Genomic DNA, 249,468 nt, shown 5'->3' with positions numbered 1-249,468 from the left:
TGTGAAATAAAATAGTACAATTATGATAATGTGAGGGGGGAAAAATGGGACTGTAGGAGGAATCTTGCCGTGTTCTCCTTGGCATTTGTGAATGATTATAATTCCTGTTTGCTCGTTTATACATTTACGTAACTGGTTCTCATTTATGTAACTTATTTATGTAAGAGGTTGTACTGCCTCTGTGGCCTTTGTGTGCAGCACAATTTCCCTCTGAATCAGGAAGTCTGGGGCAAAACGATCACTGGCTCTAAGACCGGTCGCTTGTCTGTCATGCTATGCCACCAAAAGAGGATATGTATTTTGATGCGACTGCTTTTTAAATTCAGAGGAGAGAAAAATTAGTATCTTTCTTCATTCATTTTCTAAAATTTGGACTTTGGTCTCTGACTCACCCAGCAGGCTGCCATGGAGGAGAGGGAATCCTGTGGAAAAAAAAAAACCAAAAAAGTCCTCTGGGCCAAGAGGAATAGGATGGGGTGAAACTCTCCTCTCTTTCCCTTCCAGCGTTACTTGTGTCTTTGCTAACAAAGTAGTAAAATCATGAGATTTGTATTTCATTTCAGTTTTTTTGTGTTGTCTTCTAAAATAGATCAGTTATGTAAGAGAGTAAGAAGAAAAGCATATCTATTTCCTAATTTGGAAAATGCTTATCACCATCATTCCCTGCGTATCCCTGCCCTCCCCCGCCCCACTGCAACAGAAGGAGACTTTTCCTGATATAGTTAGATAAACTATTTAAGAATCACGTAACATAGTGCTTTTCCTGTGCACAAGTCAGCTGAAGATGTGTATTTGAACCCCTTTTTCTTTCTTTTTTTTTTTTTTTTTTTTACTGTGGGTGAATTTACCATTTGTTTCCTCACATTCTTACCATTAAAAAAACAGAAACTGAATTTAAGCTTTAAAGAGCCAAGCAAAATTATGTCCTCTTCCTGATTCATTTCAGTTGGTAACATTCTAGTCAATGCACTGAGAACAGTGAATTCTAAAATGAAACAATCAGTACACACCCAATAGCATATCAGTACGTAACGCACAGATGGAAGGGACTTTAGAGCCACCTTGCATACCCCTCGTTTTACATACACGGGGACTCTTAGACCTGAGAAGCTGCTGCTTTAATAGAAGTCATACTAGAAAGGGAATCCAGAGACCTGGTCTTGACCGCATCTATGCCTCTATATCCGGGAGGAAATCCCCTGGCCTTGCTGAGCCTCGTTTGCCATGTGAAAAATGCTAGAACTGGAACTCTCTTTCAGGTGCCTTCTGCCTCTGGAGCTGAGTCCTAGGGGTTGGTTTGAACACAGTGAGAGGAGGCAGAGAGCCTCCCAGACACAGGAGCACAGCAATGTGACACCTGATGAAAATATAACAGCAGAAGGTGAAGGCTGAGAAGAGGGATGAGAAGCACACTTGTTTGGTGCACGCCCAGCCCTGTCCGGAGGAGGGAGAACCATCTCTGGGACATGAACATCTACAGTCACTGGACAGGGATCCCCCCATACACCCCTCCTCGCCCCTTATATAAATCTGTGAGAGGCTGGAGGAAAGCCTGGGGAGGGGGAGGGGAGCTGGTTATATAACGGGCATTTGTGGGGAAATTTATATAAGATGCTAAAAATACAGTATATGATTGCTATAATGGTGTTCTAAGTGAAGAGCCCTAATGAGGACAAACTGAGTAGGTTAAATAGAGGTGACGGTAAGTAGATGTCTAAACCCAGTTGCCTGCAATGACTACTGTCTGACCAAGTATACTACCCAGTATTAAAGTATTCTGTTATCCCCTTGGGGAACACTGTCGAAGTGCTCAAGGGCACCATTCTTAATTCTTTTCTAATACTCTGAAGAACCTAGAAATACTATGTAACCCATATTCTATTTTATTGGTACTCAAATTGATAAAATGAATGCAGTTCCCAGTATCAAGCTGTTAAATAGAAACAGACATAGGAAAAAAATCCCATACATTATTTAACAAGTTCTAAGAATTAACTACATATAAACTCTCCTGGATTGTCTATCCTCCTTTCTTGTCCCCCGACCCCTCACCTTAGCACTTACTGTCACCTGACATCATATATATATATATATATATATATATATATATATATATATATATATGTGTCTCTGTCCTCTAAAATGTAAGCTCCTTGAGAACTGGGATTTCTGCCCATCTTGTTCACTGAGGTGTCTCTAGCACTGAGGGCACTAGATAATCGTTGTTGAATGAGTCACACACAAAGTAATGATATCACCTAATATTCTTCATTCTCTTCGGGGATAAAAAGACATTTACCATTAACACACTAGGACAATTTATATTCTTCATTTCTCCTTTCTCTCATATGTCCCATCGGGCCTGCCAGAGAATCCTTTTAGTTCTGCTTTCAGAATATATACAGACTCTGACCCCTTCTCACTGTTTCCTCTGCTCCCAAACCCCTGCCAGCCCCACCATCACCCTGGCTCAAGCTATCAGCATCTCTCCTAAAATAACACAATGCGTCTTGGTATTCTTTAGGTAAGAGAAAAAATTTTGCAAGTGGAAACAGATATAGAGAAAAATTATAAGCAGCAAATATATATATATGTGCACATGTATAAATAAATCAAGAAAACAAAGAAATAAACAGCCTAACAGCAAATAAAGCTTTAATAATTTGAAAATTCTAAAGCACTATTCGTTTGGATAAGATCTAGCATTATTATTACTATTATTATTTAGAAATGCTTACTAAACTCCTGGGAAAATCAGGAAGTCTTGGAACATCTGAGAAGACCCGGTAGGATGCCTACATGGGTCAAAAAAATCTTGGAGTCATCCTCAACTCCTCTCTTTCTCTCACACTTTACATATGGTGGGCCAGAAAATCCTTTTGGTTCTACCTTCAGAGTGTATCCAGACTCTGACTCCAACTCACTCCTCTCCTGCCACCACCCTGGTCCCAGCCACTAGCAGCATCTCTCACCTAGATTGCTGCCACTGGCCTCTGCTTTTGTCATGACGCCCTTTCATTCTGTTATCAGCACAGCAGCCAGAGTAATCTCCTTAAAACATAAACACTATGCTCCTCGAAACACAGCATCTATTTCTCATTTTAACTCAGAAGAAAATCCAGAGTCCCAACCATGGCCCGGAAGTCAGTACTTGGTCTATCCTACCCTCCAGCTCTTTTGCTCTCTCTTTTCTCACACTTGTCTCGACACAACGGCCTCGCAGGACCTTGGTCCTTTCTGTTCTCCTGGCCAGGGATGCTCTTCTGCTTGAGATCCTCCAGGCTGCCTTTCTCGCTTCCTTTAGACTTAGAGCAAATGGCACCTGTGATGTCTTGCCTGATCTCCCTATCTCTTTTTCCTGTTTTTTACCTTTAGCATTTATCCCTAATATACTGCATGTTTTCTTTTTCTTATTTATTGTCTCCCCCCAAAATACAAATTGTACAGGGAAAACTTTATATAATAAACTGCTTTATTCTCTGTTGGATTTTCAGTGTCTAGAACACGTAATAGGTCCTCAATAAAAAAAACTATTGAATGAAAGAATAAGGAAGGGACTCTGGTGCTCCATACAGACGGTACACAGAGCTTACACACATGTGTGCTTTGATGCTCAGCTTCTGCTTGTGATGGCTTTGGCCATTTGTGCCACAGCTACAGGGGAGAGTGAAGTCTATGGATTTAATGATGCGGAATGGACCTATAACATGATTTCCTAGGAAAGGACTGGACAAAATAATAATTAAATTTGAGAAAGAGAAGTTGTAATATCACCTTAATTGAAAAGGAACAACACCAAGTGAATTTACTCCTTGAAAGTTCATGTATGTGCTGGGAATCTGGTAAACTGGTAAATCCCCAGTCAACGCCCCACACCCATCGAATACAGAGGAGCCCCTGCTCCTATCCCCCACCCACGTGGTTTTGTTTCATTTGTACATTCCCAGGATTGTACAGCTTGACTGGGCTGTCACCTGGTTTAGAGGATAAAGGCATGCAGTGTACCTTTGCTTGGCTCATTTTCAGCTCCTTTGTGACATTTTTAGAATCTGAGTTATTAGATAAATCATAAGGATTCAAGTATGCAATTCATAAAATAATGAGTGACTTGGACAAAGTGAATATTTGTAGAATTTCATCTGAAAGACTGAAGTATGTTGATTGTATGGGGAGGGCGTTAGAACTGGTGGAGGAAATCATGCATGTTAGGTAGGAAAACACCAGTGACTAGGTTAGGTCAGATGATCTGTGTCCCAAGACAGTCTACAAGGTCAGTGTCAAAAAAAAGGAGAGATGATGGAAGAGTTCATAACCAGGAGGTGAACATGTATAGATCAGAGAGTCAAAATAAGGACATAATGGTAGAATAAGCAACCAGGTTAGTCGTTGAGAAAGTTAAGAGAAAGAAGCGGAGGAGGAAGATATGGAACACAGACTGATATGCATTATAGGTCATCTTTATTCAGCGTCCAGTGCATGCTGTAGGCCAGGCTGGTTTAGGGCCTTGCTCCAGAGAGAAGGATCTCTTTTCCATTTCTTTTCCAGCTGTGACATAGCTAGATGAAGCGACAGTCTTTCAAACTTAAGTAAGAACGGACACTCTTTCAAACTTAAGTGAAATAAATAAACAACACGAAGAACTCTTTCATCCAGCATGGAATACTAGTTATCACAAAAATAAACAAAATGCATTATTAAAGGGTTTTGAACAAGTTTAAGAATTGGTACATTAAAATACTACTAAAGGAAGTCAGACTCTACCGAAATTTAATTTAGTCAGGGAAGACAATGCTTTCCTATGATCCATCCTTTGGTATTTCTGTCGATAAGAGAATACTGGGCTGAATGGTCCAGGGATCTAACCCAGTAGGATAGATCTCATATTCTTATGTCTCTACTTAGTTAATCACATCAACTCCCTTAGGAAACCAAATCAAAAACACGTGATAAATTTGAATAAAATGCCTTGTAATCAGAAATGCCTTGACCAGAGCTCTAAGTAAAATGTGAAGTATAGGAACATGTTTCAGTATACAAGTGTCAGTTTTGATGACCCTTCCCACTGCTAGCTGATTAACTCATATGAACCCCCAGAATTCTGGCCACTAATTTAACCTGATCCTGACTCTGGTTTTGTCTGTGAAAATTCAGGACCTGAAATCTCTGACTCATGTCTAAGGTGACAATACTTCTCATCCAGCGTGGAGGGAACCAAAGCTTCCCACATGCACATTTATTACCAGGGTAATTTTTCTACAAGTGCCTTTGGCCTTAGAAGATTTATTAATCCAGTTATCAAGATATCATTGTCCCCTATTACATCAACTCTGGTCTAAAAAAATTAAGGCCTGTCCCATAGGCAGGCTTCTCTAGATTTGGATCAAATCTTTCTGACCAGAAGGGGTACTTTGAGTAACAAAACAGCTCATTTTTGTTTCCCTTAAATTTGATGTGGCCAAGTTATCTGGCTCCAAATATAACTAAATAACTCAAATGCAGCCAGCAAGAGCTGAGTTTATGAAGCTTTCATCTATATCTGTTTACATAAACAACTTGCTTCAAGAATGTCTTGGAATTGTTTATATGATAAATCAAAGTTGTTTTGTGTTTATCTGGGGAAAAAAAAATAGAGCCACTTCAACACATAAGAAAAGTTTGCAACGGCCGAGACGGTGTGAGTTAAAAGACACTGTTGTGTGCTGTAAGGCCAAAACCCCTTTTACCCAGAGAGTAAACCACCTGGATTCTGTACACCCATGGTCAAAGTTTCTCCAATTCTGTGTACGATGAGGGGGTTGTGACACATAATTTCTGAAGTCCCTTCCAGCTCAGAGAGGCTGTCATTTCTGAACAAACAGACCCCTGCCTTTTCATACTTTTCCAGTGTAAAACCAAGCAGTTTGGGCCCACATGTGAAATTTTTCATTCTGTAATTAAGAAACCCCCCTTGGGTCTGCCCCCAGAGGGGTGGGCCGTTCCCTATGGAGGCGGAGTCGACACAAGCGCACCGCGCTTCCACCCAGGGTGTCAGCGCAGTGGCGGGGTTTGGGGGCGGAGGGCTGTGTCCCTCCCCGGAGGGGTGGGGACAAAAGGTAAAGGGCGGTGTGGCGGCTCCAGGTGACAACGGCAGCAGAGGCTTAAAGGTGGTTCAGGCGGAGGCTCAGAAGAAGGCGAGAAGCTGAGCATCTCGGCTCAGGTCAAGGTATGCGAAGGTGACCGGGCCTGTCCGCGAGGCCCCTCCCGAGTGCGCCACCACATCTGGCTCGGTGCCCTCGGATGGGCGCAGTCTGGATCCAGACCCCGGGCTCGTCCCCAGCTGGCTGCAAAGGGCCGAAGGGAGGGTAATCTGCGCCCCCTTCCCTTCTGAGCGCCCCCTACCCGGGGGTCTGGAGCAGAAGTGGGGCCTGCGCAGACTGCGGCTCAGCCCCCTGCCGGCCAGGCCGGCGGAACACAGGAGGCCCGCGAGATGCGGAGCCACGCAGAGCTGTCTTGATAAATGATGGCCGTGGGCTGCGCATCCGCGCGCCTGCGTTACCTTCTTACCCAGGGGAAAGCAGCGTGCAGTGAGCGTGCTTACTACCTGCACAAGGGAGCGTGTGGTAACTCAAGTTCGCAGCGATCTTTCAGAGCGACTTTAACCAGACCAGCAAAGAGAAGTGATCCACGGACACGCCAAGTGCAAATGGCGACGGGGATCCACCGGCCCCAGCCTCTCATCACCTGATGCTATGCTCCTGGCCCAACCAGCTGTAAGCGGCGCGCCAGGTGTGGCGAGACACCAGGGAAAGAGGCCGGGGCCTACAAAGACCTTGGAGCTAACCAGGCAGCTTCCCTTGAAGTTTGTAAAGATAGCCATCCACAGTCAAGACACACAACAGCGCCACCGGAAACTAGACACTGTCCACTCTTTTCACCTTCAGCTGTGTCCCCTTCAGTTGCAAGAGATGTCTCTGCTCACTGGAAAAACCTTCTTTAGCCCCCAAGACCATCAATGGAGGCTTACAGTTGAACCCAGGCCAACCCAGCTGAGGAACATAAGGGACTTACCTGTGTTTGAGGCCAAGCCCAGAGGCCACGGAGCTCCAGGGAGAAGGGGATCGCCCCCAGGTCAGCATCAGGAGCCTTCCCATGGTGTTTGGGGCTACCTCCTCTGTTATGCTGAAGGCAAAGGAATCCAATATGCCTCCTGCACGTCCTGTGTTCATGGAAGCACACTCTCTCTCCCAATCACAACACCCGCAGTGCCTGACAAAGGGGCAGCGGTGTTAATGACGTCAAATCCAAGGTGGCAGAGGCGAGCAGGTGGAGGCCACTCCTTTATTCTTATCCTTCTGATAATTACCTTTGCAAAGTACAGAGCATGCACTGACTTTCCAAGGCTTTATAATGTTGTCCAAAATATAGATATTAATAATATAAACATAAATTAGTGTGCCATGAAATATGTAAGAAAAGAAAATCGTTTTCCAACAATGGGTGGGAGAGAGGTTGTGAAGCAGTGGCTACAGAGTACATAAGAAAATTACGAATCATTCTGTTGTTTTGAGAGGGGATCTAAATTGGGAAACAGATAAACTTATCTCCCTCCCCTCTTAATCAATGACTGGAAACTAGGTGGTAGGAGTAGAACGGTATACATATTTCAGGAAAGGAAATAAAATGTCTTATTGCCTGAAGATACCATATAATTGCTTCTTTCTCACAGTATTGCCTTGTCCTAGCCTTGGGTAGTTTGTAGGGGAAAAAGTCTTTTCACCTGCTCTGGTTTTATACACCAAGAGAATGAGAGGTTCACGAGGTTCACGTCTGGTGTCAGATCTAAAATTAAGGCCCGATATTCTCTGTTGCCTTGATATGTGGTGAGATTGGGAGGGCCCTGAATATCCTAATAGGAAGTTCCCCTCCCCACTCTGCTCCCATGGATGAAGTCCCAGCCAAATAAGCCTCCAAATCAAGGAAACCAAAGGCAGATCCTACTTAACCTGCAGTAGTGAGTTTCAGTTCCCTGCCAGCTAGTAGAATTATTCAAACAAGCCAATCACATCCTCCAAAGGAACCAGATGTCACCTCACTCTCTTAATACTACAGGTTCACTTTGTTCCTGGGTGGCCCTGCATGGCATGCAGTGTCCTCTCCTGGGCTGTGATGCACTGCTGTGGATCTCACCTGTCCAGTGTTGGTGTCATGTTTGGCTATCCCAATAACCCTTGGGCAGGAATCCCTCCCTCTCCAATGGGATGAACAGGAGTCGATTAAACTATGTTTTATCCCCTGAAATAGAATCTTTGTTAAAATAAAAATCTGTATGTTTAAATAAAATAAGGCTGTGTGTGATTTTAGAAAGCACAGACAGCAAGTATTTTTCACCAATAACTGGACAGCTAGAAAAAGTGATCTCCCTGGATATTTTCTTTTTATCATAGCCTGTCCTTGTGAGAGACTGGCAGTAAAAGTATAAGTGGTTGGCCAGCCATACAGTGTCGTGCACAGCACAGATTATCATGACAGCAGTGACTCCGGAAATTAGTTTGTGCTGGATAAAGGAGAGAGCCATTGTTTCCCAGGAAGCAAACTAGACAAATACAAGAAACAAGGCCTCCCACCAATTTATTTATGTGTGGGTTAGGAGTGTGATTAACACCCATTGTTTACCTGATCAAATATAAGAGCTAAGCTCCCAGGGATCGTGCAGGACAGCAGACATGAGGGCTCTAGGAGAAAGGTATGAGTGAGAAAGAAGGGGAAAGAGGGGAGGTATTATCATCAAGTTAGTTCTGACCCATTGCACATGCCAATCAGGGGCACAGGGACCCTCCATGCTTTCTACCCAGGGATGATTTCCTCCCCTAGTGTCAGGGGCCAAGGCAGTGAAGGCCAGTGCAGGCTGCATAAAGAAAAATAAAAAGATTAAAAATAGAACTACTATATGATCCAGCAATTCCATTTCTGGGTATTTATCTGAAGAAAATGAAAACACTAATTTCGAAAAGACACATGCATCCCAATGTTCATAGCAGCATTATTTACGATAGCCAAGATATGGAAGCAACCTAAGTGTCCGTCCACAGATGAATGGATGAAGAAGATGTGGTATGTGTATACAATGGCCTATTACTCAGCCACAAAAAAGAGTGAAATTTTGCCATTTGCAACCACATGGATGGACCTGGACCTCAGCAAAATAAGTTAGACAGAGAAAGACACTTATATGTGGAATCTAAAAAATAAAACAAATGAATGAATATAACAAAACAGAAACAGACTCACAGATACAGAGAACAAATCAGTGGTTTGAGAGGGGAGAGGGATGGGGGAGGGGCAAGAGGTACAAACTATTAGGTATAAAAGAAGTAAGATACAAGGATGTAATGTACAGCACAGGGAATATAGCCAATATTTTATAATAACTTTAAACAGAGTATAATCTATAAAAATACCAAATCACTAAGTTGTATACCTGAAACTAATATAATATTATAAATCAATATACCTCAATAAATAAAAAAGATGATGTTACACACTAATGTAATCCTGGCAAGTAGCAGAGAGGTGTGGTGTGCTCCAAGGACAAGGAACAGGTGAACTCAAAGGGCCAATATTGCCAGAACAAAGAGTTACAGGACTCCTATCACTCTGTCACAGTGTGACCACTGCAGTGTCCCAGAGCCCCTCCCAAGCAGCATGCCCTGTCCCTTTCCCATCCCATATAAGGAAAGACATTTGCCCTGTTTTTCTCCCGCTCAGCACGCTGAAAGTATACATACTCTGCCCAGTCAGCAGATGACTTACAGGTTCCCTGGCTATAAAAACAGGCAAGCAACCCATGCTCACTGTCGACTTTCCCTGGCTACCAGGAAGTTGGCCCGCTGTTCTTGCAGTGACCCTTCTCTTTAATAAACTCTATCTTCCTTACATTCTGCCTTGTGTCTGGAAATTCTTTTCCAACCCGCACTCGGACCACGACATTTTGGTGGCCCATACAGGGATAGCTCCTGGGGGGATCTCCTCCCCCGACCTCCTCTCCTCATTCTGTGGGACCCTCTGTGAACAGGCAAGCTGCCGGGGAAGCAACAGAGGACTCTGGCCAGGGCCACACCCTGGTGTGTTCCGAAGGCTCCACAGCTCACTTCGCCCCAGTAACTGCCGCCCAGAACGGGTGAGGGTCCCTCTGCCTTCCTCCTGACTGAGGAATAGGCCGATTGGTATCGTGCGGGCACAGGTCAGGCATTTAAAAGCCATTAGGGCGCCTGCCGCTTGAAGACGCCCGTGAAAGGATAAGGGGGTCACGGAACGGACCAGGCTGTTAGAACATCTGCCCCCAGCAAGGCAACTTCCGTGCACCGTGAGGCACACACTGGTTCAAGCAGAACACTGAGCCCCCTCCCCTTGGCCGCCGCCTTCCCGGCAGGACTACGAGGCTGATTCCTCAGCCTGTCTTCTCTGTTACTTTCACCTTTTTCTCGGTCCGGATTGACTTACAGGAGCCTAGGCGTTGCCTCTGAGCCATCCCAGGAGTGCCTTTCACGTTTCAGGGAATCGCCAAATGGTGAGTCACCCGGTGGGTCCCGGGAATCTCTCTCTCTTTTCTATCTTTCCCTGCCCGAGTCGCATGGTACCTCAGTCGTACAGTTGGTGCCTCAGTCGCACGCTCAGGGGTCACCTCTCACGGTCAGATGCGATTGTTGGGACAGTCGGCCCATTTTGTGCCTTAGTCGCACGGAGAAGTCACCGGGACAAAGGGGACACCTTTCTGTCAGCCGGTGACTCTCAGTACGCCCATTCTACGGCATACAGGCTAAGAATGGGTTCTGGTATGTCTTGGGAGCCTCCCTCAGACTCACCCCTCCGCTGTATCCTCAGGAAGTGGAAAAAATTTGACCCTGAAAATCTCAAAAAGAAGAGGCTCATTTTCTTTTGTAACACGGCTTGGCCCCAGTATAAACTGGGGGACCAAGAACAATGGCCTCTTAATGGCACACTAAATTATAACACGATCTTCCAACTTGATCTCTTTTGCCGGAAACAAGGAAAGGACTCAGAGGTTCCTTATGTCCAGACCTTTATGGCCCTTAGTCAGGATCCGGATCTGAGGGACTCATGCCGCCTGTATCTTTCTGTTGCCGCCTTATCCCCCTGACCCCCTCTGTCTCCCTCTCCATCAGATCTCCTAGACGACCCTCTACTCGACCTTCCCTGTCCCCCACCACATCAACCGCCTTTGCTTCAGCCCCATCTCCACCTCAACCCACAGCTCCCCATCAGCCACCCCCTTATCAGGGCGAAAGCCCCCTCTCCCCTCCCCACACAAGATCGAGGACTGCCCAACGCCAGGAAACAGATTCTAATATGCTTCCCTTAAGGGAAGTAGCAAATGGAGACATGGGCACTATTACAGTCCATGTTCCCTTTCCCGTGTCTGACATTTCCCAAATTCAAAACAAGTTAGGTTCCTTCAGTCCGGATCCCACGACTTTTATTAGGGAATTTCAGGCCCTCACTATAGCCTTTGACCTGACCTGGCGAGACATTCATGTAGTCCTGACCACTTGTACTCATGAAGAGAAAAACAGGGCTTCCCTGGTGGTGCAGTGGTTGAGAGTCTGCCTGCTAATGCAGGGGACACGGGTTCGAGCCCTGGTCTGGGAGGATCCCACATGCCGCGGAGCAGCTAGGCCCGTGAGCCACAACTACTGAGCCTGCGCGTCTGGAGCCTGTGCTCCGCAACAAGAGAGGCCGCGACAGTGAGAGGCCCGTGCACCGCGATGAAGAGTGGCCCCCGCTTGCCGCAACTGGAGAAAGCCCTAGCACAGAAACAAAGACCCAACATAGCAATCAATCAATCAATCAATTAAAAAAAAAAAAGAGAGAAAAACAGGATATGGGCATTAGCCCAAGCTTGGGCAAGACGAGGCACAGCTCTGTCTCCAAAACCCGGATGGTTGGGGACCCATTTGGGGCTGGCTTAATGACTCTCTTTGTAACTACACCCTCAATTCTAATCAGACTAGCCTGGAGCGGAATCCCGGTCAGAGGAAAATAAATATGATGTACATGAAGGTAATTTCACTTTGTGCTGGGGAAATTCAAGGAAAGATGCGACTAAGAAATACATTAACGAAGACCATATCCCCATAAACAGCTCGGCCCCGGGAACTAAATACATGGGCGTCGGTGTGAGCACGGGACACTTACTTAGTTTAACCTCCCGGCAAGATTCTCCTCCAGAATATAACATAATTCAGCTATATTCAGAAACTTGTTAGGCCAATCCCCCCATCACACTCATAATCAGTCAGAGCCTGGATTCTCCCCTTTATGTATAGATGATTACTTCCTCAGAGTTCGGCCTTCCCAGTATAATCCTAGGCCACGGGACCCCAGTCTATTTCCAGAGGAAAACTCCCAAAAGGTCAGGGCTTGGCTCTGGGGACCCACAGCAGGGGTATCCTTGAGGGGCACTGGATTTTCATCTCTATGTGGTAACGGGGTCTATCTGGATCTTCCCACACTTTGGAGGGGCTCCTGCACAATTATTGCTGCAGTCCCAGAGGCGACCATTATGACTACAAAGGATTTAGCTTCCTCAGGAGGCATTCCCAACCTTGCGTCCTTCCTCGAGGAGGCCTTAAGACCTGTCTGGGAGAGACAAAAACAAACCACTGATTAAGGGGGACATGCTTATGATAACCCAATTCTTGATCGCCCCAAAATAATACATAGCATCTTTAGAGGGCTCTTCTGGTTTGCAGGCGTACCTCTTGGAGAGGAGCGTTCTCCACCTCACCATCGTGGTCCAGGAACCTTGGAAGGCTGCGGTAGCAACCACCGAGGAACAGCAGTCAGCCCTAGGCTCTCTGGCCGAGGTGGTTTTACAAAATAGGAGGGCCCTTAGTGTTATAACAGCTGAAGCGGGCGGTGTCTGTGCCCTACTAAATGAGACAGGCTGCTTCTATATTAATACCTCCAGCCACATTGAAGAAGACCTTGTGTAAGACCAATGTGTAAAGAAAAACATCAAATTAATAGAAGATTTAAAAGAGAGAGCAGGACAGGGCCCCAGCTGGCTTTCCAGCCTCGTCTCCTCTATGGGGATCCAGATATGGACATGGCTATTGCCCTTGTTGGGACCATTAATCCTGATAGCCTTTGTTTTGTTGTTTGACCCCTGCATTATTAACACATTATCTAAGTTCATCTCCCGACAGGTTCAAAAGATTTAATTCCAGATGGTGCTACAACAAGGGTACCAGCCAGTTGGCACATGGACTACACTGGAACAAGCCGCCTTATCATTCTGTGGGCTCTCATCCCCTCCGTAAATATACCCTGACAGAGAGCGGGCATTGGGACCCAGGGCCCCACGACACCCCTGCCCAGCAGGAAGCAGCCAGAGAGACTGTCGCCCCTTCTCCTTACAAAAGGGGTTCCTGACGCCTGAGAACGAGCTAGGCAGGTAGGTAGACGTGAGCAGCGTATGCAATAGGGCCAAAGAATTGGCCCTGTAAATAGAGGGGGGAATGGGGTGTGCTCCAAGGACAAAGAACAAGATAAACTCAAAGGGCCAATACTGCCAGAACAAAGAGTTACAGGACTCCTATCACTCTGTCACAGTGTGACCACTGCAATGTCCCAGAGCCCTCCCAAGCAGCATGCCCTGTCCCTTTCCCATCCCATATAAGGAAAGACATTTGCCCTGTTTTTCTCCCGCTCAGCACACTGAAAGTATACATACTCTGCCCAGTCAGCAGATGACTTACAGGTTCCCTGGCTATAAAAACAGGCAAGCAACCCATGCTCACTGTCGACTTTCCCTGGCTACCAGGAAGTTGGCCCGCTGTTCTTGCAGTGACCCTTCTCTTTTTTTTAAATTATTTTATTTTATTTTATTTATTTATGTCTGTGTTGGGTCTTCGTTTCTGTGCGAGGGCTTTCTCTAGTTGTGGCAAGCGGGGACCACTCTTCATAGCGGTGCGCGGGCCTCTCACTACCGCGGCCTCTCTTGTTGCGGAGCACAGGCTCCAGACGCGCAGGCTCAGCAGTTGTGGCTCACGGGCCCAGTTGCTCCGCGGCATGTGGGATCTTCCCAGACCAGGGCTCGAACCCGTGTCCCCTGCATTGGCAGGCAGATTCTCAACCACTGCGCCACCAGGGAAGCCCCGACCCTTCTCTTTAATAAACTCTATCTTCCTTACTTTGTGCCTCGTGTGGGGAAATTCTTTTCCAACCCGCGCTCGGACCACGACAGGAGGCCTTTGACCTCCTGAAGGCAGCACTGTGGTTGGGTGGCTGCCGCTGCTCGTGCTTGTGGCCGGCGCCTGCAGAGTGCTCCCCTAAGTGGACCACACAGCCTTGCTTGCGCATCATCAACTGCAATTGGGCGGTCCATTGTCATAGTAGCTGCCATTTATGAGCTACTATGTGCCACACACTTGTGCATTATCTCCTTTCATTTGCTTAACAGTTTTTTTGAGATAGGCACTATTATCCACATTTTACCAATGAGAAAACTGCATTAAGTAACTTATTCAAAGTTGCACAGCTAACAAGAGGTACAGCCTAGATTCAAACCCGGAGCCAAGGTTCGTGTTAGCAACCAGGATGTGTCTGGACATTTCTGGGGAGAAGAGACTAGAGAAGGGGGCTACTTAGGACAATCGACTCCAACTGTGATGCTAATAAAGAGAAGTCACGGCTTTCATACAAACACAGATAATTTTGTTTTAGAGGAAAAAAAAAAAATCAACCAGGTGTCCCATTAGCATACACCATTAGCGTCTAGTTGGAACACAGATGGATCCCTGTAATAGGAAGTGACGATCCAGTTAAAGAAGATGAAATAAATGCATATCCATATTGTGTATTTTGATGCTGCTCTCCAAAGAGCTTGCAACTTATTGCACAAATTTATTGAAGTAGGATTTTGTGTTGTATATAAAGCACAATCCAAAACATGCATACTCTGAAGGGCACTAATAGCCAGAGCTGCATCGGTTGTGTGTTTATTTCTCCTTTCCTTACATAAGCGTGTTTACACAACATCAATACGCAGAGCAGCAGCCAAATGATGCTGTGCTGATGGGAACAGACAAGTTCTGCCGAGCTCAGCACTTCAGGACAGCGCTGCCTTCTGAAGGTACCTTGTCATGAGAAATGCTCACCTTGAGAACACACCTCCTAGAGATGTATAGTCGGTTCATTTACTTTTAGTGCTTCTTTTGGGTTGAGAGTAGCTTGTCTTTAATTTCCATTTATGGTTAGGTTTTGATTTAAGGAATTGTAAATCCTTCAAAGGCTAAAAAACTGACCTGGCTGAATACCTGGTCACCTTCCTAAAGGTCTCTTGTAAGAATTCTTTGTTAGGAAGTATTTCAGATATAATGACTTATAATGGCATTTACAGAGCTTAATGTTAGTTCTGAAGGATTCACTTGTAACTTATGTAGATTTGAGTTACATTCATGCTAATTGTCTTAGTTCAGAAAAGTGTTTATATAGACATTAAATCACTGTGTTTTGGGAGACAATGTCTTCCATTAGACCTGCCTGTGGTTACACAACATTACTTCAGTCTCCCTCAGCTCTTATTTTAATTAGTGATTATGTACACCCCATAAGTATATAATTATCTGTACATATCTGCTCTACAGCCTCTAATTTGCTTTGACTCTTTTTTTTTTATTACATTGAAAATCTTCTTTTTAGGATAGATATATGTCTTCCTCCTCCATAAGCCCCAAAACTCCTAGCAGAATACTCTGAACACACACACGCACACACACACACACACACACACACACCCCAGGATTTTGTCTGACAACAAGAGTTCCAAGTCAATTAGTGAGTTTTAAGTCGCATAGCTTTGGAAGTACCTCATAGGAATCAAACCTAAATGATTCCTCCCAGATACAAGCCATCTCTTGGGTGGTTTCTTGTCTTCCAATTACTTTTTTATGTAATCAAATGGCCACACACTCCTCTGAGAGCCCACGTTAGAAGGAAATTCACCATCTACACGAGCATTCATCTGTAAAAGATCTTACTGTATCCAGAGGCTAAAGATAGTTTAAATGTACATCCTATTTCTGTGTTATTTACCTCCTTTCTTATTCACTTTTTTTCAGCCTTTGCACTTAGATCTATCGGTAATATTCAATACTTCATTTTCCCAAGCCCATGTCTTCAAGTATTTCTAGAGCTCTTTTGTGTCCATCACTTACCTTATTTATAAAAATCAAATATTTTAAAGTCTGAACTTCTCTAATGGTTAAATTGGGAGACAGATTATTTTCCATGGCAAAGGATTCTTCACTTTACAAACGGGACCAAGGACCTCTAATCTCTTCTTTGTATAAACATTATTGAGCACATCTGCAAGATGAAAAGAGTTCTGTGGATGGACGGTGGTGATGATAATATAATAATGTGAATGTACTTAATGCCACTCGACTGTACACTGAAAAGTGGTGAAGGTGGTAAGGGTTACGTTAGGTGTATTTTGCCACAACTGAAAAACGTATATTATTGAGCATCTACTGTGGGCCTGCACTGTGCTCGATGCTGTGGCCATGGCACTGAGCGAGACAGATACTGTCACTGCCCACACATCCTGGTCTAGTGGGACAGTATAGTCTACTGACCAGGTAATGCTTCTCATGTGGCACGGTGCTGTGTAAGATGTGTAAGATATGTCACTGTAACTGAAAATCTGGCAGTGGGCACCTAATTTACCTACAGGAGCTCACAGAAAGCCTAACATCGAGAGGTGATGTTAACATGAGACGGGTTTGGTCATTTCAAGTCGGCAGAGAAGGGCTTCAGTGTTGAGGGATCAGCCTGGGCAAAGGGTTATGAGGTCAGAAATAATTCAGTGTGTTTGAGCAACTGAAGGAAGGCCTGGTGTGGCTGAAAAAACTTCTTGGGAGCAGAGGAAAGTGTGGAATGACAAGAAGTTGGAGAGGAGCCAGCATCCTGATCATTCAGATAAAAAAGATTTGGATTTTACTTCAGGTCAAAGGAAAGCCACTGAGAGGTTTTAAGCAGGGGATTGACTTGGTCTTACCTGATTGACCTTGAAGGGGAAGGAGTAGAAGCGGAGAGAATACATAAGAAACTCTTTGAGCACTTCCCACTACTGCATCTAAAAATGTAATTAAACCTAAAAATACAACAGAAATTATATTTTTTCAGGGGTAACTTTTAGGTGGACTAAATACAAAATACATCTATTAGTACTGGTTTCTTTTGTTATAGGAATCTAAATTTTTTCTTTGACTTTTTTCTAGGCCAGTACACTTTAATTTGCTTTTCCTTGTATTTTTGCTGAATATACAGTGAATGACTTTTGACCAAGGAGATAATTTACAATAAAGCTATTTGTAATCTGTCCAACATTACTCATAAGTAATGTATTACTATTGCTGTTATTTAAATATCAGATGATAAAGATAATCTAAACAACATTTCACTTGCTGAAAAGATATTCCTAAATTATTGATTGTTGTCTTACCCTCAGAGGTTGATATTGTCGTTTGATATTTGATCCATCTTATTTGAACCATCCAGTTCTTCCCCGGCTGATGGACCCTGGAGTCCAAAGAGGAGGGTCCTGGGGAAGGAGCACATCTCTGGAGTGGGCCACATACTTCAAGAGATGTCTTGTTTCAACACTAAAAAATTAAAACTCTTGAATCACTAAAAACCAAGGATTGGCAGAAAACACACACGGAATGAGGGAAGAGTTCCCATTACCAACAGTGAAGATAAAGTCACACTGATAAAATGTACCAAGGCATTCCTGGCCACATTGCATCCTCAGTATTCACTTCATGAAGCAGAAGCCCTCTAAAGTACCTGGCACATAGTAAGTGCTCAGTAAATGGAGGCCATTATTTTCTTATTACTCCAAGAGTTTTATATATGTGTGTGTGTGTATATATTTATGTATTTTTTGATACTTAAAGAAGATACATCACAACTGTGCCTACTGCATTGCTCAAAACCTTCACGGGCTGTTCAAACTAGAAAACAGGACTTTGTGTCCCTACCCTAGGGGTGGTGATTTGAGAGGTCGTCTAAGCACCATCATCCTACCTGCAGAATTCCCACACACTTTTCCATGGCTCGCCGTCCTCATCCTCTGCTCTGTGTCACTCTATGTCTATCCAGATCCAGCAACTATATCCAGATATCTAGAAATAATTGAGAAGCAAGGGTGTAGAAGGAGGAAAGTGTATATTGGTTCAAGGATATTAACTGCTGAAGCAAATAAACCCTAACATTTCAGTTAACGTAATGGAAGTTTTTTCTTTCCTCACACAATAGTCTAAATTGAGTCGGAAGATAGTGATGAGGAGGTGGGGCCGGGTCTGCTCCACACAGTCATTCGGGGATCCAACTTCCTAGAGGCCCTGCCCTCTTACACATGTGGCTTCTTCGGGAGGGAGGTAGGGGGAAATGGTGAGTTGTTGTTCAACAGGTAAGAAGTTAGTCATACAAGAGGAATGAGTTCTAGAGATCTGTGGTGTAACATAGTGCCCCTTGTTAACAATATGCTATTGTGCACTTTGAAATATATTAAGGAGGTAGAACTCATGTTAAGTGTTCTTATGACAGTTTCTAATCCCAAACAATAGAAATAGAAATTAGAAAGAAAAGACTATATATATATATATATATATATATATATATATACATACATATATGATGTTTGTGTATGCAAGTACATATGTAATTTTTAATTGCCCTGAAAAACTCTTAGGTAAAAAGTTTAAAATTTCAGTTACGTTTTTATATTAAAATAGTGACAATGCAGATACTCTTTATCAAATGTTATGTTGTTCATATGGTGAACTGAACTTAGAGAACTCTAACTTCTTATACTCAAATACATTCATTATTAAACAATAAATGAAAACAGATGAAGAAAATACTCAAAGGAATTTAAAAGAGGTGATGCAGAATAAAACTGAGGAGCACCAAAGTATGGAATTCATAAAGATAAAAGCAGAAGTTAATTAATCAGATAACAGAAATACATCACATCTTAAACATCTTTCATAAACCTTGTAAGTGGTAACACAAGAAGTCTTTAGATACAAGGTCTCGGGAACTCAACTCTGCTCGCTGATGAACAGAGAAGATTCTTGTGATTTGGTGGTTTCCAAGAGAAATCCCAGCAAAGTGTGGATGGAGGTGGGGGCAGAGAGAATTGCTTTAGTCCCTCAAAGAGACTGTTTATAACAGTAGAACACAGTGAGAGCAACTAGGACAGCTTCTTCAAGAAGCACATCTTCTTTCTTCCCTTGTAAGATGCACTTACTCTCCAAAGAAATCTTTTTTTTTTCCTTACTGGAAATATTTCACTGCTTTGATTTTATTTTTTAATTCATTGTCTTCAAAGTTTGCTCTTTCAGAATTCATTTGCTTACCATATAATCTATGACTATTTCAGAAGATTGAAATTAGGTTTGTTTTGTGGCTTCTACTTTTAAACCAAGAAGTGGGTTCAGAATTGGTGATGGAAGAGAACTTGAAATAGGATAGCTTATTGGGAACATTGATTTGGGCCCTTTTCTTCTATTGTTACTTTATAGCTTATCTCTTTCAGAATATGCCTGATTTCCTTCTCGTGAGATACCACATATCTAAGGATCCAGTTGTTACTTAATTTTTCTTTGTTTACTGATAAATATGCTGTATGCTTTTGTTCTTTTAAAAAGCAATTTTATTGAGGTATAAAACACTCACAATAAAATACATCCAATTTAAAAAAAAAAAAAAAAAGATCTCGGGAACTAAGAAATATGTATATGGGACTTCCCTGGTGGCACACTGGTTAAGACTCTGCCTGCCAATGCAGGGGACACGGGTTCTATTCCTGGTCCAGGAAGATCCCACATGCCGCGGAGCAACTAAGCCCGTGCGCCACAATTACTAAGCCTGCGCTCTAGAGCCCGTTGGCCACAACTACTGAGCCCATGTGCCACAGCTACTGAAGCCCGCATGCCTAGAGCCCATGATCCGCAACAAGAGAAGCCACCGCAATGAGAAGCCCGCACACCGCAACAAATAGTAGCCCCCGCTCGCCACAACTACAGAAAGCCCGCACACAGCAACAAAGACCCAATGCAGCCAAAAATCAAAAAATAATTTAAAAAAAGAAATACGTATCTAAATCCATATCAACCAATGTTAACTTCACTTGCAAGGTGTGAAGATTTGCTAACAATAATGCATTATAGCTTCCATTTCTTGTTGAAATGGCTTACCATCACCTCCTATGCAAGCCCAGACTGATGCTTAAGATTCAGAAATGCACTATTGTAGATACATCAAAAGATCTTCCTATGATGACATTGTTTTCTGTTATGAAAATTTGGAAACAACCTAAATGTACAAAAAAGAGTCATAGTTTAATAAATTATTCCATTCTTATAATGTAATACTATGCAATCAATAAACTAGTACCATAGAATAATATCAAATAACTTGGGGAAGTGTTCTCAATATATTCAGATTCCAAAAAAGCAACTCAGAAATTGGACTATAATCTCATTTATTTAAATACAGAAAGAGAAGGGGGGGCGAGGAAGGGAAACACCAGAAATTGTAGATGAAAATGTATAGTGGGGTTACTAGTGATCTTCTTTCTTTGTGCTTCCCTGAATTTTTTCAGTTCTAACATGAACTTATTATTTTTATATTCATGAAAATAAACCATAAATATTACATTTTAAAAAATGCCTTCACCAATATTTCATAGGACAAAGAAGCCAGGTATAGCAATGTCACAATTAATCATTCAGGTATTTAAGAAATATTTATAAGGTGTGTCCTACGTGCCAGGCAAGTATTTAAGAAATATTTATAAGGTGTGTGCTACATGCCAGACACTGGAGATACAGCAGTTATCAAAGCAACATAAAATCCCTGCCCTTTTGGAGTTTGCACTTTAGAGAAAGGGAGAGAGAGATAATATGCCAGTATAAGTATATATGATATCTTCTGGTAATAGTGTCATAAAGAAAACATAGCAGCATAAGGATAAGGAGTGATAGAGAAGTGCTGTTTATAGGATGGTGGTGTTTTGCTTTTTTTAAATAGAAATATAGTTGATTTACAATATTGTGTTAGTTTCATGTATACAGCAAAGTGATTCAGTTTTATATATATATTCTTTTTTCAGATACAGCAAAGTGGTTCAGTTTTATATATACATATATTTTTTTCAGATTGTTTTCCATTATAGGTTATTACAAGATAGTGAATGTAGTTCCCTGTGCTATACAGTAAATCCTTGTTGCTTATCTATTTCATGTATAGTAGTGTGTATCTGTTAATCCCATACTCCTAATTTATTCCTCCCCCCTCCCTTTCCCCTTTGGTAACCATAAGTTTGTTTTCTATGTCTGTGAGTCTGTTTCTGTTTTGTATATAGATTCATTTATATTATTTTTATTTTTATTTTTTCATTTATATTATTTTTAGATTGCACATCTAAGTGATATAACATTTGTCTTTCTCTGTCTGACTTGTTTTCCTTTTGCTTTTCTTTCAGAGAAGAGTGTCTGAAACAGAACATTTGCAACTCTATTATTCTTAATGTCTTTTGTCTCCCAACAGGAACTGGCGATAATCTAAGATCAACAAACTCAAAACAGACTTTTAGTTACTGAAGCTTATTAGACACCTGTATTTTAATTTTAATACCATGACTAAAATGAGGGAAAGCAAGGGGAATCCACAGGTGGAGCAGATGAAACTCGAGTGCTTAAAAAAAACAAACAAAAAAAAACCCACCTCTGATTCTTTTGGCTTTTTTTTTTTTTTTAATGATTTTAAACCACTTTTATTTATGCTGCTTTCAAGTTCCCCTGCCTAGAGCAGGAAGCTCCACCCAGACCTACTGAAGCAGAATTCTTGTTTCAACAAGCCCTCCAGGTGATTCTGATGGAAGCTAATGTCAGAGAACCACTGCGTTAGACAGGCTGAGTGCAGATCCTTGGAACGCTGGTATTCCACTTTTGATTGTCACAACAGTGGCTGATTTTGACTATTAAGTATCTTCTGATTGAATGGGTTTATATTAACTGTGCCAATACTAAAAATCATGCCTTTGGAAACTATTCTTCCAAATTCAATCAGTTCAAATGTCAAAAGAGCTTCACAGAACAGATTAAATCATTACATTCTTCTTTAAACAAAGCACAGCAAAATGCCAACATAAGAAATGTACAAAAGTTGTAACTGAACTATACTCCAATATAAAATAAAAATTAAAAAAAAAATTAAGAATGAAAAAAAGAGAAATGTACAAAAGTGAGATTAAAGGGTGATAGTGGTGGACCTTGAACCTTACTTGTTGACCTTCCCAAGCCCTAAATCCTGCCCCTTCTCCATCCCTACAGCAGCCCCTGAGGCACCTCTCTGGAGTTTCTGCAGGATACACTTTGAAAATCATTTGCTCTTAGACTAGTCATCTGGCCCTTTATTACATATTGCTTTGGCCTTGTATCAACTTCTCAGGTTCGATAATTTCCTAGAACCGTTCTGGCAGAACTCAGGGAAACACTTTATTACATTTATCAGTTTATTTCAAAGGCTACAACTCAGGAACAGCCAGATGGAAGAGGTTCAAAGGGCAAAGTATGAGGGGTGTGGGGGAGGTACATGGGGCCCTCATGCCCTCTCTGAGGTGCCCCCCTCGCTGAACCAAGAGGCATCACCCCCGGGGAAGTTCTCTGAACCCTGTGATTTAGGGGTTTTTATGGAGGTTCCATTCTGTAGGATTAGATCGATGAACTCAATCTCTGAATGTCCAGAACCTCTTTCCTCTCTGGGGCTCAGAGTTCCAACACTCTAATCACATAGCTGGTTCCTCTAGCAACCAGCCCCCATCCTGAAGCTACCTAGAGATCCACCAAGCGTCACCGTAGTAGCATAAACTCAAGTATGGTTGAAAGGGGTTTGTAATGAATAACAGAAGACACGCATCATCTCTATCACTCAGGAAATTCCAAGGGTTTTAGAAGATCTGCGTCAGGAACCATTGACAAAGACCAAATATATAGTTCTTACTGTAACACACTTCTTATACTTTCATTTTGTTATTTTATCATCGCTTTTTGTTTGTTTAAGTTTTGAGCAGTCTGAGTCCTTTCAAGAATGAGGCAGGAAAAAATATCATGAAGCACAAAATAACATAAAGAGGGCATATAGAGCAGACATATAATCAAAAACAATATAGCCAGCAAGACTATAGCCAGGAAACTAAAGGCATGGGTTCTCTGTGCAGCGTATTTCTTGTATTTTTCATAGTTCTTGTATTCTTCTCTGTCAACTAAATGGAAGAAGGAATACAACTGGCACATAGAAGACATAGCCCAGCAAGGTGGCAATGAGAGTTAGCAGCTATTCACGTGGTTTTCAATTTTTTTTTAATCAAATAGGACCATTATTTTTCTCCAATGGACCTCATGTTTAGGAAGATTTTATCCACTAGACTAACTTACTAAGTAATAAATTATTTCTCCAAATTTTTGTCAATGTAGATATAGATCATGCATTCTCAATGAGAGCAGAAATTGGTTTTTATGGAGTGGCTGAAAATATCGTACTCTTTTTATATATAAAGCACAGATATATAGATACATAGAGAGATATACACAGTACATAAAAACATACGTAATATATCTATGGTATTAAAATGTCATAGGAGGGTGGTTAGGAACAAAAATATGTCTAAAAAAATTTCTTGGGGGATAAAGAAAAAAAAAGGTAATGATGCACTCATATAAATGACTTCCAAACAGAAGATTTGATCTGTGAGAGCTTACGAGTATTATCACACTCAGCTGGAATTTCAGTCAAAAGTAAATAAATGTCATATCTCAGCTTGTGGGTAAATGTCATTGTTCATTCAATAGTGAGCACTTGGCCAGGCAGTGTTCTAGATGCTAGGAATACAAAAGGATAAAAGAGCCCTGTCTTCATGGAGCTTACGTTCTGGTCAGGAGAGACAGTACACAAACGGATAAAAATATGTATAATATATCAAACAATGATAAGGTATTACATGAAAAATAGAGCTTGACAGAGAGAAAGGGTGTGCGATTTCATATAAGGTGAACGGTTAAAGAAGTTTCTCTTTGGTACAATGACATTTGAGTTGAGTCCTGAAGGCTCCGAGGCAGAAACTGTTGGGGTAACAGGGGGAAGAATGTTCCAGGTAGGAAGAACAGAGGTTCGTTCAAAGGACCTGAGGTAGGAGTGGGCTTCCCCTTGGAAGTATAATAAAGAGGCTAAAGGAGTAGGAATAGAACGAACAAAGGGAAGGAGTGGGAGATGGGACCAGACTAGCAGGTAAGAGGGGAGGTGGGGTAACAAAATCCTATCACTGAGTAAAATAGGAAGCCTGTGAAGGGTGTGAAGAGAGGAGCTCATGATATGATTTCCATCTTCAGAGGTTGGCTACCTTGTAGAGAACAGACCTTAGTTTGGTGAGCATGAAAGAGAGGAAATCAATTGGAAGGCTACTGCAGTAGTCCAAGCAAGAAACGGTGGAGACTAGCCTAGGATATTCAGATTTGGGATATATTTTTACAATATGCTCTTTTGAAAAATCCAAAACGGCTCAATCCCCATAATAAGTTTCCAAATTGGGAACTACAGGATTATCCCAAAGTCCTAGGTCTTATTTGGGGGGAATCTTTGGTAATTCTTCAGGTTGGCAAAAAAATAAATCAGCAAATCTCACATTTTCTTTCATAGGAAAATTTTGTTTGTAGCTGGATCAAATTACTATTTGGACAAAAAGTGGCTCCTGTTAAAAGACAAGCTTTGTATATTTTGTTACACGGATGTGTTTTATTTTGGAAGCTGTCAATATCTCCTTAATTGCAAGTGGTTTAAGTTGGTGTAACTTGCTATATCATGTAGCTTTTTAAGTGCATTTGTATTTCCAGAGCTCAGAAAGTACATAATGAGCATTAATGAGTCTTCCTAGGCAATTTTTAAAGTTACTTCTGGCATTGATCAACTGTTATGCTTATTGTGGTGAAACTTTCTTCCAGATAAAACCCTCGTTTGGCTCTGAAGTCTGTTTTCCAATAGCTATTAATCAATTTTGCAAGCTGCCTCAAATTCTTTTTGGTGAAAGGCTGTCATAAATAAGTAAAAATAATCATTGGTTAGTCCGGAGGTGGGGAAGTACAAGCTAGTGTACGTGCAAGGCAGCAGGGCTGGGACATAGTCTACATATAGGAAGGAGTGATTCTTCCCTGTGGTTATGTGGGTCATGCCGCTTGTATTATCACCCTCTGCTCAGGTGAATACAAAGGGCTGTAAGGAGCATATAATCCAAGGGTCTACTATCAAAACAAGTCCATTTCATGAGATGTGAGCTGTCACTTCAAGCAATGACTTGAGATCTTTGGTGAGGGGTTACAAAGCATGTTTTCAGAATGGGCCTGTTATCTCTTACAAAGAATAGGATTTACAGGAAAAAAAAAATGAACAAGACTTTTAAAATAGAGACGTAAACTGGTTTCTTCATTCCTGGAGTGCAAGTAAATTATATTGCTAAGTCATATGTATATAAACATATGTTGAGAAAATATAATATTTGTTCTCTGTATTACAGGTTTTGTTTGCTCTGTGTCTGTTCCATTCAAAGTATGTTTTTAAGTATTAGTAAAAGGAACAGTAATTTGGCTTATCTTACACCTTATATAAAGAGAAAAAAGAGCTGGCAGACCTAAGATTGAGAACGGTCATAAAATACTTAATGACCTGTGGACCAGAAGATCAACATTGGGCTAAGATCAAACTCACGTTAAAAGTGGTGCAGCCAGCAAGCCCCCAAAAGAGAGTGGGGTCTCTCCCGTCCTGATCGCCAGTGGAAGGTTTAACTCACTTGTATGCATACTGCTGAAGAGACAAGCCCACGAAACGAAGCCGGCAAAGCAGTTGCCCCTTGCATGTCAAGCACTGAGGGGGGTGTCATTACGTTTATGACCTTTGTTTATGACCTTTGGGGAAGCACAGGAAGAAAAGGAAGGTCTGAAGGATGAGGGGGGTGGTTCAAGGTTCTGGTATAATCCTGCTATGGCCACAAAACCCACAAATCCCTAAACCCCAAGTGCTGTGTGAGTGTCTATCCCACACCAACTATGCAAATTACAAATTTTTAAGAATAGCCTTAGAATCTATGGCATGTATCCATATTATCCATGCATAAAGTGTTTTAATTTGAAAACAATCACTATAATATTTCCCATACAGTATAAATATATAACTGATATACATATATATATGTATATATATGTATATCAGTTATAATTTAAGATTTTCACAAGAATATGTTAACGAGCAATTAAACCACCTCATAGTTCGAACTGGTTCTCATCTTTAAAAAAATATTAATTTCAAAAAAGAAAAAAGAAAAAAAATATTACTTTCAAAAACTAAATAGAAAATAAATCTTTTTTAAAACAGCATGTGGGAAGTAGAAAATAAAATAATAAAAATGCCATTAACGTGAAGGGGGGAAAAAGCAAGCCCTAATATTCCTATTTTTAGAGACCCCTGCAAGTGCAAGAGTTTTTTGAAGATCTCTAATGCCCACACTTCTGGTGCTTTAGGAAGTCAGTTCTGCTCTGCACAGGCCAAGACTGGGAGCCCATTTACAATATTTGAAAACTTTAACGGAAATTCTAACTAAGTTTGCAGCTCTAGAGATGAACAAGTACAGGAAAAGCAGTTTGAAAGTCAGCAAGGGCCTACAAATTCGTAGGGGTCTTCTCTCTAACTCTTGCTCTTAAGAGTAACTCTTTGTAGTTGTTTAGGTCCTTACATGGAAAAAGAATGTATTTTGCCAGAGAAAAACAAAAATAATGAACTGGATTTACGGCTAATTCCTCTCAACTGTCTTCTTCCACAAGACCTTACTCCAAGGATATTCAGAGAAATAATGTTCCAGGTCTAGAGACAGTTACCAGAATTGCACACGCTACACAGCAAACATTTCATTCTTAGGTTGCATGTTTTAGCATTCTAAACTGCCTTCTTTCTACCGAGAGCTGGGCACTAAATTTCTTTCTGAGTGAGAAGGTGACGGAAGTTTGGGGATCATGGTAATATTGTCTCCGTTATTTCCAGATTTGGTGGCTGTCATTTGGTTACATAAGAGAGTGCTTCGTTTTGAGGAAATGCACATTCGAATGGTTATAGTTAATGGGGTATCACGACTAGGACTTAATCAAATGGCTCCGGGAAAAAAACAGCTGAGAGAGAGAGAGGGGTGCGGGGGGTGGGGAATGATAAATCAAACGTTGCATAATGTTAATGACTGGGTGAGGAAATGCCAAGGTTTTTTGTATTATTCTTGCAACTTTTCTGTAAGTTTGAAATTATTTCAAAATAAAAAGTCAGACAAATTTTTAAAGGGCACAGTTTGAAGAGCCTCCAACTGGCCACCTTCTGTACTGCCTGAAGCTCAAAGAAATGACTGTAGTTTTAACCCAGTGAATGAATAAATAAGAATTTATGAGTCCACAATGATACTTAACAAAGGATGAAAGAAAACAAGAAAGAGGAAGGAAGGAAGGAAGGAAGCAAGGAAGGGAGAAAAGGAAGGAGAAAAAGAAGTACCACGATTGGAGGCTACTACCATGCCAAGAGCTCAATCTGAATTTTTTGTAGAGAAAAAAATAAGCATTTACTCTGCCTTCAGCACAAATAATCAATAAACAATGTATAATAAGAAATAGAAGAGAATTTTATTTGAGCCAAGCTGAGGACTATAGCCTGGGAGACACAGATTCAAGAAGCACTTGAATTGTGTTCTGCCAGACTACAAAACGGGGGAGGCTCATATAGGCAAAACCCACCAAGTTACATAAATTGTTTGTCAAGAATTACGATTGGAGCTGGCAAGAAGTAAGGGTGCTTGTTAAGCAAGGATTGCTGGGGTCCAAAATGGTTGCACACTTATAAGGGGAGACCTTGAGACCATAATGTTGTAGCTGGCAGCTGCTAGCAGATATTATTTTGAAAATGGCTGGTGGTGGTGTTCTTGAGTTTGATACAGTTCACAAAATTCAAGTTCTCAGTGATGCAGTAACATGTTTGAAACTATACCCACAATGGCCATCTGACTCCATTTTGGATGCCTGAACCACAGTTACTCCATTTTGATTTTTAAATGATCTTAAATAGGTCATCATGGTCTTTTTGAGAAGAATTATCAACATCACCAGTTGCTGAGTGAATGGAAGATTTTCTTTTCAGAAGAATGTCCATTCATACATGTGGAAGAAATGATAGACTAAAAAATCACCATTTAACAACCACCAAAGAAATAATTAGTTATGCAAGGATCATCAATGCATGCTGGGAAAAAAAAGTGTGTGTGTGTGTGTGTGTGTGTGTGTGTGTGTGTGTGTGTGAATACATAGGTAGAAAGACAAAGACAGTAAAATAATGACATTGTTATTGAATCTATGGCATGGGTGTACAGACATTCTCTGTATTATTCCTTCACCTTCTTTGAATGTTTGAAAAGGTGCAAACATACAAAAGCTTCTCCAATATCAGTGCCACTCCGTGTTTGACTAGAGTACAGAAATCACGAGATAATCCATCCTATCAGTTGTTGAAAGACTGTGGAATATTTATTGCTTTGCCTACCCCCCAACCACAAAATATACGTAACGGAGGGGATTTTCTGCTGGCTGCTGAATATAACCAAAGAGCTTAACTCCTGAGAGCTGCAAGATGATTTGTTTGGCAGGTAGGCAGAAGTGTTCATGAAATAAGAAAAACTGGCATAGGAAGATCTGTTCTCGAGCCCGCAGGTGATGGGTACTCCTTGGCACAAAGCAGAGAATCAGGCTGATTGATATTCTGAAACCAGAAATTAAACATCCAGCTGCACTTAGGACTTACCGTCTGAGAGTTGCTATTATTCACATACTAGGGTAATTGAATTCCTCCTTATTCTCTATTCTTATTAATACACACCTATCTCAAGAAAAGTCGGAGGAAATAGTTAACATTAGGTTGTGCCTTGTATTCATGGACAATCGTTCTGGTATTTTCTTCACCTAAAAACTATCTCCATGGTGGTACAGGGCAGAGGAAGCGCATCAATTCTCGCAAAACTTTAGTGTCGTCCTCAAATCAACAAACCCACTCACAGGTCATCTCCAAAGAAAATGTCCACTGTTTCTAAAGCCATTCAATAAAAAGCTCTTACAGTAAATAAAATTGTTTTTGCATAGGGCTTCCCTGGTGGCACAGTGGTTGAGAATCTGCCTGCCAATGCAGGGGACACGGGTTCGAGCCCTGGTCTGGGAAGATCCCACATGCCACGGAGCAACTGGGCCCGTGAGCCACAGCTGCTGAGCCTGCGCGTCTGGAGCCTGTGCTCCAGCAACAAGAGAGGCCACGATAGTGAGAGGCCCGCGCACCGCGATGAAGAGTGGCTCCTGCTTGCCGCAACTGGAGAAAGCCCTCGCACAGAAACGAAGACCCAACACAGCCAAAAATAAAATAAATAAATAAATAAATTTATTTAAAAAAAAAATTGTTTTTGCATGAACATAACAGTGTGATTTTTAATGTTTCTATTCTTGCTGCAAAATATATTTAAAATTATTTTAATCGTATATAAATCTCTGAATCATACCACATCTAAATATGATATTGATGACCATCTTTGAACATAAAAACAGATCTGATCTACAACTGCACGGCTTATGTTGCCACATCCCACTGCTCCCTGGGGACCAGAGGTCCACTTCAGTGATAGTATTTAGCAAACTGAAATGTATTGCTATTATATGCTAGAATTGGGCCATCCATCATGGACCTGCTACAAACTCTCAGATGGAATAAGCCAGCTCTGCAATTGTGTGCAGCAAAACTCCCAAATGGTGTAGGAGGAGAACACAGCGGAAAAACAGAATTGCATTGAATTGTAACTTTCAGGGAAAGTTTGCTGGGGAGGCAGCAACTGTGAAAAACTTTCAAGGACCCTGGCTTTATACACACCAATCCTTAAAATAATGGGTTTGGACGAGCTCTCATTTTAGCATTTAGTAACTCTATAATTATGCCTCAAGGGAGTGGTGGTGTTCCAAGTGGGATGTACACTCCTCTGGGTGTGCACGAGAAGATTCACTGGAGAACTTCTATTTCTGTTTATTTTTCATCTAAACACAAGATGGGAAGTAAGCTTTATTAATATTTAATATACAGGTTGACACTGGAGGCGTCCCTACGTGTAAGCTGCTGTTGTCTTGTGACCTACGGCACACCAAGAACCCAAGGGGAGAGCGGGGGCTCCACCACCCACGTGCTGACATGTGCCTTCAGTGTTCAGTGTATTTGGATGGAATGCTTCACATGACCCAGTGAAGTTGGGTCATGTATTACCAATGGATGGGTTTGGGCACTTTGAAAAAGAGTTAATACTAAAACAAATGTAAATAGCAAGGTCCTACTGTGTAGCACAGGGAACTACATTCAACAGGCTGTGATAGACCATAATGGAAAATAACATGAAAAAGAATATATATATGTATAACTGAGTCACTTTGCTGTACAGCAGAAATTAACATAACATTGTAAATCAACTATGCTTCAATAAAATTAAAAAAAAATTAAAACAAATGTAAAAATACTTCATATACCCAGACCCAACTGAGCAGTGAACCCAAGATTAGATGTCACTTTCAAGCCATGCAGATCTAAAGAACCTAAACTTCTTTAGAAGTAGAACTACTTCTCAATGGGCTGAGTAACATTTACTATTTCACTAATCTGCAAACAGAGCTATAAAAGTTTTGGTTATAATAGGTTTTAATTGTACACAGTTCACAGTAATTGAGCAAATTTCCATACTGAAGTATACAGAGACACGATAACTAATTATAAGGACCAAGTGAGTCAGTTCCACCAAACTAACTGATTGGTGAAACAGGGGAGCCCTGAAATTGCGGTTCTCACCAGAAGAACAACACGAGGCTGGGCCAACTGCCTTGGTAACCCTCAATCACATTTCAGGTGCCCTGAGCAGCTATTCGTATTTGATTTTGCGTGAGACACTGAAATCAGTGCAGTTTACCTCAAACCATCCTCTCATCTAGGAATACTTGGGGAAAGAAACTTTTCTCATTCCAACCAGAGGTTCTCTAAAGTTTATATACTATAAGACAGAGTGTAATAGTAAGACGATGACAAATTACCTGATACTTGCTCTACGGCTGGCACTGTGGTTAGTTTACATGCATTATCTTCCTCATTACTCAATGTTTCTCAAGCAATTTTATGACTCTGACCACACCTCATCTTAAAACAACCATGACTTAATGTCTTAATTCACATAAGCCAAATACATGTGCAGACTGTCTTTTTCCTGATAACCATTATAAAGCACAAGTTTTCTTCATGCAGATACTGCAGGCTTGTTTTAATTATTCCCGCCTAATTATTCCAGTAGGTCACTATATCTGCTTTCAATTCCTTCTACATGAAGTTTTTCAAAATGCCGTGTATGAAAGGCCCACACCCTAGTACTTCTGTCCTTCTGGCTGAAGCCCAGCCCAGGGACTGTGTGAGGCCTGTAGTAACTCTCAGTGCCCCCTGGGCCCTGCTGGGATTGCTCAGAAATGCAGCTCAAAACAAGTGGTAAATGCCATCTAAGGCTACATCCTGGCTCAGGGGGCACGCTACAGACTGGTGGAACATATATTACCTCATTGCAAATTTTCTTCTCTGGAAAGAGGAGAGATAAGTGTAATGACCATTCAGGAGAACTTAATACGGGCCCTGTGGTTGGCTAAGTGCTAACATATTTGTTACTTCACACTGGCAGGTTCTAGAGTCACACAACCTCAGTTCAAACCCCATTACCCCATTACGAGCTGAGTTACTTGGGCCTTGGTTTCCTCATCAGGAAAGGAAGGATAATAATAATACCTACTTCGTAGGATTGCTGTGAGGATTAAATGAATGATTTTTTCTAGATAAAGTGCTGAGAACATGCCAGTTACATAGTAAGCTGTCTAGGAGAACTGCTCCTGTGTTGTCTACTACAACACACTCTACTTCTGTACTTCTTGTTGGAACGAATGATTCGGCTGAGAACCAACTTGTAGAAAGGTACACTTCGACTAAATTTGAACTTTATTCCTTTTACTTCCCCTCCGCCTGGAACAATAGTGTAATTAACCTATTACTGGTTTGAAATATATTATTTTTTATTAGCTTATTAAGAAATATTATCCTAAATGCTGTTGTCTTGTGAAATATTATTGTTATAAATTATAATTCCTGCAGTGAACCTGTGTTAAATAAATTATTGGCGAAGACAATCTCAGTCTCTGAGCATAATTTGCCCAAATAAAACATTGGTGCTTCTGACCAACCGTCCATAAATCAGAAGTTCCCATGACCCCTTCCTTGGGTTTGATTAATTTGCCAGAGTGGCTCACAGAACTCAGGGAAACAGTTTACTTACAAAATTTCTAGTGTATTATAAAAAGATATAACTCAGGAACAGCCAGATGGAAGAGCTGCACAGGGCCAGGTATGTGGGAAGGGGCTGGAGCTTCCATGCCCTCTCTGGGTGTGTCACCCTCCTAGCACCACTGCTTGTTCACCAGTCTGGAAGCTGTCTGAACCCTGTCCTTTTGGGGGTTCTTATGGAGGCTTCCTGAAGTAAGACGACCGATGAAATCTTTGCCCATCTGTGATGGATTCAACCCCCAGCACCTCTCCCTCCCTGGATGTCAGGGGGTGGGGCTAAAAGTTCCCACCTTTTCAGTACTTGGTTGGTTCCCCTGGTGACCAGCATCCATTCCTAGGGGCTTTCCAAAAGTCACTTCATTAACATAAACTCTGGGTGGTGAAAGGGGCTTGTTATGAATAACAAAAGATAACTTTATCACTCTTATCGCTTAGGAAATTCCAACAGTTTTAGGAACTGTGCCAAGGACAGAGTTGGAAGACCAAATATTTATTTCTTATTATTAATCACAGTGTCACATAAGCACTCAACACATGTTGGTTATTTAAATCCTCATAACAACCCTACGAGATAGATATTATTATTCTCCTTTAACAATTGAGAAAATAAGCTCAGAGTAACTAAGCAATTTTCTTGGGTCATGCAGCAAGTAAGTGATGATGCTTGTATTTGTACCTGAGCTAGTTGGCCTGACTCTACATTTTAAGCTTTTTTCTCTCTACCACACAGCTCCAAAGAGAAAAATATATATGTCAGAAATGAGAACCAAGGAGAACCTTATGAAACCGAGCATGGCCCTGTGGGGCCCTCCCAGGGAACAAAAGCCTTTCCGTGTCCCCCATTTCTGGTTTGTAGGAAAAGACTTTAGCCTTCTAAACTTTCCCTGAGTTCCAAAGGGCAGTTACTAATTAGGGAAGTGAGGGAATGTGGGAACAAAGGAAAAGCAGTCAGGAAACAATAGTGCAGCATTAAGACAGTCCTAGTTCCTCCTCAAGTGATATACACAACAATCCAAAGCATAAAAAAATATATTAAAAAAAAAATCCGATGCATAGCTTTGAGTTGTTCTACTGGAACTAAGGCCCACACCCAGGTGGAGGACGGTAACTTCAGGCTGAGCAGGAGAGTCCTGGAACACCACCCTGTTACCTCACCAGCAGAAGAAGGTCATAACCTCTGCAGCCCAAATGTTGCCTTTAAAAATGCTTCCCTGAAAATCATTAGGGAGTTCGTTTGGGTCTTTTGAGCACAAGCTGCCCATTCTCCCTGCTTGGCCTTGCGATAGACCTTTCTCTACTCCAAACTCCGATGTCTCTGTTCATTTGGCCTCCCTGTGCATCGGGCACATGGACTTGGATTCAAGTCATGTCCGTCCTTCATTTCTCTTTTGGTCAAAATATCTGGAAATCAGATTTTATCTAAATGCTTTCCAGAATATAATGATTATGGTAATAAACAGTGAGCTCTAAATTTTGAGGAGCTATTTTATGAGGTGTGGGAAAATCTAATTATTTCTTCAGTGATATGTAATAGCTATGTATGGAATGTGGCTTTGGAGTTTCAAGTTTAATTGTAAAACTGTTATTCTTGTTACTGTTTATAGATGAACTAATTTAAATATCTACCCAAGTTCTAAACTACTTATTGCCTGTACCATAGCTTTTCCCCCTCCTTTTTGGTTAACTTCTACATATGTTTGTGTGACAAAGACTAGAAAAACTAAGCTTTTTTTTTTTTTTAAGAATTGAGATGCTTTACTTCTATAAGCAAAGACTCCCTTGAAATTGAGAGAGCTAGCAAGTAACAACAATGTAGCATACTTTTCTTTTTTCCATGCTGTAGATAACTGGAATAGTTTAGGCACCACATCTAATCTCTTACATAAGTCTTATGCAAGAGATGTGAGCCAGTTTTCCCTGAAACAGTGCCAGAGCTAATTCAGATATTGAAGGGCCTTTGCTTCCTAATATTCCTGGTAAGCATGGCCTATACTTACTTTACTTAGTTCACTTAGGTTATTTATAAATCACATGGGTAAACACACACACACACACACACACACACATTTATAAACATCCTTGCCAACACAGTGAAAGCTCATATTGTATTTGTTCAAGTATGCTTAGCCTGGGCAGGGAAGGGGAAAGAGAGAAAGGCTTGGGATGATTAATGCTACTTCTTTAATCTTTCATAGAAACACATAGAATAACTGAAGACATTTTGGAAACAAACCACTAATACTCATCAGGCCTTTGGTAGGACATAACTCCAGCATGGAAGGCTAACAGCCCTGTTCAGTGGCTCAGGAATTTTAGTTTTCTTATTTTAAGAGTGGGGAGAGTTAGGCAGCTGAAAGTTGAGTATGCCAAAGACAAGGGGAGATCAGAAACAGAGATAGATTAAGGTCTCAGAGATCCTGCGGGTCGGCCAGAGCCTCTGGGGGTGCTGTGTCACAACCTTGTATTTCCTCTAACATGTGACTCGTTGTGTTAGCTGGCTAAGCAGCAACAAGTCCCGTTAAGATATGTTTGGGTGGGGCGCCCTTTTTCTCACATTGCAAGGTAGAGCACACAATCTCAAATCCAAGTATCAATTGAGAGTCCAGCCAATCAAAATATCTATTGTAAAAAATCAGTAAACAAAAACTTCAATTAAATAGAATCTGGAGACCAGAAGGGGGAGCTCTCATGCCCTGTGATGACAGCAGAGCCCCAACAGGAAGAGGAAAGACTCCTGTTCTTTCCAGGCAAGGACTCAGCCAATGAAGAGCCATGGACCCTTTGTTTACTGTAGCCCCCTAACTTCCTTTTCTCCTCTAAAAAAGCATTCTTTCCTTGCTGAGCAGGGACTTGCCCATGGCTCAACATGGTTGCAGACGTTGTAATTCTCTCCCAATCCCAAATAAACCCATCTTTGCTGGAGAAATATCTGGCAGTCTGCTTGTTCCAGGTCAATACTATCTATGAATAGAAATGGTGAATAAGAGATCTATTTATCTATTTATGAATAGGAAATGAATTTTAACGAAGATTTTAAAAAACCAAATAATTAATTGAAAAAGACTAATTTGCACTATACATCATGAACTATATACATTTAACTAGAGAGTTTAATTAATAATTTAATTGAGCAATTTTTAATATATGGTGAGAACACTCATACCACTTTATATCTATCCTTTCTTCCCAACAAGTGGTGACTTGTTGACTTCGTTCAATGTGGCTGGTAGAATTGTTTCTGTTCTAGTCTGGTCAGAATTCTCATCTTATATTGAGCCTCCAGGTTCTACTGATCTTTTTATATATCTTCTGTGTGATTCTAGACCCAGGGAGTCTTGTTCTGAGGTTGTCACTCTTACGTATTAAAGTCAGAAAATAGTCTCTTGTATTATAGATGTTCAAAGTGCTGGTTTTAGATACCGTCTCCACCACCTATATTTAAAGGGGCTGCATTTCTCCAAGGATCCCTGTTAAATGCCTGCCACATAATGGGAATGTCTCCCTCGCTTTATTATGTGACCTCGCATTTCTCCCTCTGGCAACAACTTCTGTATTCTGCCTTATTTGAGCAATAGAAACATTTGAAACTTAGTGATTTCAAGCAGGAAGAGTAATTTCCTGATAGATCTAAGCAGATATGACCCCTCTATTGTTCTAAGTCACCATGACACTTTCAAATCATTAAGCGCTCTACCTGGGAGCAGAACTTCAGAGTTTAATTGTTTAACCATTTCATACTCACTATTATATGGGTCTTATTAGAATCCCATGGTCCATAATATGAACAGAATAAAATTTTAAAAAATCTTCCCAGACAATGAATATAACTGCCATATTTGTCTCAAAAAATTTGATTCTTCCAAGAGATATTTCATGTTTTAATCTATCCAATTAGTGCAGCCAGAATAGAACCAGCTGTGGACAGAGGGAACTAGGGAGCCACCCAAATACCATGGTTTTTAAAGAGAATAGGGTATATCCCCTATCCTTAATTTTCCTCCTGAAATTCTATAATGAGAGGCATTTCAATCATTACTTTGAATTTGAAAACTAAGTTATTCCTGTAAAGGGTTATACGCTCCCAAAGGTTAAAATCTGAGCTGGGTTTAGTGAACAGATACCTTGAAACAAGACAGGCTCTAGTAGATGCCATAAGAATGCATAGGCGCTTTGTGTGATGAGATAAGGGAGCAGAGACCGAGAAGCCCATTAACATGGTGGGGAAAGGGAACTAGAAACTGGCATTGGCCAGTTCCCAGCACTGTGAGGAGCCGCCTAATCCTAGACAGTTGATTTTTTTTTTTAATTAATTAATTAATTTATGGCTGTGTTGGGTCTTCGTTTCTGTGCGAGGGCTTTCTCTAGTTGTGGCAAGCGGGGGCCACTCTTCATCGCAGTGCGCGGGCCTCTCACTATCGCGGCCTCTCTCGTTGCAGAGCACAGGCTCCAGACGCGCAGGCTCAGTAGTTGTGGCTCACGGGCCCATTTGCTCCGCAGCATGTGGGATCTTCCCGGACCAGGGCTCGAACCCGTGTGCCCTGCATTGGCAGGCAGATTCTCAACCACTGCGCCACCAGGGAAGCCCTAGACAGTTGCTTTTTGACAGTAGTAATGAAGCCTACAGAGAATCTCTGGGTCCAGACCAGCACTTCCCAATAGAGCTTTCTGCAGTGATGGAAATATTGTCTATTGCTCTATTCAATATGGCAGCCACTGGCAACATGTGGCTGCCAAGCATTTAAACTGTGGCTAGTGCAACCAAAGATTTAATTTAAATTTTTAATTTAAAATTTTAAGTGTAAGTAACTGCATGAGGCTAGTGTCCATTGTGTTAGACAGTGCAGCTCTAGACCATGTTCCCTTTGACAGTTCTGCCTATATGTTGCCAAGACCAAACAAAACTCTAATTCTTTAGTTCCCTCCTTCTTCATTTTTTTAATTCAAAGAATATTTCCAAGTGAGAGATATCAAATTAGTATTACTATTACTAGTTTCATATATTAACTTCCTACTAAGTACTGAGTTCATTTATTATTATTTTAATTCTAACAACAGACCTTAAAGGTAAATATTAGTTTTTTTTAACAGATTAAAGAAACAGGTTCAGAGAGGTCATGAAGATAGTAAAGGACAGTGTTGGATCTGCCTGACTTTGAGGTCTATATTCTTTCCCCTACCTCACACTGAAGACACCAAACATACAAAAATATTTTACAGTTATATCTATGTCTGCTTTTCTAGATGAAACCATACTTTTATTACATTTTATTAGCATGAATAATAAAATTTTCTCCTCCTCCATCACTTTCTGTACCTATGTCTCTCTATTTGATACAGCCTAAAAGAGTGACTGATGTCCACAGCAGAAGTGGTTCTCTTACAAAACACAAATGGAGTTATGAAAAACATGGACAAATTTAAGACTAAAAGGGCCATAATCTGCTATTAGCTCTCTGGGATATATAATAGTTACTTTTAAAGCTTGTTAGGTAGCACAGCTGCATATCAACCACTGCATGTTACTTGAAGTAGCTATTCACAGCTGAACACTGGGATGGACTGACCCTGGTATGACTCAATTCAAATCCCTATGTTCTTATGATAGGCTATTAGCAAATGAAGGAATCATAATTCTACCTAGAGCTCAGTTGTAAGTTAATAATTTATTTGTTTAGGGAAGGTCTCAAGCTTTATCAGTATCATTATGCAAAAATATTAACTGCTTGAAAATTTAAGATGTATGAAAATCAAATATAAGCAAAAGTATTCAAATAAATTCATGAGAAGCAATATTAATTTTAGAGAAGGCAGAAAAACATAATACAGTTGTAATTCATAATACAATTAATGAATTTTTAAGTGCTCTTTTAAGCTGTCAGATTTAGTTTTCTCAAACCAGAGTTTAGATGGTGGTAAAATTAGCAAAAGTAGAAAAAGAGAAGACTAAGTATCCAATTAAACCCACAGTGTCAAGAGAAAGCCAGGTTTTTGAACAAGCAAGTAAGGTCAAGGGTCAGCTATTTTAGGAACAAATGGTACCCAGAAATGTGAGCTGAAAAGGAACTCTTAAAGCTAAGAGTTAGTCCTCAGGAGAAAACCAGGTGATATACAAAGTAAATGCCCAGGATAACTGGCAAACTAAGAGTAGGTCAGGTATTCGTAAAGAGTTCACGTGGGTGGGCAGTTGGCATTGATAGGACAAGCGTTGCTACAAGAAAGGAGAAAATGAAGTCAACAGTGGAACAATTCAGCCACTAGGGAGTCCACAATACAAGACAAATAAAGTCTCTGAGAGCACAGTATATGGTATGCTCTGAATGTCTGCATCCCCCTCAAATTCGTACCTTGAAATCTTAACCCCCTGCAGAGCGATGGTATTAGGCAGTGGAGCCCTTGTGAGTTGCTTAGGTCATGAGGGTGGGGCCTTCATGAATAGGATTAGTGTTCTTATGCAAGAGACCCCTCAGAGCTCTCTCAACCCTGTCACCATTTGAGGACACAGAGAGAAGGTGCTGGCTGTGAATCAGGAAGCCGGCTCTTACCCGAACACAACCATGCTGGTGCCTTGATCTTGGACTTCTTAGCCTCCAGAACTTTGAGAGATAAATGTCTGTTGTTTATAAGCCACCCAGTCTGTGGTATTCTGTCATAGTTAGTGCCAATGGACTAAGACAGTATAGAAGCCTAACCACTGAAGAACTAGGGTTGAATAAAAGAAGCCAATTGTAAGTCTTGAATATACAGCTGAGAGGGAGCTAAATGCACGACCGACTCATTGCTGAGCAAGTGAGCTGCTCCCTTACAGTCAGGGACAATGAGGTCTCAGCTGGTGTGGGGGAGTAGCTGGACCAAGAGAAACCTCAGTTCAGTCTTTAAAGATGTTGAGACCACTGCTGTGTAATCTTCTTGAGAAGGAATAGTGGCCCTAGGAAATAACACCAAGCACATCTCTTCTTGAGGCTGGCTGGAAGGTCGGAGTGCCAGGTCCCTTATGTGCCCTTGAATAGACACAGAGTGGGGGCAATGGTAGCTTAGCAGGGAGCAGGGAGCACAGTAACCTAATTCTCTCTACCTTCCATCCTCTCCCTAAAGGCATAATCGGAATTAACCAGAGAGTTTCACCCGGGTTGGTATAGGAACACTCTCTGCAACATAAGGTGTTTTCTGATGTCAACAGCAGATGGTCCTCTTTTCATTTCAGTGTCCCCTTTCTTCCCTGTGAGAAGCAAATGCTACAGTGTCTTTCCTGGGTCATTTCATTCCCAGGAAAAATGCAGAATGTTCTTTCTGTATTTGCTCCAGGGATGGGGAGGATTGTGAGTACAGAAGGCCACACTCCTACAGTGCCTGATATAATGTCCCCGAATATCTCTGCTAGTGAAGGGCACACTCTGGAAAACTCACGTCTTGATGCTCTTCCACTGGCGTCCATTTAGTCCCTTTCAACATGTGTTTATTGTATTTTCCCATCCACGTGTGTAAAAGTCATAGCAGTTGCACTTAAGTGTTTAGCTTGTTTTCTTTATTTGATAGGGGACTTGGCTTCTGAGAGGAGTCAAAGATGGAGAAGAAATGGGCGAGGTGTATCTCAGGGCCCACTGTCAGAAAGTCAGCAGTGAAATCTGCTTTTGCCCTTTTCCACCTCAATTTTTCATCGTTTTGCATAGGTTTGATTCTCCCTCATAACTCCGGGGTTTTAGTTTCTTTTTGAAGCTATTAATTGGCTAGAGTTACAGAACACTGGAGCAAAGAACCAATCAATTTCATAACTATCATAAGAAAAGCATTAAAACCAGCAAAACATATTAAGAATATTCCTGTAGACATTTATAGATATTTTCTGTAATAAAGAGTGAAGTTTATATTCTGTCTGGTAGCATAATATGCTTAGGAAGAGGCAAAGATGCTATTGAACAGTGAAAAAGAACATTGCAAAGAATTTTCCAGTTATGCAGTTTTAAGGGTGATGTTCTAAGATGGGGATAAATCTAACAAGGGCAATAGTGTTTTCTCAGATCTAATTTAAAAAGTATTAGCTTCTGGAAATCTCTTACTTGTTTCTTTGTTTACAATTATTCTGAACATTTTCTGTTATCTGTGATGAAATTTGAAAAGAGCTGGATCCTTGGCTGTGGGAGTGACCTGCTTTTGCTTAAAAAGGCACTTGTTGGGTAGCGTCTCTGCATGATTTTTGAAAGTTATCAGAGGTGAGAAGGGTAATTGAAGCTTCCAGAATCAAGAAAAACTACAAAAGCAGCTCATTTTTATAAATGGTATTGTCTTGTCTTATATAACCCCCTGGAAGACACCCAGTTCTCACTTCTAAGAGCTCTTATGAGTCAATTTGTCATTTGATATTCTGTAGAGTTTGCAGTAAATGGTAAGAAGTGAATTCTTCTATTAAACTTCAATGATTAACTAAATCCACTCGATTTCGTACTGTAGTTCCTTGAGGGAAGCTATTCCATGTCTTTCCTCTCCTTGCCCAGCCGGCTCCCAATATGGAGAACAGTTTCTTATATGTACTACAGGCCCAACAAGTATTTGTAGCATTAAACTGAATTCGGGAAATTTCCCTTCTTTGCGGTATGGAACTGAAAACACATGAAGCCAGAAAGTTCCGCCACCCTCATCCCACCCCCATCAACCCCCAAGTATCTGCCTTTCCTGGGGCTGGTGATGAGAATCTCCCCAACCTCTCCCCTGCTTCCTCTTCCTGCTCATCCCTCCTCCTCCTTGTCCCCCAGTCTCTTCTGTTTCTTCCCTTTCCCCTCTTCCTTAGAGATTCGAAGCAAGAAATCTATATACGCAGAGAACAAAACCAACCGGGAAACAAGATGCCGATTTATTAATAGCTGGGCAAGGACTCAATCATTCCAATGCAAGGCAGATTTGGAGAATAAGGTTTAAGTAAGGAAGTCTAAGGAAGCCTTCTTTTTGTTTCCTTGTCCCTGAGTCCAAGGTTATCAGGAGTCCACTTAGTTGCCAGAACATATCAAGACGGATAGAAGAAGGTCTTACTGCAAGACAGCAGCCCCATCAGGGTCCTGGGCCGGAAGCACAGAGCTTACCACGTGGACACACGAAACGACTCAGATGGGACTGTCCTTTAACACAGGTGTTCTGACCACAGGTGAGAAGTGGCCAGTGGGAGGCTCATGTTCTCACCAACCAGGAAACAACCGGTTCTACTTTGGACAGGCACTAGTGGAGGACCGGGGAGAGGGCAGAAGAATGGGGGTGCCTGCTGCCCTCCTGGACTGAGACGGGGAGTGGAAGAGGGAACTGAGGGTTCCCCGACAGGGAAGTACAGACACAGAATTGCAAAGTGAGTTTAGGATTCCTTTTGTTCTCTACTGTCCAGAGGAAACCAGGCCACAGAGCTCGGATTTTTGCCTTGGACCCAATTCAATACACGAATCATCACCACTGGACCTCTGCTTGACCCTCACCCCCCTCCACCCAGCTTCAACCTCTCCATATTATTTCCCTCTATTCATCAAGTTGCCACCAAATTAGACATCTTTTAAGTTCTTACACAGCCTCTGTACTTTTCAGTCTCCATATCTTTATTTTAGTCTCTCCCACCACTCTGTCATAAACTTCTACAGTGGGCCCTGAGTATCCACAGGTTCTGCATCTGTGAATTCGACCAACCGTGGATAGAAGATATATATATATATATTTTATATTCCAGAAAGTTCGAAAAGGCAAAACTTAAATTTACCTAGTGCAGGTAACTATTTACATAGCATTTACATTGCATTATAAGTAATCTAGAGATGACTGAAAGTATATGGGAGGATGTGCATGGGTTCTATGCAAACATTACACCATTTTATATAAGGGACTTGAGCATCCACAGGAGTCCTGGAACTGATTCCCTGCAGGTACCAAGGGACAACTGTGTATCCTTCAAGACCCAGCTCAGATGCTACTTCTATATGATAGTCCATGATTGCACCAACCAGAAATAGTTGCGCCCTCATGGGTGTGTCCGATGTGTGTCTTATAGTCCAGAGAGCAAGGATGTAGCAGTCTGAGTCTGAAACCTGGCTCCCCAGCTTTTTAGCTTTGCCCTTGAGCAAGTTACTTACCTTTTCTTGTTACTTGGTTTCCTCATAGTATATCATATAGGGATTTGCTATCTCACAGTGATTGACATCATGTAAATTATATAATATAATGCCTGGCACACAGTAAGTCAGTCTCCAAAAAGGGAGCCTACCATTACAGCTTGTAGCCATCTTTAGCATCAATTACAAAATATGGTGTATTATATTTATTTGTAGACCTGAGTTATCTCCTCCCATTGGATAATTCACTTGCTGTGGCAGCAACAATAGCTTCCCATTTTTGTATCCCTTCCATCCCCACCCCAGGGTCTTGCATGATGCACACAAATACAACAGAATAGACTTAAATGTACCAAAACAGACTTGACCCTCTACATCAGTTCATATCACTCTAAATCATTAATCGCTGCTTACCTTGAATGGGCACTGTATAAACTAATTAGTATTATAGAACACTACATATATTAATTTACTCAAAATATCAGATGACCAAAGTTTATATTTTTGCAGACATCGGATATATTTTTTAAAACAGTGCTTTGTTTGAATAAAGTATTAGAACCTATTAATCTTTTATCCTAACGTTTGCTTAGCCATTGCCAGAAGTTCAGGCCTTGCCAACATTTTTTCCTCCACCTCTTTAAGAATTATTTCCTTTAGATTTAATCTGATTTTTTTATTACAGCACACTCTTCTTTTCAAGATCGTTTAATAGACACCTCAAATGAATAAAGGTTGTTTAAATGTTGTTCATCATTGAGGGTAATGATGATTCTTTATAATCCATACCCTGTGCCTTTCTGCTTTACCGGGGCAGGTTTATGCCACAGCCGGGCTGGGAACAGCATCTAAACTCCTCTGTGGAGTAGACAGACCCCTTTTGTGAGTACATAATCGATTCAAGCGTATGCCTCTTAAGCTCAGCTTGAAAAAAGTAAAATTAAAAAAAAAACCAAAACAAACCTGTGAGTATGGCAAGTTTAGATCACATTAACTCTACACCATCATTAAAGGCAGAGTTCTTCCAGAATCTGGAAATAACCAACAGGGCCTCTTTGTTCCAGCCCTGCACTCCTAAAAGAGTAATTCCAATCCCAACAGCCCAGAGGGTTACACAGTTGGCCCTGGGCACGCCTGCCAAACGCCCAAGACAGTTCCCAGGAACTTTCCGCCGGCTGAAGTGTTGACAGGCTCGCGAGCAGAAAGGGCGGGCTGTTAATAGGAATATACATCGCAGAGAGTCAGAAACCAACCTACTCAGATTTCCCAGACCATCCTCCACTCCATTTCTCTCTTCCAAACAATCCAAGTACAGATTCTCTTTTTTAAACCTTCCTCCAGTGAAGTATTTGCGTCCCCGCTTCCCTCCACCCGGAAAAAAAAAAGAAGCTGTAAGGTTCTCGATGCCAAGGAGAGTCAGCTCACCTCCTCTCTGCCCCCCAGGTTCTCCCGGATTCCAAGGGGGGGCGCGGGGAAGGGCGGCTTTGGCAGCAGCTCCCCTCCTGGGTCTGCCCTAGTCTCACTCGGCACCGCCCTCACCTCGTGTTCAGTCCTGTCTTCTGGGGCCTCAGGGCAACTGGAAAGTATCTTTTGCTTACAAAGAATGCGGGAACCCCTGCGGTTCAGGAAGGTTTTTATTTTACTTTCCTCTAAAAAGGCTTTATTTTTCTAAAAACACATATAAGACTATTCTGATGGTTTTAGGGACATCAGTGCCTCCGTTCACAGATATTAATGCTAGATAATGAAGCTCTGAGTTGGTACATTTAAAAGTTAATGAGAGATCAATTAGACCTCAAGAAAGCTGGAGGGCAAAAGTTAATGAGTCAGAGAGAAAGAAAGAGAGAGAGAGAGAGACTGCTAGCTGCCCTAAAACTGATCTTCCTCTTCTACAATAATAAAAGCCTTGACATTGAGCTGAGGTACCTGACCACCTAGAATAGAGCCTTCCTTTCTCAACTTGCCCAGCAGCTAAAGGAGGCCATGTAACTAAATTCTGGCCAATGCAATGGAAGAAGAAGTTCTAAATGCTCTTTGCAGAGCATGTTCCTAAGTCCAGAGCAAGCCCCTTCTTCCAGCCCTTCCTCAATCCAGCTGCCCGGACGAGGGACTTGGTGCCAAAGGCAACATGCTAGGAATGACAGAGTAACAAGATATATAGAAGGAACCTTGCACAATGCAGCCAAGTGTCTATCTCTGGACTATTACGTGAGAGAGAAATACATTCCTATCCTGTTTATGCCACTGTCAATATGAGTTTCTATTTTATTTCATGTAGCCAACCATATATGAAGCAGAGATGGGTTTTCAATGAAGTGAGTGAAGCATAAACTTCAGAAACCCTCCCTTGTCTGGGATTATTCCAAGGCGGGAGGAAGAAACTTGGCCTTGTGTTCCCATGGTCATTTTGTATTCTTTTCCTTAAAGCATTCCCCCAAACTGCATAGACCCCATGACCTGAATTCATACCTCATGCTCAGTAATTCAATGAAGCTTTTCAGGTGTACCTCTTCTGGTAAGCGAACCTGAAATACAGAACAGCAAGTAAATACGTCAGAGTTCTCTCCTGCATGAGCTACACGCTAACGTACTTGGTGAGATTTAAGAATATCACAGTCTGTTGTTTCTCAAAGTATATATTCCTAGATAATAATGACTGTTGTAAGAAAAAGGAGTTTTATGATCAAATAATTTGGGGAAATACAGTATTAGCTAAAACATTTGTGAATATGTTGTTAACTTTAATATCTCTCAGAGGATTTAATTCGCAAGTGTGAATAGGGAATCTCCCTGAGAAAGAGAATGCTGTGTTTTTTAAACTCATTGGATTACTAAACCCCCCTATTAAGGAGTGGTTCACGGGCTAGTTTTCTGTGGAGCACAATTTAGAAATGCTCACCAGGTCTCAGCTGGAAATATTTGTAGACTATCTCTTAGGACAAAGTCTGTGATTTTTTTCTTCCTCACCTTATTTTTTCAAGTTGCTCCCTGTCTGGAGTTTGTTGCCCAATAAGCATGAATTCCAACAATATTGCCGTTTTTAGATTTACACTGGCACATCGCTTAAGTCTCCGACAAAAGCTAGGACTATTATGTACAAAGTATTAGGTCACCTGTGCAGGAAAGGGTGTGACTTCAAGGGAACTGGGGTCACACTGAGGTTTTATCTCCCACGAGGAGGTTTTTCGATAGTGAGGTATGGAAAGCTACAACCACGATTGAGAAGTGGTTCTACATAAAATACCTTTTTTTTTTTTCTTATGCCAATGTTTGTAGAAATGTCCCAGCTCATCTGTGAGAGTTAGATTTTCATTATAGGGAAATAATTAGTCTCCAGGCTTCTTGTCTTTAACTGAAATTTAAGTGTTCACACTTGTATTTGTCTTCTCAGGTTTCTGTAACAGAATTCCACAAACTGGGTGGCTCAAAACAACTCTCTTCTAGTTCTGGAGTCTAGAAGTCTGAAATCAAGGTATCAACAGGGCCATGCTTCCTCTGAGACTCTGGGTAGAATCCTTCCCTGCCTCCTCCTGGCTTTTGACGGTGGCTGTCAGTCCTTGGTGTTCCTTGGCTTACAGCTGCATCACTCCAATCCCTGTCTCTGTCTTCACATGGTTTTTCTCTTTTTACAGAAAGTAGAACTTCAACATATCTTTTGGAAGGATACGGCTCAACTCATAACACTGCCAAAGAACCTGTAATTATCTATTGGGCAGCATACTGTCATAGTGGACAGAGCTCTGAGTTAGGAGGGAGAAGCTCTGAGTTGGTGTTGGGCAAATGTCTAGCCTACATTTCCATACACATAACCAAGGATAACAATACACTCCTTGACTTCCCTCTAAGGGTTGTGACAAAGATCTAGAAAAGTGCTTTGTGGCCTTTCAATGATAATAGAAGTGCTGTTGCTGTCTTTAAAGGGCAACATGGCCGGTGTGGGCAACTGACATTTAGTATATCATCTCATACCTAACTTTAGGCAATCATTTTTACTTCTACTGCATGTAGCTCCTTAGTAGATAATAATTTTTTTTTTTTTTTGCTATCCTTGCATTGTCAACTAAGTGATGTCAGGTGGTGAGGGGAATCCTTGCAAGTGCAGCCAACTCACAAATTGAATATGAAGCACTAAGTAATGGAAAAATGCCCATATTGCTTTAATAACAATTTTTTGTGTTTTAACTCAAGGTAAATGACTGAAAAATGCCAGTGGAAGACTTTTTAAAGACTAGATGTTAATTGGTACATCCAAATTTACTCAGCATCCATTGTATATAAACTACTACTCTTAAAGTTTTTGATGCAATAATAATGAAACAGTAGAGCTGTGGTTCGTAAACTGATGTCCTGGGTCTCTAGAGGCACTGCAGGTAGTAATAGGGATTTGCATGCAAGTTCTAATTTTGCAAAAGTCCCTAAGATCATATTTTCATTTAGTTAGCACAACATAACTAAAATGTTCTTCTTTTTTCTTTGGATTTAATTTATTACATAATTTTGATTATACTGGTTATCTCAGGCTGGGTAGATGTTCTCTTTGGCAACCATATACCTTTTTAAACAAATAAAAATGAATTATTTAGGGCTTCCCTGGTGGCGCAGTGGTTGAGAATCTGCCTGCCAATGCAGGGGACATGGGTTCGAGCCCTGATCTGGGAGGATCCCACATGCCGCGGAGCAACTGGGCCCGTGAGCCACAACTACTGAGCCTGCGTGTCTGGAGCCTGTGCTCCACAGCAAGAGGCCGCGATGGTGAGAGGCCCGCGCACCGCGAGGAGGAGTGGCCCCCACTTGCCGCAACTAGAGAAAGCCCTCACACAGAAACGAAGACCCAACACAGCCATAAATAAATAAATGAATTAATTAATAAAAAAAAATGAATTATTTATGATGACATAGTTAAGATCATTTAAAAATCAAAATGGAGTAAATGTGGTTCAGGCATCCAAAAATGGAGCCGTGTGGCCATCGTGGATTTGGTTTCAGACACGTTTCTGCATTACTGAGAACTTGAATTGTCTGAACTGTATCAAACTCATGGACACCACCAGCCATTTTCACAACAGTATCTCTAGCAGCTGCCAACGTTATGGTCTCAAGGTCTCCCCTTATAACTATGCAACCATTTCAGACCCCAATCAATCCTTACTTAACAAGCACCCTTACTTCTTGCCAGCTCCAATCCTATTTCTTGACAAACATCTTATGTAACTTTGCAGTTTAGACTGTTTATTATTTACATCGACATTTATAATGTGTAATTTTTTTTGGTATACAGAATCTTAAAAAACATGAGAATAGAGGGAGATTGAGATTTTAAGAAGGGATTCTTAGTAGTTAAAATGTTGACAAAAGGGTAGATTTAAAAGGTATATACTGATCATATGACCCCCTTTTAATGAACATAGACAAAACAAGACAGTCTCCCAAATACTTTGTTCTATTTCTGCTTAAAACCATTACTTGACTTAAATGCATTTTAACTATGAGCTTCTAGAATTTCCTGAACAATTTTCCGCTGTTTAAAATGTAGTTGGCTGATTGATTCCTTTCACATTTCAGAAATGTCCTGTGTCATTTTAATGATTATGTGGAGTGTGACTTTGTTCTCAGCACTGTAAGTATACAGAGCCAAAACACTAGAGAGAATAATTTATATATTTAGGCAAAACCTCAGAGAGGGCAGAATGCTTTTATGATATAATGCTTAAAGTAAGACAAAGCCTGGGAGGGCAGAATCACCATTCCTGGAAGATCTCAAACCCCAAATCAGAATATTCTACACAAGGAGACTATGATGTTCTAGTACATTTATTGAAGCAATCTGCCCTGGTTTATGATGTGATAATCCCACATGGTTCCCCACACTGTCTGGAATCCCTGAGAAAATCAATAGAAACTGCATCCCCGACTCTTCTTAGCTGGTTTCTATCACTTTCCCTAAACTTTAATTTAATATGATCTTATATATCATACATTTTTTTTCTTAGAGTCGGATAGGTCCTTATAACAAAGCATTTTTCACTCCCTGGGAAAGATGTTCCCAAGGGCCATCGTATGTTTTCCCTTTTATCCAGAGACTCAACAATAAGCAGCTCCTCATCTTTACTTTTTCTAATAACTTGTCTTAAAATCAGTTCACTTCCTTTAAAGGAGGGGATATCACATAACATTCTCTGTTGGAGGGCATATACAGTGAGAAAAACCACTTCCCTAAGTGATTTTTTTTTAATGTACACCTTTTTATAAGGTATAACATACATACATACCAGCATTAAGGGTTCAGCTCAATGACATTTTATGTAGTGAACCCACTAGTGGGGCCACAACTAGAAAAAGAAATCAAAGTTTGTCAGCACCCCAGAAGTCCCTCTAAGGCCACCTCCAAGTCACTCCCAACCCTACTCCACCCCAGAAAATAAACATTTTTCTGACTTCTATCACCATAGATTAATTTGTCCGATTTCAGACAGTATACACTCATTCGTACCTGGCTCAGCATTCTGTTTGTTGAGTCTGCTGAAGCAGTGATTGGTTCATTTTTATTGCTGACTCATACTCTGTGGTATGAAAAGGTAATAATTTATTTTCCCATTCTATCTTGGATGGACCTTTGAATTGTTTCTAAAATTTAACTCTTAAGAATACTGCTGCAATAAAAATTGTTGTGCATGTCTTTTGGAGAACACATGTACATATTTCTGTGGCTATACATCAAGAAGTGTAGTTCCTGGGTCAAAAACAGTGGTGTGCTGCAGCAGTCTTGTACCGGCTTATAAGAGCCCACAGTTAAATCTTTAGGAAATTTGCAATCCAGTTGTTAAACATAGACATTATTAAAAATTGTTATATAAACTTACAATTAAATAAATTATTTAAAAAATAATAACAAATACTCAAAACCTTTCATATCCTTATTTTTCTTTTACTACATTTTGCTATTATCTGTTCTCTCAATATTATTTGCATTTATTGTGTCTATATGGTAGAAATATAATGGTGTGCTACTATGCATCTCTTCTCAAATTTGCATTCAAGAGCATCATGTAAGTAGCACTACACTGATTTTGGTGGTAGTAAATATACCATGGAAATTGGCAATTACTAAAAATCGGGACTTGACTTAGTGTTTTGTTTATCATCAAGACTTACAAAGATGGAGAAAATATTAATAATTCAGATTAAGTGTAAATGTGTATCGTACTGGTAGCCATTACATTGTAAGTAGCATAAAAAATTGAGAAAATATTTTTGAATATTTGAAAACTATTATTCAATTCAGCAAACAATTGTTCCTGTTATCGACAAGTGAGTGAAGTTCCCGAACACGTCTTTTTGGCTTCACTTTTGTCTTACTTGTGAATATAAACAAAAATATCAATCAACATTTATGTTGGAAATCCACTTGGAGAATGTTAAACATTAGTCAGAAAACCACTGGTCAGAAGGTATAATTATGTTCAGTTTTAGTAGAAAAGGCCAAACAGTTTTCTGATTTATACTCCCATCAGCAATACATGAGAGTTTCACTTGCTCCTCATGTACACTAATATTTTGTTGCAAGTATTTTTTTTTCTTTTAATTTCAGTCATTCTGATTCATCTGATATCACATTGTTGTTTTTATTTGCATTTCCTAATGATGTTGAGCATCTTGTCACTGTTAATTAGCCAAATCCCTTTGGGAAGTGTCTATTTTTATATCTTTTGTGCATTTTCTTGTTGAGTTGGCTGTGTTTTTCTTATTGCTTTGCATAAGTTCCTTATATAGTCTTTGTCAGATATACATCTTATATCCGATGTCTTATATGACCATTTGTAGTTTGACTTTTCCTTCCCTTAATGGTGTTTTTTAGATCTTAATTTTAATGTAGTCCCATTTATCAATCTTTCCCTCTATGGTTTTGGTGTATCATTAAAAAAAAATAATTGCCTACACCAACGTCATGAAAATACTCTCCTAGGTTACCTTCTAAAAGCATTATTGTTCTTTCATGTTTAGATCTATAGTGTCCCTGGAGTTGATTTTTGTAGGTGGTGTAAGATGAGGATTTAAATTATTTCTTTTCTACATAGGTATCCAAATTCCATCTGATTTTTCCGTATGGATACCCATATACCATTTGTTCAAAATATCATCTTACCCTATTGCAGTGTAGAATAACTGGTCATAAACTGAACAACTGTACATGTGTATGTCTCTTTCGGACTCTGTTCTGTTCCATTGGTTTATTTGCCTTTCCACGTACGAAGACCACAGTGTTTAAAATAAGTCTTGATATAAGGTTGTGTAAGTCCTCTAACTTTGTTCTTCTTCAAGATTGTCTTGCTTACCCTTGGCTCTTTAATTGTCACAAAAATTTAGGGTTAGCTATTTCTCAACTTGAGATAGGGATCAAAGGGGAGAGGATGTCACATACATAATATGTTGGTGTATACATAGTGTGAAGAAGTCTCTTCTGATTTTGATGATGCATTAGGTTTGTGAGCTACATCATTAGAATGACTTGGGCAGCAAATAATAGAAAACGTCAAACCAACTGGTTTAAATGTTAAAGAACTTTGTTGTCTCACTTAACAAGAATCTATTCAAGGGAATATGGCTCCATTCGTGGTATGATCGGTATCTCTGGTTCCACTTCTGTATGATTCTGCCTTCCATGTGTTTTGGTTTTATCTTCAGGCTAAGAGATGTCCATAAACAACAACAGCCAAAGGAAGGAGCAGTTTCTTTTTCGTGTCTTTCTCAGGACAAAAAGTCCCCCAACCAGACTTCCCCTCTTGCCTCATTGGCCAGAATTATATCCCATGTCTTTGCCTAAATCAGTTACTAGTTAAGAGAATGGGACCACCATGACTGACTTAGATAGACCTCAGACTAGGCTTATTTCTCATTAGGTACATGTTCTTGCCAAAGTGGGTGTCTATCTGAACAAAAACAGAGTGGAGAAAGTAGTGGTAGGTAAGCATATAATAATTTCTGCTACAATTTCCCTTCGGTTACTCAATATGCAAACACATTCTACTTCTTCTATCTTCACTTCCAAAGATAATCATTACTGTGTAAATTAACGTAATTGCTTTCTTAGATGAAATTAACCCAGTGTATTTTTCAGTTAATATGTCCAGCTCTTACCAGATTCTTCGCTTCCCAGAAGGACCAGAATTCTATAAATCCTCTGACCCTCCAGTACCTCTTTGTAGCCATCTCTATGCAAATGTAAACAGCAAATCTCACTGCAGTTAGCTGGGCATTTTGAAATTCTCTTTGTCTCTCTCCATTTGACATCTGCACTGACCCAAGGTCCCTTATGTCAGTAGAGCTGGGCATCATTGAGCCCTTTAGACACATTTTCCTGACTCTTTCCAAGGCACGGACATTCAATGATTATGAAAGTTTCATTATTGCTGCTCAGTTTCTTATACATGAGATATTTTATGATTCCAGTTAATAAAAGATACCACGGCAGAACACGAATAACAAAAGCATTTTATCACAGGATTGAGCCTTCTGATCTTGAGAGACAATGCTTCCCTAGTCGACTAGTCACCACAGGAAACCGGAAAAACCGAACCCGGAAGAGGCCTCCAGGAAACCAGAAATACTCACCGGCCCTCGAGAGGACTGAGCAGATGCTGTGCTGACCCCATGATTTTGATCAACAGGTACAAGCAATGTCATGCTTTGATCTCATCCCAGCAACTCTGCTCCGGACTTGCTAAGAGAGAGGAAAAGAAGGGGTAAAGAGAAGCTCAGGAACTGTCTGAAAGTCACGTGCTTACTCAGCCCCATTTCCTGTACATCTTCCTCTGAATCATAGATTGATGAGGGTCAGGTACTGGAGAATCTGGTAAACAGGAAGGGAGAGTTATAGCTAACACACAAACTTCATACATACCCAGTCGGCTGAGTTCAATGTCATTAATTTCAGTTGAATTTGGTTACAATTTATTGAGTTGCTCCAAAGCAGATAGATCTGTGTCTAAGCATCTTATTTTTAGTGACATATTTTTAACTGTTGGTACGATCTCTGGGAAAGTCATGTAACCAATCTGAAGCTCGAGACTAGCAATAACTAATAGTTATTCAGGACAGTTGGTTAATAGTAACTGATGCAGTACACATGATACCTGGCACATGGTAGACAATCAGTGCTAGGTGATGTTGACTTTGTCTTCCTGATTACTGTTAAGGATGGTGCATGCATGACAACAATAAAACAAAGAGCTCTGGCAGACTCAGTTCTCATAGCCACAAATGGTGTTAAGTACAAGAAAAAAAATTCGGAACCTCTCCAAGTAACTGACAGCACAATGCAACATAATGGAAAACAACTGCCAAGTGAAATCACAAATCATGCAAAAAATGCTCTGACAAAAGTGATCTTGAGGAAACTGCACAAAGAATACACACATCTATTGATAACATTTGTTAGGTCGGTATAAAATATGCTATTTGTATTTCTAACGGAAGGATCATGTGAGTTGGATCACAGGAATGTATGTCAATTGGGCTCTGAAAAAATTGCCATTACACTGCACTAGTACTTAGTATTATTTCCAATAGACCCCAACCAACCATGAGTGTTAGCACCATAAATCAATTTTCCCAGGACCTGATAGTCTCTGCATTAACCACACTCTAAGTTTTGAGCTGAGAGAACAAACAGAATACAAAGAGCTAAAAGCAACCATAAATCTTTCTGGGTCAGCAAACTTGACATCAATGCTATTCAGGCCCCGTCTTAAAAATTTTTTTTTATTGAGATAAAATTCACCTAACATATTTTAAGCATTTTGAAGTATACAATTCAATGGCTTTTAGTATATTCACAACATTGTACAACCATCACCACTATCACATTCCAGAATATTTCCATCATCCTCCAAAAGAAACCTCTCTTTTAAAGTGAACATACTTTTGGAGGGGAAATCCATAAAGTCCAGCACTAACATTTATATATTTTCAGATTTCTTTTCTTTTCTTTAATTATTATTATTTTTTTGGCCGTGATGCGCAGCTTGTGGGATCTTAGTTCCCCAACCAGGGATGGAACCCAGGCCCTCAGCAGTGAAAGTGCAGAGTCTTAACCACTGGACCACCAGGGAATTCCCTCAGATTTCTTTTTTTTTTTTTTTTTTTTTTTTTTTTTTTTTTTTTAAATTTATTTATTTCTTTTTGGCTGTGTTGGGTCTTCGTTTCTGTGCGAGGGCTTTCTCCAGTTGCGGCAAGCGGGGGCCACTCTTCATTGCGGTGCGCGGGCCTTTCACTGTCGTGGCCTCTCTTGTTGCGGGGCACAGGCTCCAGACGCGCAGGCTCAGTAGCTGTGGCTCACGGGCCTAGTTGCTCCGCGGCATGTGGGATCTTCCCAGACCAGGGCTCGAACCCGTGTCCCCTGCATTGGCAGGCAGATTCTCAACCACTGCGCCACCAGGGAAGCCCCCTCAGATTTCTTTTAATTCCAAAATACAATAAAAACTTTAATGTACTAGGGAAAAGGGGTCACTTGAAACAGGGGGAGAGAAATACTCTACATATTTTAAGTATCAATAATCCATTATTCCTGCTTCCAATGATCTCTGCCTCCTCGTAGCCACACCCTGTGTGATTTTCTCCCACATCCTATCAGGATTGGTCCAAGAGGCCAATAGAATACTGCAGAAGTGATGTTATGTCGTTTCCAAGGTAGGTTATAAAAGACATCGCGGTTTTGCCTTGCTCTACCTCTCAGATCTCTCTCTCCGGGGGAAGCCAGCTGCCATGTCATGAAGACGCTCAAGCAGCCTATAGAGCAGCTCACCTATCAGGGAACTGAAGCCTCCTGCCAACAGCCATGGCAGGCAGCCACCCTGGAAGCAGGTCATCTGGCCCCGTCAAGCCTTCAGATGACTGCAGCCCCAAACAACACCTTGAATAGAGCCTCCTGAGAGACCCTGAGCCAGAAACATCCAACTCAGTTGCTTCTGGATTCCTGAGCCTTAGAAACTACGTGTGATAATAAAGGTTTGTGGTTTTACACTGCTAAGTTTTGAGGTAACTTGTTAACGGAGTAACAGATAACTACTATAGTGGTGTTAGTGTAACGATTCAGCAAAGCTGCCAGCAGGAGAAGACGAAGTACGTGTGAAATGCATAGAAATACAATCAATGCACAAACCCTTTAACTGGCACTCAGCTTAGGCAGGTCGGACTGCAACTGCCTTTAAGGAGTCCTTTCCCTGCCACCAGGTGTCCTGTTGCAACCTTTTTTCCCAATCAAAAATAGTCCTTGTTCAAATAAAACCTAACTCATGCAGAAATCAACAGAGAGTCCCACACGGTGTGATTTTTTTCTGGACTCCATTTATGCCTAGAAATGGAGGACTTTTATCCCCTCAATCTCTGTTAGGACGGAGCTGAGAGAAGGCTGAAATAAATACTTTCCAGAAGGGCCTTCCAATTTTTCAGTGTCTATTTTTACTGGATTTTGTTTTTTTTTTGGAAGAGGTAAAACAAACAAAATGAAACAATTTAAAGTAAATGAAAATAAAATGGCAAACCACTTTAGAAAAACTAGGGGGTCAAGGAAGAGAAGTTTGAAAATGTTAAATCAGGTATTAATACCTTCATCATTTAAAAATTTTCTGGAAAATGACTGGTTTCTCCTCCCCTGCTTAAAAATTTACTCAGACCCTCTATTCTTTTGAGTTGTGTAAACCACTCTACAGTGTTTTCTCTTGGCACCAAAATATGTTCATACAATTCAAACCTCCAGTCTGTTCAGATCTTGTTGAAACTTCTTTGCTTTGCTAACTCCTAGTAAAGTAAATGTACTTTTAGAGTTTGGGCTACAGACTTCAGCCATATTTGACTAGAGGTTTTTGCCTGATACCATTAAATTCTGTCACCCTGTCAACAAGTTACCAGAGGTGGGGTTAATCTTCTCTTTGCAGGAATGTGACCCAGAAATGTGTTTAATGATCCTGGGTTCTGGTTTTCTTGGATTCACAGTGGCTCTTAGATTGCAACTCTGAGAATAAGTCAGATGCTGTCCAATTATCAGCAGTTGGGAACCCAAATAAGCTCATCTCCTGTTTCATCAAGTAAAAATATGACATAGATGCATTTTGTTAATTGGGTGAGAAGGTTCAGGCATTGGGTCCGTGGGCCCACTGGTTTTTAAAACAGGCCAAAAAAGGTAATTAAGACACTGCTTTGGGCTGTCAGAATCAGGTGTTTAGACAAAAACCATAAGGTCTTTGAGCCAGACCCCTTATTTGCATCCTTCTCGTTTATTTCTCGTTTATTTCTATTAGTCTATTTAGACTGTCCTTTGTTGGTGAGCTTATTTATTAACTAAAAAAATTTTTTGTTGCTTATACTTTGACTATTTCAATGATAAAGAGAAGTCCAGAAACAATATAATGGAAATCTGTGTATGCAACATCAAGATCGAACAAACATTAAAATTTAGATTCCGTTTTTTGGAGAAAGAACATATTTTAGACCAAGTCAAGACTCTACCCCTGTGGTGGACAGGCCGTGGGGTTATACCCAGTGACCTACACTCTTGTATAGGCCCCTCCCCAGAACCTGTGGCTTGTTTCTAATTAATAGAATGTGGCAAAGATGACAAGATATCCCTCTCTTGACCAGGTTATGCTATATGGCAAAGGCTAAGGGATTTTGTAGATGTGATTAAAATCCCTAATCAGTGGACTTAAAGTTTACTGAAAGGGAGATTACCCTGTTTGGGCCTCATCTAATGAGGGGGTGCCTTAAAAGGGGATCTGGGGATCAGAGAGACTTGTAAAGACAGAGAACCTCTCTCTTTATCGCTGGCTTTGAAAAAACAAGTTTCTGTGAATTCCACAGCTGCAAGAAATTGAATTATGCCAATAACCAGAGGGAGCTTGGAAGCAGATTCTTTTCTAGTTGAGCTTCCTAATGAGAACACGGTCTGGTTGACACTTTGATTTAAGCCTTGGCGAGACCCTGCTCAGAGAACCCAGCAAAAAGCCTTGCCTGGACTTCTAACCTACAGAGACTGTAAGACAGTAAGTGGGTGTTAGTTTAAGCCATTAACCTTGTGGTGATTGTTATTCAGAGATAAAAAACTAATACAAGCCCTGATCTCGTTCCTCTACCTCCTTCCCCAGAGGTAACCACACGAAATGATGTTCAGCTTTACTAGAAGGAAAGGAACTACAAATTTAAACAATGAGGTGCTATTTCATACTCTTTGAGTTGACAAAAATCAAAATGCCTGACAACCCCAAATGTTGGAGTCATAGGAAGTTTCATACACTGGAAATGCAAATGAAAATTGGTAGAGCCATTTCAGAGAGAAATTTTATGATGCTTATGTGACATAACAAATTAACTTTTAACAGGTTTTCATACTTTTTACTACATATATTTTGCATAGGTTTTAATACATATTATCCATAAACAATATTTGCTATTTTTGTGTGTTTTAAATTTTACATAAGTAGCATACTTTTGCAACTTGATTTTTTAATTCCGTATTATGTCATCAAGATTCATCTATTTTTATACACATATTCTTTTTAATTCAGTAAAATATTCTGTTATATTACAATACCACAGCTTATCCATTCCTCAAACTATACTGGGGCAAACACACCTGTATTCATCTTAGGAACAGTTTCCCTAGAGAATACACCTAAAAGTGAAAATTTTAAGTAAAGCTGAGCGTCACTTCTTATGTTTTTGGTCATTCTGGTTTCTTCTTTGCTAAATGTCTGTTCATGTTTTTTACCCATTTTCCTGCAGGGTAGTTATTATTTCCCTTGTTGACTTATAGGACATGTCTGTATATTCTGGCTCTCAATCGTTCACCAGTTATTTGCATTACAGATGTCTTATTCATTCATTCCCTTTCAAAAATATATTTACAGTGAACCTTGGTTTTCTCAACTGCAAAATGTGGATTATACCACATAACTCACAGATAAATGAGATGATATGCATGCAAGTTTTGGTTCCAGTGCCACGGACACTTTATTTTCAGTAAATGTGAGTTTCCTAAATCTCCCCTTTAAGGAACTTCTGAATCTAGGAATAAGGCAGTGCCTAAGAGAATGCACTGGAGTTGCACTGAGGTCTTGTTGAATCCCAGTGTCACCACTTGCTAGCCTTGTGATCTTGGACCACACTGCTTTAAGCTGTCTAAGCCTCAGTTTGCTCATTTGTAAAATACAGATCATAATGCTTGCTTTATAAAGCCATTGCCGGAATAAAGTTCTGTCTTGTACAGTGCCTATAACACAGTGAGCCTTTAAAACAACAGTAACTGCTATTATTATCATTATTGTTAGGGAAGATGAGAATTACATAGAAATAACAAACATGAGCTAGAATATGATAAAGTCTCTCTATGAAAGACACTAGCTAACTGGTATCAGAAGGCAGAGGTGAAGGAGAGATTACACCTAGCCAGGGGCTGATGGAAATTCAGGGAACGTTTCACAGTGGAAAGGTCATTTAAATGCAGCTTGGAAGAAGGGTGGGTGGGATATAAATAGTCAAACTCGAGGAGAAAGAAAATTTTGCAAGTAAAATAAAAAAAATGCGGGGGTATTAAGCAAAAAAAAAACCAAACAAAATCCCTAGTATTCCAGTTGTGTAGAAGTGTGGGATAATGTGAGAGGTGCTGTCGACATCCTGGAAAGGAATGTTAAGACCAGATCAATGGAAGCTCTTGGATGGCTTAGGACTTTGAAGTTAGATGGTGATAAAAGAGCATTTAATCTTTGAAGATATCAAAGTACATTGTGCATGAAATAGATCCTATTCCCTAAAAAGGGCCCCCTCTGTGTAACTACGGAGTGCTCTGGGGTATGGGATCACACTTGTCACGCAGGTGTCAGTGAGTGAGTGCCCGGAGGTGGCAGTGGGGAGGACTGGAGATGGTGCCTGTGACTGAGGTAAAGGAACCCAGCAGGTATGTTAGTGGAAACAGGCACTGGGTCAGTGGCCTATGGAATCCAGCTTGGAGCTGCTCGATTATTCCTATCGCATACTAGGAATCAAGAAGTTATGAATGTTTTCTCTCTTAGATGGGATCAGTTCCTAAAGAGGACCCAGAAAAGGCAAAGTATACAGCCTTTTCACAGGCATTCCTTACGGGTCCAGATAATAGTTTCACGCACATTTTTTTAAAAAATGTGGGTGAAACACATTTACCTTCAGAAAGTTTTGTTTTGGACAGAATGCGCACCACTTATTTTCCATTTAAATGATAGAATTTGGTTGTATCAAAATATATTGGAATTACAGTGATCTTTGTTTCTTGTGTTTTATCTAGATTTTTTTTTCCAGTTTACTATCACATGATCATTAACTGTAAAAGATGTTTTGGTCTTATTTACATGAGCAATCTAATGTAGTCAAACTCAAAGGAGCAGAGGGTAGAATGGTGGTTGCCGGGCACCAGGGGGTGGGGGGAGATGGAAAAGGGGAGGTATTAGGCAAAAAGTACCTAGTTTTAATTATATAAGATGAATACATCTTAGAGACCTACTGTACAGCATAGAGCCTACAGTTAAAAATACTGTACTATATATTAAAAATTTTGCTAAGAGGGCAGATGTTATGTTAAATGTTCTATCATACAGAAAAAAACAATACGTACAGAGGGTGGAAGGAAACTTTTGGAGGTGATGGATATGTTTATGACACAGATTGTGGTGATGGCTTCACTGGTATATACTTATCTTCAAACTCATCAAGTTGTATACATTAAATACGTATAGATTTTTGTATGTCAATCATACCTTCATAAAGTGGTTTAAAAATGCTTTTTTCTTATATTATTGTTTTCTTAACAACTGAACATTCCAAAACCTATTTATTTATTCATAAGACAACTGACTTTCAAAAGATAACTAGATACAGCTGCAAAACTCTACACATTCAAATTATGAGTCTCAGGTTAGAACTATTCCTATTTTTTTAAGCAAGTTCTAGGCTTCAGTGTGGTGAATGATTTTTCTCAACCAGAAAATGATGACTAATTCTGCTAGCAAAACCATTAGGGAATCATGCCACAAGAAATGTTTATCTCTTCACCTCCATCACCCATTAGAAAAAAATCCAAAGACATTTCTAAAGGAAAGATGGAGAGCGTTTACAATGAAGTTACCATATTGCTGTTCTTGGTCTAAAACAATTCTGCTGGTGTTGACTGCCCAGTGGGCCTAGATGGAGCTGAAATGATCTTTGGGAGACCAGCAATTTTTCTTCATTTTCTGCCAGGACTTTTGTAGCATCTGGCAAGAAGTAAGTAACAGCAGGTGTGTTTACCATTATTAATTTACTTTTGAGAGCCATTTCTTAAGCATTTCAATCTTTCCTCTCATTCTAACCTAACTGGTAGAGAGCATGAGAAGCGTTTTGAAACAAGGTTATTGTAATAAAAGTTTATTTATCTGGGACTTTATAAACACAATAATTAATTAATCTGAATACCCCATTCTCATTTAAGCCAGAAAATAAAGAAGTATGAAACTTACGAGCTAATGGCTAGCTTTTAATTCTTTACCTCAAAAGACTTTTTAGCTGGATGTTTTGTGAAAAAGTTATCTCTCTTTTACAAAAAGGGAAATGGGTCTCTGAGAAGTTACTTGCCTTCTAATAGCATAGATGTGATGGTGGTTCTAAGCAGAGACACAAGTCTTATGACTCTTCATCATGTATATTTGTTGTCTGTCAAATCATGATTTGCAAATGACACTTGAAATGCTATTTTTCATCAAAGGGTTTTATCTTTGTTAATAAATTAATTGAGGCAATTTTTTATATTCCTATCAATTTGCTGTAATTTTCCCCAAGTAGCTGCTCCAGATGGCGCATTGGAGACCGGGACACAGGGTATTAAATGTTTTTAGGATATAATGCCATCTCTAATAATACTTTCTTCTAGATAACATGGCCAACCTTTTACTTCCTAACACCATCTAATTAACCAAGAAGGGAACTGCCAGCAGGAGAATTCCCATTTTTCCCTTCAGAATTAGGGCTCTTTTTATACAGACTTCAGTACCTGCAAAAAAAGCCTGGGGAAAAACACAGCCCACACTAGTCAGCAATTTGGGCTTGTTGGTAAAGAAAACATACACTTCCCATCAGTTTCATTTAGAATTAAACTCAAATTACGTTTAAAGGCATTGTTTTGAAGGTAGTGACAAGCTGAATCACTGATATCTTAAGATAAGGTTCCAGGAGGTATAAAGTAAACATTTAGGTCTGGACACTTTCCTCTCATGTTCTGCTTTGTGTTTTGTTTTGTTTTGCCCTCCTTTGGTCCAAGTCCTAAGAATCCAGTTGAGCACAGAACTCTTTTTAAAAAAGTAAGTCTCTGCTCAGCTGTGGTTTATAGGCTCATCCCTGTTGTCATCCCCCGGAGCTTACAGAATTGAGACGGCTGATGTGGGCGCACCATGGGCAGAGTTGCAGAAGGTCTTCTTAGATTGCCTTATGCAAAACTTCTCTAGTACTACTTTCTCTTCTTCCCATGAAATTCAACACTATTAACATCATGCCCTTAAAAAACGGAAAAAACGGAAAAGAGGCTTGTGGATGGGCATCGTCAACAAAGAAGGAACTGGAATCATTGTTCTTCCCTCTTCTCCCATCCTTGGCCTTGGGGGGGCGCGCTCTCACTGCTGGCAGGAGCTCATGACAGATGGGATGTTAATAAGCACTCTTGGAACATGGCTTGGGTGTGTTGGGGCCTCGTTTTCAGTTTCTTGGCTGCTTGTTTTGGTAAAAGAAGTCTTCGGGACTGAGATGAGCGTAGAAGCATCATGTGAATGAGAAAGGTATGCACTGCAACAGCCTTAGTCCGTGACCCGAGATAAGACCTTTTACAGACTTTCTCCTTCCCCCATCCAAATCTCTAATGTAATTTAAACAGTCCAACCTAAAAAATGAAACAATCCTTATGGGATTTTAAAAAAAATTCTCATTTGGATGCAAAGGTCCTGTCTCTCCAATCACCCTTCTCTCTGTGTCTTCTCCAAAGATGGTGCTGTTGGTGTAGGGTGGTAGGGGGGCACCACACGACTTCTTGAGTTTGAGGGGAAAGGGGTACTCTGGTCTTATGTTGAATTTGGAGTGTGATTTGGCAACATCTTCTGGCCTCTGGCGTTGATGTTGCTTGATCAACTGCTTCCAAACTTGCTCTCTGGGGCCAAGGAACTCACGGGTCTGTGTTTGGGACAATGTGTCCAGGCGGCACCAGTCAACTATCACAACCCTCACAGGTGGGCTCAGCTCCTCTGAACCTTCCACTGCCTGCTGACTCCTGAGCCTCCCTTTTGTCTTCCACGTGGTCCACGCTTAGCCTCTGTGTGGGTCACCCTGCCTTATCCTAGCAGCCCCACGGCAGGTCCATTGGCATTGACATGGGAAGGAGAGAAGCCTGGGAAGCTACACTTCAAGCCATTTTTCTCTACCTGGCCACATGGTACCTTCAGGTTTACTTGGATGGACTGTTCTCAGTCTGATATGTGACCCAAACAAGCAACAAGACAAGAGCCCATGCACTCAGTTTATATAGCAACTTTCCGAGGGAAGAATCAGGACACATCTATCTGGCCATCTCACTCCTCTCTCCCTTTTTCTCAACTCCTCACGTCCTTTACATAATCATCTCAGAGCTGGAAAAGGGCAGGTTTCTCCCCTCCTCTTCTGCTCTGTCTGCCCCTTCATAAAACTCTAAGCTGAAGAAAAAGATAAACGAATTTAGCTAATCCTTTCTTATGGCAAAAGCCTTGCCTGAAAAGCCTTTGTTTTGCTTCATTTAAGCTATGCTTCTAATGTTTTTTTAAAGCTCTAAGTGTTTTACTTCGTTTAGAGTAAACCATAGTTTAAATGACAGAGGCTGAACATTAAGTGTCATTTTGCTGTTGTCGCTCGTTTTGTTTTGTGCTCCTTTTACAGAACATCTCCATCTCCCACCCTCCTCCCTACCTTGAGTGTCCTTAGGAACAAGGCCATGTGTTCGGAAAGTCAAAAGTAAAAAAGCACATACATAATTGTTAAATTATTCCCCCCATGATATTTATGCCACCCCAAATCTTCACAGAAATATAGCAGAATAGGTTTAGTTTTTGATGCTATTCTCTAGAGAAGGAAACTCAGCTTCACCAAAAACAGATTTCAAACTGAATCAGACTGGCTCCAAGGACCAACCTTCTTTCCTGGGTACCACGCTGCCTTCGACGAATAGCTGGAAGTTTAGATACAGATCAAGAGCCAAGAGTGAAGGTCAGGAAAGAACCATGCAAATGGCATCATCCACACCGACTAAAAGTGCGGGGACAGAGCAGAAACGAATGTGACTCTCGTCACCACTGTGCCAGGCGATCTTGGGAGCCTGACGGTTCAAGTAAATTCCGGGCCATTCAGTAGAAGACCTGATTGCTTGTTTAGTAATAAAAACAGAATCAACAGATGACTTCATTAAAATGGGCTCATTAAATGAGGCTTTGAGGCTCATTCTCTGAATTCTTGATGTCATCTGGGAAGCCCAGAAATCATTCCATAATCTGGTTGTGGGGGAGGAAGGATAGATTCTGCTATTTTGACTTCCATATCCCAGGCTGTCTACCAAGTCTCTGCTACTCAGGTAAATGTCCTATGATTTGAGTTCAGAGAATTTAAAGATTAATGGGGTATTATCTTGGTAACTAAACGATTCATTTCAAGCCTGTTTCATTTAAACTTATAAACACATGGCTGTGGCAGAGTTTACTCCATGCACATTTCATTTCCCCTCTTATTTTCATTGATTTTATAAGGAACGGTCATGAATGAACAAGAAAGCTAGAAGAAGAATGAGCTCCCATCCGTAGGCAGGGAGAGGAGGGCATCTCTGTGTGAACGCGACCTCAGTGGGGGCATTAGAACGTGAGCGGGGTAGGAAGGACACCCTTGGGGCGGTGGCCTGGCATGGGATGTCAGAGCCAGATTGTGTAAGAAGGGTGTCTGTACAGGGGGTGGGGGCAGCCTGGGGAGTCAGAGGCCTAAGAATATCAGGGGGGCGACTTCCAGCAGGGACCTGAGGGTGTTGGAGCCCAGGTGTGGTGAGGAAAGCATCCACATGGGGGAGAGGTTCATGACAGCACTCAGAGATTGTTTACATACTGGAGAATCAATCAAATAAGTAAATACGTTAAGGGTAACGGGAGACAGATTTCTCACCGTCACAGGAGGGAGAAAACTAAACAAGCCCGGTGCTGTTGGACTGCAATTGGAAGTATCAGTGTGAACATTTGGTTTTTCAATATACAGAGAGGTAGATAAAGAAATATAAATAGATTTAAATATACACAGAAACCTACATATATTGCCTGGCTGTCCAGTGACAGGGCTGGGGTGAAGTGATGCCCCAAGTACAGTGAGCTAAACACCTAGTACTCAGATCTGGTTTTCTCAACACCATTCTCCACAAAAAGGATGTCAAAAGGACACAGGACCAGCTTAACGGGGCTCCCACTGGCCATGTCTGGGACAATCTGTGCTTCAAAATAAATAATCCTACTAGTAGATTATAACCTATTGAATAAACTAGAAAACTATGAGTCATACTGACATAAATAAATAAGTAAATTGCACATTTCATAAAGAATGGGGTATTTCTTCTTGAAGTAACTTTGCACAAAATACTCATTAATTACAAGGAGAAAAAGAGTCATCTTGCATTGGAGAGGTCTGGCAGACGACACCTCAGTCAAGTGATCAAAGTGAGTATCACCAGTAACGGGACAAATTGAAATGATGTCCCACTGATCAAATGTGGTGAGGAGACTATAGCATCACATCTGAGGTGTTCTTTCCAAAGATGCAAAAACCCGAATCTAATCATGAGGAAGCAACAGATAATCCTCAATTGAGGAATATTTTACAAGGTAACTTAACTTCAGAGGTGCCAAGGTCATGAACATCAAGGAAGTCTGAGGAATAGTTCCAGAGTGAAGGAAAATGAAGAGACCACCATGTGGTTCTGAACCAGATCCACTGGCTATTAAGGACATTATTGGGACTATTAGCGAGATAGGGGTCTGAGGCTCCGATGGTCATTATGTACCGATGTCAATTTCCTGATTTCAGTGGCCGTCCTGTGGTTCTGTAGGAGGATGTCCTTGTTTGTAGGAAATGCACCCTAAAGTGTCCTGCCGTTACGGGGTGTCGGGTTGGTGACTCACTCTCAAGGATTCAGAAAAAAGGTCTTTGTGCTGTACTGACACCTTTCATGTAAAAAACAAATCTTTAAATAACGTATTAGAAAATAAGTAAATACGTAAATAAATTAAAACTTTTTTTTGATATTTAACATAGACTTTAGACCCTGGCATATTTATTTCTATAGGTATCATAGGTGATTAGACAAAGGTGTCTAGTCTGATTTAAAGCAGAAAAATGCAGCTAGTATGAAACTTTATGCCCAGCTTCCCTAAATTATTATTACTCCTATTATTATTACTGTTCAATTTAAAGTAATTGCAAATGTATGGAAAAGTTGTAAGAACAGTACAAAGAACTTCCATAAACCTTTAAACTTCACCTAGATTCAACATTTGTTAACATTTTATGATATTTGGTTTTTCACCTCTTTCTTTTTTCTGAACTATCTGATAAGTTGCAGACATCATGCCCCTTTCCCCTTAAACACTTCTGCCTCTGTCTCTTAAGAATAAGGATATTCTTTTACATAACTGCAGTATAATGATCAAATTCAGGAAATGTAGCACTGATACACTATTTTAATTTTGTCCATATTTTAATTTTGTCAGTCATTCCAATAATTTCCTTATTTCTTAATGCAGGATCCAATCCAGGTTTGAATATCATATTTAGTTGTCATGTCCCTTTCATCTGGAACAGTCTCTCATGATATTGAGAGTTGTTTTATAAAATATCTCTCCATGTGGGTAAGATGTTTTCCTCTGGATTATTTTTCTTTTACCCCCTCCCTTTTCTCTGCCAGGTTTTTCTACCTGTTAGAGATAGCTCTTTTTCTACCTTCTTGAGTTTCACCAAATCCCAGAAATAGACACTTGTTTTGATGGGCAGATTGTTCACAACATAAGCTTTTTCTAATTTTTAAAAAATTTGCTGGATGAACCATGGATCACTCCCTGAGGAGTTTCAATAATTTAGAGTTATATAAGGAGCACAAACGGATTTGTTGAAAAGAACTAAATTCACAGTTGGAATTTACCATCGACTAAAGAACTAAGAATAACTCTATACAGCAAGATACAAATCATGGACTCACAAACCATCATCTCCACAGTGTGAGACTGGCGTTAGTTACCAACTGCATCTTTCTGAAGCATCTATAAACCCCTTAGCTTAGAGGAACGAGGGTACTGTTTCTGTTCTGAGTGCGTCTTCATCGGGCTGGCTCCATGTTGAGCTCTACACTGGTTCCTTCCCTAATAACAGTGCACTGCTGTGTTGTAAGGAGACTGGTAAGTACATAAAGTGAAAAGTGGACAACTAATTGTAAGGAAAGATAAAACAACCTGAGACCAAAGGAGGTGTTAAGTGCAGGGAAGGCAGGGTGGGGTGGGTAGAAAGCATGGGTAGAAGGATTATGCTAAGTATAGAAACAGAATATAATGTGCTAATTATGTAACAAAACATCCACCTCATTTAGCAGTATCATAACCTCAAGGTGTTCACAGTTACAGTACTTTCATCTCTGCCACTATGGGTAAATGTTAGCTTATAACCTGTGGACGTGGTAACGTACAATTTAATAATATGGAGAATATGTGTCCAGCTGGAAGAATGGTGCCCTACTCATGTGCATATTTCCCCTAGATTTCTGGATAAATTATACTATGTAAAAGCTAAGCAATAGTAATACACCTATCCTTCTACTAAAACAACTCCCAGCTTGCCAAATGGAAAGGTTGGTTATAAATGTTTAAACGTGCATTTAACGAGTTAACATTATTTGCTAATATTTTAGAAGTACTCGCCTAAGAATAAGGGTATTTTGTTTTAATCTGTTTCAGATGCAAAACACAAGACTTCATAGATGTTAGCTGGGCCTGCTTCCCTTTAACTGCCGAGTCTGTGCTGCCACCTGGTGTTCTCTAAGTGCCCCAAACTTTTAGACAAATGAGTTTGGTATTTCCTGCTGCCTGCTGGACATTATACAGGGATGTGTCTCCTCACTGCAGCCTCTGCATGTCTCACTGTAGATGCCTCATCTTCTCATCCCTAACTTTCCTACTGTTCCCAACACTTGGCATGATGTTGACATATACAGTGCCTGACACATCAATGCCCATGAGATGAATGAATGAATGAACGATGTTTGTTATCCAGACTAGAAAACGTGAAGCCATTTTTTTTTTAATTTTTATTTATTTATTTATGGCTGTGTTGAGTCTTCGTTTCTGTGCGAGAGCTTTCTCTAGCTGCGGCAAGCGGGGGCCACTCTTCATCGCGGTGTGCGGGCCTCTCACTATCGTGGCCTCTCTTGTTGCGGAGCACAGGCTCCAGACGCGCAGGCTCAGTAATTGTGGCTCACGGGCCCAGCTGCTCCGCGGCACGTGGGATCTTCCCAGACCAGGGCTCGAACCCGTGTCCCCTGCATTGGCAGGCAGATTCTCAACCACTGTGCCACCAGGGAAGCCCCGTGAAGCCATTTTTAATTCTATTTTTTCCCCATCAAATGGTCAAAACTGTTTACCCACTGCCACCCCTTAGTTCAAATCTTTGTGTTTGGACTAATTCTCACTTATGTGTCTCTTCTTCTAACTGAAACCTCCCCTCTTCTTTCTGCCAGCATCTTACTTTTCTTGAATGTCTTTAGCCCGTGCTTTCTGTACCAGAAATGTATGAATAGGGTAGTCAAGAGGATAAGGCTTTAGAATCAGTAGATATGGGTCCGAATTCCAATTTTGTCCCTTACAAACTCAGTAAATTAAGCACATTAATCTCCTTAAGCCTCAGTTGCTTCATCTGTAAAATGGGAGTAATAATCAGTTGTTCCAGGTGTATATGTAGATGCACGTGAAGTGAGGCAGAGCAAGAATGTTATTTTTAAAGATTACTTCCATTTGAGTCATTGGTAAAGGTAGAAGAAAATTTCTTAAAGAAAGAATTGCTCTTTTGTTTAGAAAATATCTTGATGTGTCTTTGGGTCTGAAAGGCAAGCCTACATTTCTCATTCCTCTCCCCCACATGTCTAGATCATGCAAAAGAACTGAATTCAAAGAGCTGATTTTTCTCTGCTGAATAAAGTATTTGAAACCAGTTACCTCTAGTCAGTCCAGGAAAGAGGGCATGAGGTTGAGGAGGCTGATATCTGGAAAGAAGGAGGGGTAAGTGGAAGAGGACTTTGGAGGGAAGAGAAACTATTAGATATAAAATATTTTCTATTCTGTTCTGTATTTAATGCCCTTTATTTTTTCCCTCTAACTTTCAGAAAAGTTTGTTGCTACAATACATTGTAGGAGTGATGTTTTAATGGATGAAGAAGAAGGGAAGAGTTTCATGAGTGGGATCAAGAGGGCAGAAAGAGAATCAGCATACGAGTGGATGGCTGGGAGGGGCATGCTTCAGACTCAGTCCAGGAGGAGGAACCCAGGGAGAGGAGGCAGGAGAATGGGACACCCACCACCTACTCTCACTCCCTTGAGACACACTCAGAAAGCCCCCCGCCCCCGCAAGAAAAGGGAACCCTGCTACACTGCTGGTGGGAATGTAAGTTCATGCAGCCACTATGGAGAACAGTATGGAGGTTCCTTTAAAAACTAAAAATAGAGTTATGATCCAGCAATCCCACTCCTGGCCATTTATCCAGAAAAGATGAAAACTCTAATTCAGAAAGATACACGCACCGCAATGTTCACAGCAGCTCTATTCACAATAGCCAAGACATGGAAGTAACATTTATTCCATCAACCTATGAATGGATGAAAAAGATGTGGTATATATACACAATGGAATATTACTCAGCCATAAAAATGAATGAAATAATGCCATTTGCAGCAACATGGATGGACCTAGAAATTATCATACTAAGTGAAGTAAGTCAGACAGAGAAAGACAAATATCATATGGTATCACTTATTTGTGGAATCTAAAAAAATGATACAAACGAACTTATCTACAAAACAGAAGCAGAATCACAGACATAGAAAACAAATTTGTGGTTACCAAAGGGGAAAATGGGGGAGGAATAAATTAGGAGTTTGGGATTAACAGACACACACTACTATATGTAAAATATATAAAGAACAAGTATTTACTATATAGCACAGGGAACTACATTCAATATCTTGTAATAACCTATAATGGAAAAGAATCCACAAAAGAATACATATATATGTGTATATATGTATATATGTGTATATATGTATATATATGTGTATATGTGTATATATGTGTATATATGTATATATGTGTATATATGTGTATATGTGTATATATGTATATATGTGTATATATGTGTATATATGTATATATGTGTATATATGTATATATGTGTATATATATACATATATATATATATATAACTGAATCAGTGTGCTATACACCTGAAACTAACACAACACTGTAAATCAACTACACTTCAATAAAAAAAGTCCACCCCCCCAAATATTGTGGAATGTGTCAGACTCTGCACATTATGAGGAATAGAGGCTCCAGGCATTTTATTTCAATATTAAAGAAAACAGGCCCACAGAAAGCCAAAGGATGTGGGAGCATCTGAGTTACATTTGAAAATCACTTCACATGATGTCTAAGAGAAAGTAAGCACTCAAACAGTGAATGGTAAGAATAACAATTAGGTCATTGCTGAGCCATTATCATTACCATTTTTTCAGGAGTGAATCTTGTATGTGGGTGTCGTATTCTATCTCTTAAAGTGTTGAAATGAATTTCTGATTATCTCTTGTGCACACTGGTATTTTATCTTCACATGCGTTTCTCTCTAATACAGTGTAAACTCTGGAGACTGAGGGCCATAGCTAAGTCTTCTATATATGCCACAAAGCTCCTAGTCTGATATCTTGTACAGAGTAAACTCTCAAAATGTTTTTTGATTGAGCTGTCTGGTATGTGGCGCTAACTTTGCATTTAGGCATTCCGCTGATGACTAGGAACAACCTGGATGATTTAACCTTTAGATGCTCTCCGAATCTCAGCTCCCTCCCCTGCCAAACCTTTAAGGAAGGGCTCCCCTGACGGAGAAATAGATGATTTTAGATTATATTTTTTGTCATTCTTCAAAATGCAGACTGTGCTTGGGATTTTAAATTATCGGCATGATTGCCTCACATTTGAAAATGAGGATCGCTGTGGAAATGTTAGTCCAACAAGGAAGCTACCCAAGGAAGTCCATGAGCAAAAGGACTTCATTATACAGCAGCTCTGTGCAGCGATCCTGTAAATCAGGCTCCGGCTGCCCCGCTGGTGTGAGGCCCCAGTGAGTTTATTCATGTGGGTGAGGCTGAAACAGCTTTCACAGAACCCACTGTTTTCTGCAATCTGTGCTTCTGAGAAGATGCATCTTTGACTTACAGCTGGAGTCATCATCTGTGACACTGCTTACTTACAGATGGAGCTGAGAATGGAGCATTCTTTGCCCCCAAAGAATCATAACCCTCCGAAGTAGGGGCCAGAAGCAAGGGAAGGGGTGGGGAGAGAAGCATGGGGCTTTGAAATCTCTTGCCTCTGGGATGCCTGAGAATCATTCATTACTCAATAAAGCCTATAGTTTAGAACCTCTCAAGTTACACTCATTTTCTTATCATTGAACAACAAAGTTATCCTTATAAAAATTAATGCTATAGATAAGACTGGAAGAGAAATAGTTACTGCATCTAGGCATAGAGAAAAAATTAAGGAAGAAACCCAAAGCATTGTTTCCTAGATTACTAAAATCACAGATCTATTTTTTATTGAAGTATAGTTGACTTATAATATTATATTAGTTTCAAGTATACAACATAGTAATTCAATATTTTAATAGATTACTCTCCATACAGAGTTATTATAAAATACTGTCTATATTCCCCAGGCCATATAAAAATCACAAATTTTCAAAATGTGAATTTAGAAGGCCTGGATTAAATATTTTTAAATTGCAAAAAGTATAATTTATGACGTAAAATATGTAGATTAAGGTCCAACATACATTTACTGTATTTGCTGAATGCAAAATATGTGCTCACAGGCTTGGGGGGTTTTATATATGCAGCCTCAGTTCATCCACAAAGTGCCTTACAATAATAGAGCAATGTTTTCCCAAGTGGGGTATGAGGGTCCCAGGACGAAAGATGGTTTTAGGTTGTGCGCTGAGCACCCCAAATATCACAGGCAATAAGGGAATATCAGCAGAAATGTTGAAGCATTACAGAATGACTAAAGTTTAAAAACACTGATGTGGACTAAGGATTGTCAGCCTGTTTTATAGATGAGGAAAGATGCAGGGATAATGCTGCTATCTCCTCAAGGTTTTATCGAGAAAACAGCAGAGCTGTGATTTATATTTACTTCTCATTCTACGACCAGTGCTGGCCTATCTTTCATCCCTTTCTTTCTTTTTGTTCTTAGTTATTAATTGTGAGCTATTTTAAAACACAGAAAAATAACGGAACGGACCTTTGTAACACCGACAATGGAAATGAAGGAAATGTTAATATTTTGCTGCATATGCGTCAGCAATCTCTTCACCGTCTTAAGAGAAGGTGAAGGTACTGTCAGTGCCTTTCCTTTCCCTTCCTCCCAAAGATAACCACTCTCCTGAAGTTGGAGTGTATCTTTTCCATGTATTCTTCTTTTTAACTTTTATCATACATGTATACAGTAAAAACAATATAAATGGAGTCCAAAAAAATTGATGTAAAACATGACGTCTTGTCACTGGGTTAGTAAAGCAAAGAGGAGGACTTGAGGAGGAGGAGGGTAGATGCCAATGGCCAGTGGCAAGTAACTAAACCAAGGGTCGAGTTACCGTGAGGATGGCAAAGGTTTACAAATTTTCATAAATTGTATTTGTGCACATCCTGTAGCAATCTGTTTTTCCTTCACTCAACATTGCTTTGAGATTTCTTATGTGGATACATATTTGTAATCCATGCAAATGAACTGTTGCATGGTGCTCCATTTTAAAAACTGTGTTTCTATTTTTTTTTTCTAATTGCAAATAGTGCTGCTATGAGTATCATTGGTCATGCTTCAGGGGCAGAGCTTCTGCTGACACTTTGGACTGGATAATTCTTTGTTGTGAGGTTGCCTGTGCACAGCAGAATGGCCTTGGACTCCACTCATTAGATGCCAGTAACAACCACCCCCCACCATCCATCCACACTCCTCCCCTTGCAGCGTGACAGCCAAAAACGTTCCCAAACTTTGCCAAATGTTCCCTGAGGGCCAAAACTTCTCAGTTTGAGAACCACTGCTCTAGAGCCTACAGTTAGAGTGGAATTTCTGAAATCTTAAGTGTGTACTCCTTTAGCCTACTTCAGCTTACTGCCAAACTGTTCTCTAAAGTTGTACCAATTTACACTTCCATCCAGGTGGATGTTTGTTGTGGGGTTTTCACGGATCCGCTTTAGCAAGTTAATGCAGATTACTCTATCCTTGGTTTGCTAAAGGCAATATCATGAATAGGAGATGAAGTTCAGCAAAATAATTTCCCTGACTGTATTGTCTCCATATTCATTAATGTGGAGAATTTTACGTTTTCTAAAGAAATGTTATCTTGTTTTCCTGAGAAAACTTCTCCTGGGTCCTGATGGGCTTTTAAGAACACCATGTTGGATCTGGGTTATATATTTTATTTGCATCTCTGTTCAAAAGTGAGATTTTCCAATAATCTTTCTTTAATGTTCTTGTCTATTTTGTCTATTGAGCACTTGAAATGTGGCTAGTTGACTGAGAAAGTGAAGTTTGAAGTTGACTTAATTTTAGGGACTTCCCTAGTGGCGCAGTGGATAAGACTCCATGCTCCCAATGCAGGGGGCACGGGTTTGATCCCTGGCCAGGGAACTAGATCCCACATGCATGCCGCAACTAAGAGTCCGCATGCCACAATTAAGGAGCCTGCTGGCCTCAACTAAGGAGCCCACCTGCTGCAACTAAGACCCGGCGCAACCAAATAAATAAATAAAGTTGACTTAATTTTAGTTAATTGAAATTTAAATAACTACGTATGGCTAGTGGCTTCCATATTGGAGAGCACAGTTCTAGAGTCACAAAGAGGTGCTACTTACAGACATTAAAAAGAGGATAAGAAAGTTTCTCTTCTTTCCTCTCTCGTTCGTTCCTTTCCTGAACACAGTCCTGAAGATGTTAGATACAGTTGAGTGTGGGGTAGGAGAAGCCACCCAGAGGGAGTGTCACAGTCTGATCAGTTATGGGACGATTGCCTGGATATTTGATCATATTAAGAACTTGTTAAAAAGATGTAGCTGTGATTATGATACTGTGGTTATATTTTTCTTTTTCTTTTTGAAGAGTATTTATCTTTCGATATGCATAACGAAATATTTGTGGATAAAATGGCATGATGTCAGTAATTTGCTTCAGAATAATCCAGGGGTGTCTGGGAGGGGGCAGGCCGGAGATGCAGATGAAACAGGAGTGGTTACGAGTGGATAACTACTGAAGCTGGGTGATAGGTATTTGAAGGTTCATTAGAGTGTCCTTTGTACGTTCACATATGTTTGAAATATTTCATAACAGAGACTCTTTTAAAAATAACTTATTAATTATTTGAATCTGCAAAGAGAAAGCTAGTATCTTTCTATCTTTGGTCAAAACCCAACTAAAACATGCAGTTAAATTTTCTTCTAAGTACTGCTTTAGCTGCATCATATTAGTTTTTATATATCATGTTTTTGTTGTCAGTCTAAACATTTTCTCATTTTCCATATAAAATTTTCTTTGATCTGTGAATTACTTAAATACATGCTTTAAAAATGTCTAAATATTTTGGGAGGGAGATTTATTATTTTATTTCTTTTTAATTTTATAAACTTGCATTTAGACAACATGGTGTTTTTGTTATTTCTTCTTTGGATTTTTTTGAGATTTGCCTTTTGGCCTAGCATACGGACAATTTTTGTTGATGTTTCAAGTGCACGTAAAAAGAATGTTTATTCTCTAAGTGTTCGGCTCTGTATAGGTTCACTAAATCAAGCCCATCTTGTGTTTTTTATATATTCCATATCCTTACTAATCCTGCCTGATCTATCCAATAGCACATACTAAGGGAGGTATGTTAAAACTAAAAATTATTGTGTGTGGTTTTTTTTTTTTACAATTTCTTTATGTAACTATGACAAAATTTTCTTTATTGTTTGGTTCACGTAAGTTTAGAAATATAGCTTCCTGATGAATTGTTCCTCTTATCATTTGTAATGAATATTTTTATCTCTGTTTTTTCATAAAACTCATTTAAATGTATCTATAATTTTTCATTCTCTTCTTGCCATGTCTCTTAACCTCTAATACTTCCATATATTTTTTCTCTTAGCTGTATTATAGATAATTTCCCCTCTCTTTTCCTTCCCGTAATTTTTTCATTATGTCTAACCTAACTTTTCATAGGATTTTTTTTTACCTTAAGTGTCTATGTTTTTATTTCTGGAAGCTCTATTTGATGGTTTTTCAAATCTGCTTGCCCTATTATCACAGGGCCTTAGTCTTTATTTTAGACAGCCTCTTTCGGATGGTTATTCCATTAAACAGAGTTCTCAGAACTGTAAACTTACCCTGTGTTGTTTCTGTTGACACTCACTCACTGTGTCCTCGTATACGTTGACATCTTTAACAATGAGCTCATCTCTGTCAGGGCTTGGTTTTCTATGAGACGCGTCTGTGGTGTGGGCTGGGGGGATATCATTTTAAGCAGTGTTACATTTGCTCCTGCTAATGGCTCTACATTTTTTTCCCCAGACGTGGCTTTTCCAAGTCTTTCCAACGTCTTGGCTATTGCAATTTCACATCACAAATTCAGGTGAGGTTCTGGTCCGTGGCTTTTGATAGTTAGGGCTGAATTTTTTTCCCTACAGATCCCCACACTGAGGCAGAGCTTCCTTGTGGTCCCTCTGTGCCAGAGTGTGAAATTTTTCCTGGTCCAACTTAAGTGTCATGGTTTTTCGGGGCGAGGGGGTGGGAGAGTCACTCCTTGTATGGACCCAGAGTCTAATCTCCCACCCCCACTCAAGCACTAAACTCAACTCGCTATACGACTGAGCCTGACATCCCAGCAAAGCACCACTATTAGGTTAATATTATATTTGGTCTTAATTTCTAGCTCAGCTATGCATTTTTTAAAAAGCATTTATTCAGATGTACACCCACTTGAATCTATGCATCATGAGGCCAAGGATTTCATTGTTTTGGTCACTGTCATACACCAAAGCTTGGATAAGTACCTGGCACAAAGTAGGAGCTCAGTAAATATTTGTCAAAAGAAATGAAGAAAGAATGAATGAGTGTATCTCACTCCCCAGTATGTGTGTGTATATGCTGGGGTGGGTGGAAGGGCATTTCTACATGTTTATAGTGGGATCCTTTTCAGATTGTCCAGTCGGCACTAACGAGACACACCTGTAAAAACGGGCATGCATTCACCATATCAAACACTGGATGACATCAGGAAACCCTGATCCTATTAGTCCCCAACCCAATTAGCCAAACCCAGCCTTCATCCTTTTCCCCTTAAGTCTCCCATTTCCAGCCCACCCTTCCTGGTGACAGCCCCTTCCCCCAACTGTACAACCAACACCCACCACCAACTCCAGCTCCACCTGAAATCTACCTCTCACACCTTTCATCCCTCAATCTACTGCACAGCCACAAATCCTGCCCCTGCTCCCCAGATGGAATATCCAACCAAGCACCCACTGAATCCAAATATCATAAGGCCAGGGACTTGATTTTGTTCACTGCTATACCCCAAAGCCCAGGGGGTGCCCAGCACTGAGGAGGAGTTCAGGAAATATATGTTGAATAAAATAAAGTGTATGATGCCTGCTACTTATATGAAATGGCCAGGATAGGCAAATCCATAGAGACAGAAAGCAGACGAGTGATTGCCATGGGCTGGAGAGAAGGTGAAATGGGAAGTGACTGCCAATGGGTATGGCGTTTCTTTTTGAGGTAATGAAAATGTTTTAAAATTAGGTGCTAGTGAAAGCCGCACAATTCTGTGAACGTACTGAGAACCACTTAATTGTACACTTTGAAAGTACAATATGTGACTTATATCTTAATAAAACTGTCCTCTATAAAAGGAGTTTCAGTAAACCAAGCACCTTAATTATGGGAGGGGTAGGGTTAATGCAGGGTTGGGGGCAGAAGGATATTGTAAATTGGTGCCAGCTTTCACCTGCTTTTCTCTAAATCCTTCAGTAATCAGGCTGAGCCCATCTATCTCAGGGAATCGCGTGTGCCTAGAAGTTTATGCTTACAATTCAATAAATTAAATGAAAAACAAACAAACAAACAAAAAATAATGAATGAATTTAACAACCACTCACACCGAAATAGCGTATGGTGTAAGTACACAACATGCAATCAAAAGCTTCTGCTTTCAAGAAGAACAAAGACAGCAGAAATATGCAGCCCAAAGTTTGGTTGTACAATTTTTAAGTGGCTTTTAAGTTTTCCAATATGTGATGATGTTTCAAGCTCCCATGCTACCATTTCCAAATAAAACAAAGTAACAGATAAAAGCTAAGAAAACGAAAATCTTCTGATATAAAATAAAAATAGCAGAGAAAGACTCTGCTGTAAAATTTAGACATGGCTTGAAAAAATCATGTTGAAATCCCCCAGCCTCAGTTTCTAATTAAACACAGGCAAACTAAAGTCCAAAAGTAAAAAAATGTTTCTTTATAGAAATCTTCCACCACATTTCTGGACCTGAAGCGGGGATGGGGAATGGAGAACCTTTTTAGAAACTTGATTTTGTTTAAAGTCCTCTAGCCTCAGTTTCTAAACAAATAAACCAAGTTTTCAAATAAAATAAGCCACAAAAATAGCAGCCCAAAGCCCCGAAGCAAAACTTTGCTAAATGCTTTTCAAAAACCCACCAAGCTCAGTTTCCAATGAAAACAAACAATAAGAGCATACAAACTAAATTTATATACAAACTAAATTTTTTCCTTAAAGAGGCTTCCCCTACATTTTCTCAAACCTTCTCTCTAGAAGTTTTTTTAAAACTTTTTTTCAATGAAAAAAAAATCCTCTTTGAAAAAATAAAAACCTGGCTTTTACTTGGTCAGAACTCCAATTACAAAGAGCTACAGTTGGACGCATAAGTTATGTTTCCCTCTCCTCTGACAGCTTTTAAGGAAAGGAACAAGTAAGTACTCCGTGGGACCTCAGGGCTGCGCGGAGCTGAGACCTGAAATGGAACGCTGTGCGCATGCTCCTGGGATCTACCTTCGCTGGGCAGATTTTCCAAAGGAAGCTCTAAGGTGGCAGCTGCACCCAGCCCTCCACATCCCGCTTCATTCAGAATCCCTGAGGAGGACAAAGTATCCTGGAGTGGCAACTGGGATGTCAAGAAAATATTGGAATTTTCCGAATCTCTTTATCATGTTATATCCTTCAGGCCCCTCCTAAATGATCTTGTTTGACTGCAAAATAAAAATTAAAAATATACCCTGTTTAAAACTAACTCTCTGAATTCGGTGCAATCATCTTGAGGACATGATCACTGGGTGATGACCAGGTAAAAATGGTAGGTAAATTTTCATGCTTTTTACTGAAATAGTTTAGAAGTGTCCTTTTTCTCGGCAGGCTGTTGGCAGGGTGGTGTTTAAAAATATCTTAGAAGACCCCAAGGTAATAAATACTAAACACCTAAACAACCAGGAGATAAAACTGTTCCTGGAGACTCTACTCTGAAAGCAGCTGCCACCTCGGGTACCACCATCCCCACTCCCAGGGTTCGAGAGGGAGCTGCTCCCCTTCTCAAATGTGCATCTCTGACTCCCAGGAGTCTTTCCTGAAGTCTGACCACCTTCCTTCTTTCTTCGGTTGGGGCAGATTGTGGTCCCTTCTGCCCTGGCTGGAAAGGCAGGGGTAATCTGAGTCTTGTTCCACTTTTACTCTGACTGACCCTTGACCTCTCTCCTCTCCTCTTTCCTTTGTTTTGGGACTCAGAAAACAACTTGTCCCAGACAGTTTATTTTTTATTAAAAAGACAAAGCTTAAAAAAAGTCTTGGTATTCTATAGGCTTCTCCAGCTAGAAATTCTGCTAGGTAAATGAATCTGGGAATGGATATTCCTGGCGCCTAAAACACAGTTATCAGAGGGAGGAAAAAGGATATTTCGACATCCTCTGAGTTTAATATTGTGGAGAAATTAAACTTACAGAAGACCAGGCACGTTTTGTAAGTCTTTCTCAGCTCCCTGGGAGTACTGCCTGGAGTCCTCTGCTGAAATTCCTGAGAGGCTGGGCTATGGAATGGCTGTTGGGCTGTTCAGCCCAGTAACCTAGTGATCTGCTTGTCCTCAGCTCCCTAGAGCGTGTCTTTTAATACTTAAACAGAGACAGGAAATGATTGAAGACTTGGGTCTTTATCAGGTGGGAAGTTGGAACCAAGAGGCCTACAGAAAGGGAGAACTTTCAAAAGACTAGAAATAAATCCACCCGGCAGCAGGAGACAGCAAGGAGTCAGGTCTGTCTTGTTCCTCTGCCACTCCAAGACAATGTGTTCTCCATTATTCCACAGTTAATTGCCTTCTCTTGCCTCTTATGCAGAAAACCAAAACTGAAATACAATCTTATTTAGGTGCTATTACTGCTTCATAAGTCTCCAATATGTACATCTCTTTATAATCAGAATGACTTCCTCAGAGCCAACTGAGCAGAGGATTCTTCCTAGACTAGAAACTCTCCGAGATCAGAGGTCATGAGTGCCTGTCAGTAACAGCTCCCGTTTCAGCCTCTGGTGAGCATCTCTGTGTCTGGTTATCTTTACTGCAGTCCAGATGGTCCTACCTCCTCTGTGTGTATGTGGATAATTAACTTGCCATGATTAGAAATACATGTTTTGTTGAGGTGATTTATATACATACCCTGTTTAATTTTTACAATAGTTTTGCAGCTGAGGTATTAACTCATTTTAGAGACTAGAACACAATTTCAAAGAACATATTGCTCAAAGCTAGAAAGCAGTGGAGCAAGATTTAAACTTGGATCTAACTTTATAGCACTTGATTTTTTTCTGCTATGCACTCTTGCCTCTCATATATCCTATGCAGAATATAAAATCCAGTTCAAGCCTTCCCCAGCCTCAACCAGTGGTGTAGTGGAGCTGGCTTGTCTGAGCCAATTATGAGCATCTGTTCCCGGCTGCACATTCACTGACTTCAGATCCATAACTTGAAATGAGCCATGATGGAGGTATTTACACTACAAAAATTAGCAAACACTACAAATCAGTGCTTTTCAGAGTGTTAATTGTTAAACACTTACCAGCATACCACTATAGTGATCTCTCCTCTTTCTTCGTTCCTGGTTTGCACGTTTTAGAGTTAATTATAAGGCTTTCTAAATTTCCTATCAACATCCACGCAGACCAGGTAGCAGAGGAGTTAGCAAACACTTCAATCTCTTAGGTCCAAGATGTTATGAAACAGAATTGGATTTTAAGAGTCTGAGAGTAAAATGCTTTAGAAGGTGCTAAATCTACCAGCAGGGGGAGCCTAATTCTCAAATATTGATACATGCTCTTTGTCTCTTTTGGAATACAGCCGTGATGCAAATGAAAAATAAAAGACCTGGCTTTGATAAAATTTGTCAGAAACTCAAACATACATTAGAAATAAATAGAGATAAATACCATTCAAATCAATTTACATCGGTGGAACAAATCTGCATTACCCATGCTAATGGAAATACAGTAGAACCTTGTACAAAAATATCTAGTAGAAACATCAAATGAAGAACTTGGAATTTTAAAAAGTCATGACAGTTTTTCCAAAAAGAAAATCAGAAGTACTATGCATTTTGAATTCTCTTATCTAGGCCTATATATAAACTGTGTAATTTTCAGAAAGCTTATTAAAATATTCAACATCCTTAAAATTACCCCAAACAATATATAAATGTAACGTGACTACAATCTAAATTTCAATAGGATTTTTAAAAACTTGACAAGATTATTCTAAATTTTACCCGAAAAAATAAAGCATCAGGAAAGCACTTAAAATACTGAAAAATGAGAATGTCTTTTACAAGAGGGAACTTGAAATTTCAGATTTTGCATACCATATAGCATAATAATTAACACAGTGTCAAACATGTGCTAAAATATACAGATCAAAAGAACATAATGGATTATACAGACCTAAGTATTGGGGATTTTACTAAAGTGGCATATCAAACTTGTGGGAAAATTGTGAATTATTCAATAAATGATGCTGGGATAATTATTTTGGGACCAAAAAACATTATATGCTTTTCATTGTGCTCTAAAATAAAGTCCAGATGGACTACAGTATTTTATATATGTGTGTATATATGCAACATATTAAATGCAATGTATAAATGCATTTGAATTATATATTATCTTCCAGTGTCGTAGTCTATGCATAGAAATGTACATTTCTGGACATAAACAAGCATGCATTTTACACAAAGGGGTCATATGTGATCAGCTTTATTTTGTGATCAGCTCCCCATGTGAATCCTGCAAAACCACTGTGTGAGTCACCCCTCTCATCCTCCATGCATTGTCTCTATTTCCCCTGCAGGATGGTCTCATCATTTATTAAGATGGGCTTTCTCCACTGGTGGACAAGATGCTGTTCAAAGTATAATGATCTAAGAGGAAACAGAGCTTCTCTCTTCCAGTTTCAGTGGATAAAATCTCAGGAATTTCTTTCCTTTCATAATTATGAAAAAAATGTGAACATTCACGGAAGTAGAGAAAAAAATAGTGTAACAGCACCCAATGTGCCAATCATCCTGCTTCAATATGGATGATTTTCTTTCATCTACCCTCACTCCCTTAAATTATTTTGATTATTTGGATTCAAATTTCAGATTTCAAATCATTTCATCCATAAATACCTCAGTATGTATACCTAAAGGATACATATACCTAAGGACAATAGTATCATCAGGCCTAAAACATGAATTGTAATTCCCTAATATCATCAAATGTCCAGTCAGCATTTAAATTTCCTCAACTATATTAAAAACGTTTTGTTACTAGTTATTTAAATCCGACTCTTAACAAGTTCAAGGATATATCCTAATAGGCTCCGTCTTGGTTACGTGTTCATACCTGTTCTAATCACAGAGCCCTATGGGCATGCATGACCTACTCTGTGATTGGCCAAGCTGGGGTCATGCGCCCACACCCCTGGTCAGGTGGAGAGGACTTTGTTACAGGAGCAGTAGGGGCTGGAGAGACACAAACCACAGCCAGCATAACCAGTGCAACCAAAACTAGGTCATTACATACTGCTTCCTTTTCCAGCCTGCCTCTGTAACAAGAGTTACACTTCATGTAGAGTCTCTAATTGACTGATTGCTAGAAATTAGCCACCCTCAAGAATCCCCTCAGGTCTTCCTGAGAGTTTTCAAAGGTTCTTCTCCTGTGTGTTCCAGAAGGAGCTTTTCTGGCTCTTGTCCCTCCATCTTGACCCCCGGCTGCTGCCTCTGGGGTGGTGCCTTCATAGTGGTGTGGCTCTTTTGAGAAAGTCCTGCGTGGGTGATGCTATCTCACCCTAACACCCGAAATGGGGAAGGGGTGCTGTTCTCAGATACAGTGCCCAGGCACCCCAGCTGCTAGGAGAAGGAGTTTCTCTTGTAATCTTGGGTCTACCGCTTCCTAGTTAGATGTCAGTGTTTTCACACAGATTGCCTTACAGCCAATCCACCTGGTGTCTTTAATTAATCCCGACTTATCCCTCAAGTGCTAACATGAATTGAGCTTTCTCTGAGTGAGTCTTCTCTCACTGTAACCTCTGGTCTGAGCAGTCCCTTTATTCTACCCTTCTTACCATGTGTTCCTCTTTATGGCTGTTTTCACAAGTACCTACTTGATGCAGCCTCTATTCCAGATTGGCTTTATCTATGGAATACTTCCTTTAATATTAATATGTGCAATGATTCACCAATTACAGATTAAGTTTTCCTGAAAATCTGGAGAAACTAGCAAGTCTAAAAACACTGAATTATTTCAGACAGTGAAAAAAGCTGATCAACAGCAAAGTTCATTTTCAGCTTTAAGAATAAAAAGTAAATCAGGATCTGAGCAGAAGTTAATGCAAACCTGAACGTTGCCTTTGATTTTGATCCAGCTGCCTCTGGTAGCTGGTAAATAAAAGTTTGAAAATTTCTGCTAAAGGCTAAGCTCCTAACATGTTTATCTCTAGAATGAACCTGGTGAGATGTACAACATTCTCAGTATTAGTTTCAATTTAACAGTATGCAGACCAGTGCATCAGCTGTGATTTTCCACTGAGGTATTCTGTGTTCTGCACCTTAGTTACTTGGTACAGTTGTTCAGCCTAGCTTTGCTGTGAAGAGAAAGATTTTTCTCCTGGGCTTCATAACAGATGGCAAGCCACAAGAGAAGGCAGATTCATTGTTTCATTTGTGAAAAATCTGTCAAGAGAATTCCATGTAGCTTATGAAAGAAGCCTCAATGTTCAGAACTGAGAGCATGCATTCATAAGGTGTTATAAATACTTTATGTTGCTTTGTTTCCACTGTTAGTAAATTCTGAGTGCTGTAGAGGAAGGGGCCCTGGGCTCTAGAGTCAGACACTAGTTCAAAACCCTATGCCACCTAAAGTTGTGTGTCCATGGCAATTACTTAACGTGGTCACCTTGTATATAAAATCAGGATCGTGATAACCACCTCTGGGGGCTGGTTCTTCTCTTTGAGTCAAGGCATGTCAGTCGCATAAAACAGTTGCTGGAATCTAGAAGGTGATCAGCAATACAAAATCGCTTCCTATGATCTCCACGGATTCATTAAATCAGCATTTCCCAAAGCATGCTTGATCAACACCAGGATTTTAATAGTTATTACACAGAGAAAGCATTCTGTGATTAAATGTGTTTGGGCAAAACTGGGTTATACAAAGAACAAGTGGGTTATAGATTTTCTTTGTGTTTTTGTTTCCTTTTTAAACTGCAGGACATCTAGGAGACTTTTAGGTGGATCTCTAGAGTAGCATTTCCCAGTCTTATTTGAGTATGGGGTCCTTTTTTTTTTTTTAAATCACGGAACACTAGCAATCTGCAGGGCACATTTAGGGCAATACTAAGTTATACTCCATCAGAGACAAATCCCTCAACCACAACTGCCTTTCTTGTACCCATACCACAGAATTATGATGAGACTGGTTCTCAAATATTTTTTAAAAGAACTTTTCATTTTTTTCTTGTTAATGTTAACATACTTAAAGGAAAAAGACAATGGCTTGATCTAAACCATAGATACTTTTCTCCTATTATTAAAACAACCAGAGCCCAGATTTGGTATACGATAAATATAGATATACTTACCCATTTTCACAGAGTTCTAAAAATTTTTTTAAATAGAATAAGCCCAAAAGTCTCTTCAGTCTCATCCAAGCCAGGGCAGGGCTCCTTTCACTGCAGTGTTTTCTGACTCTTTCAGGTTAGTAGTTTTGTATAGCCAGCACTCAGCTTTTTCTTTTCTCTCATTTGGAATAATGAGGACCCAGTAAGACTCTGCTGCCTGGGGAAGATTCTAGCTACTTTCTTTCACCTTCTTGCAAATGAGTAGGAGAGAAGAAAACATCAGCCTCGATGAAGGAAGGAAAGGGCAAGGAGACAGGGGGAGCCCAGCTGCCTTTGTGGACGGACAACCTGTACAGTTGTGCCGAAGGGACTTGGTTTCTTTAATGCTGTGCTTTCATTGTCTGGAAATTCTTAATAATTTTTCAGCAAATGATTCCAAATTTTTATTTTGCACTGAGCCTTTAGAATTATGTAGCTGGTCTTGGAGGGAGAAACTGAAGACAGGGTGTGATCCTTTCAGTGTCTGACCCAGTGTGTGTTGGCTGGAATCTAGCGCTGACTGAGGTCATATTTGGTCAGAGCTCTTGACGCAAATGCCACTGACAGAAAAAAAATTTTGATCATGCTAAACTGTGTGGCAGCCAAAGAACAAATTAAAGTAATAAATACATATTTTGTGGGTGAGGCTTTCTGAACTAATAAAATATTTGATTCATTTTCCCTCCTCTGAAATCCTGAGGAACCTACAGAACCTGAAAGAACAGCCTGGGGGTTATTAAGCTCTTAATACAACCACTTAACTTGCTCAGCCATCAATTTCCCTTATGAAGAGTTGCCATGGTGATGTCTATCACACTTGCCAATCACTTCTACACACCATTCATTTAGAAAGTAAGTAGTTGATACTATAGATAAAATAGATAACCAAAAGGGCCTATGCTATAGCACAAGATATTCAGTATCTTGTAATAACCTATAATGGAAAAGAATCTGAAAAAGAACAGATTTATATATATATATATGTATAACTGAATCACTTTGCTGTACACCTAAAACTAACACAACATTGTAAATTAACTATACTTCAATTTTAAAAAAAGACAAAAAACTGCAGGCAAAAAATAAATATCAATAAAAATAAAGATAGTGTTTAAATTTCAAAAAAAGAAAGAAAGTTAGTAGTTGAAGGCTACCCTAAAAGGAAATACAAAAGAGCAATCATTTTAGCCATTTTGGATGAATCTTCCATTGGGATGACAATGTTGAAAGCATGTCCAGATCAAAATCATAATTCCACCATTTTTTTACTCATTAAGGATATTTTGGGGCATTATATAGGCATAGTTTAAAACATTATAGATGCTGAGACGAAAACTGCAGAACATAAAAATATTCATGGAATTTGATTTTTTAAAACTGGAGTTTATAGCATGGACCCAAGAGAAGGCTGTGTGTTTTCCAGTCAATTCCATAAGAGAAGTAAATAAAAGAGAAGAGCTTTCATATTGGGCCAAGTGGAAGAACCTACATCGGAGATTGAAACGTTGCTTGTGGGGAGAAGAGAAGAAAATCAAGAGAATGCCTTGTCCCAACAGTCAAAATAGGAGCACTCCACAGATGGAGAGGTCAATGGTGACAAAGGCATCACCACCCCGGAGCGTGGGACAGGCACAGGCAGAACAGGCAGCTCATTCTCCCCTCTCTGCTTAATTTTCCCTTTTCTGTCTGAGAAGCCATCTCTCTTAGCCAGTCCTACCGGGTCTTAGTATCTCTTGTGATCAAACACTTTTTAAAAAGTTAATGATGTTTCAATGTTAACAGCCACTTTGCAAATTCCTTCAGATCTTTAGCTTTGAGGAGAAATTTTCTTAAAGGAGCATTTAGCTCTAAAAAAATGTTGCTAAGACCAATGTCAAAGAGCATACTGCCTATGCTTTTTTCTAGGAGGTTTATGGTTTTAGGTCTTACATTTAGGTCTTTAATCCATTTTGAGTTTATTTTTTTATATGGTGTGAGAAAACGTTCTAGTTTCATTCTTTTATAGGTCCAGTTTTCCCAACACCACTTATTGAAGAGACTTTTTCCCCCATTTGTATGTTCTTGCCTTCTTTGCCATGGATTAATTGACCATATGTGTATGGATTTCTTTCTGTTCAACTGATCTATGTGTCTGTTTTTGTGCCAATACCATTTACTGTTTTGATTACTATAGCTTTGTAGTATAATCTGAAGCCAGGGAGCATGATACCTCTAGCTTTGTTCTTTTTACTCAAGATTGCTATGGCTATTCGAGATCTTCTGTGTTTCTATACAAATTATAGAATTATTTGTTCTAGCTCTGTGAAAAAATGTCATGGGTATTTTGATAGGAATTGCATTAAATCTGTAGATTGCTTTGGGTAGTATGGACATTTCAACAATATTAATCCTTCCAATCCCTGAACACAGAATATCTTTCCATTTATTTGTATAGTCTTCAATTTCCTTCATCAATGTGTTATAGTTTTCAGAGTCTAGGTCTTTCATCTCCTTGGTTAAATTTATTTAAAATTTTATTATTTTTTGAAATTGTATTATTTTTGATTCAATTATAAGTGGAATTGTTTTCTTGATTTCTCTTTCTGATAGTTCATTATTAGTGTATAGAAATGGAACAGATTTCTTTATATTAATCTTGTATCTTGAAACTTTACTGAATTCATTTATTAGTTCTAATAGTTTTTTGGTGGGGTCTATAAAAATACCAAACTACTATGTTGTACACCTGAAACTAACATAGTATCGTAAAGTCAACTATACTTCAATAAAAAATAAATAAATAAATAAATACCTAAAAAAGAAGCATTTAACTGGAAAAGCTAAACAAATAGTTTTAAGTAGTTTCATCACAAGACTCTAGAATAAAGAAGGTTACTAAGCCATTAGTGGATTTTTAAAAATCTTTTTAGATATTTTATTTACTCTGATAGCCAAAATCTTACTTTCCACCCACTATTTTTCATATTTTTAGCTCCTAAAAATGTAATATATAAGATTACTTTACCTTCAAGTGTATTTTTAATTTAACTTAACTTCCTTTTCCTACTCTTAAATGCATATTTCACTTGCAGACTTTATTCTTTGAAAATTGCAACTGGCAATCTCTTCCAGATGGAGGTCTTTAATTTGGTTAGTAAGCTGTTTTTTCCCATAAAGCTCTATGAAATGAGCCTGCACATCTTTGCCTCCTTTCATATTTTATCCTCTACTCAGAAACTGATGTTCTGAAGAGAAAAGGAATAGCCTTTTCCCAGTTTGGTTGAACTGGAAGGTTTTCATGTGTGGTTTGCAACCATTCCCAAGTGCTATTCTGACTTTGGCTAATGGCCCAGTTATAAAGTATTTTTCAGGCCTCCCTCTGCATGGGCCCCCTCCTCCTGTTTAATTACATAGCAGAGAGTAGTGGGGGAGGGGAGCTCCGCAGATGCTGAGGGCTAATGAATCATTTCTGCTACACCATCTTTTCTTCACTCAAAATTGTTCTTCAACATGTGATTACAAGCTAGATTTGATTCCTGTCTTGTTTTTGTTCTACGATACAACTACAGATGCTTGTCTTTTTTTTTTTTTTCAGTTGTCTACTTTCCCAAATAATCTTTCTCATATGATGCCATCTATGCAGTCACAGTTTACACGAACTATATAAAAAGACTGTGCCCTGAAGAGAAACCTCCATCAGGCCCTCAGATTCGTCTCACTTAAAAACTTCTCAAGGATTTGTGAGTCAGATGTGCCAAGAGGTACACTGGTAGATCCCTCATATATTTTTTTGGTTAGAAAGGCTGAGCAGGTTCTTCAGTTGCTTTGTTATTCCTGGAAAGACAATTCTACTTTGGAGGAACCTTGCTTAGAGAATTATGTGCATTGATTATCTTTAGCACCAGTGGCAAAACCAACTGGATTTGGAGATGGTGTTTTTTGCGTCCATTTAAAACAGTTTTGGAAAGTCACCTCAATTCATTTTAAATTTATGAACCACAATGAAGTTCTTCACTCAATGTCTGTTAAAATATGGATCTTTTGAGGCTTATATTTAAGCTTTGTTTATTTTTCCTTGTCTCATGGATATTGGGGTAGTGATCATGGAAGGAATTAGAGAAGATCAGAAATGTGAGGATGTGATGGTGACAAACCTTATAGGGAGACAGAGGTTAAGGTCCTTTATAACTAATTGTAATCTACCTGAAATTTGATATTTCCATGTGTTACCAGGATTGGTAATATCTAAACATATCTGAGGATGCTAGACCTAACATTTAAAGTGGATGAAAACTAACTGAACTAATAATCGAATAAAAGTACTATTTTCTATAGAGAATGTTCTTTTTTGAACTTTTTTCAATGACCTGAATTTTATCAGATAAAATTCTTTTTGAGTTTCATTCTATTAAAGCTTTGGAATGAGGAGTTATCTTTTAATTTGAAGTTTATATGTCATTTTAATGATGGAACACGATGTCCTTAGTTACTTTTCACAGGGCTTTTAGGTATAATATTTTAAGTTTTACAAAAATAATTGTCAGAAGTTTATTTTGAAAAGATTGGAAATAAGAACCACTTATTAATTAATTCAGAATAATGGGGGATAGTCAACTGAATTAGTAAAAATAGAAATAATTAATTCATGTTAAGTTTACCATTTTCAATTGCAGAAACTAATTAGGAGGAATTATCCACCTTTATATCATTTCACCATGAGACAATGTGTTTGTCCATCTTTTTAGCTTTGCAGACTTTCACTTCTGTACCATCGGCTTCATCTGGGGCTCTATGGCTAGAACACAGCACTCCTTCTCCAAGATCCTAAACCAGACGACTCTTGACTATATTCATGAACCCTTGCAAGTTGTGTCCTAAACTCCCAGGACCACCTGACTATGAGGCTAATGAGATCAAGAAATGGCTTGGGGTTCGACGTGGAGACGCTGGAGACAGACGAAGCTAGAGACGTGGGTGCAATTTTCCAGGGAGAACATAAACAGAAGGAAAGAAACTTTGGACATAAGCCTAGAATATGTCCGAGTTTAAGAGTGAAAAAACATAATAGTAGTCCATAAAGTGATTAACAAGGAATAATCAGAAAGGTAAGAAAAAGTGGGGATCCCTGCAACCAAGGTAAGAGGAAGCTTTTTAAAAAAATTAAAACCAAATTTGTATTTCTGCTGAGATGGTGGTCATAGCATTTCTGGATTCACAATTCACATTGTGAAGAGATGATAATTTTAAAAGTTTTTACTTAGAGTAATAATTGGGATCCAGGAATATTGATTAATGTTTGCAAAATGTGTAAAATGTTTTTTTGGGGGGTGGGAGACATACATGCTATACAGAGTAGAAAAGCAAAAGAACTTCTATTTCTTCCAGGTAATTTCTTTGAAAAAATGTGAAGGTTTTCTAAAAAAGGTCAGCAGCCTATCAGCCTCATAATCAACAAAACAGACTGCCTTTATTAATATATTGTCATGACTTCCCAGCATTTTGACAAAATCGATAATAATGTATTTCCCCATAAAATTCATAGGTACCACTTTTTATTCTGTCCATCAAAAACCACAGTCATACACATTGAGGAGGCTCTGCTATCCATCAATACAAGATTGTCTGCATTTGCTAGAGTTAAAATAAATGAAAAGTCAGTTATTTGGTACCCTTAGTGGTAGGAGAAGGAAAACACCAGTGAGTCAGTTCTCCTTCCCTCCTGTTCTGCTTTCTATCTGTCATTCAAGAATGTCCCTTGGTGACAGTCACTGAGCTAGAGATTGGGATGTATAAATGGATAGGGTGAGATACGACTTTCAAGAAGAAGACAGAGACGAAGAGGGAGCATCTCCATTTCCTGAGAACCCCGTGTGTGCTAGACACCCTGCCAGGCCCTTCACGTACCATATCATCAGGCAGATACAGGATTTTGCAGGTCTAAGACATACAACCTGGGGTCTTCTTTAGCAAAAAGAGTGTAAATTACAAAAACAACATTAGGTGCAGGGCCTTAGAAGAGACCTGAATTACATCACATCAGATCACATTTCTTCCCTTTAGACCTATTTAAAAAACCCATCTCTTTCAGTCTTGGAATAAAATCCAAACATTCTACCTTGGCCTTGAAGATTCTACATCATTTGGCCCCTTGGAGAAGTCCCTTTGGAGCCATATGTTAAATAAGAGTGTATGTTTCCCTATTTGAAGTGTCAACCAAATTGATGTTTGACAGACAGAAACAGGGAAGAAATCACTAGCTCAATAGTTGTGAAAATTTAATTTTCAAAAGACTATTTGGAGTTCTCTTTTACTAAAGGAGATCCCTGGCCTACACCAGTCACATGGAATTTTTTGTGGATGTGTCCCATGGATATGCACTTTAGCAAGGGGCACCCCCAGAAAGTCTGATGCAGAGAGATAAAGTTTATCACTGCTCTAAATCCACACATAGGATTCAAAGTTGAAAATTACTAATAGCAGTAATTTGGTTTATATTCATTACAAATGGAAAGTTGAAACAGTGGCCATTTCTCAAATTTGGGCTGCTCATAGAAACAGCTGGGCCCCAAGCACCCCCAACTTCACTCCCAGATTCAGATGTAACTAATCTGGGTGGCTTCTGGATGCTGTGTGCCCCAGATAATGTACAATACATTTCCAAGAGATACTGTAGGAAACATGCCTAACATAAGACCAGGATCCTTGGTATTACCTTGAGGATTCTACTGTACCATCCCATGTGATCATACAAAATGGCAGTTTGAACCAGCAATGGTATTGGTTTTAAAGCTATTATTCTGGGATCTCACAATAATGAGGCTTGGGGCTTCCCTGGTGGTGCAGTGGTTAAGAATCCGCCTGCCAATGCAGGGGACACAGGTTCGAGCCCTAGTCCGGGAAGATCCCACATGCCGTGGAGCAACTAAGCCCGTGCGCCACAACTACTGAGCCCACGTGCCACAACTACTGAAGCCCGCATGCCTAGAGCCCGTGCTCCACAACAAGAGAAGCCACCGCAATGAGAAGCCCGCGCACTGCAATGAAGAGTAGCCCCCGCTTGCCGCAGCTAGGGAAAGCCTGTGCACAGCAACGAAGACCCAACATGGCCAAAAATAAATAAATAAAATAAATAAATTTACAAAAAAAAATAATGAGGCTTGCAGATTTTTTGAGGGAACACATAGTGGCCACTGGAAAAGGGTTAGGCAGGGAAATGCCTTGTTAGAAAGAAGCGGTGAGAAAGAAGTTAAGATGGTATTTTGATTCAAGAGGAGAAGCCCTGTTCTGTGCCAGCAATTCGACTTCATTCATTTATTCTCACTACTATTATCACACCTACTCACACTTGTATCACCAAGGCCAGCCTCGTCTGCAAGTGGAATATTTTCTCTTACTGAACATGGCAAGTTCCACCTACCCCAAGACAGACAGCAAACTGGCCATAACAAACAATGAAAATATTAAAACCAATATTATCAAATGTTATGAATCCTACATGTACAGGTTACCACCAACAACCATCCATTCAAGGACAAGTCTTTTCCATTCACATGCCCCCAACCCCTTCACCTCAAAGCAGATATAAATATGGGAAAACAACTAAAAATAACCCAACCTTTCAGTAAAATCAGTGTCATGAAGGAGCACCACCAAATTAGAAGAGCTGACAATTGTGGAAACAGAGCTAATAGAGAAAACAGAGCAACAAACAAACTCAAAGGCTGTAGGGAAAATGTTAATCACAAGGCAAGAACATCAGTTCTGACAGAAAAAGTTCAAAACAAGGCAAACAATATTAAAAGAAGGGAACTTTTTGAGCTTTTAATTGAATAGGTGGCTTTTGACTTCACCTGCGTGCAGGTAAAGCTGTGTTTCCACGTGTCTTCTCTAGTGTCCTTAGAGACCTTGTGAATCAGAACAAACGTCAGGAGTTGCACATCAAAATAAGACTAAGCCTTAGTTAAAGGCGAGCCTTACTTTTTCTACCCACACGGGGTAGAAGCATCAAGGTTTTGACTGTGACAATGTTAACATTATTAAGATTTTAATTTGAAGCTCTTAAGAAACAACACCAGAAGCTAGGGCAACAGAAATATAGTTGGAAAGACATTGTGAACAAAGTAATTGTAACAAGACTATAAAGTTTCCGTGTTAGCCTACATGCTTTCACCCAGGGAAGTGATCAGAGACCTTAGGTACCACTGTTTCTAAAGCTTACTACACCAGATCTAATCAACACCAGACCAAAAGAAGACCTGTACTTTTTCAACACCCACTAGAAAAAGGTCTATCATAACTGTTTCAATTTTTTGAAAATGTTTCTTTTCCCCATACTAGTTCCCTGCATCTCTTAATATAATACACACACACTCCCTCTTCCACTCCCTTCCTCTCTCCTTCCCTCTGATTGAAAGACTAAACTTTTAAAAATCCTAACGTCTTTCCCGCTTAATAAAAATGTCTTCCTAATTTAAACTTGCTGAGCAACAATCTTAAAGTAGAAAATGTGTCTGATAACAATGTGAAAAAGAAATAAGCATGGCCCTTTGGGAAAGAATTAAAAAAAAAAAAACTTGGCAGGATTGAAAAGTCTAGCCCATTACCTTAGCAACAGCAAAGAGTTTTTTTGGTTTGATGAATAATACATAATTTCTTCAGCTCAAATTGTTATCTCCGTATTTTGTTTTAATTAATTATCAGAATCCCTCTGCTGAGGATATTGTTCAATAATCAGTTGTAAAGTTTCAGAAAAAGTTTAGCAGAAAAAAAACCATAGTGGAATCTAGTTGCGGCCCCCTCCCCAAGAAACCAAAGTCTCCTTGTGAACTGGACCCGAGGAAGAACAACTCATCTGATTCACGTCCATCCTAATTATTGAACTAAAACCCCTGGGGAATCTAATTGTTCGAAATCTGGCATTATTAGGCTCCTTGCTATTTGAACTTCAGTCCTGCTCCAAGTAGAACAGAATGAAAGGTACTTAAGCACAGGAAGGAACAGTCCAACACAGAATGGATGACTGAAAACCCAACTTTCATTAGAATTTCAAAGCTAAACCAAAGAGACCAAATTTTCTGTACCTCTGCTGCCCAAGTCAGACTCCCAGAGCTTTCCTACAAATACAAGGTATCTCTCTGATCTGACATCTTGCAAGCATCTACCCTAAGCAGTCTCTTATATACTTTGTTCTCGGTGAGTGATCTGTTGACATTGAGCCCAGGGGCAGATATGAATTCTTCAGGGTTGGGACTAAAGGAATCTTCCAGATTCCACCCACAGTGGTTACACCAGTGATAAGACATCCATGAAAACATTTTTGGAGAACAGAACAGCAGTGAAGAGAACAGTAAAAGAAAATCGAGGAAGAGCGGACATGGATAAGTGAAGAACCTACTCATCTTTCAAAAGTCGTTCTGTGGCTCTTTTACAAAGCCTTCCGAAATCCCTCCCCACCCCAAATGGAATGACCTTCTTCATTTGAGGCTCACTGCTCCCCGTACCCCATTCTGTCAAAGCATGTGTAACCCTTGGTTGCATTTATTATTCACATATGAACAAAATTTCTTTTATAAACGAAGCATTAAAAATGAATGAACAAATGAAGCAAAATAAAGACAATATTCTTGCACTAAGTGTTCTTTTTTTTTCTCAAAATAATCATGACAAATTGGGAAAAGATCACACTCAAAAAAATACAGAGGGGAATTCCCTGGTGGTCCAAGTGGTTAGGACTCCTTGCTTCCACTGCAGGGGGCACGAGTTCGATCCCTGGTCAGAGAACTAGGATCCCACAAGCTGTGTGGTGTGGTCAAATAAATAAATAAATAAATAAATAATACTGAATCTAAAAAAAAAAAATACAGAGCCTTAGTACTGTGAATTTTCTTTGTCTGAACATTAAGAGAAGGTCTCTCTGCCAAGTTTTAAAATACAGTTTCAAATATTTCAGTGATTTGCTCTGACCCTCGTTAAGGCGTACAAACTCTTGGTGTGTCTCTTTATTTCTAGTTGGAACCTTGCTAGAGAGAGAAATGTTCTGTAGATTATGAAACTTCCATTTATACAAAGAATCCATATAGAAACAGTACTCTGAATTTTGGGGTATCATGAAGAAAGGCATGCTACTACCCAAGACCCTGATATTTATCAGCTTTTCAGAAACTTGAAAGTTAGAAAAGTTATGTTCGATATAGCAAATGGTAATTGCGTTTAAATATGCCTAATTATTTGAAATCTGTTATCTATCTATCTACCTTGCTCTCTACCATCTATCTATATCTGTGTATCTGAAATTGTATGATAATATGCCTTACTAGAATATGAAAATATGAGTATGTTCCTTTAGTGGGAATAATGACTCTCCATGTATTTTAAATTTTAAGAAATGAGTGTGTAATTAACCATTGAAGACACATTCAACAACAGTTCAGTTATTATAGACCATCTGTTATGTTTGTGGACTGTCAAGTTAGAACAGGTTTCAGAAGCCATAAATATCTCAGTTGTGTTCTTTCCTTGGGACAAGTATCGTGTGTGTGTGTGTGTGTGTGTATGTGTGTTGGAGTAGTAATAAAAGTAGGTCAAGGGGAGAGATGAGTGTGCCTAATTAGGCATAGAGGGGAAGGACCAAGGTTTTGCTTCAATGCTTTAAAGTGAATTGACTTTCTCATCTCACACTCTTTTTTCAGAAATTTTTCATATTATTGAATCTTTGAAACACAGTGGAGCAAAAATATTTATTTTATATATTTACCTATATTATATTTATTTACAGTTCTGAATAGCTGTTCCTTTAAAGTTAAAAACCTCTTGCCTATTTGGTTTAAAATGGAATCCTACCATGTTTGTATTTTGGTGTTGTTTTGGGGGCATCTGTCTATCTGTGGATAGAATGTTCTATAACAGTATATGAGAGCATGGCTCTCAAGTGGGACTCTAAATTTGTATTCACAGAGGCTTGAGGGTTCTATGAGAGATGTTAAAATTTTTGTCTTCATTTCATTAGAATTTTTCTCTCGAGGAGGCAAATATTTCTTTAAAAGGACACAGGATGCACTAACCACAAGAGAAAAGATTGACCCATCTGAATGTCATTAAAGTCAAGAACTTCTTTCCAACAAAAAGATAGCATTAAAAGAGTGAAAGGCACATCATAGACCTGGAGAAGACATTTGCAATACACGTATCTGTCAAAGGACTCATCTTAAAATAGAAATCCTACAGTTCAATAAAAAAAGGACAACCCAACTTTTAAAAAATGAGCAAAATATTAAAATAGGGCTTTCACAAGAGGATAGCCAAATGGCCAATAAGCAAATGAAAAGGTTCTCAACATTGTCATCAGTGAATTGAAAATCAAAACAATGAGCTATATTATACACTCTCTAGAATGGCTAAAATTAAAAAGACAGATTACCAAGTCTCTCATTCCAGCTGGGAGAAGTTTAAATCGTTGCACTTGGAAAACTCAGTAGCAGTTTCTACTAAAGTCCAACATACATCTGTGGTTATGACCCAGCAATTCCACTCCTCTATTTACCCTGGAGAAATGAATGCATATGTCCACCAAAGACATCTCTAAGGCTTGTTCATAATAGCCCCAAACTGGAAATATGCCATCAACAGAAACAGATATGTAAGTTTGGTATATTCATAAATAAAATATAACACATCAATGAAAAAGAACAAACTACCTGGGACATGGTTCAGTCTTAGAGACATAATGTTGGCAAAAGTAGCCAGACTCAAAAAAGTATATCCTCTACAAGTCCATTTATATAAAGTTCAAAAACAGGCAAAACTAATCCACAGTGATAGACTCACAACAGTAGTCACCTCTGCAGAGTTTTGTATTAATTGGGAGATGGCATGAAGGAGCCTTGGAAGGTTCTGGAAGTGCTTTGTATTTTAATCTGAATTGTAGTTACATAAATACATCCATATGTAAAAATTTATTGAATGATACCCTTAATAAGATATGTGCAGGTATGTATGTTATAACCCAATAAAAAAAATTTTTTTAAAGCAGGGATAGAAAATGAAAGCAGAGCAGGGCCCATCAAGTTTGAGAAACTGTGCTAGAGCAAATATACTATATTTATGCACAAGAGAAGAAAAACATTAATATTGAGGAGAAAATTATTTCAAAAAAACTAGAAATGCATGATGATAAATAGACATTATCTTAAATAGAAAATTTGTTGGCATTATAAATATTCCCTGTTAGAATATATTTACATATTAAATAACATTCCCAATTCTCTTACAATTATAAATGCAGTTAGTTTTATTTGCATAACTTAACGTTAGAAAGGAGCTCGTTTCTACCCTGCCATTCTAAAAGAAATCTGGATCTCTTCCCTGCGTCATTTTCACTTCATTAATTAGCATCTAATTTATAAGCATCTCGACAGTTGAAGCATTCTCGCAAATAGGGCAAACTAAAATAAGTCTGGACATGTTTAAACATCTTGGCAATGCAAATGTCCCTTTCCCATTCTATTTGATAATTTCAAAATCTCTTCCCCTGTGAAGCCTTCCTGACTTGCTTAATCACAAGTAATAGTCCATTCTTCATGTTCCTGTCACATTGTGTTCTAATGTCTATCATTGCATCTGTTCCTTTATAAATAATATTTGCTAAATTGTGAGTTCTTTGAGGACAGAGAATAAGCCTTATCAACTTTTTTTTCAATTTTTAACATTAGGGAAAATTTTTTTAGCTTTATGGGGGTATAACTGTTCTGCAGCAAAACTGGACACATTTAACATATACACCTCTTTTTTCTTTTTTTCTATATTCCCCACCCTGTACATTTCATACCCATGTCTCATTTATTTTGCAGCTGGAAGTTTGTACCTCTTAATCTCCCTCACCTTTTTCTCTCAAGCCTTATTAACCTTTTTAATGCCTTTTGCCTTGTACACTGTGGGCATTGAATACATGTCTGTTGAATGACTGAATGCCTTAATAGACAATTCTCTCTAGAAACTTCCTGAGAGTCTTGAGAATAACTTTGTCAATAAAGACTACGCAACCCTACCACCAGCTCCCTGAACTCCACACCCTTGCTCACACTGTCCCTTCTGCCTGGAATGCCCTTCTCCTACACATCCGTCCCCAGCCACCTTCTCTTGAATAACTTTTCATTTCTCCCAATTCAGCGCACGAGTTGAGAGCCTCGGGTCGCCCACCTGGGACTGGGTTAGGTGTCACTGCTACCCACTTCTGTGAAAGCAGGTGTGGATCGCCCACCCAGCTCTTACCGAACTTGAATAGTTTTCTGCTCTCTACATGATTCCCGCGTGTGCTTGGCCAGAACTCAAAAATCCAGTCCAGGTTTGAGGGCTTGCAAACGTGCAAAGGATATTCAGAATAAGGGTACAATTGAGTGGCAGATGCTGTTCCACTGCCTCACTTATTATCAGCGAGGGGCCTCTTCAAAGGATATAGACAAGGTCCCCCGTGGAGCGAGGAACACTGTGGGTTGGAGAGCTCCTAGCCACAGCTGGGGGTGGGGGCCATGGGGAGCCACGCCAGCACTCAACGCGCTGCCTTGTACCCCACAAGGCACATTACTGCCCCTGCCTCCTCAGCCCTTGGCTTCTGTAGGGACCCAAGGGTCAGGCACAGAGCTCACGTGATCACAAGTGACAATGCTGGTCCAGGTTCCTTAGCCCTGACTCATTTTGAATAGGAGTTCCCCTCCGTGCCCAGGGAGGAAGGGCACACCCTCCTCAGCCTTGGACCTCTTCAGGGCTCCTTAATTTGATGCAGCTTAGATGACATCACTGTGACCAGCCTTTGTGCCCGTTGCCCTAGCAAAGGCTCAGGTCTCTTTTCAAAACCAGGGTTCTGTTCCTGACTCACCAGCTCCACCATCTGATGGTGACAGCATCTCATCTCTGCAGTAATGGAGACTCCCCACGGGCCCACTAGCATGTCCTGGGTGATAGTGTAGTGAATGGTTCCCACCAGCTCTGCCTTAGCCGCCTGCTACAAGTCTAGATGTGGTGCTAGTCTTTGGAGAAGAAAGGCCACCATTGCTGGGACACCCCTTCCTTGGAACCTCCCCACAGCATGAATGGGGAGGGACCCCTGGGATTTCCGAGAATGGCCGTGACAGCACAGCAGCTGGGACAAGGCTCAGGAGGGGCTAGAGACACTGTCACCACCAGCACTTAAGCCTCAGCCTTTGTTCCCAGCTAGGCAGCCTGAACCACGTTCTCATCCATCTAAACCTTCTCCAGATTGATCTGTGTTTGGTTCCATTTGGTGTTGGCCAAGAGGGGGACTTTGCTGTGGCACAAGGTCTTCTACCTCAGTCCCCTCCCACAATGCCACATGCGTTCAGGGCACAGAGTCTGGCTGCTCTGGGCTAGAACGTGGAGGGCAAGAAGCAGGTCTCCTGAAATAGGCACATGAAAAGATGCTCAACATCGCTAATTATTAGAGAAATGCAAATCAAAACTACAATGAAGTACCACCTCACGCTGGTCAGAATGGCCATAAAAAGTCTACAGGGTTTCCCTGGTGGCGCAGTGGTTAAGAATCTGCCTGCCAATGCAGGGGACACGGGTTTGAGCCCTGGTCCGGGAAGATCCCACATGCCGCGGAGCAACTAAGCCCGTGTGCCACAACTACTGAGCCTGCGCTCTAGAACCCTTGAGCCACAACTACTGAGCCCACGTGCCACAACTACTGAAGCCTGCGTGCCACAACTACTGAAGCCCGCTTGCCTAGAGCCTGTGCTCCGCAACAAGAGAAGCCACCACAATGAGAAGCCCGCGCACCACAACGAAGAGTAGCCCCCGCTCGCTGCAACTAGAGAAAGCCCGCGCACAGCAACGAAGACCCAACACAGCCAAAAATAAATAAATAAATAAATAGATTTATTTAAAAAAAAAAGTCTACAAATAACAAATGCTGGAGAGGGTGTGGAGAAAAGGTTACCCTCCTATACTGTTGGTAGGAATGTAAAGTGGTGCAGCCACTATGGAAAACATAATGGAGGTTCCTCAAAAAACTAAAAATAGAGTTACCATATGATCCAGCAATCCCACTCCTGGATATATATCTGGACAAAACTATAAGTCGAAAAGATACATGCACTCTTATGTTCATAGTAGCAGTGTTTACAATAGCCAAGACATGGAAACAACCTAAATGTCTATGGACAGATGAACGCATCAAGAAGATGTGGTACATATGTACAATGGAATACTACTCAGCCATAAAGAAGAATGAAATTTTGCCATTTGCAGCTACATAGATGGACCTAGAGATTATCATACTAAGTGAAGTAAGTCAGAAAGAAAAAGACGAATACCATATGATATCACTTATATATGGAGTCTAAAATATGACACGAATGAACTTATCTACGAAACAGAAACAGACTCACAGACAGAGAACAGACTTGTGGTTGCCAAGGAGGGGTGCAGGGGAGGGTTAGATTGAGAGTTTGGAACTAGCAGATGCAAACTATTATATATAGAATGGTCCTATTTCTATATATATATAGAAAGGTCCTATTGTATAGCACAGGAAACTATATTCAATATCCCATAATAAACCACAATGAAAAAGAATTGAAAAAAAAAAAAAATAGAAGCAGGCCTCCTGGTGGCTGGGAAAGCCGACCTTTATCCCACTCTTCTTACTCCTGCTAAAGTGCAAATTATTCTTACCCACCCTACTGACTCCGAATGATCTGCACCAGGCAATAAATAGCTGGTCCGAGATCAAAGATGGGAAAGAATGACAAATAGGATTGAAGTTGCTTTCACTTTTGTGAAATTCAAATCTGTAATGAGGCTGTGTAACAGATCTAGATCTAGATATGCTGGCTTTTCGAAAATTCACTTGACACCACTTAAACACTTCGCTTTTACAAAAGGCCTACATTAGTACCTGTTTTCCGTAACCAAAATAAGTCTGAAGAGGATATTCTCTTTTACGAAAAAGGGCAGAAAGCGAAAACAGCGTTCAGCACGTGTTTGCAGCAGCCCTGATGGCGGCAGCGTGCAGCCCCTGCACCTGGAGTGGTCCCACGAGGCTCCTTCCCTGGGAACCACACTCAGCATCTCAGCATCAAGCCACCATAAGCTTTGAACTGTGTCTGTGGGCATCTGTGCTTCAACTTGATGTATTTCGAGCATCTGTTAATAAGATGTGTCCTAAGGTAATTGCTTCTTCCCTTTACGCCGTTTCGGCTTAGGAAAGGTTTCGTAGGAACGCTCCACTTTCGGACAGCGGGGGAAACCGGTACAAGCAAGCAGGTGAGTGGCCTCACCTCCCACTGCCTCACCCAGTCCTCACAGAGGCGCCCCAACAGGAGTCTTGGGTGGAAAAAGGAAACCACCGGGTCACGAGCTTGGGGAGAGAAGTTCATGAACTTGCCTTGTAAATATCAGGCTGGCTCTCCAGGCTCTACCTACTCGCAGATGAGGCAGGTCTGCATTCTGCTCATCAGGCCTAAGAAGGCTCGGGCCCGGCCAGCCACATCCCCCCATCCTTGAGCTCCTTGGAGGAAAGAGCCACATCTTGTATCGCTATATTCCCAGTGCCCAGCACTCTACCAGGCACAGTGGAGGCACCAGAAAATGTTCGTTGATCACGAGTCGACTGACTGATTTGCTTTCAGCTCCACACCCTAGGGTGGATGAACAGCTCCCAGAGAAGGTGAACAAAACCCAGAGGGGTTGGTCAGACGGTCATGGGGGATGGTTCTCCTCTGCTGCACCACTGCTAGGTCTCAAGGATGCAGGAATGGGAGCCTGAGCTTTCCCACAGCTCCAGCTGGCCTCCAGAGGAGGGTGGAGGGAGCTCGTGTCTGAGCTGGAGTTACTCCCTGGGCATGAGATTTGCGGCAGAGCCAAATGCTATGATGAGGTTAACGCATATGATGATTAACTTAACTGAATCAAATTAAACCAGTAACTATCTACTGAGCAACTAGTATGTAGACGCTGTAGAGAGAAAGAAATAAAGGGTGGTGTGGTAGAAAGAGGAATGAATGCAAACTCTGCCACTAGCTGGTTACAGACCTTGGGGAAAAGCCTGTCTTTTGGCCCTTAGCTTCTTCAAAGTCAGCTACTGTGATTTAAAAACTCAATCTCAGCCCTAAATGGATGAACAATAATTGACAGTAAAAAACAAACAAACAAAAACTCACTTGCTCCTTTGTTCGAGATGATCATCACAAGGATCCCACTGTGTCTACCTACGAGCTCGGAGAAGCCCCTCATATCCACGGGAGGGGAAGAGCCAGTGAAAGGAGGCCTTGCCTGGCAGCTTTCCAGGCTCTGGCTCCTGAGAATCATGTCACCCTCTGTGCTGCATCACAAGAGCTTGGCTGAACAGCGGTCAGGCTGGGAAGTCAGGACCCAGGGGCTTGAGGGGGCAGCTCTATTCTCCAGGATGCAGTAGGCTCTGGGGATAGAAGAAACAAGGAGGTTACAACCTGTTCCCGACCAACAGGCAAGAGAAAATTGTTTTCTTTCTTCCTCTCCTGCTAACCTGACAGTGGGATCCATCTGTAGCCTGTGAGTCAGAGAATCAGGCTCATTATTTCTGCTCTGTAAAAACACCTTCTGAATCCTGGTTATATTCGTTGTGCTTTTGTACAGTCGAACATAAAATGTCTAAAGGGAGCTAAACCCATGCTAATTCTACATGCTAAGTGGACATACTTCATGTACAAAAAGGAGTACATTTCTGAGCTCCGTGGTATAATGAGCAGTTCAGCATCAAGGTGGAGTGTCAGCAATTAAAAAAAAGAAAAACTAAATAACATGTAAACTTAATTAGCATCATTAGCAAACTTGCCATATCCTAGGCAGCACTGATACTAGACCACAAACAAAAATAAATGAATCACAACCTAACAACCAACCAACCAACCCACAAAACAAAAAGCCAAGAAAGGATCAAAACATAATTTTAATCGATTTTGTAGATTAAATTGATAGCTTGATAACAGAGTTACAAAATGACACTATTTGAAAAATAAGATCTCTGCCAATAAAAACATATTTCTAATGCTCTGGTTAGGGTTGCAATGGCTACAAATGCAAATAAGTTTAGAGAAAGTAAAGTCAGAGTTGTCAAATGCAAGTCAATATACTTTTCTTATTCTCCTTAAAATTACTACCTGCAGCCTCTCAGTGTTATGAATGCTGAATTCTTGCTCTAGTTGATGATATCCTGGACAGGCCTCCCTCAGAGGGAGCTCCTTCACTCATTCCTCACATTTTAAGGAGGAACTTGGGGACCAGAGTCCAACGCCTGGATCCTGCATTTAGCTCTTCCACTAATTGTGATTCTGTACTAGTTACATCACCTTTCTGCGCTCAAATTCCTTCATTTGTAAAATTATCTGTAAAATTACAAAATGATGTTGGAGTGTCTCTCGGTAACTTTTACACTCTGAAGTTACTTAATTTTATGTCAAACAGAGGTAACGCCAAAATTCTAATAAATTATACACTAGAGAGATTCCATGAACTCTCTCTGGCCACATGACAACTACTGAACACACATGAGACTCTAATACCAATACTCAATGATAAAAATCATTTTGTTAAGATGTAGAAACACAACTTAATTATCTACAAAGTGATAATAATAACCCTGGCTATAAAGCCTGTGGTACTTTTCATTAACATTAGAAACTATAATGCAGTACTTGTGTAGCAAAAACCTACACTACTGAGTGTGTCTCTCCTTTACTTTCACACAACCATCACACTCAGAACGCTACGGACACTACTGTGTGGGAGTTTCAAGCCATTCTATGCAACACTAGCTGGGGGTCCTACAATTTAATAACTCAAATCTGACACCACTTACTGGGAGATGGCGTCAGATTCCACAGGTTAAGGGCTCCATCCCGCAAGATTGCCCTCATCCCACTTCAGACGCCAATAGCAAAGCCAGGTTGTCACTTGTGCTTCTGAGCAATTGGCTATACATCAGACGTTCCCATGATCCCTTCTCAGGTTTCATTAATTTGCTAGAGTGGCTTACAGACTCAGGAAAACAGTTTATTTACTGTTTACCAGTTTATTGTAAAAGGATATGATAAAGGACACCGATGAACACCCAGGTGGAAGAGACGTGTAGGACAGGTGTGTGGGAAGGGGCGGAGCCTTCATGCCCTGTGCAGGTGTGCCACTCTCCCAGCACCTCCACTTGGCCACCAACCTAGAAGCTCTTCAAACCCCAAACTATTGGAATTTTCATGGAGGTCTTTATCACATAGGATGATCAATCATTAACTCCACTTGTATCCCCTCTTCCCTCGCTGCAGAAGGGGATGGTGCTGAAAATTCTAAGTTTCTAATCATGGCTTGGTCTTTCTGGTGACCAGCCCCCATTCAGGAACCCACCAAGAGTCATGTTATTAGAACAAAGGACACTGTTATCATCCAGGAAATTGCAAGGGGTTTAGGAAATCGGTGTCAGGACGGGGGCTCAAAGACCAAATATTAGAACAGAAGATGTTCCCAGTGCTCTTATCACTAGGAAACTGCAAGAGTTTTACGAGCTCTGTTGCAGGAACTGAGGCAGAGACCTAAATATACTTTTTTTCTGTTATCTCACAGTACTATTAGAGAAATATCAGCAAGCTTTGTCTCTAACAAAGTAATAATGACCCACACGACAGCTGTCAACTCATTCTAAATTAATTTTTCATGACCCCTAGGTTAATGATTAATTTTCCTGTCCCTGATACGCACAATATTCTGCTCGTTATAAGGAAAAAATCCATCAAACTGATTTATGAGTACATTATGAAAATAAATTGATATCTGTGAGCTGGTGACTTACTGATGAATAGGAGGTTCATCAATAGCATGAGTTTTTTTTAATGAATTTTAGAATTGTATTTACTTTTTTATACAGCAGGTTCTTATTAGTCATCCATTTTATACATATTAGTGTAAACATGTCAACCCCAATCTCCCAATTCATCCCACCACCACCACTTTACCCCCCTGGTGTCCATAGGTTTGTTCTCTACATCTGTGTCTCTATTTCTGCCCTGCAAACCAGTTCATCTGTACCATTTTTCTAGGTTCCACATATATGCGTTCATATACGATATTTGTTTTTCTCTTTCTGACTTACTTCACTCTGTATGACAGTCTCTAGATCCATCCATGTCTCTACAAATGACCCAATTTTGTTCCTTTTTATGGCTGAGTAACATTCCATTGTATATATGTACTACATCTTCTTTATCCATTCGTCTGTCGATGGGCATTTAGGTTGCTTCCATGACCTGGCTATTGTAAATAGTGCTGCAATGAACATTGGGGTGCATGTGTCTTTTTGAATTATGGTTTTCTCTGGGTATATGCCCAGTAGTGGGATTGCTGGATCATATGGTAATTCTATTTTTAGTTTTTTAAGGAACCTCCAAACTGTTCTCCATAGTGGCTGTATCAGTTTACATTCCCACCAACAGTGCAAGAGGGTTCCCTTTTCTCCACACCCTCTCCAGCATTTGTTATTTGTAGATTTTCTGATGATGCCCATTCTAACTGGTGTGAGGTGATACCTCATTGTAGTTTTGATTTGCATTTCTCTAATAATTAGTGATGTTGAGCAGCTTTTCATGTGCTTCTTGGCCATCTGTACGTCTTCTTTGGAGAAATGTCTATTTAGGTCTTCAGCCCATTTTTTGATTGGGTTGTTTTTTTAATATTGAGCTGCATGAGCTGTTTATATATTTTGGAGATTAATCCTTTATCCGTTGATTAATTTGCAAACATTTTCTCCTATTCTGGGTTTTTTTCCGTCTTGTTTGTGGTTTCCTTTGCTTTGCAAAAGCTTTTAAGTTTCATTAGGTCCCATTTGTTTATTTTTGTTTTTATTTCCATTACTCTAGGAGGTAGATCAAAAAAGATGTTGCTGTGATTTATGTCAAAGAGTGTTCTTCCTATGTTTTTCTTTAAGAGTTTTATAGTGTCTGGTCTGACATTTAGGTCTCTAATCCATTTTGAGTTTATTTTTGTGTATGGTGTTAGGGAGTGTTCTAATTTCATTCTTTTACATGTAGCTGTCCAGTTTTCCCAGCACCACTTATTGAGGAGACTGCCTTTTCTCCATTGTATATCCTTGACTCCTTTGTCATAGATTAGTTGACCATAGGTGCGTGGGTTTATCTCTGGGCTTTCTATCCTGTTCCATTGATCTATATTTCTGTTTTTGGGCCAGTACCATATTGTCTTGATTACTGTAGCTTCGTAGTATAGTCTGAAGTCAGGGAGTCTGATTCCTCCAGTTCCGTTTTTTTCCCTCAAGACTGCTTTGGCTATTCGGGGTCTTTTGTGTCTCCAGACAACTTTTAAGATTTTTTGTTCTAGTTCTGTAAAGAATGCCACTGGTAATTTGATAGGGATTGCATTGAATCTGTAGATTGCTTTGGGTAGTAGAGTCATTTTCACAATATTGATTCTTTCAATCCAAGAACATGGTATATCTCTCCATCTGTTGGTATCATCTTTAATTTCTTTCATCAGTGTCTTATAGTTTTCTGCATACAGGTCTTTTGTCTCCCTACGTAGGTTTATTCCTAGGTATTTTATTCTTTTTGTTGCAATGGTAAATGGGAGTGTTTCTTTAACTTCTCTTTCAGACTTTTCATCATTAGTGTATAGGAATGAAAGAGATTTCTGTGCATTAATTTTGTATCCTGCAACTTTACCAAATTCATTGATTGGCTCTAGTAGTTTTCTGGTGGCATCTTTAGGATTCTCTATGTATAGTATCATGTCATCTGCAAACAGTGGCAGTTTTACTTCTTCTTTTCCAATTTGTATTCCTTTTATTTCTTTTTCTTCTCTGATTGCCGTGGCTAGGACTTCCAAAACTATGTTGAATAATAGTGGCGAGAGTGGACATCCTTGTCTTGTTCCTGATCTTAGAGGAAATGCTTTCAGTTTTTCACCATTGAGAATGATGTTTGCTGCGGGTTTGTCGTATCTGGCTTTTATTATGTTGAGGTAGGTTCCCTCTATGCCCACTTTTTATCATAAATGGGTGTTGAATTTTGTCAAAAGCTTTTTCTGCATCTATTGAGATGATCATATGGTTTTTCTTCTTCAATTTGTTAATATGGTGTTATCACATTGCTTGATTTCCGTATACTGAAGAATTCTTGCATCCCTGGGGTAAATCCCACTTGATCATGGTGTATGATCCTTTTAACGGGTTGTTGGATTCTGTTTGCTAGCATTTTGTTGAGGATTTTTGCATCTATATTCATCAGTGATATTGGTCTGTAATTTTCTTGTTTTTGTAGTATCTTTGTCTGGTTTTGGTATCAGGGTGATGGTGGCCTCGTAGAATGAGCTTGGGAGTGTTCCTTCCTCTGCAATTTTTTGGAAGAGTTTGAGAAGGACAGGTGTTAGCTCTTCTCTAAATGTTTGATAGAATTCACCTGTGAAGCCATTTGGTCCTGGACCTTTGTTTGTTGGAAGATTTTTAATCACAGTTTCAATTTCATTACTTGTGATTGGTCTGCTCATATTTTCTCTTTCTTCTTGGTTCAGTCTTGGAAGCTTATACCTTTCTAAGAATTTGTCCATTTCTTCCAGGTTGTCCATTTTATTGGCATAGAGTTACCTATAGTAGTCTCTTAGGATGCTTTGTATTTCTGCAGTGTCTGTTGTAACTTCTCCTTTTTCATTTCTAATTTTGTTGATTTGAATCCTCTCCCTTTTTTTCTTGATGAGTCTGGCTAATGGTTTATCAATTTCTTTTATCTTCTCAAAGAACCAGCTTTTCGATTTATTGATCTTTGCTACTGTCTCCTTTGTTTCTATTTCCTTTATGTCTGCTCTGATCTTTATGATTTCTTTCCTTCTACTAACGTTGGGTTTTGTTTGTTCTTCTTTCTCTAGTTCCTTTAGGTGTAAGGTTAGATTGTTTTTTTTTTTTTTTAAGTTTTTAAATTTTTATTTATTTATTTATTTATTTATGGCTGTGTTGGGTCTTCGTTTCTGTGTGAGGGCTTTCTCCAGTTGCGGCAAGTGGGGGCCACTCTTCATCACGGTGCGCGGGCCTCTCATCATCGCGGCCTCTCTTGTTGCGGAGCACAGGCTCCAGACGTGCAGGCTCAGCAATTGTGGCTCAAGGGCCTAGTTGCTCCGCGGCACGTGGGATCTTCCCAGACCAGGGCTCGAACCCGTGTCCCCTGCATTGGCAGGCAGATTCTCAACCACTGTGCCACCAGGGAAGCCCGGTTAGATTGTTTATTTGAGATTTTTCTTGTTTCTTGAGGTAGGCTTGTATTGCTATAAACTTTCCTCTTAGAACTGCTTTTGCTGCATCCCATAGGTTTTGGATTGTTGTGTTTTCATTGTCATTTGTCTTTAGGTATTTTTTGATTTCCTCTTTGATTTCTTCAGTGATGTCTTGGTTATTTAGTAACGTATTGTTTAGCCTCCATGTGTTTGTGTTTTTTTCCCTGTAATTGATTTCTAATCTCATAGTGTTGTGGTCAGAAAAGATGCTTGATATGATTTCAATTTTCTTAAATTTACTGAGGCTTGATTTGTGACCCTAGGTGTGATCTATCCTGGAGAATGTTCTGTGTACACTTGAGAAGAAAGTGTAATCTGCTGTTTTTGGATGGAATGTCCTATAAATATCAATTAAATCTATCTGGTCTATTGTGTCATTTAAAGCTTATGTTTCCTTATTAATTTTCTGTTTGGATGATCTGTCCATCAGTGTAAGTGAGGTGTTAAAGTCCCTCACTATTACTGTGTTACTGTTGATTTCCTCTTTTAGAGCTGTTAACAGTTGCCTTATGTATTGAGGTGCTCCTATGTTAGGTGCATATATATTTATAATTGTTATTTCTTCTTCTTGGATTGATCCCTTGATCATTATGTAGTGTCCTTCCTTGTCTCTTGTAACATTCTTTATTTTAAAGTCTATTTTATCTGATGTGAGTATTGCTACTCCAGCTTTCTTTTGATTTCCATTTGCATGGAATATCTTTTTCCATCCCCTCACTTTCAGTCTGTATGTGTCCCTAGGTCTGAAGTGGGTCTCTTGTAGACAGCATATATACAGGTCTTGTTTTTGTATCCATTCAGCGAGCCTGTGTCTTTTGGTTGGAGCATTTAATCCATTCACGTTTAAGGTAATTATCGATATGTATGTTCCTATTACCATTTTCTTAATTGTTATGGGTTTGTTTTTGTAGGTCCCTTTCTTCTCTTGTGTTTCCCACTTAATGAAGTTCCCTTAGCATTTGCTGTAGAGCTAGTTTGGTGGTGCTGAATTCTCTTAGCTTTTGCTTGTCTGTAAAGCTTTTGATTTCTCTGTCGATTCTGAATGAGGTCCTTGCCGGTTACAGTAATCTTGGTTGTAGGTTCTTCCCTTTCATCACTTTAAATATATCACACCACTCCTTTCTGGCTTGTGGACTTTCTACTGAGAAATCAGCTGTCAACCTTATGGGAATTCCCTTGTATGTTATTTGTCATTTTTCCCCTGTTGCTTTCAATAATTTTTCTTTGTCTTTAATTTTTGTCAATTTGATTACAAATTGACGTGTTTCTCCTTGGGTTTATTCTGCCCGGGACTCTCTGTGCTTCCTGGACTTGGGTGGCTATTTCCTTTCCCATGTTAGGGAAGTTTTCGACTATAATCTCTTCAAATATTTTCTAGGGTCCTTTCTCTCTCTCTTCTCCTTCTGGGACCCCTATAATGCGAATGTTGTTGCGTTTAATGTTTTCCCAGAGGTCTCTTAGGCTGTCTTCATTTCTTTTCATTCTTTTTTCTTTATTCTGTTCCGCAGCAGTGAATTCCACCATTCTGTCTTCCAGGTCACTTATCCATTTTTCTGCCTCAGTTATTCTGCTATTGATTCCTTCTACTGTATTTTTCATTTCAGTTATTGTATTGTTCATCTCTGTTTGTTTGTTCTTTAATTCTTCTAGGTCTTTGTTAAACATTTCTTGCATCTTCTCAATCTTTGCCTCCGTTCTTTTTCCAAGGTCCTGGATCATCTTCACTATCATTATTCTGAATTCTTTTTCTGGAAGGTTTCCTATCTCCACTTCACTTCGTTGTTTTTCTGGGGTTTTAACTTGTTCCTTCATCTGGCACATAGCCCTCTGCCTTTTCATCTTGTCTATCTTTCTGTGAACGTTGTTTTGGTTCCACAGTCTGCAGGATTGTAGTTCTTCTTGCTTCTGCTGTCTGCCCTCTGGTGGTTGAGGCTATCTAAGAAGCTTGTGAAAGTTTCCTGATGGGAGGGACTGGTGGTGGGTAGAGCTGGGTGTTGCTCTGGTGGGCAGAGCTCAGTAAAACTTTAATCTGCTTGTCTGCTGATGGGTGGGGCTGGGTTCCCTCCCTGTTGGTTGTTTGGCCTGAGGCGGCCCAACACTGGAGCCTACCTGGCTCTTTGGCGGGGCTAATGGTGGACTCTGAGAGGGCTCCCGCCAAGGAGTACTTCCCAGAACTTCTGCTGCCAGTGTCCTTGTCCTCATGGTGAGACACAGCCACCCCCCGCCTCTGCAGCAGACCCTCCAACACTAGCAGGTAGGTCTGGTTCAGACTCCTATGGGGTCACTGCTCCTTCCCCTGGGTCCCGATGTGCACACTACTTTGTATGTGCCCTCCAAGAGTGGAGCCTCTGTTTCCCCCAGTCCCGTCAGAGTCCTGCAATCAAATCCGCTAGCCTTCAAAGTTTGATTCTCTAGGAATTCCTCCTCCCATTGCTGGACCCCCAGGTTGGGAAGCCTGACGTGGGGCTCAGAGCCTTCACTCCAGTGGGTGGACTTCTGTGGTATAAGTGTTCTCCAGTTTGTGAGTCACCCACCCAGTAGTTATGGGATTTGATTTTATTGTGATAGCGCCCCTCCTACCATCTCACTGTGGCTTCTCCTTTGTCTTTGGATGTGGGGTATCTTTTCTGGAGTTCCAGTGTCTTCCCGTCGATGATTGTTCAGCAGTTAGTTGTGATTCCAGTGCTCTTGCAAGAGGGAGTGAGCGCACGTCCTTCTACTCCGCCATTTTGAACCAATCTCCAATACCATGGGTTTGAGAAATCACTTCTGACAGTATGAAAGTCATTCTCACCTTACCTTAATCTCCTTTTTAGGTAATAATAAGTATTGCTTTAATAAATAATATATTAAAATAATACTTAGCTTTGCAGTGGCTAACTTCCTATTCAGAGAAACTTAGCAAAGGTCTGACAATACTCCACCTAGGAATAATCCCCAGGGAAATCTGCCCATTGATAGGTTTATATTCTTTCCAGGAGTGGCAGGCACTTTAGCAAGGGGGATGCCATTTCACCGTCCAGACAGAAATCTCAACTTGTTTTAAACCAAAAGGACAGGGAATTCCTTGGAGGTCCAGTGATTAGGACCCTGCACTTCCACTGTAGAGGGGCCCGGGTTCCATCCCTGGTCAGGGAACTAAGATCCCTGCAAGCCACGCAGTGAAACCAAAAGAAAAAAAAAGTATGATATCTGAGGTTTAAGCATATTGGACATATATCTATACTTCTTAGTTTTCACATACATAATGACGTCTGCTGCAGGGATACAGAAGGATGTCAGAATTCCATTCTATTACTGTGACTTGTAACTCTTCCTTTTATTAATCACATCCTTCCAATTATTTGCCTCAGAGCAAAGGACAAAGAGGCAATCAACACCACCTATGCTTATAATAAATTATAAAAAAATAGTTATCTGATGCTTGTTATGTACCAGACACCTCCTAATCCCTTGCTAACTGAACTCTTTGCTATCTGGATATTTGTTATAATACCATGCAAAAGGCCTACCAAATCAAAACAGAAGTCCTGCTAAAATGAACCCGGGTGTGCATGTAAGTGCAAACATTGAAATTATGTGCAAGATATATATGTACATACACACAGACATGTGCACACAAACATGTATGTCTGAATGGATATACGGTTATATTGTAGCTTTGTTTATATTGTAGCTCTGTCTGCTGAGAAAGCCTACGATGGGTACCTCAGTAGCATTAAGTACCCAGATCATGGTTTAAGAGCGTTGTTTGACCTTCTTTCCTTAAACATCAGGGTAAAGTCCTGAAATTTATGACACTTCCTGGCTTTGCACCACAGGTAGGCTGCTACTAGATTAAAAAGTAGAGGCAAAGAAATGCAACCATGAAGAGGAGCTAGCAAATAGCTGAGCTGAGATTTGAATGCAGCTCTGTTTGACTCCAAAGCTCAGCCTCCTAACCACTCAGCCTTGATCACCTTAACAAGTGCATCCCCTGTCTCGCTTCCAGTCAGCACGGATGAGTTCGTGTTGCCTGACTGTGTCCGTTATTCCCACCACAATCAGGAATTCCTCCCAATATCTGTGGGTAGTCTCTTATCCTAATGATTTAACAGAGTGGGAGGAAGCTGGTACAGCAACAGCTGTACTTAGAAGTCATGTCTATGAGATTTGGCATTACATTCAACTTCTAGGAGCCTGAGGCTTTTGGATAAAATATGAATCACAAGAAAGAAATCATGCTCTTAAGGTAAAAGCAGGCTTTTTGGAAAATACAATAAATTGAGTAGAATTCAAAACCTCCCTTACTTCGTTTTGAAGCAAACCCTAAATTTCACCTAAATCTGAACCCTAAGTCCCCTTGTGGATTTCATGTGAGCAAAAATACAGGAAAATGATAAAAGTTATAGAAATGGCAACCATCATTTTTCATTGTAGCCTTGCTGATTTTATGGCTCTGGTGTTGTTGATGAGTTAATATTTTAAGGTAAAACACTCCTATCACGGTCATTTCGCTCTTAAAATGAATAATAAAAATGGATTTCCCCCTTCCAACTACTGTGGCTTCTAAATAGTGTGAAATGAAGTAGACATTTGGAAAATACGTGGTTAATATGATCAATATAAACAGTCAAACTGACAAAAAATAAACTTTGGAACCTAGATTATCCCAAATAATTTTTTAGGTAAAGACCATGTCTTCATCTTACTAGATACATAATAACTAATTCAGAGGCATGAATATGAAAGGAAAAAAATTTAAATAATTTCTGAAATAAAACTGGCCTACACTAGGAAGGCTGTATTAACAGAACAGTGTTCACTTCTCAGAAGGGTAAACTCTTACTAAAATCCTGTAAATTTTTCTTGGTTACACTAACCTTTGAAGATGAGTTTCTTTAAATAGTTATGCAGAAGTGATTTGCTGGTCTCAACTTATTTGTGGTCTCAACTTATTGATGTTAGAAGCAGCAGGGGATTCTGTCACACCTGAGGCCCGGAGAAATGTGTCTTAATGATGTTTCCAGAATTGGAGCACTCCTCACGCCCTGCTGCTTCTTCCCTGGTCTGAGCCTCCTCCTCTCTCCCCTGCATTATCTCAGTCCCTTCTAGCTGGTCACCTGGATTTTGTCCTTGCCCAAGCTGCACAGCCACCAGGGTGATCTTCCTAAAATAAAAGTCAGATCAAGTCACTCTTCTGTTCCAACTCCCCCATGGCTCCCAATTTCTCTTGGAGAAAAAGCCTGAGTTCTTAACATGGCCCCAAGGCACTCCAGGCTATGTGCTGCACTCCCTTGCCCCATAGGTCTTTTCTCTTTCTGCCCTCTGCACTTGCTGCTGCCTTTGCTGGGAACATTCTTTCTCTCTCCAGGTTTTCACATGGCCAACTCTCGCCATCAAGTCTCGGCTCCGGTGTCACCTCTATGATGCATCTCCATGACCACAGCACATAAATGCAACCTGAACTACCCCCGCTCCCTTGCTCACCTCCTCCCACTGCCAACCCCTTCCAACCTGCTCTTTTTTCTCTTCTTCCATAGCACAGTTCCCCTTCCAAAACACTACATAAACTTACATATTATCATGTATTATCTCTGTAATCCCCTCCCCCATAGAATGTAGGCTCCCTGACAGCAGGGACTATTTATTTTGTTCACTAATATATCCCCAGTTCCTAAAAGTGCCTGACCCATTGTAGGTCCTCAAAATTTTTGATGAACGAAAGAATAATTTGTTATTAATAAGCCATTTCAGTTTTTAAATTAAAATCGTGAATTACACAGAGCATCTCGTTCAGAGAAAGCCCTGGTATATTTTTCTCTTCCTTGTCACAATGGGAATATCTTTATTATTTTAAATAATTTCCCTGGTATCCTCATTTCTTAAAAATCCATCATTGGTTATTTCTAAACTCAAGGTTAGCAGATACTAATGTTTTCATATACGTGAGCTAATGCAAATACATGAATTTCACAGACATCACTTGGATAGTTTGACCTTTGAATTGATTTTACTGTGCCTTCAATTTCTTGCATTCCACTGTGGGTAGAAAGTGTTTACAACAAAATGTTCCTTACGACTTGCAAAACCGTTTCTGCTATCCTGGTAAGATATTTATTTTTTAAATAAATGTTCTCATGCTAGCACAAAATGATGCTATAAATAAGGATTCTGTTGTTGATGCTGTTGTTTTTGTTGTATTTCTTTTTTCTTTGCTACTTTTTTCCTCTAGCCACTGGTTCTTATGAGATTTGATTTTAGGACAAAAGGCCATTAAACTAGGTAATAATATTCTAGCATTGGTTTCACAAGAGGATTCATTATTTATTTGCAGATATTCTCCAGAAGTTAGGTTTTATGTCATTTCCATGCATATTGTTATTTCGCTAATGACAAAATAGTATAACTTAATTTCTTCAGTAAAAGAGCATTATTAAGAAATGCAGGGAAGCTGTGTTTGGGATGGCATGTGGACATGTTCAGCTCCTGTGGGAGAGTTTTGTCTGTTGCAATTTGCCATAAGAAAGAGCAGATTGCCTATAGTTTCTATCTGCCTGTAAACATTCCTTGGTGCTAGTCATCCTGTAGATAATTAGGAAATTTTTATCTTAAATGTATTTTATCCAATAGATTTCCCTTCCTGGTTGTGATTGGCACTGACTCTTTTTCCAAAAGCTTTGTGTTTACTGGGCTCATACTGATACTAGGGTGGTTCCAGAACTAGAAGATGTCCATTTCCCTCAGTTCTGAATTTTGAAGGGCTCTAAACCAGGGTTGAGAGAAGAACCATGACTGAATGGTTGGTGTCTGCATATGTAGTGCAGTTTGCAACAGTTTACCAATCAGGTTGCTAATTGCCTTGCTGAGACACTTCCTATTGAATTGTTTACTAATCTTTATGTTCTAGATTGCGTTGACCATAGATTGTCTATGATGTTCATTTTAATCTGATATAACTAGCATGAAATGGCTATGTTTGGGGAGGGGAGGTTTTCTATTTTCTCTGAGCATAGAAATGTCCTGGGTGGGGAAAGGAGCTTTGGATTAAGACCCAGAAGAACCTGAAATGGTGGGTTGACTTGGTCAACATGACCCTTGAGGTTGAGTGTCTGAATTTTGTTTCAGATAATGTTTCCATTGATTCACGAAATCTAACAGGTATCAACTCTTTCTCTTTGCCCTCCAGGAGTGGATTAGGCTGGAGACTCTGATTGAAGGGCCCATCTCAATGCCTTCTTCATCACCAAGAGCATCCAGTTGCACATTTTTTTTACTTACTGCCCAGAAGTCAGACATGATAACATCTAGTCCCTGTCAGAGGAAGCTTCAGAAGGACTTTAAAATGCAACTGAATGCTCTTCTACATAACTCTAAATAAGGTATTACGTTGTGAGCTCATTTGAATTATGATTCCCAATGCTATTCAAAGACAGTACTATTAATTAAGCACCAGGTATACGAAATATCTCATAAGCTAAACTACTGAAATATCTGGCATGAACCATTGCCTTAAGATGTTAACCTTGGATGGATGATCCTCACACTACCTAGAACTGGGATTTAATCCAAAACATCTACCTCTCATAAGTCATGATATAAAACAAATACATAGTATTTGTATTTTAAATGCTTTGCATTTTAGTATTTAAAGTATGCATATGTTGTATGCCATTTTGAAGATTAAAATTCTCCAACGTTAAATGACTTATCATGATTGTTGTAATATATCACTAGACTTTTCTAATTACATTAATATATAGCCCTATTTTAGGAACATAGTCTAAGAATGGCTATTCTTAGTGAGCCATTATAGAAAGTTCTGTTATGATTTCTGAAAAAAATTAAACAAATTCCAATGCTATAAAACAGCTCAGAGTCAGTTTGTTGTCCCATTAACTAAGATAGATCAAGAGGACTCTGGTTTCCTACACCCCCAAAAACCAGTACCTCCAAAATTATTCACATACTGGCACACATAGAGAATGATGGAGAAAGTGGAGGAGTCTTCTCACAGCCTGAGATGAATGACCCCAGGGACTCTGACCATCTAGAGTCTCCCCCAGCAGCCCCAAGGGCTGAGGGGGTCAATAATTTGGCATATCTGTGACCTATGCTATGTATACCACACCAGATGAGAAACCCTGCCAGGTACCTAGAATTCAGGATGGAATTACAATATTAAAATTACACAAGTGCACATGAATAGACAGAAAACATTATTAGTCTTTAAGGAAATGTAAATCAAAATCACAATGAGGTACCACTTCACACCCACTAGGGTGGCTAGAATGAAATAAATTTTGAAAACAAAACAAAATACAACAAATGTTAGGTGAGAAGATGTGGAGAAATTGGAGCCGTCATACATTGCTGATGAGAATGTAAAATGGTTCAGCCACTGTGGAAGACAGTTTGACAGTTCCGCAAAAAGTTATCATATGACCCCGCAATTCCACTCCTAGATATATACCCGAAAGAATTGAAAACAGGTACTCAAACAAGAACATGTTCACACGTGTTCATAGCAGCACTATTCACGATAGCCAAAAGGTGGAAACAACCCAAATGCCCATCAGCAGGTAAATGAACAAATTGTGCTATATATATTAAGTGGATATTATTCAGCTATTGAAAGAAATGAAGTACTGATGTATGCTACACTATCGATGGACTTCCAAAACATTATGCTGAGTTAAAGAAGCCAGACACAAAATGTCACATATGTATGATTCCATTTATAAGAACTATCTTGAATGGATAAATCCATAGCCATAGAACCCAGATTAGTGGGTGCCAAGAGTTGACAGGAATGGGGAGTGGGGAGAAATGGCTTAATGGATAAAGTTTCACTTTGGAATGATGGAACTGTTTTGGAACTAGAGAGAGGTGGTGTTTGCGCAACATTGTGAAAGTGCTAAATGCTAATGAATTGTTCACTTTAAAATAATTTATGTTACATTAATTTCAACTCAGTCCGTTATTTTTTTAATTACACAAGTGAAGTAGAAGTGGACATTTTTAAGTTCTCCAATATATTTCATCAATACAGATACTAGGGACTTCCCTGGTGGTCCAGCGGTAAAGAACCTGCCTTCCAATGCAGGGGACGCGGGTTTGATCCCTGGTCAGGGAACTAAGATCTCACATGCCGTGGGGCAACTAAGCCCGCGCGCCACAACTACAGAGCCCGTGAGCCCTGGAGCCCATGCCACAACTAGAGAGAAGCATGCAACGAAGAGCCCGCATGCCTCAACGAAGACCTTGCTTGCCGCGACTAAGACCTGATGCAGCCAAAAATAAATAAACAAATAAATAAATCTTTAAAAAAAGTATATAGATGCTAAGGCCAACGACTCAGGCGCAAATTTTACCTAAAATTATCCATATGGCCCAGAATGTTTTTTCCCATTAGCTAGAAGAATTGTGCCAAGAAAAAAATGCTTTATTCCATTTCAATTGAGCACTCTTAACACCAGCTATTTTAAAAGGAAAAAGGGGTCACTTTATTGGGTTAAGTGGACAAAGGAGGAAAAGAAGGAAGGTGGGAGAATAGAAGAATCAAGCATTCTCTTCGTGTTTTCCTACCTTTTCCCTAAAGCAGGATATATTCATGGTCTCTGCATTTGCTGCTCATGGGGGCAGATGTGCTAGAGATGAAGGGGACATTGGAAATCTCTCCTGGACCACAGCTTGACTGCAGCCAGGCTCCACTTTAAATTGCTTGCTCCACAGAGAAAAGAAGAGCGGTTGTGTCATCTGAATTCCTCTGAAGCAAATAAAATATACACACAGTGATGGTAAATTTCGTTTGTCAACTTGGCAAGAATATGGTGCCCAGTTGTTCCGTCAAACGCTAATCTAGATATTATTGTTAAGGTAGTTTTATTTGATGTGATTAACATTTACAATCAGTTGACTTTAAAGCAGATTACCCTCCGTAATGTGCCCCATCCAATCTGTTGAAGGCCTTAGAAGCTAAGACTGAGGTTTCCTGGAGAAGAAGAAATTCTGCCTGAGTTTCCAGCCTTCGGACCCCAAACTGCAAATCCACTTTTACCTGAATTTCCAGCCTACTGGCTTGCTGTACAAATTTAAGACTTGTCAGCTTCCCAACTGCATGAGCCAATTCCTTAAATCTCCAGATAGATAGATAGATAGATAGATAGACAGATAGATAGATAGATAGGTAGATGGATGAGAGAGAGAGAGAGTGAGAGAGAGAAGGAGAGAGAGATCCTATTGGTTTTGTTTCTCTGGAGAACACTGACTAATACAACCACCTCAGCATCACCCCCCTTACACGGATCTTGGGCACAGGTCCTGGCTATTAAAATAAGGCCACTACCATCTTGCCACTCTCCCTGCTAAGGCCACTACATCAGAAGTAAGCGCATAGCCCTCACAGGTTTATTTACCTTAGACTCACTCACAGAAACCAGGGCTTAATGATTTTTGTTCCCTGATTCATCCTGCTTAGCAAGGCAAGGCTTAACAATACCAAAACCACAAAACACTGGTGTCATCAGGTCTCAGTGACAGCACAAAATGATGGTATGTTTTAAACCAAGTATATTCAATAGCTAAATGTATTCAATGTTATTTCCTCAAAGAAAATAAATTACAACAACATTCAGAAGCAAGAGGCTGACAGCTGTTCTCTTTTCATTATTTTCCAAGATGAGATAATAACAAACAGAATTTTTCAAAAATCCTATACACAGCCTGAATCAAATGAATTTGGAAAAGGCCAGAGTTTTATTTCATCTCATTCCAGGGAGACAGAAGATGTATAATGCAGACTTGTAGGAAAAAAAGCAAAATCAGCTCTTATGTGTGATGTGTTGTAACTCAACCAGCTTCTTCAGGGGGAACAAATCTTCATAAGAGACCAAGAGAAAAACACGGTTCTTAGTGTTCTTATAAAATTGAATAGAGAAGCTCTTTGTTTGAGATGTTGAGATGTTCAGTGTTATTAATAGTCAGGAGAAAAATAAATTAGAAAAATAATGAAACCATTATCACCTATCAGATTTATAAAAATGAAAACATTTAAAATGTCCAGGGCTGATCAGAATGTGGTAGAACTTCCCATACTGCTGATACTGGTTTCAACTGCTAAAACATTTTGGGAAAAAAATCTGACGCTATGGTATCTATTCACATTTACAATGCATTCATTGATCCAACAATCTCATGGGGAAATAAAAGCATTGGAATATGGGGATTTATGCACCAGGATATGTACTAAAGCACACATGTAGTTATTAAAAAAAACCCCAACAACTGAAAATAACCTACACATCTATAAAGAGAGAGTGGTTGAATAAATTAGAAAATCATCCTATAAAAGAGAAAGCATCTACTAACAGTAATGAGTTATACCTACAAGTATTAATGTGGAGGGCTGTTCATGAAATATAGTCAAGTGAAAGCATAAGCAGCAGAGAGATGTACCGAGTGTGACTCCACGTTTATAAACATTCTTACGTTGGAGTCGTTATGTTTGTTTGCATATGTTTGCAAAGAGAGAAAAGCCTGGAAGAACACACACCAAAGTGCTAACTCTACTTCAGATGAGATGGAATTGCAGAAGGGGAGGGAGGGGATGGGTAAGTTTGTTAATGTTTCATTTCTATGCTTCTGTTTGACTTTGTATTGTTTATATTTTTAAATTTTCTGTACATTATGTTTTGACACCTTAAAAAACCTTTCTGGCGGGGGAGAGACTGCCCCTCCCTGGCGTGGCCAGTCCTTTGAGACAGCAAAGCGCTCAGCCCAGCTTGCCTCTGACGTGCAAACTCAGCCGGCCAGGGCCACACTTTCTCTCCCTGGCCCTTGCACATCCGCAGGCCACATTCCTCTGCCTTAATCACCCCAAGGCCAGGTACCAGGCATCTGGGACCACCCGTGTACTTTAGAGCCCGAAGACATTATTCCAACTAGCCAATTCCAAACTGTTTCCCCTGCCCTGCCTTGGCTTTCTCGGGAATGCCCAGTACAGGCTCTGGCCTTGGTCTTCCCCTTGCTCTTGCTTTCTGTCTCCTGACCATCCTGAGGCTTCCCCACATGATCCTGCACCACGTGCTGTGCTTCCTGTATCAAGGACCTGTGACAACCATACACTTTGATTCCCTGAGCTTCTCCTGTGTCCCCTCCTGTGGCTGCATGTGACTGACCGTCACCCACAAGACACAGAACAGACGTGTTATACAACCCTGTAGAAACTGTCATTTAAAAACATCTAATATTTATTTATTTATCATTAATTTATTTTTAATTGAAGTATAGTTGACTTACACTATTATTAGTTTCAGATCATAACATTCCATATTTTTATAGATTATACTCTATTTAAAGTTATTGTGGGACTTCCCTGGTGGCCCAGTGGGTAGGACTCCATGCTCCCAATGCAGGGGGCCCGGGTTCGATCCCTGGTTGGGTAACTAGATCCTGCATGCATGCCGCAACTAAGAGTCCGCATGCCGCAACTAGGAGCCCGTGTACTGCAACTAAGACCCAGCACAGCCAAAATAAATAAATAAATATTAAAAAAATAAAAAATAAAGTTATTGTAGAATATTGACTATGTTCCCTTTGCTGTACAATATATCCTTGTAGCTTATTTGTTTTATACATAGTAAAAGGCATCTTATATTTAAATAAACTCTAAAAAAAAAATCTAATATAAAAATTTAACATAGGGACTTCCCTGGTGGTGCAGTGGTTGAGAATCCACCTGCCAATGCAAGGGACACAGGTTCGAGCCCTGGTTCAGGAAGATCCCACATGCCGCGGAGCAACTAAGCCCGTGTGCCACAACTACTGAGCCTGCGCTCTAGAGCCCTCATGCCACAACTACTGAAGCCCGCGCGCCTAGAGCCCATGCTCCACAGTAAGAGAAGCCACCGCAATGAGAAGCCCACGCACCGCAACGAAGAGTAGCCCCCGCTTGCCGCAACTAGAGAAAGCCTGCACACAGCAACAAAGACCCAGCACAGCCAAAAATAAATAAATAAATATATAGAAGTAACATTCAATTAAATCAAAAGACCTTTAACTTGGATTACTTTTATTACCAAAGGGATAATTACTGACATTTCAGGCATCAGATGGATAGGGTGCAGGGGCAGAAGGAGCTGAGGACAAAGTACACCCCTGTCTATATGTGAGGAGAGAGGAGGGCGATTATAAAATGGGACTGGCTAAGAAGCATTGAGAAGGCCTCTCTCAAAGGTTCGCTCACTACCTCACTGCACTCCTAACATCAAGCCCTTGATATAGGACTATTTCATCAGAAGTGGTATGAACTGCCGGGGGTGATGTTTAATTTTAGCCTCTCATTCTTTACTTTTAGTATGATTCACCCTATTTTTCTCAAGCCTTTGGCTTCATTTTAGGAAGCAGATGTTTAACCTCCTGTTCCTTGAGCTAGTAATCTCTATAATTAAGAGTTCCGAAAGAAAACTGGAAGGGGTACAACCTAGTTCTTGGATAAAATTGTATCTGTGCGTGGGAAATTTATTTCCTTCCGACTACTTAAATTATAACTTAAGTGCCTATAGCATTTGTTTGGCATTTAAATTTTAACAACAAAGCTTCACTTGGAAAAAACTGTGGGGATTCTTGGCTGACTTCTTTCAAATTCATCTTTTATTTTCATTTACATATTTGCAGCCAGTACATTTTTATGGACTATTTTCAAGTTTTAAGTGTTTAACAGACTAAACTAGGGGAAGGCTCTGCTCTGCCACATGAATGACTAAACGCTTGACACTTCAGTGGGTTTAATGTAATAGCTGCTTCACACAAAGTGAGGTAGACCAGTTGTTCCTCTTCCATTTTGAGCTTACGCCATCTGGTGCATGGAGGTCTCCAAGGGCACCGTGGCAGGGGATGAGAGGTCAAAAAGAATGTATGGGGTCCTTTATGGACCAGGGCTTAAGGTGACTTGCTTCACTTTTCCCCAGATTCTAATGGGCAGACTCTCAACCCAACTTAACTGCAAAGGAAACTGCAACACGTAGAAGAGTAGATGGGTATTTGTTCATCCAAAGGAAGGGGCAAGAGATGGAAGACAGACAGGGGAGGGATATTTGTTAGGTATCATCAGTGTCTACATTAGACAGAAATGTTTAAAATAACTTCCCAAAGCAGAAAAACAGAGCAGAAGAGAACGATTTTAACACTGTGCGTTTACTGCTTGTTTGATGTTGCTTTAACACTGCATATCACGATTTTCTAAGGATAGATACGGAGAGTACTGATTCTTACTTGGAACAGGTGAAACACTCATCATTGGGTGAAGAGTGTGGAGCAGGCAGTGAGGATGGGTTCAGTTTAGAATGAAGTGAAAATTATACATAGCCCCTGGGAAGGGAGAGACCAGGGAAAATAGGCAGCGGGGTTGGGGTCTGAAAAAGAGAACGATATTCAATTTTCAAGATATTTCTGGAAGGGCCAGGAGTAGCTAGGTTTTCAGTTTCAGGAACTTTTCTTCACACATTGAATCTTTGCTCATTCTTATCCCTAGGATTGTGTCAATATTCCTCTTTCCATTTCTCTACTCTCCCTATTTCTCATAATTGGTCACAAACACAAAAAATTGAAAATTTAATCCAAGAAAAAAAAGGTTGAAGATTAGAGACAGGCTAATGTCACCCCAGTTTTTATAAAGGAAAGAGTAAGATATCCAGAGACCCCAGAAGATGAAGCCAGAGGTCCACTTCTGTCATGAAGGATACTGAGATGAATAAAATACAGTTCCTTTCCTCAAGTAGCTCACAATCGGGTACAAAGAGGTGAAGATGTATAATATGACACGGGACCTACGGGCTCGATATACAAAGTTACAATGGGAGTTTAACTTGCACAGCAAGCATAGCTGCCTGGAGGGACACGGACTTGTCACAGAAGGGATGTGTGAGTGTGTCTCAAAAAATGAGACATGTGCAAAGTCAAAGAAGCCTGAACTATCATGACTTGGTCTGTAAGAGTGAGCCAAGTTGAATGAGGGAAAATGATGGGGATGATGCTGGAAACAGAGGCTGGGATCAAAGTGTGCAAGTCCCCAAAAGCCCAATTAAGATATTTGAACATTTTGGGGCAAATGACAGCAAGCCATCACAGGTTTTAAAGGAAATAGAATGATTATATGAGAAGCTGCCCAAACTGGTGCTGGTAGAACGATGTCCCTCACCGAGTCTGCAGTCAACATGGTTTAGGAAACACATCACAATGTATCTCCTTCTTGGAGATTCACAAAAACTCTAATGAGCATAATATACACTTGAGAATTCTTTTTTTTAGCATTCAAAGGAGGATGTGCAAGGGTATTTGCACACCCACACACCTTGTACTTTATTTTTAACTTTTTAATTGAAGTACAGTTGACTTACAATATTGTGTTAATTTCAGGTGTACAGAAGAGTGATTTTTTTGCAGATTATATTCCATTATAGGGTATTACAAGCTATTGGGTATAATTACCTGTGCTATACAGTAAATCCTTGTTGCTTATCTATTTTATGTACAGTAGTTTGTATATGTTAATCCCATACTTCTCATTTGTCTCCCCCCCCCCCTTCACTTGAGAATTCTTGAAATAAAGAAACTTGTTAACTCAGTTTAGCACAGTATTTCGAACATATAATTATGTACGTGTATTAGCTTTCTATTGCTGTGTAGCAAATTACCGCAAGTTTAGGAATTTAAAACCCATTTATTAGCTCACAGTCTGTGGGTCAGCAGTCTGACATGGCATGATTAGGTTCTCTGCTCAAGTTTAACAAGGTTAAAATCAACGTGTTGCCCAAGCTAAGTTCTCATCTGGAGGCTTTGTGGGGCTAGGGGGGGCGAGGGGAGGGGAATCCACCAGCAAACTTTTTCATTGTTGGCAGAATTCAGTTCTTTGCCTCTTTGCTGTTGCAGAACTGACGTCCCCATCTCCTTGCTGGCTGTGCACTGGGAGTTGCTCTCAACTTCTAGAGGTCCCTTTCAGTTTCCTTCCACATGCCGCCTCCCCTCCCCCACCCCGCCCCAGACAGTTCACAGTATAGGGGTTTGCTTTCTTCTAGGCCAGCCAGAGCACATCTCTCTGTTTTCCCTTCTCTGACTAGGGGGCTCATATGATTAGGTTAGGCCCACCAGGATAATCTGCCATCTTGAAGTCAATCAGTTTGGGACTCTGATTACATCTGCAAAACCTCTTCACAGCAGTAAGTAAATTAGTATTTGACTGAGTAACTAGGGTCCAGGAATCTTGAGGATCCATCTTAGAATTCTGCCTGCCACAATAAGCAACTTTTTTTCCACGGAAAATATTTTAGGATACTGCAAAATAATGTTCCACAGCTGCCCAGCTGGGTAAAAACTGGATGGATGCTGTAGAAAGAGCACTCTCAAGACAGTATCAGAAATCAGAGGTGTGGAAACTTGGAAATTGGTTAAGAGGCTATTACGGTTATCAAAATACGATAAAATGAGCATCTAAACTAAAAGAATTTGGAGATAGACTCAAGATAACTCAATGAGGAAAGAGAGTAGGAAACTGGAACCTTTTCAGTTTTAGCCCCAAACATCAAGGTATTAAGGATAGTAGAAATTCAGGACAAGGAAGAGATAATGAGCTTGGTTTTGAACATGCTGAGTTTGAGGTCTGTGGTATATATGGGAAGAGAAAAGTTTGAAACTTTAAGGAAAGATAGGAACTGGGGATACATATTTGGGAGTCATCACAATGGATAAGATGTCCTAAGTTGGGTGAGTAGAAGGAGAATGGAATAGGACTGGGGATGGAGTGAACAAACAAATTCATTAAACTACAAGCGTTAACCTAAAACAATAAAATAGCCAGTTATTTTACCAGCAAAACAGGTTTACTTGGGAGCAGCAAAGAATTGCAACACGCAACTATGGTGAACCATGTGCAAGTCAGTAAAGCAAAAGAAAGGAGACTGTTTTATAGAGGAGAAGGGGAAGTTGGGAGGGGCTGTCTAAACAAAAAGTTCACTGGAGGAAACTGGAAGTTTAGTGGCTTTTCAATGTCTGAGCTGTGACAGTCTCTCATTGGCTGAGCTGTTACCAGATGAGGAGAAAAACCTTTTTCCCTCCTGTGGGTGGTAGTAGTGTCACTTCCTGCTAGAAATGCAAAGTACATTTTTTCCTGTTGGGATCTATATTGGCATTGTGTATATATATACATGCGTGAGAGCTCTCCCTGCCTTCCAGACTCCATTTTAGTGAAGTTTCCCTTTATTAATTTTCATACAAGCAATGTCAAGTTAAATCCACAAAATCATTTACTTATTAGGGCAGGAGAATGCTCAGTCAAATTTATATTAATATTAGCAAAGTATTTAATAGACTATCCCATGAGATCCTTGCAGATAGATGACAGTAACCCAGGGGCTTTAAAAGCTGCATAAATATCTGTATTCAGCAGTGATGATTCATGATTCTTTGTCAAAAGAATGAGTGGAAAAGAGCACTGGTCTTGGAGTCAGGAGAGGATCTGGACTCCTCCATAAAAGTGAGTTCATGTAACAGATTAAACAACACACACACACACACACACACACACAATTCTTGAATAAATGAAAAAGTAGTTGTATGTCCTTGTACTATTCAACCCACCTTCCAGGTCTCTGTTTCTCATCAATATGAATGTTGCATTAGATATTCTGAAAAATCCATTTATCTCCCAAATTCTAAGGATTATAAACTACAGAGGTTAGAGTGTCCTCTTGCAAAGTACCACACGGTTCTCATCTTTGCTCTGCCCTGTTTAACATTTTTATCTGTGATTTGCATATGTACATTTTAAGCAGTTATGTAGTTGAAATGAATCTGAGACACATGGCTAAGTGACATGGAAAAATCAACATTAAATTGTTGGCAGGAATCTGGAAACAAAACCACAAATAATTAGCCAATACTTTGACTAAATAAAGATTGTTGTTGGAACTTAGAATTTACTTCTTAAAAAATATAATATCAAAGAGTACAATATGGCTTTCAGATGAAGCCCTGCAGTTCTCTTTGGTCACTTCCTGAGCTGTGGGGCTCCCATCAGGTGCTGGGCAGTAACGTCACCTCACTCTGCCCTGAGTACATGAGCATTTTCCACCTGCCGTTGCTCCCCACACTACATCTTCCATGCTCCAGAATCACTTACTATCTCATTTCTCTACATGCCCTGCCTGCAAACCAGAATTTTCTTCTATGAATGATCTCAACTAGATGCTATTCTAAAATATTTTATTATTTGTAAAATTTTAAAATGATCATGTTAATACAGTGGAGTTACACCTTCCCTCTTAGGGCTGGGAGGTGGGTTTCCTCTGACCCGACCTACCTCATGCCCCTCAAACACAAGGTCACCTTTTCTGAGATGTTCCTTCCAGCCTGGAGGAGCTGGTCATTTGTGTGCAAGTTTTTCATTTACCAGCTGGGGACTCTTTACCAACGTATATCTGCCTATCCATTTATAGGGCATGTGGGGAAAGGGAAGGAAAGATGCTTCTAAATGTCCTCCATCATCTCTTTAGCTCTTACTGCTTATGCACACCTGTAGGCAGCTAATCTGCTTTTGCTGAGTCTATTCTCCTAAAGTCAAAGCCTGAAAGCACTACCATTTCCTCTTGGTCCAGAGGTGGGTCCTGCCTAGTATGAAACTTCCCTATCAGAGAAGGAAGATGACTCAAGCCTAGGCCTGTCACTGGAATTAGATTTAGAAATGAATGATTGCATTTAAAGGACTACAAATCTGTTCAATTACCTTGATTTAATCTCTCCTACTGACTTAATACAAATCTTGATCAGAGGAATCAACCAGGAAAACTATGTCATTTGCTAATGAAAAAATTGCATCAAAATAACAAGAAGGTTATGACCCAGCTGAATGCATACAGCTCCCAGCACAGCATAGTAATATGGTCTTATTTATTCCTTTCTACAGACACGGAAGGAAGAAAGGAAGGAAGGAGTAAAGGAGGAAAGGAAGGAAGGAAGGGAGGAAGGGAGGGAGAAGGAAGGAAAAGATGGATGGAAGGTAGGAAGGAAGAAAGGGAGAGAGGGAGGAAGGAAGGAAGGGAAGGAGGAGGGGATGAAGGGAGAAAGAAAATAAAGAAAAAACTCAGCTCAATTAGAGGATTTCTTAGCCATCATAACTATTGGTTTATGTAGCTAAAATTATGCCTCCCTTAAACCAGACCTTTAATGATAGTAGACCGCAATGTAATATCCCAGAAGGTTTATGCTCCTTGACTATCCTGAATCTATGGCCTGCACATGGATGTTTCCTGGTGGGCCTCTTTATACATGTGGAGTTTGATCGATGGCCCAAGGAGCATGTTGACTTGACAGAGTTTCCTTACTGAGAAAATATCAACAGACCATGCCCCTTGGTCCAAAACCTACAGACCCTGGACTCAGAGAGGAGCATTTTAAATTTGGAAAGGTGATGTTTAGGAGCTGGGTTACATGGCCCTGAAGGTAGGACCATGTTTTTAATTTAGTGAAGCTGTCTCTGAGGACACTCTGTTTTCCTGTGAGAAAACAGAAGACACTGGGGAGAGGGGTGGTCTGAGCATTCTTACATACAGAGCTTTGGCTTGCTTCCTGAGACGTTAAAACCTAAATGCAAGAATCTTACTGCAAAATTGTAAATAACTTCAGTGGACTCCATATTTTGGATCTCGTAAGTATTCGGTTTCTTCTTCATGCTTAAATATTTGTGGAGTTCTTTCTACCATGCATAAGGCACTATGCTGTGCGTTCTGGGGTGAGAAAAATGTATAAGGTAGAGGGCTTCATCTCCAAGGGTTGTGCGGGAGACAGATCTGAAGTGTAAGGAACGGAACAATATCTGGGGTGATTGGTGGTGGGCAGAGATGTGCAGATGGCAAAAGTCATTAGCAAGCCAAAAATTTTAGATTAAAACCGTAACAGGTAGATGCAGCTTTTAAATATCATCTCAGCATTTGACTGTTACTGTGTTTTCCCAGATCTGGGGGCTGAAGGGAAGATTGAGTAATGAGGTTAATTTAAAAATCCATTCCAGTGTCTGGGTTACAAGTACGAGTCCAACCAAGTACTGTCAATATCTTGAATCAATAGTTACCTTTCATCTCTGTTGGCAAGCAAGTGCTTCAAATGTCATAAACTAAGAGCCGGGTGATGAGGACTTAAAAGAAGGATCTGACCCTATGGCTAAATCCCTCCAACGATCTGTTTCCATTTCAAGGTCTTCACAGACAGATGAGATAAATGCATTTTAATATGTCCTTGCTGGAAATCATCTGAACAAAGCATCTCTGTGAAATTCCTGGAACAGTAAGACCAATAGACTTAAATATTTTACTGCTGCCAGGTTGGAAGGCTCTTGGAACATTGAATTTAAGCAAGAACATTAAGTTTAAGCTTTTCAATCTTTTAGCTATTGAGTAAGAACTGACTGATAAGAACATTGAGATGGAATTGAAAATATATCAAAAGAGCCTTTTAGATTGTCTTTACCATACTTTGATCCATCAACATATTCCCTTATGTTGGCTCCCAAGGCAACTGATATAAGTCATCAGAACCCACTTGTGAGTTGTTATCAACTGTATTGAAAGGGCAAGGAACACCAAGATGAGCAGGACTGCTTATTTGGGAATGCTCTCCAATTGTGATTTAGGTATTTTCCATGATTGTTCTTAAAACATAAAAAAGATAAAATCATAAGTCACAATAATTGAGATCTGGAAGTAGGGAAGAGTAAGAACTGATTTTTATTGATCACATACTATGGGTCAGGCACGAAGCTAGACACATCACATTTTACGTCTCATTTAATCCTCCAAACACCCATAAAAGCAGAGATAGTCTTACTAACTTATGTGATATAAGTTAAATGTCTCTGTTTCTTCAAATCCCTCAAGTGTTACTTCATGTAAGTTCCGATCACCTGAAAGTCCAATGTGTGCTGACCTTGAGATGGGAGGGAAGTACTGTATAACTTGGAGATGCTAGTACTGAATGGCTCGACTTAAGAAAAGCAGAGAAAAATAGAGAGGATAAAAAGAAGAAGAGAAAGAAGAGGCTGCATGAAACAGCATCCAAGGATGGAGGGAAGGAAGCCAAGAGGCTGGCCATACAGGAGAGATGTCAGGAGGGGAAAAAAAATGTTTATAGGATTAAAAAATTTTTTTTCTTGCTAAATAGTTGCACTATAAACCATTTCCTCCATTTCCACTCTTCCTTCCAAAAAATGCCCTATATTTTAATAAAATCAACATTGGATTTGCTTTGTGGAGAAACGTTAAGTCTTCACAGAGGGCATGGACTGGGAAGAGCGGTTGCTAAGGCTAGAGGGGTGGGGGGCAGCGGCTTGTGAAATCTATGGAGTTGTGGCAACTGAGACCCCAAGAGTTTGAGTGACAGCCTCGAGATACTACAGCTAGGAAGTGGAACCAGGATTTGGTACCGGGTCTGTATCATTACAGAGGCCATTCTTCTTTTGTCAATACTAGCAGGGAACCTGTTAGAAATGCAAATTCTCAGGCCCCACTTCAGACCTACTCAATCAAAACTCTGGGGGTAGGACCCAGCAACCTGTATTTTAACAAGCCGCCCACGTGATTCTGATTCATGCTCAAGTTTGGGAACCACTGTTCTATAGTACAGATGCTATACAATGCTGTCTCCCCCAAAGATTTAGGAAGCATCAAGGTCAACCCCATTGTCCTATAAACAGAAAGCTAAGATTCAGAAAAGTGAACGGACATTCCCAAGGTCAAGTAGTTAGTTTTTTTTTTTAATAGGTAAAACTGGAACTCAGATTTTTGTAGAAAGTTTTAATCCAATTAACTTTCCATATTTTTGTCAAGGTCTCCAAAAAACTCAATATTACCAAGTCCAATAGGACCTTCTCAATTCCATCTCACCAGACCTCTTGGCAGGGTTTTAAACAATTGATCACTTTTCCTTTCTTGAATCATTTTGATCTCCTGGCTTTGATGACACCACACTCTTCTGGTTTCCTCTGAGAAGGAGAAAGGCAACCCCTGACATCCGGGAGCTAGTCTGATGCTAACAGTCAGACCTTGGTGTTGCTAGGAGCTGGCCCTGCACTCACTGCTGGACTCCCCTTAAACATAAACAGTTTCACAGAAAATCCACCTCAAACAAGGTCAGAGTGACCACCAGGCATCAAAACAAGAAACAAGACTGCTTCATAATGCTGTGTTAACACAGCCCCATGTGTGAACATGGTCCAAACCACAAAATACTGAACATCCCATATCCTGGCGAATCCAAGGGATTGCTACTCCTTTGTTAATTACAGCTTTACCCTTGCTCTTGTCTTCCCTTCTTCTCCACAGATTTATTCAGAAATCCAATCATAGAATTACCCTCTCTTTCTGACAGCATCCAAGCCACATCATAATCACCCCAAAAATCACCTAACACGCCCAAAGCCTATAATAGATTCTCTCTAACACCCTTGTATTGAGACACCCATGGATCCCCGTGGTATGTGTTCACCTTTGCTGCAATGAGTAACGAACCCAGCTCTGTTCAATTACAGGTATGTTTCCTGGTGTCTTCGGCTGGAGGGCATCCACAGCGCCTACCTCACCTCTGCTTTCCCCTGTCTCTTTCGATGAATCATCTTCCTCTTCCAAACGTCTGGAGCTTACTTTTGCTATATCCTCCCCCCTCCTTTTCTTCTCTCTTCACTTCCTCTACAGACAATCTCATCCATAGCATTTATATACGGCTAAATCCCAAATATATATATATATATTTTCCAGCTTTGACCGTTCCCATCAGCTTGGTCTCTTGTAGTCACCTGCCTACACTATATAGTCACATGAATATCTAATAAATGGAACTACCATTAATTCAGCTGCTCAGTCCAAAAAGCCTTGGAATCATCCTTGACATTCCTCAATCTCTAACACTCAACATTCAATCCATCGAAGTCCTGTGGGCCCTACCTTTAAATATATGTCCTGAATCCAAACGCTTCTCACAACCCCACCTGCGGCATCCCACCATCCTATCTCCTGCAAGGTTCTGCAGAAGCCTCCGAATTAGCCTGCCACCATGGCTCCCGCTACTGAGGCAGAGACCAGAATCTAATCTTGCTAGTTTAGCAGAAAGGAATTTACTAGGAGCCGTTTCATAGCTTACAGGAACAGTGGGAAGGCTGAAGAAACAAACACCAGCTTGACCCCTAATTAAAACTTTGATGATCCACACTGTAGAAGGAGGCCACCAAGAGAGCTACTGCCACTACTATAATCCCTCAACTGGTAAGGTGACACACCTCAAACTATACAGCCTTGCCACAAACAGGAAGCCAGCGTGATCAGAAGCTGCTTCTCTTGGCAATGATACCTGCCAGCAGAAAACAGAGGAACCAGCCAACTCATGGCCAAAACCCTACTAAATCTCATGTGAGTGCATCTGATTGGTGGAACCTACATCAACCCCAGCACCCCAGCTAAACAGGAACCTGGGAGATGTGGGTTTTAGCTTTCTGGTGTCTCCAGGAAGGGGAGGCTCTTTAGAAAGAGGTTGGAATGGACATTGAGCATCAAACCTCAGGACCTATTATACTTCCCCATTCTCATTCTGTCAAGCATAAGCCTCATTATGCCACCACCCTGCTTGGTCAGCACCCTCACAAAAGGCGTGCCATCGTGCTCGGGATAAGATTCCAAGTCCTTACAAGACATGATCTGGCAGCAGGCACTCCTTCCACTCTCTTTCTTGCTCTTTCTGCTGTGGCCACTCTGGCTTCTTACGGCTCCTTCAACATGCTAGAATATTCCTGTTCCTGGACCACTTGCTTTTCACTCTGCCCAGAAAGATTTTCCCTCAGATACTCACATTGCTTGCTGCCCTATTTCACACAGCTCTCTGGCCAAAAGGCCAGCTGGCCTCCCCTGACCACCCTGTTGAAACAGCTCTGCCGCCCAGCCTGCAACACTCCTCTCTCAGTTCACTCCTGCCCCTGATCACACTTCTGTCACTTTCTATGTCTGTATCCTGCTTTATTTCTTCTAATAGCTCTTAGACTGTTGGGGATTATATTTTTCTGTTTAAATGTTTATACAGTTGACCCTTGAACAACACAGGTTTGAACTGTGCGGGTCCGCTGATACTCAAGATTTTTTCACTAAATCCATACTACGGTACTACGCGATCCAAGGTTGGTTAAATCCCCGGATGCGGAGCCGTGGATATGGAGGGCATACTGTAAAGTTAGACACGGATTTTCCTCTATTCAGAGGGTCAGAGCCCCCAACCCCCAGTTCAAGGGTCAACTGTATACTCTGTCTCACCTCATTAAAATATAAGTTTCACAACTTTTCTTTGTTATACTTAGAACCAAGAACAACAGTGTCTGGCACATGGTAGAGGTCAGAGGTCAACGTATATTTGCAAAATAAATGGATTATTCAGTCCATCAAGATAATTCCCAAAATATGAACTAAGAAATGTAGGTATCAGTAATGAAGTAAATGTAGTTCAGGTCCACAGTTCCTCATCCTTAATTCTGAACTCCAAAAACTCTATTAACCCAAAATTTGGTAACTTTTTTTTTAATAACTCATCTACTTTTTTCATGGAACACCATTTTTACTTGAAAGAACAAATGACGAGAAAATTATGGTTATATAGACTTGGGTATTTGGCAAACATATTTTTAAAGTGGAATGAAGTGGGCCTATATGTTCAAAGAAAACAACCGACAGTGTTTATTATTAATGATAAAATTTAAGCTTTTAAGTGAAAATTAGAATTTTGAAGAACTTGTATTCACCATAGTAAGCTTGTCAGCTTTCCAATACTTGACAACTTTTTTGATGAGCTCAGTGGTGATATTAATGAATAGAATTTTAAATTTTGTATGATGAAATGTGCTAATATTTGCAAAATCAGCATAACTCAGTAAACCAATATTTGCCAAATGGCCAATGCATCATGTTACAAAATGAATGGGCAAAAGAACTATTTAAAGTGCAAGACAGGGCTTCCCTGGTGGTGCAGTGGTTAAGAATCCGCCTGCCAATGCAGGGAACATGGGTTCGAGCCTTGGTCCAGGAAGATCCCACATGCTGTGGAGCAACTAAGCCCGTGAGCCACAACTACTGAGCCTGCGCTCTAGAGCCCAAGAGTCACAACTACCGAGCCCAAGTGCTGCAGCTACTGAAGCCCACGTGCCTAGAGCCTGTGCTCCGCAACAAGAGAAGCGCACTGCAACGAAGAGTAGCCCCCACTCACTGCAACTAGAGAAAGCCCATGCACAGTGACGAAGACCCAATGCAGCCAAAAATAAATAAATTTATAAAAAAATAAAAAAATAAAGTGCAAGACAGATCTAGGGATTTTAATGAGTGCAAAAATTTCATTGATAAGATTTCATATTACACAGTTTTACTAACCTCTATGAAGCTACTAATTATCAGGTTGTGGTGTAGTATCAAAGAAAGATATCCACACTTACCTGAAAAGGCTGTTAAAACACTCCTTTCTTTTCCAACTACATATCTGTGTGAGGCTGAATTTTTTTCATATATTTCAATCAAAATAGCACATCACAACCAATTGAATGAAGAAGCAGATTAGGAATCCAGTTCTCTTTTATTAAGCCAAACATTAAAGAGATTTGCAAAAATGTAAAATAATGTCACTCTTTTCACTATTCTTTTTGTATTGGAAAACATAGTTATTTTTCATAATGAATATGGTATATATATATTTAAATATAATGTGTCTTATGGTTATTTTTAATGAATTAATAAATATTCCTAAACTATCAGTTTTAATTTCTAATATGGTAAATATTGATAGATATATTCCATATAACAAAAGCTCTCTGAAGTTCTATAATTTTTAAGAGTATAAAGAGATACAGAGACCAAAAATATGAAAACTGCTGTTTTAAAGCAGTTTATCAAATTAATATATAAATTAAATGCAGATGAAATCATAACAATAATGATATATTTTTATGCAACTCAACCAATTAATTCTGAAGTTCATTTGGAAAAGAAAAATGTGCATTAATAACCAAGGAGGGCTTCCCTGGTGGCGCAGTGGTTGAGAATCTGCCTGCCAATGCAGGGGACACGGGTTTGAGCCCTGGTCTGGGAAGATCCCACATACCGCGGAGCAACTGGGCCCATGAGCCACAACTACTGAGCCTGTGCGTCTGGAGCCTGTGCTCCGCAACAAGAGAGGCCGCGATAGTGAGAGGCCCGCACACCGCAATGAAGAGTGGCCCCCGCTTGCCGCAACTAGAGAAAGCCCTCGCACAGAAACGAAGACCCAACACAGCCATAAATAAATAAATAAATAAATAAAATAAAATAAAATAAAATAAAATAACCAAGGAAATTTCGACGAAGTACATCAATGAAAAGGGACATCCCCACTTATATTAAAACACAATTGTAACTGTATTGTATTGGGTACAGAAGTAGATAAGTAGATCAATGGAACAGAAAAATGCAGAAATTGACTCAAAGTGTACTTATGGACAGATTTGGGTGAAAAACAATGTTGGATCCTGTTTTGGTTAAGGTTCTTAGTTGCAGACAGTAAAATCCACTCAAACTAGCTTAAGATAAAAGGAATTTATTAAGGGGTATGTGGTGCTCACAAAATTGTTTTAGTAAATAAAAAGAAAAAGATTCCAGGCTGAATTTCCAGGAATGACTACCAAAACCAAACCCCAGAATTAAACAGCTAAGGCACCTGATGCACGCGTAAGAGAAAGCTGCAGAATTAAGAGCTGCTACCACAGCCGCTGCTCCAGAACCACACCCCTCTGCCATCTCAGGAAGCTGCCAAAACAGGAATCCATCTGCCTGATTGGAAGCAGCCACCATAGTTGCTGACTCTAGAACTTGACAGCTCTGCCAAGATCCAAGTCTGCCAAATGACTACCCCATGCCCTTCCTTTCTCTCTAAATAACTCAGTTCAGCATGGACATGTATACACTACCAGATGTAGAATAGATAGCTAGCGGGAAGCAGCTGCATGGCACAGGGAGATCAGCTCGGTGCTTTGTGACCACCTAGAGGGGTGGGATAGGGAGGGTGGGAGGAAGATGCAAGAGGGAGGGGATATGGGGATATATGTATACGCATAGCTGATTCACTTTGGTATACAGCAGAAACTAACACAACATTGTAAAGCAATTATACTCCAATAAAGATGTTAAAATAAATAAATAAATAAATAACTCAGTTCAAATACAAGTCTCTTGTAAGTACCTCCTACTGGTAGAGCCAGACTCACATCCAAAAACCCTAGTTCTATGAAAATCTGGAAGGAAGGTGAAATGGTCTTTGAGTGAGGCATTCCACTGTGTTAACCATGATCCTTATCTTGCACCATAACAACAACAAATTACAAAGGTGTTACAAGAAAATATAGGCAAGCATTTTTATAATCATGGGAAGGGGAAAGATTTCATAAACAAAATACAAACCCCAGAAACCCCTTATGAACAACTGACAGCTTCAACTACCTAAAAGTTTAAAGCTCATATATGAAAAAAGATACACAAACAAAATTAAAAAGACTTGCAGCTCACTGGTAGACAATATATGTCATATGTTAGACCTCTGCAAGGAAGTGGGGCAGGAAGTCCCCCCGGTGCTGCCAGCGCCTCGCTGTGTGAGGCGGGTCACGTGGCTCCTCTGGATGTCACCCGCCTCAGCTGGAAAACGAGGGGCATGACCTAGCTGCTTTCCAGACCCACAGGCATGTCCAAAGCTGAAGTCATCACTTGCTCCCAAACCTGCTCTGTCTCCCAGGTCCCCATCTCAGCCAATGGCTCTGCTCCCCACCCAGTCACCCAGACCAGAAACCTGGGGGTCGTTTAGAATGCTCCCTTCCCTTCACCCACAGTCTCTTCAGTCGCAGGTCCTGCCCCTTCTCCCTCCTACATGTCTCCCAGTGCGGCCATCTGAATTCCAGCCCCAGCACCATCACCATCTCTGCGGCCTACTGCACAAGTCCCAGCCTCCACTGCACCCTCCTATTCTTCTTCCACACAGAAGCCATGTGAGGGATCACACTTATATTAAGATCTGGATTTTTAAAAATTTAAAAAATACTCAACGCAATGACTTTTAACGTCCAGAATTGATACTTTCATACTGTAGTTGGGACAATAAAGCAGTGGAGTTTTTGTGGAAGGTTATTGAGGAACATCCATCAAATTTTTAAGTGTACTATAAATATCCTTTGATACTGATATTGTACCTGGCACTTTCCAACCTGCAGGAATACTCACACATGTGCCTATAGGGATGTATGCAGTGATCTTCATTACAGCAATTCAAAATAATAAATATTCAGTAAATGTAAATGTCTATCAATAGAGACATGATTAATTAAAATGCAGTAAATCCACAGGATGGATGCTGCAACAGCAGTCAAAAAAAGAATGAGGTAAATCTGTCTGTATGGATATGTGTTTTCAAGATATAATGGTTGAATAAATAAAACAAGTTGTAGAATAATACATGCAGTAGGATAACACCTATGTATTGAAAAGCTGCTCTCCATCATATTTGTATGGGCAAATACTTGTTGGCAACTGCACAGATGTCTAGAGGCATAACACACACCCCTTAACAGAGGTGATTTCCGGGAAGGACAATGCAGCTGGGGTGGCAAAGAGGTTGTGAAAAGAGCTGTTTTTTAAATCTGTACGTCTTCCTTATTGTTTAATTTTTTACCAAAATATATTTGGATCTTACAATTAAAATGTAAAAGCTTATTTTGCTGCCATTATGATATTTGACAATAAATATATATTTTTACATTTCAGGGCATCATTTGGGGCTGTTCAGCACAATAACAATCATGGTAGGCGTTTTCAATGGTTAGCTATATTTTCTGAAATCAGGTTGTGCTTATATTTTGGATAATGGCCATATTCTTAATAATTAATTCCATGTAATTTTTAACCACCTTGCTTATTTATGTGTGACACATTTCTTGATTTTATAACTGGAATAGTACTAATTCTTAAGCCTTCAGCAATAGTGTCGGCCTCCCAGTTGCCACCCCATTACTTTCTCCCCAAATTATTATATCCGTATTTTCCACCTCCACATAACCATGAATTTGTGACAAATCACAGAAACTACAAGGGAAAAGGAATAAATGATAGAACACTCTCAAAACCCTGTCTCTCCTGAAATAATGCAGCAGTATTGATTTAGAACAGTTGAATCATTACCATCTCTTCTGTAAATACATCAATCAGACAGAAATAGCTTATGAGAACTGAACCTCTTCCTGCTTCAAAGTGCTCTGACTATAGGGTAACTAAGAATCATGGAAGACTTGAAATTGCAACAAAAGGAATTTAGGTCAAGTTTAATGATAGATTTCCCATCTGTGAATGTTATTAAATATTCACAGAATTATGAAACCCTGATGAGCACCTATTCTAAGAAAAAAAAATGGCACTTCTCTCCACCATCATTGATAGCACTTTAGCCATTCCACAAGCATTTTTTATTTTTATTTTTTTATTTTTTAATCTTTTTTTTCATGGTCAAAAGCTTCTACCACGAACATTTATTTCTGTTAAAGCAGATTATAAATTCTCATCAGTACCAATATATATAACTTACATTTGATTGTAAGGCCAACGTTCAGAAGTAAAAATGAGATGGGATCTCATGTTGTTACGAGAGGTCAAGTGGCTGCAACTGGCAAATGGGATGTTCTGCTCACCGCAAGGGGGAGGGATGGACACACACACCCACACACACACGCAGTCACAAGCATTTTTTAAATGCGTCCCAGGTGCCACGTTCTGTGCCTGTCACTGGGAAATAGAGAAATAAATGACACCTGATCCTACACGCAAAGAACTTATCAAACCTGTAGGAGGAATGACATGCATTCATCTGCCCATTTGATCTTTCACTCAGTCATTTGTTGACAAGCATTATTGACTGCTTACAAATGCCAACACTGGGCTAATACTAGGGTTACAGTGGTGCCCATACTGAACGATGAAAGTACAGTAAGAAAACAAAGTTTGGTAACAGAGTAGAGCAAGATTATTCCATGTGATAGGAAATAAAGCTTCACACAAAGGACATTTGAGCTGAGTCATAGGTAGGGTTTTAATAGGCACAGACACAGGAGGAGGGAATTTCAGGTTGAAGAAATAGTGGGAGCAAAAGGAAGAGAAACATGATAGTAGAGGATAGACTGGCCTAGAGCCTAAGGCATAAGTGAAACTCAGTATGTGACAAACACCATAGAGTATTAGGTGCTTAAAAAACAACCCCAAATCTCAATAGCTCACATCCCATCACAGTCAAATTTAGTATTCAGTGGGTAGCCTTCCACATGGAGATTCATGGACCTATGCATCTACTATTTCTGTCTTCCGTATGATTGTATGTGTGTGTATCTGAGAGAGAGAGAGAGAAAGAGAGACAGAGAGAGAGATCATGCCACAGAGGAGGTTGCAGGGAGTAAGACCAAAATTGGAAGGGCATACATCACTTCTGCCCACATTCTATAGCCAGAACTAAGTTACACGGACATGGTCCCACTAAACTGGAAAGGAGATGGGGCTAGGTCATTTCCCCGAGTGCCAAGGACGTAAGCAGACCTGGTTTATAATCACTTAGCATTTTCTGTGCCACAGAAACAAGACAATCTATGAAGGTAATTCATTTAAGACGACTCTTGCTTAGCATTTAAGTATTTAGTACTGAAGTATTAATTCACTGACCGTAATCACCAACATGTATATTGCAAGCAAACGTTTTGCAAGTAACTGTTTTGCAAGACGATGTGCTAGACTCTGAACATGCAAGAGGTGACAGAATATACTGAAAGCGCTTACAATAGAGGCAGGGATCAGGACTTACACATAATGAGAGAAGTAACACAGCGTAACACACGGTAAGTGCCACGAGACAGAGCAACGCTGACTTTGGCTTTAGTTTATAATTCATACAACATTACTACAAAGAAGGAAGCACATATAATGTTCTCCGGATTTTCTTACAGTTCTAAGGTAGGCTTCCTGTGTTCTCCAAACACAGAGACAAACATACAGTATTGCCCCTTTAAAACTCAGAGCTTCGAAAAAGAAAACTGAAGACCTTGTACAGAGAGCAGTATTTGCTCTCTGAGGGGAGATACAATTCATACAGCTGTCATGGTGATTTATTCAGTAAGGCTTCTGAAGGAAGTTAATTGACTTCCTGACAAGAAAAAACAAAAAAGGAAATAAAATTTTTGACGTTTTATTGGGATCATTTACATTTGTCATGTAGAGGTGGTCTACCATAATCATTAAGAATACTGGCGTTAGGGGAGGAGCTTCAAGATGGCAGAAGAGTAAGATGCGGAGATCACCTTCCTCCCCACAAATACATCAGAAATACATCTACACGTGGAACAGCTCCTACAGAACAACTACTGAATGCTGGCAGAAGACCTCAGACCTCCCCAAAGGCAAGAAATTCCCCACGTACCTGGGTAGGGCAAAAGAAAAAAGAAAAAACAGAGACAAAAGAATAGGGACGGGACCCGCACCAGTGGGAGGGAGCCGTGAAGGAGGAAAGGTTTCCACACACTAGGAGCCCCTTCGCGGGCGGAGACTGCGGGTGGCAGAGGCAGGAAGCCACGGAGGAGAGCGCAGCCACAGGGGTGCGGAGGGCAAAGCGGAGAGACTCCCGCACAGAGGCTCAGAGCCGAGCAGCACTCACCAGCCCGAGAGGCTTGTCTGCTCCCCCGCCGGGGCGGGCGGGGGATGGGAGCTGAGGCTCGGCTTCGGTCGGATCGCAGGGAGAGGACTGGGGTTGGTGGCGTGAACACAGCCTGAAGGGGCTAGTGCGCCACAGCTAGCCGGGAGGGAGTCCGGGAAAAGGTCTGGAGCTGCCGAAGAGACAAGAGACTTTTTCTGGCCTCCTTGTTTCCTGGTGCGCGAGGAGAGGGGATGAAGAGAGCCACCTAAACGAGCTCCAGAGACGGGCGCGAGCCGCGGCTATCAGCGCGGACCCCAGAGACGGGCAGGAGACGCTAAGGCTGCTGCTGCAGCCACCAAGAAGCCTGTGTGCGAGCACAGGTCACTCTCCACACCGCCCCTCCCGGGAGCCTGTGCAGCCCGCCACTGCCAGGGTCCCGTGATCCAGGGACAACTTCCCCGGGAGAACACATGGCGCGCCTCAGGCTGCTGCAACGTCACGCCGGCCTCTGCCGCCGCAGGCTCGCCCTGCATCCGTACCCCTCCCTCCCCCCGCCTGAGTGAGCCAGAGCCCCCGAAGCAGCTGCTCCTTTAACCCAGTCCTGTCTGAGCGAAGAACAGACGCCCTCAGGCGACCTACACGCAGAAGCGGGTCCAAATCCAAAGCTGAACCCCGGTGGGAACAAAAAAGAGAAAGGGAAATTGCTCCCAGCAGCCTCAGGAGCAGCGGATTAAATCTCCACAATCAACTTGATGTACCCTGCATCTGTGGAATACCTGAATAGACAATGAATCATCCCAAATTGAGGTGGACTTAGGGAGCAAAGATATATATATATATATTTTTCCCTTTTTCTCTTTTTGTGAGTGTGTATGTGTATGCTTCTGTGTGTGATTTTGTCTGTATAGCTTTGCTTTTGCCATTTGTCCTAGGGTTCTGTCTGTCCGTTTTTTTTTTTTTTTTTTACTTAAAAAATTTTTTTCTTAATAATTATTTTTTATTTTAATAACTTTATTTTATTTTATCTTCTTTCTTTCTATTTTTTCTCCCTTTTACTCTGAGCCGTGTGTATGAAAGGCTCTTGGTGCTCCAGCCAGGCATCAGGGCTGTGCCTCTGAGGTGGAAGAGCCAACTTCAGGACACTGGTCCACAAGAGACCTCCCAGCTCCACGTAATATCAAACAGCTAAAATCTCCCAGAGATCTCCATCTCAACGCCAAGACCCAGCTTTACTCAATGACCAGCAAGCTACAGTGCTGGACATCCCATGCCAAACAACTAGCAAGCCAGGAACACAGCCCCATCCATTAGTAGAGAGGCTGCCTAAAATCATAATAAGGCCACAGACACCCCAAAACACACCACCAGACGTGGACCTGCCCACCAGAAAGACAGGATCCAGCCTCATCCACCAGAACACAGGCACTCGTCCCCTCTACCAGGAAGCCTACACAACCCACTGAACCAACCTTAGCCACTGGGGACAGACACCAAAAACAGCAGAATCTACAAACCTGCAGCTTGCAAAAAGGAGACCCCAAACACAGTAAGTTAAGCAAAATGAGAAGACAGAAAAACACACAGCAGATGAAGGAGCAAGGTAAAAACCCACCAGACCTAACAAATGAAGAGGAAATAGGCAGCCTACCTGAAAAAGAATTCAGAATAATGATAGTAAAGATGATCCAAAATCTTGGAAGTAGAATAGAGAAAATACAAGAAATGTTTAACAAGGACCTAGAAGAACTAAAGAGCAAACAAACAATGATGAACAGCACAATAAATGAAATTTAAAATTCTCTAGAAGGGATCAATAGCAGAATAACTAAGGCAGAAGAAAGGATAAGTGACCTGGAAGATAAAATAGTGGAAATAACTACTGCAGAGCAGAATAAAGAAAAAAGAATGAAAAGATCTGAGGACAGTCTCAGAGACAACATTAAATGCACCAACATTCAAATTATAGGGGTCCCAGAAGAAGAATAGAAAAAGAAAGGGACTGAGAAAATATTTCAAGAGATTATAGTTGAAAACTTCCCTAATATGGGAAAGGAAATAGTTAATCAAGTCCAGGAAGCACAGAGAGTCCCATACAGGATAAATCCAAGGAGAAACACATCAAGACACATATTAATCAAACTATCAAAAACTAAATACAAAGAAAAAATATTAACAGCAGCAATGGAAAAACAACAAATAACACACAAGGGAATCCCCATAAGGTTAACAGCTGATCTTTCAGCAGAAACTCTGCAAGCCAGAAGGGAGTGGCAGGACATATTTAAAGTGATGAAGGGGAAAAACCTACAACCAAGATTACTCTACCCAGCAAGGATCTCATTCAGATTTGACGGAGAAATTAAAACCTTTACAGACAAGCAAAAGCTAAGAGAATTCAGCACCACCAAACCAGCTTTACAACAAATGCTAAAGGAACTTCTCTAGGCAGGAAACACAAGAGAAGGAAAAGACCTACAATAACAAACCAAAACAATTAAGAAAATGGGAATAGGAACATACATATCGATAATTACCTTAAATGTAAATGGATTAAATGCTCCCACCAAAAGACATAGACTGGCTGAATGGATACAAAAACAAGATCTGTATATATGCTGTCTACAAGAGACCCACTTCAGACCTAGGGACACATACAGACTGAAAGTGAGGGGATGGAAAAAGATATTCCATGCAAATAGAAATCAAAAGAAAGCTGGAGTAGCAACTCTTATATCAGACAAAATAGAATTTAAAATAAAGACTATTACAAGAGACAAAGAAGGACACTACATAATAATTAAAGGATCAATCCGAGAAGAAGATATAACAATTGTAAATATTTATGCACCCAACATAGGAGCACCTCAATACATAAGGCAAATACTAACAGCCATAAAAGGGGAAGTCGACAGTGACACAATCATAGTAGGGGACTTTAACACCTCACTTTCACCAATGGACAGATCATCCAAAATGAAAATAAATAAGGAAACACAAGCTTTAAATGATACATTAAACAAGATGGACTTAATTGATATTTATAGGACATTCCATCCAAAAACAACAGAATACACATTCAAGAAAATTGAAATCGTATCAAGTATCTTTTCCGACCACAACGCTATGAGACTAGATATCAATTACAGGAAAAAAAATCTAAGAAATACAAATACATGGAGGCTAAACAACACACTACTTAATAACCAAGAGATCACTGAAGAAATCAAAGAGGAAATCAAAAAATACCTAGAAACAAATGACAATGAAAACACAATGACCCAAAACCTATGGGATGCAGCAAAAGCAGTTCTAAGAGGGAAGTTTATAGCTACACAAGCCTACCTCAGGAAACAAGAAACATCTCAAATAAACAACCTGACCTTACACCTAAAGCAGTTAGAGAAAGAAAAACAAAAAAACCCCAAAGTTAGCAGAAGGAAAGAAATCATGAAGATCAGATCAGAAATAAATGAAAAAGAAATGAAGGAAATGATAGCAAAGATCAATAAAACTAAAAGCTGGTTCTTTGAGAAGATAAACAAAATTGATAAACCATTAGGCAGACTCATCAAGAAAAAAAGGGAGAAGACTCAGATCAATAGAATTAGAAATGAAAAAGGAGAAGTAACAACTGACACTGAAGAAATACAAAGGATCATGAGAGATTACTACAAGCAACTCTATGCCAATAAAATGGACAACCTGGAAGAAACGGACAAATTCTTAGAAATGCACAACCTTCTGAGACTGAACCAGGAAGAAATAGAAAGTATGAACAGACCAATCACAAGCACTGAAATTGAAACTGGGATTAAAAATCTTCCAACAAACAAAAGCCCAGGACCAGATGGATTCACAGGCACATTCTATCAAACACTTAGAGAAGAGCTAACACCTATCCTTCTCAAACTCTTCCAAAATATAGCAGAGGGAGGAACACTCCCAAACTCATTCTACGAGGCCACCATCACCCTGATACCAAAACCAGACAAAGATGTCACAAAGAAAGAAAACTACAGGCCAATATCACTGATGAACATAGATGCAAAAATCCTCAACAAAATACTAGCAAACAGAATCCAACAGCACATTAAAAGGATCATACACCATGATCAAGTGGGGTTTATCCCAGGAATGCAAGGATTCTTCAATATACGCAAATCAATCAATGTGATACACCATATTAACAAATTGAAGGAGAAAAACCATATGATCATCTCAATCGATGCAGAGAAAGCTTTCGACAAAATTCAACACCCATTTATGATAAAAACCCTGCAGAAAGTAGGCATAGAGGGAACTTTCCTCAACATAATAAAGGCCATATATGACAAACCCACAGCCAACATCATCCTCAATGGTGAAAAACTGAAACCATTTCCACTAAGATCAGGAACAAGACAAGGTTGCCCACTCTCACCACTATTATTCAACATAGTTTTGGAAGTTTTAACCACAGCCATCAGAGAAGAAAAAGAAATAAAAGGAATCCAAATCGGAAAAGAAGAAGTAAAGCTGTCACTGTTTGCAGATGACATGATACTATACATAGAGAATCCTAAAGATGCCACCAGAAAACTACTAGAGCTAATCCATGAATTTGGTAAAGTAGCAGGATACAAAATTAACGCACAGAAATCTCTAGCATTCCTATACACTAATGATGAAAAATCTGAAAGTGAAGTTAGGAAACCACTCCCGTTTACCATTGCAACAAAAAGAATAAAATATCTAGGAACAAACCTACCTAAGGAGACAAAAGACCTGTGTGCAGAAAATTATAAGACACTGATGAAAGAAATTAAAGATGATACAAATAGTTAGAGAGATATACCATGCTCTTGGATTGGAAGAATCAACATTGTGAAAATGACTCTACTACCCAAAGCAATCTACAGATTCAATGCAATCCCTATCAAACTACCACTGGCATTTTTCACAGAACTAGAACAAAAAATTTCACAATTTGTATGGAAATGCAAAAGACCCCGAATAGCCAAAGCAATCTTGAGAAAGAAAAACGGAGCTGGAGGAATCAGGCTCCCTGACTTCAGACTATACTACAAAGCTACAGTAATCAAGACAGCATGGTACTGGCACAAAAACAGAAACATAGATCAATGGAACAGGATAGAAAGCCCAGAGATAAACCCACACACATATGGTCACCTTATCTTTGATAAAGGAGGCAAGAATATACAGTGGAGAAAAGACAGCCTCTTCAATAAGTGGTGCTGGGAAAACTGGACAGGTACATGTAAAAGTATGAAATTAGAATACTCCCTAATACCATACATAAAAATAAACTCAAAATGGATTCAAGACCTAAATGTAAGGCCAGACACTATCAAACTCTTAGAGGAAAACATAGGCAGAACACTGTATGACATAAATCACAGCAAGATCCTTTTTGACCCACCTCTTAGAGAAATGGAAATAAAAACAAAAATAAACAAATGGGACCTAATGAAACTTAAAAGCTTTTGCACAGCAAAGGAAACCATAAACAAGACCAAAAGACAACCCTCAGAATGGGAGAAAATATGTGCAAATGAAGCAACTGACAAAGGATTAATCTCCAAAATATACAAGCAGCTCATGCAGCTCAATATCAATAAAACAACCCAATCCAAAAATGGGCTGAAGACCTAAATAGACATTTCTCCAGAGAAGATATACAGATTGTCAACAAACACATGAAAGAATGCTCAACATCATTAATCATTAGAGAAATGCAAATCAAAAGTACAATGAGATATCATCTCCCACCGGTCAGAATGGCCATCATCAAAAAATCTACAAACAATAAATGCTGGAGAGGGTGTAGAGAAAAGGGAACCCTCTTGCACTGTTGGTGGGAATGTAAATTGATACAGCCACCATGGAGAACAGTACGGAGGTTCCTTAAAAAACTAACAATAGAACTACCATACAACCCAGCAATCCCACTACTGGGCATATACCATGAGAAAACCATAATTCAAAAAGAGTCATGTACCACAATGTTCACTGCAGCTCTATTTACAATAGTCAGGACATGCAAGCAACCTAAGTGTCCACGAACAGATGAATGGATAAAGAAGATGTGGCACATATATACAATGGAATATTACTCAGTCATAAAAAGAAATGAAATGGATGTATTTGTAGTGAGGTGGATGGACCTAGAGTCTGTCACACAGAGTGAAGTAAGTCAGAAAGAGAAAAACAAATACCGTATGCTAACACATATATATGGAATCTAAGGAAAAAAAAAAAGGTCATGAAGAACCTAGGGGCAAGACGGGAATAAAGACACAGACCTACTAGAGAATGGACTTGAGGACATGGGGAGGGGGAAGGGTAAGCTGGGACGAAGTGAGAGAGTGGCATGGACATATATACACTACCAAATGTAAAATAGATAGCTAGTGGGAAGCAGCCACATAGCACAGGGAGATCAGCTCGGTCCTTTGTGACCACCTAGAGGACTGGGATAGGGAGGGTGGGAGGGAGGGAGATGCAAGAGGGAAGAGATATGGGGATATATGTATATGTATAACTGATTCATTTTGTTATAAAGCAGAAACTAACACACCATTGTAAAGCAATTATACTCCAAGAAAGATATTAAAAAAAAAAAAGAATACTGGCATTAAAGTTAGAACCAAATCATTTCAAATCGCAGCCCCATCATTTATTGGCTTTGAGCAAGTTATTTAACTTCCTTTAAGCTCAGTTTCCCCATTTGTTAAAAAAAAGGATAATAATAATAATGATGCTGCCTTGGGCTCTCCTGAGGACTGTGTGAGTTAATGCATTGTTGTGCTTTGTCCAACACCTGGCACATGATAAATATCTTTAAAATGAATTTTTATGATGATGTTAAAATCAGTGTTTTGGGAGATTACTTAACAACATGATACGTTGAACAAAGATACAATCTAAAATAAAAATGGATATAATATCATCCCAATTTTGATTTTAAAAGTATTAAACAGATGGACTCACACAGGCAGACAGGAAGGAAATGCACCAAAATGTTCACAAGAGCGTCTTTCAGTGGCAGTTATGGGGTTTTTTTCATTTTCATGCAATTCTGAATTTTCAGATGTTTTTAGAGTAAACATTTCTTTCTTTCATACACACTCTATTATCTCAAAAATTCCTTCCATCTCTTAAACTTTATATGCACACATAACTGTTTTATTAACATGATGTGATTCTTTTATGTTATTTTCTCATGAAATCAAGAAAACTTCTTGGAGGAAATTCTTTGCTTTACTCCTGTGTTAGAATAATCGGCCAGTAACATTAAAATTTAACCTGCTGAGAAGCAAATGGTTTCTGCCCCTAGATTTTTTCTCTCTCAATCAATAGTAAAGAGCTAAAATATCTTTGCAAATCCTAGTTTTTCCCCTTCTTTCTCTAACATGCACCTGGGTCTGGAATGTTGGATTAATTCCAAATAATTTCTAAGATAAAAATTTCCCTAACAGTTGAACATGACAATCAGAGACATAGAACTCCAAGCCATTTCAGACTTTCTTTAAAGCTGGAGCTAAAATATACTGAATTTTTACATATACTGTAGTTTATAAATTTAGGTGTAAATTGAATTTTTGGAAAAAAAGTTCATTTTTTTTTCCATGTGAGATGGCTTTCTCTCTTGCACGAACATTTCTTCAGTCAAGTTAGCCCGTGGGCAAAGAAAATTCTTTTAACATGGACTCAGTTTGGATATAGGAAAATTGTGTTTGGCATTTCTTTTAAATTGTTCTCTTCAGGTTAGACTGATTTGATTTCCGATCAGATAAAACAGAGCTCACAAGTGATGGTTACGTATATTACATTACCCTTGCCTGTATGTGGCCAGAATAGTAAGTGCAGAAAAGCCTTGGCCTTCAGGAATGTAAGAGCCACTGTCCAAAATGATGGACGAGTTTGCTCCTGCAATAAGAGAAAATGTTCGGGCCAAGGGCCTTCCCGCCTGTCTGCCCCTTGGCAATGACTTCAACCTCTGGGCCAGTTCACTTGCAATCTTCCCCTTAGGAAGGCATTTTCTTCTATTTTGTTATTCTTGTTAGGTGATGACTGTTCATTTTGCTTTTAGACAAAAAACAAAACAAAAACAAAATAATCTGCAAAAACCAAACTACCTTTTTCTGGCCTTTTTGTTCAGTTGGATTTTTTAATGCTTTTAATCACCTCCCTACTCATTATCTTTATTTTATTTCCTTTTCTTCTTTCATGTTAAATAGGAAAAAGGAAGTACAAATTCCAGGTCAGCAGGTATGAGCACAGTCTTACGTCTCAAGCCAAGGATGCTGTTTTCCCTGATCATCTGTACACAGATTCCTCATGGTCGTTAAGGCATATTCCCTGCTCTGGTCTCAGCCAAATGCCTTGAATAATGGAATGAAACCAATCTTTGCAACTCTTCCCCATGTTAGTTTATATCTTTGCTTGACTACTATTTCCAAACATAACCAGTTTCTTGATGAAACTAACTAGAGAAGGAAGGAGAAACCGGAGTGGCAAAGGCTATGTTGTGGAAATCTCCGCCTCATTCTTTGTCCAAATGCCTGAAGAGACTTTGTGTTCTGCTGTTTCTCAACACCCATTGTCGACACCACATCAAAGAATCCCAGCTCTGGAAGGGACTTTGAGATGTCTCGGAAGCATGATCTCCTCTCTGATGTATGGATTCCCTCTGCAAAGATCAGCAATAAGTAAGCTGGCCTCTTCGTCTGCCTGTCCAGAGACAAAGATTTGTACCTGTTGAAGGAGCCAGCCCAGCTTCCAGGCAGCTCAAACTTTAGAAACTTCTTGTTCTTACTGAGTCTAAATGTGCTTCCCCGTAATTCGCCTTCGCTTGTCCAAGTCTGCCCTCTGGAGCCTCTCAGAATAAGTCTCCTTCCTCTTCCATCTTGCAAGTTCTTCCTAAATTCTTCACGTGAATTAAATAGGAGCTAGTACCAGTTATTAACTACACATCCAATCCTTTGAAATCCAGCTTGGAAAACAGGAAGCTCCTACTCAACCTTTAGATAATAAATGGGTAACATAAACAAGGCACCAAATCCCCCTCTATAGTTTACAACTTTCTAGATCCAGGCAAAAACGCTTACAGTTTGTTTTAAGAACTGTAAGGGACCTCAGTGATCTGAGGTCTAACTCAATTCCCTGAATTTTCAGGCGAGTAATCTAAGATCCAGAGATCTTGGTTGAGACTGGAGTCAAAGAACTCTGGTTATCGTAGTTCTGGTGGTAGGATTGTAGGAGCGTAGTACTGTCTTGCTTGTTCTCAGAATATAAACACTGTACTTTGACAATTACAAATAGTTTTCCAACAAAATTTTCTTATGGCGCAGTTTTCTGAAGCTATTTTACAGTAATTTAACTTCTAGTAACATATATTAGTACTTAATTTTAATTACTATTCTAGTCTAAATTTAAAAAAATTTTTACCTCCCCCGAAGTTCCAAAAATATTGTCAGAGAAAAATAAAAACACTTCAAAATTCACCTTCCATTTTCCCCAGAATATCAAATCTCTAGGAACTACGTATACACATATAAGTGCACACATAAGCACGTGCACACACACACACAATGAATCTACTTCTCCATTCTTCTTAGAGCTGACTTTCATATAAACTCAAGATCACCATTAACAATAGGTAGATGTAATCAAGATGCTTACCCAGGGAGCTGCTATTTGACTGTACCTAACAAAACATGATGTAAATACAACAAGTAATTTAAGCACAATACAAGGTGGGGCACATATGGCTGTGTCTTTGACATAGCCATGAACAGCTTTCAGGTTTGGAAATGCTGGACTTACACGGCTGCACTTGAGTACTTAAAATAATATTAGGGCTTCCCTGGTGGCGCAGTGGTTAAGAATCCGCCTGCCAATGCTGGGGACACGGATTCGAGCCCTGGTCCGGGAAGGTCCCACATGCCGCGGAGCAACTAAGCCTGTGAGCCACAACTACTGAGCCTGCGCGTCTGGAGCCTGTGCTCCGCAACAAGAGAGGCCACGATAGTGAGAGCCCTGCGCACCGTGATGAAGAGTGGCCCCCGCTTGCCTCAACTAGAGAAAGCCCTCACACAGAAACGAAGACCCAACACAGCCATAAATAAATTAATTAATTAAAAAAAAAAAGACTGTGATCTCTCATCTTTGTAGCATAAAACCAGGGTTCAAAAATAAAATAAAATAAAATAATATTAAGGAAAGGAACAAGAGGGCCTTCCACATGTTGATACTGCTTCTCACACACTTGATTGGTAACAGCAGGGATGCCAGATCAATAAAATCCATGAGGACAGAGCTGTGGCTACAAGTAGGGATATGCCATGCTCTGAAACTACATATAGTCCCTTTCTCCTTAAAAATATATAGAAGAACGTAAAAGTGAAAATTCCATTACCCAGAGAGAACCACTATTAACATTTTGGTATACTTGTCCAGTATTTTTCCTGCACATATATGTGAATATATAATTTACCTAACCTAAAATCTTTTCTATGCTGTTTCACTTAACATTCTATTATATTTCCAGGTCACTAAATTATCTTCAAAATCTTGCCTCTGTATTTTTCTACATTCTAGATGTTCTACTTTTTTTTTTTTTTTTTAATTAATTAATTAATTAATTTTTGGCTGTGTTGGGTCTTCGTTTCTGCGCGAGGGCTTTCTCTAGTTGCAGCAAGCGGGGCCACTCTTCATCGCGATGCACGGGCCTCTCACTATCGTGGCCTCTCTTGTTGCGGAGCACAGGCTCCAGACGCGCAGGCTCAGCAATCGTGGCTCACGGGCCCAGTTGCTCCGCGGCACGTGGGATCCTCCCAGACCAGGGCTCGAACCCATGTCCCCTGCATTGGCAGGCAGACTCTCAACCACTGCGCCACCAGGGAAGCCCAAGATGTTCTACTTTTTATACGACACATTTTCTGTTGTTGGAATTTCTTTTTTACAGTCTTTCTTTTCCTACCATGAAAATAAGGTCACTCTGTATAAAAGAAATTTATAACAAAGTAATGAAAAGTATATGAATATATTTTAAAACCTCTTAATATTTTGAAGCTTAAATGAAAATAGTATCAACAGTTTTTTTCCAGAGTGTTTATTTGGGGTGGGGTGATGTGTTTTGTTTGTTGTCTTGATTTGTTTATACTACTCACATTTGAGAGCGCCTAAGAGGCTTGTTTTGCTGGTAGTGGTATGGTAGTGGTATTTCACTAAAAGACAGTCTTTATCCAGAAACTACTTGGTTCTCCTCTACTTTCATCAGCAAAGAACATCTTGGACCCATGGTTCTTTAAAATCTGCTCGTTTCAAATTCTGAATACAAATGTCCTCAGTCAGTTCACATTAATTAGCTCACTTCCAAATTTAGGGACTATTAAGAGGGGGGAGAAAATGAGCGCTCATCTACCCATTTCCTGCAATTGCATTTGCAACACTTTAAATTTTAACTGATGCATATAATTTGAATCTCATTCTTTGATAAATGTGGAAAAAAATAAAGCATACTATCAGTAAATAAAGAAATGTTCCTGCACACACTGCTATATTTAAAATAGATAACCAACAAGGACCTACTGTATAGCACAGGGAACTCTGCTCAATACTCTGTAATAACCTAAATGGGAAAAGAATTTGAAAAAGAATAGATACATGTATATGTATAACTGAATCACTTTGCTGTACACCTGAAACTAACACAACATTGTTAATCAACTATACTCCAATATTAAATAAAATTTTTTTTAATTAAAAAAAAAAAGAAAATAAGGTCACTTTCTCACTCCCTATCCATTTGAAGCTGAAAACAAACAACACATACAGAAAAAAAAAATCAGACCTGAGTTTCTGTGTCTGAGAGTGCTTCTTGAAAAAGCATTATATAATAGCACTGCAAAAAAAGTAGAGATAAAATAAACCAGGAGATATGTGTCACTTACTGTTCCAGCAAAAAGCTGACTCCAAAAAAATGACAGGATCACAAACAGAAGATGATGAAAGAGCAACATGGCAGAAATGAAGAGAAAAGGGATGCAGAAACAATACTTACACAGATACAGAGATGAAGAGGAAGTAGGAAAATGACACAGAGGATGGCTGGAGGACGACACAGCTTCCGGTGGGGCAGAAAAAACAATGCTGTTTTACATCTTCAGCAAACGTTATGAACTATATGGAAGAGGGCTAAGGGGCTGGTACTGCTGAGAACAGCAAATTATTAGTGTGTATAAGAACTTCTGCCTAAAGAATGTTCTTGATAATGCTACTGGAATAACAAGAATTCACATGTTGCCATGCTGGCAAAGAAAATAGGATGCTTTTAGAAACAGATGATCCATGGATTTGTGGTAATGGAACAAAAGCCAACAGCTTAAGTGGCAGTGGGTTATGATCAGCATTTGTCATGTATTTTACTCAATACTATGTAATACAGAAAAATATCATGTCACTTACTTGTCAGAAGTAGATGCCTGTGTTCCTTCAACAAAATCTTTCTGAACACCTCCCTATGTACAGCTCTGGGCTAGACTTTGAGGATGAATCCTACTGCTGAGTTCCCAGGAGGAGACAAATGGGACACGTGAACTCTCATGACATTCTGTACCCTTCCTCCCAGATACTTGCTTCAGTTTGCAATTACACATTTTATTTGTGATATCTGTGATTATTTGATTAATGTCTGTCATCTCACTAGACCATAAGCTCCATGAGGGTAGGAATTTTGTCTGTTTTGCTCACCACTGTTTTCCTTGCACAGTGCCTGGCATATAACAGATGTCCAATGAATACTTGTTGAAAAAAATGAATAAATACTTCAAAAAGTTAGTAATAAGTTTTATAAGAGGTACATAGATAAAGACTGCTAAAGTCTCTGGACAGAGTGATTCGGTTTTAGATAAAAGCTAAAAGGTTTTAAAGAAGAGATGGTTTTGAAAGTCAGGAGACCAAATTAATCAATTATTATAATCATCTAGGTGAGAAGTAATAGGACATAAACGACTAAAGTAGAAACAATTAGAAGGGAGAGAAGTAGATAAATAAAAGTATTACAAAGATCAAATTGGCAGATGGTGGTTGCCAGTGGGATACGAAGGGCCAGGAGAAGCAAAGAGTTTGAGGATGTAGCAGGTGACTGGGAGGATGGGATTCATAGAGAAATGCAAAGAGCAGCTCGATTAGGTCCATGGGGAGCACAGGACCTCAGATCCAAATGTACTGAGGTCACTCTGAAGGGGACGGCAAGCAAGCTGCCAGCAACGTGGGTCGGGAGGTTTATGAGAAGACCAACTCAGAGACACAGATTTTTGAGACATCTTCACAGAGATTCTGCTTGCGGTCATAAAGGCGGATGAGGCTGTCCAGGGAAAGATCATGGAGAGAGAAAAGCAGAGAACCAAGGAGAGGTGCTTGAGAAATGTTAAGATTTTTGGTGGGGTTATTTTTTACGTAGTTCAGGAAGACAGAGAGGCCCATAAAACTCTATCCGATAAGAAACCGTCTTATCTTCCATGTTGGGAAATTCACTATTTACCCCCAAAGGAGTCCTTCTGGGCTTCATAGGTCTGGAGAATACCAGTTCCATGGAAAAAAGAAACAGCACCAGACTCTCTGGAAACAAAGTGGTTGAAGAACTGAAGGATTTAGGACTTAGGTGGACAGTATGCTGGACCCCAGCCCTTGCACACCCCCAAATGCTAAGAACAGCTTTTGGTCAGCACTCCTGTTTCCAAGATGTGCTGATTTATATTATCAACAGCTGTGAGCTCTTTGACCCCCCAGTCCAGTTGGACTGGTTTGTTGTGGGAAACCCTTTGAAACCAAAGAGGTCACAAAGCTTGAGCCTTGTCTATCCCTGTTCTCAGACTGCTTTGTCTCCAGTCTCCTCCAGTGATCTTTCTGACAGCGCCTCACAATTTTTTCCTGTAATCTGTGGCTAATCTCGCCTCAGTTTACCATTCCACCGGTGGAGAGATCCCACTTTCTTATGCACCAAGATAGTATCATGCTGAACTAGTTAAAATCACTCAAAAATATGGAATGACTTTGAAAGGAGGAAAAATGTGGGTAAATACATGGCAATATTTTTAAAGTCTCCATTATAGTAATAATAGGTAAGCACCCAATATGGTTAATAGCCAGTACTTAGATTAAGGCCTTGTATGAAGTAGATGGTCAAGGTTGAACTGAATGGAATAGTTATATAAGCACCGTAGCAATACATGTGAATTCATTAGTTAAAATATGTGCATTAACCTCTAAGTGCCAAGAATTGTGATAGAAAATGAGGACAAAATAAATAAGATAATGGGCAGAAGCTCTAGAAAAATAGCTTACATGAATTTCTTGCCTTAATTTAAGAAACCAGAGGTGTGGAGCTTAGGGCTGCAGAAGCTAGAAAAATCTCATGACTCTCCTTGGGCCCAGAGAGGTAGGTTGGGGTCAGGGGCTCTGTATCCTATTCTATGGCATTCGTGGTATTTAATAAGCAACGGAGAACTGGTCATGGATGTCAAGCAGAAGGGACATGAAGCAATTTGGTTTTAGTAGTTATTCATTACGTGTTTTTTTCATATTTCCATAAAGTAAATGGTTAAAAATCATAGCTGCTAAATTCTGCATATAATTTTCATAATGGTTCAGGGGAAAAATGTGTTTTTTAAAAATTTATTTTACTTAAAAAAAGTCAACTGGAAAATGTGATTTGACTTGTAGAAATTTATTTGCAGATAACATGTCTGTTTTTATCGGGAGGAGAGAAGCCCACTAAAAGGGCAGAGCCACGGGCAGGGCAGCTGTAGCTCCACTTCCTGTCATGGCAGTGTTACAGGCACTGTATGTTATCACACGGTTGTGTTCTTTCAGGTTATAAAGACAGAAGCAGGTTATCTACATTGCTTTATTATGAAGCTCAGGAAGTAAGGAAGAACAAGCAATAGTCTCTGCAGTCATAAGCAACTCAGAAGGTTCTGGAAGGTCAGCATGGAAACAGCAGCCCCAGGTAGTACAGTAGGGTGAGCTCTTCAGCGTCAAGGCAGCCACTGCTCCTACAGTGTGACTCAGTCGTGCAAGTGGCTCTGTTTAACTCTGTCTTTGCTTCTCCTGAGGCCGTGAACAGAGTGGTTACCAACCCAGGCCCTGGAACACTCACTGCCTGGGTTCAAATCCAGGCCTTGCCTCTAAGGCTCTTGGGAAAAGATCTGATTGGGTCTGTCTCGTCATCTACAATACAGCACATACCTATACGACATCGTTCTCCAGCCGCAGCCTTGTAGGTCACAGGACAAACTAGAGAGCTCCCTCAGGTGGGCATGAATCCTTGTCTGAGTTAGTCACATGATGGAAAGTATGGCAACCTCTGTGTAAGGAACCACTGTGGCTGCCTTTCTCAAAATGGGCAGAGCAGGTACTCAGAGGACCATGGCCTGCCATCTGCTCCTCAAGAAGGGCACGCTAGACGCAGTTAACTAATACAGGAACTGAGTTCATGAAGCAGTTGAATAATATTAATAAAATAATATATCATATTGTATAATGATTATATTATTATATCAATATAACACAATATTATATATAACATATATAATATGTTGCTATTACAATACATAACAATAACATATTGTTTAATAATATGTTATTAGTTAATAATATATAATATATCATAATATATCATAATATATTGTAATATATATTAATAATAAAGGCACTTAGTGAACTAAGCAATGTAAAATGAAGTTAAGTGTGAGTTTAGGAAGAAACAGGAGAACACTTGTTCAGTGTTCCACAGTGGTCTAATTTCTGTTGAGACTATGGCCACCACAATTCATAATTCACTGTAAGAGAAAAACTATTACTTCTGTATAGACTCCACTAATTAATAACAATCTTATAGATGGTATCACTGGCATACTTGTGTTGTTTTCTTTTTTTCCATTCTAACAAGCTGGGTTAACAATCATAGGATTGGTTATGTCCACCTGAGACATAATAATTTTTTTCATGAAAAATGTCAAGCATCACATATAAGGAGATAATAACACGATACCCCCAGCATCAGTAACTGCCAATGTTTGGCAGTCATATTTTATCTATGTCTTTCCCCCCGAACCCTTTTGCTGAGAGTTGAAAGTGAAATTCTCATGTACAAAAAAAAAAAAAGTGTTTAAAAGGTCCTGCTTCAAAGAGGGAGTGCTTTGCTTCTGGTAGCGTACACATTTTCTCTGTAGCACACTTTTCTTTCCAATCCCTCAGCCGTTACCCAAATTCTGTCAGTAGCCATGGAAATGCCTCTTATAATGGCCTCAAATAGAATAATCTATTTTTCTCCCTGCCTCCCAACATGGAAATGGTAACTCAAGTTCACAGACCTCTAGGGATTCCACAGATCTGCTTTAGCTAGTCTGTGAAATCCCAGAAAATGTATGCAAATATTTTTACATTCTTTTTTTTTAATATAGGAAAGTTCCAAAGCTTCTATCAGATTCTCACATGGGCCTATTACCTACAAAAGGTTAAGAACCTCTGCCTCTGCCATATCTTGAAAGCATAGCAAACATACTTTCTCATTTCCATTCCTTAGCCAATTCTGCGTATCAAAAGCCTGCACCTGTTGCCTCCTTCAGGATGCCTCCCCTGACCTCGTCACCTATAACTGATTTCCCGCATGTTTTCCTGCAGGATGCCAGCCAGGGCACTTTCACATTTATCACATTCTGTTGAGGTCCTATCCCCTGGACAAGTATTTTTTTAGGCACCTGCTATGTGGCAGCCACTGGACTACACTTATTTAGGTGTGCTTTGCCTCCTACTGCACTGTTAGAAGAGCACAGGGAACATCCCAGTACCCGGTATGGAGCCTGCGTCCAAGGAAATAGTGTAGCTCTAATTCCACTGAATGGAAACAAAAATGAGCAGTGGCACTTCCGTGGGCTGGCGTTCAGCTCAAGAAGAACATGTATCATCAGGCTCAAGATTTTTTTTCCCTTTTAAATGCAAAACGAAACGTTTATATAAAAAGGAAATGTCAACTTGATTATCCTTGGGCATTAAGATAGAGATGCCGAAGCAAAGGTTCCCTCCCCTACCCGGATATAGTGTGGCACTAGAAAACTATTCCAGAATCACGAACTATATATGCTGATCTTCACCGCCCTCTTGGTAGCGCCTTAAATAGCATCACCGGTATCTATATGGGCATGTAGTTGGGTCCCCACGAAAGATCATGCCTGGAAGTACATCTCCACCCACCCCCACCCCGGAGCCAGGAGGGTCAAGCTTAAACAGGAAGAGGGTCAGAACAGTTACTAAACATGTTAACTTTCCAGTATTGGGTACGCGCCTTTTTTTTTTAAAGTCATACGCCTCTTAAGATTACTGAGCTGTTTGATAACAGAGGTTGAAGACGGCCAGGCTAAGGACCTGGCAGAAAGTAGTTAACCCTATTGTTACCGAAGCGGAGGGTGGGGGAGGGGAAATCTGTGTCCAGCTTTCGGCAGATACTTCCAACCTAAGTTCCATCCCTTCTTCTGATGGGCCTAGTTTAGCAAAATTCTTAACAAATTACGCAGGCCGTTTGAGCGAAAAAATCTGGAAAGTCTGACCAGTGGCACCTGGGACTTAACCCCTTTGATCGTCGGTTTTCCCATGTACCCACTGGGGACCTTTCCGTGGCAGAAGGTGTTTGCCAGGATCAAATGAGAGAAGACGCGCTGAAACGTCACGCTGTTGTCACCCAGGTACGGCGTTGCTGCGCTCCAGGTGTGCTCGCCTCGGCGTCCTCTCCCACGTAGAACGGGCCACGCCGGGAGGCACCGACGAGAAGAGCGCGGGGAGCGGGCAGGAAGGTCACCCCGATCCCCAGGCCAGGCGGCGCGGCAGAGCCTCACTTCCCGGGCACGTTCGGGCGGGGCATTCCCAGGGGACAGGGCAGGCAGGCGGCACTCCCCGGGCTCCGCTCGGCGCCCGCCGCCCCTGCGAGGCTGGCCGCCCTCCCGGCCGGGAGGCGCCGCGGGCCTGGGTCCCGGGGCCGCCGGAGCCCGAGCGCAGCCCCCAGAGGTGAGGGCGGGTCAGGAAGGCGGGGACGGCGATGGGGGCGGGGAGCTGCGCCACCGGGGCCGCGGGCGGTCGCCCGGAGGCCCCCGAGCCCCGGGAAGCCAGCACCCGGGCCGCGGCGGGAGGAGGCACTGGCGGAGGAGCGGCCCCCAGGCTCTGCCCGAGGCCTCCGGGGGCCGCGCAGCAACTTCTCTTTGGAAGCCCTGGGGGCGCGCGCGCGCGCTCCCACGCGGGCACGCGCGTCCCCGGCGCCCCGCTCCCCCGCGCGCGCTCCGTCTATTTTTTTCCCATCGCTTTCATTCTCACACTCTAAAGTAGGTCACCGGGTGGAAGTTACAGCCGGTACAGACCCCGGCTTTGATGCGAAGGCAGATTTTCCTCCCCGGCCTCGGGCGGGGGGGATTCACTGCAACTATTCGGTTCCGTAGAGCTGCCCGCCCCCATACCTTGCAGCCAGCGCCGGCGACCGTGGCGTTGACGATGGTCCGCAGAGCGGAGCGGCGGGAAGCCTCTTTTCCCCTAGTTCGGCCGGCCCTGCGCCTGCCCCTGCCCCGCGGACCGGGAGGAGGGGGCGCGACAGGTCGCCTCCCGCGCTCTCCGGCGCCCGCGTCCCGGGTCTGACCGCCTGGGTGAGTGCCTGCTCTTCCGCTGTCATTACAGTCGCCGAGGGTAACATGTTTACCTTGAAAACTTAGACGTGATCCGAACAGCCAGCCGAGCCTGGCGTCAGTAAGGGACTGCGGTGATGTGCTTCAGATGTTACACCGGATAAATCAGAACCCAGAGCTGTAGGGGACATGTAGTGTCTAAAGGTGAAAATGAATTTGTGTTTTCCTGGAGTACACGTGTATCTTTCCCTTTAGAAGCTATCACTTGGGAACTGATTTTTAACTAGCAGGAGGCGATGAACTAAGATAACTTGAAGCCAGAAAGTTTGTCAGAATATTTTTTAGTTGATCTGGAAGAACTTACTAAAATAGCCCAAGCTAATGTCAAAAATACAGTCTAAGAAGGAATATCAAAATGCGATGGTAGGATTTGTATAATATTTGCTATCTGTGTCCTTATGTATTATCTGGCTTCTTTGTGGTAACTGTTATAAGCATGGGATGCTCTAGGTAGAAAGAAGGTAAGGTTGTGAACACCTCCGTGCAGAGCTTTTTATGGGTTGGTCTGCATGCATTTAAGTGTACACTGAACACTTCCTGTGGGCGAAGAGCTAGAATGTGACTATATCATTTTGAGGTTACGGTTATTAGCAATAATACAGGTAACAGTTGGCTTTTAACCCCTTGTTTCAGGGGCTGAAGTACTATTATTCACGTGACTCATCAGCATAGCGAACCCTTGACTAATGACTGGTTAATCTGTTTTGAAGTTTAGGAAGAGAGAACTGTAGGTTCTTCTGTCCTTGATGGCTGGCTGAAAATGCAGGATAAAGGACTCTCCAGGGATGGTGAGGGGTGCTCTAGAGTAGCTCGGAGGGCAAGATCATTTGGAGAGGATGAAGGTGGCTCCCTGATGGTCATTGATTGCCCATAGCTTCTTTTAAAGTGGACCCTGATAGGTTGAAAAGGACCTACCTCCTCACTAAGGAAACTGCTCCAGAGAACCGCTTTCTTAATGCATTTGGTAGGATCTGAGAGGGGAGCTGTCTACAGACGTTTCTCTTAATTCAAAAGAAATCCTTTTTCCAGAAAGATTCAATTACTGTAGTGATGTTCTTTGGAAATAATTTGTCCTTTTGTGTGTTTGTCATAATATAGCAAGAGCACCAAGGTAGTTCAAAGGTTTTAGTAAAATTTTACTTACCAGAGGGATGGGAAATGGAAAATGCTATGTCTTCATGGTTAACTCTGCATTAAAATGGAGGGGCGGGGTGGGGGGCTTCCCAATACATCTTAAACCTCTGTGTATGTATCGCGATATCTTCTAAAATCAAATCCTACTGGGGATTAAGAGGGCTGTAAAGAAGGTATTAATACTTTCAGTATTTCTGATAGGTGGATATGTGAATACTTATGTGCATTCCACTTGTAATGAATTAATGTAATTGTAATGAATGACTTATATCTTAAATGGGAACTGAGTCAGCTCTCACTGTGATTTAGCCCTTGGTATGATGAACTGATGCGATCAGGCTGTCAGCACTTCTCTGTGCAATCTTATGTTTTTACTCGTAGATAAATTAGGAAGGGTTTTGAGGAGAGTGGCAGGAAAGGATGAAGAAACTGGTGATTTATTTAAGGGCAGACGGAAGGAACTAAATATGGAGGCTGATTTTGGCATACCTTGGTCGCTGGTTGCTGGTCAGGCTCAAAGTATGGTGGTGCTAAATGACCAGTTGAATGTCCCTCAGCCTGTGTGATTCTCTTCTCTTGATGTCATCAGACAGCACATAGCCTGGACCTCTAGCTAAGATGTATGCAAAAGGAGTGACATCATTCACTTTGGGTACTCACTTCCCATTCAGAGAAACTTCTAACCACTTGGAGTTTGAGCTCCATTACCTGGACTGAATCCCAGCTCTGAGCCATTTCCTCATCTGTGAAATGGGAATAATGATGCTTCCTAACTAAGGTGGCTGTTAGGAGCAAATGGAGCATTTTACTTGGTGTGAAATGCACATTGTGAGCTGTCTTACAAGAAAGAGAAATACTATGACTTAAATATCATCTCCTAGGGGCTGCGGAGGGGTTGCTGTGTAATTGACGGTAGAATTGAATATTTGGGTGAGTGGCTCATTCCACTGTCCTGGTATACTTAGTATACTCTCATAGAATATAGTATAGGGTACACTAGACTCTTAGTAATCAGTGTTTTTTGGGAGTTAGAGGCTCATACTGTGAAACTTGCATCTTCTCCCCCATGCACAGGCCTTGGCTTACCTAGGTGAAAGAAGTTGCCTGTGGTGTTTTTTGGAGATAATGATGAGATCGAAGGAGATGACCCACTGAAATTCTAAAATCAAATTTAAACCTTTAATTATTTAGTTTCTCTTAATGCCATTAGAAGTGTGGCCCTCATAAAATGATAATAGTCTGTAGTTTTCCCCTAGACAGTTATATATTTAGAAATGGAGTATTTGGACTTTGGGGCTGAAGCAGCAATCTGATTCATGCAGGTTTTAATCATTCAGCATCCCCAAGGCACCATGCTAAGCCTTCAGAATGCAAGAAAAGCAGACCTGACCCCTCCTGGAAGCATGTCTGCTGGTAATACACAGGTAAACCTGTCATTATAACTGTGCTAAGTGCTATGCAGGAAACATGTCAAAGGCAGAGATGGGGAATTTGACCTGTGGAGGGAGGGGGTGGTGAAGGAAGGTCTTTGGGGAAGGAAGAGCATTTAATGCCCAGTGAACAGCACCTGCAGAGACTCTGCACACGGTGCAGGTTCCCTGACTGGGGAGGACGGTAGAGAGAACAGGTGTCTTTGAACTGGCCCCTAGGGCCATCACTGCCGAAGTCTGGAGGTTGGGATTCAGAGCCACCACCTGAGCTGCTGACATCAAGAGCACACTCTTTGAGTTGTGTTCCAGTGATCAGAGAAGCTGCTACAATGTGCCACTCCACCCAGGAAGCTAGTAACGGAACATGGTTACCAACGTCAAAAACAAGCTGGCAAACATCTTCCTTAGACACCTGGCTTCTCATCCAGCTCCTCTCACTGGCAGAACCTAAGCTGTGCCCAGAACCCTAGCTGCAAGGGACTCTGGGAAATGTGGTTTATGGCTTTCCAGCCTCAGAGATAGAGGAAGGCACACTTGAAGGAGACCAGAATGAATGCTGAGTGACACTCCATGTCTAACGCTTATCGAAAACGTATTTTATCAGAGCTAGAATATTTCATTCAAAGCAGGTATATGACATATTGTAAGAATCAAAAAAGGATCCAGTTGCTAACCAATTTGCATTTCAAACAGATGGATGTTATAGTCATTACTGGAAAATTGCTGGAAAAAGCATCAAGCAAATAAATCACTAAAAATTACCAAGCGCCCACCTCTGCCTATGGTGGTGCTATGTGAATGTGAAATAATATTCCTTTGTTTTGGTTTAATAATCAAAGTAAAATATTGGGAAAATGATTTTTAAAAGGTCCTCCCCACCAAAGTCCCAGATAGCCTATCCATTTAATGAATAGCAATACAAAGGAAGAACCAAGGTCTGATCATGGAAATAATAGCTCCTGGCAGGCTGGTTCTTTCATTAGATGAACTATCTGTGTATCTGTGTTTCTACTGAATCTTTCTTTGCTCTGGAACTTTAATGGTGCTTTTCTTAAGGATTAAAAAGATAGAAATGTCCTGTTAATTGGAGATTAAAAAAGAGTATGCTTGAATTCACTTTAATCACTTATTTCATGCTCTAGAGCTTGTCAGATTTTTTTCAAACTACTAAAGTAAATATGATCTTTACAATTTCTAAGTAACACATTATCATTTATTTTTACTCAAAAATTACACAAGCACACCTAGGAATTAGTCTTGATTACTGAATGAAATCATTTTGTATTTGCCTCTGATATTTGGAGATAGAAAATGAGAGAAACGTAGCTGAGGCAAATGGAGTTATTTAGCGAATTTGTCAGACTAATACATATATAATTTTTAAGTGATTTTCATGTTTCAGAAAATGAGAGTTCATTCAGGTATCTTCTCTGATAGGTGATGAAAGCATTTAAATGCAGAACTACAAATGTTGCCTGGGGTAAACCACACTATAATATGAATAGTATGTTCTTTTGAATCCAGTGGTGACACCAAGAGTTTAGCCACTCTGCCCAAGCCACCAAAAATAAACGCATCAAAATAAAAACAGTACCCTTTCTCTGTAAATGCAGCTTCAAGACAAATCCACTCTCTTCCATACTGAGCCCCCAACTAAACCCCACTTAAAGTATATTCTCAGGAAGGAACTGGTTGAATCGAACCTTAATCTGATTAACTGCAAGGAAAAGTAAGTAGTATTCATCTTTCTATGTGACAGTAACACACAAATGACCTAATTCCAGCTTCTTTCCCCTCCCACAGTTTTTCTCTTTCATTCATATTTGAGTAAACATTCAAGAGAAAAACCTGGATTTTTCCTCCCTGTGGGTTATAAGCATGATGAGTTCTTGTCTTCACCTATATGGAGCTTAAAGCTTATCCAGCTTTGTAGGATACAACTCCTTTTATGGATTGAAAATCAAAATGATCTTTTGATTTGCCAAGTGTATTATAAAGTAGAACATCCAAATCTGAAATCACTCTCTGGTTAGATTACTGATGTGCCAGATTGAATTGGGGATGTGGATAGAGAGAGCATGGGTTTTCTGTATATTTTTTAAAGCAAAATTTGAGGACTAGTGTTTGAACATCATTGAATGATTTGTTTATTCACTGACTATGAAGTGGATACTAAGCACCTTTTTGTACCAGGATTGGTACTAGGTGCTAAAGATATATGGCTCTACCTTTGGGAGACTGATGCTCTGAGGGAGATAGCACTCAAGGGGTATAGTAATATGGTACTCTTATAATGAGTATGGAGAACAGTGGCTTTCTTAAAGAGAAAGAGGTGTATTTTCTCATGGTGTGGTGAAAGGTGGAGTTAACTGAACCATAAACATATTTCTGACTTCAAAGAATATCTACTGATATTTTTAAAAGAAAACAAAAAGTCAGCCGACAGAGACAAAAAAAAATGGCAGCTATTTGGACCATGTCTTTTATCTGTTCCCTTTAACCCACAGAAATCAAAGTAAGTGAGCTTGTCAAGAGTTAGAAGGTTTTACCAAAGAATACAACAATACATTAAAGGTATCATACCATGATCAAGTGGGATTTATTTCAGGGATGCAAGGATGGTTCAATACTGGCAAATCATTCAACATGATACACCACATTAACAACATGAAAGACAAAAACCATATAATAATCTCAATAGATGCATAAAAATCATTTGACAAGATTCAAAACCCATTTATGATAAAAACTCTCAATAAAATGGGTATAGAAAGCACATGTCTCAACATAAAAAGGCATTATATGAGAAACCCACAGCTAACATCATACTCAGTAGTGAAAAACTGAAAGCCATCCCCTCTAAGATCAGGAACAATACAAGGATGCCCACACTCACCACTCTTGCTCAACATAGTACTGGAGAGCAATTAGGCAAGAAAAAGAAATAAAATGTATACAAACTGGAAAGGAAGAACTGTCACTATTTGCAGATGACATGATTTTACGTACAGAAAACCCCAATGACCCCACCAAAAAACTATTAGAAATAATTATTAGAAGTAAAGTTGCAGGATACAAAGTCAATATACAAAAATATGTTGCATTTCTATACACTAACAACAAACTAGCAGAAAGAGAAATTAAGACAACAATCCCATTTACAATCACAACAAAAAGAATAATATACCTAGGAATAAATTTAACCAAGGAAGTGAAAGACCTGTAACACTGAAAACTGTACAACATTTTTGAAAGAAATCAAAGAAGACACAAAGAAATGGAAATATATTCCATGCTCATGTACCGGAAGAATTAACATTGTTAAAACATCCATATTACCTAAAGCAATCTACAGATTAAGTGCAATCCCTATCAAAATTCCAACAACATTTTTCACAGAAATAGAGCCAAAAAATCCTAAAATTTATATGGAGCCACAAAAGACCCCAAATAGCCAATCCTGAGAAAAAAGAACAAAGCTGGAGGCGTCATACTCCCTAATTTAAAATTATACTATAGGGCTTCCCTGGTGGCACAGTGGTTAAGAATCTGCCTGCCAATGCAGGGGACACAGGTTTGAGCCCTGGTCTGGGAAGATCCCACATGCCGTGGAGCAACTAACCCCGTGCGCCGCAACTACTGAGCCTGTGCTCTAGAGCTCGCAAGCCACAACTCCTGAAGCCCGTGCTCCCCAACAAGAGAAGCCACTGCAATGAAAAGCCCGTGCACGGCAACGAAGAGTAGCCCCCGCTTGCTGCAACTAGAGAAAGCCCGCACACAGCAACAAAGACCCAACGCAGCCAAAAATAAATAAATAAAATAAATAAATAAAATAAAATAAAATTGTACTATAAAACCATACTAATCAAAACAGCATGTTATTGGCAGAAAAACAGACACACAGATTAATGGAACAGAATTGAGAGCCCAAAAATAAACCCACACATGTATGGACAATTAATTTATGGCAAAGGAGCAAAGAACATACAAGGAGAAAGGATAGTCTCTTCAATAAATGTTCTTGGAAAAACTGGACAGCCACATGAAAAAGAATGAAACTAGATTACTGTCTTATACCATACACAAAAATATCAACTCAAAATGGATTAAACACTTGAATTTAAGACCTGAAACCAGTACACTCTTTGACATTGGTCTTAGCAATGTCTTTCTGGATATGTCTCCTCAGGCAAGGGAAACAAAATCAAAGATTAAACAAATGGGACTACATTAAACTAAAAACCCTCTTCACAGCAAAAGGAAACCATTAACAAAACGAAAAGACAACCTACCAAACGGGAGAAGATATTTGCAAATCATATATCCAATAAGGGGTTGATATCTAAAATATATGAAAAACTTATACAACTCAACAACAAAAACCCAAACAACCCAATTAAAACATGGGCAGAGGAACTGAATAGACATTTTCCCAGAGAAGACATACAGATGGCCAACAGGCACATGAAAAGATGTCCAACATCACTAATTATTAGGGACATGCAAAACAAAGCCACAGTGAGATATCACTCCACACCCATTAGAATGGCTATTATCAAAAAGGCAAGAAATAACAAGTGTTGGAAAGGATGTGGAGAAAAGGGAGCCCTCATATTCTGTTGGTGGGACTGTAAATTGGTGCAACCAATCTGAAGATTCCTCAAAAAATTAAGAATAGAACTACCATATGATCCAGCAATTCCACTCCTGGATATTTATCTCAAGACACGAAAACACTAATTCGAAAAGATATATACAGCCCCATGTTCACTTCAGTATTATTTACAATAGCCAAGATATGGAAACAAAGTGCCCATTGATGGATGGATAAAGAAGATGTGGTTTATGTACACAATGGAATATCACTCAGCCCTAAAAAGATGAAATCTTGCCATTTACTACAACATGGATGGATCTTAAAGGTATTATGGTAAGTGAAATAAGTTAGAGGGAGAAAGACAAATACCATATAATTTCACTCTTATGTGGAATATAGAACAAAACAAAATAAGCGAACAAACCAAAAGAACACAAAGGTATACAGAGAACACAGCAGTGGTTATGGGGTGGGAGGAGGGCAAAATGGGTAAAAGGATCAACTGTACAGTGACAGAAACTAAACTTTTGGTGGTGAGCACACTGTAGTGTATACAGAAGTCAAAATATAATACTGTACACATGAAACTTATATAATGTTATAAACCAACATTACCTCAATTTTTAGAAAAAAGCCAAAAAGAGAGGGTTTTGGTGTTTAAAGAAGTAAGGAGTTTGTAAGAAAAGAGGGCTGCTTTTGGTATTTAGTCAATGTTCAACAAGTAATCAATAATTTTTTTAAAATGTTAAGGGTGGAAGTAAGGAAAGGGGGACCTCAGTCTGATCAAAGATTTCAGTCCTATGACCACAAGAAATTTAATTCAATTCCAAGAATCGGCTTGGAGGCAGATTTTACGCCAGAGCCTCTAGATGACAGCTCAGCCTGGCTGATATCCTGATTTCAGTCTCGTCAGAGTCTGAGCAGAAGACTCAGCCATGCCATGCCAAACGTCTAACCAACAGAATCGTGAGCAAATAAACGAGTGTTGTTTTAAGTTAAAAAATAAAAATAAAAAAGATCGGATATGTTTTCCAGGACATTGAGCTTGTAATTAGAGTAATTCTAGAAAATGCAGGTGCATTCTAAATGTTAAGACATTTGCCAGTGAAGATGACAGTGCAATGATTCATGCAATTATGAAATAGATCCAGCGTGATCATGTGACTTATTGTTCAACCTGGGACACTTTTGAGAGGGAAAAGGGTGCTACAGGCAGACCTTGTTTTATTGCACTTCATTTTATTGCACTTTGCAGGTTTTGTGTTTTTTACAGTTTGAAGGTTTGTGGCAGCCCTGCATTGAGCAAGTCTATCAGTGCCATTTCTCCAACAGCATTTGTTCACTTTATGCCTTTGTGTCGCATTTTGATAATTCTCACAATATTTCAAACTTTTTCATTATTATTATATTTGCTGTGGTGATGTGTGATCAGTGATCTTTGATGTTACTATTACAAAAAGATTAAGACTTGCTGAAGGCTCAGATGATGGTTGGCATTTTTTAGCAATAAAGTATTTTCTAATTAAGGTATGTACATTTTTAAAATATATAATGCTATTGCACACTTAACAGACTGCAGTATATTGCAAACATAACTTTTATTGTACTGGGAAACCAAAAAATTCATGTGATTCACTTTATTGCAATATTTGCTTTATTGCGGTGGTCTGGAACCAAACCCACAATATCTTCAAGGTCTGCCTGTATTAATGATTGCCCTGGGGAAAAGAAGCACAAGTGGGGACTGCCCCAGCAAACCAGGACTTACGGTCACCCAAGATTAAGGTGCTAGTTGTGTTGTATTACTGCCTTAATAGCAATATTGATTTTTTAAAAACTATGGTAAAATATACATAACGTAAAACTTACCATTTTAACCATTTTTAAGTGTATAGTTCAGTGGCATTAAGTACATTCATACTGTTGTGCAACCATCACCATCATTCATCTCCAGAACATTTATCATTTTTCAAAGCTGAAATTATACCTATTAAATAATAACTCCCCATTCACCTCTCCTCCCAGCTCCTGGCAACCACCATTCCTACTTCCTGTCTCTATGAATTTGACTACTCTAGGTACATTACTGGAATCACACAGTATTTGTCCTTTTGTGACTGGCTTATTTCATTTAGCAAAATGTCCTCAAAGTTCATCCATGTTGTAGCATGTATCCGAGTTTTACTTCTTTTTAAGGCTGAATAGTATTCTTCTGTATGTATATACACATTATGTTTACCCATTCATTACTAAATGGATACTTGAGTTGCTTCTGCCTTTGGCAATTGTGAATAATGCTGCTGTGAACATGGGTGTGCAAATCTCTCTACAAGCCCTTGCTTTCAATTCTTTGGGGTATATACCCACCATATTGATTTTTAAATGAAGTTAAATGGAGGGAAAAAAGAACATTATTTCCTCTCAGGATCCTTTCTGGTTATATTTCTTCAGCATAATACTCTGTCAGGCTGAAGTCCAGCTATGCCTCTGCCGAATTCATCAGAAAAAGGAATCTGAGATAATCTAAACAAGCTGCCTGCTGAGAAAAACACCCAGGGTCTCAAATTCCATTCTCACACAAGAAAGGAAGCTAGCTTTTCTGTCACAACTACCATGATGCATTGACCACAGATGTCTCTAAGTGAAAAGGCCTGGCATCTAGAATGTCAGAGTTGGAGTCACATGAATATCCTCCAGCAGCACAAAGAACTAGGGGATCAAGAGCATGAGATCGAACAGAATTGGTCCATGTGACCAAAAACATAACACAGGGGACAATGAACTTCCTGGAAACAGGCAGCAGAACCAACAACCATCTGTTGGCTTGGAAGCTGAGATAAAAGGAGATGGGCTACAGTCATTGGCTGTGGACCTTCCACGTACAGAGAAAAATATTCTTCCTTTGGCTGTGGAAGTAGATATCAATGTCAAGAACACTGGGGCACCCAAAACTTAGATAATCCCTTTATGGAAATAGATGCATTAAAATATGACCCTTCATTTGAAATTTTAGGTAATTTTATTCCCATTACAGATTTATAGCCCTGGAAAGTTACACTGACATATCTGCAACAAACAAGGAATTGCTGCATTTGCTGGATGGGAACTGCTCCCTCTCTTTAAATCTCAATGGCAGATACCAGCCTTCTGTGGAGTCAACAAAGGAATCTCGTTCATCTCTAACAGCAGCCTTGAAGAAACTTAATAAACTTTTGGTGATTAGTGGTAACTGAGCTTCAGAAAATACATCTGTAGAAGTTATCTGCCAGCCAGAGATGATAGCTGAGAGCCCAACAGGTGTTAAGGATGTTGAGAAAAGCAGACCCAAAGTGAGTATCTCATGGATGCTGAACATAAACAGCATCCACAAGTCTGCTCTCATTAGACCACGCTTGTGTCGGCGAGCACTGAAAAATTAACAGGCAAATCCATACAAAAACCTGCACGTGCATGTTTATAACACAAACATCCCAAATTTGCAAATAACCAAGATGTCCTTCAGTAGGTGAATGGATAAACGGTCTGTCCATACAATGGAATGTTATTCCGTGATGAAAATATCTATGGAGCCACAAGAAGACATGGAGGAACCTTGAGTGCATAATTGCTAAGTCAATAAACCAGTCTGAAAAGGCTAAATACTGTATAATTCCAATTATATGACATCTGGATAGGCAAAACTACAGAGACAGTAAAAAGATCAGTGGTTGCCAGGTGTTTTGGGGGTGGGGGAGAGGAGATCAATAAGTGGACACAGGAGATTTTTATGGCAGTGAAACTATTCTGCATGGTATGTGGGTAATTGTGGATACGTGACATTTTGCATTTGGCAAAACCCATAAAACTGTATAGTACAAATTATGAACTCTACTATATACTATGAACATTTATTAATAATAATGTACCAATATCAGTTCATCAGTTGTAACCAATGTTCCACATCAATGCAAGATGTCAATTTTAAAATTACCTACATATTTTAAAAAAATTAATAGGCACTTCATGTACTAGAGTAGAAAATGTTAACTTCAGGGGTCCAGGTGATGGCATGTCAGGTGGTAGGGAACATGGCTCCAACTCAGGGAAATTAATAAACAAGAGCAGTTCTGTCATTCTAATCCCAGCTGAAACATTTCACAAGCTGCACTTACCTTAGGCAGAGAAACTTCACCCAAGCTCTTAGGAGGTGAGGAAGATGTACTCAATCAGACTTCCGAGCAAACTACTTCTTGCCATCCAGTTGCATGTGGGTTAAAGACTTGGACCAGAGCCCAGAGAATCCACTGACAGGCCTGAAACCAGAGAAAATGTCGGTCTTGAAGCTGTAAGGCTTAAGCCTCGGATGAAGTGAAGCCAGTTTGCAACCAAACCAACCTGGGACCAGGATGTAGAGAGGAGGCTGCAGCCAGAGCCCAGAGCTGGAGGGGATCTGCCCTGGTTTAAACTCTGCTCCAGCCTAACAAGGAAAACCCAGCTGGTTTCGGGTCTCTGCCTCTGCCTTTAAGTCCTGACGTCCTTTTCCTCCCCAAGGTTGCTAATTAAAGAATAAAATTTTAAGTGGTTTCTTGAAGAAAAAAAAGAAAGAAAGAAAGAAAGAAAAAGCCTTCATTATCGAGGCTCTCCAACCTTCTACCATTAATTTTTCCTACTGCAGCCTGGATTCTCCAGGCTGGCTTTTCTCTGCAGGAAGCTCTTGAGGCTTTGCATCAAGTTGGCAGAAATGCAGACCTACCTTTTCTTGTTTTGCTAGCAAAGGATGTTGTAGTTCCTATGTGACCATGAAAAATTGGGCCAGACCATCCACCATTCCCTTAAAAAAAGCTATACAGACACAGGTGCACACCTATATTTATGCAGTAGATGTAGAAACCTGCAAGGGGGATGTTGAGCCAGACGTTTTTAAAGTAATTTATGATCTTTTAACTGATAATTTGTCTATTCTACTTGTTAAAATTTAGGCCTCTTGAGATGCATTGGCAATATGTGCATACAGAAGCTTTTTATTTTTATTAGGATGATATATTTTGGTATACATTGACGGTTTTATGTATAACATACCACTTTAGGATGATAGTGAATGTTTGAAAAGCAGAAGCTACTAGAAATCCCACCACTTGTGCTGTTAAAAGCAGATGACTGTGCTGTAGGCAAGACATGCCCTGTTGACTCAACCGTCAAGTGGCAAACTTTTAACCACATGGTTTGGTGTTTTGAGTGATTCCCAGTGCTCTGTGTATTATGATTCGTCCTTTAAAACAGGAAATTGAAGAATAATTGAATATTTTTAAAAATGGAGGAAAACTATACGATATATTTTGACATGGAAATTTTTTTTTTTTTTAGATGGAAGTCAGCATTTTTTTTTTTAAGATTTAATTCTTTTTTAAAATTATCTATTTATTTATTTATTTATTTATGGCTGTGTTGGGTCTTCGTTTCTGTGCGAGGGCTTTCTCTAGTTATGGCAAGCGGGGGCCACTCTTCATTGCGGTGCGCAGGCCTCTCACTAGCGCGGCCTCTCTTGTTGCGGAGCACAGGCTCCAGATGCGCAGGCTCAGTAGTTGTGGCTCACGGGCTCAGTTGCTCCGCGGCATGTGGGATCTTCCCAGACCAGGGCTCGAACCCGTGTGCCCTGCCTTGGCAGGCAGATTCTCAACCACTGCGCCACCTAGGAAGCCCCATGGAAATTTTATTACAGGTATTAGTAACCATTAAAACATTTATTCAAGTTTTTGAATACTTTGTGTACCAACTAATTTAGTTAAAGTTGTGACTACTTTAGTTAGATCATGGATCTGTTTATCTGAACTAGACTGCAGTGTGGCATGGTGGACCTCTGGGCTTGTAGAATCAGTACAGGTGGATTCTAGTCCTTCAGAAACTAACTATACAGTTTTATTTACTCGTTGGCTCTCAAGTATTTATAAGTGACACCAATGGCTTGATTTTCACTTACTGTGACATAGAGCTTGAACCTCAGTCCACACACAGCTGGTATTTTCCTCGGCCTGACCACGCCAGCATCACATTCTTCCCTCTCCGCCCTTATATCCTGCAACCATTTCCCTTCAAGCCTTCCTCAGCATCCTGAATCCTTCGCTTGAGCAGCACGTTAGCTGTTTGAGGCTTCTTGATTGCTGGATGACCAGTGGCTTCAGAAAGACTACATTCTGGTCCACGTGCTAATGGTCAGTCCCAGAGGTGCCAGCAAAATGACCATCCTGTGGAATTCAACTGTAGTTCTTCTCCAGGGTGGTGTGGGCAGGAGAACCCGAGAGACCTTTGTGATAGAGTGTGTCACATGGCAGCCAGGCTGCAGTGGGTTGAGAGGAGAATGAAGGACGAGAAAGCCGGCGGGGCTCATGGACCCCTCTTGAAAAGGAAAGAGGAGTGTAAAGCTTGAGGGCAGAAGTAGGGTCTGGGAATGGCTTGCTTTGTGTGTGATTTTCTGTTTCTGTTTAAGCTCTGTGTCTCTGCTGGCTGAGGAGAGGAGGCCACGGGGAGAGAGCCTAACGCTGGGACGGAAAGAAGAGGCTATTGTCCCAGGAAAGATGGGGTCAACGGGGGAGAGGGGCTAGCCTTGACAGGAGTCTGATGATTCAGAAACAAAAGGGATGTACAAGACTGTGGGGTAGAAAGAGGGAAACTGAAGAAGTTTACATTTTCTTAATGAAGTAGGAGCAGAGTCAGCCTGATAAGGCACCGTTTTGTCAATATCTCAGGCTTTCTGGGGAAACTGAGTTAGGTTCCCAATAAAAGTGAAAGCTTTGTTTTTATATCTATTTGCCCATATTTGAATTTAGTTTTCTCATGCATGAGCTGTGCAACTTCTCATGTTCGAGGAGGCCATCAAACAAAGATCTGGTGATCGAAGTAGACTATTGACTGGCCTTTCTAAGGAGAAAGCTACTTCTAAAAACTCAAGTCAGTATTGTCCTATTTTTGTTGTTATTTAAAAACTATTTATCAAAAAACATTGTATTTCATCCTTATTGTTTAATATTTCACATTTCCACATCATTGGAATTGGGGTACATCTTACAGTTGAGGACACAGCATCACCTTTCTTGGTAAAATAAGTGTGCTTATCACAAAATAGATGGTGTCTTCGTCAGCATGGGTGCCATGACCAAGTACTGTAGACTGGGTGGCTTAAACAACAGAAATTTGTTTGCTCACAAGTTCTGGAGGCTAGAAGTTCCAGCACAAGGTTTTAGCCTGTCTGGTTTCTGGTGAGAGCCCTCTTCTTCCTGGCTTACGGACGGCCACCTTCTGTGTCCTCACATGACCTTTCCTCTGTGTGCACATGGAGAGAGAGAGAGCCCTCTGGTGTCTCTTATAAGGACATTAATCCTGTCAGATCAGGACCCTACCCTTATGACTTCATTTAATCTTAATTACCTCCTTATAGGCCCATTTCCAAATACAGCCACACTGAGGGTTAGAGCTTCAACATATGAATTCTGGGGGAGATGCAAACACTCAGTCCATGAAGATGGCTTCCTGGATTCCATTAAGTGTTGTATAATCATCACCAAGAAATATTTCCATCTTGCCATAGGTGCTTTATGTTAAATCTTTTGTCTTATTTAATTTTTTTTGGATTTTATACAGCAGGTTCTTATTAGTTATCTATTTTATACATATTAGTGTATATATGTCAATCCCAATTGTCTTATTTAATTTTTAATTTAGAATCAAACTGTATTTAACTTGTTTTTTTAAGTAGATTATGACGAAACTCTGTGAAGGTTAAAAAATGGTACTTATAGTTTTAAATTAGACATAATAGAGAGTGTATCCTTATAGGCTTATTGCTGAAGAAACAAACACTGTCATAAAATGGAGTATGAAAACTGAAAAAATTAAACTTTCCAAACAGTCTGGTTTATTCTGGGCACAGACTTAATAACTCTTGCTGCTAGGAGAAGTACAATTTATTGCCACAGGAAAGCTTAAAATGTCAAACATATTCTTATAAAATACAATGCAAGCTGCCTGCAAATTAGACAACTTTTTTTCTTCAACTGGCATAATTCCTCCTTCTATGCAGCTTTCATAACTGTGGCACTTACTTTGAATTGAAAGCCTCAGGTGTGTGAGGTAAACGTTCAAACCCCGCTACTGCACTGGTTGGTTTTCAGAGGTGTGGACTGCTACAGACAATGGAGAGAATTAGGAGATGTGAGCTATCAGGAAGGAGCTCAGTAGAAATGAAACAGAATCGGCACTGATGCGAGCACACAGCGGGGAGCTGAGGTCAAGGAGCTCTGCCTGAAAAACCAAAGGCTGACAATCAGAGGGACAGCACCCGAGGATTTAGCGGGAGGCCACAGGTCCAGCAAGCCTTTTCCAGCCTCCAGATCATGACTCAGAACCAACACAGCCTGAGAGCCATCAGTACAGATGTCACCAAACTGGTTCATCCAAAGCTGACCCCTCTAATGACCCGAATGTCTTTTTCTCCATTTTTTAGGTAGGCTTCCAACAGATTTAGTTGTCTGATCTCTTTTAAGCCCCAAGCCAACGAAGAGCAGCAAATTACAAGGGAGAAGAGAGAGAGAGTGAAAAGTGACTGCCCACAGCAGGGTAGGGCAGAGAAGCAGTCAAGATGCATTCAAAACCTAGTGCCACTTAGCGTAAATGCAGACACTCTGTTAGGCTCTGGGGAGCATTGCTGCTCTATGATACTCTGTCATAATTAACTCCTATGTAATCAATTTAAAAAATGTGCTATATAGGCTCTTTAGAAAGACATAAGGGAATTCCCTGGCAGTGCAGTGGTTAGGACCGTGTGCTTTCACTGCTGAGGGCGCAGGTTCAATCCCTGGTTGGGAAACTAAAATCCTGCAAGTCGTGAGGTGCGGCCGAAAAAAAAAAAAAAACCACATATACATAAAAAGTTTGTGGTATATGTTAGAAAGATTTCCCTAAAAGTGATTAAAATAAACAATACCTTGGTAATGAAAAGGGTCAACCTCAGCTATTTCTAATGTTCAATTATGTGACCTAGGTTTTTATTAAAATCGGTCTAAATTTTGAGTTCAGTACCTGTCTATTTAGCACAGGGCTTCCCAGACTAGTACAGGAGCTGGATGGCACATGCTAATACCACCCACCCTCCGAGAGAAGGAGCAAGATGCGGCGGGAGATCAGAAAGCACTCTGGCTTCTAGAACAAGCCATCAGTTGGAAATGAGTGGAGCCTGTCTGCCCGGGAGTTGGCCCCTGGGGAGGTGCATGGCAGGGGGGGGGGGCGGAGGGGAGGGGGAATAACGGCCTCATTCCTCCAGATCAGAGGAGCAAAAAATAGAGGTTACAACATCATCTCGTTCACATTTTTTAATTGTCCCTTTCAAGTTTTACATTACGAGATTATAATCCAAAGGCATTTCAGGATTAGGTAGCCTCATCGTCAGTACACGCACCAATGGTTAATACTCCTGAGGTATGGGAAGTATAAGTAACAAAATCCAGGTAGCATGAAAATAAATTTTTTCACAGTACACAAAAAATTGGATTGAGAAGCAGAAATCTTCTGTAGATTTTGTGTGCAAACACTGCTTAACTGTAGGGCACAAGGTAAATCAATTCCTGTATTTGTTTTCTCTCTGAAATGATCATCTAAAGATACGTACAGGGCCCCGAAATCTTCCACCAGTTAAATTAAACACTAGTGTGTTGGGCAAAAGCACAAGTAAAACACCATCCAAGGCTTTAGGAACAAATGTGTTGCATGAAGGGATGAGACAGGGCAGGAATTCAGGGCTTCAAAGCCATGTTCTTTACTCCTGCTCCACCCTATTGCTTCCACACAAAGACGGAACCTCAGCAGAACACAGGCAAGTCAGAGGGACCAGGACAAGTATTTGCTCACCTCAGAGGTTTTTCTTGTAGTAGAGCTGACATGAAAATGACTTTCTCTGTTGGCATTTGACCAACTCAAGCCCATGTCATTTCGATTATTTCTTAAGTTTTTGCCCCTAACACACTACACCTAAGTGTATGTATCCTTTCTAATTAAAGCAGCTATTTAAAATTGGTAATTTCTAGGGAAAGCAAATTCTGAATTTTAAATTTTTCTTGTTAAGAATGGAAGCTGTCATTCCCACAGTAGAATAACAATCACTAATCAGCTTAGAAAGCCAGACCAGTACTAAATACATTTTTAGAACATTGTCTTTATACTGTATAGTGATTGTCCATATGAAAGCAATAACTGGGACTAAGCTATTAACAAATTATGAATTTCTTTTGAAGCACTGTTACAAGTTTAGTTTACCATTGTCACTGCACAGGCTGAAGGACTTTGTGATACGGTTTCTAAAAAGGGACAACACCATAGATGAATTTGTATTTTATTTTTTAATTTATTATTTATTTATTTATTTATATTTTTGGCTGCATTGGGTCTTCGTTGCTGCACGTGGGCCTTCTCTAGTTGCGGCGAGCGGGGGCTACTCTTTGTTGCGGTGCGCGGGCTTCTCATTGCGGTGGCTTCTCTTGCTGCGGAGCACGGGCTCCAGGTGCGTGGGCTTCAGCAGTTGTGGCACGTGGGCTCAATAGTTGTGGCTCATGGGCTTAGCTGCTCCGCGGCCTGTGGGATCTTCCCGGACCAGGGCTCGAACCCGTGTCCCCTGCCTTGGCAGGCGGATTCTTAACCACTGCGCCACCAGGGAAGTCCCTGAATTTCTATTTTAAATGAGATGCTACCCAGATCACAAAAGACGTACATGCTAAGGGACTATAAAGGTCTGCAGAATTACGTGCCCTTCCTGGGACGTGGCCTGTTTGATAAGGATGAGGTCAGAAGGGGAACAAAGCGGGCAGAGCTTCCTGATTTCTGTTCCTTTAATCTAGAAAGCCATGGGTTTGCTCTTTGGAATTGCTGGAAAAGAAGAATTTTCCTTTCATAAACAAACATTGATCCTTTAGCAATTTCTGATTTATTTGTCATAAGGAGCTACCATAGCTCTTTTAATTAATTACCAGAATCTCTCCATGTTCTCTCATCTGAGGTCTGAATGCTTACAGGATGCAGTCAGGGTAAGAGGAATCCTAGTGATGCGGCGAGGTTCGAGCTGGAGTCCACGTGACTGGGTGCTCAGCGGCCCCCCCGGGAGGGACCGGTCCTCGGGATGAGGCGCACAGGCAGCCCAGGGGGTTCGACTCCGAGTCGCTCGCGGGAGGCACCAGCAGGGCACCTCCACCCCTCCCAGTAGGTTTTATGCAATTTAACAATGTCGGTTAATTACGAGAAGCGCTCAGGCGTGATGAACAGGAAAGATGCCCTGTATTAACTACCCTGGCCTGGCCTGAGCAGCGTCACAGAGAGAAGCAACCGATCCGCAGTCCTTCAGAGTTCGTCACAGAGGCATCTCCTCCTTACACACTTAGGAAAACCAGAGCCCCTCCCTCTCGTGGTTGCACCCCGGCTTGGCTTCCATCCTGGGCTCTGAAACAGAGCTGCCTACTTCTGTGCTCACACAGGCTTGTAAGTCTACTTTCCTGTTTTGTGTCATTTATATATAAACACACACACAAACACACACACACACACATACATACAGAGAAAGAGAGAGAGAGAGAGAATTCCTTGAGATCCTAGGCTCCCTCACTGATAGTAAGCATCCCTTTTTAGCCCCTTCCTGGGGCCCCCTCCAATACTACTTAGTCTTCTTTCAGGTAAGAAAACCATATTTTCTTACTTATATATATTTTGTACTCACACGTTGTATTTTACTTCTGTGAACAAAATTGTATGAAAACAACAAATTTACTCTGTTCACTTCTGTAGATGTGCTATCGTTAAACAGACCAGTCTGTTCTTTCACTGTCCTTGAACTTTTGACTCTTTGATGTCTTTTAAGTAAGCCTGTTTTTCCTCTGCTCGCACTATTTCTAAAGTAGCATTGGACTGACTTCTATGCTGTATTGTATTCTCCATCACACAGAACAGTACAGAGAGAATGGTTATAGCAGTTGTACTCTACTTTGTATTGTACCATTATTCCAGTTCCTTCTTTTTTTTGTTTCGTTTTGTTTTTATTTATTTTTTATTGGAGTATAATTGCTTTACGATGTTGTGTTAGTTTCTGCTGTACAATGACGTGAATCAGCTATATGTATACATATATCCCCTCCCTCTTGGACCTCCCTCCCCCCTCCCCATTCCACCCATCTAGGCCATCACAGAGCACTGAGCTGAGCTACCTGTGCTATACAGCAGGTTCCCACTAGTTATCTATTTTACACATGGTAGTGTATTTATGTCAAACCTAATCTCCCAGTTCATCCCACCTTCCCTTCCCACCTTGTGTCCACACACGTCCGTTCTCTACATCTGAGTTTCTAGTCCTGCCCTGCAAACGGGTTCATCTGTACCATTTTTCTAGATTCCACATATATGTGTTAATATACAATATTTGTTTTTCTCTTTCTGACTTACTTCACTCTGTATGACAGTCTCTAGGTCCATCCACGTCTCTACAAATGACCCAATTTCACTCCTTTTTATGGCTGAGTAACATTCTATTGTATATATGTACCACATCTTCTTTATCCATTCATCTGTCGGTGGACATTTAGGTTGTTTCTATGCCCTGGCTATTGTAAATAGTGCTGCAATGAACATTGGGGTACATGTGACTTTTTGAATTATGGTTTTCTCAGACTGTATGCCCAGTAGTGGGATTGCTGGGTCATATGGTAGCTCTATTTTTAGTTTTTTAAGGAACCTCCATACTGTTCTCCACAGTGGCTGTATCAGTTTACATTCCCACCAACAGTGCAAGAGGGTTCCCTTTTCTCCACACCCTCTCCAGCATTTGTTGTTTGTAGATTTTCTGATGATGCCCATTCTAACAGGTGTGAGGTGATACCTCATTGTAGTTTTGATTTGCATTTTTCTAATAATTAGTGATGTTGAGCATCTTTTCATGTGCCTCTTGGCCATCTGTATGTCTTCTTTGGTGAAATGTCTATTTAGGTCTTCTGCCCATTTTCGGATTGGGTTGTTTGTTTTTTTTTGATATTGAGGTGCATGAGCTGTTTGTACATTTTGGATATTAATTCTTCATCTGTTGCTTCATTTGTAAATATTTTCCCCCATTCTGAGGGTTGTCTTTTTGTTTTGTTTATGGTTTTCTTTGCTGTGCAAAAGCTTTTAAGTTTAATTAGGTCCCATTTGTTTATTTTTGTTTTTATTTTCATTACTCTAGGAGGTGGGTCATAAAAGATCTTGCTGTCATTTATGTTAAAGAGTGTTTTTCCTATGTTTTCCTCTAAGAGTTTCATAGTGTCCAGTCTTACATTTAGGTCTTTAATCCATTTTGAGTTTATTTTTGTGTATGGTGTTAGAGAGTGTTCTAATTTCATTCTTTTACGTGTAGCTGTCCAGTTTTCCCAGCACCACTTACTGAAGAGGCTGTCTTTTCTCCATTGTATATTCTTGCCTCCTTTGTCATAGATTAGGTGATCATAGGTGCGTGGGTTTACCTCTGGGCTTTCTATCCTGTACCATTGATCTATATTTCTGTTTTTTGTGCCAGTACCATACTGTCTTGATTACTGTAGCTTTGTAGTATAGTTTGGAGTTGGGGAGCCTGATTCCTCCAGTCCAGTTCCTTCTGTGGACTATTATTCCAGTTCCCTCCATGGACCATTATTCCAGTTCATTCTGTGGACCATTATTACAGTTCCTTCCATGGACTATTATTCCAGTTCTTTTTGTGGACCATTATTCCAGTTCTTTCTGTGGACTGTTATTCCAGTTCATTCTCATGGCTCCGTGGGTGCAGGGCTCTTTGCTGTGAGCCTGTGCCGCATTAGTCAGATCTCGGCTGATGTCTTCTGGGCTGTCTGACATGTTTAGATGTCAGGGAAAGAGAAGAGTTCACTGCCCTGACCTGGTCTTTTTTGAGCTTTGCAATGTATTCCAACGTGTTAGATGTTTCATGCAGCTGTCAATATTAACACTGCTCCACAGATTAGGGTCTTAAAAATATCCAGCCAAGTTTAAAAAGTATTAGCTACAGAAAATTATAATTTCATTTGGACCTGGAAATAGGAATTGGCACCAAAGCTTTTTATTTGACTGTCAGTCACTTCACACTTTCCCAGGCTCAGTCTGGGTGGAGTGATAGGTTTGGGGACTGTGATGAAAAGACATTCGAGTCTGGGATAGACTGTCGATGATTGAAAGTTATCTTGTGCTCTTGGGATGTTAAAGCACATTTCTATTTGAAGAATCAGAGTCTTAAAAGAGGAAGGGCACTTTATAAATGATCTCTACTTCTTTATATCTAAGTTGAAGTCACATATACCAAGAAAAGCTAAGAGACTTGCCCAAGGTCACATGGCCAGTGACGACCTGGGCCTACGTCATCTCCCGATACAGTATTTTTTCATCACATCAAAATGCCCCGAGTTCTCCTTTTGAAGTTTTATTTGTGAAGTTTAACGTATTGGTGTTTTGATTTTTAAACTGTGTATGTATTTTATTGACTGAATGAATGTAAAGGAAGAACACACTCGTGTTTGTCTTCCCTACTCTCACACTGCTTCACTTCTGGTCCCCAGATGTGGAGGTTTCCCATACGTCTGACAGTTCTGCCACACCAGCTGAGTGTCCTACAATTTAACTCAATCCTGACATCATCCACCTGGAGATAGACTTGGACACCACAAGTTAAGGGCTCAGTCCCACAAGATTGCTACCCGCCTGCCACACACACACACACACACACACACACACACACACACTTCAGATGCCAACGGCAAGTCCAGGTTGTCACCTGTGCTCTGACTGACTGGTTAATAAATCGGGGGTTCCCATGACCCCCTACTCGGATTAGATTAATTTGTTAGAGAAGCTCACAGAACTCAGGAAAATATTTTACTTACTAGGTTACTGGCTTGTTTTTAAAAGGTATAACTCAGGAACAACCAGATGGAAGAGATGCATAGGGCAAGGTCTGGACCTTTCAAGGCCCCAAGCTTCTGCCCCCTTGGAGTCTGAGGTGTGACACCCTCCTGACATGTGGATATGTTCTTGTCCACCAACATGGAAGCTCTCCAAATCCTATCCTTTTGGGTTTTTAATGAAGGAATGATTGATTAAATCCTTGGCCCTTGGTGTTTGAACTCTCTGGAGATCTGGGGGAAAGGCCTGTATGTCCAACCCCCCAGTCACGTGGTTGGTTCCCCTGGCAACCAGCCCCTTCCTTAGGGGCTTTCCAAAGGTCACCTCAGTAACAGAAATTCAGGTGTGGTTGAAAGGGGCTGGTTATTTATTAATAACAGAAGACACTCATTTCGCCTTTATGCTCTTGGAGCTGTTTTGGGAACTGAGACAAAACTAAATATTATAACAAAAGATGCCCCTACGGCTCTCATATAGGAAATGATAAGGGTTTTAGGAGCTCTGTGCCAGAAACAGTGGAGGAAGACCAAATATATATTTCTTATTATAAATTGCAATATCACACTGACTGACTACTTATGGATAACATGCTCTAATGAACAAGAAAAATATGGAGAAACCCCCACTGACTAAAATTATTAAACAAGAAAATGGGGGGAAAAGCACAAAATGGATATTGCTAAGAATTTCAGAAAGTGAGCTTTGCAAACTTCAGCTACATTATTTTCGCCTTGGATATATTTGCACGTGGTTATAACTTTTATATATTGTAAGCACATTTTCATGACTAGAATTATTTTGGTTTTTTACATTCAAATTAAATATGTCCTCTTCATTTATCCAGTTAAGATGATACGGGTGCCTGCTGTATGCCAGGCTGTGTTCACAGTGCTGGGTGTATAGGTCAGTGAGCCAAAAACACCTGATTCCATGGTGTTTACAAACCAGTTAAAGTAGACAGGCAATAAACAACTATAGCAGGTTGTTGAAATGAAACACTTTCTTGCTTTCATTTCTTGCACGGAAGTGCAGGAATACAGTAGTATTAGTCAACATCCCATGAGGAAAACGGAAACCCCACTAGTTATGTTAACAGAGGGAATTTATTATAAGGAGTTGGTTAAATAGGTATTAGAGGACTGAAAGTCATAGAGGGAACAAGTAAGGTAGGAATTGTCATCCTGTGTTGGGGGACCCAAGAGAAGAGAATGGGCTTTTCAGAACCTAGAAGCTTAGAGGAGGGGCCCCTGGAGCTGGGAACCAGACCTCAGAAACTCAGAGAGGACCAATGGAGTTAGGACCCAGAATCTGGGAAGGGGGTGCTGGCTAGCTAGTGCTGTTACCTTGAGAGCTCAGACAGGGGGCCCTGAGGGGCTGGGAACAGATCTCTTGGCAGGAGTGCTGCCTGGCTTGGAGGTATCTCTCAGGGGTGGGCAAATGGCTGGTGCTGGGAGAGTGGAAAAGAACTGGGAACTGATTGCTCCCGGAAGCAAATGGTGCTGTGGGGTGCAGGACTGTTGCCAGGTTACACTGGCAGGAACAGGAAGCAACCAGAAAGGGGCTGGTCCCTCCTCCTTCCTCTCACCTACCGGACTCCCTTTGGTGTGGTGTGCCCTGTGTGCAGAGCCACTTGGCAAGGAAGAAATATTGTCTGCAGAGCCCCCATGCCCACAACACAAGTTGTGGAGAAAGGGGGTGCAGGGGCCACACTTCACAACAGGCAGGGTCCCAAAGACATTAGGGGGCAGTTACTGTCATGGGCTGAAACTACTTGCTACGATACCCAAGCAGGACTTGCAGGAGAAGGGGCAGAAATCTGTTAAAATTTACCATTTTAAAACCATTTTTAAGTGCACAGAGCAGTGGCATTAAGTACGTTCACATTGTTGGGCAACCAACTTCAAGAATTATTTTCCTCTTCCTAAGCTGAAACTTCCTAAACAGTAACTCCCCCCCCCTCAAATTCCCCAGCACCCCCCAACCTTGACCACCACTCCACTCTCTGTTTCTATGAATTTGACTACTCTAGAAAGCTCACATAAGTGGACCATCCAGTATTTGTCCTTTTGTGTCTGGCTTACATCACGTGACATAATGCCTTCAAGGTTCATCCATGGTGTAGTGCGCGTCAGACTTTCATTCCTTTTAAGGCTGGATAATATGATATCCGGTTTTGTGACCCTTAGGCCAACATCCATGTTGAAGGACTTGAACACTGGGGAGATGACTGATTTAGAGAGATTGTTTCTGGCGTGCTGTGGATAATTCCTTTCCTTGCTAACACACACACACATACACACACGGCATCTTGGGGGAAGAGAGGGAAATGTTTGTTCCATCCTCAAGTCAAGTGGCAGGGCCCCTAGGAAACGTGACAAGGGATGGTGAAACACGCTGGGGTAGCAGCTGGGAGCAATATTCACCCTAGGCCTGAAGGGGAAAGGGAAAAAGACTAGTTACTTGGCAAGAACTTTAGTCTCTGGAAAGAGCAGCCCAGCAGAAGCTGTGGCCGTCAGGAGAGAAACAAAGCCACTGTTAAACCCAGGCCCTTGTGGGAGGAAGTTGGCATAATAAATAAGTTCACCTCTGTCTCCTCCCAAATCCTGCTTCTGCCCTTCATTGGCCAAAACCAGATGGAAGCCTGAGGGCAAAGCAGAGCCTCCTGGAGATGGTGCTAGGAGATGGTGTCGCTAACAGAAGCGTGGTAGGCAAAGAAAGAAAATGCAAATCCAGATTGAATGTTTACCCCATCTAATTCTCCTCTAATTGCTGCCCCTCCATGATGAAAAGTGGCCCCAGACAATCAACCTGCTATCAGGCAAATAGCTGGTTCCCTTGGAGCTTTGTATCCCATCGTGGGCTCAGGGTTTACTACCTCTGCTGCTGGTCAACTGAGCACTCGGTCACAGGGGTAGCAAGATCAGCCTGGAAAAAGGATCATATTATTGAGCACATATATAGCCTCCATCCTTGTCAACATGGCAGCCCAAGGAGTTCACGCACCCAAAGAGTCAAAGCTCTCGAGCAGTGGAGAAGGAGGTTGTGCTGGCCATCTTATATTCTTGAGTTAAAAATTCTCACACGGTGAGCCATTCTGAGAAGTCCATGCATACGATTCTTCCCCAAACTGTGTTTCTCTGTTACTAACATGCCAATCCGGCAGCCACTACATGGCGTGAGGCAAGTCATCTTGCCAGACCTTAGCTGATCTTCGGCCAAGCAACGTATGGCATCTCAATTCTGGCTGGGCCACCACTGAGTCCAGACTTTGATGCACCTGATGGGCAAGCTCCTCGGAGCCCCTCACTTTGGGCAGGTTGGCACAGTGAATCCAGAACCTCTGATAAGGGCGCCCATGTTGGTAAATCTGGTACAATCTAAAATTATATTTCCCTCTTTTTGGCAGTCTCCCTCAGAATCCACACGTGTGGACATTTACCCCAGCTCTTTGTTCTCTACCTTCAACGTCTGTAATTCTCATGGTGTGTAAGCCTTTGGGGTTTGGCTTCGTCTCCCTGGGCCGTGCAGGAAAGTGGCTGGGTACAGACCTGGAGACACTGAGAGGTGGAGGGAATGTAGGTGTGCAGGGGGCCAGCCTGCGTCCCTCTTACAAGAAACCCTCTCTGGTGGGGGAACTGTAGGGCCTACAAGGAAATAAGGAGGTGCTGGATCCATTAAGTCTCAGTCCTGTTCTCAGGGCCCAGTCTATCCCCCCCAAGAAATGTCCTAACGTTCTCATAAAATACTTGGTGACTCTGTGAATGCAAGTAATTTGGCAACCCAAACGCTCTAACTTGGAGTTTAATTTTCAGCTGCTTTAGCCCTACAGCTTCGAGAGATAAGAGAATCAGGCTTAAGAATGAAGTAATTTGAGTTTGTTTTACTCTTTCTTAAGCTCTCTGAATGTCTTATCTCCCTTCTGGAATTCCTTATGGTTTTCTGTACTGTTCTCGGGGATGGCAGAGTTGGTCCCCACAGCCTTGCCTCTTTAGGCGCCTCATTCCTATGACCACAGGTGATTAACTGATTTAGCCTTTTGCTACTGTAAGCCATTAGCTGCCAGATTCCCATTCTGAAACATTAATGATGGTTTTCAGAATCTTTGCATCTCTCTGAGCAGACTGGACTGTAACAACTACTGATACTTTAAAAAAATTAGTCGAGGGCTTCCCTGGTGGCACAGTGGTTAAGAATCCACCTGCCAATACAGGGGACACAGGTTCGAGCCCTAGTCTGGGAAGATCCCACACGCCACGGAGCAACTAAGCCCGTGTGCCACAACTACTGAGCCTGAGCTCTAGAGCCCATGAGTCACAAATACTGAAGCCCGCGTGCCACAACTACTGAAGCCCAAGCCCACGTGTCTAGAGCCCGTGCTCCGCAACAAAGACAAGCCACCGCAATGAGAAGCCCGTGCACCGCAACGAAGAGTAGCCCCCGCTCAACGCAACTAGAGAGGGCCCTGCACAGCAATGAAGACCCAACACAGCCAAAAATAAATACGTAAAATAAATTTAAAATAAAATTAGTTGAAGTTTTTAATTGCAAGCAGCAGAAATTAATCCTAGATGTCTTAAGTAGAGAAGAAAAATTTCTGGAATACACTGGGGACTGCACGAAATCAAGAGAGTCTAGGCTGGAAAATGGGCACAAACGAAGACCATCTGAAAAAGACAGGGCCAAGTTCCCACTGGAGCCTCCAGGGGAGGGTCTGTCCTTGCCTCTTCCAGCCTCTGGAGGATCCAGGAGTTCCTTGGCTTGTAAGCATAGCTCCGATCTCTGCCTCTGTCTTTAGTGGCCTTCTCCTATTTGTCTTCGCCTCTTCCATCTCCTATAATAACACTTGTTGGATTTAAGGCCCACCTGGATCCAGGATGATCCCATCTCGAGATCCTTAACTTAATTACATCTGCAAAAGGCTTTTTCCAAATAAGGTCACAAGCACAGGTTCCAGAGGTTAGGATATGGACATATCTTTTTTTTTTGAGGGGGGGCACCTTTCAACCCACCAAGCCATCTGAATGGACTGAATTGTGTTCCCCAAAATTTATATGTTGGAGTCCTAACCCTCAGTACTTCAGAACGTGACTGTATTTGAAGATACAGTCTTTAAAGACTAATTAAGTTAAAACGAGTTTATTAGGGTGGGTCCTAATCCACTATGGCTAGTGTCCTTACAAGAGGAGGAAATTAGGACACAGACATGTAGAAGGAAGATGATATAAAGACACAGGGAGAAGACGGCTATCTACAAGCCAAGGAGAGAGGCCTGGAACAGATCCTCCTTTTATAGCCCTCAGAATGAACCAACCCTGCTGACACTCTGACCTTGGACTTCTAGCCTCCAGAATTGTGAGAAAATAGGTTTCTGTGGTTTAAGCCACCCAGTCTGTGGTACTTTGTTATGGCAGCCCTACCAAACTAAAACACCATCCCACCAGGTGAGGGAAGCAGGAAAACCTCCCTGCTTCAGTGGCCATGGAGAAAGGCAAGGCCCTGCATCTCACCAGTACTGCACACTAGAGGTTGTCCCTAATCACAAATACAGCTGGATGTGAGGCAGTCCAAAGACACAAGGCAATGGCCACCAAAATGCTAGTACCGACGTGTTTCTGTATACTACAGAGTAGACACAAGGGGGCACAAGGCGGTGAATCCTAGCTGGGGTCAGGAAATACGACCCAAGCTGAACCTTCAAAGAGAACTGTGTCTGGCAGGTGGGCTAGAGAAGAAAGGTAATTCCAGGCAGAGGGAAGAGATGAGTAAAAAGCACGAAGACCTCAAATGTCTAAACCATTCAGAGAATTGCAAGTCACAAAGGTGACACCAGGTAAGGAGCTTGTGCCTGAGTGTGAATCAGCTAAGTTGCTAAGCTGACGGCTTTCTGGGGACCGGCGATGTTGAGTAGCACTGTAGAGCACAGGGCATGGAGCTGGGGGCTGGGACATCATAAGGGACAATGCTGGGGGTGGGCTGGGGTCAGACTGGGGAGGGCTTCATGACCTGCTGAGGTATTTGGACTTTCTCTTTAAGTCCAAAGAGGGGGCGCAAGACATGCCTGTGACAGTGCCGTAGAGGATGAATTCCAGGGCACAGAGCTGCGCAGGCAGGGAGGTTGGTGGGTTTGGAAACCACTGTATTAATCTGCTCTCCTAAACCCAGTTCTTTTTTTTTTTTTTTGGCTGCGACACACGACTTACAGGATCTTAGTTCCCCAACCAGGGATTGAACCCGTGCCCCGGCAGTGAAAGTGCCGAGTTCTAACCACCGAACTGCCAGGGAATTCCCTAAGCCCAGTTGTTTATTCCAGTGTTGGTTTGTGACAGTGTTTTCATCAATCTGTAGTAAAATGATACATTTTTAAAAGGTAGAGTAAATTTTTCATAAAGCTGAATTTTATTTAATTTTAAAGGACTTCTTCAGTTCAAAATTATGACCTCTCAACGTCTGTGGGATAAACTGTTTATTCATCGATGCAATCATGGTGTCAGTGAATAACAGGTTTTTAAAAAAATATAGGTGTGTGCTAGCCTTCAAGTGAAGAAGCAGCTGGTCCCTCTGGTTCTCCAAATGTCCCTTTGAGATTTTCCGGGTAATGAAACCCACAAGAGTGGGAACTCCTGGATTACTAGGGGAGGGCTTAAGCTCAGGCTGAGGCAGTGGGGAAGGAGACGGGGAGACGCATAAGGGGAATGAGACGGAGGTGGAATCTATAGGACAATATACTTGACAGTCCAGATTTTACTGGACTTCGCGCATGGACTCTCTTCCTGAACGTCAAATATACAATCAGATTTTTTTTCAGTAATATCCCATGAGCGCCTCTTTTGGGTCAATTGTATTATAAACGTATTTTATAAAATACACCAATACATAGTTCATTCTCACATTTCTCCCCTTAATTCCATTCTTAGAATAACCATCACATGATTTATAGTCTTATGGTTGACTACATGGGCTTCCCGTAAAAGCTCCTTCTTGAACAATCATTTGACGAGAAGATTCTAAAATGACCATGAGATTCCTTGTCATGCAACCTGCCGAAACCTTCTTCCCTCAGAGGAAAGGGGACAGGTATTGTGCTGCTTCTCTTCTGGCTTTGCCTTTCGTGATATCAGAACCATCTTCTTCCCAGCTCCTGTTCCCGGGAGCCTATTGCCCCGACTTTAACACAGACTGAGAGCTGGTTTCATCAAATTGACATGAGCAGCAAATGCCGGGGGGAAGCTGGGGGTTATATTCTCATTTGTCTTCAATCTCATATTTGACTTTCTTGTTCTTCTCTGGCATTCTCTAATCTACACAATCAAGATGAACAGTGACAAAGTCACAATGAATAAGGCCTAACCGGTGCCCGCGGAGAGGCAGCCTTGGATAATAGATCTCATAATGCATATTGTGCTTCCTCATTTCCTACTTTTTTGTATTCTCCACCCGGCACAACCCCCCGCCCCTCACACAGACACACATTCCTCGCCTAGATATTACCACCTTCATTTCCTTTGTTTAGATTCTGGAGATACTATTCTATTCTGATATGAAGTCAAATACACAGTCTTCGAACATTTTCAAAAAAAAACAAGTATTCTTTGGGACTATTTGATCTTTCCCCTAAAAGAAACCCCCTCATTTTGTCCACATTCTTTCCACATATATTTACTCCAGGGTAACCTTTCGGTCCCTCTTGGGATTACAGAGAGGGTCCTATTCTCCCAGTGCTACATATTTTGTTACTTGAAAGCCCTGAGTTTGTTCTGCTCATAGGATTTCAATTAGAAATGCCAGCTGCCCTGCTCCTACCATTTCTACTATAATCTCTGGTGTATCATTAAGTGGTTCTGTGTAGCATAGGCAATACTAATTAGAACAGCACCCTGGTTTACATGCCTCATTATTTAGAGGGAGTAATACTCAGAGTTAAAGCATCACCCCAAATTATATTTATTTATTTTATTTTTATGGCTGCGACTGGTCTTAGCTGCAGCACACAGGATCTTCATCGAGGAATGCGGGATCTTTTGTTGCGGCGCGTGGGCTTCTCTCTAGTTGTGGCGTGTGGGTTTTTCTCTCTCTACTTGAGGTGCACGAGCTCAGTAGTTGTGGCGTACGAGCTCAGTAGTTGTGGCGTGCAGGCTTAGTTGCCCCACGGCATGTGGGATCTTAGTTCCCCGAACAGGGATGGAACCCATGTCCCCTGCATCAGAAGGTGAATTCTTTACCACTGGACCACCAGGGAAGTCCCCACCCCAAATTATAAAAGCTAATACTGCTTGCTACCTTTGCTGCTCTATCAGTAAATCATATGCTTGGTCCCTACGGTGTCATTCAACCGTTATTCAGTGTCACTCTCGTATTCACCTGTAGCTTCTTGAGAGTGAGTGCCACCCATCTCTGTTCTTCTCAGAGCTACCAAAAGCAACAGTTGCCTAGTAGTTTCTTAGTCGGTATTTCTTGGATTAAGTCTAATTACTCTAGAACCCTAATAGCACATAGCTAACCTCTCCTCTAACATGTATGGGGGCTGACTATTGGTGATCCATGGTCTCCTAACCTCATTTTTTTTCTTGCTCTGCACAATCTCTTGATTTAATTCACTCCCTTTCTGTGGTGGGCTGGGTTTTAAATTATAAATGCTAACTACCTCCGGGTGAAAAACAGTTTTTAATAAACACCTTACTACCTCTTCACTGGACCAGCCCAACAACTTTAATTTTTTAATTGTGCAGAGATTTTTCCATGTAAATAGAAATGATAGTTAACTGGTTCCTTGCCTTTGCCTCTTGGGTCCATCCCCTGGACCAGGCTGGTGCTCAGGAGATTCTGTTTTTTAAGCTATTTGAGTCAGACCAAACTGTATTTGGTTGTGTCTGAACACTATATGCCTTCTCTCTTTGGGAATAAATGGTAAAAGTTTAAAAAAAAAAGTCACTGCCAAGTCCTAGGATAATGATGATTTTTAAGTGATTTCTAGTCCAGCCTGCTGCCCTGAGCTTCATATCCCTCTTACTTGGTTGTCCTTCAGATACCACAAAAACAATACGTCCAAACCTGAACCCTCCCTCGGATGTATTCCCTCTGACAGTGAACTGTAGCACCATCTAAAGGGCCCTCTTTTTTATTCTTCTCTGCCTTTCTTCACATATTTTTACCATAGACACCGACTGAGTGCTGTGTAAATTGCAATACTCAACAAGGATGCAGCGATCATGAGATCCACTGTCCCTATCTGGAAAATGTTGCCATCAATTACAGAACATAAGGGATATATACAAACAGCCCAGGCCATACTATAAAATATAATGTGTTACTGATCACTGTGGCAATTCCGTTACAACACCTACAACACCTAGTCCTTCTTACAGCCTCTTTCCTGCAGATGCATACATCTTAAGTAACCTTCTCTGGCTGTATTCACATGCATTCCAAAGGAAGCGTTTGTCACAGTTTATATATGGTCATTACCAAAGTTTCCTTTTGTTTGCCTTTCATTCTCACTCTCTCTCTCCCTTTATTTTAGGATGGAGGTGGTAGATCTTACAGGATCAGCCTTATCAGTACCACTGCTTCCTCTTCAGTGTGTTCTTTGCCTTAACTCTTCATCAGTCACCAAGTCCTATTAATGTGATGCTCTCTCCTTAATAGCTCTTGTATTTTCCCCCTCCTAAGCATCCTTAATATCATTCTTTGTCTAAAATATTTAACTAGGTTTTTTCTCTGTGAACCTGTCCAGGAAACACTAGTCTACACTCCTGCCATAGATTTCTGGAAACCAGATCAGATTTTGTCATTTCTCTCATTGACATAATTCTATGGCTCGCCATTGTGTCCGGGATAAAATCTAACTCCTTAGAAAGCTAAACTAGGTCCTATGTGGTCTGACTCCTACGTACTCTTACAGCATCACCTGTCCTCCCTTCCTCCCTCCCTCCCTGTCGACTGTCTAGGTAAGAGTGTGAACTCTGGAATCTAACCTTCTGGTTTCAAATCCTGGCTCTGCTATGTGACCTTGGAAAGTCACTTATGTTCTCAGTTTTCTTGTCTATAAAATGGGGACAAGATAGTTCCTGTTTCATGTAGTTACTGGGTAGATTGAATGAGTTAATATATGTTAAATGCTTATAACCGGCCCTGGATGGTAGTAAATAATATATGTTGTGTGTACATGTATGTGTGTCTTGCTATTATTGTTAAGTTACTTGAAGTTCATCAAAGATTATAATTAGTCTCATTTCTTTTTTTTTTTTTGTATATGCTGTTTCCTATGGCTAGAATCATCCACTCCCACTTTACCTGACTTACCCCTACTGTCTTCAGAGCTCCAGCTTGGTTGTCAGTCTCTCAAGGGAGCATTCACACACACACCCCCGCCCACCCCCACCCCCCCAGGCTGGATGAGTTGCCTCTCCTACGTGCTCCTATAGCACCTGTACACACCTGGATCATAACATGCATCATACCAGATGTGGGCTCTTGGCATTTGTGGTTTTAAATACTTGTGATGGCCCAAAGGTCCATGAGGTAGTAATTTGTAATAGGTTTATTTTATCTGTTAATCTTTCTATCTATCAATCAATCAGTCTATCTATAGATCGATAGATAAAATAAGGCAAGGCATAAGTAGCTTGGGGATTCAGAAGCTCAGAAGCTCTCGGGATGTATCCATACGAATAGTAAAGGTTCTACCATATTTTAATTTTCTATTTCTTTGTATGTTTCCCGTATTAAATTTTGGATTCCTAAATTGGGGGACTTAAAAAAACCTTTATCCCTAGTGCCTTATATTTATATAACAGAGGTTTAAATAATATTTACTGAGTGAATGAATGTGTATTTTTAATTTAATACAGATTTTTTTACCCAAAAGCTGACTTTGCCCCTGAGCCATAGTTTGAGGTGCTGACCCTCTTCCCAGGAAAATATACACACATGGTTAACCTCAAAATTTCAAAAGGTTTGAGTCACCTTTGCCCTCAAGGACAGTTACCCATTTATTCAAGGAGAAAGGGAGAAGGAATGCATTTTTTAATACTAAATACTCCAGAGATGTATGGCTGATAAAGTAAAAGGACTCATTTGAATTCAGTTTTTTAAAAGATAGATACTACCCTATTTTGTCTTTGCCCAGCAACTTCTTGGAAAAGATAACATGATTCGTTTTCAAGAGAGGCAAATTTGGATCATAATTTAGTAAACTTATAGAAAGTCAGTTATCTTTATAGGTGTTTGGGGGCTATGATTCGGGGATATAGAAGAAAAGTTCCCCACCCCTGCTTTCACCCGAGTAGCTCACACATGCCTGCTGCACTATCTGAAATTCTTTTCATTCGCTACACTTTGTGACTAAGGCTCGGAACACTCTGTCCTCAGTGGCATATCTGAGAGGGTGAATGCATTTGGGCACTAATGCCTGAAGGAAAGGTGCTTAGACAGCCAGGGTGGCTGGTCAGGGCAGGAAGGTGAATCCCAGGGGACAGCCTTTAGCTTTGCCACTAGCATGGAGGCTCAGACGACAACATCATCTCCTTTATGATTAAGGCAGGCTCTAAAATTGCAAAAGGAAAGATGAGATCTTTTGGCTAGTAGCTCTTTCAAGACTCTTCCTAAATGTTCTTCCTAAAAAGCCAAGCTTCGTGGCTCTCAGTGGTACAGATCGTATACCTGCATATGACTGAGAGATAACATGTTAAAATGTATATGCATATTCTGAAGACCAGAGAGAAGCTTTCCAAAGCACACCCAAATCAGTGCTTCTTAAAGAGGGACCAAGAGTGGAGTGGATGGGGAGCTCCGGGAAGTTCGGGGACCATCCTGAGAATCACTATGTGTAATAAAGGGGTACAGTTCGTGGCACTGAGGTGCACACACAAAGGATGTGAAGACCGAGGAAAATGGTTGAGAACTATGATCAAGATTAAAGTCCATGTGCCTCATTTACAGGTAAGGAATCAGGTCCCCAGGTGTTACAGGATGGGCTTTTCCTACCACGCCAGACATCTCTTCAGACCTCATTTTACACGCCAAGACCTCTCCATTACAAAGTGCTTTCTGTCATAGAAGGTCCTTTTTTTAAAAGTAACTCAGAGTCTTTTGATGAGCTTCATGACAGACCTGCTCTATTATGAAAAAAGAAAAAAATAAATGTGAACAACGAAGAATAACTAAGAATACTTGTCAAAGTGACATGGAAATAGCTGATAATATGAGCAAATATTGAACAGTTAAATTGTACTGGAATGACTTAATAACATTTAGTCATATCTCTTAAATAGTTACATTTAATTAAACCACTGGATTCAAAGTTGACTCTCAGTGCTTGTAACTTTTCGAGGAACAAGATGAAATCATCCAATTTAATTTTGGGAGCAAGTACTGTATGTTTTACAGAAAGCTGAGGAATTGATTCAGAAACTACTCTTATAGTTCTGGCATGTTTCATATATTAACAGTTCTTTCTAATCCCTTCTTCTCTGGGTAATTTATGCATATGTCAAGAGGTCAACCTGGGCTGTAGCTGGTTCAATATTTTTATTATGTAAAATGAACTTTAGTATTTGTTTTTTTCCTAATAGGCCCTGTATTCCCTTCAAAGGCTCATACAGAGTGGTTCGTTGTGTGAAGGGCCTCGCTATTTGATTCCACTCCTACTACTTTGCATTTACATTATACATTGAGAAAATTATGAACAACAACTATCACTTCTGAGGGTGGAAACTGCCATGAATCACAAAGACAAGAAGTAATTTTCTGTAATCACAAGATGACTCAGGTTAGTGGCTTTCAGCTATCACAGCAATTCACATAATATGAGCATATTCGGGAAACCTAATTAGTCCCAATTCCTATAATTTAAAATTTATGACAATGTGATATAAGGTAAGCTGGAGTTTATTTTTGCACTAGGTGGAAAAAAGAATTTGAAAATAGTTGTCCAGGGTGAGTTAAAATGACAAGAATGTATTTAGTGTTTTATTAGAGAACAAAATGTGTTTCTAGGACTTAAGCATATTGTGAAATGATAGTTTTTATCATTCAAAAGGTTGCGGTATAATTTGTACTTGAAAATAATATGTAGGTGTTACATTTGAAGTATCATATATTAAAAGGTTTTAAAAAAACCTATGTATTTTATAATGAAGTCTTTTTATAATGTAAGTAAAGTCTTTGAACTGTCCAGACCAATTTGTATTTTCACTTTAGAATTACAGTTTGAATCTATCTTTGAGATTTAAAGCAGTTCTATTCTCTTTTTTTTAAATATTGTGTCTTCTGTGTCATTTATAACAAGAGAACAATTTATAGTTATTTATATTTGTTTTTAGTTATAAAAATGTGACTATTGTGTGTCTAGGGTATATCTCTGAAACAGGCCTCTGCAAGGGAAGGAAATTATGAAACACAAAACACAACCGGGAAAGCTCAGTCTTAGCCCTGCTTCCTGAGTGCCTCTTGACTCCTACCAGGGGATTAATGATTTATGAACGAATATTTGAGGACCAGTTTATCTAGAGTAAAGCATTGTTGTCTTGCATAGGGAGCTAAGGAAACAGCTCACTGATTCATTAGTTCTACAGTTAATTATTGAGTGAAGGCACTATGATATATATAAAAGAAAGATCAAATTTCAGTTCTGCCCTCCAGGAGCTTCTAATCTAGTTGGGAACATATACAAAGTTGAGAGTTCAAGATAGTATCAGGAGAAATGCTCTAAGAGTGATAGCGATAATAAATATGCAGTATATAGAAATACTGAGAGAATTATTATTTTTATGGATAGCTATCCTTAAAGTCTTTATGGAGGAGAAAGAGGCTGAGCTAGACTTTGAAGGTAAGATTTTGGAAGGGAAGCATTTCAGATGAGAAAGAACAGCCTGCTGGCTTCAGCAAAGACCTGAGTGACGAGCTATAAACAGGGCCCACTCAGGGAAAGGTGAGTAGAGTTCTTTGGGTAGAGCTGAGAATTTGAGCTGTGGCAGTTATAGGACATGGCTGGAAAGCTAGACTGGGACCAGGTCATGGAGGCTTTTGAATGCCAGATGGAGGAGTGCAAGCTTTATCTCATAGAAGTCTCCTGAAGGGTTTTCAACAGAGAGGGGAGATTATCAAATGCACATTATAGGAAAATTATCCAGCATCAGCATGAACTAGAGATTCTAAACTGCTTTTCTTGGGTTCATGGAGGGAAATTACAAGTTACAGCCATCAGGCTAAGAATAGCACATATGCAATGTGGTCTTTGCAGTTGCCTTTTACTATAGGAGTGTATGGTGTCTCCAAGCAAGTGAATATTGATTGAAAAGGAGTATTGCAACCTCCCAGCATTATGGATATATTAGAGGTGACAGGTGTGAGGAGTGGGAGGAAGGCAAGGGGGACAGAGAGACCAACTAGAAAGCTGTAAGAACAGCTCAGATACTAGGTCGTGGCAGTACAGAAAAGAAAGACGGAGAGGTGGCAAAGATGGCAGCACTATGACAACAGCTCTGATCTTCTCTTAGTCTAGCATTGGTTCCAACAGGACATTGCGTCCCACTATGTTCTGTTGCCAGAGGGCTCCAACAGGAGTCCTTTCATCTATGTGTGGCAAGTCCTCTTGGGACTCTGGTGGCCTCAGCACATCTCTTCCACTGTGACACCCCCTGACGTCCATGTGGTGATCGTGAAGATGCATTCAAGTCTGAAATAAAGTGTTTTGCCTGCAAACATCAAAACAAACAAGAGGAGGGATTTGTTGGGAGTATACTAAGTAGCTGATAGAATAGAAGAGCTGCAAACCAAACCTCGGGAAAGGTTAAGACTTAGGAGAAACTGGAGGATATTTCCTTTAGTGATTTGACTTCAACTACCTCTTGTCAGTTTCCCAGGGGAGAGAGAATGATTGTCCTAGGTTAGGTCATGTGTCCACCCCTGTCCTACGTGACTGGTAGGCTCCAGCATCACTCGAAGTCCAGAGAAGGTGCAGTTCCTCAAAGGAAGAGTGGGTAAGCAGAAAGTTTTTAAAGTATTTAATCTCTGAAATGTCTGGGATTGTAAATAATGGTCATAAATGCTTGGGCTCAGGCTTGGGGAGAGATTAAGTATTCCCTCGAATCTTAGATCTCCAAAATTATTTTTCACTACTACCTCTGACAGATTCTCTTCTTTTTCAAACTAATGTCTTACTGTTAAATACACACACACACACACACACACGTTGACAGAAACCGCTTCCAGCAATACCTTGATGCCTCCACGCTTTCAGGTCCACAGATATTAGTGTCCTTTCTCCCTGCCTCTCTCCTTTCCTTCCTTGGCTCACAATATTAAAGTAAGTTTAAAAAAGTGGGATATAGAACCGTATTCTGTTTTCTCCCGATTTTGTTCTATCTACAGTAAAAAGTATTAGTCTTTATAAAGAAAAAAACGGGACAAACTCACATAGTCACAAGTTATCTTCTAACAGAATATGATGGATAGTTTTTACTTTTTCATTATCTAGATGGATAATCAACATCCTTTATGATGAGCTGTTTGTTCCCTTACTTTTGGCTTAAAACATGCACACTGTCCCTCCATAAAGAGCAGTCACTCAGGGACCTGGGCTGAGGCTGCCAGGATCGCAGAGACACTCACTGGCTCGTAAAGCTTCTGCCCAGAAGTGATTCACGTCTTTCCTGATCACAGGTAACGGTCAAAGCAAGTCCCACGGCTTTGCCTGAATCAAGCTGGGTAGAGAAGTGTTTTCCTAGTTACATGCCCAGAACAGGAAAACCACACATCTGTGACCTGTTGCTGACCACCCTGCTGCTGGAAGCGAGAATGCTGATGTTTGTCTCTTTGCTCCTCTCTCCAGGGGAAACACACCAAGCCACTGACCTCTCCTGTTAACTTCCTATCACTTTCTCTCCTCTCTTCCGCTGTCCAAGGAACCACTTCCCATTGCACTTAAAGTCCAAAATAGTTCTTCAAGTTTTTGGTGCATTACATTCTATGACTTCTCTGTCCCTTTCAAATTACCTTCTCTTCTTTCATGACTCACCAACAAGGCATCAGCTCCAAGGCCTGGAATTTGTCAGGACACAGATTAAGAAGCCTGGTTAAACCAAACCCTACCTTCCTAGCTTCAGCTTGAACCCTATGTTACTACTTTAGTACTAGTCTTACTAGCTTAGTCATATTACCGGATTCACAAGGAATTTTCATATGTGTATACTGCAGGAAATTTAAATCCACAGACTGTTGAAAATGTCATATTGGATGGCCCCAACTCTACAAATCAATTTCATGGTCAGCTATATATTCTGCAGAATATAATCTTAAATGTAAAATAAACAAAATGGATTTATATTGTTCACACACTTTATAATAGCTCTTTGAGGTTACTTGTTTATAGTAGAAGGAGGGCAACTTGGGGGGAAGACTTAGAGAAAGGTCTCCACGGGGTGCTGTTCAGATACTACAAATTCTGAGCTTGTAGTTGGAGCCAGATGGAGGGGAATCAAGTTTATGCTGATTGCCACTTAACATTGGCAAGTGTAATAAAGTATTAAAATTTATTTGTTTTGCGGTCCTCAAGACTGTATTGCCTGATTGATTCCTTGAGGGGGGAAAGTTTTAAACAGACTTAAGTCTACTGAGATTTTGATTAAAGAGAAAAGCACTCAGTGTTTGGGTTTTTCTCATGTGTAGGCAGTTATAGCCAGCCATATGTTTACTTTGTAAATTCTAGTTGAGGGTGCAATATAAGCTGTTTCAGTTTGGGTGGAAGTTTTGTCAGACATCACAAATGAGATTTGTACTCTGTCAGGAGTTTGCCAGATTTTTTGCAGGGGCTGTGGGCAGGTCCGTAGTAATTAGGGATAACCTACTGCTAGTTTGTTTTAAGAGTAAATCCTGAAAAGCTCTTCCTCACAGTTGAGGGAATGATGGAATTAGAATATTATCATTTGGTGATAGTATTACTCAGCCATAAAAAAAGAATGAAATTCTGCCATTTGCAGCAACGTGGATGGACCTAGAGAATATTATGCTTAGTGACATAAGTCAGACAGAGAAAGACAAACACCATATGATTTCACTTACATGTGGAATCTAAAAAATAAAACAAATGAATGTATGTAACAAAAGAGAAACAGACTCACAGATATAGAGAGCAAACTAGTGGTTACCAGTGGGGGAAGGGGAGGGGCAAAAGAGGGTTATGGAATTAAGAGATATAAACTACTATGTATAAAATAGATAAGCAACAAGTTTACATTGTACAGCACAGGGAAATACAGTAATTATTTTGTAATAACTTTAAATGGAGTATAATCTATAAAAATATTGAATCACTATGTTGTACACCTGAAGCTAATACAATATTTTAAATCAACTATACTTCAATTAGAAAGAGGCATCAATGGATTGGATGCTATAAGTGGTGAGTGAGATGATGAGAAATAGGATATTTACATGGTCTCAAAGTATCTCTCATATTTCTTAAACAGAAAGCCGGGGAGGGGTAGGCACTTCACAGTGGAGTTACTAATCAGATGCCATCTTACCCAAGTGCTTCCTACTTCCTAGAGTGAGGGGGTGGGCGTATGGAGGGAACACAGAGGCTGTGCAAGGACAATCCCTTCTCTTACCATATTCCCATCTACAAGCTTGTGGGTGTAGGGTCCCCTCTCTTCCCACACTCCCCAGGTTACTCTCTTCTACCAAAGCCAATGTTACCCTCTGTACTCAGAGTCCATTCTGGTTGTTTGTTTGCTTATTTGTTCATTTTTTGAAGGTCTGCTGTGTGCTAACTACTGAGGATTCAGCATTATGTAAGATAAGTCCTTGTTACCTAGGATCTTCCAGCCAGTGCTAGAGAAAAATATCTAACAGACTGTTACAGCCCTTGGTAATCTGTAGAGGATGCATGGGATGCAACAGGAGTACAAGGGGCAGGACTGAGCTAGCTGGTATGCACGAGTAGGGTCAAATGGGTTCTCCAGAGATCAATAATACTTTCATATTGACTGGTAAAAAGCCACATTCTGAGCCCTTCCCTGGGATACTCCTCACTCACATGCCACAAGACAATAATTAAAAGATCAAACCCCAAATAAGCAGAGGCCTCTAAGAGCTGCTCTTGTACTTTGCTCACTCCTTTCTGATTGCCCTTATCCTGCATGGAAGTCAGGGAAGTCTTCCTGGAGGAGGCGATGCCTATGCCAAGGATGAACAGGAGTTCACCTGGTAATGCACAGCACCCGTCCAGCCCCTGGATGACACGGGCTGTGTCATGCCTGAGAAGCCACGATCACTGAGTATTACAGGTGCATCTGATGTTGGGGAAGGACGGTGAGAAATGGCTTCAAGAGGAAAATGGAGGCCGGATCAAAAAGAGCCTTGTATGCCCCCTGAGATACCTGAACTTGATCAGACAAGCTATAAAATGCCTTTGAAGAAGTCTAAGATAGGAAGCAACACAGTTAAGACTTATGTTGTAGAAAAACAACTGTGGCATAATTGAAGGAAAGGGATTGAAGGGCAAACAAACAAACAAAAACTGTTTACAGCCTGTTGAAGCAATTCAGGCAAGAAATGAGGACCTTTTCTAAGACAGAATCAGTAGGATATAGAGAAATGGTTGGAATCCAAAAAAATTAAAAAGGTAGAATCAGTCGGGCTTTGTGATTGGATTGGAGTGCTGAGTGACGTGCTATGAAATTTTAAAATCTATTTAGCATCCGATAGAACGATTTTATCCAAAGTGAACCTTTGCTAAGACCTTTGTGTATGCTTCCAAAATTAAGAATTGATCTTCCAGAGAAACATACTATAATTAGCTCATTCCCAAATGACTGTTTTCCGAAGATGTGCAGGTAAGAAGGATGCATTTGCTAGTCTTTTGACAACTCTGGTGAGGTTCCAGCGAAGGCTGTGTTCTTTGCAGCTTATAAGAAAGTATAAAAACAGGGACTTCCCTGGTGGTCCAGTGGTTAAGGCTCCGTGCTTCCAGTGCAGGGGCTGTGGGTCTGATCCCTGGTCAGGGAACTAAGATCCCACATGCTGCGAGGCATGGCCAAAAAAAAAAGTATAAAAGCAGCACAATCTTGGCAGTTGTAAGTTCCCAATTTTAGGAAATCCGCATCCCCATCAGCCATCTCTGGTGCCTACTCTGAACTGCATTCCTTGGCGTGGCCCTGTTTTCCCCAGGATGGATCATGCAGCTGCCCAGCTGGAGAAGCAGCACGTGCACGATGTGTATGAGAGCACCGCTCCTTACTTCAGCGACTTGCAGAGCAAAGCCTGGCCTCGTGTCCGCCAGTTCCTCCAGGACCAGAAGCCTGGCAGCCTCATCGCTGACATAGGTAACCCGGGGTGGTGCCACGTAATCTGAAATATATTCCATCATGCCTTTCCTTTTCAGATTCATTTTTCATTTCTGTTCTAACCAGAAGTCTGAAATTGTGTCCTTGGCATGTCAGCACCTGGAATATTCACTTTATAGCAGAGATTCATACAGTCAAGTCAGAAAGTAGGAAAGCCCCTCAAATCTACATATAGACAGTGGCAATTTTTTCAGAGCCTTCGTGCACATCCTCCCACGTCAACCTGACGTTGCTTGAATAAATCAGGATTGAAATGGCCGCTTGTGAAATTGACCATTTTAAATTCAGAGTTGACTTCCCTGGTGGCGCAGTGGTTAAGAATCCGCCTGCCAGTGCAGGGGACACGGGTTCGAGCCCTGGTCTGGGAAGATCCCACATGCCGCAGAGCAACTAAGCCCGTGCGCCACAGCTACTGAGCCTGCATGCTAGAGCCCGCAAGCCACAACTACTGAGCCCACGTGCCACAAGTACTGAAGCCTGCGCGCCTAGAGCCCGTGCTCTGCAACAAGAGAAGCCACCGCAATGAGAAGCCCACGCACCGCAATGAAGAGTAGCCCCACCTCGCCGCAACTAGAGAAAGCCCTCACGCAGCAGCGAAGACCCAACACAGCCAAAAAATTAATTAATTTATTTATTTAAAAAATACTTTAAAAAACACTGAATGATTTAAAAAAATAATAAACTTAGAGACATTCACATTCGTGAATACAGTGTTTTGGTGGCTCACGCTGAGTAGCTCTCACGCCTTCTACAGAAGAGCCAGAATTGTGAGATTGTAGAAGAGGTCCTATAACCTCTTATGAATCTCATGGATCCTTTCCCTCAACTATTCCTTAGGGGTCTTATTATTAGAGCATATCTTTAATTAGATCATATCTTCATAATCAAGCAAATAATGATTTGCTTGGAGGACTTTGGCTTAGTATCTTTTGGAATCTAGAAGTGGTAAATCACAGCCCAGGAGATCTAAGATTAAGTTTTAAGACATGGTAGGATTCCTATTTGAAGCATGCCCACTTAAAACTGCTTTCTAGCAATTACATGCATACGGCACCGTAAGAATCGTAAGTCTACAGTTACAAGTTCCGTCTAATTTGACATTCGCTCTAAATTTTGGTAAGAGAAACAGATGTGCCCAGGGCTTTTGGCTTGTTAAAGATGGTGCGAGCAGTGTAGAATTTGGGGAAGGGGTACATGTCACGTAGAAGTGGAGAGTCTTTAAAAACATCTGTATCATGTCAACTTAAAAAAAAATCTGGTTTCATAAAATGCAGTAAGTTTGGAACTCTTACCACTCATAATATAAGCAAAGTACCAGAATCTTAAATCAACTGGGAGGAAAAGGTTTGGGGACAACAGAATATATATGCTACTTTCTCACACCTTACACCAAAAATTCCAAATGGAGCAAAGATTTAAGTATAAGAAAATGAATTCATTAAAGGACTAGATGATGACTATATAATTTAAAAAAATATTCTCAAAAGCAAAAGGCCTCTCAATGTATGACACAAAAAAAGGGAGAAGTCATAAAATAAAATACAGTTGGTTGTCGTTATCCACAGTAGTTAGGTTCTATAAAGTTTCCATGAACCCTGAATTAGTGAATACTGAGTTATTGCCCTAGGGGAAATACTGGATTAGGTTCCTAGGAGCCTGTGGTCACAATATTTTTGTCAACTGATCAATAACTAACCTTGTTTCATGTGTGTTTCTGTTTACAGCTTTACACACATGCGCTGCCAGTACAGACTTGGGCACTGCAAATAAATTTTAGCAATAGGTGAAGAGGCAGATACAGAGTCTGTGAGTAATGAGGATTAATTGCATTGGTATTTTTGACAACATAAAATTTAAAAGGTTCTACAAGGCAAATTTCTAGACAAATACATAAATGAAGTAAAAAACCAAAAACAAACTAGGTAAAAATATCTGCAATATATCTGATAGAAAAATAGACAATTCTCTTACTCTGTGGAGCCTTCTTCAAAGTCAGTATGAAAAAGACCAACAACCCCCCTGCAAAATGATGAAACCATATGAACAAACAGTTCAAAAATGGGGGGAATACAAATTGCTTAAAATTTTTTTGATAGGTAATCCATTTAAATGGCTTAACAACAAGGTACAAAAAAATGTACAGTGAAAAATATCCTCTCATCCCAGTCTTCCAGCACCAAGTAACCCACATCAGAGGCACCATGCTCTTAGCTTCTTGTATAATCTTCTTGAGGTATTTCACATAAATATAAGCATATTTGTGCATATAAGTGTACGCATGGGTGGATTTCCCTTTTTTAATTACACAAATTAGTATGTTATACAAACTGCTATACACCTAGCTCTTGTTTCTTTTAATATATTGAGATCACTCCACGTTTGTTCTCATAGAGCTGCTAACTATTAAAAGCTGCATAGCTTTCTATGCTAATAACACCATACCAACAGATATGTATGTTGTTTGCTACATTTTGCTACTACAAATTATGGCACAAATAATATTCTTTAAGTACCGCTGTGCAAATCAATAATTATATCTAGTAAATGTTATTTCACCCATCTGTATCTTTTGATTTTTATACTATTTATACTTTTTACCACTCAATAATAAGAATATTTTCATTATACAGTGAAAGACAAGTTTTAAAATAAAATTGAAATTAAGAAGAAATCAATGAAAAGGAAAGAAAGAAGCCCAAAGGAATTAGTAGAAAAAAAAGGAAGTAGAACAATACAACTATCTCCAAAAGGAAATATTTTTTCTTTCTAGGTTTTCCACTTAGCTAAAATCATCAACAGTTTAATTTGACTGGTTATTAGATTAGCAATTTATAATTAATGACTAATAAAACTTTGCATAGGTAATAAACACGCAGAGGTAATCAGGTTCCAGTTGCCCATACAGGAATTATCTAGCCGCTTCGCTATTTTAGTGGTGCGATTTTTTTATTGGCTAAATTTTATGAAGCACATCACCCCACTCCCAGCTGATCTGCTGAGGTGTGTGATAATGGCTCCTGATGGAAACTAACTCTTCAGGGCAGGTATCAGGAATGAAGTGAGCAGGAACTGTAGTTTAAATATAAAGAGCGTTGATGATTCAGAGACAGCAGAGATGCAAAGTACCCTCAGAAAATCCTGTGATCTTTGCAATTAAGGCAATACCTTTTCCTGAAATGGGCTAGTAATTTAAGGCCATTAGAAGATGGTGCATGCCAGGGATAAATTGGGAGATTGGGACTGACATATACACATTACTATATATAAAATAGATAAATAATAAGACCCTGCTATATAGCACAGAGAACGCTACTCAATACTCTGTAATGGCCCATATGGGAAGAGAATCTAAAAAAAAAACAGTGGATATATGTATACGTATAACTAATTGACTTTGCTGTCCAGCAGAAAGTAACACAACATTGTAAATCAACTATACTCCAAAAAGTTTTTAAAAAATAAACTAAAATAAAAAATAAAACTGAACCACATTTGGTTAACCAAACCATTTTATTATAACCTTATCCCTATATATATAAATCCCATATTTCTCTCAATTCAAGAAAGTATTAAACTAATAAATTATGAATAACAATGGACTGTAACATTTAAAAAAAAAAAGGTGATCCATGGAGGGTGTTCTGTGGCTTGAGGGCTTTACTTGGATTAGTTTAGGAAGCAGAATAAAGACTAGAACTAGATTCTTTTCTGAGCAAGGTGACCTTTTTACCTGACATCAGAGACAACTATCCTAATAGTACTGAAATTTTTATTTTTGTATACATAACTAAAACTAATTTTTCAATAATTAAAATTCTTTTTGCCTTTTAACTCTCAATTATTTATTCCCATATTCTGTGGTCAGACTTCATTTGCTAAGTTATTCTCTAATTATCAGTCCTTCTCTGAGTCAATAAAAATTTCGAGCTCCTACTAAGTGGCAGGCACCAGGCCTGCAGAATAAAACATATTGCCTCATCTCTGACTTCAAAAGATGTACATAAAAGGAGAAATAAATAGGCTATATTCTTCCTTTTCCCATAGGAAAAGATAATTCTCTTTCAGATAAGGTCTTAGCAAAAAACTCTTAATTTATAAAATGTAGTTCTTTCTGCAAACTTCAGAGGGAACATTCAGATTAATTTTTTCTAGCAAATACTCGCCCACCATGGGCCAAAACATCTTGTTGAATTGAGGCAATTATCTGTTTTCTTCCTTAGTTGTAGTGAGGTGCAGAATACAAAATAGAGGGGAACGGAAGCATGCAGACACTTGCTGTTGTATCTCTGCAGTACCACAGAAGGTTATCATTTAATGAGATTTTGTAAAGGAGCATGACTGTTGTGTACAGGAGCTGCAGTATCAAAAATGTTCTGATTTACTTCTTGCATGTTTAAGATAATGGGGTGACTAGGCTTGGCAGTATTCTTGATTTCCTCATTAGGATAAAATCTCCCCTCTCTAGCACCTCGGTGTCTGCACTTAGAAAATGGATAATTGCATCATATTCAGGAGTTCCATTACTATCCTTAAAAATGAATGCCATTAGAAATGAATACAGGGGACTTCCCTGGCAGTCCAGTGGTTAGGACTCGGTGCTTTCACTGCCGTGGCCCCGGGTTCAATCCCTGGTCGGGGAACTAAGATCCCACAAGCCTCGCGGCATGGATGCAAATTAAAAAAAAAGAGAGAAACAAATACAGGCTATCAAAGGTATCAGGGGCACTGGAAATATTTCAGGAGATGATGAGATCTGAAAAGACCTCAGTTTCCTCATTGTTACCAGATGCTCTCTGAACACGTCCCTCTAGCTCCAATGTTCTATGAACCTGTTTTTATTAGTATCTTTGAAGTAATTTTCCCTTTCATTTCTCTAAATGTATCCCCTGAGCCAGTTCAAAACAGCAAAAAATTTTACAAGATTATTTTTCTTAAAATATGAGCATCGTCTTTGAAATGCTCGGGATTTCAATTTTAAAATACTTTGCGAATTATATTTTCCCCATGATTGCCCTCAAATATTGGATCCTTTTTTGCAAAAGCATTCTTAGGAACAGTGGCTATGAGATCTAAAATATTTCCAAGACCTCAATCATTTACATTGAAATAATGAAGCTGGAAATCTTATTTTTTATTCACAAGCGCTCCACTGTCTCAGCTGGCATCAATGAATCTTAATTATGCTTTTAGTGTCTCATAATTTTGAATAGCACCTATTAAGGAGGAGTTATCAAAGAGTGTTGCCATGTATTTCAAAAGCAGCAAACTAATCATCTTTGAATAGTGGTAGATATTTTTCAGGCAAAAAAATTTAGAGCTAATGCCAGCAGGTAGGGATATCAACTCTAATGACATCTTTAAATATTTCTGAAAAAAGAAATAGATGATATGTCTGTGCTAGAATAAAATACTAGGTACTAGATCACAGAAGGCTTTGTTTTAACATGAGTATTCCTTTATGTTACTACCTTCTTCACCATAATATCTGTGAGATCTGATTGATCTAAATCTTTAGGCTGTGTAAATCTTGAATTACTTGGGTCTCTGCCACCAGAAAGTGAATGTCAAAAATGGTCTATTTAAGGGACTTCCCTGGTGGTCTGGTGGTTAAGACTCCGAGCTCCCAATGCAGGGTGCCTGGGTTCGATCCCTGGTCAGGGAACTAGATCCTGCATGCCGCAACTAAAGATCCTGCGTGCCACAACTAAGACCTGGTGCAGCCAAATAAACAAATAAATATTTTTTTAAAAAATGGTCTCTTTAAGAAAAAATAGTTCTTTGTCAGAGTTGTATTCAGAGTTAATAGAGATCATTTAAAACCTAGCACTGACAACAGATTGGATAAAAAGATGCTGAAATCCTTTTTTCATTCAAATTCAAATTTTAAATTTTTGAAAGGCCTGTTTTATTGCGTTAGTTATTTTATCTATACCCATTGAAAAGTTGTTGACAGTAGTCTGTTTTACATAGCCAGCAAGTGATGAAGGTTCGGCAAGATAACACAAGAATAAATGCCCAGAACATGTAGACCTAAACATAATGAAATATGTGTGTGAAGGTAACTTTTGTAAAGAGACTGGACCCTGTCACTAGGATACTAGGGAACTATTATTTGCTGCTGGAGGCCAGCTGACATTTCTTGATTGTGCTATCCTGTTAAGAAAGCCCTATGGACATGACCTCATTAAATATTCAATAAATAATATTTCTTTTTCCCATTTTCGTTTCCTCTTATCTCCTATATAAAAACATGTACGTGCTCTCTGAAGGCTTTTCTTTTTGTTTTTGTGCGTACCTTCAATCCATGTTGTGTTCTGTCTTGGTTAGTTAATACAGGCAGACCTCATTTTATTGCACTTCCCAGATACTGTATTGTGTTTTGTACCAACTAAAGGTTTGTGGCAACCCTGCACTGAGCCAGTCTATTGGTGCTGTTTTTCCAACACCATTTGCTCACTTCGTGTCTCTGTGTCACATTTTGGTAATTCTCACAGTATTTCAAACCCTCCACCAGCAAAAACATTATGACTTGCTGAAGGCTCAGATGATGGTTAACATTTTTTAGCAATACACTGTTTTAAAATTAAGGTATGTACATTGTTTTGTAGACATAATGCCGTTGGACACTGAACAGACCACAGTATAGTGTAAACGTAACTTTTAAATGCACTGAGAAGCCAAAAGAGTCATGTGACTCGCTTCATTGTGACATTCGCTTTATTGCAATGGTCTGGAATGGAACCCGCAGCATTTCCGAGGTTTGCCTGTATCAAGTTATTTCTATTCCCTGTGATAAGACAAAGTAACCGACAATGTTCCACTTTCCATTAAGGATAGCGTGTAACGCAGGTTTTTCTCTTGCAGGTTGTGGAACTGGAAAGTATCTTAAAGTGAACAGCCAGGTACATACCCTGGGCTGTGACTACTGTGCGCCATTGGTAGAGATTGCCCGGCGTAGAGGATGTGAAGTCATGGTATGTGACAACCTTAATCTCCCCTTTAGGGATCAGGGCTTCGACGCCATCATCTCCATAGGAGGTAAGGCAGCCCCGTCACACATTCACTCTTCACCATGAGAATAACGTTACCTGGTTGAGGCTGCTCTCACAACTCAACATCCATTCTTTGTAGAAAGATCTATGTAATTCATTTTATCTAATTTTTAAAAATATTGCAACTGAACTATTTAACTAAGTTCAAACGTAGTTATGGTGGTACATACGATCGTTTTAACTAGTTCAACCCTCAAACTGTTGTTTTCTTCTTTTTGATGACTCATTCCAATTTCTTTCACTTACGAGTAAGAAAGTATTGGAGGAATTGTACTCATTGAAAATAGTACTTTGTTCTATTGAAATGAAGCCAGATTCTTTCAACGTGAAGTAGATCTTTAGAAGTCATATTACCGTTTTCAGGCCACAGGTGTGCCCTTTATTAGCAGAATACTGTAGGACTAAGGCACTGAATGTCACTGGAAGGATGTGTCACCAACCTGCCACTCACTGTACAAAAGTCGCCGGGGAAGATGGTCCCACCTGGTCCCAGACTGCATTGTTTTTATAGTGCCACGCTGTTCTCTTACTGCCAGAGATTGTTCATAAATCTAGGGAATACATTCCTCATATTCTCCCAACAAGTGTGCCCATAAAATATACATGCCAAAAATGAAAAGAAACAGCAAAAATCCATGCTTGAAATATACACAGGTAAGGGTCATTTTACTCAATACATATACTCCTGAAACTTAGTGTGTTAGTCATATTTAAGCATGCTGGGGAATCATGTTATTTAAGGAAATCTTGTGGCAAATCCTTTCCCAAAGCGAAAAATCTTTTGCAGGGCAAATTATTTCCTCCAACACACTTTAAAAAAATTAATGTATTTGAATATAACAAGCTTTATCAAAGCAAGGTGAATCTATATAAAACTGACTGCTAGATAAACATATGGAATAAGACTGTTTGCTCCGTCCTGGAATAGATGAGAAATCGGTATTTCCACCATTAGCTGGGGACTGTATCTTTGCATAGTGAGGGGATGCCGGCTTGGATGCCATAACCTTGGAACTAGTTAGGACGGGCAGGAGGTGGCTGCCATGGAAACCTGCCCTTTGACAGCCCTACTTCTTTGCGTTTGAAACTGTTAAGTCTATTTGGTTTTTTTTTTTTTTTAAGTTTTTTTTTTTTAATTTATTTATTTATTTTATTTTATGGCTGTGTTGGGTCTTCGTTTCTGTGCAAGGGCTTTCTCTAGTTGCGGCAAGTGGGGGCCACTCTTCATCGCGGTGCGCGGACCTCTCATTATCGCGGACTCTCTTGTTGCGGAGCACAGGCTCCAGACGCGCAGGCTCAGTAATTGTGGCTCACGGGCCCAGTTACTCCGCGGCACGTGGGATCCTCCCAGACCAGGGCTCGAACCCGTGTCCCCTGCATTGGCAGGTGGACTCTCAACCACTGCGCCACCAGGGAAGCCCAGTCCATTTGGTTTTAAGCATTAAGAGAAGGGATTCTTGTTGAACCAAGCAACACTATACAATGCTCTGAATCTTTAGTAGGAGGAATTTTTGGTTCGGTCATGCCACCTAAAGAACCACAAACTGGAGAGAGGTCAGAAAAGTGTATTTTTTTGCTCTTCTATTGTTTACTTTAGTTGTAGAGTCTATACAGCTGGCTACCTACAAAGAGCCTGTGCTGTTGAACCACTGTTGCAGGCGTGGGGTTACTGACCAACTTTCTTACTTTGGGGAAATGCTCCATGTTGTACATGGTTAAGTCCTTCTTTTCTTTCAGTTTAAGTCTCCTGCCCACAGAGGAAATGGAGCACAGCTGGCTGCCATCTTCCAATGAAAAATGCTTCCTTAGGTGGAAACCCAGCATGTGTTTTTATGAACTGTAACTATAAATTAACGTGGTGCAGTCAATTTCCAATTAGATTTTACATTTAGAACTATATTATGAGAACTTTCAATAAACCGTCTCTCCTATGTCCATATATATTTACTTCCCTATTTAGAATTCTGTATGTTGGCATTTCTTGCTTAACATGAAGAAATATAGTTTTAAATATATAGTTTTCCATGTCACTTAATAATGAGACAGTAAGCATCATACCTAATTATACATTCCTTACGTTTTACTCACAGATTACAAAAAGAACAGTCTTTCTGCTTACTTTTAGAATAGTATGACATGTGTCTGTAGAGCTGATTCACTTTGTTATACAGCAGAAACTAACACACCATTGTAAAGCAATCATACTCCAATAAAGATGTTAAAAAAAAAAAAGAATAGTATGACCAAAATTTTATAAAAATTTGTTCATCTATTGAAATAGTGTCAACCAACTATTCGTGCCAGTGGTTCTCAACTTGCGGTTACACTGCCCCCCACCCTCAGGCGACGCCTGTCAATGTCTGGAGACATTTTTGGTTGTCACAGCTGGGTATGTGTATGTGCTGCTGTCATCTACTTGCTGCCTCCCCAGCTCCCACAAGAAAAAATCATCTAGCTTGTTTACAAACACCAACAATGCTGAGGTTGAAAAATTCTGCTTCATGCTATACCCACGGATTCTGAATGCTTCCAGTTAGATGAGACAAACACCCTTGAAAAATTAAATAACAATACATCATAAAATCCCAAGATATAACAGGACTTTAAAGATGATCTTGTGTAATTTCTGATTCTGGAGTTCAGTCATTGAATTCTACTTGTTCAATTCAACACCCTATCCTACAGGATACATATACTGAGTACTACTTTTGCCTTTAAATCGTGATTATGATTTTTAAACAACAGGGGACATTTTTATCCTTTAAAATTCAACACAGTTTCCTGACATTGATAAAATTCATATAAATATATGTTTAGGTCCCATTTGGGTTACATTTACAATGTTTCTTAATAGAACATGTATGCATAGGCATGTATAATACCTTTTATATGTAATGAAACTTCATTTGTAAATTTTTTCTTTTTCAAAAGCATTTGGCTTAAAAGTTACTTAGTATTATATGTTAAATATAAATATAAAATATAATATGAAAGATTCAGATATTTCCTGGGTGAAATTATGGTATTAAAATGGATTATCGCATAACAAATATTTCAGGAATGAAAAATATAAAGATGTTCTTCCTTAAAAACAAAACTTCTGGGGGCTTCCCTGGTGGTCCAGTGGCTAAGACTCCGTGCTCCCACTGCAGGGGCCCCGGGTTTGATCCCTGGTCAGGGAACTAGATCCCACATGCCGCAACTAAAGATCCTGCATGCTGCAACTAAGACCCGGCACAGCCAAATACATAAATAAATATTTTAAAAAAAACAACTTCTGAAGCCAAGAATCCTGAAATGTTGAAGACCTATAAATCTGATAAAAAGAAATTACTGTATTAAAATAGTCCTGGTTTAATGGCGTTTTTTGTTTAATGGCCAAAACACAAGAATACAGTCGATTCTCATTATTCACCGTGGTTATGTTCTGTAATGTCCCATGAACACTGAATTAACAGATACTGAACCATTGCTCCCAGGGGAAATACAGGATTAGGTTCTTGTGAGCCTCTGGTCACAATACTTTTGTCAACTAATCAGCACGTCATCTTGTTTTATGTGCGTTTCTGTTTAAAGATGACTTATTTAATTTTGAACTCATGCCAGCAGCACTATAACACCCAAAAGGAGCTCAGCTAACTCACATATTTTCTCTGTAAGACACATCGCAGCCTTACGGCTTACGAACCCTAGACAGCACTTCCACCCGGTGCTGGGGCAGGGCTGTGAGGGATCGTCAACAGAGAGACCACCAACAAAACATCAAAATGCGAAAACACATGGCACGAAACAGACTGTGAAAAGGACACTTGTTGACAGCACCAGAGCTGAGACAGGAAGGCAGAGCATCTCCTCGCTGGACCCCAGCTGGGAACGTGTGCCTTGGGAGGCTCAACTTTTTGGCTGTTCTACGCATGTCAAGGAATGACCACGAAAACGCTGAGCGTACTGAGTTCTGAAGTCACAAGACAATTTTAGCAAGTAGGCAAATTTGCAGATACAGAATCCACAGATGACGAGGATCACCTGCATTTAGAAAACACACCCATGGAAGTTCCAGAGTGAATGAGGTGCAAGTTATGGGGGACATTAACGGCCAGGAGTAGTCACAGATGTGAATGTTAGTACTGTCCTAAGTCTTACTCAGTCCTGACTTCTCTGCCCCCTTTTAGCTCATTGACCATGACACTACTTCGAGAAGTGTAAGCTTTCAAACTGACCATTATAAAGGGCCCTTTCTTTGGGGATGGGGATTGGGGAGAACAGCCTGACACCTAGTGAAGTAAAGTAATTGGTCAAAGATCACAAGGCTGGTCACTGGTAGATCTAGGACAAAATACACTGGTGTCCTGTTCTTTAAATGCATTTGAACCTAATACCTCTTGCACTGCTGCATGGTACAGTAAGAGAAACCAGGGTTCGTGCACTACTGATAGGAAAGCAAACCTGATTGAGAACAATACAAAGTGTGCCTCTTGTATAATCTTCCTTTGACAGCTTTAGCCATATAATCATCTCATTTTAGGCATTTACTATCTCTCTGTGGCAGGTAAACTAAAGAGATTTATTTGCCTGAAACCATTACTAACCTCTGGATTATGCTGAGGTTACAGGAGCTGTTTCATCTTCTCTGTTCCCTCACTACTCATATCTGAACAGTAGTGTCCAGACTTTCCTGAGAGCTAATTTCCTACCTAAGTGATAGGCATATGTGTGGAAAAATAATTTGATGTTTTCTCTTGACACAGTGTGATTAAACTCTAGAAGCTAACAGACTAGTGCTTTCTATATACTGTTTGATAAAAATATGCCTAATAACCCACCTAAGACTAGATACAGGCAGTCCTGCTTGACTCGCACTTTAACTTTGCAAAGACCGCAAGTAAAATGATGACCTATAAGCTGCTTTTTCTTAAGTATACACAACAATTCCATATTATATTAACATTATTAAAAACTATAAGCAATCATTACTACATGTCAAAATTGCATCATACTAAGTGAAGTCAGTCAAAGTCAAATATGTGATATCACTTATGTGTAGAATTTTTTTAAAAAATGATACAAATGAACTTATTTACAAAACAGAAACAGACTCACAGATTTAGAGAACGAACTTCTGGTTACCGGGGTGGGGAAGGGTGGGGAGAAGGAATAGTTAGGGAGTTTGGGATCGACATGTACACACTGCTATGTTTTAAGATAGATGACCAGCAAGGACTTATTGTATAGCACAGGGAACTCTGCTCAATATTCTGTAATAAATAACCTAAATGGGAAAATAATTTGAAAAAGAATAGATACATGTATATGTATAATCACTTTGCTGTACACCTGAAACGAACACAATATTGTTGATCAACTATACTCCAATATAAAATTTAAAAAAAGAAAGCATACCTCTTTCTTTATCATTCTTCAACCCAGAAAACAGTTGTGATATAATTCTAATAAAAATCTTTATTTAGGAAAAAAAATGCATCATTTTTATATGGAAAATACTAGCCTATAAATGTGTAGGTTTACGTGTGTATATACACACTGAGATCTAGTTTCTTCTTTTTCAGTCATACATCATTTTTCTACAAAACAAAGAAGAATCAGAGCAATAAAGGAAATGGCCAGGGTCTTAGTTCCTGGAGGCCAGCTGATGATTTATGTTTGGGCCATGGAACAAAAGAACCGGCACTTTGAGAAGCAAGACGTGCTTGTTCCATGGAACAAAGCCTTGTGCTCCCAGCCCCTCTCGGAATCCAGCCAGCCTGGGAGAAAGAAGCAGTGTGGGCATCCAGAAAGAAGCCATCCCTACCACCCTCCCTGCTCTGCGTGCCGCTGTCCCGTTTGTTTCCAGGGGCGCTGGGATTCGAGGCGGTCCCATAGCGTGGATTGTGACTCTGCTCTGGCTGGCACCTGCTGTGCAAACATTTCCAAGGAAGGCGAGGAAGAAAATGGATTCTATAACACGCTGGGGAAGTCTTTTCGTTCCTGGTTTTCCTCTAGATCTTTGGATGAATCAACTCTGAGGAAGCAAATTGAAAAAATGAGACCCTTGAAAAACACAGAAAGTTGGGCCAATAGCACGATATCCACCCAGCCTTCAAGACACTCAAGTTTCGACTTAGATCATCCAGAGCCATTTTCAACAGGAGAGCAAAATTTAGATGAGGAAGTGTTTGTGGAGACTTCTCAAAAACACCTGGAATGGCTGAGAGCGCCCGCCACACACAAACACCTAAATGGAGACCATCCAAGAGGCGTGAGGAGAAATGGAGATGGGAATTTTCTGGGTAGCACCAATACCAAGGAGAATTGTATGGATACAGGTAACTTAGAAGAGGGTACCCCTTCTGCTAGTAAAATATGGAGGAGGATTTCTGCAGCTGATTCCAAAGATTCTAACCCAGGTGACACCATTTCTGTCGAAGAACAACAGTCCAACATTTTGGATCCTGGTGCCTTTATGCGCTATTACCACGTGTTTCGAGAAGGCGAGCTCTATGGCCTGCTGAAGGAGAGTGTGTCGGAGCTCCATATTCTGAGCTCTGGGAATGATCATGGCAACTGGTGTATCATTGCAGAGAAGAAGGAAAGTTGTGATTGACCGGATCATTTCAGACATCTCCTCCAAAAGATGAACCCCATTCTTCTCACTGGGTTTGTGATATGGTTCCCTGAAGGGCCATCCAATTTCGTCATTTGGTCTGTATTTAATCCATTTATATTTTGGTCTATAGAGACTATGAATTCATCATCTTTTTAGTCTATAGACAAGCACAGTGCTTGGCATCTGAAGCATCTGACAAAAAGTATTTGTGGTTAAATGTTAATATAAGAGATCTGAAGAAGCAATATAACATGAACTTCAATACAGCTGAATTACTATAACAATACATGTATACTGTTTTTCAGTATTATATAGTGATTTCAAAAGATTCTGCTTTTAAGTATACCTTTTAAAAACATCATTTGTATATAGGAAGGGGTAATTCCTACTTCTCTGGTTATAATTTAGATCCGTGTGCAAGATAATAGGTAAACTCGTACCACTGCACAAATGTAAATTGAACCATGTGATAAATTATTTCATTGCCAAGGCCTTGCTTCTATTTAAAGTCTTCAGAAAGGTGAGAGACGGTGGAGAGAGACAAGAAGAGTTCTGAGAACTTTTCTAGATGATAAGCGAACTTGCTTCAAGATAAGTAAATAATAAGGTTTTTGATGTTGCTCAGAAGGCTTTAAAGGCACTGTCAGCATGTAGAGAGTGGAGTATGTGGGCACCGGGAAGTTGTTGCAAGTCACCCAGGTGGTATTCTTCCAACCTTATTAGAAGCAGGAATATCCAGTTACGGCAAGACTAAGATTGACTAATGAGTTTTCATCTGGAATGATGCTTTACTTATGCATTGAAGGGATACTTAGGAAATGAGAATCTGGTTGAAACAGTGCTTTTTATTGGTTCTCAAAACAAACAGATCATTAAGGTACAAGATATTTGGACTTGGTGGAGGACTGATTGTTGGATCTTTAAAAATAATATCTGGGCATTTATCTTATTGAAAGGGACTACATTTTAATAGTTATATTAGGGATTTAGGTAGAATCAAGTCCTATTAATTAAAGGTTCAATTTCTGCCACTTTATAGACAAACGAATAGCTGGGCACCGTCTGGTCACCACATCTGTTTACATTTAACCATGGGTCTGTTTAAATCCATGTCGTGGATCCTGAGACACACATATAATTAGGAGAAGCAAAAGTAAGTTGACCCAAGAATACAGTTTCAGGCCGTTCCTTAATGAGGAGAGAATCAACACTTGACAAAAGGCTTTTTACTGTATGGACCACTGTAAACCCAGAGGAAACCCAATTCTTGTTTTGTTTTCCACTGAAATTACTAAAATAGTATAAGATTTCATTTGTGTTGGGCTTATTTTTCCCTTCGGTAATTGTGCTCTAACTTAAAATAATGATGCTACTGTCAAAGAAATTTAAAGGATTTAAAAAAAATTTTATTTTATTTATTTATTTTCAGCTGCATTGGATCTTCGTTGCTGCACATGGGCTTTCTCTAGTTGCGGTGAGCAGGGGCTACTCTTCATTGTGGTGCGCGGGCTTCTCATTGCGGTGGCTTCTCTTGTTGCGGAGCACGGGCTGTAGGCTCGTGGGCTTCAGTAGTTGTAGCACACAGGCTCAGTAGTTGTGGCTCGCAGGCTCTAGAGTGCAGGCTCAGTAGTTGTGGCGCACGGGCTTAGTTGCTCCGCGGCATGTGGGATCTTCCCGGACCAGGGCTCGAACCCATGTCCCCTACATTGGCAGGCAGATTCTTAACCACTGCGCCACCAGGGAAGTCCTAAAGGATTATTTTTAATGTGCATCTGCAAAGTACTGGTGTTTATTACTCTCTCTTGGCTTCGAAATAAGATTGCATTATCACCTTTTCGTTTGATGAGGTTGTCGGGTGGAAATGAGATCTATGATTTATATTGTTCGGCACACAGTTTGCATTAGAGGGACGATGAAAAGAGACATAAAAGTGGAATATAAATTAAAATTTAATTTAATGTCTTCCATTTCTTAAATGAGGACATTAAGTCATGAGTGTTAGTGGGTTTTTTTGGTGGAAAGAAATGTTCTCAGAGTCAGACATTCTTACAATTAAGGCTTGATGACCTTTTTATTATAAGTAGATTTTTCCTCTCCTTGAAGCTTGTTGTCACATGTATCTTTAATCCCAGCCTTGTGCTAGAAATCTGTTTCAAGTCAGGGCTTTCTGGTGGTAGCCCACCACTTACATGGAACTCAAGTTTATTAGACGGCACCAGAAAAGCTTTGAGCAAACCTATATGAGCAATTTCCTACACACACACACACACACACACACACACACACACACACACACACACACACACACACACCCCACTTTGTATAAAATGACTCTCTAGAATAGTTCTTGAGAGAGGAATATTTTCACATAATTTTGACAGGGCTGTAAATTAAAAAAACACTAATAATAGCAATCTTTCGCCCTTCATCTGCCGAGCACAAGAATTCTATTCATCCAGACATTATTTCGTATGCAAATATTTGACTTTGTGGTTGATAATATCTCTTTGGTATTCATGTGCAAAGCACTCTTAAATCTAACTTCTGCCTTTGGAGATATATACATACATATATATGTATAAATCTCCATGGATATATATGGATATGGTATATCCATATACTTCATATGTACATGATATATATGCCCTTGAAGACCCAACCTAATGTAAATATCTTGATCATTTAAAATAAATTTTGTTCATATTAGGACTGTCCTTAAAAGGAAATACAAATAAGTGAGTTTAAACATACACAGGTTATTTGTGAGTATTCAGTCGGCCTTAACTTGCTCTATTATAGATTTTGCTAATCTATCTGAAGTACATACTTTGAAAACTTAGACTCCGTTATTAATACTGGATCAAAGAGTGTCTTTCCTGTTCATTCCCCTTTACCTGTTGGCATCACTGCAGAGTCCCACTATCTGAAGTGGAGGGGAGCATGTGCGGGGGATTCTTGGAAGGGCCTTAAAAACCTCTGCTGGCTTATTGATGCTTCACTGGCCTACTTGAGGAATTCCACAAACAGCTAAACGATTTGGGGGAAAGTGCGTTAACATGGACAAAGGATGCAACCAGGCGAGTGGCCCATTCAAACTATTATTTTTTAAATTGTCACCAAAGTGATTAAATGACACCAGCAAGTCACGGTAACTAACAAACCATCTAACACATGTCTTGGATTATCAATTTCGTTTGTTCTTCCCTTCCCACCACACATCCCTATATACAAGATGGTGTGTGATTTCTGTTTTTAGTTTGCCTTTCTGTGTCCTTCCAAATTCTAGATGTCAGTACTTCCTCTGGGTTTTAAATGACCATCAATTGAATGGGCAAAAATTGGCAGTAATCCAGAGAGAAAATAATCCAAATTTAAATCAGCTAGGAATGTTAATGTACTTGTATATTAATGGCCATCAAAAGAATAAGCACTGGTGGATTTTTTAAAAATAAAAGTAAATGGGTTCGGATGAGGATAGAGGGTCTAACCCAATAGTTGTTGATCTCGGTAGGCGAGGATATTCCTTAAAAATGAGTTGTGAGCACTCAGTTTGGGAGGGAGGGGGAAATGGGGTATAACCACTGGCCAGGCAGGTGCAGTCTGGGAAGAACAAATTAGGGCAAGCCTGAGCATGTCTCTCCTATTGTGTAGGAAATATGAAATAATAACAGCAGCTAACTTCTTAAATATCTAACATGTATTATTTTATCTGTAATCCTCACCATTGCTAAGTATACTTATTGCTCCCACTTTGCAGATTAGGAAAACTGGGTCAGAAAGAAATCAATTAAATTGCCCAATGCCACATTCATCTAGTAAAGGGCAGGGCTGAGTTTCAAACCAGGCAGTCTGCCTCCCAGCCTGTGTTCTTACCCACAACACTGTATACCCCCAGTCATGGTGCAAGGCAGATTATGAGAACATTTCAAGGGGAAGTGTGATTATCCCCTTTCCAAATAAGCTTTAGTAAGGTTAAGCAAAGATTTCACAGTTAGACAGTAATTGGACAGGAATCCCTTATATATTTTTCCCTATCTTTTATATTAACTTTTTTCATTTGTAATTCTCTTTCCATTTGATTTTAATTAAAAAAAAAGTCACAAAATGCTCTGTGATCACTTTTATCCAACTCTTCGATCCTCTAAAAATTGGTATTATTGTTTTCCCATTTTATAGGTGAGAAAATAGAGGGCTATTCAGATATTTCATTCCTTCCATTTGTTCGCTGAACCCTGTTGTGTGCCAAATACATAGGATACTAAGGCAAAGAATATCAGGTGTATCGAGGATACACAGAATATTAGAATTAACTGAGCAGAAAGTGCCAAACTGGAGCAGTTTTCATATTCCTTGTGCACCTACTACCGCATTCTATCGGTTTGCTTGAGAAAAGCAATTTACAAAAACACCTCTTAGAGAATCTCAATGCATATGAGCATATTTAAGGCCTCCCCTAAAGTAAATTGGGATTTGATTTAACTGAGCTTGCCCTCAACATGGTAACATCCTCTAGCACAAGCATTCTGTGGAATACATTTCAGAAAATAACGCACCCAACAGAGTAAAATGCAGACTCTTTAGGATGGCCTGCACATCCCCCCCTTCATAAATTCTCCCAAGTATTTTTCAGCCTCATCTCTTGCAATTGCAAACATTTTTTTCTGTTTTGCAATCTGCTGTTTTAAACAACACTTTCATTAGGATTTACATAATGACAAGTAATTATCACATCCCCTGGATATAAACTTGAATTTTAAATGCCAATTGTAATCCTTCTCCAAAGAAAAATGCATGAAACAGACTTCATTCTGTCAATTCAAAGGGCATCTGAGATAAGTGTCATCACACACCCATCCAACAGATGGAAAAACCATGGAAGTGGAAGGGAATTACAGAAGCATCAGCAGACCTCAAACCAGAACACTCAACTCCCCTCATCCCAATCTTAACTCAAATGTATGATTATTGGTTTGATATTACAGACTCCATATCTGCAACCTCGAATATCTACAAAACTGGAGTGGGAATATTTTAAAAGAACTCTTACCAACCAAGGATTGAAATGATAATGCAAATAGAAAGCATTTGGCATGGTATGGGGAATGCAAACACGGAAGCCTAAGAGAGCTAATCAAAGAGCTCACTGTGAACTGCCCTATTTTTTATTCACTATGGTCCTCCAGTATGTGATGCATTCGTAGGAACATGAATCATTTCAGTTATAACCCACATTCTGTTCCCCTCTAGAAGCAGGTCTTTCCCAATTGATTATGCCTTGTCATCACTCTACCTGGGTGGGAGCAGAGCTATAATGTAATCTATACGGCCAATTCGATGGGCCGCTTGTGAGAGTTGATTGTCAAACTGGATCTCTCATGGGGCAAATCAATATATATTTTGTCTCTCCTTCAACGAGAACTGGCAAAAATATAATTTACGCAACCCAACTGATTATTCATTAATCTACATGTAAAAATATATTTTCTCCACACAAAACATTTATTCTTCTCTGGACATTACCTCCATAAAGAAAAGACAGAGGGTCACTGTCATTAACATGTAGCCAGTGTAACTGAATGTTGAATTCCATGAAAAATTTACATTTATATTTATGCTCGCCCAGAAGGGAATTTGGCTGAATGACAGGCATTTCTCTAATGAGCTAATCATACCACTTCCATTAGATTTTCTATTAATGTATGTAGATGGACACCATTAGTAAAGGTTTGCTTTTCTATTCTACTTATTTACACAGAACCCTGGCAATACTTAAGGCTCACTAATGTGGACCCCAGTGGAATTTCTCAGATACTTTGAATATGTATGTAAAAACTGTCCCATTTTCTTTAGATGTTCTCTTAAATATGTATTATGTAAATATACATGTATGTATATTCCTAGACATCTAGTGTTTGCTGTCACTAGTGACCTTCTTATGCACTTGTAAAAACGTTAAATTAGCAATTACAGTGGAAATGTATTTCATTGAATAGATTTTGTTTTGGGGAAATATGAAGAGAATTGTCATATATTATTGTGCCTCCTCTGGTGTTGACGTGTATTTGTATCAAAAGTGCAAAAATCCTTTTCTTCTACAATATAGTTACTTCAGCTTTTCCCAGATGAAGCTAGCAATAGTTCTAAAAGGACAAGTTGATGTAAAATATCGTGACGGTTGTACTAACTTGGAGGTATTTTATTTGCATTAACCAATAATGTTTAGGATCTTTTGTAATAAGTATTATTAAAAATAGTGTAATTTGTACGCTTTTGAAATGTATAAGATAGTTTAAGTTATGTCTAAGTGTACTTTTAAAAATGTTTCTAGATGAACAAAATTCTGCCTTTCATCTTCACTCTTGAGTGTGACAAGACAGGTATTACCCTCTTTCCATTCACACAGGCACCTCTCCTTAGACTCAACAGAACTGGGCGAATTTGTATTTGGATTCTGTTAGCTTTGTCTAAAAGAAACGAAGCTAGCCATATAATAACAGAGTGTCATTAAGGAGTTAATAAAGGTATATTATTGACTAAAGCAAAAAGACATCTTTTAAGATGAATAAAGATGTATTAGACTATCTGAAAGTGGGCGTGTGTGAAAATACAGTACTAATGGGGAAAGAGCATCATTTTTTATGTTATTGGAATGCAAGCACTTTTATTCTTTTTCCTGACCTGCTCCATCTGCAGGCCGTCAGCTCATTATCAGAGTTGGGGGTGTGACGTAAAAGGGGATTGAGGCCGGCCGGCACTGCTGTGGCTCCCACGCAGCTCAGCGGGGGCGCGTTTGAGCAGCAGATGGTGCCCTGGCATGTGCTGCCCTGACCACCTCCCATCCCTTCAGCATCTCCCCGAGCAATGGAAGAAGCTACGGCATCTCCCCAAGCATCCGTGTGCTGATGAAAACTGATGATGTGGGCTTGCTCCTTGGAGTTCACCGATCAAGGGTTAAAATGAAAACCACCTGTGACCAATTATCTAGCCATCAGTTACTAGCCCGAACGTGGCTGCTTGGGAGACAAAAATGAAAGGTACCGACGACAAATGAAATATACTCTGTGCCCATCTTTTGGCAAGAATCAACGAAGCCTCCATTCATGCACTAGGCACTCGTTGGCAGAAATCTCTCAATTTAAAAACATCACTAGTTCTTGTCTTTAGAATCACTCCTTCCATCTTTGTGCTCATCTTGCATTTTTGAAACATCTAAGTGTAAATTCAGCTTTAAAAGCTCTATGCGTAACGGGTTTGTTAGCAGTTTTTAGAGTTTTCTCGATGGTTGGAATCAGAAGGAAATCACCAGCTTCAGTGCCTGCTTTTTACTGTATGCGTCACTCCCCGCCCAGTCCTCAGGGGCACGGCACAGAAGACAGTCCCCACGACGACGGTGTCCCTGTAAGCAGTCTCAGGGGGTGGGAAACTGCCAGATGCTCGAGCTGCCAGGGACCCAAGCTGTCACTGACTCCAAGAAGGAGGGACTTGCCCCAGCCAAGAACCAGACCTGCCCTTCCCACCACACCACACTGTACTCCTTCAGGGGGTTTCGGCCCTTTGCATCCATCCAGGTCTTTGTCATACTGCAGCCCCCAGCTCAGGTCCCATCTTCAGGGAAATCACCCCGATCCCACTGCTTCACATTGATTTCATCTTCACCATCCTACAGCCCTGTGCATTTAGGATAACTGACAGCACTACTTTTCCATATTCACCTTTAGCAATGAAAAAGCCTTCCTACACGATCCATGATTTTGTCCCTTATGTCTCTCCAAATAAAAAAATGAAAAAACGGCAAGTTGACTAACACCTTTCCAGCTCCAGTCACTTTTCTATCTAGTGTCTTTCTTCTCCATGTCACCCCCAACGCTGACCTCCAGAAACCAACCCTCATTTGCCATTTTAAATGGCCCGCCTAAATGGACATAACGGAGCTCTCCCATCCACCGGCGACTCCAAGCCTGGCTTCTGAACACGAGGAAGGAAGAGTCCAGCTCTGGCTGCTGGAATTCCACTCCTGGGATCAGCTGCCTATGGAGGGCTGTGTCTCAACTTCACTGATTCCCTGCATTTTGAGTCTCCTCCCAAGATAACTTCTCCTCATAGATCCCGTACTTCTAAGTCCTCTCTCTCATCTTTAAGACTCCCAGGTGGGAAGAGTTAAGTGCTCACTTATTTGTGAGATTTTTATTTGAGGACTGATGACAACTGATGCTGTGGGCTTGGTCCTTGGAGTTCACTGATCAAGGGTTAAAACCACCAGTGACCAATATTTAACCGTCAGTTACTAGTTTTTTCTTTCTCTTGAAGAGAAAGAGGCCACAGTATTTGGCTAAGTATACAATGAAGGGCATGAGAGTTGGAGATACAAAGGGAAATCCCTTCCTTCCCACAAGTCACTCCTGAAAAATCAGGGCAGCCAGACCTTCGTGTTCAGAGCTCCCTTGCTCCAGAGGAGAACAGGACCATGAACTTAACCCGATCCATGCCTTTGAGAGGCTGGGACCCCCAAAGGGTTGATCAATGGAGATGCCGCATTAAGAGGAAGGCTGGAGCAGCCCCACCAGCAGGGAGCCAGTTGGGGCCCCCAATACTGCCCCAAGGGTGGAAGGAACCTGCCCGGGGGTAGCCCCACATGTACCATGGGCCTGAGCACTGGCCCCATGTTTGGGAACCTTGGCAAAAATTCCTGTGCCCAGGCTTCGGGCTTGGCGTAAAGTGGGCGGAGCTGCGACTTTCAAGTGGCACAGTGGGGCCATTTGCACAGGCCTTGCTCTCGCGCTGCAATGAGAGGCCACCGTCCCTGTGCCGCGGGCAAGGCGGGGGGCTGCTTGTGTGCCTCGTCAGAGGCACCTGAAGGTTTCTCATCAAAAGAAATGCAGCTGGATCCCCAAAGTTCCATGAAACGGGTTGAACTCCGTGTGAAGTTGCTCGTTAGGGTGTCCTCATCCAGTCCCACACCGCTCTGTTTTATTAATGGGGGACCTCAGTGTGTGAGCTGAAGTGACCTGCACACCCCATGCAGGAAGCGCCCCCTTGCTCTGGGGGGAGGCACAGCACAGCCATCCTGAAGAAAGTCACCCATTCCACCTGGTGAGGCCTCAGCCCTCAGAAGCGGGTGTCTACGGAGAAGCGGCCTGGTTTTCACTACCGTGATGCGTCGCTACAGGCAGACCTCGTTTTGCTGCGCTTCACAGATACTGCATTTTTCACAGATTGAAGGTCTGTGGCAACCCTGCGTTGAGCAAGTCTATCCGAGCCATTTTTGCTCACTTTGTATCTGTGTCACATTTTGATAATTCTCGCAGTATTTCAAACTTTTTCATTATTACTGTGTTTGCTGTGATGATCTGTGATCAGTGATCTCTGATGTTACTACTGCAAAAAGATTATGATTCACTGAAGGCTCAGAGGGTGGTTAGCATTTTTTAGAAATAAAGTATTTTTAAATTAAATTATGTACAATTTTTTAGACATAATACTATTGCACACTTAATAGACTACAATATCCTGTAAACGTAACTTTTATATGCACTGGGAAACCAAAAAATCTGTGTGACTTGTTTTATTGTGATATTCACTTTATTACCATGGTCTGGAACGGAACCCACAGTATCTCCGAGGTCTGCCTGTAACTGATTCAAAGCGAGCGGAGTAACCACCCCAAGAAGGGTACTGAAAACATAGCAACAGAAAGTGCTATTTTCTCCATCATTTTAAAGATGGTGCTTTTAAAACTCTACATTTCTTTATATTTTGTGTTGGACAATTTTTAAACAATTCCTTTCGGCAAGGAGCTATCTAGGGACTGTTGGAGATCTTATGGGGATAAGAGACAGTCCCTGGTCCTGGAGAACTGAAAACTAGCAGGAGAGATAAGATGTGCACAGTTCTCTCTTTCTAGAATATTCTTCCACCCCCCACTTGGCCTGACTTAACTGCACATCCACCTCAACTTAAATGGGCCTTTCTGAGGTCGGCCCATGCTAACCCAGACCAGATACTAAGTCATGTTCCTCCTCTACGTTCCCAGAGCCGTGTGTAGCCTTCCTCTTGAAACTGGTCACACACATTACTTCCTTAGCATGTCCTTTCTCTAGCAGAGTATCTGTGCGGCGAGGGCGGGGACTCTGTCTCCCCTTCCACTGCAGAAACTTGCAGGCCTGGCAGAGTGCTGGCCCCGACAGGAGTGCCCAGGAAGACGGTTCATTGTTGCCAGGCTCAGGGCAGGAGGGGCTCCCAGAGGAAGATGCAGAGAACCACGGGGCCCCGGGGTAGAGGAGGCCTGTCTAAGGGAGGTGACACAAGGCTGGACCTTAGAGGGTGGCACATCGACAGGTGAGGAGGGTAGGGATTTGGACAATGGCGAAGAGGGTGAAAACTGACGAAGTAAACTGACGAAGATGATGATAACGGTGATGGTGCCCTTTATCACCTGGACACTCTGTGCCAAGAGTTTCATTAACTGTCACACCGACCTGAGGGGAGGTGTTGCTGGGCCCCATGAGTAGAGGTGGGCACTGGGGCCTAACAGGTCAGGCCACCTGCCGGAGTCAGGGTCCTCCGCTTTGCACTTGGGCTTGTCTGTGCAAACGCCCTGGTTCTACCCACTCGGCGGGGAGGCAGCTCCTGCCAGAGGGAGAAAAAGGCAGGGAAGACGACAGAGCAGGTGGCAGCTTTGATTCTCACAAGCCTTGAATGCCTCACTAGGGGGCTGGGCTTCAACCTAGAATGCTAGAGAGGCTGGAGGATTTTCGAGCAGACACTTGGCCAGAATACTGTGGAGCAGCGCGCAGGTGTGGAGGGAGGGGCTGAGGTGGAGGGTCCACGGCGGGGCAGAGGCGCAGGGCGGGGCTGGGCCAGTAGGTCTGGAAATGAAAATAAGATACGTGCAGAGCTTAGGGAGAATGAGCGAGAATCTGATTAGAGAGCCAGGGAGAAGAAAAGGAGGAAATGGCTCCCATATCCCCCCTGGCTGCCCAGGAGGTTGGGAACGGAGCCCAGCCGGGAGCTGGGAGGAGAGGCCCTGCAGCGAAGGTGGAACTAGGGCGCCCTCTTCTGGACAGTAAAAGCCGCCTGTGCACCGTGCTGTCAGCCCCGGCCCAGCACCACCTAGAGGTCTTTCCAGAACCAGCTGATGCTGAGTCATCACTAACTTCCAAACACTTGGTAACTAAGAAGCTGGTAACCAGGTAGTAATTCAGACAAGTCTGTGCAGAGACACGAGGCTGCCCAAGCCAGCTGCTGCGTCTTCTAACGCATACTACCTCACACTTAGAAGCTGTTCAGTGATACCAAAGAATCACACTCGACAGAAAGTAGAAGAGAACATAATCTGTGGAAGAAAAATAAAGGCAGGTCTCCCGGGGAATGTTAAAATACGTGCAGAGTTGACAGAGGACTGAAATCGTGATCTTTAGCTGCTAAGGCAACACTGGAATACTTAAGGCTATCAACTGTTGAAATGTGGAAGGTTTGAACAACTTAAGAACATTGCACTTACGAATTTGCAATTTGGCAAAGACAACAGGAGGAGAAGGAATCTGGGCTGCACAGGTGGGAGGTGACTCAGTGGGCGGCCTCTGGGGCTTCCTTGCTAGATACGCCTCAGCACCCAGCTAGGCGTCCACCTCCCCACCCAGCCCCCTAACTTCCACATCCATCCCGTGACAGACATGTGTCCCGGGCCACTGAAAACGCCAGTGAAATGGCTGCTCTGGCCTGAGAGTCACGAGAAGAAAACTGTCAGCGACCTTCCAGCACCTACTGCTCGGACCCCATTCCCCTCCAGTCTCATCTCTTACTCTGCTCCCCTGTGTCCCCAGCTCTGGCCTTACTGCCTCCTTGCTATTCCTCCAACATTTCAGGACTCAGGGACTCCGCACTTGCTGTTCCCTCTACTGGGTCCCTGAAGTGAAAGCAACGTTCCCCTCACTTTCCAGCTTTGGCTCGGTATCATGTTCTCAAAGTGGTCTTCCCGATCAACCCATTTAAAATTCCTCACACATACACACTCCCTGTTCCCCCTCCATGCTTCTTTTTTTCCCCAAAGCCCTCACCATCTTTAAATATTACATTTTACTTGCATATGTTATCTGCTCCCCACTCCCCAAGATGCAGGGCTCCAAGAGGACAGGGATTTTGTTCTGTGGTTTTGTTTTTTGTCCGCTGCTCTATCTCCCACACCAAGAACAGTGCTGGGCACAAGGCAACCACTCGATAACTATTTGATGGGTTCCAATCAATCAGGTCTTGGCTCGGCAATACCCAGCGTTCACCCCCATGGAGACTACGTGACTGACCTTGGGCCAACTGGGCTGGGGCGGGGGGTACACCTGGCGGGGGGTTCTCTGCAGCCTTTAATTATCTACATCTGACTACTCCTGTTTTCTCCTTTCCCAGGCTGGGGGAGGTCTGTGTGGAAGCGAGAAAAAAAAACACTTTGCCTTTCACCTACGCAGGAGTTTAGAGTTGGAAAACCGAGAATTGGGTGCCTCGATTTTTGGATTTTGAAGGGATGCCCTTTCTCAACAGCTAAGGGTGATCCCCCCCGGCTGGCTGCCTGGGAGACGGTGTTTAGGACACAAGTGGAAAACTATAGTGAGCACGGCGAGCTTGGACCAGGGGGAGATAAGAGAGCAAATGGCTTCCTTTCGCTGAGGTGTTAAGCCTCCCCTCCTAGGTTCTATCTCTCGCTGCTGTTAAGACCGACGGACTTAACCAAATGGCTTGACCCATCCTGAGCCTCAATTTTCTCATCTGTACAATTTCTTCACCTGTAAACTCAGGTTAATGGTAACAGTCCTGGGCAAACTGAATAAGATACAACCTGTGTTTGAGTTTCAAAGCATCAGGAAAGGGAATAGCTGTCAAGATACAACCTGTGTTTGAGTTTCAAAGCATCAGGAAAGGGAACAGCTGTCAAGGAAGGCCGCGAGCACAGGGTCAAATGTAATATCCTCTCCAAATAAGTGGCCCAGACATCTTGTTTTAAAGGACAAGCAGGCCAAGAATAACTGGTGAGTAATGATGCTGAGACATTTGTCCTGTTCTGTCTAATTGTAAAAAGAAAAACATTAGAGTTTTGTATTGAATAGTAAAAAAAAGAAACGAATTGAAAGAAATAGAGAAAGCAAGCATTTGTAGCATCAACAGATCAAATTCCAAATTTCTAGTTTATACAAGGGCATTTTCCCAGTAACATATCCAACTAGAAATTGCCCGACGGTGTCAGGGCCAGGTCAGGGCCAGGCTGAGGCAAACCTGGGCAGCGTCCCCACTGGTTTTCATTGTCCTCCCCCAGCACTCTGTGCCCACTCTGGTTCCTCCGTGTCCCCAGCAGGCATTGGTGGTCCCATGCCATTCCCAGGGGCCCAGGGACTGCAAGCGTCCTACAGGCCATACATCCCTGGGAAACGTCTCAAGCCCAGAGCAGTAAATTTCCAGAACTTGGCTCTCTCCTCTCCAACCAGCGATCTCATTCGCCCGGACCCAGCTTTCTAATCCACATTCATTCAACAGCTAAATGAAATTCCCAAAGCTCCCCTCTCCGGGGAACTCAGGCTTCCTTCTCTACTGCTTCATCCCCTGCAGCTCCATGCGGCCGTCAGAGTCGCCCGAAAGGCAAACCTGCTTTAAAAACCTTTCCCGGGCTCTCCTTTGCTTACAGAAGTGGTTCTCAGCCTGGCTGCAGATGAGAAACACACACGCCAGTGAACACAATCCACTCCAAAGCCACTAATTCAGACCCTCTGTTTCTAACTCAACTCGGATGTGCAGTCACAGTTGGGAACCTGGCTCCTGAAGTCCCAGCTCCTCTTCGGGCCACAAGCCGTCCTAAGCCAGGGCCTCTCTCCCACCTCCTTGCTCACCGTCATCTGCACGAACAGCCCGGGGATGCTCCCCAAATACACCTGACCACTTCACGCCCAGGCGGTTTTGCACATCCCTCTGTGGGTCTAGGGCCTCATGACTCAAAGTGTGGTCCCCAGACCCGCAGCATCAACCTCAGCCGGTAACCCAGAGCCGCAGCATAAGGAATCTGCATTTTAGCAACATCCCCAGCTGACCTGTAGGAACATTAAAGTCTGAGAGACACCCTGGATCCTTTCCCAGCTCGCATCTCTGCAGAATTCACATGATGCTTCCATCTCTCACTCGAGTAACTCTTCTGCGAAGCCTCTCCACCCTCATCCTCTTCCCTCCCAGCCCTCTCCCCCAAGGAACTAACTCTCCCCACTTCACGATACCACGTCTATAGCACCCAAGCACCGAAACCAACGTACTTCCCTGTGCCCGTGTTAAATAATGTTAGGACCAAACAAAATAATCTAGCTGTTCGCCTCAGGAAATACATGCTCCTAGAAGAAAACAATGAACCAGCTAGACAGCTGACTTACCAAGACTCATAGCTTGTGCATCAAGAGTGGCCCCAGGTCCTCCCTTCACCGTGCCCACCGATCCAGATAAAGCTAGGAAGGCGGAACTCGGCCCAATCCTGACCCCACCGTGCAAGACGCACCTGAAACTCACCCAGCCCAGGCCCTGAAACCATACAAATACCCTGCCCTCATTTCCTTTTTCGAGACACTACCAAGACAATCAAGGTTATGTTCTCCCTCATCGTGGCAGATCTAATAAACTTAGCTTTGCTGAATCAACAGGTTTGTCCAGTGGCCTTTTAGACAGTTGACAGGCAATACACCAATCACAGAGTATGGCAGTTATTTATTTGTATGGTGGATATGACCCCATTCCCGCGGCACTGCCCCTTCCTGAGTTCTCTCTCTCTCTCTCACACACACACATACACACACACCCCACAGACTCACACACAGAACATCAAAACAACACAACCAGATGACTAAAAAGCTGAGCTGGAAACAAGAAGAGAGAGGAAAACAGAGTGAAAGGAAGGATGGGCCAAGGAGCAGCTGAGAAGAGAGATGGGGCCAAAGAGGGTAAGTTTCCCATCAGGCAGGAAATAAACAGTCCTGGGCTGAAGCCTAGCGGAACTCCTGCTCACCCCTCCTCCCTGGAGGAGCTCAGGACAACTGAATTGAATACGGCAGAGGAGCCAGTTTCAAATCCAGACATCCCAGTGGAATTTTAAGGATGGAATATACAACTTGAACCTGAAACTAAAGACTCTTCTGTATCTTCTGTATATTCTAAGAGACTTATTATATGTATGGAGTTGTGAGTTGTATGTACTGAGTACTGAATACATGTATAATATGTACTTAATCACTCAACTGCATGTGTGTGTATACAGATATATAGAAATATATATATATATACATTTACTGTATATATATATACACACATTTACTATATATATATCTACACACATACACACACAGTTACTCTATGTATGTATATACAGTAAATATGGTACACATATATCAGCTTGGGTACCTTTGTGTAATAATGTTTCTATTCCTTCAATGTTATGTGACCTCTCTCTCTCTTTCTCTCTCTGTCTGTAGTGCTTTGAGGGCTATCAAGACAGAGAAAACATAGGTTAAAATTAAATAATAAAGACAAAAGAATCTTTTGAGCTTATGTTGAAAGGATAGGAGCAAGAATAATTACAAAGTCATGACCTTAGTAGGAAAAAATGTACTCGGATTTATCCAGAACTTTCTAATCCAAATACGAAAATATTATCAGGTAATTTTTCGGCACTGATGAATTAATTATCTATTGCTACATAACAAATTACCCCCAAATTCAGTAACTTAAGACAACAAACATTTATTTTTTCACTCAGCTCCCGAGGATTGGGAGTCCAGGAGTGACACAGCTGAGTGGTTCTGGGTCTCTTACAAGGTTGTGGTCAAGATGTCGGCAGGGTCTGCAGTCATCCAAAGGCTTGACTGGGGCTGGGAAGCCACTTTCCACGAGCTTCACTCGAAGAGTTGTTGGTAGAACATCTCAGTGTCACGTGGACCTCTACAAGACTGCTCACAGTTTTCCCCAGAGTAGGGCATCCAAGAGGAAGAGCAAGCAGGAAGAGCCTGTGACTTTATGACCTGGTCTCTGAAGCCTCACACTGTCACCTCCTCTTGAGTCAGTCATATACACACTACTGTATATAAAATAGACAACTAATAAGGACCTACTGTAGAGCACACAGAACTCCAGTCAGTACTCTGTAATGGCCTATATGGGAAAAGAATCTAAAAGAGCGGATATGTGTATACATACAAATGATTCACTTTGCTGTGCCCCTGAAACTAACACAACATTGTAAATCAACTAAACTCCAATCAAAAAAAAAGAAGTGGGCTTCGCTGGTGGCGCAGTGGTTGAGAATCTGCCTGCCAATGCAGGGGACACGGGTTCGAGCCCTGGTCTGGGAAGATCCCACATGCCACGGAGCAACTAGGCCCGTGAGCCACAACTACTAAGCCTGCGCGTCTGGAGCCTGTGCTCTGCAAAAAGAGAGACCGCGATAGTGAGAGGCCCGCGCACCGCGATGAAGAGTGGCCCCCACTTGCCGCAACTAAGAAAGCCCTCGCACAGAAACGAAGACCCAACACAGCCAAAAAATAAATATAAAAAATAAATAAATAAACAAAAAGCATTTATTAAAAAAAAAAAAAAGAAAAAAAGAAGTGAGTAAGTCCAGCCCACACTCAAGTACATGGTAATGAGGCTCCCCCTTCTGAAAGGAATGTTAAATAATTTGTGGACATTATTTATTTATTTGTTTATTTATTTTTGGCTGTGTTGGGTCTTCGTTGCTGAGCGCGTGCTTTCTCTAGTTGCGGTGAGTGGAGGCCACTCTTCTTTGCAGTGTGCGGGCTTCTCACTGTGGTGGCTTCTCTTGTTGTGGAGCACGGGCTCTAGCTAGGCGCGCGGGCTTCAGTAGTTGTGACTCGTGGCCCTAGAGCGCAGGCTCAGTAGTTGTGGTGCACGGGCTTAGTTGCTTGTGTACATAGTTTAAACCATCACATTCCTCCCACATGCAAAATACTCTCATCCTTCCCAACACCTCCCAAAAGTCTCAACCCTGTATAGCATCAGCTTAAAGTCCAGGATGTCACCATTTATTTATTTATTAAAATATATACGTTACTACTTAACTCAACAATTGTTTATTTTTTTAAGATTTTTTTTTTGATGTGGACCATTTTTAAAGTCTTTATTGAATTTGTTATAATATTGCTTCTGTTTTCTGGTTTGGTTTTTTGGCCCTGAGGCATGTGGGATCTTAGCTCCCCAACCAGGGGTCGAACCTGCACCCCCTGCACTGGAAGGCAAAGTCCCAACCACTGGACCGCCAGGGAAGTCCCCAGGATGTCATCATTTAAACCAGGTCTCAGGGCAGGTGAGTCTCCTTAGGTGCAGTCTTTAAGTACAGATCTTCAAGTAGAGTTCAGACTTTAGTTATGAACTGAAGATATTATCTGAAGCATCTATTAGTTATCTGTCACTCTGTAACAATGTACCCCAAAGCTTATTGGTTTAAAGCAACATTTATCATCTCCGTTTCTGTGGCTCAGGAATTCAGAGATAGTTTTGCTGGTAGGCTGACTCAGTGTCTCTCAGGAGGCTTCAGTCAAGGTATCAGCTGGGGCTGTGTCATCTGGAGGCTTGATGAGGCTGGAGGAGTTGCTTCTAAGATCAGTCACTGACATGGCTGTTGTCCGGAGGCCTCAGTTTCTCACCATGTGGACCTTTCCACAGACCACTTAAATGTCCTCATGACATGAGAGTTAGCTTTCCCCAGAGTAAGTGATCCAAGAGCAAGCAAGCAAGATGGAAGCCAGGATGTCTTTTATGACCTAGTCTCTGAGTTGACAAATCATCACTTCTGCTGGGTTCTTTGGGTCACACAGAACAACCCTGATATGATATGGAAGGGGACTACACTTATGAATCCAGGAGGCAAGGCTCATTGGGGGCCATCCTGGAGACAGGCCAGCACGCATGCTAATGAATCAATGTTAGAAGCTGGACCCAGGAGCAATGTCAGAGGCCATAGAGTCTTGTAATGTTTCTGCCACTCTTCATATGATCTTCATACAGCAACAAAACTTCTGGGTACCATGAAAATGGGGGTCTTATATAATAACTGTTCCTACCAGATGAATGATTATTGAACGGTGATGACTGACCAAGAGGAGTTGTGTGAAAACAGCCCACAGACATAGGTGTTGCAGACACATGTTTACCTGCAAAGAGGGTACTTTAAAGTCACATGAACCTGGCAATTGTGGTCTTGGAAAAAAATCACTGGTTTTCTCTCTTCCTTGGTTTGTCTTCTCAGCTCCAAAAAGAGCAAATAATAGCTTCTTCGGTGACATTTTATAGGGATTCAAAACTACATGTGTAAGGCAAACAGCAATTATTAAATTAAATTTAAAAATAACTATTGTAAAGATTACTTCATATTTCATGATATTGTATGGTAACCATCTGAGTTGATAGATGTCTTTCAGTTTTTGGAAAGAAATCTATAAATTCATAAAACATAAATTTCTCCCATTTTATATCTCATATAACCACATTTCAGAAAACTAATAAAGAAAAAAAATCATCCATTACCCTGCAACTCTAACACAATCTCATCACCATATTTCCTTCCAGCCTCCTTTTCTATGCACTTTTCCCATAATTGAAGTCAAGAGTGTACATAGGGGCTTCCCTGGTAGCACAGTGGTTAAGAATCCACCTGCCAATGCAGGGGCCATGGGTTCGAGCCCTGGTCCAGGAAGATCCCACATGCCATGGAGCAACTAAGCGTGAGCCACAACTACTGAAGCCCGCGCGCCAACAGCCCGTGCTCCGCAACAAGAGAAGCCACCGCAATGAGAAGACTGCGCACCGCGACGAAGAGTGGCCCCCACTCGCCGCAACTAGAGAAAAAGCCGGCGCACAGCAACAAACACCCAACGCAGCCAAAAATAAATAAATTAAATAAATTTTTAAAAAAGTGTACATAAAAGTCTGCTTTTTGTTTCTTTCACTTTATGTCTTAATACAGAAACTTCATATAGAGTTTGACAAAGAAGCTATTCAAAATGTGTCATACTCGGGGCAGTGAGCTGAGGGTGGGAGTGGGAGGTGAAAGCTGGGGGAAGGAGGGAGGCATCACGGGTCAGTAAATGCTCAAGAAGGCTGTGTCATGATCAGCTGAGGTTCCGAGAAGCAGGTCTTGGAGGTTATAAAAGGCCAACGAGGGGAAACAGTAGGAGGTGCTGAGAGATTCTGGAAGTTGTGGTCTAGAGGTGAAATTAATTACCTAACCAATCTTTGGTCCAATTTCTCTCTATAAATCACAGATGTTACGTGCACCTACCTTTATAGGGTTGCCGGTGGGGGGGTTAGTCAAATTAATATATGTAAAGGGCCCAGAATATAAGAAAGATGTTATTACTAAAATGATAAGATTCCATGAATCAGGATCTAGGTTTCCCAAAAACTGTTTAGCAGCCTAAGAATTCTTAACAGACCTCTTAGGCATACAATTTATGCCCTAAAATAAGCTAAGTCATGACTAATTTCTATTGTTTAATATAGGACAGTCCGTCTGGACATCAGGTCAGTGTAGGACTGATCATTAATCAAAACCATTGATAACAAATGCCAGTGACGACAGGAACCAGGAGGGCAACCCAAGGACAGGATGCTGGGAGGAGCATGAAACCTGGAGGGTGGAACCCCACCTCCAGGGGGCAGCAGCTACTGGCCTCGTTGCACCGTGGGAGTGTAGACTAGGTTGCCAGGTGACAGCAAGCGAACATTTTCATCATTCATCAGAATTAATGTGCTATCCCACAAAGCAAGGTGATGCTACAAGGATGTTTCTGGAAAGTTACACACACAAGCCAACAGTGGTTAGGTAACAGGGTTCCCAGCACAGGGAGAAGAGCTACATTTTCTGTCTTATCCCCCAACTGTTGGGGGTTATTTGATTTATATATTAAAATACAGTTAATTTATAAATTTTTTAAAAAGTACACAGACATACAAAATGTTTCAAGCAGTCCTACACTAGAGCCAAGAAACCCATTAACTTTATTCAGCCCAGCAGTTCTCATACTGTTTGACCTGGAAGCTTTGTGTGCCTCATAAAATGTATTAACACCCTAGAAAGCACACTTTGGGAAAGGCTGCTCAGCTTTCAAAAAGAAGACCCAAGCAAACCAATCAACAAAAACACATAGGATGTTGTTACGGTGCCATATGCCCGGAGCACCCCAGAGCTGTTCCTCCAATGGTGCTGGCAGACCTCTGCCACCTGCCATCCTCGCATCATCAGCTGGGACACAGCAAGTTACTCCTGAGGGCCTGACCCTCTATCTCTTCTCGCTGCTCAGCTCACAGCGAACAGGTCTGAGCATCACGTTAGCACTTAAAAATGTGAGTTTCCCCCTGAATCCTTGGAAAAGTTTGTTTTTTTTTTTTTTTTTTTTTTTTTACTATTTCTCTAACAATCACCTTACGACAGAAGCTTTATGAGTATGTGAAAGATAGAGAACTATCTCCTCCAATGAGGCTTGAATACACTTGGTACTGTTGGAACCCTGCCAATGGTGTTATGATGAATTATAATGACAACAGCATATTTCTCACTTGCTTCTCTTTTATCTTCTTTATCAGTTTGTGAACATGGAGAGCAGGCTGTGGTAGCCTTAGATTCCTTGTCTGTAAAATGAGCGTAATAATATTCATCTTACAGAGTTTTGTCCGCAAGAATTTTTTAAAGATCAAATAAAAAGGCAAATGTGTGTAAAGTTCCTAAAACAATACCGGAGATGTAGCAATACCCAATCACTGACAACTACTGATATTCTTTCTATACTTCCTCTTGGAGGATGGAAGGAACCATGGATCTGACATGTGTACAATCACTAGAGTAAGTCACAGAATTGTAGTGCTTGCAGTTGGTTGAAATTTTTTCAAGGGTTGGAAGGATTTTAGAAATGATCTTTTACAGATGAGAAAGAGAGAAACTGAGGCGGAGAAAAATCAAGCAACTTGACCATGTTTTTCACATGAGTGTAATTTACCAACCCCCACCACTTGGATCTCAAACTAAGAACACAAAACCTCACTGAAAAGTTCCAAACAACATTCAGGACTCATCTGAGGTGAAGACGCCCATAAATCTTCACTTCACATGGTCCCAGGGATTCTGTAATTTACACACATTTGAATGGTTAATAACACACTGGAACTTTCTGTATATCAGTACTAAGTGACCTGCTGCAAGTTCCCAGTATGTTACTTAGGTCCCTGTTTGCCTGTATTTCACAGTCCACAGGTTTTCTTAGGCAGGCATTGCAGGAGTTAGGCAGCAAAACATCAGCCCATTCCATCACTAGATGGTGCTGCACCCACTCGTGGCGGATCCGGGGAAGCCGGCAGAGGGAGGGACAGGCCGAGCTTGAGGAGAAAACAGGAGAAGTTGAACGTCCGGGTTCTATTTTAAATGTTCATACTGGGCCATGAAAGCAGATGAGTTAAGTTTGCCATTATCCTGCGTACTTCAATCTAATGAAACTGAATAAAAAGAGAGCACAGCTGGAGAAGTGGCTGCCAGCCCAGCCTCTCTGGGCTCTACTGTGGGCAGAGGGAGGATCCTGACAGAATCCCATCTCCAAACTCTAGATCCGCCCCCAACTGAACAGGAAGTGAACGCGCTCTGGACCTTCTTTCTAAGAAAACGGTGACCATCTCTAATGTTATTTTAGAGACAATGGGAACTGAATGATAAGAGCTAGTGAAAGAGAACCATTCTGAAAGAAGTTAAATACAAGAGCACTTAATGTTGGGATAATAAAGGGAAATGGAAGAGGACAAACAGCACATAGAAAATAAAATCAGAAAGAAGAAAAGTGAATGTTTCAGAGCAACAAAGTGTGGTGAGTTGGAAAGTGAGGCTTTTATAAGAACTCCGAGTTGCAAAATTTCAGAGCTGGAAGGAGCCTTATAAGGAAGCAGAATTGGGCCGGAGAACTAAATAATTTGCCCCGAACTACGCAGATAATTCGTAGCAGACAACCACTGGACCCACATTTGTGCTAACCCAGAGCTCCTTCCACGGAAACACGTGGCCCTCTGCACGTCTAACTGAAAACCTTTCACAAAATCCAAGGAAAACCACGTAGAAACACCCTCCCTTCTGTCTCCACGGGCGGTGTGCACACACATCCACCATTCCAACAATACAGGAAATTGATGGAAGCCATCCGAAACTTCAACGGCGGGCACAGCTGCCACAGATAACATATCACACGAAAGGCTGGAAATCCGTGCTGTGCACATTCACACAGGAAGCCCAACTCAAGCTGTTTTGACCCTATTTAGTAATCAGTTACATGCTCACAAAAGAATGCCAGAGCAAAAACAGAAGGGAAAGAAAAACCACACACACACACACACACACACACACACACACACACACACACACCCCTTTTTCTTATGAAGAAGAATCAGTCCAAGAAATTTAAAGAGAGGCCCAGCTGGTTTATAGTTTTGCAGGAAATCTGGTAACTATTCTGTGATGCCATTGTCTCCGCCAGCCCAGGGTGATGGCACAGCAAGGCAGGCACTGGGGTCATTCAAATACATCAAAACTGTATTTTACCTCAATCACACTTACATTTCAAGTGAAAGTATTTTGGACACTTACATTTACATTTAAAGTAAATCACACTTACATTTCAAGTGAAAGTATTTTGGACCTAAACATTTCTGATAATTTTCAGATGTACTGTGGTTTGACGGGAAGTGTTGGGCACACCTGTGGTTCTGCCAACCACTTCAGAGCTGTGTGATCTTGGGCAAGGTACCTAACTCCTCTGAGCCTTTCTTCTACCAAAATGGGACTGAATACCTATGACCTCACAGGATGGGACTGAGGAAGAAGTGAGAGCCGACTTCCTACAGCACAAAGGAGCATCCGTAGATATTCACCTCCTTCCTTCAGTATTTTTTTCTAATTCACTTCATTGGTGTGGACTTGGCCTCAATTAAAGAGAAACGTGAGAAGAAAATGGTTCATCCTTTGGAGGCACTGCTGAGTTCTTTTAACCCTAATCTAAGACAGGGGTTCTCCAAACATTTTGGCCTCAGAATTCCCTTAACTTTTTTTTTTTTTTTTTTTAACACTTACACTCACAAAAGGGAATTTTGAGGAGCTTTTTTGAAAATGTAGGTTATCAGTATTTACCATATTAGACATTAATACTGAGAAATTTTTAAAATATTTATCAAAAAAATAATAATGCATTACATGCTAACAAAAATTATGACGGTTTTCCCAAACAAAAAGTTTAGTGAGAAGGGTGATGTCATTTACAAATCTCTTTAATGTCTGGCTTAATAGAAAACAGCTGGATTCTCATATCTGCTCTGCTTCTACGTTCATTTTGTTGTAATGTCTTGCTCTAGTTGAGGTTTATGAAGAAAAATCAGCCCCCCGTGTGTGAGAGGAGTTTAATAGGTTTTTTTTAAAAAAGATAATTGTACATATTCTTTGATACTGCAACTAAATGCAGTAAAGTGCTCGTTTCTTTAAAGTTAATTTTCAGTGTGGAATCTGCAACCTTGTCAATGAACTTTTAAAACTCTTATATGAAATCCATTCATCTATTTTGCTCTTTGTACAGTTCATTTTCTCATGCATGATTTTGTAACATTTGGAAAATGCTGACTCACTGAACTATATAGATCATTCCAAATGTTGACCTATTTTATCATACAACATCAAAAAATCCCACTATTCATATATCACCACCAATCTCATCAGAAAAGTCTCTATAAGGAAGCTCTCAAGCTTCCTGTGATGGACACAAGTTTTCCATAATTCTAATTTTCTCTTGAAAGTTAAAATTTTATTGCTGGCAACTGATAGTGTCATTGTTTCACTTGACAAGCTCACTTTATTCATTTTTGGCAGAATATGTGTGAAATGCCCAAGTCTAAATAACTATAGTTTGTCTTTCATTCTCTAAAGTAAAAATGATGTTCCATGACAAAAGAAGGAGCCAATTTAGCTCACGATTCAATTGCCAAGTGTTTTTCCTCAAGGAAACCAACATATTTCACTATTCAGCAGAAATGTTCTATGTGTATTTCCCATTTCACACAGAATATGAAATAGACACGAGGTCGAGATTTCATAAAATGAATAGCTTTCACTGATTTATTGAGGACATTCTTCAGTGAAACTGGAATCTGTTTTGCTGTGAGTGTGTGGTGACAGTTTGGTGCCTCTGCTTTGGTTCATGCCCTACCCTCTTTTGCTTCTGTGCCATCACTGGAAATGTCACCACAGTGAAAAAGTCAACATCTTAATAAGGTTATGAAAATAGTTTTGATGTTACAGACTCTCTGAAAGGGTCTCAGAAACCCCTGCCCCCGGGGCTCCGCAGACCACACCTTGAGAACCTCTGCTCTAGCCCCCTTCCCACACCTTGATGTTCCTCCTTCCTCGGCTCTCCAGCGCTCCCACCTTCAGTGAGCTCTGGTTGCTCTGAGTTCCCCTGTGGCGGCACTCAGTGGGATGTCCTATTTCCCCAAGTTCTCTGGCTTACAACTTGCAAATAAATTACGTACAAGATAGTTTCCAAGTCCTGCGATAACACGGACTGATGTTGACAGAGAGAGACAGGTGAGGCTGAATAAGACGGCCCCAAAATGAGAGGTGTCACATTTGTGCACCCAGTGTGACTAATGGTAATTAATGGGTACAAACGGGGATGGGTGACGTTTCCAGTAAACTAGCTGGCGTAGAACTGGAATACCTCGTGGGAAGCTGGGAAGAGGAGGAGGGGAGAAGGCACGGTTCTTTGTGTTTGAAAGGAGGGCTACCGTGCCCCTTGGGGCAGGGGGGTTGGCAGCTCCCAGTCCTCCAGGGGGAAAGCAAGGCACTGGGGGGCAATGAGCTAAAAAGAGTGGCTGGGACTTGGACAAGAAGCCACTCTGCCCCCCGAGGGCCGATGTGGGGCTGCTGAAGCATTGTACCAGGTGCCACCCGGTCTGCCTGGAGGCTGGTGGGAGGGGACAAGGAGGGAACGGAATTATTTGTAATACACGACGACCTTCCAATACCCTGGTTGCCATACCCAACTTACACTGACATCCAGAAGCTGGCTGTCACTCCTGCTTCCTAGTATTACAAAGGCACTTCTAGGATACACTAACATTTCCATCCAAACCAGTACACACCTAAATCAGGGCAAGAATAAACAAATAAAAATAAAAAACAAAGAAATCACACCTAACTCGAAAGAATGACTTGGAGGTTCCACTAAGAGAAGCACTTTGCCGGAGGAGATCATGCCACGCCCTTGAGAAAGTCTCTCTAGAATTAATTCTTGCCGGGTTTTCCTCTCGCCTTTACCCCAGCAAGAACATGCCGTGGTTCAGGCTGAAGGAACGTGTCCTCTGCGGGGGGTTGGGGGGGTGGTGGGTGCAGCTCTCAGGAAGTTTCCGGTGTTTTCTCTCATCGAAGCTTTTCTGCTTAGTCCGGGGAGTGGTCTCTTCTCGTCTGGAGCTCAGCTTTTCACGCCTCCTTCCCCTGCGATCCCTCTCCTTTGACTTCATGTTCTTCCCTCCAAGACCCACAATTTTGTTTCACACTTTTCCCATGAATTATTGTAACCGCAGCAAAGGTATATTTTCTCTTTCCCTGGTCACGTCTCTTTAGCCACTTCCTGTTTTTCAGAAGGGACACACTGGAGAGGTCGCGGGTCTCTCCGCAGGACACCACACTTCATGCAGATGGTGTATATGCGACTAGCAACGTGAAAAGCCTCCCTGCTCTAGAAATGCTCATCCAAGGGCATCCATGCAAACCCCTCTACCCATTAAATCACCAACGATTCCCTCTCCTTATGAAATCATAAAATTCTGGAGGGTAGGGACCTTTATATCGCCATAGCCCCAGCCCTTGCGGACTGCTGAGGCTTTTACGAGAAGGATGTCAGAAAACGTGCTCCACTCTGCTACTCAGCCTTCTTCATGGTGTTCCCAGAGGCAGCTGGTGTGGGTGGCAGTGATAAGGGCAGTGGGAGGGCGGGTCTTTCTCTAATCTCTGTTCCAAGAACAACAGTACTTCTGCTGTAACCGCCCCTTCCCTGATCACGTCGCTTATCATATGCTCCCCTTTTGCATTGGCTCTAAAATGTTTAAAGCCAAATTTATACGCCACATTTAGCAGCCCTCCAGGACCTTATCACCAGCATCTTAAGAATCAGACACATGCAAGGCAAAGGACCACAGCTTCATCATCTCTGTCCCATCTTCCTTTCTGAACTCTGACCTGTGTCTTGGCTACAGTTTGTCTTCCGAAAATAGACCCTTGTATAAATGCTAACAAGCTGGTCCTGCATCTCCATCGCAGGGACATTTTTCACTTTTCAAAATCCCATGAATCACAGTGAGCTTTCTCTTGGGGCCCTGGGGAACATGGCAGGGAAACAGCACATTTTAATAACGTTAAGGCAAGTCAGCGTCACAAGGGAGCCAGTAGGTTTCCACAGCTGCCTAACCTAGTTTGATAACACCAGCTCGCACTCTAAGTAACACTTGAGTCATCGGCCTTGCCTGCCTATTGACCGGATTAGGATCGGGGTAGGTGGAAGCCATGAGGGGGTGGGCGGTGGCCAAGGGTCAGGGAAGCCAGCAGGAAATCACAGAGAAAATAAGCAAAGCTAGAGATGAGCTGTCCACTTCTCCTTCGTCCATTCTTCTGAAAACTCTATACTTTATAGTAAATTCACACCCTGCAAAGTGAATCTAGGAAGACCAGGGTGCATCCTAGCTGGTCCCTTTATCGCTCTTCATCCCAGATTTTTAACTTTATATCCATCTTTAATCCATACCTCCAGCTCTTCGGTTTCTGCAAACATCTGATTCACCTCTTAGCTTCTTGAAATGGAGCTTGCTTTCTGTCTCATTGAGTCTGCTCAATCCCTTGCTTTGAGTGTCTCCTTACAGCCCTTGAGAACCCTAAGACACCACCGGCTCCATTGCCCCTGGCTGAACCAGTAGCCAGTGGTAGGCCTGGGAGAGACTGCACTCAAAGATCTGATCAAAAACATGCTTCTGCTTAAAATCAATATTAAAAACTAAAAACAGAGTTACCATATGATCCAGCAATCCCGCTCCTGGGCATATATCCAGAAAGGACAAAAACTCTAATTAGAAAAGATACATGCACCCCAATGTTCACAGCAGCACTATTCACAATGGCCAAGACATGGAAGCAATCTAAGTGTCCACTGACAGATGAATGGATAAAGAAGATGTGGTACATATATACAATGGAATACTACTCAGCCATAAAAGAACAAAATAATGCCATTTGCAGCAACATGGATGCAACTAGAGATGATCATACTAACTGAAGTAAGTCAGACAGAGAAAGATAAATATTATATAACATAATCTAAAAAAATGGAATCTAAAAAAAGTGATACAAATGAACTTATTTACAAAACAGAAGCAGACTCACAGATTTTGAAAACAAACTTATGGTTACCAGGGGGGAAGTGGGGGGAGGGATAAATTAGGAGTTTGGGATTAACATATACACACTACTATATATAAAATAAACAACAAGGATTTACTGTACAGCACAGGGAACTATATTCAATATCTTGTAATAACCTATAATAGAAAATAATCTGAAAAAGAATATATATATATATATATATATATATATAAAACTGAACCACTTTGCTGTACACCTGAAACTAATACAACATTATAAATCAACTATACATCAATAAAAAATTTTTTAATCAATATTAAGTAAATAAAATGAAAGTTGTGTTTTTTGCCCAAATCTTAACTCTTCAAATATTTTCCTTCAACTTTTTCACTTAATTTTTTCAGTATAATTAAGCTCATGGAGAAGTGAAATAAAACGAGCTGAAATCCTAACCCATGTAGAATTTCCATTATGTAATATCTGCTCACTTATTTTTAGATGAAAATTTATTCTGTTTTGTAACCTTCCACCCAAGGCCTCCACGGAAGGTAGTAAGCATTGATAACGTTCAATTTTAAGAAGCTGAGATTTCACAGTTGTTATTTTTCTTCAGCTCTGCACAGACCAAAGAACGAAGCCTGCAAACAGCTTCCCTGAGAACACTCTGGCTGCATTTACACTGTTTCCTAAAGCAAGCACACTCTGGTAGTTTCTGTTAAGGAAGAGGAAACTTTCCTCAGCTTAATTCCCAGAACACAGAGCTTGAGTGTGTGGGAGAAATCAAGTGGACTTGACAAACACATGACATTCACACCAGGGGGACAACGGATGGATGGCTTCAGCCTTGCCTGCCTAGGTTTGGTGAGGATATTTCCTACAGAAGAGGACCAGTGTGGCACAATGGAAAGAACAGTACATTCACAGGTACTTCGATGGATTTAATTTTGGTTTTGGTTCATCACTCCAAAAACTGAATGTGTGAGGAAAAGCTTATTCCCCAACAATGTTATGAATTGCATGGCTATGAGGAGAACAACTGTTCTGGTTTATATCCTGGTAGGTGGCCACCAAGCCAGAGCCAAGGAACCCAAAAGCCAGGTATTAATCACCTGTCCATTCCTCACCATGCCCGTTCCATACTGTATTAGTCGGGCTTCTCCAGAGAAACAGAATCAGTAAGATCTATCAAGAGATTTATTCTGAATTATCTTCTCACACAATTGTGGGAGCTGGCAAGTTCAAAATCTGTAGGGCAGGCCAGCAGGCTGGAAATTCCAGTAAGAACTGATGCTGTGATCCAGAGTCAGAATTCCTTCCTCATCAGGGAATCTCAGTCTTTTCTCTTAAGGCCTTCAATTTATTAGATGAGGCCCAACTCACATTGTGGAGGATAATCTGCTTTACTTAAAATCTACTAATTTAAACATTATCACATCAAAAAAATATTCTTATAGCAATATCTAGACTAATGTTTAACCAAACAATTGGGCACCACAGTCTAGCCACATTGGCACATAAAATTAACCATCACACCCAGTAAGTGCTCAACAAATTGATTTGATTGGATAGGAAACCCCAGACAAAACATGTTCCTGAGCCACTATTTCTTCAGCTGAACAATGTAAGGTTTAGACCTCATTCCTCCAATTCTGGTAGTCCAAGAGCAAACATTTAAGTCTTGAGAATATGGAAAATCTATGGCCTCTGGTCTCCTTGGATGAGTTGATGACTTTTAAGCAGATGACAACACCATCACCACATGGTTACCCCCAGTGTCCGCAACAACAGAATAAATACTATATAAAGTTCTGCAATCCAAAGAGCCACCTTCCTGCTGTTCTGATTTTCTCTGGCCTAATCACACAGAGGGGCAGGCCTCAAGTTGCTTACGGTGTCCAAATCACCAGATCTCCATGGGACAAGGGCTCCGACTCTAAAAATGAACAGGCTGCTTAGGAATTTAGAACCTAGGAGTAAAGGAAACACCTCTTAAATTGAAGGGAGTTCACAGAGAAGCTTCCAGAAAGGCTCTAGTTCCATCCTTTACTCCTGGTTCTTTGTTGTTTTTTTTAACCAGTCCAGGAAGGAAATAACATCCAGTGTCTTTGGAAGATTATCAGAAGAGGGCCACCGAGGAGGAAGGAAAGTCAAAACACAGTCATACCTTTTTCCTCATCTTGGTGTCCCGATTTGCTATTGAATTCTTTTCACCAGAGTTTGCTGTATTAGTTTGCTTGGTAGTTCATAACAAACTACCACAAACTGGGTGGTTTCAACAACAGAAATGTATTGTCTCAGATTTTTAGAGGCTAGAAGTCTGAAACCAAGGTGTGAGCAGGGTTGGCTCCTTCTGAGGGCTGTGAGGGAAGGATCTGTTCCAGGTCTCTCTCCTTGGCTTGTAGACGGCTGTCTTCATATTCACATGGTCTTCCCTTTATGGGTGCCTGGCTCCAAATTTCCTCTTTTTGTAAGGACACCAATCATATTACCTCTGTAAAGATCCTATACAGGTCACAACCAAACAATCACATTCTGAGGTACTGAGGCTAGGACTTCAACATATGAACTTGTGGGGACACAATTCAACCCATAACACTTGTTCTCTGCATATGGCTGTTAGTTTCCCTTCACTGTAGATGCAATAAAACAGTATCATAGGAAACTGGTATTTCTATAGTGCTTTATGTTTTTCAAGGGAGATAATGATCTCCTGGATGGAAGGAACCTCATCTATTTACCTGAATACCCTAGAGCAGGGGTCCCCAACCCCCGGGCCACAGACTGGTACCAGCCCGCGGCCTGTTAGGAACCGGGCCGCACAGCAGGACGTGAGTGGCGAGCAAGTGAGTGAAGCTTCATCTGCTGCTGCCCATCGCTCCCCATCACTTGCGTTACCGCCTGAACCATCCCCCCTCTTCTGTGGAAAAACTGTCTTCCACGAAACCACTCCCTGGTGCCAAAAAGGTTGGGGACTGCTGCCCTAGAGCAGTGCCTTGTCCGTGACACTCAATAAATAAATGTTTGGGCTTCCATGGTGGCCCAGTGGTTGAGAATCTGCCTGCTAATGCAGGGAACACGGGTTCGAGCCCTGGTCTGGGAAGATCCCACATGCCGCGGAGCAACTAGGCCCGTGAGCCACAACTACTGAGCCTGCGCGTCTGGAGCCTGTTCTCCGCAACAAGAGAGGCCACAATAGTGAGAGGCCCGCGCACCGTGATGAAGAGTGGCCCCCGCTTGCCACAACTAGAGAAAGCCCTCGCACAGAAACGAAGACCCAACACAGCCATAAATAAATAAATAAATAAATAAAAGCTTTATTAAATAAATAAATAAATAAATGTTTGTGGAATGGACCAGTCATCCTCTCATTTTATACTTTCCCCATCTCTCTAAATATTTTCTTCAGCCCCTAATCAGAGGTAGCATCCAAGGTACTGATATGCTTTGCTTGGTTCAACCCAAGGTTCAAGCAGGTGAAACCAATACAAAGGAGACCCTAAACACCACGGCAAGTCCTGCTCTGAATCCCTACATCAAATACAACGGGCATTTCTTTTAGGTGATGTTCCACAAGGAGAAAAAAGGCAAATATTTTAGTTCAGTTCTGGTAACACACAGAACTATTTCTGTTTCCTGTCTGACTCCATGCATATGAGGACTTTCTACACCAGGAAGGCAATTTGGTTTAGAAATGTTTTCTTTCATTTAGGGTTCTGTTTGTTCGTTTTGTTTTCTGAACTTTCAGATCACTGACTGTGCCAAATAATTAAATCATAAATCTGGCATTTTATGCATGTAGATTACATCTTTTTAAAGTTGTTTTTATATGTGGAGTTTATCTGAAGCAAATGTACAGGCAAGGAGAAACCCCTGGACTTATTGCCAATAGAACTGGGCTCTTATGAAACCCTAGATGTCATGTAATTTATTTCTACAGTGTAGAATAGATGGATAAAGCCAATGGTTTGTTTTCCATGAGGCTTTGAGGGGTACTATACCTTAAAGGGGTTAACACAGACACAGGTCTGGAATTTCAAAGATTAATTCTGCCATGTTGGATCAAGCCCAGGAAAAACCAGCCTCCGAGTTAGGTGATGTTAAGAGTTATGTTCATTACCCTTTATAGCTCAGAGTCATCCTTCTCTACCAAAGGGACATAACTCTCAAGTAAAATAGATAATCAATTCCTTAGTGATACTGCTTCCTAAGAAGCAAACAAACTGGTACACTGAGAGAGAATAAAGGGATGTGGGCCCTTACTGTTGGGTAGAGGAAGGTTTTCTTTTTAAAGAAGATAACATTTAAGCTGAGATCTAAAGAGCAAGAAGCCAGCTGTGTGAAGCTCAATTTACAGACTTAGTGATGGATAAGATGAAGGCAAGTAGGGGTGAGCGAGAGGGAGAAATCATGTAGGACTCCCAGGCGTCTGTCTTGTGCACCTGGCTTGGTGGTACTAATGTTCCCAGAGATCGCAGAAAGTGGGGAGAAGGAGAGGACTGAAGGAAAGTCAAAGGTTATGTTTTGGGTATGTCATGTTTGTGATGACTGTGAGAATTCCAAGGGGAGATGTCAAGTAGATACGGATGCATCAGGATCCCGGCTGGAAACCAGGATAATATGAGGAGAGTTTAATAGAAGGATTATTTACAAAGGTGTGAGGAGAGTTTAGGACAAGCAAAGAGAGATGGTGCGGTACATCTTGAAGCTAGTAACCATGCATAGGCCTGAAAGAGCAAGTGAAAAGGGCAGTAACTGGTAGAGAGAGAGAGACAGAGAGTGACAGTGCTGGTTAGATGGAGAGGGCCTTCTGGTAGGCGCTGTGGCCCTCAACAGAGAGATGCAGTCTGAGGTGAACCACAAAGAGGGAGCTAGGTACTAAATTTATTGACCTCACTCTCCTCCTGCCTTTCAACCTTCTGCTGGAAACTTCTATTGGCCAAACCCAGTTGAAGTGAGAGAGTCTGTTGATGTAGCCCACAAAGGTCAAAGTGCCAAGGGCAGAGAGGAGGGTCAACAAGAGTAGAGAGTGGATCTAGAAGGACAAACAAAATATACAACACAAGGCAGTTGGATATACTGAGCTCTATTAATGGGAATGTAAAGTGGTGCAACCTCTATGGAAACAGTATGACAGTTCCTCAAAAAACTAAAAACAGAATTATGACCCGGGGTCTTGAAGAGATCTTTGTACACCTGTGCTCACAGCAGCATTATTCATGATTGCCAAACCGTAGAGGCAACCCGAGTATCCACCAACAGACAAATGGATGAACAAAATGTGATATATACATATAATGAAATATTATTTAGCCTTGAATAGGAATGAAATTCTGACACATGCTGTAACATGGGTGAACCTTGAGGACATTATGCTCAGTGAAATAAGCAGTCACAAAAATACAAATACTATATGATTCCACTTACATGAGGTACCTGGAGTAGTCAAATTCATAAAGACAGAAAGTAGAATGGTTGTTGCCAGGGGCTGAGGGGAGGAAGAAAGAGGGGGATGGAGAAATGTTGCTGAATAGTATAGGGTTTTAGTTTCGCAAGATGAAAAACGTTCTGGAGATTGGTGGCACAACAATGCGAACGCACTTAACCCTACTGCACTGTGCACTTAAAAAGGGTTAAGATGGGGACTTCCCTGGTGGCGCAGTGGTTAAGAATCCTCCTGCCAATGCAGGGGATCCGGGTTCGAGCCCTGGTCCGGGAAGATCCCACGTGCCGCGGAGCAACTAAGCTCAGGCGCCACAACTACTGGGCCTGTGCTCTAGACACTGCGAGCTACAACTACTGACCCCACATGCCACAACTACTGAAGCCCACGCGCTATAGGGCCCTTGCTCCGCAACAAGAGAAGCCACCGCAATGAGAAGCCCGAGCACCGCAAACGAAAAGTAGCCCTGCTCACCGCAACTAAAGAAAGCCCGCGCGCAGCAACAAAGACCCAATGCAGCCAAAAATAAATAAATAAATTTATAAGAAAAAAAGGGTTAAGATGATAAATTTTATGTTACATGTATTTTACCACAATTGAAAATTAAAAATTAAAACATTTTATAATTTTGTTTTACTTCATTTAAAAATATCAACTGAACATCTTTTCATATCAGTTGAACATTTTTTGGTACTATCTTAGCAGTTACATAATAGTCGATTTTATTATTGCATATCTTATTTAATCAAATCACTGTTTTTTGAAATTTAGGTTTTCTACAAAAGCAAACATCATAAACAAACTGCAATAGACAGCGCTTAGCTACCTCTTTGACACACGTGCAATTATTTCCCTAGAATAAATTCCTAGAATGGAATTGCTGGGTCAAAGGAGAATATGGCTGTGTCAGGGTGAGACTGGGGTGGGAAATGTAATATGAAAGCTGAAATATGAAAACCAGTCAACAGAGACCTGAAGTGCGGTGTGATATAAATTAAGTGCTATATAAATATTTCTGGTTGGAAAAGGAAATGTGATTTACTCATTCATCTATTCCTTATATAAAATGTACTGAGACTCTGCCATGCACCACTGTTCTAGACACTGTGATATCACGCTGTCCTATTAAACACTCTCTTATCCCTCACAGAACTTAAAGACTAGGGAAGAGAGAAACAAGTAAATCACCAGTTTCAGTGCAGCTTGGTACATGAGGGAAGGGAGAGATGCCCAAGGGCTAATGCAAGGAGAAGAGGAAGTTCACCAATCAGGGGAGGCTTCTCCATGGAACTAGCTGTGTGTCAGTGAGCAGAGTTTTGAGGGACAAGTCAGAGTTATTCAGACTTCGAAAGTGGATAACCACATGGCATAGCCCACCTCCAAGATGGCGCCCAATGACCCTCGCCTCCTGGTATTTGTGCCCTCATGTAGCCCCCTCCCATAATGGATCAGGGCTGTTTTGAGTGCCCAAAAGAGAATGATGGAGATGACAGTGTGTGAACTCTGAGGCTAGATTATAAAAAGCACTGCAGCTTCCCTCTTGCTCTACTGGATTGCATGCTCTGGAGGAAGTCAGTGTCCGAGCCATTCAAGCAGCTCTGTGAAGAGGCCCATGTGAAAAGGAACTGAGGCCTCCCACCAACAGCCAGCGCAACTTACCAGTCAGGTGACTAAGCCATCTCAGCAGGGAATCCTCTGGCCACCATGGTGACTGCAGCCCTGGCCAACATCTTAACTGTGGTCTCATGAGGGAACCTAAGGCAGAACCGAAGAGTCATATAAGTGATTACTGGTTTTGTAAGTCATGAAAAAGTTCTGGGGGATTTGCTTCTCGGCAATAGTTAATTTAATATACTACCTATCAAGTAGAGCTTAAAATGTCTAAAAATGGGAGATATTTGGAGTGACCCCAGAGAAGGTTACATGTGGGGAAAGAGCAGGAGCTGGAGCTGGAGAGGAAAGCGGGGCCAGATTATCCCCGGCCGTGGGACACTCTGCCCTCCTCCCCTTCTTCCTTGCCAGCGGAACCAGCCTTGTTGACGTGTTAGGTGGCCATTTGGATGAGGTCACACTGTGAGGATGTGTGTTAACAAGGTCCGTGGGCTGAGGGTAAGGCCTTGGCTGGGGGAAAACCCTCAAAGGGTGAGCAGAGGCAGAAAATTACAGCCGCCCAAGAAAGAGTGACCACCGAAGTAGGAAAGAAAAGGAGAAAGTGGAGTTCCAAAAGTTAGACTTTCAAAAAAGGGGGAAGGTTATTGGCATCAAAGGAAACAAAGAAATCTAACAAAGGGACTTCCCTGGCGGTCCAGTGGTTAAGACTCCCTGCTTCCACTACAGGGGATGCGGGTTCCATCTCTGGTAGGGAACTAAGATCCCTCCTGCCACGTGCACAGAGCAGCCAAAAAAAATTTGAAAGAAAGAAAAAAATCTAACAAGGCCCGAGAATTGGGCACTGGAAGGGGTCACCATGGCAGCCCCTGTGTCCTTTGTTGGGACTGTGGGAGCTTCAAAACACTGGGTCCGACCCTCTGACTCTGGTAAAACCCCTCACCTCTCTATCTCACCCCTTTGTCTCCTCCCATTTTCTCTTTTCTTCTCTTCCCATTGGCCATCTGGCCTCTTCCCGGCTCCCACCTCAAATGTCTTTGCTTTTTGCCTCTCAGTGCTTGGAAGAGTTTCCCCACAAAGGTCCACACTGCTCTCTCCTTCGCCACCTTCAGGCTGACGCCCCTGTCGTCTTCCACGTGACGCGCCTGCGGTTGGAACCTCCCATCCCCACTGACACAGTTTCTATTCCGTCCTCTCCCCTCTTGCTCCCCCTACTGATCACTCTACAGGCCGCATCTTTTACTTGATGGTGCTTATTGCATCTCCCCTTCTCTAGGGTGTCAGCTCCAGGAGTTTGAACTCTATTCCCAGAACCCAGCACACAAGTGTTCTTTAAATATCAGTTAAATGCTGCAAAAATAAGGCACAGTTCCTGTTTTCAGGACTCGTGACCTCCAACCAAGTGTGACAGCTGCTATCTTTGAGGCATGCACAAAGCACTAAGAGGGCTCCAAGGAAAGAATGACAGAGGAAGTAACTTCTGAGCAGAGAAGACAGGAGCAGGGGAGGTGGAGAGTGAAAGGGACATCATATTCTGATGTGTCTGGACCATGGGGTGGGAGTGGAGGCGGGGCGTGATTGAGACCAGACTGTAAAAGGTTTGGAGACAAGCACACTAAAGAGCCTTACCTTTATCCTACAGGCCAGAGATTTTCAAACTGTCCCCTGCGGACCCCAAGGGCTTCACACTTGCCAGGCCACTCGATGCATTCCAGCCTCCACTGTTTTACATATCGGGCTTCTGATTAGTCCTTCTTTTGAAGGCTTCAATTCCGCCACCAGACTTTGAAAACCATCTCTGTTGGTAATGGAAACTGTTGTCTTAAAGAACCACCAAGTGCAAGTAATATCAATCATTCCCTTTGATTGAGGGCAGGCAAGGCCTGGGGGGTAGGGGAGGCGTGAGAACGTGCAGGTTTTCGGACTCAGGTCTGGCAGCAGTGGGGCGTAGGAACCAAGCCTGGGCTTTGAGTAGGGCTCGCACTTTATCAAGGCTCAGCAGAGGATAGCGGTGGAGCAGACCTGCCTTCCACGCACGTAACACACAAGTCCCGCTGCCTCGGGGCGCACCTGCGGTTAGCCCCTGTTGCACTCCCCGCTTCCCAAGAGATGAAGCAACTCGCTAAAGACACACCCTCACTTGCTGGCGAAGGTGGGGTTAGCTCTCCCAGCTCTGCCGTTTTTAACGCATTGTTTCAAGTCCTAAGCCACCAGATAAAAATAGTGCAACGGCTGGAGTGAGTGAGGCAAGGGCAAAGAACGGGGGATGGGGGGAGGGGCGGGAGCGAGGGGGTAAGCAAGGGAGTGCGGGGGGACTGGGCCGGTTCCATTTGGGCCAAACCCGCTTCCTTATCTGCAAAACCGGAGAAACTCGTGCTCTCTGAGCCACCTGCTCATTCGGTGACACTTCTTTGCTTTCAAAAAGTGTAACAGATACACGAATGTGCCAGATTCCCATTTTTCTGTCAACTTCTAGGAAGATACAGCTAAGGGAGGGAAAGGAGGAGTTTTCCCTTCCTGTATCACACCCGTAACTCAAAGTGCTGACCTTCAGGAGTCCGCGCGGTCCGGAGGCGGCGCGGAGCGGACTGGCTGCCTAGTGGCTACGTGACTGCGCGCTCGCCGCGCCCCTCGACGCCCGGGACGCGTGCCGCGGGCTGGCTCCGCCCCGGCGACCCGGGCGAGGAGGGGCGGATCCCCTCGCCCTCCGCCTCCTCCCCCGCCCCCCTCCCCGCCTCCTGCGCAACTCCTGGCGTCCAAGTCGGGCGAGCCTGCCATGCAGACGCACTTCCAGACGCACGCACCTCCCCCTCCTTCCTGGATCCAAGACGCACAAGGTCGGCATCCCTGAGTCTTGGCTTCCTGGTTCATAGACTCATGACTTGGTGAGGCTCCCTGAGGGCCCTTCCAGCTGCTCTAAGGTCTGAGGCTATAGTTTCATGAATGATGCTTTTCCACTCTGCAAACATTAAT

General features: G+C 41.0%; 1 protein-coding gene and 1 long non-coding RNA gene across 4 annotated transcripts; one reads left to right on the top strand and one right to left on the bottom strand.

Annotated features, from left to right (window-relative positions):
• Positions 1-42,859: 42,859 nt before the first annotated feature.
• On the bottom strand, positions 42,860-249,157 carry LOC118887991. The gene is made up of 8 exons (XR_005018219.1): positions 249,044-249,157; positions 248,125-248,293; positions 246,547-246,642; positions 168,224-168,364; positions 100,314-100,570; positions 52,215-52,323; positions 45,075-45,130; positions 42,860-43,817 (listed from the first exon to the last, which is right to left on the bottom strand). It is a non-coding gene; the product is annotated as an uncharacterized LOC118887991 (long non-coding RNA).
• TRMT9B (tRNA methyltransferase 9B (putative)) lies at positions 155,851-219,723 on the top strand. Of its 3 annotated transcripts, XM_036838936.1 has the most exons (9): positions 155,851-156,246; positions 156,904-157,055; positions 185,909-186,068; positions 191,564-191,760; positions 193,848-193,972; positions 198,162-198,316; positions 205,202-205,375; positions 210,957-213,467; positions 214,906-219,723. In XM_036838936.1, the coding sequence occupies exons 5-8, from the start codon at positions 193,887-193,889 to the stop codon at positions 211,988-211,990; spliced, it is 1,449 nt and encodes a 482-aa protein (XP_036694831.1). In that variant the 5' UTR covers positions 155,851-156,246; positions 156,904-157,055; positions 185,909-186,068; positions 191,564-191,760; positions 193,848-193,886; the 3' UTR covers positions 211,991-213,467; positions 214,906-219,723. The 3 variants fall into 3 exon arrangements, with proteins under 3 accessions (XP_036694831.1, XP_036694830.1, XP_036694832.1); XM_036838935.1 differs by lacking the exons at positions 155,851-156,246; positions 185,909-186,068 and having other exon boundaries at positions 156,275-157,055; XM_036838937.1 differs by lacking the exons at positions 155,851-156,246; positions 156,904-157,055; positions 185,909-186,068; ... (1 more) ...; positions 193,848-193,972; positions 198,162-198,316 and having other exon boundaries at positions 205,200-205,311.
• Positions 249,158-249,468: the final 311 nt, after the last annotated feature.

This window comes from Balaenoptera musculus, chromosome 21 (assembly GCF_009873245.2).
Source record: "Balaenoptera musculus isolate JJ_BM4_2016_0621 chromosome 21, mBalMus1.pri.v3, whole genome shotgun sequence".
Classification (NCBI taxonomy): Eukaryota; Metazoa; Chordata; class Mammalia; order Artiodactyla; family Balaenopteridae; genus Balaenoptera; species Balaenoptera musculus.
The sequence above is the reverse complement of the archived record's forward strand: the minus strand, read 5'-3'. Positions and strand labels throughout refer to the sequence as shown.

Excerpts from the sequence above, each read along its gene's own strand:
- TRMT9B (XM_036838936.1), top strand. The coding sequence starts at position 193,887 with ATGTGTCCACCCCTGTCCTACGTGACTGGTAGGCTCCAGCATCACTCG. Across the intron at positions 193,973-198,161 it reads GTTCCTCAAAGGAAGAGTGG|GATGGATCATGCAGCTGCCC; the intron begins GTAAGCAGAAAG and ends TGTTTTCCCCAG. Across the intron at positions 205,376-210,956 it reads CGCCATCATCTCCATAGGAG|TCATACATCATTTTTCTACA; the intron begins GTAAGGCAGCCC and ends CTTCTTTTTCAG.